The 260,381-nt window shown below is 39.6% G+C and overlaps 10 protein-coding genes and 4 long non-coding RNA genes across 36 annotated transcripts in view; 8 read left to right on the top strand and 6 right to left on the bottom strand.

Moving 5' to 3' along the window:
• The first annotated feature begins 869 nt into the window (after positions 1–869).
• LOC101164443 (gap junction beta-2 protein-like) lies at positions 870–19,884 on the top strand. 3 transcript variants are annotated; one of them, XM_078940234.1, is made up of 6 exons: positions 3,546–4,514; positions 4,598–4,920; positions 5,154–9,392; positions 9,480–14,438; positions 16,154–16,939; positions 17,735–19,884. In XM_078940234.1, exons 5-6 carry the CDS (start codon positions 16,186–16,188, stop codon positions 17,794–17,796), a joined length of 816 nt encoding a protein of 271 aa, XP_078796360.1. In that variant the 5' UTR covers positions 3,546–4,514; positions 4,598–4,920; positions 5,154–9,392; positions 9,480–14,438; positions 16,154–16,185; the 3' UTR covers positions 17,797–19,884. The 3 variants fall into 3 exon arrangements, with proteins under 3 accessions (XP_078796362.1, XP_078796360.1, XP_004081671.3); XM_078940236.1 differs by lacking the exons at positions 3,546–4,514; positions 4,598–4,920 and adding an exon at positions 870–3,216; XM_004081623.5 differs by having other exon boundaries at positions 3,546–4,920.
• On the top strand, positions 5,186–7,925 carry LOC101161782 (gap junction beta-2 protein-like). Its single transcript, XM_078940166.1, has 2 exons — positions 5,186–5,592; positions 7,628–7,925. Exons 1-2 carry the CDS (start codon positions 5,186–5,188, stop codon positions 7,923–7,925), a joined length of 705 nt encoding a protein of 234 aa, XP_078796292.1.
• A 3,235-nt stretch (positions 19,885–23,119) lies between the features above and the next one.
• LOC111946798 (uncharacterized) lies at positions 23,120–25,243 on the top strand. The gene is made up of 2 exons (XR_013652983.1): positions 23,120–24,517; positions 24,927–25,243. It is a non-coding gene; the product is annotated as an uncharacterized LOC111946798 (long non-coding RNA).
• A 15,146-nt stretch (positions 25,244–40,389) lies between these two features.
• Positions 40,390–43,954, bottom strand: LOC144988753 (uncharacterized). The gene is made up of 2 exons (XR_013652740.1): positions 43,556–43,954; positions 40,390–40,526 (listed from the first exon to the last, which is right to left on the bottom strand). It is a non-coding gene; the product is annotated as an uncharacterized LOC144988753 (long non-coding RNA).
• A 6,038-nt stretch (positions 43,955–49,992) lies between these two features.
• Positions 49,993–71,435, bottom strand: LOC144988554 (uncharacterized). Its single transcript, XR_013652486.1, has 2 exons — positions 71,297–71,435; positions 49,993–50,170 (listed from the first exon to the last, which is right to left on the bottom strand). It is a non-coding gene; the product is annotated as an uncharacterized LOC144988554 (long non-coding RNA).
• gjb8 (gap junction protein beta 8) lies at positions 71,436–74,558 on the top strand. Its single transcript, XM_004081622.5, has one exon. The coding sequence runs from the start codon at positions 71,436–71,438 to the stop codon at positions 72,246–72,248; it is 813 nt and encodes a 270-aa protein (XP_004081670.1). The 3' UTR covers positions 72,249–74,558.
• Positions 74,559–74,856: 298 nt separating this feature from the next.
• Positions 74,857–80,774, top strand: gja3 (gap junction protein, alpha 3). 2 transcript variants are annotated; one of them, XM_011489442.4, is made up of 4 exons: positions 74,857–75,231; positions 75,714–75,775; positions 77,039–77,536; positions 77,864–80,774. In XM_011489442.4, exons 3-4 carry the CDS (start codon positions 77,074–77,076, stop codon positions 78,463–78,465), a joined length of 1,065 nt encoding a protein of 354 aa, XP_011487744.1. In that variant the 5' UTR covers positions 74,857–75,231; positions 75,714–75,775; positions 77,039–77,073; the 3' UTR covers positions 78,466–80,774. The 2 variants fall into 2 exon arrangements, with proteins under 2 accessions (XP_011487744.1, XP_011487742.1); XM_011489440.4 differs by having other exon boundaries at positions 74,858–75,231; positions 77,039–80,774.
• A 14,145-nt stretch (positions 80,775–94,919) lies between these two features.
• zmym2 (zinc finger, MYM-type 2) lies at positions 94,920–135,231 on the bottom strand. The gene is made up of 25 exons (XM_023950573.2): positions 135,101–135,231; positions 125,285–125,986; positions 124,937–125,105; positions 123,730–123,881; positions 121,123–121,271; positions 120,799–120,961; positions 115,970–116,182; positions 115,637–115,787; positions 114,045–114,160; positions 113,023–113,148; positions 112,555–112,705; positions 112,225–112,397; positions 111,982–112,147; positions 110,079–110,107; positions 108,241–108,382; positions 106,989–107,110; positions 106,721–106,871; positions 106,036–106,191; positions 102,616–102,740; positions 102,351–102,537; positions 102,111–102,253; positions 100,361–100,475; positions 98,725–98,967; positions 98,142–98,277; positions 94,920–97,059 (listed from the first exon to the last, which is right to left on the bottom strand). The coding sequence occupies exons 2-25, from the start codon at positions 125,969–125,971 to the stop codon at positions 96,834–96,836; spliced, it is 4,191 nt and encodes a 1,396-aa protein (XP_023806341.1). The 5' UTR covers positions 125,972–125,986; positions 135,101–135,231; the 3' UTR covers positions 94,920–96,833.
• A 6,512-nt stretch (positions 135,232–141,743) lies between these two features.
• Positions 141,744–166,420, bottom strand: mphosph8 (M-phase phosphoprotein 8). 2 transcript variants are annotated; one of them, XM_011489438.4, is made up of 14 exons: positions 166,077–166,420; positions 163,769–163,930; positions 162,059–163,063; positions 161,877–161,973; positions 159,270–159,518; positions 158,996–159,118; positions 157,181–157,269; positions 145,384–145,524; positions 145,145–145,231; positions 144,808–144,962; positions 144,578–144,729; positions 143,908–144,032; positions 143,654–143,737; positions 141,744–142,564 (listed from the first exon to the last, which is right to left on the bottom strand). In XM_011489438.4, the coding sequence occupies exons 1-14, from the start codon at positions 166,176–166,178 to the stop codon at positions 142,523–142,525; spliced, it is 2,613 nt and encodes an 870-aa protein (XP_011487740.1). In that variant the 5' UTR covers positions 166,179–166,420; the 3' UTR covers positions 141,744–142,522. The 2 variants fall into 2 exon arrangements, with proteins under 2 accessions (XP_011487740.1, XP_011487739.1); XM_011489437.4 differs by lacking the exons at positions 141,744–142,564; positions 143,654–143,737; positions 143,908–144,032; ... (2 more) ...; positions 145,145–145,231; positions 145,384–145,524 and adding exons at positions 147,963–152,075; positions 152,337–154,662.
• Positions 166,421–166,608: 188 nt separating this feature from the next.
• ttf2 (transcription termination factor, RNA polymerase II) lies at positions 166,609–184,975 on the bottom strand. The gene is made up of 23 exons (XM_004081620.5): positions 184,652–184,975; positions 184,338–184,443; positions 184,052–184,138; positions 183,295–183,364; positions 182,203–182,979; positions 181,973–182,093; positions 181,125–181,301; positions 180,866–181,020; positions 179,863–179,944; positions 179,301–179,432; positions 177,811–177,961; positions 176,701–176,806; positions 175,856–176,040; positions 175,161–175,314; positions 174,946–175,037; positions 173,645–173,721; positions 173,224–173,366; positions 172,966–173,145; positions 172,785–172,843; positions 168,594–168,747; positions 168,404–168,486; positions 168,164–168,238; positions 166,609–167,196 (listed from the first exon to the last, which is right to left on the bottom strand). The coding sequence occupies exons 1-23, from the start codon at positions 184,677–184,679 to the stop codon at positions 167,052–167,054; spliced, it is 3,339 nt and encodes a 1,112-aa protein (XP_004081668.1). The 5' UTR covers positions 184,680–184,975; the 3' UTR covers positions 166,609–167,051.
• cpap (centrosome assembly and centriole elongation protein) lies at positions 184,874–206,562 on the top strand. 15 transcript variants are annotated; one of them, XR_013652708.1, is made up of 20 exons: positions 184,998–185,278; positions 185,678–185,819; positions 185,903–186,072; positions 190,747–190,873; positions 190,976–191,137; positions 191,231–191,375; positions 191,850–191,952; positions 193,555–194,289; positions 194,909–195,671; positions 195,779–195,911; positions 196,023–196,188; positions 198,022–198,153; positions 198,554–198,679; positions 198,818–198,908; positions 199,123–199,271; positions 200,763–200,852; positions 200,987–201,152; positions 201,230–201,314; positions 205,375–205,495; positions 206,183–206,562. XR_013652708.1 is itself a non-coding variant. In XM_078939625.1 (20 exons), exons 3-20 carry the CDS (start codon positions 186,031–186,033, stop codon positions 206,373–206,375), a joined length of 3,510 nt encoding a protein of 1,169 aa, XP_078795751.1. In that variant the 5' UTR covers positions 184,998–185,278; positions 185,678–185,819; positions 185,903–186,030; the 3' UTR covers positions 206,376–206,562. The 15 variants fall into 15 exon arrangements, 10 of the variants coding, with proteins under 10 accessions (XP_078795746.1, XP_078795750.1, XP_078795748.1 ...); XR_013652707.1 differs by having other exon boundaries at positions 199,120–199,271; XM_078939625.1 differs by having other exon boundaries at positions 191,850–191,951; positions 193,551–194,289; positions 199,120–199,271; positions 200,987–201,127.
• LOC144988729 (uncharacterized) lies at positions 192,643–193,173 on the top strand. The gene is made up of 3 exons (XR_013652709.1): positions 192,643–192,782; positions 192,887–192,935; positions 193,007–193,173. It is a non-coding gene; the product is annotated as an uncharacterized LOC144988729 (long non-coding RNA).
• Positions 206,077–257,814, bottom strand: rnf17 (ring finger protein 17). 5 transcript variants are annotated; one of them, XM_078939616.1, is made up of 38 exons: positions 257,641–257,814; positions 254,001–254,113; positions 253,768–253,859; positions 251,024–251,093; positions 250,634–250,723; positions 250,432–250,535; positions 248,764–248,932; positions 248,534–248,604; positions 247,026–247,100; positions 245,167–245,372; positions 244,985–245,074; positions 243,228–243,386; positions 242,855–243,026; positions 241,581–241,722; positions 239,855–240,042; positions 235,395–235,524; positions 235,088–235,250; positions 234,000–234,115; positions 231,524–231,641; positions 231,326–231,437; positions 229,932–230,189; positions 229,399–229,546; positions 223,165–223,277; positions 222,841–222,931; positions 222,628–222,749; positions 222,302–222,473; positions 219,534–219,645; positions 217,937–218,100; positions 216,873–216,992; positions 214,877–214,957; positions 214,643–214,765; positions 214,512–214,568; positions 211,827–211,937; positions 210,877–211,000; positions 210,552–210,687; positions 207,934–208,120; positions 207,667–207,798; positions 206,077–206,308 (listed from the first exon to the last, which is right to left on the bottom strand). In XM_078939616.1, exons 1-37 carry the CDS (start codon positions 257,705–257,707, stop codon positions 207,703–207,705), a joined length of 4,662 nt encoding a protein of 1,553 aa, XP_078795742.1. In that variant the 5' UTR covers positions 257,708–257,814; the 3' UTR covers positions 206,077–206,308; positions 207,667–207,702. The 5 variants fall into 5 exon arrangements, with proteins under 5 accessions (XP_078795742.1, XP_078795744.1, XP_078795740.1 ...); XM_078939618.1 differs by having other exon boundaries at positions 222,302–222,470; XM_078939614.1 differs by lacking the exon at positions 206,077–206,308 and adding an exon at positions 206,646–206,850.
• Positions 257,815–259,471: 1,657 nt separating this feature from the next.
• LOC144988727 (serine/threonine-protein kinase pim-2-like) overlaps positions 259,472–260,381 on the top strand; it is a 3,187-nt gene continuing 2,277 nt past the window's right edge. Inside the window, exons 1-2 of the mRNA XM_078939613.1 lie at positions 259,472–259,611; positions 260,363–260,381. The exon at positions 260,363–260,381 is cut by the window's right edge and continues 254 nt beyond it. Of these exons, the coding sequence (XP_078795739.1) occupies positions 259,554–259,611; positions 260,363–260,381 (77 nt within the window). The 5' untranslated portion in view covers positions 259,472–259,553. The remainder of the gene's footprint in view (positions 259,612–260,362) is intronic.

Genomic DNA, 260,381 nt, shown 5'->3' with positions numbered 1-260,381 from the left:
GTGACCGCCCACTTTGCCCATATCAAAAACCGCCACTGACCGCTGCATTGTGGCGGTACAGTTCAACTACCCCTGGTTGCAGTCTGAAGACCAAATGAACGAAAATACCACCCTCCTCTTCCTCAGCGCGTTCACAGGCGCAGCAAGTGAATGAGCGGGATGTCGTTGATTTTATGAATAAACCCTGGAGACGATCGTGTTGTATGAAAAGTATAAACGCATCTCAGAAGTTCATCGCAGAACACAACAGTAGTATTAACAAAACTAGATTGTGGAAACGATTTGTGCGATGACCCATTGCTTGGCTAAAGCGAACGACAAAAGCTGGCTTCTTCCTGTGAACCGTTTTTTTAACTGTCCTTCATTCTTTCTTACTTCTTTTTATCTTCAAGCCGCTTATCATTGGTCACAACATGTTTGTGCTGAACAGGGGAGGGGGTTAAAGGGGCAGCAAAACCTCATTACATACACAGCATCAGTGGAGAAATGGAATAGAGTGCCAGATGCAACAAGATGACTAGAAGAGACAAAATCAACACAAAAACATACTGAAATAAAAGGAAAAAGAAGCAAAATCTGGACAAATGCAAAGTTTTAAACATAAACCATGTTTTTGAATAAATTAATTTATTACATATATTGTTTAAGCATGGACCAATGTTCAATGAACTCGTTCAGTAGACATAGACAAGGGACCAAAGACATAGACAGTGGACACGAAAACATATTTTTGGCACAAACAGAACCCCATATGCAAAAAAACAATTCCATCTAGAACCAGCTCCACAACCAACCTGCACCTGAGAACTGAGAGAATATTCTCCTGATTAGAGCAGATCATTACTGACTGAAAAAAACAGATGGGAAAGTATGTGCTCGGGCAGTAATTATGTCATGCTCTGTCAACAACATCATGTCTCTTGCCATTTTTCTTTCCTCATGGTTTAATCGTGTGCCACTGCGGCTCTGGATGGGGACCTGCATCGCCTCTTAGTTGTGGTGGAGCGGTTCCCGCCTGTGATGCTGCATTTGGCTGGTCATGCAGCTGTTCACAGAGAGGGAGGTTCCAATTATCAGCGTTTTCGTGCTCAGCTTATTTCTCATTTCTAATTGTCTTTCCCCATCAATTAGGGGGTGGGAGTTGTGTAGGCATTTATTTATTAATTTACTTATTTTTTGTGCTTGTTTATTTTAATCTTCATGCTTGTTTTGATATTATTTATTTTGTTTGGTTTTAATGTAAAGCACTTTGTGTTATTCTTTTATATGAAAAGTGCTTTATAAATAAAGTTTGATTAATTGATTGATTAATTTGGTCAGGATGTACTGAGGGGAATTTATTTTTTCTTTTTCACTTCTCTTTCAGTTTGGTGGAGAAATGTGGGTTAGGCAAATACCACATGTATAGTACTCACTCAATAACCTTGTCCCAAATGGGAACTATGGTATGTCTTTTGAGGACAAAACAGGTAAGTAAAAATAACTTGGTTTTACTTCCTGGTGCCATGCTTCATGAAGGCTTGAGGAAGAAATGGTTTAATAAATCAAGGAGGAAATTGGCAGCAATTTAGGGGGATGCTTTTTTTATTTTACCTTGACAGGTTTTGTCCTCCTGACAGTTACAGCTGAACCCAACAGTTACATCAGACTGTTAAAATATTCACATGCTATAAAGGCACAAAGGTTGTTGTTTTTCACATTTCACATTTCATTGCGCAACACCTGGATCATCAAAAAAAAAAAGCTGACTCATCTCATGCTAATAATGTGATTTTTATTAACTATTGAAGACATTTTTATTATGTGTCTTTATATTCCATATAAATGTATTTTTTTTTTATTTTTGCCTGTGGTTTACTTGCTGTTAGTATTTGACGTAAAGACAGCAGGTAATGCAGGCAGTAAAACAGATGCGCTTTTTGAGAACACAAGTAAACAATAGATCATTTGTTTATGAAAGTACTAAAGATTTTTAGAGGATTATTGCTGTTGGTGTTGCACAAAATTAGGAGAATGCCAAATATTTTTTGGAGTAATCCCAGTGATGAGTCATATGATTTAGTTTTTAATGTTTTATGAGACCTAAAAATGATATTCACAATAACATTTTTTAGTAACTTGCCTTGCTCTGTTATCTATTTCTGAACAGCAGCTCAGTTATTCTACAACTGCCCTTATTTTAGCTGCAGTTACTTTGCAACAAGTGTCCAGTTTTTGCTCGTTGGTTGTTGATGATCACTGCTGTGTTGGGGCAAAATTTGAGTTTTCCTTTTTGTGTTAACTTTTTGAATCTTGTGTGTTGTGAATGTCAACTGTGTTTTGCAATTAGTAGATCCCAGTTTTGCCAATTGTGTTTTATGTTTAAACCAGAGAGTGGCGTTTTTGAGAAAAGAGTTAAAGCGGTTCCGTAGTTGGTTTAGAGAATGATACTTAGTGTTTTAGCAATTGGAAAAAAAACTTTAATACAGGAAACGGATGAAGGATAATGAATTCAGTTAACAGATGGAGGAGAGAAGAGTTCTTGACAAACAACTAAAGGGTCTGTGGGAGACAGAATTCTTTTGTATTTGTAGTTTCTAAATACTTATTTTCTGCACTATTATAAACTATTTTAAAGATTTCTTTCAAAAGGATTTCCCGGATTGCGTAATTAATTTTTTTTATGATTTTGAAACTCGCAGAAAAAGTCATAAACTAAGGGTCACTCCAATCTCATGTTAAAAACCATTTTCCTTCTTTTGCATAACCTGTCAAGGTCAACCTTTGGCAGATACAAGTCTGTAGAAAGACAGTGTTATTGTAGCTACAGCCTATTTATTTATTTATTTGACCATGTCATTAGAAATACTCTTCAGAAAAGCAACAAGAAGTCATCTTTCTATGGAAGCGATTCTGTAGCATAAATAAAAAGCAAGGTCAAAACCAGAAATGCTTTTTCATTTTCAAAATGAAGCTGCATGCCTAACCGGAAAAGCACCTGAAGAGGCGTGAAGAGTCCCTCCCTAAACAACACTCCTCCGTCTTCGTCAGAAAGGAGTTTGATGAACCTCCGCTGATCCAGGTGCTTCTCTGTTGAACTGGAGGGCAGACAGGAGACTGAGCTCCTATCTACAGCTGCTCACACAGATTGTGCACCAAAGTCACTGAGGATTGTTTGTGTTTTCTCTTTATGGAGACTTGATACATTCTTCCTGTCTGGAAAAATTCTTCAGTCAGGTGAGTTTTAGGTAACCCCTTTAAGGATTCAGTAAACTTGTCAGCCTACTGTTACTGTGACTGTTAGATTTGTTGGCACAAAGTCATCATTTTGCAATACATTTGTATGAATTTCTTTCCTGTTTTCAGGTTTTTAACATAAGAAGGTTTTTTAAACTGTGAAAAAACAATGTAAATGTCACCTAATTGTTGTTTATAAAATGATTTTTGTTAGTTTAGGTAAGGTTGCTGATTATTTGACCTATTTTACATTTTGTTGTAGATCTGCTTATTTATTTAGAAACAAATTGAGACTTTTTAAAATTACCATTTTATTATTTCCTTTATTTAAAACATGTAAAAACAATACGAATTATTACAATATTACAAAATACAATCACCATCTTCAATGCTTAAAAAAAAATGGAAAAGCTGTCCTTTCCCTCGGCATGGCTCGATACCATGTGGAGCCGAGCCTTCAGCTGGCTCCCAAACTCCTCAAAACTCACCTGTTTACTTGGCTTCTTCAGTCTGATTCACTTTTGATTTTCTGTCAGCTACTATTCATTGTGTTTTGATTGAATATTTTTGTGAACTGAGTGACTATTATTTGGTACAGTGTCGTTGAGTTCCTTGAAATGCGCTTTTAAATAAAATTGGTTATTATTATTAAATAATTGCACATTTAACCCTTGTGCTATCTTAGATGACCCACCTAGATGGAAAGATTTCATGCAATCCATGGACACCAGTGAAGATCATAAATCATTGAAGAAAAAAGGTTCAGAGCACTGTCTAGTGGGTCTAGATGACCCAACTCCCAACGTTAAAGTGGCTAAGATAGCACAAGGGTTAAAAAGGGGCAGTACCAATGCCTATTTAAGCCTATTATGTTAGCTACTTTTTACATAATAATTAATATTATTCCAAATAATTATTTGACCATTAATAATTGGAGATTTCATTATTTTTGTTCATCCATCTTAAGTTTTGTAGTACATGTAAATTGTTTAATGTCCATGCTATTCCACATATTCATTCCAAACACCGACACACACACTCACACACGTGCCTACCCGCACGTGCACACACACCCACACCCACACCCACACCCACAGTTTTTCTAATTGTTCTAACTTGTTCAAAAATACCATATCTGTTTAGAGGGTAATGATATGGTGCCGCTGTCAGACTCCTCCCCCTCTCCCCTCCACTTGGCTGCTTCTCCATCCCAGCTGCTGCCACTTACTTCATCACCTCTTCTGCCTTCATAAGGAGCCTCTGGATCACCAGTCTTCGCCAGTCCGTTGCCCCTGATGGTGCATAGTTGGTCCTCTCGTCTCGTTCATGGTGTTCTGTCTCGTTAAGCCCTTGGCTAATTTCTGTCTCTGCTCATCTCCAGGAATCCATTGTCACAAGTGGTCGCCTGCATCAACTTCTGTCTGGAACCTTCCCTCCGTTTGCTCCCGCTGGTCCCACCTCGAGCCTCTGCCGTCTTCTGCCATCTCTCGGACCCCCTCCGACGTCAACTCCTTCCGACTGTCTGCGGAAAGATCCAACAGTGACGCCACTCGAGTTCGATCTTCACTCTCTGGGAACCCTAGATCCTGCCCACGGCTTTCTGTCTGTTCACTATTAAAACCTCTTACCTGCCACGCTCGTCCTCCTCTGTGTTTCCTCCGGGTTCCAGCGTCTGGGTCGACAAGTGTTCTGTAGCCATGACAGGTAATCTCCATCCATTTGTGTAATTTATTGGTTTCACATATTTTTTGTCTTTTTGCATCAAACATTAGTTTTGTTTTTCAAAACTCATTAACTTTGTAGTGAGTTTAAGAGCAATTGATGTCTTCAGTTTAAAATCCTGTTTCTTCTCTGTGTGCCTGAATTTGAGTTGATATCTTCTACATGTCAGTTAGTTTATGCAGAAACTAAGAAAACGGATGTTTTCTCTTTTTCAGTCTTGATTTCAGTGCAGATTCATGGTCTCAGAATGAATTGGGATAAGCTCTACACCGTGTTGAAGCGTGTCAGGAACAACTCCACCAGTTTGGGGAAGATCTGGTTGTCTGTTCTTTTCATCTTCCGCGTTGCCATCCTTATTCTGGCAGCAGAGAAAGTTTGGGGAGACGAGCAGTCTGACTTCACCTGCAACACACAGCAGCCTGGATGCAAAAATGTCTGCTATGACCACTTCTTTCCTGTGTCGCACATCCGCCTGTGGTGCCTGCAGCTCATCTTTGTCTCCACACCAGCCTTGCTGGTAACCATGCATGTCATCTTCAAACAACGTAAGGATGGGAAGAGCGAGCAGTCCTCTGAGATGTCAGACCTTGAGAAGCAGAAGGAGAAGAAGCCGCGTCTACCCATCACAGGCTCTATATGGCAAGGCAAGGCAAGGCAAGTTTATTTGTATAGCACAATTCGTACACAAAGTAATTCAAGGTGCTTCACAAAACAGAAAAATGCATTAAAATCACAATACATCATAGAAATAATCAACATAAAATTTACTTTAAAAGAAAAGGAAAAAAAAAAAAAAAAAAAAGATTTAAAAAGAAAGGAAGGAAAGAAAGGTGCAGATAGGACCTTTCAGTCATATACACGGCTAAACAGAAATGTTTTAAGTCTAGATTGAACATGAACACAGAAGACGCCTGTCTTACGCCTTCAGGGAGGCTGTTCCAGATTTTAGCTGCAGAATATTGAAACGCTGATTCCCCTTGTTTAGTTCTGACTCTGGGAATCAACAGGAGGCCGGCCCCTGAGGTCCTCAGAGTACGAGATGGTTCATATGGCACTAACATGTCAGAGATGTACTTTGGTGCGTGGCCATGGAGAGACTTGTACACAAGCAGAGCTGCTTTGAAGTCTATTCTTTGAGGTACAGGGAGCCAGTGCAAAGACCTGAGCACAGGACTAATGTGATCATACTTCCTGGTTTTGGTCAGGACTCGAGCAGCAGCATTCTGGATGTACTGAAGCTGTTTTACAGCTCGTTTGGAGAGGCCGGTGAGCAGGCCGTTACAGTAGTCTAACCTACTGGAGACAAATGCATGGATAAGTATCTCCAGGTCTCGCTTTGAGATTATGTTTTTGATTTTGGCAATGTTTTTCATGTGGTAAAATGCCGCTGATGTTACTGACTTGATATGGCTGTTAAAGTTCAGGTCAGAGTCCATGATTACCCCTAGATTTCTGACTTGATTTAAGGGGTTTAAGAGACAGAGAATGAAGGTAGCTGCTGACACTTTCTCTTTGTTTCTGTGGGCCAAAAACAATAACTTCGGTCTTGTTTGAGTTTAGCTGGAGAAAGTTGTTCTGCATCCACGCGCTGATCTGTTGGAGGCAGTGGTTGAGTGAATCCACTGGCCCATATTCACCTGCTGTCAGTGACACATAGATCTGAGTATCATCTGCATAGTTGTGATAAGATATGTTATTACTGCGTATTAACTGCCCTAGTGGCAGCATGTAGAGGTTGAACAGAAGGGGTCCCAGGATCGATCCCTGGGGCACACCACAATTCAAGCCCATGTAGTCTGAGACACAACTCCCAATTTCAACAAAATATTTCCTGTCTTCTAGATAAGACTTGAGCCAACTTAGGGCAGATCCAGAGATGCCAACCCAGTCTTGGAGTCTGTGCAAAAGGATCCCATGATCAGCAGTATCAAAGGCAGCGCTCAGGTCTAGCAGGATTAAGACAGAGACCTCTCCATCATCAGTGTTCAGGCGGATGTCATTGGTTACCTTGATAAGAGCAGTTTCTGTGCTATGATGGGGTCTAAAACCTGACTGGAAAACATCAAACGAATTGTTTAATAAGAGAAAGTCAGTGAGCTGTTGGTAGACAACTTTTTCAAGGACTTTTCCTAATAATGGCAGATTAGAGATAGGTCTGTAATTATTCAGTACAGTGGGATCAAGACCGCTCTTTTTCAGGAGGGGTTTAATGACTGCAGTTTTTAAGGCCTCCGGAAATATTCCAGATTGAAGAGACATGTTAACTATTTGAGTAATTGATGGCAACACACTGTTCAAGACAGACTTTAGAAATCTAGTGGGTAACACATCAAGGCAGCATGTAGACAAGCTCAGACGGGTGATGGTCTCTTGGACAGTTTGGTCAGTGACAGGTATAAAGTGAGTCAGCTTAGAGTGAGTAGGTGGCCGTTCGATAGTTATATGTGTTGTGGAGTTGATGGCTTTTTTAATGCCCTGAACCTTGTCATTGAAAAATACAGCAAACTCATTACATTTAGGTGTACAAACCAATTCTATTGGTAGCTGGGTTGGAGGGTTAGTTAATCTGTTAACTGTTGTGAACAGGATACGAGAGTTGCTGCTGCAACTTCCAATTATTTCAGAGAAGTACCTTTCCCTTGTTCTGTCTTCTCCCTTGGTGGACCTATACCTGGAGTACTCTCTTCAGGCTCATTTTTGAAGGCGTTTTCATCTATGTTTTGTTCCTCATCTACGATGGCCTCTATATGCCCCGGCTTGTGAAGTGTGAACAGTGGCCTTGTCCTAACAAGGTGGACTGCTTCATCTCCAGGCCAACAGAAAAGACTGTCTTCACCATCTTCATGGTGGCCTCATCGGCCATCTGCATGATGCTGAACGTGGCTGAACTTTTCTACCTCATCCATAAGAAGCTCACTAAGTCTTCAAAGAACTCAGAAAAGAGGAACGATCTCTGCACTGACAGCACAATCCAGGATTCACAGTAGCGTAGGCACAGAGGAGCACAGCCTTGATTGCGCAACACCTGGATCATCGTGTGCCTTTAGATGACTCATCTCATGCTAATAATGTGATTTTTATTAACTATTGAAGACATTTTTATTATGTGTCTTTATATTCCATATAAATGTTTTTTTTTTATTTTTGCCTGTGGTTTACTTGCTGTTAGTATTTGACGTAAAGACAGCAGGTAATGCAGGCAGTAAAACAGATGCGCTTTTTGAGAACACAAGCAAACAATAGATCATTTGCTTATGAAAGTACTAAAGTTTTCCGAGGATTATTACTGTTGGTGTTGCACAAAATTAGGAGAATGCCAAATATTTTTTGGAGTAATCCCAGTGATGAGTCATATGATTTAGTTTTTAATGTTTTATGAGACCTAAAAATGATATTCACAATAACATTTTTTTAGTAACTTGCCTAGCTCTGTTATCTATTTCTGAAGAGCAGCTCAGTTATTCTAGAACTGCCCTTATTTTAGCTGCAGTTACTTTGCAACAAGTGTCCAGTTTTGGTTGGTTGGTTGTTGATGATCTGAATCCCATTGAACATCTGTGGAAGGAGCTGAAACATGCCATTTGGAGAAGACACCCATCAAACCTGAGAGAACAGGAGCAGTTTGCTCATGAGGAGTGGGCCAAAATACCTGTCAACAGGTGCAGAAGGCTTATTGACAAATACAGAAACAATTTAATTGCAGTGATTGCCTCAAAAGGTTGTGCAACAAAATATTAAGTAATGCATACCATCATTTTTGTCCAGCCCTGTTTCATGAGTTTTTTTTTTTAATAATTCTGTTAATCAACAACTCAAAAGTAATGGCTGATTTTGATTATTTAATTTTCAATAAATTTAAATTTATTGTTACTTTTGAACGATTCAAGTAATTTCAGTGAGCGTTGTGGACTTTTTTCTTTAACTGAGGGGTACCAACAATTTTGTCCACCACTGTATGTTATCCATGGGTTTCTACTTTCCAATTAAATTGCATAATATTTGGGTTGTAAACTAAGTAGTCCAAAATTGTCTTTGAGAAACTTTAGTATTATAAAAGCGATGAACTTGAGGCCAGGAAGATGCTTTTTTTGTAATTGAAGAACAACCATTGTGAAAGTATCACAAACATTAAAATTACAGCTAAAAAATAGTTATTGAAAAAGAGTAAAATACTTAAGTCCCACTTCAATAATCTTTTGATCTATTGGAAAAGCATTCCCAGTGGTGTTTCAATTATGATCATTGTGGTTTTATACAAACATTAACATGCTGCAGAACAAAACAAACAAAACCTGGAAACATTAATTGTCATGGTGCCTCTGTCAGACTCCTCCCCCTCTCCTCTCCGCTTGGTTCCTGATTATTCCCAGCTGCTTCCACTCACCTCATCGCCACACCTGCCTTCTTAAGGAGCTCCAGGATCTTCATTCAACACCAGTCCGTTGCCCCTGATGGTGCATATTTGGCCTCACGTCAAGTTCATGTTTTGCTTCCTTGCCTTAAGCCAAGCAATTAACATACGTTGTCTTACCTGTCTCCAGGAAACCTCAGCCATGAGTGGTTGCCCACAGCAGCCGTTATCTGGAAACCTCTTCTGGTCTGTTCCCTCCACACTCACCACGAGCCTCTGCCGAACTAGCTGCCTCACGAGACGGGACCACGCTGCCGACTCCAGACCCGTACGAGCATATCCACCAGTGACGCCACGAGCCGCAGTTACTCATTCTCCGGACCTCCAGGAACTGTGTCCTACCTGTCTTGCCATCACATTAAATCCACCTTCTCGCCAAGACATCTCTGCTCTGTGTCTCATTCAGGATTTCAGCATCTGGGTCTCTGTCGTTCTATAGTCATGACATTAAAAAGAAAAAAAAATCATGTCTTTCCGTTTTCTTTGCTCTTTTATCATTTTTGGACTCCTGGAATCATTTCTAGCAATAAGTTAATTTCTTGGTGTGTGACGTTCTGTGTGTGTCTTTGTGAAACGGATCAGAGGGATTGGATCTAAAATAAAAAAACGTATTGTGAACATCATTTTTAGGTCTTGTAAAACATTACAAACTAAACCATAGAACTCATCACTGAAATTACTCCAAAAATATTTGGCATTTCCTTAATTTTGTGCAACACCAACAGTAGAAATCCTCCTAAAAACTTCAATCCATTAATACACAAACAATCTATAGTTTATTTTTGATCTCATGAAGTGCAGCTGTCATCCGGAATTACCTGCTGTCTTAACATCTACAATAGTTAAGTAAAGTAAAATATTGACATTAATAACATAAGCTGAGTGATTCAATGGCACGTGATGATCCAGGTGTTGCGTAATCAAGGCTGCAGTCTGCACAGCCTGCGCCCACTACCCCTCCCCTTTTCATTCTGACATACGCGACTCCGTCTCTATGACAGGAGCGCACAGCTGCGTCCTACAGATGATTGTTAGAGTGAAAAAGATTCACAATTACCTGTGTTTGTGTAAAAAAATTAAATTAAATTAAAAAAAATACCTGTGTTTGTATGTGCTTCACCCAGCCACCGGTGACTTGCCCCTTCTCGAACTTCTTGACTTCTGTTCCAAAGACTACTGCAAAGAGGGGTGGGCGCAAGTGTCTTGCAGCAGAGGGTGGTGGCTACGTGCACGTTGGGTCTGCTCTGTCGGAGCGGGGAGTTGTGGGAAATAATACCCTTTGCCTGCTCTGGTCGAAATTGGGTTGAGCATGGGTTTTTCTTTTGCCTAAGTGCCTTTTCATGTGGCTGTTTTACGTTGTTTGACTCTTAGTTATTTCATCTTGTTGTGTTTACTTTTTTTATTTTTTTGCACCATAAGTGTGGAGAGGGGAGAGGATGAAGACATGGGTGCGATGTTCAGTGTCAGATGTGTCAAAATATAGGCGCAAAATACTGTCTGTGGTAAGCCTATCAAAATAAAGGGCTGAAAGTCTCATCCATCGCTGAGTTGCTTTATTATGTGTTACACTGTGGGCATGCTATTGGAAGTGCGCACCCTGGAAAATGCTGCCCCCTGTTATGTGCCGCCCTGGGTGACCGCCCACTTTGCCCATATCAAAAACCGCCACTGACCGCTGCATTGTGGCGGTACAGTTCAACTACCCCTGGTTGCAGTCTGAAGACCAAATGAACGAAAATACCACCCTCCTCTTCCTCAGCGCGTTCACAGGCGCAGCAAGTGAATGAGCGGGATGTCGTTGATTTTATGAATAAACCCTGGAGACGATCGTGTTGTATGAAAAGTATAAACGCATCTCAGAAGTACATCACAGAACACAACAGTAGTATTAACGAAACTAGATTGTGGAAACGATATGTGCGATGACCCATTGCTTGGCTAAAGCGAACGACAAAAGCTGGCTTCTTCCTGTGAACCGTTTTTTTAACTGTCCTTCATTCTTTCTTACTTCTTTTTATCTTCAAGCCGCTTATCATTGGTCACAACATGTTTGTGCTGAACAGGGGAGGGGGTTAAAGGGGCAGCAAAACCTCATTACATACACAGCATCAGTGGAGAAATGGAATAGAGTGCCAGATGCAACAAGATGACTAGAAGAGACAAAATCAACACAAAAACATACTGAAATAAATGGAAAAAGAAGCAAAATCTGGACAAATGCAAAGTTTTAAACATAAACCATGTTTTTGAATAAATTAATTTATTAAATATATTGTTTAAGCATGGACCAATGTTCAATGAACTCGTTCAGTAGACATAGACAAGGGACCAAAGACAAAGACAGTGGACACGAAAACATATTTTTGGCACAAACAGAACCCCATATACAAAAAAACAATTCCATCTAGAACCAGCTCCACAACCAACCTGCACCTGAGAACTGAGAGAATCTTCTCCTGATTAGAGCAGATCATTACTGACTGAAAAAAACAGATGGGAAAGTATGTGCTCAGGCAGTAATTATGTCATGCTCTGTCAACAACATCATGTCTCTTGCCATTTTTCTTTCCTCATAGTTTAATCGTGTGCCACAGCCACTGCGGCTCTGGATGGGGACCTGCATCACCTCTTAGCTGTGGTGGAGCGGTTCCCGCCTGTGATGCTGCATTTGGCTGGTCATGCAGCTGTTCACAGAGAGGTAGGTTCCAATTATCAGCGTTTTCGTGCTCAGCTTATTTCTCATTTCTAATTGTCTTTCCCCATCAATTAGGGGGTGGGAGTTGTGTAGGCATTTATTTATTAATTTACTTATTTTTTGTGCTTGTTTATTTTAATCTTCATGCTTGTTTTGATATTATTTATTTTGTTTGGTTTTAATGTAAAGCACTTTGTGTTATTCTTTTATATTAAAAGTGCTTTATAAATAAAGTTTGATTAATTGATTGATTGATTTGGTCAGGATGTACTGAGGGGAATTTATTTTTTCTTTTTCACTTCTCTTTCAGTTTGGTGGAGAAATGTGGGTTAGGCAAATACCACATGTATAGTACTCACTCAATAACCTTGTCCCAAATGGGAACTATGGTATGTCTTTTGAGGACAAAACAGGTAAGTAAAAATAACTTGGTTTTACTTCCTGGTGCCATGCCTCATGAAGGCTTGAGGAAGAAATGGTTTAATAAATCAAGGAGGAAATTGGCAGCAATTTAGGGGGATGCTTTTTTTATTTTACCTTGACAGGTTTTGTCCTCCTGACAGTTACAGCTGAACCCAACAGTTACATCAGACTGTTAAAAATATTCACATGCTATAAAGGCACAAAGGTTGTTGTTTTTCACATTTCACATTTCATTGCGCAACACCTGGATCATCGCGTGCCTTTAGATGACTCATCTCATGCTAATAATGTGATTTTTATTAACTATTGAAGACATTTTTATTACGTGTCTTTATATTCCATATAAAAGTATTTTTTTTATTTTTGCCTGTGGTTTACTTGCTGTTAGTATTTGACGTAAAGACAGCAGGTAATGCAGGCAGTAAAACAGATGCGCTTTTTGAGAACACAAGTAAACAATAGATCATTTGTTTATGAAAGTACTAAAGTTTTTTAGAGGATTATTGCTGTTGGTGTTGCACAAAATTAGGAGAATGCCAAATATTTTTTGGAGTAATCCCAGTGATGAGTCATATGATTTAGTTTTTAATGTTTTATGAGACCTAAAAATGATATTCACAATAACATTTTTTTAGTAACTTGCCTTGCTCTGTTATCTATTTCTGAACAGCAGCTCAGTTATTCTACAACTGCCCTTATTTTAGCTGCAGTTACTTTGCAACAAGTGTCCAGTTTTTGCTCGTTGGTTGTTGATGATCACTGCTGTGTTGGGGCAGAATTTGAGTTTTCCTTTTTGTGTTAACTTTTTGAATCTTGTGTGTTGAGAATGTCAACTCTGTTTTGCAATTAGTAGATCCCAGTTTTGCCAATTGTGTTTTAGGTTTAGACCAGAGAGTGGCGTTTTTGAGAAAAGAGTTAAAGCAGTTCCGTAGTTGGTTTAGAGAATGACACTAAGTGTTTTAGCAATTGGAAAAAAACTGTAATACAGGAAACGGATGAAGGATAATGAATTCAGTTAACAGATGGAGGAGAGAAGAGTTCTTGACAAACAACTAAAGGGTCTGTGGGAGACAGAATTCTTTCATATTTGTAGTTTCTAAATACTTATTTTCTGCACTATTATAAACTATTTTAAAGATTTCTTTCAAAAGGATTTCCCGGATTGCGTAATTAATTTTTTTTTTATCAGACACTGGTTTGTTTTATAAAACGTACCGACATGTTTCGGTGGAATACCTTCCGCCTTCGTCCAAAAAAATGATTTCCTGGTTTCCTATTTTGTATTCTGTCCTTCACAGTAAAAAAATGCCTGTGAAAAACATTGCAGACCTCATCTTTTTAAGTAGGAGAACTTGCAGAATCAGCGACTGCCAAATACTTTTTTTTCATGTATATTCTCATATGCCTGCAGTTTTTAAAGATTTTGAAACTCGCAGAAAAAGTCATAAACTAAGGGTCACTCCAATCTCATGTTAAAAACCATTTTCCTTCTTTTGCATAACCTGTCAAGGTCAACCTTTGGCAGATACAAGTCTGTAGAAAGACAGTGTTATTGTAGCTACAGCCTATTTATTTATTTATTTGACCATGTCATTAGAAATACTCTTCAGAAAAGCAACAAGAAGTCATCTTTCTATGGAAGCGATTCTGTAGCATAAATAAAAAGCAAGGTCAAAACCAGAAATGCTTTTTCATTTTCAAAATGAAGCTGCATGCCAAACCGGAAAAGCACCTGAAGAGGCGTGAAGAGTCCCTCCCTAAACAACACTCCTCCGTCTTCGTCAGAAAGGAGTTTGATGAACCTCTGCTGATCCAGGTGCTTCTCCGTTGAACTGGAGTGCAGACAGGAGACTGAGCTCCTATCTACAGCTGCTCACACAGATTGTGCACCAAAGTCACTGAGGATTGTTTGTGTTTTCTCTTTATGGAGACTTGATACATTCTTCCTGTCTGGAAAAATTCTTCAGTCAGGTGAGTTTTAGGTAACCCCTTTAAGGATTCAGTAAACTTGTCAGCCTACTGTTACTGTGACTGTTAGATTTTGTTAGCACTAAGTCATCATTTTGCAATACATTTGTATGAATTTCTTACCTTTTTTTCAGGTTTTTAATATAAGAAGGTTTTTTAAACTAAGAAAAACCATGTAAATGTCATCTAATTGTTGTTGGAGCTACTGGTACTTGAAATATTCATGTTTTCTTTGTTTGAATCTGACAATCGCGTAAATACTTGCTCTCTTCTTCTGAGTGAAAAGCGACTTTAAGAAGCATAAAGTTGCGCAGCGCCCCCTTGTGTACAGGAGAATTTCTGTTTACATTAAGCGCCATCTAACGTCAGGGAATGAAATTGCATGTTCGCTCGGCTCATCGTCAGCGAAAATCGCCTGGGTGTGAACACAACAAACGTGGCGAAAAACGCTGGCGAATAACGCCTGGCGAATATTCGTCCCGGTGTGTACGGGCCTTTATGTTGCTGATTATTTGACCTATTTTACATTTTGTTGTAGATCTGCTTATTTATTTAGAAACAAATTGAGACTTTTTAAAATTACTATTTTATTATTTCCTTTATTTAAAACATGTAAAAACAATACAAATTATTAAAATATTACAAAATACAATCACCATCTTCAATGCTTAAAAAAAAATGGAAAAGCTGTCCTTTCCCTCGGCATGGCTCGATACCATGTGGAGCCGAGCCTTCAGCTGGCTCCCAAACTCCTCAAAACTCACCTGTTTACTTGGCTTCTTCACTCTGATTCACTTTTGATTTTCTGTCAGCTATACTATTCATTGTGTTTTGATTGAATATTTTTGTGAACTGAGTGACTATTATTTGGTACAGTGTCGTTGAGTTCCTTGAAATGCGCTTTTAAATAAAATTGGTTATTATTATTAAATAATTGCACATTTAACCATTGTGCTATCTTAGATGACCCCACCCTTACACTGACTTTTTCTCCCTACCATGACAAAGGTGGATAAAGGTGGAAAGATTTCATGTAATCCATGGACACCAGTGAAGATCACAAATCATTGAAGAAAAAAGGTTCAGAGCACTGTCTAGTGGGTCTAGATGACCCAACTACCAACTTTTAAGTGCCTAGGATAGCACAAGGGTTAAAAATGGGCAGTACCAATGCCTAATTAAGCCTATAATGTTAGCTACTTTTTACATAATAATTAATATTATTCCAAATAATTATTTGACCATTATTAATTGGAGATTTCATTATTTTTGTCCGTCCATCTTAAGTTTTTAGTACATGTAAATTGTTTAATGTCCATGCTATTCCACATATTCATTCCAAACACCGACGCACACACTCACACACGTGCCTACGCGCATGTGCGCACACACCCACACACACACACACACACGCACACACACACACACACACACAGTTTTTCTAATTGTTCTAACTTGTTCAAAAATACCATATCTGTTTAGAGGGTAATCTCCATCCATTTGTGTAATTTATAGGTTTCACATATTTTTTGTCTTTTTGCATCAAACATTAGTTTTGTTTTTCAAAACTCATTAACTTTGTAGTGAGTTTAAGAGCAATTGATGTCTTCAGTTTAAAATCCTGTTTCTTCTCTGTGTGCCTGAATTTGAGTTGATCTCTTCTACATGTCAGTTAGTTTATGCAGAAACTAAGATAACGGATGTTTTCTCTTTTTCAGTCTTGATTTCAGTGCAGATTCATGGTCTCAGAATGAATTGGGATAAGCTCTACACCGTGTTGAAGCGTGTCAGGAACAACTCCACCAGTTTGGGGAAGATCTGGTTGTCTGTTCTTTTCATCTTCCGCGTTGCCATCCTGATTCTGGCAGCAGAGAAAGTTTGGGGAGACGAGCAGTCTGACTTCACCTGCAACACACAGCAGCCTGGATGCAAAAATGTCTGCTATGACCACTTCTTTCCTGTGTCGCACATCCGCCTGTGGTGCCTGCAGCTCATCTTTGTCTCCACACCAGCCTTGCTGGTAACCATGCATGTCATCTTCAAACAACGTAAGGATGGGAAGAGCGAGCAGTCCTCTGAGAATTCAGAGCCTAAGGAGCAGAAGGAGAAGAAGAAGCAGAAGAAGCAGAAGAAGCAGCGTCTATCCATCACAGGCTCTCTATGGTGGACCTATACCTGGAGTATTCTCTTCAGGCTCATTTTTGAAGGTGTTTTCATCTATGTATTGTTCCTCATCTATGATGGCCTCTATATGCCCCGGCTTGTGAAGTGTGAACAGTGGCCTTGTCCTAACACGGTGGACTGCTTCATCTCCAGGCCAACAGAAAAGACTGTCTTCACCATCTTCATGGTGGCCTCATCGGCCATCTGCATGATGCTGAACGTGGCTGAACTTTTCTACCTCATCCATAAGAAGCTCACTGAGTCTTCAATGAACTCAAACGAACTCCAGGATAACAAGATAAACGAGGAGCGGGAGAAGAAGGAGCTACTGCATTCTCCAAGTAAGTGTCGACAATTGGATTCAGAGCATGATGAGCAGTAGACAGAATGGAGTGGAGCGGGGAACTTTTAGCCTGCCCATCTCATTTTCTATAACAAATACAATCTTTTATAAATGGCATTTTTGTCTGCATTTTTCTATTCACAACAATTTAAATAAATTATCGTTTAGAAATGCAATTTACGGTTAATTTTCTTTATATATGTCCTCCATCGTGCCACAGCAACACGTTAAAACCTCAAAAACACAATTTTTAATGGGAGTGGGTCTGTAAAAGAATATGGCAGATAATTTAAGGATTCTGCTGTTTTACTTCATTATTACATTACTTTTTTTCAGAGTTTATGAAAAAAGATTGAAGGTCTAACAACTGTCATGTATTAATGTTTTCCTAAAAAAATGCTGAATACATTTTATTTCCCACAATTTAAAATAATGAGAATGAGTTTCCTATATTACTATGATTGGCATTTGATATATTATATAACAATCTATTCGTTTTTTTAATTAAAAACAAACTAGTGTCAGGAGCATCTGTAAACCTTTACACTATGTCCTGTGGTGCAGTGGAAGGGCGACCGACCTCTGATCAGAATATTGCAGGTTTGATTCCCCCCATCTATGTGTCAAAGTGTCCTTGGGCTAGAAAATCGCTAGAAAAATCTGTCGTTTACCATTTTACCAATTATTTTGCAAATGCAAATTACATTTCTATCACAAACAGGAAGTTATGTGCTTTATAAAAAAAAAAACTTTTCAACAATTCATCTTCTAAACCCACTTATTTCTGTCGAAGGTCTTTGGAGCTTCTATCAAGCCAAAGTGCCTAAATCCTGGCCGATGACAACACATCTCTAACTCACTCATCTCTCATTGAACTCTGCCAGGCTGGTTACTCCTTCATCGGACGACCTCGGCCATCGATGGGTTGATGGGTCGATGCATGAAAATGCTCTGTGCTACTGCTACTGGACTTGACCGCAGCCTTTGACCATTATGTCCTCCTGGACAGGCTAAAAAATTGGGTTGGGGTATATGGTTCCGCTTTAAACTGGTTCTCCTCTTATCTGACTGGTAGATCTTTTTCAGTTGTTTTTACAAAGTTTAAGTCCTCTTCTGCATCCCTCACTTCTGGTGTCCCACAAGGCTGAGTTTTGGGACCTTTATTGTTCATTTTATATCTATTGCCTTTTTTTATAGCACATTTTAAGTTCTTTTAACGATGCTTCTTATCATTTTTATGCTGATGATATTCAGCTCTATGTGTCTTTTAAACCGCAGGATGTTTTTAAAGTACAGATTTTATGCAGGTGCCTGGATTCAGTCAAGAGTTGGATGAATTTTCTCAAACTAAATCAAGCCAAACTGAGGTACTAGTCTGTACTCCTGACAGTTGCCTCCCCCAGATAGTCCAGTGGCTTGGTCCCCTTGCTTCCTTTATCAAGCCGTCTGTCAGGAACCTCGGGGTAACCCTCAACCCAGTTTTATCCCTTGACTCTCATGTCGGGTCACTTGTAGGCTCTTGGTTTTATCATCTTAAAAACATTGCAAAACTGAGTCCAATTGTGTCACATTAGGAGTTGGAGATGCTCATCCACGCTTTTATTTCATCTCGTCTTGATAATGGCAACTCCATCTTCACATGCTTAAGCAAAAACTCTTTAAAGTTGTCCAGAACACTGCTGCAAGGCTTTTAACTAAATCATCTAAGTTTTTACACGTCAACCCGTTGTTAATCCAGTTGCACTAGCCCCCATCCGCCACCAAGTGCATTTTAAAATCCTGGTTTTAACATACACAGCTTTCATTAACCAAGCACCCATCTACCAACCGGTACACTCCCAGCAGGTCCCTGAGGTCATGTGACCAGGGTCTGCTGGTTGTTAAGAAAACCCGCTTAAAGCCTAAAGGTGACAGAGCCTTTGCAGCAGTGGCCCCATCCCTCTGGAACTCCCTTCCTCTCAGTCTCAGATCTGCAGACTCATTGTTTTCCTTTAAAAAGCAGCTAAAAACCTATCTTTTTAAAATTGCTTTTTCTTATTTCTCTCCGTATTTTACTGTGTTTTACTGTGTTTTATTGGGTTTTACTGTGTTTTACTGTGAAGCACCTTGTGATTTTATCTTGAAAGGTGCTATACAAATAAAGTTTATTATTATTAACTATTTGGAAAAAAACATGGCATGAAAACAGGATTGTATAAGGTAAGAATTGATTCAGCAAGAGGTTGCTGGACATTGTTACAGCCTGATTTCCAAAAAGTTTTTGTCTCTGTGCTTATATTGAAATTACAATTCAGTTACTCTGATGTTTATGCATCGTAAGTTATTCTACGTATGACTTTAGAAGTCAGCACAGATGGAGGTGTGGTCGTTGAATCAACAGGCTAACCTCAGTGCTACAAAACCCTCACAAAGAAAGTTCAATCTTTGCTAGTTATTTGGATTTACAAATTTCTAGAACAAAGAGGGTTCGGTGTATATTATGATTAAAATGGTGATGAATATAAAGCTAAGTGAATATATCAATTTAAAAAAAAGAGGTTAAACCTGTAAGGTTCATGGTAAAGTTTTTCGGGGGTTTTTTGCTTTCAATTTAAAAGTTACTTAATCCTGACACATTTTCTGTTGAAAATATCAGTGTTTGCATTAAAGCAAGTGTTGTACTTTGTCTCCTTTTCAAAATTTTGTGATTTGATTCCAATTTTCTGTTCCTTTTTCAAATAGTTTCAGGGAATTCCAGAGATTATTTTCCCAAAGGTACAAACAAAGATCCAAAGACAAGGTGAAACCAAAATACACTCACATACAGAACCTCACATACAGAAAGAAAGAAGAAGAAAACTCCTCTTTAAATATTGAACCAAACAAGATATTGCAGGAAGCTGTGGCAGAAGGGGGAGGACATCCAGAGAGAGACACAGTTAACCAGCACAAAACAAAAAGGAAATAAATAATAAAACGGTGGCAATTAATAAAATTAAACATTTTTAAAAATCCTACAAGTTTTCTCATTTATTGCAAAACTCAATTTTTCCACTCGGGAGAAGACTACAGACCACTAAAGGACTTGAAAGAGCACCAAAATCCTCCAGTGATCTTTGTAAAGCCACCATTGCAAATGGAATACTAGTTAACAGGAGAAGAGGGGGAGACATTTCAAAGATGACACTGAATGGCTTTCTGGAGAGAGACAAAGTGCCCTTGCACAAGGATGTGGCATTTAGACTGAAACAAATTTGAACTTCACCTTTACCAACACTGGATTCATCCAAACTCTGTGGAACTCCATTCCCAATTACGTTTTCTCACAGGTTGGTGGCCTCGTATTTTTACTGCTCTGCACCTTAAGCCAGACAAAGTCTTCATTTCATAAACAGATGCTGCTTGCTTGGTCCATGATCTATAAACTTAACTTTTCTCCTCACAGGTTTTACATTTGGAACCATAGATATATTCTTTACAAAAATAAAGCTATCTTTATCCAACAGTGGTTTGATCATAATATCAGATTAGTCAGTCAATTATTCAATTAACAGGGTCAACTCTACACTTACACTGAATATATTCAGTTTTACAAGATCCCTGTTTCTGTAAAGGACTTTTCAGGTTTTTTTTGATGCCGTTTCCCTTAACCCAGGGGTCGGCAACCCATGGTTTCAGAGCCACATGTGGCTCTTTCATCCTTCTGTTGTGGCTCCCTGTGACTTTGGAAAATAATGAGTATTTTATAAAAATTCAAATTTATTTTAGTTTGTTCATTTTTCATGGCATTTCAAAGGCGCTGCTGGCTCCGTGCGAGGCACGTGCCACGTAAAAAACAGCTTCCTTGGTGGGCTCGTGTTTGTCGGGCGAGGGCTGAGGAGCTGATAGCAGGAGGAGACACGCGGGGCGGCTTCAATAAACACTCCGGGTCTGGAGTGATTTTCTGCCGGGGGCTTGGCGTGGCGCGGAACGGGGAGCGGCTTTCTGGTGACGGAGAGTTTGCGCCGGTGTTTTGGACTCCCGTGTGCGGTGATGTGTGTTTCAGAACAGGGGAGCTCGTTGCGTCGGTCGCGATCGACGGGTCATCTTCGGGGACGTGGGGGAGATTGAAGGGGAACAGAGTGCTTCTTGAAAATCCACCAGCCAATCAAAATCCTCACCGAAAAGTACGGGACTTGATTGACATGCAGAATGGCCAATCGGACATCCTCTGACAAACTCTGCCTTCAGAACGTCTTTTTCTCCCCGCGGCACATCATGTCCCCGGTAGAAGTCCAGCAACCGGAGTTTATTAAAGCCGCCCTGCGTGTCTTCTCCTGCTATCAGCTCTGCAGTTCTCGCCCGATAAATACCAGCTCATCAAGGAAGCTGTGAGGCACGCGCTTTATACTGTTGCGGAGTGTGTGTTTGTGCTGAGCGGCGCGCGTGCCACGAGGGAGGGGCGCGTGCAGGTGGAGATGGGGGTGTGAGCACGGAGCGGAGGTGTGTGCGTGAAATATATTGTGTGTTCGGAGGACGGAGCACTAAATTAGTAGTCGTTGTTCCCCATCAATACTGATCAATACGGAGCCAGCAGCGCCAAATGCCTCACAATATGCCACACTCCCCGCATTGCACCGTTTACAGCAGAGCATGAATACGATGGTCGCTGCTTTCTGTCTTTGTAAAAAAACGCCTCATCTGTTAATACAAAGTATCTTTATGTAAACTCACTGTGTAGTTTTTAAACATCAGTACATAAATAATAATGTTGAAATAAACATGTAACAAATAAACATGAAGATGAAAAGAAAGAAGTACTTGTTTTTAATCTTTTCTGGCCCGCAATCTACACTTATGTCCTTGAAAATCGATCGCGATCGACGTAATGAGCACCCTTGATATAATATATACATGCATAATATATATAATGATGTCAAAACGGGTTGTGGCTCCGGGTGCTTTTTTTTTCATTAGGGGCGGTCCGAAATGGCTCTTTGAGTAAAAAAGGTTGCCGAACCCTGCCTTAACCTAACAACCTACAACTTCACGTGACGGAAACTGCTGTCGGAAAACTCTGCTTCTCAATTTTGAGAAACCAAAACAAAGCCGTCCGAAGACTGTTTCAGCAGGAGCTCAGAATGGAATCCCCAGCCATTACTTTCTGGACTTCACTTCATGGTTCAATTTTTTGGGAAAAGGTTTGGCTTCTTCCAAACAAATATCTTATAACAACAAAGTGAAAGAGGTAAAAGAGGCTTCATTCAAAATCATTTATAGGTTTTATCCAACAAATCAGTATAGGCAAAGGTTAAGAAAGGATATTACTAAAAATTGTGCTTTCTGTTTCCAGTTTGAGGAAACGTTGATTCATTTTTTTTGGACATGTAAGTACACTGACAAAATATGGGACAAATTTACAAACCTGATAACGGAAATTTATTTACATTTTACTTAAACATGAAAAAATATCTTATTTGGTTTTGTTAAATATAATACATTTTCATCTCAATTTTATTTAAACAAATCTCCTGATTTTATGGCTACAGGAACAAGAAAGGCAGACTAAACAAAACTGTGATGGGACGGCTGTGAATGAAACGGCTTTTATTTCATATAAATATTTTTCATACTTTGCACTACACTACCCTGTGACAGACTGGCGACCTGTCTAGTGTGTCCCCTACCTTCGCCCATAAATGGCCAGGATAGGCTCCGGCAGCCCCAAGACCCCGAAAGGGATAAACGGAAGAAGATGAATGAATGAATGTACTACACAAAAAAATGTAATTCACTTCTTTTTTCTGCCTCTGTATTCACTGCTTCTGCTTAGTGAATGAAGACACAACCCTCCTCTTCCTCAGTGCGTTCACAGGTGTAGCAAGTGAATGAGCAGGATGTTGTTGACGGGGGGGGTTGAAGGAGTACCGAAACCTCGTTACATACGCAGCAGAAGTGCAGCAGCAGCAGTGGAGTAATGGAACAGAGCGCCAAATGCAACAAGAGGACTAGAAGAGACAACATCAACACAAAAACATACTCGCCTGGGGAGTAAGTAAGTGTAGAACTGCCACTGCGCCCAATCCTCCTCTAGATCATCCAAATGGTTTCTGGAGAACTTCAGACGGGTCTGGAAATGTGCTGGTGTAACCATTGTGCTATCTTAGATGACCCCACCCTTACATTGACATGTTCTCCCTACCATGATAGAGATGGATAAAGGTGGAAAGATTTCATGTAATCCATGGACACCAGTGAAAATCACAAATCATTGAAGAAAAAAGGTTCAGAGCACTGTCTAGTGGGTCTAGATGACCCAACTTCCAAAGTTAAAGTTCCTAGGATAGCACAAGGGTTACGCAGCGCGACCTTAGGAGCATGGCCGGCCCTCCCTATACGCGAATTACGCAGCCGCGTAGGGCCCCCGTCACCAGCAGGGCCCCGAAGTGGCGACAAAAATTAAATTAAAAAATACCCAAATCTGGCAACCCATTTCATAGAACTTCCTTACCAACGTGTGCTCTGAATGTTGTGCAAAAGAAAGTTGCCTGCACTTTAATGATCCCCCCTGTCAGCACACATGAACCAATTTGGCAACCCAAATAATGACGTTACACCATTTAGCAACGATTGGTCAACATAATTGCATCTGAGTCTGGCACGGTGTGCATTTACGAGCGCATTTTGTTTCAATAAAGTTGGGGGAAAGAAAAAAAAACAGCACATTTTGTCACGCTGATCAAAGCGACAACAAGAAAACGTCATGCCTCAGAGACTTTATCCACCACCAGGAGCTAAAAAAAGATAAAGAACTTCAACATCAATCACAAGGTAAGTTTGGAGGATGTTGGGGCTTTATTTTTACATTATCCAGCATTTCTGTGCAGCTGCGCAATTTACGTAAAATACGAAGCGATCTGAGGTGAAGTTTGCACATAAACGACCCCCTTTGTCGTAATTTCCCATGGAAAACTCGAAAATAATTTTGATACCCAAGTTTCCAAGATGAGGTTGGACATGACCTTCTAAAACGGCGGAAAGTAAAGAAAAGTAAATAATGACAACTATATGGTGGCTGAAAAATGTTTTAACTCACGTTATCGTTTTGTTTCATTGTTTTGCTAACACATATTTAGTGCGTTCTGCATTCTCCGGTTTATTACAGCATAAAAACTGCTGTTTATCTGTTATAGACAGGTAGTCAGGTAGTCTGAGTTTTACAACAATTAGTGTGTCATAAATCTTGCATTGGCATGAAATATGGAGAATAAAAACTACCAAATACATAGGAAATAAAGGTTCTCATCTATAAATGACAAACAAAATAAATGTACTAATTTTAAAATTATGAACATACAAAATAATACAAAAAGAAGTGTATAAAAGGCTTATATTTCCACTTATTCTCAAATTAGTGTTCACGTTTTATTATTTATAAGTAGGTACATTTATTTCTTATTTGTATTTTGCAGTTTTGATTCTACATAATGATGATGTTTTGCACAGTTCCGTCTCAGCCGACAGTTTCTTCTGCTCTCAAAAAGCATCAAAAGTATTGGAGGTGGTGCAGCGTCCACATCCCAAGATGTTCCTGACTTCACTGAAGATTTCATCTCAGGTAATTTTAAAAGCATGTAAAGTAATAAAAAAAACAGTGTCTGCATAAACCCTTTTTTTCATAAACAGCAGCTGAAGAGTATGGAGCTCCAAACTGTTCATAATTAAATTAATGAAATATGACCTTATGCAAATATACAATCAAACAATAAATCTCTCATAAATATATCAAAAGATCATGAAATTGTGAAAAACCTGCACACAGATTTTAAATGAGCCACTAAAGTATTATTAGTATTCTGCTAAAGATATTTTATTAGCTTTATCATTGATTATTGTATAATAATAATTCTTGTTTTTTAGCTGCAGAAGAAACTGCTGTCACCACATCTACTGTTGAAAGGGGAAACATTTGACTGTTTGACTTTTCACTGTTTGCTTTTATTGAAGTTCTGTCTTTTATGTTCCAGGGGCTCCAAGAGAGGCGTATATGGAAGAGGAGCCGACTGGATCCAAAATTCCACCTACCTCAAATCCAGTTGGTCCAGCTGAATGTCTAACCACACTCTCTGATCCAGTAAGAATGGATTTGGTGCAAAGAGGTCCTTTTCAGACTAATAATGACTCTGACTTTCCAAACTCCCCCTCATTGAGCTGTTGTTTTCTTTATGTTGGATTGTTTTATTGTCATTTGATTTGCTATTAAGTTGCTGTTTTTAATAAGTTGGAGTTTTGTGAATGTCATTTGTTGACTGCCTAATAATACATTAAAAAATATATATCTATATATCTATATACATTTGTCATTGATTTTTTTTTCTTTGCATTTAAAATTTGTTTGGCACCACTTAATGTGCATCCAACATCCAGGCAATATACTGTATTCAATTATTTGGCAGCAACCATAATTCACAAATGTATTAATAGAGATATCTCATTTATATTACAACAACAGTTGCGTTTTTTGGTGCTGCTGACCAGTTAGAGGGCCCACAAATTAAATTTCGCTTAGGGCCCCCAGAAGACCAGGGCCGGCCCTGCTTAGGAGCACTGGAGGAAATAATCCATGACAACGCCGTGTGTTACCATAGTAACCTCCTTGCTCTGTTCAGGTTGTTGACCAATCCTTCCTGTGTAGTTCTGGTCTGTTTTCTTCAATTTCTCAAGATCATTTGTACCCCACCAGGTCATATCTTTCGTGGAGCTCCAGGTGGAGGGAGATTCTTAATGATCTTGTTTTTATTTTCTAATAATTGCTCCAACAGTTGATCTCTTCTCACCAAGCTGCTTTCTTATTGTAAATTGGTTCATCCCGATTTTGTTCAGGTCTGCAATCTTCTTTCTGTTGTCCTTAGAAAGGTCTTTGGTCTTAGTCATGGTATAACACTAGAACTTCTGTAGAGCAGCCATTTGGTTTTTCTACCTGCAATGGCCAGGGGACAGCTAAGTGGCTGGATTAGTTAAAATATGCATGCCCAAAGAGCAGCCCTCTACATAGTTTGCACATAAACAGCACAGCCATTAGGCTGTTCTTTTGGCATGCAAAAAGGACAAGCCAAGTGGCTGCGGAAGTTTTTCATTATTTCCCCTCACTTCTGTCACTTCTAGTAAGAGGTCACCACAGTTTGGTTTTTCTTTTGTGGCTGAGATTTATTGTTCATGCACAAAAGACACTTCTTTAAAGACATAATACTGACATGTACAATTATAGAAATGATGTGGTCAAAGTGACAACTTCAACCCACTACAGTGTCTGCACATCCTTGGCACTGCCACACAATCTCCTTTCTGCATGTGCCACAGGCATACTTGTAACAATCAACAAAGCGCACTCTGGCGTGATTGTTCTTGCACTGACCATTCACCTGGCACATTGCCCTTTTCCCTTTGCCAGGTGTGGGAGCTTGTCACCAAATACAGTTGTCCTTTTCGCCTTCTCAGCTCCCGCATGTACCTCTGCGAGCTTTTTTACTGATTCAGGAAGCTCCCGGCGAATCTTGCCTGGGTTGAAAGATTTGATGCAGTTGGAAGACCCCCAAACATTGGAGATTGCAGGAAACCTGTCAGTCCCAACTCGTTCCATGCGCGTGCCCTTGTCATCAAAGCATAAATGCTGCATGATGTCTTCAAAGTGGTTTCTGACCATAATTTTGGAGATCACAACATATTAACAGTAAGTTAAATATTCTCTGATTACTAACTAGTCTGGCAATGTCCAAAAAGGAATGTTTTAAGCCTAACTTTGAATGTAGAAACTGTATCGGCCTCTCTTACATGCCCTGGGAGCTTATTCCATAAAGCAGGGGCTGGGTGGCTAAAGACTCTACCTCCAACTGTGCTTTTACAAATTCTAGGAACCACAACTACTCCTGCATTTTGTGAGCAAAGTGTTCTGTTTGGATGGAAAGGCAATATGAGGTCTTTGATATAGGGTGGGGTCCACCATGTAAGGCTATAGGTTGGCAGGAGGATGTTGATCTTAATTCTACATTCAACTGGGAGCCAGTGAAGTGAAACTAACACAGACGTGATTTGATCCCTTCTGCTAGTTCCTGCTAACAATCGTGCTGCTGCATTCTGAACAAGCTGGAGACTTCTTAAGGAACTTTTAGGACATGCTGCTAACAAAGAGTTACAGTAATCCATCTCAGATGTAACAAACGCATGGATGAGTTTTTCAGCATCACTTAGAAAGTATATTTCTGGTCTCAGCTATATTATGCAGGGGGAAAAATGCAGTTTTACACACCTGTGATATGTTAGCCTTAAATGATAAATTGTGGTCAAATAAAACCCCTAGGTTTCTAACTGAGGAATTGGAGGCCATCCAGGGAGACAATCTGATCAGAGTATCTCTGAGGTTTTTAGGACCTACAATTTGATCATTCTGGTCAGGTTTAATGGATAATTACAACTGCGTATCATCTGCACAACAGTGAAAATTAATGCTGTGTTTCCTGATTATGTTTCCTAAGGGTAGCATGCAAATCATAAACAGGATAGGTCCTAAAACTGAGCCCTGTGGAACTCCATAGCTAACTTGAGTGCAATGAGAGGACTATCGATTTAAATTAACAAACTGGTACCTATCGGATAAATAGGATTCAAACCACTGGAGGGCAGATCCTCTGATTCCTATGTCATGCTCTAAACTTAGGAGTAAAATACTGTGGTATAGTGTCAAAGGCTGCACTGAGGTCAAACAGGCAAGAATAGAGAGTAGTCCCTTTTCTGAGGCCAATAATAGGTCAACAGAGACTCTAACTAGTGCAGTTTCAGTGCTGTGGTGTGGTCTGAACCCTGACTAAAAATCTTCAAAGTGGCTTGAAATTCCGCGGCCTTCAAAATTACTATGGAGAGAACAACTCATCTTACTGTATCCAGATCCCATTTTACAGTCAGAATTTTCTGCTGGCCTTTCTGCCTTAGAATTTTCCAAAACAGGTTCAAAAGAGCAAAACCTCATGCAAAGGCTGGTTACCTTCAAATTTGAGACTTTATTATTTTTTCCTTGGGTCATTTTAGCCTCAACTACCAATTCAATTCAATTCAATTTTATTTGTATAGCCCTATATTACAATAGTCATCTCAATGGGCTTCAGTAAACATGAAATCATAACGAACATGAAGTCATAGAATTAAATAGGTAGATTCTAAACTAAACAGACTAAACTAAACTGGGCATCCCTGCCCTTAGACTCTCCTTCAGGGAAATGAAAAACTCCTAAAAATACTGGATTCCTGAAAAAAGAAGAAACCTCAAGGATGTCAACATGAAGGAGGAATCCTCACCCAGTACAGACAAGCAATGTAACAGGACTCTTAGAGAAGAATTAGCTTATCTAACTCTACGACTACTCGACTACATGTTTGAATAGTCCAGCAGTTGGGCCTCATCCAGATGAGTTTGGGGACGGCTGGAGGCGCGAGTCGAGCCAGAGAACTATCACCCTAATACCTAATACCTGCTCCCCACAACCCCGTCTAGACCAAAAACAGCTCACCATGTCATTTGCTCAAAAGCCTTCTAAAGGGATCAGGTCAGTTGGATTTCTGCTGCGGTCTCTTCTAGTGTCTCTAATGTAGGCTACCCCATGTAGCCTTCCCAGAGGGACAGTCAGCCTTACGTTATAACGGCTCCTCCTTTCAGACATCACTATAGCTTTAAATACATCTATAATTGGAGCTAAACGGAGGAGCCAGAAGGGTAGGGAAGCTATTTGGATTCGGCAATAGTGTCTAAGAAATGTTTCCACAACACTGGTCTTTAGTTGCTGATTGAGTTTTTCAGATTAACAATTGGATTAGGAGTGACACCCCAATAATTGTCACTCCCAGCAATCTGCAGAACTAAGACCAAAATTTCCCAATGAACTGCAAAACATGATGTCTCTGTGGATTCCCTGGTGTCTGAAAACTAATTTCAATGGTCTCAATCAATCAATCAATCAATTTATTATTTGTGTAGCACATTTTAAGCAGAAGCAACCAAAGTGCTTAACATAAAATCACATAAAATCAGGGACAATATGATACAATAAAGAATCAATAAAAGCAATAAAACAATAAAACAGTAAAAGAATAAAATTAACAAGCTGACCCACTAAATCCGCTCACTGGAGTTAAAAGCCTGGCTAAAAAGATGAGTTTTTAAAAGTGACTTAAAATCACTGACGGTTCTGGCAGACCTCACAGAGAAGGGGAGAGCATTCCAGAGTTTAGGACCTGCAACTGAAAAGGCTCTGTCTCCCCGAATCACAAGCCGAGTCCTAGGAACCATTAAAAGCATTTGATCTTCAGATCTTAGGACTCAACATGGATGATACACATGTAAAAGCTCAGAGAGATACAGCGGTGCCAGACCATTCAAACATTTAAAAACCAAAAGTAAAATCTTAAAAGTGATCCTTAAAGACACAGGCAGCCAGTGAAGAGAGCGTAAAAGTGGAGTGATATGCTCACACCGTCTGGTCCCCGTTAACAGGGGGGCCGCCGAATTCTGAACCAGCTGGAGACGGTGGAGCAGAGACTGGTCAATACCACTGTAGAGAGAGTTACAGTAATCCAGTCTGGAGAAGATCAAGGCATGAATCACTTGTTCCACAGCATGAGGAGGTAGATATGGCTTGACTTTACTTATTAGCCTCAAGTGATAAAAACTAGACTGGACTACTGCACTGACCTGCCTGTCAAATTTAAAATGTGTGTCGAGGTTTACCCCAAGATTCCTAATAAAAGGAGCATCTGAGGGGTCCAGGGGGCCAACAGCACTACAGCAGCCTGTCAGCAAGTCAGTTTTTCCAAAAACGAACACCTCTGTCTTGTTTTTGTTCAGACAGAGGAAGTTCAGCTCCATCCAGGATTTGATTTCCGCCAAGCACTTCTGTAAATTGCCAAGACCCTCAGCTCCTCCAGACTTTAAGGGAACATAGATCTGGATGTCGTCGGCGTAGCAGTGGAAGGAAACATTATATTTCTTAAAAATGGACCCCAGTGGCAGCAGATAGAGCGAGAGTAAAAGAGGGCCTAAAACTGAGCCCTGGGCTACACCATGCTTGAGTGGAGCTTCTGGAGAAGAGTACTGTCCAACTTGGACAGAAAAACTCCTGCCACATAAATACGACTTGAACTAACTGAGTGCTGTGCCCTTCACACCGACAGAGTGCTCCAGTCGGGATAATAAAACACTGTGATCCACTGTGTCGAAAGCAGCAGTAAGATCTAAAAGTATTAAAACAGTGGAGGCCCCAGAATCCACAGCTAAAAGAAGGTCATTACACACCCTGAGCAGAGGGGTTTCAGTGCTATGACAGGATTTAAAACCAGACTGAAACTTCTCAGAGATATCATGTTTTGTTAGATGGTCCTGTAATTGAAAATAAACCACCTTCTCTAGAATTTTTGAAAGAAAAGATAACTTTGAAATCGGCCTAAAGTTTGAAAGAACATTAGGGTCCAAGTTGTGCTTTTTCAAAAGGGGCTGCAAACCAGCAAGTTTGAAAGCAGCTGGCACACATCCCGAAAGAAGGGAAGAGTTGATGAGACCAACTATCCAGGGGCCTATGGCATCCAAGACCTCCTTCAGGAGTCTGGGGGGAACACAGTCACCTGGGCAGGAGGAAGGCCTCAGGTGCTGAACTATCTCAGAAATCTCAGAGGAAGTGACAGGCTCAAAGTGATCAAAAACAGCAGGTGGTGAGGTTAAAACAGAGGGGTCAGGGGTACAAGGAGAGGGTAAAAACCGGACGGCACTGACCTTGTCAGTAAAAAATTTTAAAAACTGTTCACAAAGTAAAACAGAAGGAGTAAGACAGGATGAATCCCCAGGACTTAAAAGAGACTTTAAAGAATTAAAAAGGACCTTAGGCTTGCTGATGTTCTCAGACACAACATTCGACATAAACTGGGTCTTGGAACTTTTCACAGCAGCCTGATACTCAGTCAAGGAGTTTTTGAAAATCTGTAATGAAACATGAAGCCCGTCTTTTTTCCATTTACGCTCCACGCGACGGCAGGAGCGTCTGAGCGCATGAGTGCGTTCGTTGATCCAAGGCTCTGAGGCCGGTTGCACCTTAAATTGAGCAATAACATCTAAAATGCCCACACCAACAGAGTTAAAATTGTCCAGGAGCTCATCAATGTTTCCATTATGGGCGTCCACGGAGGAAAGCTCAGAGGCTGAGAAAGCCGCTGAAAACTGCACCACCGTCTGCGCGTTCAACAGGCAGTGGGGGCACGTGAGTCAGGCGGCAGCGTTAAAAGCTCAAATTCAAATAATACGGGCAGATGATCCGAAAAACAGGCATTAACAATCTCCTTGACATCTCCATGTAAACCCAGAGTTAAGACCAGATCCAGGATGTGTCCTTTTTCGTGTGTGGAGCTCCTTACTAACTGCTGCAGGTTGAAAGAGTTGATCAAGTCCAGAAAATCTTTCGTTAGTGGCTTGGTCTCACAACACACATGAATGTTAAAATCTCCAACAACTAAAATCCGGTCATAGTTTAAAATGATCTCAGACAATAATGTGGCCTGAAGAAAGTCCTTGTTAAACTTGGGCGGCCTGTAGATCAGCACGCAGAGAACCGGAGAGACAGAGTCACCTTTAATTTCCACGAGCTGAACCTCAAAGCTTGAGAAACTATCAGCTGGCAGCTGCCGTCTCCTTAGCAGAGGGCAACCCTGGCAAGGAGATGAAATAACAAAGTCCATGTTGCTATGGGACCAGAGTTGCAAAGGTATAGGAAAAGAAAGGAGGAAGCTAGCAGGTCACAAATGCAGAAGCTTGATTAGAACACATTCTGGACAAGCTGTAACTGTTAGGATTATAGTCCTCCCACTCTTACTGGGGAATCATCCCCTCACCTGTTACCCATCTCCTCATCAGTCTTCAGCCTATAAATGTACTCCTCACCCTCCAGCCGACGTCAGTCCGTCTGCTCTCAGCGGTAGAGTATTGACTGATGCAAAGCTCTAGGCCAGGGGTCGGGAACCTTTGGCTCGCGAGCCATATATGGCTCTTTTGATGGTCACATGTGGCTCGCAGACAAATCTTTAATTATACTTTTTTTTTCATTAGACCAGTCCTTCTCGGGCGCGATGGAATGCCAGAAGCGCGCAGTCGTAGCAGTGCTTAGAGAGAAAAATCTGCGCCAGCGCTATCAGTTTACTATTATCTATTATTTCACAGAGTTTGTACCACCTGGAAACCTGTGAATTGCCGTGCCTAAAACTGCGCCCTCCCGTCTCTGAGAAAGAGTGCGCAGATGCGGGGACGGGATGTTAGAGGAAGAAAGCAGAGGGTGGGGGTGAGGTGTTGTGGGGACAGGCAGCAGGTGAATCGCGCAGGGATTGTAAAAACGTAAAACCCGCTGCCCGTCACTCACTGCAGCGTGTGAGTGTGTGTGTTTGGCTCCGTATCTGCATGTGATCAGTCTGTCTCACATCTACAAAACATTCATACCAACCTAAGATCACGTTTAAAGTCTCAACGCCTGCATGAAGCAGAAACTCACCACGTATCAACCAGACTAGACCATCAGCAGAACTATCACGAGAAATACTCAACATTTATAAGCAACAGCATAACAATGTTATTAAAAATAATCCACAGACTTATTGTCCTTTAAAAATGTTGAAATTAAATAAAATGCACACATTCATTTGTATTTTTAGTTTTAAACATATTGTCGCGGACTGAGCGGCTGTTGGGCCGCGTTGAAAGTTCTGAAGTTCATTGAACGCATCTGATTGGCTCTCAGTTCTGTCGCTCAGCCTGTTATTAGGTAGTTTGGACCAATGGGGTTCAGCTATGGGCCAAATAAGGGAAATGGGAGGGCTGGAGCAGGAGGGGGGGAATATAAAGTTGGGAGAAGTGCTCTTGTCTCAGCGGGAGAGATTAAGGAGTTGCTGAAGTATTTGTACGGCGTTTGTCGCGGTCTGCAGTAACCAGAATAAAGAACCTTAAAAGAGGTTAAGTCTCCGTGCCTCCGTGTGGGAAAGGGACACCACATTATTGTATGGCTCTTTCGAAATTACATTTCAAAATATGTGGCGTTTATGGCTCTCTTGGCCAAAAAGGTTCCCGACCCCTGCTCTAGGCCAAGCTTTATGCCTATGCCATCCCTTTTGCAAAAACCAATCCACTGTTTGTTTTGCAAACTAATCCACTGTGTTTGTCTCCTCAGGAATTGCTACCAACTGCATCTTCACCGTCGTTTACAACTGCTATAAATGATCAGGACACCAAGCAAGGCTCCACAAAAATTCCACAGTCGTCGCATCCCCCACCAGACCAGCAGCTCTTCATTCCATCAGACGTCCAAGCCTCAAGCCTTCCAAGCCAGAACTCTCCACCACCCCTGGGACAAAATACAGACTTTAACTCATTCACCATCTGTTTCTGTCCTGCTTCTGGGTCCAGCCTTGTTCACCCCTAACAGAATGGACTGACCATTATGGACCTTTTTCCACCTTTGACAGGGTGGGGTCATCTAAGATAGCACAATGGTTAAAACCGTCTTCCATTCAACCCTTTCCCCTATCTGGATGATCTGAAATGCATAGACTAAGTCAAGCTTAGTGAAAATGATCAAGCGTTTCAGTAAGTCAAAAGCTTGGGTATCAACAGGCAAAGGATATTTCTTTTTGGCTCAACAACATGTTTATATTGGGCATTAAACTGCTCCAGATGGTGAATCTTCACTTTTTCAGTGATACATTAAAAATACTGAATAAAAAAGAATTATGAATGGCATAAACATTCAAAGGTTTAGACAGAGATGAAAATTGAATTTAAAAATATATAAATAAATTGGTCTTAAAAGATGATTCATACTAGCTAATAGTTCACCAAAACATGCCCTCCCTTTGGGTGTAGTACGGTAATTCTCTGCACTACCAGTTGTAAAGGAGAGCCTGAAATAAAGATCAACCAATCAACCAACTAAAGAGAAAATTAATGAATGTCAGGCTCCAAACAAAAGAAAATATTGTTTTCACAATAAAATACCTCCACAATACAAAGTAACAGTCCTGTTGAAGAAGACGCAAGCAGACAAGGGGAAGCCTAGGTTTCCACAGATGCTTGAGTTGAGGTAGAGGGAAGAGTTGCAACTGAAAATCCAGACTCAAGGAAGGCTGGAATTCAAACACGATTATCTAACAGAGGAGCCGTACATATCTATACTCCGTGATCCTGAGGTAAAACTTGAGATCAGAAGAAAAGGCAGAGTATCAGTGAAGGTGACAAATTTGACCTTAACCAGGGACAGAAACACGTCAAAAAACACACAAGCAAAACTATTGAAACTATGACAAACTGCTTTAACAAAAGCAGTGTAATGTGGAACACATGAGTGCATTAGGAATTATTCTTGTCTCAAAAGTAAATATGTTAGCCAGGCCCTCCAGATGTTTTCCCAGTTGCGGTCGGAGGTTGCTGCCCATCTTCTACTTGTCTAGTAATTGTATCATTTGACAGACTCATTTCCTTAAACTTTTTCTTATGTTCTGGACAACCAATGTTAGCTACTTTCAGCATACATTCTTTTTACAAACTCCTCGTCACTGAAGGGCTTGCTACGCCGGGCCTTTTCCAAAGATAGCTTCTGTCACAGCTTCACTGGATTTAGCCATGTTTGTAAACATCTGGTGTGCAGCATAGCCTCGTTGTAGTTGTTGGAGCTTATTGTTGTGCTCCTCGCCGGTAAAATTGTAATAGTTTTCATGATTTGTAACATGGTTAAGATTTTTATTGAAGTCTTTGAGCATTGCATTTACCTGCTTGCAAATAAGGCACATGACTTTATCCTGCCCTTGAGGTACGACAAAGTAAGCATTTGTCCACTTAGCTTGAAAGCGCCTTTTCTCCTTGCTAATGAAACGTTTTTCCTTTAAAGGAACCTGCTCTGGCTCTCTTTTATCGAGGGCCACAAAAAATCTTCCAGCGGGCCACCATTGGCCCCCCACTTTTAGAACCCCTGAGTCAAACAATGGGAAATGCTCTTGTAGTAACTTTGGCCACTTAGTGTATTTTTATGATTTCAGACTTTCTTATCTTACTATTACCCCTTCTCTCATTCTTTCTCAAAAGGTTGGACCTTTTGCCAGGCCACAGTTGAAAATAAGAATATTGGTCTGAATCTGTCTTGCGGCAAAATAAAATAATATAAAATAAATCTTTCCCAACCTTAGCCACTGCCGCCCCAAATAATACACAATACATTTAAATACAACCGCAAAGTGAGGAGTGTAGCGATTAATAGACTTAATCGATTATTATTCCTATGATCCAACCACATCATTCTGTCTAAGGAAACTTGTTTTTTTCTAATCGAAAATAATATATAATATATATAAATATAATCAATATTGGGAAATACCATTTAAATTGAGGTACAATATGTTTATTTTACTCTAACATATTAATGAACAAGTGCTGTCACACCAGACAAAATACATGTAATGTCAGCAAAAAATGATCAAGCAATCATTCCAGTCCAATGTGTGGAAACAATTTGATTTTTGCAAAGACGTGACCCTACAGTGGGTAGAATGTTCTAAGAATATTCCCTTTGGATTATTTAGATGTGGAAACAGTCGGCTGAAGTTTAGGAAATTAAAATTTTAATGGATTTGACATTCATTCTTGTTTACTTGTTTCTTTCTACACATATTTAATTTACACTTAATTATCTTGGACTGCTCAGTGGCGCTGTGGTTAGCACTCTTGCCTCACAGCAGGAAGGTCCCCCCAGAAGGCCCCCTGTTTTAGGCCCCCCCGGCTGGGGGACCTGTATCAGAACACCAATGGGGGACCTTTCTGTAAGGACTTTGCATGTTCTCCCCATGCAGGCGTGGGTTTTATCCGGGGACTCCGGGTTCCTCACAGTGTCCAAAAACTTGCTTCATAGGTTAATTGGTAGATGATCCAGAGAAGGACTGGTAGAATGTCATGTGTTGAAACCAAAATGCAACTCCTTGGTGTAAATGCCTCTCGCTGTGTTTGAAGGAGGAAGAAGAATGCTAAGTCGCATCTCAAGAACACAAAGCCCACTATGAGGCACTTGGGTGGAAACATCATGGTTTGGGGTTGGTTTTCTACAAATGAGGCAAAACGATGGATCTGCTTTAAGGAAAGCGTGAATGGGGTCATGTATGAAGAGATATTGGACAAAGCCCTCCTTCCATTAGTGAGAGCATTATGGGTAAACATAATAACAACATACAAAAGCAGCTATATAAAAAGCATTTCAAGGTTCTGAAGTGGTCTCTGGACCTCAATCCAACAGAGAATCTGTGGGGTTGATTGAAAATAAATTTTTCACAAGTTTGTGTCTATTTTTTTCAGTCCGTCTGATGTCGTCGTTACTAGGATTCAGCTTTAAATTCCAAGAAGAGAACCTCAATTTTATCTGACCTAATAAAGGTGTTAACTTTCAGTTTAAGCGTACAACATTGTGTTAAGACGAAGTTTTTCATGTTTCATACTTTTCACACTACACTGCAAAACAGCACTCCCATAAGTGCTGCTACATCCCTTTGTGATTTATTAAACCATTTCTTCCTCAAGTATTTATGGAAGTTTTAGAACTCAACAAAAGTAAAACTAAGTTGTATTCATTGTGCTGTTATGAGGGTGATCTGACACACAGATATAAACACAGAAAAGAAGAAAGAGCAGACAGGTCAACAGTAAGGAAAACGAATGGTTTAACCTAAAACAACCCCAAGGGGTTCCGGTTTGTGATAGCATTACTAACGACTTGACTCGGGGTATGAGTTTATCCCTATCTACAAGTTGAATCAAGAAAAACTTCTTAAGTCTAATCTTAAAGCTAGGGAAGGTGTGTGCTTCCAGATCTGAAGTGAAATAAAGACGTACAAAGGAGGAGTGTGATAGCTTCAGGCTTTTCCCATTCTAGTTTTAGAAATTATTTAAAAGGATCAAAATTTGAACCATAGATTTGTCCATTAGTTGCCCAGCCCATCTACAAAAACAAACAAACAATCCCATATCATAATCCTCCCTCCACCAATCATCGGATTTGGCTTTCAGAGATGTCATGTTCTCCTGGCCATTGTAAAACCTAGGCTTGTCTATCAGATTGCCAGATGGAGAAGCAAGCCTGCGACAGACTGGCGACCTGTCCAGGATGTCCTCTGCCTTCACCCAGACGTGGCCGGGATAGGATCCAGCAGCCCCATGACCCCGAAAGAGAACAAATGGCTTAGCAGATAAATGAGAAGCATGATTTGAAAAGCTCTCCACACCATTTTTGGGGACTACATTTGATTCAGGAATAAGGAAAGAGGAAATGTAAAAACTGAAAGAACGAGGACAAAAACAGAGATTAGAAGATAATAACTCATCAGTGCTTCCCAAGCAAGCCGTAGTCATAAAATGGAGCTAAACTTTTTAAATCTGGATTATTTGTAGGATCAGAGATTTTGTTGTAAATAAAGTTTTTCATTAAAACAACAAAACAAAGGTTATTAAATACAGTTAGTATTTTCTTCAAGTCATCCTTATTTTGATTTTATTTAGGATTTTTGAAAATGGAAAAGAGTGTTTTGCATTCATATGATCATATAATTGTAACACTCATAGAAAAAAATAGCAATGACACACAAGCAAAGACACACAATTCCCTTTATCAAACTGCTGTTTGAAGAAAGCAAAAAATTAGTTTAATTAAAGCCACAAGCAGCATTGTATGCCTTGCAGGACCTTTTTTACCCGCCCTCAATGGATGAGCAGCTGCTACACACCCTGATCAGACCTATATGTGACAAATTTATGGGGAAAAAAACACTTTATTTTCAAAATGGTGGCTTTTCTGTTGGTTTTATATTTATTGCAACTATTTTATTTTTTGGTCACCTGGGGGTGACAAATATCCCTTCGCCAGTTTTTAGAAAAACAGGCAAAAGTAAATTTTTAGATTTCCTTAGCAACAGAGGTTTTTTGTCAACCATGCACACACTTCTAATATGTTACATCATTTCATTCAGTTTGAACCTGGGATTCATGTACTACATTTCAAAATATTTTGATGAAAAGTGTGTGAGCAACAGGGGAAGGTTACTTTTGCAAGCTTGCCACGCTAACGCCATTCAAAATCTACAACTTCTTAACCCTTGTGCTATCTTAGATGACCCCACCCTTACTTTGACGTGTTCTCCCTACCACGACAAAGGTGAATGAAGGTGGAAAGATTTCATGTCATCCATGGACACCAGTGAAGATCACAAATCATTGAAGAAAAAAGGTTCAGAGCTCTGTCTAGTGGGTCTGGATCACTTCAGGCACGCCCCACTATTTGAGAAGCACTGCCTTAAAGTAGTATTAGACTAGTATTAGACTATTTAGATTGGTTCTATGTTCCTTTATCTTATTTTTATTTTACTTATGTTTTTATTTATTTGTGTGCTATGTTCATTGTTTCTTTTTTCCCCTCTATTCTTTATTTTCTATGTTAATATGTTATGTTTGGCAATGGTGACTGATCTTCGAGGTAATATTGATTACATTATTATTGTTCGTTATTTAATGTATGATACCGCAATTGTCAATAAAGTTTTAAAAAAAACTTAGCGACGTTAACTCATTGGTCGTGGCAACTTACAGCCAATCAAATAGTGTGACGTCATCATTGGTCGAAGGACCCCGAAGGACCCCAAGAACATCCGGCAGCCCGAGAACATCCGGTACCCACACCATCTCTGGTGACTAGTAAATATTCTTCTTTGCATTTTTTTCTTTTAGTGGAGAGGCACCTTTCTGTGACCGACTCCATCTAGGGTTGAAACTGAGAAGTGCAACAGAGTTGAGCTGACATCCACTGAGTTTATGCAAAATCCCTATTGTGAGTAGTGTTAAGTATGGCAGAGAAAAAACAAAGAGTACACACAGTTTAAAGACAGAGTCTGAAACCTGAAATTATTTGAACATCTAAAAAATGCTACACACAAAATGTTGCAACAGCAGGAAGCAGAGAGAAATATCTGAGTATGTGTTTGTACCTATGTGAGTGCGTGACTGGTTGTGTAATAGGGAAACTGAAACGTACAAAACTAAAAAAATGTGACAGTAGTCTGCAAATCTGAAAGGGCAAACCGGATCTTTAGCTCAAAAATCTGACAGCTTTTAAAAATCGAAACAAATTTGTTTTCTGTAAAAATAAATAAATAAATTGACACACATCTTCTATACAGAAAAACATACAAATTAACGTGTTTGTGGCTTTTGACAGTTTCCTGTTATAGCTGACAGGAGTGGCACCCGGTGTGGTCTTCTGCTGCTGAAGCCCATCTGCATCAAGGCTATCTATCTATCTATCTATCTATCTATCTATCTATCTATCTATCTATCTATCTATCTATCTATCTATCTATCTATCTATCTATCTATCTATCTATCTATCTATCTATCTATCTATCTATCTATCTATCTATCTATCTATCTATCTATCTATCTATCTATCTATCTATCTATTGTTGGTTCGTTCGTAGTCACATTCATCAGTAGGCCTATAGCTCTAATATAATTTCTTCATTAGCTCCAGATCGATGCAGCTCTTCCTTGCGATTGCAGCACTGTTACGTAATCGTTTGAATGACGCACGTAAAATCCACTTTTGACGTAAACACAAACCGTAGTTCAAAACCGCGACAATCCTACAGATCCTCTCCACAGCTGCTTTGTCAGATTATACTCAAAAGTCAACGAGGACTGTTTTTTTTCTCTTTTTGGGGACGTAGGCTTTTTCGTGTTCGGATCAACTCTTCCGTCAGTTAAGTTTCAGGTTAACACCTACCTGTGTGCTGTTCAAGAGATTCAATAAACTCGTTCCTCTTAACTGCAACACGAACACCTCATTTACAATGCCTGGCTGACCTATTTGCGTGAATTTATTATTTTTTAGGCCATTTGATCTAAAGACAAAACGACTTTTCACGTTCAAATGAAAGAAAGGAAATATCTCTTAAAGTTTATTTGTTGTCAAAATGATTTTTGTTAGATTTTGTGAACGTTTTTGGTGATTATTTTAGTTTTAAAATATACACAGATAACAGTTTTTCTCACATCAGAATTGAAGTTTGCAAAAATGTGTGTGCATTTCTCAAAACAATTTGTACAAAGAGCAAAACACTATGGCTTTCTTGCAAAAGCCTGTAACTTGCTCAAAATCATTAGTTCATCTCTCAAAACTAAGTCTTTATGTCATTGAACATGTCAGTGCCATCAGAATGTCAAGTCCTTGTGTCATTGTCTACGAACAAGACAGTCAAATGACTTAGTCATGTTGTCAATATAACTGTGTACTTTAGAGGGAGGTTCTGATGTAAACTATGGCTAAAGTTTTGATGACAATTATTGTAAAATGTAATTTACACCTTTTTTGTTTGATTACAAGAGACTGGACAAGATTCACATTTACACTTTCATTGTTCATATTGTAATTTGTTGACAGAAGCCCGGTTGCTTTGAGAGGGTTGCGTCAGGAAGGGCATCCGGCGTAAAACATTGCCAAGTTTACCATGCGACTAGTTCGCTGTGGCGACCCCTGATGGGGAAAGGCGAAAGAGAAACAACATTGTAATTTGTTGACAGACCATGTCATACCAACATAGAAAAAACCCACTGCAAACAGTAACACAAAGGGAAAAAAAGATAGGACAATATTCTGTACAACAGTACAGTGCAGTAGGAATTGGTGTGGTCTTCCTACACCTCTTGTCGTTCATGTATGTTAGGCCACAAATTCTCATCCACATCACAGCAAATATCCTCTCTTGCAAAGCAGCGAAATATGTTTGTCACATTATGACAACTTGGTCAACCATTTTGCAGTTAATGACTTATATTATGAACTAATGACTAGGTGTTTTGAGGAGTAAGACTATTGCACAGTGAACTATATAATACATTTTGATCAACATGACATAAACAATTGATAATGTAGCAAAGAGCAGAGAATTGTACATAATCATTTGCATGGATGTACCAAAGCAATTGCAACTTGTTCAGAGAAGTGAGAAACTGCTTATATGATGTGCACAAGTGACATCATGATGTAAAGATTGAACAAATAGTTTTGGGAATTTCATTCTGATCTGAGAATTGTACTAAAGCGACTGAGAAAAACTGTAAAAAAATACTTATAGTGAGTTTAAGTGCAATTAATGTCTTCAGTTTAAAAACCATTTTTTCTCTGTGTTCCTGAAATTGAGTTTGTTAATCTTTTCCTCATCCACTTGGCACACGATGTCTTAATATAGATAACTGACATACATCTATTGTAGATGTCTGCTGGACATTTCAGACAACTCTATTATGTTACTCTATTAGAGGTCTACCAATATGTTCTGCATATAGAGGTCTCCTGTTTACCTGTAGTCACCTAGACTTGGGATATTTTTAGATGTTTATTGGAGAACACTTTAAATTATGTTGTAAAATAAATAAATAAATACCCATCACAGGTTCTCTGTGGTGGAACTGTATCTGGAGTCTTATCTTCAGGCTGATTTCTGAAGGTGGTTTCATGTATGTTTTGTTCCAGGCCAAAAGAAAAGACTGTCTTCACCATCTTCATGGTGGCCTCATCGGCCATCTGCATGATGTAGAACATGGCTGAACCTTTCTACCTCATCCAGCCAGGAAAACCAGGAGAACAAGGAGAAGGAGCTACTGCTGGAGATCCATGCTCAAAATAGGTGTCAACAATTTGATTCAGAGCATAATGAGAAGCAGACAGAATGGAGTGAAGCAGGGAACCTTTGGCCTGCCCAGCTCATTTTCTAAATAACAACAACAATCTTTTTCAAATGGCATTTTTTGTCTGCATTTATTTTATTTTTTTATTTTTATTTACAACAATTTAAATAAAGAAATACTCAAAAATGCAATTCAAGTTTAATTTTCCTGATATATGTCCTCAATCAATAAAAAAATGCCACAGGAATATGTTCAACCATCAAAAACATAATTTGTATGGGAGTGGGTCTGTAACTGTAACAAAATAAGGCAGATAATTTTAAAGATTCTGCTGTTTTACCTAATTATTACATTTCTTTTTTTCTGAGTTTATGAAAAAACTTTGAAAGTCTAACAAGTTTCATGTAAATATGTTTTCTTAAAAAAATGCTGCATACATTTCATTTGAAACACTTTATAATAATGAGAATGAGTTTCCTATATTACTGTGACTGGCATTTGATAAATTCTATAACACTTAGTTTTTTAATTAAAAAAGAAACCAGTGTCAGGAGCATCTATCAACCTTTACACTATGTTCTGTGATGCAGTGGTAGGTTGGCTGACCTCTAATCGGAATATTGCAGGTTCGATTCCCGTTGCCCATGTGTCAAAGTGTCCTTGGGCTAGAAAATCGCTAGACAAATCTGTGTAATTTACCATTTTATAAATTATTTTGCAAATGCAAATTACAGTTCTATCACAAACAGGAAGTTATTTGTTTTATTACACCAAACCTTTAATTAACTCATTTTCTAACCCACTTATTCCTGTCAAACATCACAGGAACCCTGCAGTCTTGTGAGCTACAAACTCCAATCACCCTGAGGATGATTGTGGATGTAAAGGGGAATCCAAAGTGCTGGGAAACATATGTCTAAGTATTTGGAAAAGAAATCCTGCATTAAAACAGGATTGTATAAGGTAAAAATTGATTCAACAAGAAGTTACTTGTTACACTTCCAAGTCAGTCTTCTTGTACTCCAATGAAATGTTGGAAGCGAGGGACAGTACATGAATCGCACAGCACCAAACAGAGGCATGAAGAACTAAATGATGAATAATTGTTCAAGAATAGAGGAGAGAAGGAGAAAAAAAGTAGATGAGAAAAGAGGACAGAACCCCTAGTTTCCCCAGCTTCAAACTTCTAGCAGCCTTTTAACAACCAATTGTTATTGTTAAGTTTAATATAAACATATTAACAGTAAGTTAAAAATTATCTGCTTACTAGCTAGTCTGGCATTAAGCCTGTCCAAAAATGAATGTTTGAAGCCTAACTTTAAATGTAGAAACTGAGTCGGCCTCTCTTACATGAGCTGGGAGTTTATTTCATAAAACAGGGGCTTGATGGCTAAAGGCTCTACCTCCAACTGTGCCTTAACAAATTCTAGGAACAACAACTAGTCGTGCATTTTGTGGGCATAGTGTTCTGTTTGGGTGATAAGGCACTATGTGGTCTTTGATATAGGATGGGGTCATACCATGTAAGGCCTTATAGGTAAGCTGGAGAATTTGAAGGTAACTTCTAGATTCAACTGAGAGCCAGTGAAGTGAAACTAACACAGGAGTGGTGTGATCTCTTCTGTTAGTTCCTGCTAACAATCTTGCTACTGCATTCTGAACAAGCTGGAGACTTCTTACTGAACTTTTAGGAAACAGTGCTAACAAAGACTTAGAGTAATCCCGCCTAGATGTAAAAAATGCATGGATGAGTTTTTCGGCATCACTGGTAGATACTATATTTCTGATCTTAGTTACATTACACAGGTGAAAAAATTCAGTTTTTCACGCCTGAGATATGTGAGCCTTAAATGATTAATTTGAGGCTATACTTACACCATCCAGGAAGACTATCTGATTAGATTACAGAGTATCTCTCAGTGACCTCAGTTTTTTCTTGGTATAGGAGGAGGTAATTGTCATCCAGGTCATGGTGTCTCTGATGCAGGCATTAAGTTTCATCCCTCTGTCTTCTTTCCTCTTCTTCTTTTCGGTCCAGTCCAACAAAAAACAGATACAAATATAATCAGTTTGAATAAAGTATGAATAAAGTTTAGCCTAAATTACAAAAAATAGTTTATACAACCCACTAACTGTAGTTCTTCACATGCATTTCACCCTCAACTGCTTTATCTGCATGGGTGGCTACAGTAAAGCTACACATTTGTTAGTCTTGCACTTCACAGTAACAGTATCATTTGCAGGTATGTAGGCTCCACCAAAGGCAATCTGCATGCTCTCCATGGGCTGCAACTGTGGTTGACCTGGTGATTCCTGGAAGGTGTTCTTAGGTAGCATCTGCACCAGTGTAGAGTTTGGCAACATTAAACCAAGAAAAACCAGTTTCACAGCCTCATCACTTATAGTGTCACCCTAAGATATTTAAATGATGTTCTTTCTAGCATATTATTCTACATCTTTTTCATTTTTCTTTGCCTTTTTTTAGGACTTGAGCCATCTTCATTTGTAGCAGATAAGGAAATGCTTACTGATTCCTAGAAGTTGATGTATGGGAGGTTACAAAGGTTGACTCAACTTGATTGATTGCATTCTATTCATTGGTTTCTGCAAGGCAGTTTTGCATTTTGTAAGTGCTGGTTTGACTGGTATGCTACAGGGAAAATAGAACTAGTTTTTATAGTTTAAGCATGAGCCTAATTTTCATCACCACAAAATCTCTCATTTTTCAGTTACAGTAAAGCCACTGTTTTTACATGCGATTGTGGTAACAAAGACTATAACTTGACTGATTTCAGATTTTTGAAGAACTTATGATCATCAACTTTAAACTCAATAAACTGCATTGTTTTAAGATGATTAATTTTGGAAGTTTACAAGCAAACTGGCTGTGGCATTAAGGTTTTTAGGCATTTGTGTTCAGATTTTCCATTGTATTGATGTCATAGATAAATTCATTTTTGCACTCTTATTTTTTCCTTTTGCAAAAAGTTAGTTGTTTTAACTCTTTGTTTAATTAAAATCAATCAATCTAGATTTTAAATTCGTCCCTAAAATAAAATAAGACATAAGCATTTCAAAAATGACACATTGTTGAAGGCTAACAAGAAGTCAGCCACTTTCTTGTGGGACTTGAAAAAACCTCAACATCTTTACCAAACCTAAACCTTCTAACAGGAACTCAGAATTCATAAAGTATGGTTTTCTGTCAAGTATTATAAGTCAGTCTTCAAAGTCAGAAAAGTGGAACCCTCTCTGCACTGACAGCGCAAACCAGGAAAACAAGGAGAACGAGGGGCTGACGTCATATTCATCCAACAACTCAGAGCTGACGACGCCCAGGCGGAGGACCCATCCTCAAAGTTAGTGTCAACAATTTGATTCAGAGCATGATGAGCAGCAGACAAGTAACATGATGCCTCTCCAATCTGATTGGTCTAAAAGTTTTCCAACACTCCAGTAGATGCATTAGGACAAGTTAAAGAAACAGCTTTTTCCCAGACAGACTAAAGAATTGAATTGGCAATTTTCTGATCCACAGGCTTTCAGTGTGCTCAGGGATGAAGAGAAGTAAGTCTAAACTGACATCTAGTGGTGAGATTGAAATGCCTCAGCTGAAAGAGGCTTCCTCACAGTTGCTTTGATGTAAAATGAAATGCAGAAATCAATATATTTCTCTCACTGTATGAAAAATGTTTGAAGGTCTAACAAGTTTCTTGTATAGATTATGTTTTTTTTAAAGATATTTCGTATTTTACTATGATTGGCATTTGATAAATTCTATAACAATCCATTCGTTTTTTTTAATTAAAAACAAACTGGTGTCAGGAGGAACTGTTGATCTTTACACTATGTTCTGTGGTGCAGTGGTCGACATCTGATCAGAAGAGTTTCAGGTTCGATTCCCCCCATCCATGTGTTGAGGTGTCCTTGGGCGAGAAGAGCGCTGGACAAATTTGTGTCATTTACCACTTTACCAATTATTTTGCAAATGCAAATTACATTTGTATCACAAACAGGAATTTATATGTTTCATTACACCAAACTTTACATTCATTCATCTTCTAAACCCACTTAATTCTGTTAAAGGTCGCTGGTACCCTGCAGCCTGCCAAGCTACAAACTCCAATGAACCTGAGGATGGTTTTGGACAAAGCGAGGAAGCCAAAGTGCCTGATCAAAAGTACTTGGTGATATGACGTATGTCTAAGTATTTGGAAAATAAATCCTTCATTAAAACAGGATGTTATAATGTAACATATAATGCAAGGATCTTTGTTTCTCTTTATTTACATAGCGTGCAGCTATTAAATCTCTCTGTTCCCAGTTAGATCTTAATCTTCTGAAGCATTGAACAATTTTTGAGTTCTTATGCTGGTTGTCAAAAGGTTAACAAGAGTAACTGTGCTATCCTATGACCCCACCCTTACATTAATGTGTTATCCCTACTATGACTAAGGTGGATAAAGGTGAAAAGGATTTCATGTAATCCATGGACACCAGTGAAGATCACAAATTATTGAAGAAAAAAGTTCAGCGCACTGTCTTGTGGGGTCTAGATGATCTCGCTCCCAATGTCAAAGTGGCTAGGATAGCACAAGGGTTACCTTTACTGAGCTTGATCTGAAAGCATGTTAATGAATGCACAAATTAAATTTGTTTTTATTTTAAGAAGTTCAATTCCAAAATTGGTAACACCCAAATCCACATTGCTTGTATCATTTTCACAAACACTTCTTGCAATATTAAATTGTGGGCCTAAGAAACTCATTTTAAGTACCAACAATTCAATTCTATTAAATTAGATAATTGAGACTAAATGCCTTTGTGTTTAACAACAACTAATACATTAGTTGTTTAAATCTATGTCCACTCCATCATGGGACATTACCTTTTCTAGGCATAAGTCTTTATTGATCTCTAAAGAAAAATTAGACTGTTACGGCAACATAGATATTTCACACTGTACTTCATTGTCAGTAGAAGATGAGCTAAAATAAGGCTAGAAAATAAAATAAGCTAATGCACTAATGGACTACATTATACATATACTATAAAAAGAATAAGCATAAAAATAAAAAAATAATAATCTTAAAAATAAGATTTAAAAAATTAGAAAATGTTTTTGCACAAGTGAGATTGTACCTTCAAAAATAATGTAAATGATTGCACAGACTGCTATTAAATTCTGATATTTTTGGACAAGAGAAGAGCAGTTAAAAACATCCACTATTGCACAAAGAAAACTAGTTCAAAGATAGTGCGATGGGAGCACAGGAAACCAAAACATAACAGCAGTAGTTCTTACCTGAAATAAGGTACCTTTAACTGTGGTTGTCTACGTTGTAACCACTAGAGGGCGCAAACTAGTAATTTTTTTGTACTGTACCAACTTCAAGTCTGGATAAATGAAGAGTGTTGTGTCAGGGAGGGCATCCTATGTAAAATCTTAAATCAAATTTGTGAATCATACCCATGACTCACAAATTAATGTTTGATTACAGCCTGGATTAATAACAATTAGAGCTGTAAGGGTCTGATGTTACATGTTGTCAGTTGTTATTCCTCACACGTTTGGCCTAAGTTAAAATAGAAGGAAACATTTGGAAGGATTGGAAGTAAGAGATACAAAGTATCCCCATACATAAGAAGTTAGGAACTGATACAGGCTTCAATAGGCCTGTTCATTGGGGGAGCAGAGCTGACTACAGAAGTTAAGTAATACTGTAATTTTCCAACACAGAGTAAAAAGAGACCACTGACTGCAAAGATGAAACATGGAAAAATGTACCCAGACAGCACAGGACTGGCTACACTTGTTTCACAAATCAGGGATCAGTCAGCCACACATTTGAGTTGTTCTATTGATTTCAGAATTAACCCTTGTGCTATCCTAGGCACTTTAACGTTGTGAGTTGGGTCATCTAGACCCCACAAGACAGTGTGCTGAACCTTTTTCCTTCAATAATTTGTGATCTTCACTGGTGTCCATGGATTACATGAAATCCTCTTCACCTTTATCCACCTTTGTCATGGTAGGGATAACACGTCAATGTAAGGGTGGGGTAATAGGACAAGGGTTAAACTGCGTGACCCCTCCCCCCCGGCATTCCAAACAGGAATTACCACTGGCTTTAAGATGCCAAAATCCTATAGACTTTTATAGAGAAATAAACAGCTATTACTTAGTCATTCTATTTGTCAGAATAAACAATCTTACTCTGCTACCTTTTTTCAAACATGTTCTTGTTTATCCTAATTTTTTCATGATATCTTCTCTGTCGTGCAAGTTATTCAAGTTGTAAACCAGGGGTCTTCAACTAAAATTTAAAGAGGTCCATGTAGAAGAAATTTCTTGAAGTTAAGGTCCAGAAAAATAAATTATGTGTAAATATTAAGGGTAAAATATCTTTAAGTAGCCGAAGATTGGTGGCACATCCACATGCAATTAATATCTAAATTTCACTTCAAACTAATTCAGTACAATTCAAAACGTTTTTATTTTAGTATAATGTCACATAACATAAAACACCTGGAACTGTGCGCCACACACACACATACACACACAGCAAGAACACTAACAGAACAACTGCCGACATCACCAAGAAAACTAGATGAAAGGAGCCCCCATTAGCCTCTTCCACAAATCAAACAACTCCCCTGAAGAATGTGCATTTGAACAAATGTTGGATGTTTTTCAGTCTATCAGGGTCTCATTTCAAAACTGGAAAATTCCTGCTTAATTCAGCCTTTCTATAGGAAAAATTCCTAAATATCCCTTTTACAAGTTTTCTCAGTTCAGCAACATCTTCAGCAGGTCGGCAACTATTTTTGATTGAATCTTAATTTTCTTTAAGCTTAAACTTTGTGATGAAGACTTTCCCAGTGACCCTTGTGCTATCCTAGGCACTTTACCATTGGGAGTTGGGTCATCTATTCTAGACCCACTAGACAGTGCTCTGAACCTTTTTTCTTCAATGATTTGTGAACCTCATTACATGAAATCTTTCCACCTTTATCCACCTTTGTCATGGTAGAGAGAACACTTCAATGTTAGGGTGGGGTCATCTAAGATAGCACAAGGGTTAACGTTAGAGTGGATTCTAACAACTGGACGCCAACTTCAGCTGCGTCCAACTTTTAAGGTGTGACGAATACATAAAGCAAAATAAAACAACACCACCGTTTTAAGACTGGCATTTTCTACTTACATTCTAAACTTGAATCCATCGTGTCTGCATCTTTATTATTGTGAGTCAGTCGCTGCATATTATGCAGATCGACTTGGTTTTTGGAAACAACTGCCTCCATAAATCCAGACGTCGAGGACGACTCCTGGTTTTGTCTGTAAACAACAGCTTTATGTTTCTTTGAAGTTGAATGCTCTTCTTCCTCACTGGCCCTTTTCTCCCCATAGAAACTTTCCAAACATGTCTTTTTGTTTGGCTTTTGTTAACTTTTAGCTTGGGCTTATAACTTAGCTAGCACTCATAGCGAGCAGCCGCTTTATGTCACAGACAGTGACATAGACAGTTTTATTTTGGATTTAAATTATAATTTAATAAAATTCTTGTGAAACGGTCTTGGTATATGGAAAAGCATTTTACTTTAAGTTTTTCTGGATGCTTTTAAATGTGACCATTGACCAAAGGTTGGTGGCAGCATTTTTTTGGGGTGGCCAGTGCTACCCTTGGGCACCATGTGGCGCATGTCTGTCCCCAAAGGCACTCTCTCCCTATATAAAACTTCCCTGGGCTTGTGGGGAGGTGGTTGGCAAAGGCCACACTGTGGGGGTTGGCCCCTTGGCAGTGGCACCTTCCCCCAGGGTTGTGCCACAGGTCTGCCCCCCTTCCTTTCTCCCAGTTTTATTGGCACTATAGAGCCCTTTGGTGGGAGGGCAATTAGGCAACAAAATATATAAACAACAGGTGTCGATACAAACCATCAACCACCAAATTTTATTATACCTTTTAGAACAGGAGCGCACACACTCTTCTTCAAGTTTTGAACTGAATTAGACAAATATTTTGAATAAAAAGGATAAATTCGGATGACAACATGCTAAAAGGTTTTAATTGGATCCATCTGTTACTAGTTGTCGTGTGCGGTGTGCCGACAACCCAAAAAACATTCTGTTGTGGGTTGTGTTTGTGTTTGACTGACCTCAGGCCAGTGGAGAAAAATAACGCATACTAGCAGGTAGATCCATAGTTAGGAGTCTGACACTTAATGCTCCCACCTTTATGAAGATGATGTCATAGTTCATAGGCGTGACAGACCCAGACACTGGAACCCAGAAAGAATACTCAGGTAAGTGAGAGGCAAGTATAAATTTATTTTCTTCCGCTGAGAACAGGAATGGAGATCCGCGCTTGAAGAGGCTCATGGCGTGGCTGGAGGTAGTAGCGTGGTTAGCGATGGTTTGCGTTTCCTCAGGAATGCAGGATTTTCTCGAGATGACTTCCACACAGGTGACGCTTGTGAAAGAGAATACTGAAGCAGGAGAATAACATTAGTTTGCCAGCAAAAACAAGACAGGCTTGACATGAGCAATACGAGACCAGGCTTAGTCACCATAAGGGCAACGAACTGGCGTTGAATACTGGAGCTGGGTCTCCTTTTGAAGAGCAGAGGCTGATGAGTGAAGTGGTCACAGCTGGTGGAGTCAGGAGTAGAGCAGAGGGGGAGGGGGAGGAGAACTGACAGAGGCACCATGACAGATGAGGAAGAAAAATCTTTGAAGCAATCGCTATTAGATCAACCAGGATATCTCCAGGAGGTAGAGCGTGGGGGAGTCAGGCTTTCTAATGGGTGGTGGTGTGTGAGTGTGGGGGGGGGTCTGGCAGGGCGCGTGCTTCAGCACAACACTACTAGCTGAGTGGGCTTGGGAACCGCAGAGCCGGCAGCAGGCGCCGTGGCAGGACGGCTGGCTCAGACAGGGCGTTTCTGTCTCATTTCCATTCAAGGAGAAACCGTGTTTAACTTGTTCAAATTGAAAATGCGTAAAAAAGACAGGAAGTGAAATAGTAACAAATGTTAAGATCAGAAAGGTTGAGAACATAAGTTAAAGATCCGACTATTTTCAGAGACTTTGAAAATTGCCAATTTTCCCGGGTTAGGATAAGGGTTTTGTGATCTTTTGATCTCTTGTAGGGAAAACTTTCAGTCGGTCAAGTCTATTCCTTGTTGTCATGCACACATAAGTTAGTAACTCCGTAAAACAAGTTTACTGATCACAAAATTGTGTCTAATGTAATGAAAAAGCAGCTTAAGTATTGAGCTTATTTATCCTGAGCCCATAGTGTTCAACTCTTCCTGATAGTTGACTGCTTGTTTGTGTGGTTTAAACCTTCTAGTAAAGCTTACTAAAAACAGGTTAGATGAGGTTGAGGTCAGTTTGCTAAATGTACTTAAAATGATGGATAGCATTGAGTCCTTGTCTTTTTTTTTCTAAAAATAAGTTTTGCAGAGCAAAGTAAACTATTAAAAGTTACTTTTTTTGCTGCAGGAGAATTAGCTCTTTTTAAACCACAGAGACAGGCCTAAGAACTCATTGAGGGTCTTTGTTTTTCTTAAAAGTACCGTTTTAGTTCACTGATGAGCCAAGTGGGTGTGCCACTACTACTGAACCAACGAGTTACTACAAGAAGCATTCACTTCTACTGTCCTTGTGGGAGGGTTCACCACAGGTCATCCCTCCTGACTGTCACATGCAGATACCACTGTGTGACAATTGTAATTTCTCATAGGCGTGCAAATGCTTGGAGTAATATGTACATGGCATTTTTTATTATGCAGGGATCACAACATTGTGAGATATTTGTTGAGCCAAACAGCTCTCTCTGAGGTTCTTCCTGAAAAAACAGCACATTACTGTTGAAGTGCTCGGGTTTGATCTTGAAAATGCATTTAAGGGAATCAGAATGTGCTCTTAAGTCCACAAGTACCTTGAAAAGAATTAAATGTTTCCATTCAACAGAAAACCTGACTTTTTGGTCAGCAGATAGATGGATGGATGAACACCTTTATTATTTCAAAGAAAAATTTGAATAGATAATTTGTAACAACATTAAACAGGAACTAACCGATTGCACACGTTACAGTGTAGCCCAACAGATTTGTTTGTAAACTTGAAAGACTTAAATTCTTTGTTCATATATATGATTCATATGATTTAAATACACTGGGAAAACAGAATGACATCCCTCAAAGTGGCCGTACGAGCCTCAAGGGAGCTGCAAGACACACGTGCACTCCCCTTAAGATGCAGTGCCTCTTGGCCTTGACCCTCTCTGGGCCAGGAAAGCCCAAAAACCCACAGCACCCATCACGTAGAAAAAAGTGTGCATAAACATTTACGCTCGACAGGCTCGCTAGGAGATCTATGAATGCTATTTCCTTTGGGCCACCTGTGTGCCCCGCATAGATTTGCCCATTTTTACCTACAGGCAGCCCTTAACCACCTGTAAGAGTAGTTTTCACTAAGGTATAAATCATGAGGTAATAAATGACTTACTTTTAATGCAACAACAATAAACAAGAGTCCAACAGCCTCAAGAACGTGTTCATTACTAAAATTATTGACAGCTCAACAGCATTTGGCATGTTTTGCTGTGTGTTTAGTATCTTTGAAAGTCACACTGTGCTCAGAAAACTAAATCAGATAGAAAAAAAAATGCTGTCCTCTTGTGTGCACTGTAGCCCACGAAGTTTCCTTCATGGCTACAGAATGAAGAGATCAATATGAAAAATACACAAACCCGCAACATTCTCTCCTGTCTTCCTGATTGGAAATCTCAGACAGCTTCTCAGTAAAAAGAGTGAATAAAATCCCAGTTTGACATCTTATCTGCATGAGTAAGCTGACCTTCTCTTATCGGCTGACCTGTATCTGCTGAGATAATCTAACAGTACACAGTGCTCCATTCTGTTCTCATTCTAAAACTGTGCGAATGTGCCAATTGTATTAAAAAAATATCTTTTTTTTCATATTTACTTTGTGTTTCTAAAGTTCGTTTTGATTTCTGCTCACTTAAAGTACAGTGTGTAGCGGAATGAGTTTTTGTTGCTACTATGGTTAGATTAGATAAAACAACTGCTTTAATTAAAAAAACATCTCTAAATCATATGACAGCCTATGAAGAGGTTTTTTTAGGATTTCAGACAGGAAACCACATATGATAATTTTATCAACAGTAGATTTGCATAAACATATGAAAGAAAGGGAAAACAAGTTGGACAAATTTACCAACATATTTTATGTCTGCCTAATAAAATATCTATCGATCAGCCTTTGTTTAACAAAAAATACACTTAAAAATATCATATTATAGTTTTTAAATGATTTTTCTCAGCTCAGAACCAAACCTCCTTTTAGTTCTTTCATTTGACAAAGTTGATTTGTTTGAGTGGTTTTATTGTGTAAAAACAGTTTATTTGTGCTTTCCTGGAGCACAAAAATACTCCATTGCCAGTCATCCCCACATCTGTACCACTTCTTCTGTTCAGCTTTAGGTTTCATGCTTTCATGAGGGTGAACAGACACATTGTTATATACTGTCTATACTCCCTATTTGTACTGTTGGCAGAACTGGTATGAACTGTAAAAGATCAGCCCTTTCAAACAGAACTAGATGTTCAGCATTGAACATCAAGGCCCGTTGTCTGGCAGTTGCCCTCTGATCCTTCTTGCATGGACTCTCCCTCAGCTCAAACCTGAAAAAAAGGTCCTTGAGTCAGGGCCAGCACTGGAAAGCAGAGCGGCTGAGAAAGCGCCTCGTTACCCCCAGTGATTACAGCAAAAAAAAAGCCCCACCCACAGCCCCATTTAGTTAGATAACAGCCTCGTTGTTGGATGATGGGGCCTAACAAAGGGGACCCTGTCCTGCTCTTCTTGCTCACCCTACTCTTAGTATCTGTTTCCTCTGTGGCCCGCCAAACCCAAAGATACCTGAACCACTCCTTGTGTCTCTACTTCCTTTAATCCTTCCATCCTCAACGCTCTACTCTCTGTGAAATAGCTGAGGGGACACAATGTTGACTGAAACTCTGTGTGATGAAACAAACTCTAATGGGATCAAAGCAAACTCACCTTTCCTAAAATAACTGTGGGGGGCGGAAAGGTCATAGATGTCTTAAAATGTGTCAAAATCTCCAGATCTGACTTAATGTTATTCAACTAAATAACATTATGTAGTTAAAGCTAAGAAGCTTCTAGATCATGAACAATTAAATCTGACAATCTTTGTGATTAAATTCAAATCTGAGATAAATCTGAGTTAATCTCAGTTGAACCTGCTCCTGTATTTTCATGTAAAAGTTTTTTCTCTCACCATATTAGTGTTATCTCAGTGAAACACATCGACCTGCTGGTGCCGTCAGAGGAATTAGGAATGCATTACGCATTTATAGGTCCCATGGAAAAAGCTGCACCTCAACCCGCTTCAAAGTAATTCTAGCAGTTTCTCGTTTTTGCTCATGCGTACCAGATTCCTGTACCTGGTACTAATTACTTTTAATGGAATTTTACTGCTTTCAAAATAATACAATAAAAGAAAAACAAAAATACTTTGATGCAAGTGTATACTTTCATGGATTGTGTTTCTGGGAAAAAAGGAACATTTATGAAAGCATCCTATAAACATTGTGCAAAATAAAAAAATAATTGGGTTTGGTACATTATTTGTTTATAATAACAAACCCTCCTTACAAAAATTACTATACTGTTTGGATTGTGCCACATTTGGAAATGAAAAAAAATAACTTTGTCAAAAAAGATTTCTGCTGATAATTGAATTAGAAAGAAACGAGATATTTTGGCAAAATAACAATTTGCACATTTAAAAAATTGTAGCTTAGTTGAGACATCCATCCATTCTCTTCCTCTCATCTGGGACCAGATTGAGGTGGCAGCAGTATAAGCAAGGATGCTCAGGCTGAACTTTCCCATTACCAATTCTTCCAGCCCCTCTGAGGGAATCCGAAGGCATTTCCAGACCAGCTGAGAGACATTGTCCTGGGTCTTCCTCTGGGTCGCCGCCTTACAGAACATGTCAAAATACCTTCCTGATAAAGCGTCCAGGAGGTCCAGATGCTTCCATTTGATCTATAGGAGCAGTGAGTCCAGACCGAGCTCACTCCAGATGACCAAGCTCTTCGCCTTAGCACCAACATGCAGAAGAAACTCACTTCTGCTTTTTGGATCCTGGACCTCATTCTTTCGGTCATGACTAAGAACTCGTGACCATAGATGAGTATTTTGAACAAATATCAACTGGTAAATTGAGAGATTCACTTTCTGACTAAGCTCCCTCTTTACCACAACAGACTTGCATAAAAAGCACATAAAAGTGAACCAATCCACCTGTCGATCTCATGCTCTGTCTTTCCCTCACTCATTAACAAGAAGGAGCCACCACCCCAGTCTGCCAATCCAGTGGTGCTGTCCTTGACGGCTACACAATGCTGCAGAGATTTGTTGGCCTCCTATATCATCTAGAGACATGAGGTACTCGGGGCGGACTCCATCCATCCCCGATGACATGACATCGAGGAGCTCTTCAAACACCTTGCTGACATTAGCTTGGGGGATGGACAGCCCCACCCAGACTCTTTAGCCTGTGCTTCCTCAACGGAAGGTGTGTCAAAGTTAAAGAACGTTGTGAAAATTGTTCTCTGCATTTTTCACATCCATTGGGGGAGTAGTGAGCTGCAGACACAGCAGTGCTCTGCAACCATTTGGTGGTTTCACCCCTAATCCAACCCCTTAATGCTGAGTGTCAAGCAGGGAGTCTTTGGGTCCCATTTGGGTCTGTGGTATGGCTCGCCCATAGATTTGAACCCATGACCTACCAGTCTCAGGGCGAACACTCTACCATGAGGCTGCTCAGTTGGTGTCAGCAGGGTTGAAGCGATCTTTGATGGGTTCCTTCCACCACCTAACAATATGTTCAGTTGAAGTCAACAGCTCCTCACCCACACCAAAATTGGTTAAAAAAAATAAAACATTTTCAAAACTGCGTCCCTCCCCTAAGGCGCCAGGTCACTTGCCAGAATCTCTTCATTGTGACTTCATTGCTTCATTGGAAGTTGCTGCTTGAAAGCGAATATCTTAAGAGCTTAGCTCATGGTATAAGACAGATCTAGAGCTGACGATGTGACAACCAACTGCCAATCAAAAGACCAGGAGTTCAATTTCAACCGCAAACAACAAAAGAAACTACCAAAGCCAACGCAAACTAAGAAAAAATAAAATCAGAGACCTCCCTGCAGAAAATTGGTCTATGGAGGTCACACCAGGCAGCTGGTTCAGCCAATTAAGCCAATTAACTGACGTACTAACTCCAGCTAAGAGGCAGAAGCAGTTTTTCCCATTTTAAAAATTACTTGATTTAACATGCTGTGAATTTTCTTACGTTCTTGTAATTTTCTAATATTTCTGTATTTTTGGCCTACTTTTCTACGTAGTTGTAAATGTCTTTAAATCATTTGACTTTTCAGTTTGTTTGTTTGTTTTTCAAAGATTGTTGTGAAATTTTTAGTTAAATCTGGTTTGGGTGAAAATTTCTAAACCGCAACTATTCCCCTCTAACGAGTGATGGAAATATTTTTGTGGAAAAATTTGTACAAAAAAAAATCAATTTGCATGTTTGCTTGTCTGTGTGTGTGTGGGGGGGGGGGGGGGGTATTTTTGTGTGTATGTGCATCACTCAGTGTAAAATGTCGGGGACATGGAGAATATCACAAGGGAGTGTAAAACCCAGAGAAGGTTAACTTGACTGTGTACACGCAAACACACAACACACACACACACCTACACACCTGGTACACTTTGAGTGAACAAAGCTGTCTATTGATGTGAGGCTGAATGCACTCCCTCACACCAGTAATCCAAGATTTATACAACCCTCATCACAGCCTTCAAATCAGGTGCCAAGCCTGTAGTTACAGTGCTGGACTTCTCTGTTTCTATTCTACTTAGAGCACAGTAGCATGATCAAGTTCCTTAAAAGACGTCCTCCTTTACTGATTTGAAAACCCTTGGATCATTCCAATCAGATACTGAAGCACTCAGACCCTTTTTTATTTTACCCAAATGCATTTGGAAATCATCAACCTGTCCCAAAGAATGCTGTCCTTTAAGGACCCATTCCAATGAAAATGGTGTTTTTAACATGTTCTTTTGCATTTTTCTCATGATGGACATTTTTAAAGAAAAATAGGATTAAAACAGCATTTCTGAGTATTTCTTTATTCAAATGGGCAATCAGGAGTAGATGAATAAATGCCATTTGAAAAAGCTTCTGGTCTTGTCACGTAACATCTACAACCAGTGGGCCACAAGCTTCCTCCTCCTCTCCATTCTGATGCATCCACTTGCAGACAAATAGGTCCATGAATTTCTTCGTTTTCCTCGTCTGAGCTGGAATCTGGTTCAAAACTGTATGACTTGAACAGCTCCACTATCCATTTTTGTTGCACCAGTAATATTAGCTAGGGATTGTGAGGGGCTGGCGGCTAGAGGGAGAGCGTGTTAACGAAGGGATCATGGGAAATGAAGGCACACTAACTCTGTGCCAGCAGACCCAATATCAACTTAGAGGTGAATTTGTAATGAACTATTGCTGCTCTACAGAAAGTATGTCCTAGAAAACAACAAAGATTTTTGTTGTTTTTTTTTTAGCTAAAAACAGCGTAATCATAATTAAAAGATTATGAACACTTTGAATATAGGTCAAAAAATGATCAGAGTGGGACTTTAAAGGAAAATGTTGGAGAACTTTCCGCTTCACTTGAGCTGTAGTTTTGAAAAGCTCAGCCAGCATGTCCCCCTTCTTCAACAGATATTTTGAGCTCACAAAAATTGTTGCAAAAGACTATTTTAAAATACCAATCACAGCAACAAGTGTTTAGGTAAAGAGAATATCCACTAACTGGTTATTTTGTTAAGCATACCTGTCCAACTGCTCGTTAATGTAAAGTTCTAATCAGCCAATCACATGGCAGCAACATTTAGACATATAGGCATGGTCAAGGCGATCTGCTGCCTGGTTGATGCCAGAGGTCAGAGGAGAACAGCCAGACTGGTTCCAGCTGATAGAAAGGCAACAGTAACTCAAAGAACCACTGGTTACAACTGAGGTCTGCAGTAGAGCATTTCTGAAAGCACAAACGTCCAATCTTGAGGCAGATAGACTACAGCAGCAGAAGACCACACCGGGTGTCAATCCTGTCCGCTAAGAACAGGAAACTGAGGCTACAATTCACACAGGCTCACCTAAACTGGACAATATAATAGAAATAGAAACAAAAATACGTTGTCTGGTCTGATGAGTCTCCATTTCTTGCTGCCACATTTGGATGGTAGGGTCAGAATTTGGCGTCAACAACATGAAAGCATGGGGGTTAGGCATCCATCCTGCCTTGGACCAACAGTTCAGTCTGGTGGTGGTGGTGTAATGGTATGGGGGATATTTTCTTGGCACACTTTGAGTCCCTTACTACCAATTGAGCATGGTTCCAACACCATAGCCTACCGGAGAATTGTTGCTGACCATGTCCATCCCTTTATGACCACAGTGTACCATTTACTGATGGCTACTTCAAGCAGGATAAGGCACCATGTCATAAAGCTGGAATCATCTCAGACTGGTTTCTTGAACATGACAATGAGTTCACTGGACTCAAAGGACCTCCAAAGTCACCAAATGTTAACAGAGAACCTTCAGGATGTGGTGGAACAGGATATGGCATCATTGATGCTGACAAATCTGCAACAACTGTGTGATGCTATTATGTCAATATGGACCAAACTCTCTGAGGAATGTTCCTAGTACCTTGTTGAAGCTATGCTACGAATGAAAAAGGCAGTTCTGAAGGCAAAAGGGTGTCCAACCCAGTACTAGGTGAGTGTATCTAGACAAGCACAAAGAACCTTTTTGTATTGATCTAACAACACATGATTATAAATACTGCAACCACTCTAACATGATGGGCGGAAGAGTTGTCCATACATGATCCATTTTGATCTTTACATTCTGCTGAAAGTAAGAAAATAAATTTTAATTTTCGATAACTTGAATTCATTATTTAACATTGTGAATTTTGTACACGTTGAATTTGTTTGTTTTGTTTTAACGTTATGTGTGCACGGAAGAGTGTGTGCACGAAAGAAATTATAACAATACTAAATTAATTTCATAGATTGTGGAGAACTAACAGCTGCCATGAGCCATCCTCCATGTAGGGAGATGTTTAGTTGAAGGTAGATGGTAGTTATCACACTACTGTGTCATGAGTCTCACAGAGTTTGATGCAAACATAAAAAGTTCAACTTCAGGACAGAAGGTAAGCCCTTTGAGACTGCATTTTACCACATTGTTGCTGCACATGAAAAATAAATACAGTATTGATCCTCCTTTTATGCCTTATTGCATGGTTGTTCGGTTTATCTTTTATTATCAAAGAAGACGTTAAAACTTCTTCACCAATAGCAGATAAACAATGTCTGGCTACTTTTTTAGATACTGCTTTGATGGAATTAACCTGGAAGATTGAGAATCCACAGAATTGCTGACCTTGCATTATTTGCAACCTATGAGAGAAATTTTAATCTTTATCCAACTATTTGATAAGCACTTCAGTCATTAATAAATAATATTATATGCTTTGCTCACAAATTCATTAAAGATTTAAAACTAAGTATACTTATTTAAAATTCTTCTTTAATGGTAAACTTAGGAAACAGAACAGGGATAAGAGAGTTATTTATGAGGCATTTAAAGCTGAACAAATAAGGAGGGGCTCTCATTTTAGATATACGACTTCTACTTTAACTAAACACAAACCACAATTTGGCATTAATGAATCATGATGGGTTTCTTTTTTCTTGACAGCTTTTCTCAGGAATTGAGCTCACCCTGACAATGGCTATATGAAGTAACAAAAAGCTGAAAAAAATTGTACAATTAAACTGGATAAAGCACTTTCTTAAGACATTTCTACATATTGTGTTCATAAATTGAAAAGTACACAGAAAAATAGAAATAAACTTGGACATATACTTATTTGGGGGACAACATTTTTTTACAGCTGCTATAATCAGAGACCAGACTTCTCCAAATGGCGTATCATTTGAAAAACTAAGATTGTTTTTCTTTTGTTTGTTTGTCGGTATAGTGATACCATAGATCCCAGATGGTTTACCTGTGGCTCCAGGATTGGATTTCATATTTGATCAGCCTGTAATTGAGGTGAGGCCTTGTGCCCGGATCCAAGGAGCCCAATTTGCCATTATACACAATCATATTCCTTGTTGGTAGGAGTGTGCTGTTTGGTCAGGATCAGACAACACACCCAACAAATATTCTCTTCCCCTCTTCACTCTTTTAAACAAGATTTTACTTGCAAGAGAAGCCTGGAGCTGTTTGCTCTAGTGTGAATCCAGCCAGACTATCTAGCGGACCATAGATACAAGTGAACATTCAGTGAAGGAAATAAGTATTTCATCCCTTGCTGATTTTGTTTATTGTCCAGCTAAGAATAAGTTCACAGTCTGTCATCCTAATGGTTGGTTTATTTGAACAGTGAGAGACAGAATATCAAAGACTTGTATAAAGAATTTGTATAAATGTGTTTGCATTTCATTGAGGGAAACAAGTATTTGACACCTCTTGCTGGAAAGACTTAGTTCTTCATGGAAAAACCCTTGGCAGCACAGAAGTTTCTTGGAGATGATGAGCAGGTTTCTGCACATTTCTGGAGGAATTTTGGTATAATCTTCTTTAAAAATGACTTTTAAATCATTCATATTTGAGGGTTTTGTGGTCAATTTTGGTCTTGTCTGGGTCTACTCTCCTCCCTTAAATCCACTCTTTATTCTTTCCATGTTGGAGAGTTTGAAATCTGACTAATGGACTAATTTTGTGGACAGGTGGCTTTTCTACAGGTGATGCGTCTTCAATACAGGTGAAAGGTTGATCGGGAGTGTCCAACTGGTCTGTGTGAATCAGAACTCTTCATGGTTATTAAGGGATCAAATACTTAATTCTCTCAATGAAATGCAAATAAATACATATAAATTCTTTAAAAGTCTGTGTTTTGATTTTCCATCTCTTACGATTCAAATAAACCGACCATCAGTTTCTTTTTAGGTGGGCAAACCTACAAAATCAGGCTGAAGGATGGCAGGGTTTGCAACTTCGTAAGTATTGATGTCAAAAAGAAATAACAGGATCTGTAAAAAGCAGGGCTGCTCATTCCTGGTCCTCGAGATCTACCACCCTGACTGTTTTCCAGATCTCCAAGTCCTGCTAGCTGCTGATTATCTCAATCAGATGTCTCCACATTCTTATTAAAGGAACACACCTGGTCCAGGTAATCAGCAGCAAGCAGTGCAGGGAGAGCTGGAAAACAGGCAGGGTGGTGTATCTTGAGGACCAGGAATGAGCAGCCCTGGATAAAGGATGCAAAAACCAATAAAAGATCCCTAAAATCTGTGTAACGTGTAACGTTTAAATGACTTACTGGTTATCAACGACTCACTTTTTTTATTCCTATGATCTAACCAGATCAATCTGGCTGAAGCAAGTTGTTAATCAAATCAACCCAAAGCATTATAAAATCGTTTAAAAATAAATTAATTGATAAAATAGATATTAGAAAATAGCATTTGGATTGAGACACAGTAGGTTTATTTTACTGTGACGTAAAAATCACTAAGTCGCAGCAGACAACACACATGTGATGTCAGCAGAAAATGATCAATCATCATTAATATGTTCCCTTTGGATTATTTGGATGTGGAAAAACAAAAGTGGGCTGAACTTTATGAAACTAAAATGTGAATGGATTTGACATTCATCCTTATTTACTTTGTACACATTTTTAATTTTTACTTGGTTATCCTGCAAGAAATCCAAGGAATGTGGACAGTACCAGGTATTTATCTCTGAGTCACACTGATGACTAAAGATGCCCTGGTTCCATTTTAGGTCAGTGAATCGGATTGAATCAGATCAATCAAAATGATTTAAAATTGGTTTCACTTTTTGATCTTTATGAACATGTAAGCAGCTCAGTTCTAAAGATTTTTTAGGAAAAACATAAGGCAGAGAATGACAATAATCATTACAGGCTATGTGCTTTGTAGTGCACATTTCTAAAGGCTCCAGGAACCAAACACGCCACTTCCTGATAAGAGGTCAACCACTCTTCCTCTGCGCCACAGTTGGCCTGTGTTGTTAAGAGTCCCTGAAATAGTGTTAGCCTCCTGCTAAAAGGTAGTGCATTAAAGTTTGCCACCAGATATGATTAGATTTATTGCATACCTTCCTAAAGATTACTTAAATACATTTGTGGGGAAGCTGAGATACCAATTTCATTGTTAACAAAAACTAACAGACTGTATGCAAAACCATTAATATCCAACAATCAACAAGACCTGAAATAAAGACATACAAAGAATTGGGCAGACTCAAGCTATAATGTTCAGATTGATTTTTTAAAATAAACGAGTTTTTACCTCTTCTCTGTGATATGTGACCACAAATATTATAGGTTCAGCCAAAATCATTATAACCTTTCTGACTTCCTTTGGGTCTGAGTCTGAGTTAAAAGCAAGTAGTATCACTGAGACACTTGAGGTAATTCTTTTTCATTTTCCTAAAAACCAAATGGCAAGCATTAATGAAATCTACACGGGTGATGTAAAGAATTATTTTATACATTATTTTAGCTTTCTTCAATCTTTCTAGACAAAGAGATTTAAAACATTTTAAAAAATGTCTTAACTGTTTACCGATTTGCCTCTGTTTTCTCTAAAATTTGATGGTGTTTTTAGCTGGGTGAAGATCAAGCATCTGTCTCACCTTTGTGCTTACAGCTCCACAGGCATTCCAAAGTCACATGCTTTCACAGCCTGTTTAAAAGTTTGTCACACAAGGTCAGCATGGTGGGGGGACACCATGAGCAAGAGCAATAAATAGCTTGAGATAACCTGGCATTAGCAGTTTATGTGTCTACTATTGCTTCAGGTTTGTTAAAAAAAAAACTTTCTGGTCTTTATATTTCTCTGTCAAAAGTTGTCTTCTCATGCTAAAAGACAAATCTGAGTCAGCATACTAGTGTTTACTTTTTATACATGGCAGGAAACAGGAAGTTGTGCCCTTAAACACACACATCTTTATTTACTTACAGCAAAAAGTGAGTATGTTTTAGTTGAGCTGAAGCATCTCTTAATTTACCTTTTTTTAAATATTTGTGTAATAATACAACAAAGTGTATTCTCTGTAGCCACGTCAGCCAATCTCCCGTTCCATCCCAAAGGTTCTCTATTGAGTTGAGATCTGGTGACTGTGGAGGTAATTTGAGTCCAGTGAACTCATTGTCATGTTCAAGAAATCAGTCTGAGATGATTCCAGCTTTATGACATGGTAACTTATCCTGCTGGAAGTAGCCATCAGAAGATAGTACCCTGTGGTCATAAAGGGATGGACATGGTCACCAACAATACTACGGTAGGCTGTGGTGTTGGAACCATCCTCAATTGGTAGTAAGGGACTCAAAGTGTGCCAAGAAACCTTTGGTACAAGGAAGGATGAATCCATGCTTTCATGTTGTTGACGCCAAATTCTGACCCCACCATCCAAATATGGCAGCAGAAATGGAGACTCATCAGACCAGACACTCTTTTTTCAATCTTTTACTATTCAGTTTTGGTGAGCCTGTGTGAATTGTAGCCTCAGTTTCCTGTTCTTAGCGGACAGGAGTGACACCAGGGGGGTATTCCAGAAAGCATGTTTAAACTAGCCTGACTTTCACCCTGAACTCTGGCTGAAGTCCGCCTGAACTTGCTTACTCTGGGTGTGTCGGTTCCAAAAGACCGGATATGATTTAGCGTAATTACGCTCTACTTGGTAACCCTGGGTTAATGTACATAAAGACATTCTCAATGGATTGCCGATTCCGGAGTCACCATGGAAACGCGTGGAGAAAAAAAGAGAGCATCATATTTTTCAGACGGAGTCAGAGATTTTAATGACGGCGTATGAAGATTATATGTCCATCAAAAAAGTATTACGGCTGCATCAGCAAAAAAAAAAAAGAGTTTCTGCTTTGAGAAAAATAACGGACAAAGTAAACGCATGATTTTCTATCTCATTTCCATTTTCATTGTTACGCGCACATTATATACTGTATTATATACTGTGTATATATATATATATATATATATATATATATATATATACCGGCTGGGTAGCTCGGTTGGTAAGGTAACCCGGGTTCAATTCCCAGGACGGAATGAACAATTAATGGCAATGAAAATGGGGCAATTACCATGACAATGGAAATGGGGCAATTACCATAACAATGATAGGCAATTAACATCACCCAGTGAGGGTCCTTGGGCAAGACCCTTAACGCTACCGCCTACCTCACAACATGAGAGACAATGAACCACATGTCATGCCGGCTCAGACGTCGCCCGGCCAAACAAGGTCTGCGTCAGGTGCTGAGGGACCAGAGCACCCTGATGGAAAGTGGGCTACTGGAACAAGACGGAAATGGACTAGATGTGAGAACAAGGTTCTGTTAGGATGCTACTACTCAAGTAATCCCACCCAGAGGGGTTACATGCAGAGAATGTGGAATGAATGGATGCTTCGAAACCCACAATCAGGGCTAACTGCCAAACAACTGGTAGCCCAGTGCTCTAACATCCACAAACGGCAACTCCTATCACAACTTGAGATTGAAGCAATACAATACAATGCCACGGGAGAGCCAGAACAACAGGTCAGAGAGGAGGTTATACCACACTCCCACCCTGAGATTGGGTACACAGCCCCAACAACCACAATTACGCTGAGCGAGGCAGCAACTGACCTGAAAGACAAGATCATGTCTACAATGAACACTAGGCAACCCCGACACCAGCTACAACGGTTAAGTGATGTACCGCCTGAAAGTCTACTGGAAACTGTGAATGAAGCATTGAGGGCAATTCCTACCACCACAATCACAGAAACCAATGAACTGGTTTACACTTCAGCAGCAGTGATCCTTGAGATGCTTGGCTATAAGAGCAACCATGGAAGAAAACAGTACCCACCATGGAAGCAACAGTTATAGGCCAAAATCAAGGCAACTCAGAAGGATGTGAGTAAGCTGACAGAGGCTCAAAGAGGTACAATGAGAAAGCAAGTACCTAAGAGATACAGCCAGATGTCCATACCTGAAGCACTGGAAACTGCCAAACAAAGGCTCCTAGCCTTGAGCAGCCGCCTAAAGAGGTACACAAGAGACAATGAAGCCAGACGAATAAACAGGCTCTTCGCAACTCAACCTGCAAAAGTGTACGCTCAGTGGCAGGGTCAAAACAGCCGAGCAGACCCACCAAGGCTAGAAACTGAACAGTACTAGAAAAGTATATGGGAGAAAGAGACAGCACATAAAAGCAATGCCCAGTGGCTGGTCTCTCTGAGAAAAGAACATAGCAACCTCCCTGAACAGAATCCAGTAACCATCACAGTGGCAGACATCCAAGAAAGAGTCTCAGGTATGAAGAACTGGACAGCACCGGGCCCTGACATGATACATGCCTACTGGCTAAAGAAGCTTACCGCACTCCACGAGTGCCTGGCAGCACAAATGAACCAGCTGCTAAGAGATGGGACTTACCCCGAATGGCTAACAGAAGGGCGAACGATCCTGATCCAGAAGGATCCTTCAAAGGGTGCAGTTCCATCCAACTACCGCCCAATAACCTGTCTCTCCACAACATGGAAGCTCATGTCAGGCATCATTGCAACCAAGATAAATAGGCACATGGATCAATTCATGAGTAACACAGAAGGGCATTGGTAGAGACTCCAGAGGAGCCAAACACCAACTCCTGGTCGACAGAACAGTCGCTCAAGACTGCAGGTCACGACACACCAACCTGTGCACAGCCTGGATTGATTACAAGAAGGCCTATGACTCAATGCCACACACATGGATCACTGAATGCTTGGAGCTGTACAACATCAACAGGACTCTAAGAGCCTTCATAGGAAACTCAATGAAGCTGTTGAAAACCACCCTTGAAGCCAATGGGACGCCACTTGCACAAGTGTCCATCAAATGTGGGATATACCAAGGTGATGCTCTGTCCCCACTGCTGTTCTGCATAGGTCTGAACCCCCTCAGCCAAATAATCAACTAGACTGGCTATGGATACCGACTCAGAAATGGGGCCAACATCAGTCACCTCCTCTACATGGATGACATCAAGCTATATGCTAAGAGCGAGCGTGACATTGACTCCCTGATCCACACTACCAGGATCTACAGTACTGACATTGGGATGTCATTCGGGCTCGAGAAATGCAGCCGGATGGTGACAAAGAGAGGCAAGGTAGTCCACACAGGAGGGGTCTCACTCCCAGAAGGAACAATAGCAGACATCGAGGACAGTTACAAGCACCTTGGAATTCCGCAGGCAAATGGCAACCTGGAGCAGGCAACAAGGAAAGCTGCAACAGCTAAATACCTCCAACGAGTAAGGCAAGTCCTGAGAAGCCAGCTCAATGGCAAAAATAAGACCTGGGCAATAAACAGCTACGCACTGCCAGTTATCAGATACCCTGCAGGAATAATAAGATGGCCAAAGGAAGAGATACAGACAGCGGATGTTAAAACATGAAAGATCCTCACCATGCATGGAGGGTTCCATCCCAAATCCAGCACCCTGAGATTGTATGCTAGCCGCAAGGAAGGAGGCCGAGGACTAGTGAGTGCAGAAGCCACTATCCAGGATGAAACATCCAAGATGCATGAGTACATCAAGCTCAAGGCCCCAACTGACAGTGTGCTCAGTGAATGTCTCAGGCAATGGAGAGCAGAGGATACAGTGCTGGAGGACAGATCCCCATGGGAGGACAAACCCCTGCATGGGATGTACCACCGGACCATAACTGAAGTGGCTGATATCAAGAAGTCCTACCAATGGCTACAAAGGGCTGGCCTACAGGACAGCACTGAAGCGCTCATCCTGGCAGCTCAGGAACAAGCCCTGAGCACCAGAGCGATAGAGGCTCAGATCTACCACACCAGACAAGACCCAAGGTGTAGGCTGTGCTAAGAGGCGCCTGAAACAATCCAGCACATAACTGCAGGATGTAAGATGCTGGCAGGTAAAGCATACATGGAGCGCCAAAATCAAGTGGCTGGAATAATATACAGGAACATGTGTGCAGAATATGAACTGGAAACCCCAAGATCAAAATGGGAAACACCTCCGAAGGTAGTAGAAAATGAGAGGGCAAAGATCCTGTGGGACTTCCAGATCCAGACTGATAGGATGGTAATGGCGAACCAACCAGACATTGTAGTGGTGGATAAAGAACAGAGGAAAGCCGTTGTGGCAGTGCCAAGCAATGGGAACATCAGGAAGAAGGAACATGAGAAACTGGAGAAATACCAGGGACTCAGAGAAGAACTGGAGAAAGCCTGGAAAGTGAAGGTGACAGTGGTGCCTGTGTTAATTGGAGTACTCAGGGCAGTAACCCCCAAGCTGGAGGAGTGGCTACAACAGATACCTGGAAAGACCTCAGACCTCTCAGTCCAGAAAAGCGCAGTGCTAGGAACAGCTAAGATACTGCGCAGGACCCTCAAGCTCCCAGGCCTCTGGTAGAGGACCCGAGCTTGGAGGAGAAACCACCCGCGGAGGGTGAGAGGGGCTTTTTTTATATATATATATATATATATATATATGTATATATATATGTACATATATCTTATCCAACTTAAATGAATTACTTTAATTGTAACACGTAGGTAAAAATATTTGTTTTACATCTTAAATTTACATATTTATCTAATTAAATGTCATATTACTCGAATTCAATTAAATGTATTTCCATCTTAATTTATTGTACTTCTTGAACTCTCATATGTCTAATTTTGAACCTGCAGATATACTCATTTGTATAACAATAAAATGAATGAAACACAACAGATTTTAATCATGTATCATGACTTAAAGTCAAGTGAAGATTCGGCGATATATATATGCTGATCGTCCCGATGGGTTGAATAAAGCATCAGTTCAGAGAGAAAGTTCATCTCTTACCGCTTGTTTTTGTCCAGATGATGAAGCAAAAGGTTGTTTTAAAGAAGCCGGCGCAGTGATAAAAAACATTTAAGCTAGCTGACCGAACTTCTTTTTTCACCGTGCGGTCATCAGGTTTTAATGCATACCCAGCAGCCAATCAGAATCAAGTATTCAACTGGACCATGGTATAAATGTCTGATAACTACATGTTATTTTTAAGCTGACTTAAAACTAAAAAAAAAAGTATTAATCCTAACTGAAGCAATAATTAAGTTAGATCAATTTTAAAAAGTTTATCTTTAAACATCCATATGTGGTCTTATCACCCTCTCATGGTGGAAAAAGTATTATCCGAGCTTCTTCATCCACTAAATCATGGACTGGTGTTGGGACACGCCCAAACCACTCAGTAATTCTGAGACTATTGGCACTAATTGGATGGACTTCTATCAAATTAGACCATTAAATTTAAAAGGGATGAATAATTATGCAAACAATTATATTTCACTCATATTTTTGTTTCATTGCCATTACTTTGTAGAATTTTGTTTTCACATTGACATTGAGGGTTTTTTCTAGTAAATTTTTTGGGGAGGAAAGACAAATTGTATTGACCATGAGTGATTTATGAAAGCAACAAAAGGACAAATACTGAACTCAACACTGAACAAATACTTTTGCAAGGCACTGCATTTAAAAGCTCTGACTCAAAGAATCCATAAAATGTTTTATAAAGTGAAGAGGGAATGGGATCTCAAAGGCAGGTTGTGGCGTTTACTTGGGATATAACTTGACCAAGCATCTCCACATCAACCAGGACAAATGTCCACATTCTGATGCTCGGTTTGAACTGCTGCAGATCGTCTTCTTGACCATGTTTACATGCCTAAATGCACTGAGTTGCTGCCATGTGATTGGCTGGTTAGAAATTTTTGTTACTGAGCAGTTGAACGGGTGTGCCTAGTAAAGGGGTTAATGGGTATATGTTGTAAAATGTATGTAGCAGACCCCACCTAGCATTTGTCAAACACTGTTTCCTATAGGAGCAACTATTTACAACTCTATATTTTCCGAGCACCTGTTGAAATCTAAACAACAACAAATGAAATATAATGTAAGTAGGACATTTCAAGTGGAATGTTTTTCATCCACCGCATTCTTAAACTGGGCAACTTGTTGGGACAATTTAAATTAAGATCCACTCTATTCGGATTTGATTGGAAATGGTTTATTTCAACCAATCAAAGCTAGAATAATGCACAAAACAATACAATCAGCAGTTATACATGCATACAAAGGACTTTTTGGACTATAAATCGCTCTGAGGTATGAGTCGCAGAAGCCAAAAAGGCATACTGAAAAAAATAAATCATGCTTTTGTTATCAAAATATGGGAACAACAACGGACATTTAATCTTGAAACACATCATAATAATGGAATAGATAGCAATAGTAGACTGAATACCTGCATACTTCTTTAGCTTTACGAAACATCAAAGGAATCTAGTATATTAGCGCAACATTTGAACAATTATTAAGATAACCATAGAACACTCTAATAAGTCAACTAAACACTACTTCTAATCTTCTTCTGCATTGCTGTCAGTGGCAAATACTTATGAACAAACCTACAATGCCCTCTAGTTGCTATTTTTTAAATCACATATAAGTAACACTTAAGTATGAGTCACACCTTATACGGTACTCGTGACCTTGTCCCATCTTCTAATCAAAAGAAGCATGCTCCTAACTGTGCACAAAACTGATCCTCAACTCATGTACAATAAAAACAGCTGGTAGGACTTGTTGACTAGAAAAAAAAGCACTAAAGTAGAATGTTTTAGGCCATACTGAACTTAGATTTTAAATAAGGTTGAAAATGAGAGTTTACACAAAATTGTTTCATTTGACCATCAGCCTCTTGAAGTTATTTGCAACATTAGTTTTTTCTAGTTTGCTTCAAATTTGGGAACTTGGGCTCTTAGGGTAAGTGCTGTCTTAGGACAGAGTTCAGACTTAGATTGTAAAGATATGGGATTACCTTGATCTAAAACTACCGATAATCATTACATGCCCTGTTTTTCCAGTGGGACATCCAGTAAATAACGATCAGAAAGAAGCTATTTCTATTTTTTCACTTGATTTTTTTGTTTGTTAGTAGAAAATAATCAACAGTATCTATCATAGAGGAAGAAAAGAACAAGCTACATCATCAAGAACTTTGCTGATAGAAATGTGTGATTCATTAAATAGTTGCATGGAATTAAACATGTACAACTATCACCACCAAAATTTTCAGGAACTAGATTGACCTGGTAAAAATCGAGAGGCTTAGAAGATGCTGTAATTGTGATGCTAATGTTGATGCCTTGTGCAACAAAAACGTTGAGCAATATTCATGCAATCCACCTGTTCCACTCCAGGCTCAGATGAGGAAAATATAGCTGTACATGGATCTAGTCTTCTGCAAGTCGATCCATCAAAATGGAGCAAAGCAGCGAGCCTGTGGCTTGCCATAGGAACTTGTACATCACACTTACTAGGTTTTCAAACTGTATTTTTCCCCCTAGTTCCCGATTCACCATAAAGAAATGCTCTGAATGCAATTTGAGCTTAATTTTGTTCATATACTGCATGCCCTTATTTTTAGGAAAATGCCACAATAACATGTTAAACCCACCAAAAACGGAATTTTCATTTGGAAAACAAAATTAACAAATCAATTTTGTGTTTGAACAATTGCATAAAACCTTTAAGATTTAATGGAACAACGACAACTCAGTTCCTGGAAAAATGATTCAGGGGTTGCAAGAGAAAATGCCAAACCTGAAAAGCACCTGAAGAGGCGTGAAGAGCCCCGCCCTAAACCACACCCCTCCCTCTCCGTCTGCTGAAAGGAGTTCGATGAACCTCCGCTGATACAGGTGCGTCTCCGCTGAACGGGAGCGCAGACAGCAGACCGAGCTCCTATCTACAGCTGCTCACACAGATTCTGCACAAAAGTCACTGAGGATTGTTTGTGTTTTCTCTTTATGGAGATTTGATAAGTACTTCCTGTCTGGATATAATCTTCAGTCAGGTGAGTTAGGTAACCCCTTTGTGCTTTTTCAGATTCCCTCAGTTCGTTTCTGTTGCTCTGTATTGGTCACAAATCGCCATTTAAAATGACTTAGTTATATGTGTGTCAATTTAATTAAAAACAAGAAATGGAAACTTGTTCATAAAATGATATTTGTGAGAATTTTGGCGATTTTAGAGAACTTTGCTGATTATTTTATTCCAAGATTTCCACAGATTCAACTCGGATTATTATAAATCAGTGTTTTTGAATGTTATGTAGATCTGATGATTTATTTAGATAACTTTTTTGACTTTGAAGTAGTTTAAACTTGATTTTTATAGTTTTGCCAGCACCGCGTCTTTTTGGATCAATTAAATTTAAGTTTTGTGAAACAAAAATCTCAAAGTGAGTTTAAGTACAATTTATGTCTTCTCTCCTCTGTTTTGGAGTTTGTTTGTCTTACCTCCCTTTAATGACATCCATGTCTCAGGACTCATCACATGTTGGTGTTGAAAAGTCTCTTCGACGTGTAAGCAGGAATTAAGAACGCTGATGTTTTCTCTTTTTCAGTCTTGATTTCAGTGCACATTCATGGTCTCAGAATGAGTTGGGATAAGCTCTACACCCTGTTGGGTGGTGTCAACAAACACTCCACCAGTTTGGGGAAGATCTGGTTGTCTGTTCTTTTCATCTTCCGCATTACAATCCTGGTTCTGGCTGCAGAGAGCGTTTGGGGGGACGAGCAGTCGGACTTCACCTGCAACACACAGCAGCCTGGATGTAAAAATGTCTGCTATGACCACTTCTTTCCTGTGTCGCACATCCGCCTGTGGTGCCTGCAGCTCATCTTTGTCTCCACACCAGCCCTGCTTGTTGCAATGCATGTTGCCTACAGGAAACGTGGGGATAAGAGGACCATGTTGGCCTCCAATGGCACAGAAAATATGTCCAATACAGACCTTGAGACACTCAAGAGGAAGCGACTACCCATCACAGGTCCTCTGTGGTGGACTTACACCTGCAGCCTTTTCTTTAGGCTCATCTTTGAAGGCGGGTTCATGTATGCTTTATACTTTGTCTACGATGGCTTCCACATGCCCCGCCTTGTGAAGTGTGAACAGTGGCCTTGTCCTAACAAGGTGGACTGCTTCATCTCCAGGCCAACAGAAAAGACTGTCTTCACCATCTTCATGGTGGCTTCATCTTCCATCTGCATGATGCTGAACGTGGCTGAACTTTGCTACCTCATCGTTAAAGCGCTCATAAGGTGTGCAGAGAGGTCAAAAAAGAGGAAGCGACGTTACACTGAAAATGCAACCCGGGAAAACGAGAAAAATGAGATGCTGCTGTCGTCCTCCACAGATTCTTCCAGCATCAAGACAGTGCTGACAAGTAAAGAGAGAGATGGAATGTAGCTCCATCCTCAAAGTTAGTGTCAACAGTTTGATTCAGATCATGGGTCTTAGTGTAAACAGCAGATAAAAAAGATGTGAGGTTTCCACTGGGAATCAGCCGCATCTTTAAAAAGAGTTTTAGCCGCTGATGCTCCTTTATTCTGAAAGAGTTCAACCCGGTTTGTTCAATACTAATCCAGGTCAAACATACAAATCCATCACTTTATTAACTAGAGTTGGTGAAAACTGCATGAAATAGTAAATAATTACCTTTTTCGTATGACTGTGGAACTGATTCAGTTCTGATATGAGTCTGTCCAATCTGAATGTATGGTGGCTCTTAAGTGCAAATCACTCAATGCAGAAACATATTAAAGATCACAACAATAAAAAAAAATAATAATAATATAAAGATGTTACATTTTAGAAATAAAAATGAAATTAGAAATAAAATGAAACAAATAAAAATGAAATGATTCGGAAAACAAGTGATTTCCAGAAATCAAAATGTCAACTAACCAAACACAATCCCAGACTGGAAAATGTTGGTGCTATGCTGATGAGGTTTGAGTTTTAAAGTTATTTACCATGAAACAATACTGTACTCGTTACACTTTAATCAGTATACAGGCATTGGAAAAAACTCAAACATCAAAAATCAAACCTCATCATCCAATCAGTGATGTCCCTTAATACCTACCTTTCCCCTGTTTGTTATTGCCTGCTGTTTAAAAAAAAAAGTCCTATAAATTGCTTTTGTTTTCCGAAACTTTTCATTTTAATTATGTTTCATTTGTTTAAAACTTTTATTGTCGTTGTGATCCTTAATGTGTTTTTGCATTAAGTGATTTTCTTTGGCTTGAATTGCCCTTCAGGACCACCATATGATTGGCCTAAAAAGTTTTCCAATGCTCCAACAGATGCATTAGGACAAGATGAAGAAACTGCTTCCTCCCAAACAGGGACACCGGCAACTTTCTGATCAACAGGCCATTTGGCTGTGCTCAGAGATAGAAAGAAGTCTATACTGACATCTGGTGGTGAGATCGAAACATCCCTCAGCAGGAAAAGGCGTCCTCACAGTCTGTTCATTTGATGTAAAATGCAGAAGCATGCAGTTTATAACAGCTGACAGTTTGATTTCAGTTATTCTTTAACTGTAGCAGAATAGGGCTGATAATTTTAAAAATTCTGCTGTTTTTCTGCTGTTTTAAAATGAATGTTTCTTTTTTCTGTCTGATTTTTATGAAAAATGTTTGTAGGTCTAGGTTTCATGTATTCAATATGTTTTTCTTTAAAAAATACTACATTTAAAAAAAAACAATTATACTAATGCTTCGTATTTTTACTATTACAATTCTATAACAATCTATAAGATGATTCTGGTCTGGTGAAAGGTGTCTCTGCCAGTGTTTAAACTGTGTTAAATCTTTTTTTAAACACAAAGTTCTATCCAATCTAAGACCCAATTTATTGTATCTTAATTCAAAGAGTTTATTGAAGAATTGAAACATGAGAAATGTGCCAAACTAAATGTAATGCTGATTTAAAGGGTGAATCTTTGATGTGCCCGTGTTTGTTCCTGACTTAAGGCTAAAGTGCTGCTCTGTCATTTGGACCTGTCTTGTTCCTGCGTCGTGTGCTCACTCCAGATGGCTGTAACAGCTTTCCACATGTTTTATTTTAGACCCAACACTAATCAGTGCTCAGCCTTTTACTATAACTGAATTCAAATAAAAAAAAGTCTTTGTCCTCCGTCCATCCAGGAATAGCAGAGTTGGATCAGTCACATCTGTGTATTTCTTAAAAAATAAAGCTGGCGTGATTAAAAACAAATCCTAGCTGCTGGTGTCAGAGACTGGCCGGGCTGTCAGACATGTAAATCCTGACTTTATATAAAGACTGTACTGTACTTTATGTTATGCAACTGCTTTTGCAGCTTAGCAGAAAGAAGAATGTTGTGACTAAATGTCACTTGTCTTGAATGTTTTGCTCTTGAGGACACTGTGTGATTTGCAGAATTATGTGTATATGCTATGCATTGAACTTTGACCTCTTTGAGCAGCTGTTAATTTGGACTTAATTGTTTTTGGTTTTTTTGGAATGACCAGTCATAGTATTTACACAACGTCCCTAAACATCTCACCAATCTAATAGTCTGTTTCTCTCCTAAAACCTTTGGGATAGAAACTCTGCTTTCTGGGCAAAAATATGATTAAATGAAATCTTTGGGTTTTCAACCAATGTTTTTAGTACTTTGCACTTTTGAACTTGTGTCTTTTTAAAATATTTTACTTTAATCAACACAAAATAAAATATGTCTCATTTTTGTGTGTTTTGTGTATATATGAAACTGTTATGTCACAAAAACCTAAAATTTTGTATTTCTAATGTCGTCTTTGCTGCTTTTCAGTTGAAGTTTTCCTAAAGTTGGATCTCAGTGATTCCATATCTTATTTGGAAAGGGTCAAGTGCTGCTCCAGAGTGCCATAATCACACTTTGGTTGTTGCCACATTTACAGGCGAGAAGTTTCTAAAATTAATTCTGGTGGAGTTTCTGGTCGTTAAGGAAACTTTTACGCACAGTTTGGGAACTGTTGGGGGGGGGGGGGGGGGTTGGCAGGGGCGTGGTGTCACTCCGAACAGCCTGATGACTTTTATGGACTCACTCATGCATGCTCACAAAATGTGACAGTCCAGACATGGCTTGAAACGTTTGGCAGCCGCGCTCCACCCGCGCTCCATCTCTGACCGCCGCCTCCACACACACCCAAACAAACAGTAAAAGTCATACCGCGCGCAAAAGGAAAACTTCTCCCCACGAGAAAACATGCGCGTGGAGAAGTTTGCGCATGAATTCTGTTTGTAGGGAAGCACAGAAAAAAAGAAGGCGTTTGCTGAGCAGAAAGACCGGATCCGGGAGATGGACGCGCTCTTCAACCGTGTCACCTGTGAGGGCAGACGGATCCTCTCCGTGTTACAGTATGACATCCCCGCTTTAAAGGTATGGTGGATGAACAGTGACATCCTTCTCAATTGCACGTCCATAGGAATAAAGTAATTGCGCACTGAGTTAAGAATTGCTGCAGTTTTACTAAAGTGGCTTTAAAAACAGAAAGGCCTGAGTGGCGCTTGAGGGAATTTGTGACAGTATTGTGAGTCAGGTATATATGAGTTTTTACCTTTAGTTTGTAATTCAGTATTATATGAATTATAGAAGTTAATGGAAAAATATTTTGACTGTTGCAGATGTGCTTCTCTTAGGGAGCGGTCCTGAAAAATGTCAGATAAATCTAAATATTCTAGGTTAAAAAATGAAACAAAAGCAAATAATCTTACTGGAGGTTTTTAGACTCACATAAATTGACATTTCATTTGAAGAGGTGCATAATTTGTTGTGGATGAAGAAAAAGTATAAAAAGAAGACAAAACAGGAAAAAAAACATGTCCTTTTCCATTTGTTTGACAATTTGTTTTGTCTTTCAGGTGTCAAACAGGTTGTGAAACTCAGTCGATGGATTTATTACTCTTAATACAAGAATATTTTAGTAAGTTTCTTTTCTTTTGGCTTTTATTACCATGATTGTATTCTGAAAAACATCCATGCTAAAATAAACTTTATCTCTTGACTTGAAAAGCAAGAGGAACTTTATTTGAAATTAAAATTTTTGTTTTAAATGGAGTTCTTTACCCCTTGGTGCTTGAATATATTTCCACTTAAGAAATAAAAATGTCACTTGCGTTTTTCCTTTTAAGTAGATACTGAATTAAGGTCAATTTGGAGCCAGAGTGGTTTGATGCATATTTACATCAACCCACTTTGGCGTGGAGTTAACACTTGGGCGTCTAAGGGCTAACTCTACAACACTATATTACATATTTAAAGAAAGAAATATCTTGCAACCAGAATTGGAAGGTTTTTTTTTCAAGCAGAGAAAAGATCACATTGATAAATCTAGAAGGTCTTTGTGTTTATTTTTGGAATGTGGTGCTTTTAAAATTTGGTTCAGCAGAACAATTCTTTTTAACAGAGTGTCATTGGCTCCAAAACCTAAATCCTCTTTTTCATACTTTAAAAACCATAATAACTAAAAGTAAATTATATAAAATATTGTACAATCTTTTTTCGAACAGCTTTTCTGTCCATATTTTCATATAAAGTGGTGGATTTTAGACATTTCAACTTTTTAATGAGCATAAATGCTACCATGGTTTATTGTAGTGTTACATACATACATACATTACAGTGTTACTGTTATAGTACAGTAAGTGTTTTTGTGTTTTACAGTCGACGGTGAAAGGAAGGGAGGGTTGAGTGTGGATGCTGGTATTTGTGTGTGTGTGTGCATGTGCCACAGTAGAGCCCCATCTCTGCTAAATGCTGTTTTCAAGCATAATAATGTTGATCTCAGCACATGCCTGCTGGGCAGGGGAGCGAGCAGGTGAGACACAGAGACAGGGCTGACGCTGGGGCAGAGAGAGAGGGGCCGAGCCACAGGTGGCCTGAACTGTACTACGGCCAGCAGCTAAAGCAAACTATCTGTCTGGATTAGAGGCAAAAAATGTTGGACTGGCTTGACTGATCTGGGTGGCGAATTAACTTAAAGATGTCCTGCCAAGCATTTCATCCGAAAGATATGTGCGGACACCCTGGATGTCGAGCATAGTCTTGCTGCTGTTTGTGCGTTTGTAGGGTTTTTAAGCTTGGAGTAAGGCCTTCCACTCTGTAATAACAAATGTGAGGTCACAGGTTTCTTCTTGTACTAACGGATTTTCTGCTTTGTCGTTCTTTCCTGTCATTTGTGTTCCAGCCTGTACTTTCTTCATTGGCTTGAGAACTTGAAGCATGGGTGACTGGAGCTTTCTGGGGCGGCTGCTGGAGAACGCTCAGGAGCACTCAACAGTCATCGGCAAGGTCTGGCTGACTGTCCTCTTCGTCTTCAGGATCCTGGTGCTGGGGGCCGCGACTGAAGAGGTTTGGGGTGACGAGCAGTCTGACTTCACCTGCAACACTCAACAACCTGGTTGCGAGAACGTGTGCTACGACGAGGCCTTCCCCATCTCGCACATCCGCTTCTGGGTGCTGCAGATCATCTTTGTCTCCACGCCGACCCTCATCTACCTGGGCCACGTGCTTCACATCGTCCGCATGGAGGACAAGCGGAAAGAGAAGGAGGAAGAAATGCGCAAAGCAAACAAGTTCCATGAGGAGAAAGAACTCCTTTATAGAAACGGTGACGATGCAGGGGGAGGTGGAAAGAAAGAAAAGCCCCCAATCAGGGATGAACATGGCAAAATCCGTATCAGAGGTGCGTTGCTGCGCACTTATGTGTTCAACATTATTTTTAAGACCCTGTTTGAAGTGGGTTTCATTTTAGGCCAGTATTTCCTTTATGGTTTCCATCTGAAGCCCCTGTACAAGTGTGCACGTTGGCCCTGCCCCAACACTGTTGACTGCTTCATATCCAGGCCAACCGAAAAGACCATTTTCATTTTATTTATGCTTGTGGTGGCTTGCGTGTCTCTTTTGCTGAATATGTTAGAAATCTATCACCTTGGCTGGAAGAAGGTTAAAAAAGGAATGAGGAATAAGTTTGTCCCTTATCATGAGTCGCTGCGCCATGTTGACATTGCAGAGCCAGAGTGTTTGGCCTCGGCTTCCAGAACTGCCCCATCCAGCCTCAGCTACCCTCCTAACTACACAGATGTGACGGCGGGCAGTGGAGCTTTCCTGCCACCTATGGACCCAGCTGCTTTGTCCTCAGCAGAGGAAATGGAGGCTCTCCACCAGGAGGAGTCTATTCACCAGGCCCCCCCCTCCTCCCACTACTACATCAGCAACAACAATAACCACAGGCTGGCCACACAACAGAACTGGGCCAACCTGGCCACCGAGCAGCAGACTCGGGAGATGAATGGCACGTCCCCATCTCCATCAGCCTCTTCCTCCACCAGCAACAAAAACAAGTACCAGCAGCAGTCAACTGATACTGTTGCACTGCTGTATGCCAGCAGCAGCACAACCAGCGATGCAGCCACCAGTGGCGGCAGACCCGGCTCTCCCTCCAACGCAGACATCTGGGGTTCAGGGAGGAGCATGCAGGAAAAAGGCCACATCACCACCACTACAGTAGAGATGCACGAGCCACCAGTAACAGTTCGCACAGACCCGCGACGGCTCAGCCGCACCAGCAAGAGCAGCAGCATCAGGACCAGGCCGAGCGACCTGGCTGTCTAAACATCTTTGTTCCTAAACCCTCCTTCTTAAACAACCTAGTCCCTCCAACCCCACCCACATTCAGAGGTAAATCCAAATTACTAAATCGAGCATTCTCATCAATCAAAAACAAGAAGAACACTGACAGAAAAGAACATAAGAGGCATAAAAGGAAACAGATGTGAAAGGATTTCACCAACCCAGAAATTCTGACTGAGTGCTGTTGGTGAGTTGCTGAGACAAAAGTTCTTTTTCTGGGGGATTCTGCACTCGTGAGAGGGAGTTAGGAATGTTGTCATGCAGTTTCATGTTCAAAAGAAGACCTTTCCACAACATGCTGACTTTAAGGGAAGAGATCTCCCCATGTTTCCTAGCTTTTTTTTCTTCTCAATGAACATTGAACATTTATTGTAATTTAAAGCCACCAAGTGTCAAATAGTTAAATTCTTATTTTTTTATTACATGCAGGATAAGCACAAAAATCTGAAATTAATGTACATAGAGTTTTTTTCACCCTCTGCAAAGCAGGTTTCGTAGCTATGCCAAATGTATATCATCCACAATCAAAGTAAATTTAATTTATTATTTTCTTGGTTATTTTTGACAACTTGCCCACCATTCAGCGACTGCTTTACGTGCCAAAGTTAGACCTGTAATATTTTGCTATACTTCCAAGAGCATAAATATTTGTGATTGGGAGTGAATGATAAGAATGATGCAACAGGGATGCAGTAGGGTTACAATTGCTGGATGGGGTCATTCCTGAGAGACCCAGAATCCACCTGGCTGTTTATGAGCATGTCAGTAAAAGAAAAAGTGAGGCGAATAGAATCCCCTTCATGTCGGCCTCTGTTGCTTTTCAGTCAGCAAATGTCAACAAAATAAGGCTTTCTGACCGGATTTAGCTTAAAAATGAAGCCATCCTTTTAAGAGACTCGGGGTGCTCCCTGTACAGGCAGTCACTCAGTACTTGATCATGAAATGTTTAGAACTGTTGCTGACCATTAAACCAGAAATCCCCTTTAAAGTCACATGTAAAGACCCAGAGTGGCAAACTTTTCTTTCCCCAGATAACATTTTAAGAGCACATGCAATAATTCAACAAGTGATTTAAAAAATAAAAAAGTATAATTCCATTTTTTAATCTCATACTTGTATCAGTTTGTGTTTGCAAATCGTTGATGACACAAAGCACAGCTGTCACTTCACCTTTCACAAAGCAGCAGCGCCCTGACTCTTTCTATTGTGTCGCGTTTATGATACTTAGACAACTCTTATGCAAATAACTAGACTGGTCAGCTCTGTCTGTTTTGTGTTACTGTCCTATTTGGTCAATCTCAACCCTGACAATCTCAATTTAACACTAATTTGCAGTTTCAAACACTCAAGAAAAGACAAAAGTGCCTAACTAATGCATGAACACTCTAAACCGCACAGTTTTACATTTATACTTTTTTGTTTTAAAATTGTAAACCAAAGAATAGACATTTGCTCATATTTTCCACTTTGAAGTGGAAAACACTATCACCCACCGGGTGATAGTGTTGTGGTACTATAAGAGAATGTGTACTCACATAAGTGTTTTATCTGACCACAGCTGCTTTCAGGACTTTCAGGGGAGACGCAATGATGCCAACACAAAGCTGAAAGGAACTATTCGCTTTTATTTTTGAATCCTGAAGTTTACATTCTAAAATCTGGGAGAAATTTGCACTTTTGAGGACAAGTGTTGTTCTGAAATTTCTGTTAGAGACATAAATATAGAAGATGGTGCCAAAGTGCAAACTCATGACACTCAAAGGCAAATTAAGTCTTAACTGAATATGACATTGCTTGTTACAGAACAGTAGCTTTAACAAGGATACGTGAGCATCTTCAGTCCAAATGAAGGACTAATCATGATGATGATGATGATGATGATGATGATGATGATGATGATGATGATGTAAAAGGGCTTTTTAATAATATGAAATAAAAATGACTGTTCTTCCCCATCAACACTTAGGGTAAAAAACATGCACAGTTGGGAGAATGTTAGTTGGGTAGCTGGCCCTTCCCTAACCCTGCAGCCTTGACAGGATGCAGTGTGCAAAGGCCCATCAGTATCAGTGAATTGTCTGAACTGTCCTGTTTCATGCAGAGCATGATCTACTGAATCCTCTGGGTGTAGGAACCATCATAAAATGCTCACAACAACCAGTTTTCAGTGCTGTCTTAAAGCAGAGAAGTGCCTTGTGAATGAATGATTCTTCTGTGAGAACAAGTTGATGTAAATGTTCATTTACCTCAAATGTTTACAAAGTGTTAATAAATACATTTTTTGTACCATACTTGATTTTCTTACTTTTTATTATTGCTTTATGTAAAAAATAGTTGTTACATAGAAATCGACTCCTTTCCTACTACTATCATTTTGTATGTATTTTAAAAACCTTCCCAGTGGTCTTTAAATTAAATATTTGGCCTAAATCAAAAAACCTGTTTCGTTTTTGAGAACATAGTTTCTGCAGAGCGGTAGGAGTTGATTAGTAGTTCATCTCTGAGTTGTGGGCAGGACCGTTGACCATGCCCCCTTCCCCTCCAATCACTTAGAACTCTGTTTACATGCTCTCTCCCTCTAGCTTACATCCCCCCACACCTCCAACTTAACATAACAGGTGCAGCAAAAATATCAACCAATAATGGAGCTATCCAGACATACAGTTTTGAGCCAGTTCGGTCGAGGAAAACAAAGACGTACCTGAATCTAGCCCTTGTGCTATTTTAGATGACCCCATCCTTACTTTGACGTGTTATTCCTACCATGACAAAGGTGGATAAAGGTGGAAAGATTTCATGTAATCCATGGACACCAGTGAAGATCACAAATCATTGAAGAAAAAAGGTTCAGCGCACTGTCCAGTGGGTCTAGATGACCCAACTCCCAAGGTTGAAGTGCCTAGGATAGCACAAGGGGTAGATATTTCTCCACCTGCTCCATGCTCGCACTACAGATCACAGTGTCATCTGCAAACATCATGGTTCATGAAGACTCCTGTCTAATCTCATCAGTCAGTTGGGTACTGGCAGTGGTCAACAATCTCAGCAGTTTATCTAGAATGCAGCAGGCTTGGAGAGAAAGAAGAGCACAGAAAAAGGAAAGACAATCCATAAAACCAATGTCCAAACTGAAACCAAACATAAAACAGAGCCTTTGGATGCAGTTGGTGTAGTGGTTTGCACTCCCACCTGACAGTGAGAAGTCCTAGTTTGAATCCCAACTGGGACCTTTCTGTGTGGAGTTTGCATGCTCTTCTCGTGCATGTGTGGGTTTTATCCAGGCACACCGTTTTCCTTCCAATGTCCAAAAACATGCATCATATGTCAATTGGTGACTCTAGAGTCTACCTAGGTGTGTGTGTGTCCTGCAACAGACTGGCAACCTGTTCAGGGTGTGCCCTGTCTTTGCCCAACAGTAGCTGGGTGGCTCCAGCACCCATTGACCTTGAAAGGGATTCAGTGGGTTTAGAAAAACGGTTAGATAGTAATTACTGGATATTTATAGGTTATAGATCTATTTAATTATGAAAGATCGTATTTTGCGTTATTTTTGTGGTTCTACAAACCAATTCTAGAAAAAAAGGTATTTATTTTCATCCTAAGATGTGTTCCAGGATGTACTTTGTCCACAGCTGACCTCACAGCTTCTAAGAATTCCCAAGAGGACCTGGAGGAAGTCGTATGGGGGGAAAAAGCCTGGGAACATTTCTTTTTTTTTATCTCATGCAGCTTCTACAAACCCAACGTGTCTAGATGATGTGGTGGGTCTTCATCGTTGTCAGCTTTGTTTTTTAAATATTTAGAAAGCTTTCAAAAGTGTAACAATAGCATTAACATCAATGTCATACTCTGGTTCAACCTTGTTTTTTCCAACCAGATTATAAATTCAAAGACAATTTTTGTAAAAATTAGTTAATGAATAATTGCTTGTTACTTTGCCCTAAAGCATTAACAACACATTATTGTGCTGTGAAATCAGTGTTGGTTTGCAAACTGAAAATGGTAAATGTTTACTGGACGTTACTCCAGTCCAACTTTGTCCTTCCAAAAACTGACCATGGATCATGCGCTAAAATAAATCCTGCATTCTGTAGATTCCACCAGTGGGTACGGCAAAGCAACTATAAGGATTACCAAATAAAACACATAAACATCAATACGTTTTTGAAAACAGGCTGTTCATAGGTGTTCTTTAATTAAGTTTTTAACATGATAGTCAAAAGAAAAAACTCTGAAACCAGCCCCCAGTGGTCATTTGAAAAACCGCAAACATTTGCTTTATCTGGGTTGACTTTAGATTCAGTTAACAGAAGGTGAGGGCTTGGCTTAAACCAAAAAAGATGATTTAACAGTCAAACAAATATCCAACATTTGCAAATGATAAAATTATATTACCCCCTAAATAAAAACCCCATTATAATATCTTTTGGGAAGCATTCTAAGTATTTATTTTTATTTTACTTTTGATTTTAATTGATGTGTCTGATGGGTACCAGACAACCGAATTTCTTCTGATGGGGATAAATAAATTATTATCTGTCTGTTATTATTATCGTCTGAATTTGATAAGGCCATAAATGACAACGTTGTCATGGTAAGCTCAATTCCAAATAATTTAACAGGCAAATTAGAAACGCACAATATTGGATATATGAGTGCTTTACTGTGCCAGTGCTTTTACACTTCTGTTTATGATGTACAAACACACATTTTACTCTGAGCTCAAAGCTTGGTCCAAAACATGTAACTTTTTACACATTTCCAGTTGGTTGTAGTACTAAAACTTTAGTCACATTTACCCGTACCAGGGCTGACCTGTACAGGTGTTGCAGGTTTTTGGCCAGCGGAGGGAGCGCAGGTGTGTCTTGCAGTTCCCTTGAGGTTTACACATACAGGGTCCGTTTGTTCCAAAAATATGTTTTTGTGTTCACTGTCTATGCCTTTGGTCCATTGTCTATGTCTACTGGACAAGTCTTAGACAAAAACAAAAACATATTTTTTACACAAACGGAACTCCATACATACGCATGAAATAAACCAATCAATCAAATCAAATCAACCCACTTCCGCTTACTTACCCTTGCAAGTTGTTTACAGGTTTGCTACAGCCTGTTGCCTGCAGCATAAATGCAGATAAAAATGTGCATGAAAATTTGGGCTTACAGAGCGGTCTGCGACCTTAAAATTTCATGTGGGCAACCTGCATGCCCTGTACAGATTTGCCCATTTTTCGCCCACAGGGCAGTTGTGACTAAGGCTTAAACAGCATTTAATATTAACTGCTTTACTTATGTGGGTGTAACTAGTCAGTTAATGACACTACAAGCTACCAAATCGAAGAGAGATTTTAGGCCTCTATGACTACTTAATCCTTGTGCTATCCTAGGCACTTTAACATTGGGAGTTGGGTCATCTAGACCCACTAGACAGTGCGCTGAACCTTTTTCTTCTATGATTTGTGATCTTCACTGGTGTCCATGGATTACATGAAATCTTTCCACCTTTATCCACCTTTGTCATGGTAGGGAGAACACGTCAATGTAATGGTGGGGTCATCTAAGATAGCACAAGGGTCAAACACCCCAGAATTATTATTGAATTACTTCACTTTAGCATATTACTGCTAAATACTTCTCTGTTAGCTTTGACCTAAACGTTCTTCAGTTCCCCCAAGATAAAAAGTTCCTAATTCTCAAATTCGGTCAAGTGTCGTCTGCCAGAATAATGCTGAGAAACAAGCAGATGCTTTTGTTACTTCAATGAATAAGCTAACCCTTTCCATGTAGTCCCAAACATCCTGCTCTCTAACCTTAACCCATATGATTCAGAATATCTCAGTGAGTCCAAATCCTCCACCTTGGAGTTACAAACAGGAAGTACCGGTTGGTTCCATCCATCCATCCATCTTCCTTTCGCTTATCCGGGACCAGGTCGCGGGGGCAGCAGTCTAAATAGAGATGCCCAGACTTCCCTCACCCCAGCCACTTCCTCCAGCTCCTCTGGGGGGACCCCGAGGCGTTTCCAGGCCAGCCGAGAGACGTAGTCTCTCCAGCGTGTCCTGGGTCTTCCCCGGGGCCTCCGCCCAGTGGGACATGCCTGGAACACCTCTCCAGGGAGGCGTCCAGGAGGCATCCGGACTACATGCCCGAGCCACCTCAACTGGCTCCTGTTGATGTGGAGGAGAAGGAGTTCTACTCCAAGCTCTCCGCGAGTGACCGAGCTTCTCCCCCTATCTCTAAGGGAGCACCCAGCCACCCTACGGAGGAAGCTCATTTCAGCCGCTTGTATTTGGGACCTCGTTCTTTAGGTCATGACCCATAGCTCATGACCATAGGTGAGTATTGGAACGAATCTCACGTGCTAAATCCAGCAGAGTTCGGCTTCTTTTAAATTTATAAGAAAACACAACTTTTTAGCTAAACTATCATTAGTTTTGCTGTAATTAACGTCTTTTAATAGAAATTGTAATTAATCATTTTACTGTGTTGGTGATAAGAAATGAAACAAAGAAAAACAAGAAGGACAACCTTATGTGTGACAGTAAGATTAGATGTCTGTTAACATGCGGGCACTGAACTTCACTAGAGACGTTTTTACTGTTTTAAAGGCTGCAAAAGAAAAATTGCAGTTCCTCTTGAACTAATGGCTTTCTTAAACAAACATTGACTCAAACAAATTTTACTAACGTGCTTGATTATTCAAAGGCATTAACCTAACTGGGCTTATTCTGACTTTGCTAAGAAAAGCTACTCAATTTAGGTCATGATTTGTTTTTTCGGCCGTTTTTCCAGCCACTTGGCTTCCTGTTTGTTCTACTCTGATCTTCAACCTCCCGACCACTAATTTCCTCCTCCTCTACATTCCAGCAACCAATATTCCCTTTTGACGCTGAGTCAGGCCCACTTCAAAGCAAGGTTCTGAAATAATTAAAGTAAGACGGGTGCGTGAGTCTTTCACCTGAGAATCAGACTGTGACCACAAACACACTCCTAACAGTTACAAAAACCAAGAATTTATAATGCTTTGTGAGAAATATCACAGAGATTTGTTTCGATCCTTAACTTCCCTCTGAGTTTAGGTCAATGTTCTCAGAAAAACGACAGATGTAAGTTTAAAAGAAATCGTTAAAGAACAAGGCATTTTTCTTTATTTATCATAAAGATTTCAGAACTCATAAAACAACCACTGAGTTTTAAACAGACACCAAAATGCTTCAATGCAATAAAACTTAAGCTCTGAACAATTTGGAAGAATATTCAACATCTATTTCTTAAAAGCATGGACATATTATTTGTCTTTTTATTTAAGTAACACATTTTTCTCCAGCTTCTAAGCTTGAAGGTTGACGTAAAAAAAATAATTGTGTTTTACTTTATTTTTAACATGGCACTGCTAAGCCATTACAGAAGTTTTTCTATCCGGTTATTCCTGTTTCTTTTCTCTTCTAGTATATTTTTTGGGTACAACGTACTATAATACTCATTTGTTCCTTTTTTCAGTTGTTTTATCATATTTCAAGTACTGTGTTTGCAATTTTGTCTACCTCGGTCAATATCTAGTGATAGTTGCTAACAGTCTCCTTTTTCTGCTTGGTCCTTCCAATTTAAGAGAAAGAAAAAATCCCTCAAGCTAAAGAATTTTGTGGTAGCTTTGGTGTTTTAACTGGGAACTGAATCATATTCATAGAAACCTTTTTTTTTCCAAATTCATATTTGGAAACAGTGACGAGCAGTGGTTTTCTAAAAAGGGTACCATCTGTGGAAAATATAAGCGGGTGAAACCTATGTAAACATATGGTCATCACACAGCTCTGACGTCCCCCATCAGATTTTTAAAGATTAAAAAAAAACTTGTGGTACGGAAACTTTACTCCACCTATTCCACCCGTTCCTGAAAGGACGGTTGAGTTGGACAGAGTAAAGGTAGAAAGTGAGCCCATTTGTGATGAAAACCCTTCTGCACATAGGTTTAGAAGTGGTGTAGATTTGGTCTTTTTACCATTACAACTTCAATGAGACATTGCTCCCAGTGGATGCCTGCCTCCAGTGGTCATTAATGGAACTGCTTTGTGTGGCGTATAGTGTTCTTCAACTCTGAACCTCATGAGCTACCGCTCTGTTTGTTTTGCAGCTAACACTGCTTCAGTAATTACTGGTCACCTGGATCAGGTGTGATCAGTCAATAGTAGATCACAGAAACTGGGATCACTCAATCCAGCTAATCAGCAATTACTGAAGAGGGGTTGGCTGCAAAACAAGCGTGGCAGTAGCTCACAAGGAGGCCTGAAATTGGACCCTCCCCCCTTGCATTCCAAATAGGAAGTACTTGCTGGCTCCAGAAGCCAAAGCAGCTTTTACTTAGTCATTATAGTTGTCACCGTAACCATTCCTGTTCTGATACCTTTTCTTAACATATTCTTGCTAATCATGGTTGTTTTTTTCAGGATGTTTTTTTCTTTATAGCAGGTTATTCATGTTATAAACTGATCAATCAGATTTTCCAATAAACGCATGTGATGCACCCTGGCCCAGACCAAGCCTGCTTTCAGTGGAAAGCGTGTGGCCTTACTCAAGCTAATAGTTGCCATGGAAACGCTGACTCAGATCGACTCGGACCAGTCAACATTTACTTACGTAGCTCCAATATGGTGACACCCGTATCGCGGAAAAATGGCGACTGATTTGGCTTCATTTCGCTGGAGCCGGAGGTAAAGCGTTTTCTATGGGTGACGTCCCACTCGCTCTGTCCAATTAACCCAGAGGCCTACAACCTGAGGATCTGGGGCTCTTTTATCCATCCATTGTGGCTCTTTGGCTCAAAGTAATGATGCAAATGCTTTAAAAAAAATAATTATGGTTATCTATTTATTTGATACAGGATGTGTTTTATTTTGCAAGGAACTTATATGTGCTGCTGTTTAAAGTAAATTGAAATTAAAATTGTATAGAAACAGAATTCAGAAACACAATAAAAACATAAATAATAACTTAATTATTGTAAATATTTAATACAATTGGTTATAAATAAATGGCTTAATGGTGACAAAAACAGAAATAAAGTTTATTTTTTAAACAATAAAGTCGAACTTTGTAGCTCTTGCTACAGTGGATAACCCTTGTGCTATCTTAGATGACCCCATCCTTACATTGACGTGTTCTCCTTACCATGACAAAGGTGGATAAAGGTTGAAAGATTTCATGTAATCCATGGACACCAGTGAAGATCACAAATCATTGAAGAAAAAAGGTTCAGAGCACTGTCTAGTGGGTCTAGATGACCCATCTCCCAACGTTAAAGTGCCTAGGATAGCACAAGGGTTAAATAAAATCATATGCTGATCATGGTGAGAAATAAATGCATTGATGTGATTTTTTAAATGCTTTGATTTTTGTATCCATTTTGGCCCCTGTGAAATCCCACTTGGCCCCATGGTGGAAAAGCCACTTCTAGAGAAAGCAGCAGTCTACCACTGAGTCACCAGTCTGCAGCTAAGAGCGGACAGGAGGCTAAATTTAGCCTTTAATCGCCTAACAAATTCACACTCAGCCCACAGCACAAATACCTCAGACCTTCTTTATGTATTTCAGGAGTGTGATGAATTTGTCTCTGCAACTCCGGACCACTGGCTATTGGACAGACAGTGATTTGTTAAACCTAAACTAATCTAAGTGTCTGATGGACAAGAAATTAAAAAGGAGATTTGGTTTATTGTAGTACAATTAATGCATTCAGTTTGTTTTATCCTAACTTTTAAATTAAAAAGAAATCCACAATTGGAGGTTAAACAAATAAATGAAAACACTGGGTTTTTAGATGCATCACACATACTGTATTACATGCAAGATATGTGGAAATATTTTGGTTGATAAAATTCTTAACTTTATCTCATTTCGACACGTTGGTGATTTGATTCAAAGTCTTGTGAAATCTGTGAAATTAATGAACCATTGTAAACTTTTCTCACCCCTCAGCGTTATGCAGCAGGATCAGTCTCTGAAAGGTCATTCAAACACTCACAGACCTTTAATTCAGTTAATCTCCCTAACAGTGTCTGCCTTCTTTTAAATGCTTGATGTGTAATTGATGTAACCATGCAACACTCCTGTGTGTGTGTGTGTGTGCGTGTGTGTGCGTGCGTGTGGTTGTGTGCAAAAGGGCTGTTTTGACTGTGCATCCACTGAGGGAGGGGCCATGCAGGGCAAAATAGCATCAGGACAGTTGTGAGGTGGCAGGTCATTTCTATGGGGACACCTGCAGGTCAGGCCACGGTATGATACCCACAATGCACTTGTGCAGGGGTCTGCAACCTTCAACGTTTAACCCTTGTGCTATCTTAGATGACCCCCCCCTTACATTGACGTGTTCTCCCTACCATGGCAAAGGTGGATAAAGGTGGAAAGATTTCATGTAATTTCATGTAATGGACACCAGTGAAGATCACAAATCATTGAAGAAAGAAGGTTCAGAGCACTGTCTAGTGGGTCTAGATGACCCAACTCCCAATGGCAAACTGCCTACGATAGCACAAGGGTTAAAGAGCCATTCATACATTCAGGACGATTTCTCACAGCCCAGTAGGAGCCATACAATCTTACTTCACCCTATAGAAAAAAAAGACACTGCTTTATGTTTATTTTATTGTTACTATTATGGTGAATAGAAATAAAATGTTGTTTTTATTAGCATAAATAAAACGTTTTTAAAAATGCCTTTCTTTTCTAAATATGAAATTGTTTATCATTTTTTAAACAGCTTAACATGACTTCCTTTCAAAATAAAAGACACCCTGTTTCACATAAGGTTATCTCATTGCAGCAAATGTGGTACAAGGTGCAATGCCAGCAGTGATTTAAATTTTTTTATTTACCATTTGTGGTGCATTTCAGACGATTTGTAAATCTAACTAACAAAAATGAAACCAGAGATAATTAAATGACCCTTCCTGTATTTTCTTTTTTTTACTTTAAAGCACATTTAAAAAATCCTTGAATTTGTTCAAAAATAGCAAATCTGCCTTATAATTCAGTGTGCCGTCATTATGGTTGTGCTTACTGACCTGAAATTGATTTTCTGTGGTACAAGGCACTCAAAAATCAGTCAAAATATTTTAGTTTGACTTGTGATACATACTGTCCTTCAACTGTTTGTGAATTACTTAAATAAAATAAAAGCTCCTTTTTTTTTACTTTACCACTCACCTGCTTTTTAGTTTTACAGGTACATTTCAAAATTAAAAACTTCTTTGTTTTTCTTTAACCAAAGACTGACATGGAAGTGGTAAAGGAGCCTCATGGCTCCAAGAGCTCCAGGTTGCAGATCTCTGCACTTGAGTAACCCCACTGGCAGTTTAATTCAATTCAATTCAATTAAAAAATCACAACAACAGTCGTCTCAATGGGCTTCGTACCGGTAATTATAAAGTAAACATAAAATCAAAAGGATAGCGAATACATAGAATTCAATAGGAGAATACTAAACTTAACTAACTAAACAGCCTAAACTAAACTGGGCATCCCTGCCCTTAGACCCTCCTTAAATCAACAGAGACTTGCAAGCCAGGGAGTTTAGATGTTAAAACTGTTTTCTGGTCGGTTTTTCAATGTTTTAAAATGTTTTCAGGACTAATCCAAATTTCCTGCCACTGGCAGTGTGATCCGTTTTCTGATTTTACTTTTCTGCATGAAAAGCCAGAAAACCTTGTAAAAAATGAAAGAAAGACAGCAGCTTCATTTAGATTTACTTTAAAAGCAAAAAAATTTCATCTAACCTGCTAGGACATAAAAATCTCAAATCTGAGTGAAGTTTTTTATTCATTCTCTCCACTAACACTGACAATTTTTATTAAAAAAAATGTTGATGTGCAAAGCTGTCTGTAGTAAATATTTCCCTACTTTAGGGAAGTACTAAAGAAAGTCAGGCCTTTTACTGTCTGTGAGCACCTAAAACATAAACACAAGTTAGAATAACTGCAGAAAAAGACAATTGTTTTTTACGTGGAGGCCAAAATGCAGCTGATGTGATGAACATGTGAAAAACACGTGTTCCTTTAAAAAGAGGGCAGAGAACACGGAAGAGGGGAAGTGTGATTCTCCTGTCTTCAGCTGAGAGTGCTGTGCTGGTATCGCTCATGCAGAGAGGATGTGAATCTGGCTCTTCACGCAGTCACTCTGTGACCACTCGCCTCCCTTTGGGCAGTAAAATAAAAAGAGGCTAAGAATGTCTGAAGAAGCTTTCAAATCTCAAAAATCAATGCTTGGGTGTGTTTCAGGATCGAGACTGGATCAGGTTTGAAAGAAGGGGGTTCAGGTCTGCTATGGCTGGCTTCCTGTGTGCAGAGATGTGGGTGCAGACTCCATGGTGGCAGTGAGAAGTTAAAAAAAAGAAAAAGATGAGTTAGGTGACAGCGATGACAGGAATCCTGCACTCGCTCCTCCACTATAGTTTACCAAATAGGGTCAGGCATTCTTAAATTTAACCTAATCCTAACTCCCCCACCCTGAACCCATCAGCACAAGCCAAGGTTTCCCCTCTGTCTCTATGTCATCCTCAGTCTGGGAAACTGTTAATATTCATGCTTCCTGTAAGAGCAGTAAATGAAAAGCTGCAGCTCACTTCTCAACCTGAGAAATGTGGTTTGTTGTTGCCCTTTCGTCCTCCCTGCAGCTGCACAGGGGCCCTTCCCTCCCAGCTGCTGTTCTATTATCATTAGATGGAGACATTAGTTCATATCATGTGATTGGAAGAGGATTCATTGCACATCAGAGGCCCTAATCGCTACCTATAGTCTACCCCCAGGCCTCGCCCACTTGACCCTGCTGAGCGCAGCGCTTTCTTTATGCCCCCTGAAAGAACTGGGGATTGAGCTCAAACAAAAAAAAAACCACCAGGGGGAAAAAATGTTTTTACACCCGCCACGCTCTCTCGCAAGCCCGGCGGTGTGGGAGCGCAGGGACATTTTAGCTTTAGGTCAATGGGACAAGTTACTGGAGTCTGGCCAACTCTGGCAGAGAGCAGAGAAAGAAAAAAGCTGGCCTCTTCAAAAAATTGGGTTTTGTCACTGTGTTTTTCTACCTCCGCGCATCCATATGTGCACCCCAGCTCTGAGCAAATAAAAAGAAAGGATTGTTTTAGGGTTTTTTTTGTCTTAAAGTGGGAAACGTATTTTTAAAATTTCTGCTTGCATGGGGGGGGGGATGTTTTGAGAAGAATGTTTGACGTCAGAGAGTGCAGAACTTGAAACGGAGGCAGCAGGAGGATGATGAAGATGGATGTTGTGTTTACGTGCCTGAGTGAGGCCAATGAAGCAGGAGATCGAGAAAGCCCAACATTTCCTGCAATGAGTAAATGGCGAGGATGTAGCGCCTCCCGCTGGGAGAAAGACAAGAGGGCCTCTGATCAACAAATCCAAAACTCTAACGCTAGAAATAAACAAAAACAACATTATTCTGCTACAAAAACGTAATCCTGAATTCCTCTTGATTTCCACACGACAGTCCTTAGTCTTTGTAAATGAGGGAAACTTCCCTGACAAAAAGGAAAACACTGAAGCTTTATTCAAAAGCTATATCGCATCAAGACTCTTTTTATATCTTAGCAAGAGTTTGGAGGCAACAAAAAACAACAACAAAAACCCCGCAAATATATGAAAAACTTTATAATTTACACATGCAATAAAATGATGTAATTTATCAGTTTTTATTGCAGAAATTATGTAGAAGTTCATCATTTGCAAAGAATTTCTTTACTTTCTTTACTACTCCTTATATAAACCACAGTCATAAATCCACTGGATTTCTTGATCTTGATGGTAGTTTTATCATGTCTTAATCTGCAAAAATGCAATTTTTACACTATTTAAAGTTCCTCCACATATCAAAAATATTTTCATATCAATCCAGAAAATAGAGAAACATCTATTTTACTCCAGCAAATACTTCACACCTTCATGACTTACCTTGCAGGTCTCAGTTAATATTCAGTTAGAAAGCAGAAGTCTATATCCTAAAAACTTGACACTGTTTCTCATTAAAAAAATTTAGGTGAGCAAACCACAAAGCTGCACAAAAAACATCTTTAACACAAATAGGAATGATAATGCATACTGACAAAAGTGAAAGAAACATTAAATAAAAACTACAACATCAACTCCTAAACTAAATGGTGGAGGTATGGTGATATGGGCTCAATAACTGCACACTTTTGATTGTCTGATCTGAAAAATAAAAAGTTCAATTGAAATCTTTTCTATTACAGAGATCATTAAAAAGGCTTTTAAAAAGTTATGCTTTAAAAAACATCTGCAAACTTTAATAAACTGATAAAAGTTTTATGACAAAAGAGTAGAAAAAAACTTCTCCTTCATCACTTTAGGAAAATTACTTCTTAATGCTAAAGCTAGATTCCTGAGTGTTTAATTAAGGAAGCTTTTTATACTCCCTTTGGTATTTTTGGAAACAATGAACAAATGTTTTCTTTGTTTACATGTATTTCTTTTATTTTATGAGACAGAACATTTTTCCAAACTCTTCAGAAGGTGACAGAAAGTGTTTACAAGTTTGACGTAAAGAAAGAAAGAAAAATGGAGCTCCCACATGTTCAGACATCCCACCTATCAAGCGGCTCGGAAAACAGCACTGGGAATGTTAAGCCTCTTCAAACTCATCAAGTGATTAGGGCCCGCCACCCGGAGCCCCGCCTCCCGGCTGCCGCGCTGACCCCTGGGTGTTGACAGGCCATTCTTACCCTTGCTTTGCTGTCTGCCATCTTCCATACAACACTCCTTACATAAGTGTCGTGTCCTCCTGGCACCTTGTAAAAATGGGACATGATAGTGAAGAAGGTCAAAGCTCTGATGCTGCAGAGCTTTACTGTTCAGTACAATTACAGAGAGATTTCCCTCTGTTTAATAATTACTGACTATGATGTTTGAAACATTGGAGCGGACTTTTAAAGACTTAAATATTTTTGCTTGGTTACTCTTTAAAAAAGGCCACTTTTAAACTAATTTCTATTGAAACATGGGAACAGAAGTCATCTGGATTCACATTTTTGCTGTTGTGAAAAAGTAAATCTAGTGGATCAGACAAAACCTCCAGGCGAAGAGCAGCCTGAACCAAACATCAACTTCCGCTTTGACGCATCTTTAACCCTGAAGAATCCAAGAACAGTTTTCTTCTGTTTTCCAATTCTACTTGGGCTGCTTAATGTGGACTGCCTACACCAGGTGTTTAGAACATCAGGATGTGGAATCACATGCCATTCAGCTGCAAGCTGGTCAGGGAGAACTGGAAAACAGGCAGGGTAATTGTGGCTCTTGAGGTCCAGGGTTGGCTAGCCCTGCATGGCTTCAATGTAAGATGGTACAAATTTATTAAACTTTACTAAATTACTAAATACATTGTTTCAATTTTTGTTCATCATTTTGTTTGTATTTAGGACTGCAAATTGTCCCTCAGTTGAGAATTTTAGTGTGTTTAAGTTGTGTGGTACTATGGTGGACTAGTAAATCAATCAAGGGGTACCCCGCCTTCGTCAGACAGTGGTTGGGATAGGCTCCAGCATTCATGCGACTCCAAAAGTGATTAGGCAGGTTTGGAAGACGGATAGAATGGGTTGGATTTATTAGTCGGGACCACTGTGGGTATTTCATAAGTTCCATATTTTTAACACTGTAATAGAACTTATGGCCTTGTTATGGTGACTTTCAAACTCTCAGCTCTACAGGGACGTTACTAACAACATTTAAAATACTCAAAATCATTAAAAAAAAAATGTGGATCTACATTATGGTTTACACAATTCAACTCTACAAGAACCAGTTCCCTAGAATTTTTCCTCAACGTAAAAAATAAATTGAAACATGAATCAACTCAATATAACACTAAATTAACAAACCTAAAAAAAATTAGGATGTAAAAGGAAATCTTAACATTCTCAAGTATAAAAAAGAATATGAAGACGGCTCATCACATTTTGCAACATTTCTGCAGATTTTTTAAAACATTCTGCACACTATTTTTGTGAATAAATGTTTTAAATAATGCTAAAAATAAAGTCAATATTTTAAAAATATAAACAAAGCTTTATAGTATAGACTTAATGTTAAAAAATACCTCTAGCAAGCAATGTTTCCACAAAAAAAAAAAAATATTTTTTCTACTTTGTCTGCAACCGCCATGAAGTCTGATTTGGAGGTCAAAAAGAAAATGTAGCAGTTAACTCAGAACTTGATCTGGCTGTCAAGTAGTTACAAAATTATTTTAAACAAGATGAAATGCTGACTGAACCTGCTTTAAAAGAAAAAGGTTTTAACAGCCTTTTCAGAACTCCATTAACCTGTGAATTTCTGAAACTCATTTTCTTTCAGAGATCAAATGTAAACACCAGTGCACTTTGCCAAATCTCTTGCATACATCTGCATTAAAAACGAGTCTGACTAGAAAACAAAGTCATTTATTAAACAACCACATCAGCAGAAGAGCCCACAGTTCAGATTCAAGTCACAATCACTCACTTTCAGTATTTACAGGTAGGCACATTCACATTAGGCGTTAAAGCCAGCCGCAGCGTCTGCTGAAGCCGCCTCAGTCCAGCAGGGGGCGCTGGTCTGGTAAACCAGCATCCTCTGACCAGGGTCAGTCTAGCCACACGTTGATCAGAACCCCTCATCTGTAGTGTCCTCCTATGTCCACGGCAGGTTTTAGGGAGAAGCGCGGTTCAAAGGGGGAGAAGGTGGAGGTCACAGCTTCAGATGAAGGTCCAACTCGGGAGGGAGGAGGAGGAGTCTGTTCAGCAAGGAGCTCGTAAATAACCAGGTGCACCAGTCACATCATTCAAAAGGAGGGAAAATAAAGAAGTTGATGGCACGACAACATTTTATATAACGCATAGTTAAACTAAAATAAAATAAATGCAAGGATAGCTTGACAAAAATATTTCTAAAGATCATGAAAAAAAAATCTAACTCAACGGAATGAGTGAAACTACATAAACAGCCAAATGTGAAAGTCTTTAAACTAGTTCCACAAATTGGAGTAATCCTTCATATTTAACTGGATCATCACCATCATCATCGCTCGTATAAAGGGGGAAGAAAACTGCTTACAAAAATACAACCATTTAAAACAAACTAAAAGCAAATAAATAATGTTAAGAAAAAGCTCTGCAACAGGTCACTTTGCAAACTAAGGTTTTATTTATTCAAAACTACACAGCTCCTTTGTTGACTCCTCCCCTTTTCGAATATATTTACACATGGAAAGAACCCAATCTGGGCTTGGTACGCTGGTAATGCTACATCGCAGGAACGAGGCCTCCCGTTATGTCCTACAAAGAAACGCAGCATGTGGATAGGCAACCTCCTCCAGCAGGAAACAGTCTTGACTGGAGTCTTCTGTGGAGCAACGTTTTAGCCTGAGAGCAGCCCTGACAGAGGAAGAACAGGAGGCGGGACATGACAGCAGCGCCGCTCAGTGGGTAGTTCATGTGGTTTGATGTCCCTCTAGAAACGTGACGCATATTAAAGGCTGACACGTGTTGATGGGGCTGGGAACTGGAGATAAATTCTGCAGTTTAACAACACTGGTGAAGACTATTATTACCCCATTTCCAAAGCAAAGTTTGAGCTGTGAGTCTCTGTAAAACCTGGAGGTGAAGGCTTTACATTCCAGACCCATTACTTTGTCTCCCATTAGAATATCGGAGCTGAACCGTCTGTAAAGCACCTTTGGTTTTGCTGATTAAGTATTGCAGATGTTGGTTGTTTTTTTTTTACCAATAACGCTAATTCAGTGACATGGAAACTGCAGGAACCTTAAACCTAAAACACTCCGTCATTGGAATGAAAAGGTTTGTGTATAAAAAATGCATCTTGTAAATGAGTAAGTTCATTTTCAAAACCCGTCAGTCATAATTCTACCTCATTTAAAAGCTGAAAGACTGAATGAGGGATGATTTTTAGGAAATGTAATTTTTCCTTCACCTTAATCTGAATGCTGCATCTCCGATTCAATCCGAAAACATCCTATCGTGAACTTTCAACATAAAGCTGCTCGTACAAATACAGAAAACATGTTTCTCTGAGAGGTTGTCGTGAATTCCTAAAGCGAGTCCTAAACCTCCCATCTCCGTCAGCAAACATTACAGCTTGACTTCACATCTCCTCACGTCACTCAATATCGTGGATTTGTGCCGATCCCTTTTCTGACCTCCTTCCAGAGGCAAATCATCACCACCACAACCATCATCCACCATGTTGTGAACATCCTCTCATCAACATAAGACATCTTTTAAGAGACAATGACGGGCAACAGAAACATGTTTGATGAAACGCACATTTTCCTCTGGTTCTGCTACTTCCCTCCATCCTCCTCCCCCTGATCTCCCTCTTCCTCCTCCTCCACCTCCAAGTGTTCCTTGTCTGTGTAAATGTCCCTGACCAGAAGCACTCGAGTGAGGAGGCTCTCCAGGATCCGTCTTTCCAGGGGCGCAGAGCTGAACCATAACTGAGTCTCTGGGCTGCAGGCTGGATCCGGCTGCATGTAGAAGACGCCATGATGCTCCCACAATGACGGTGGACTGGAGGGACGAGACGAAAGTTCACAAAAATGTTACAACTTGTGCCGTTTCTATTTAAAGTGGGTCATGAGGAATTCACCAAAAATAAAAAATGTATATTTCTAACATGTGAAGTAACTACGTGTAACCAAAAGGAGTACAACAAAAACAAATGTGTAAAACAAGTTTAGTCTTCCATAGAATTCTGTTGTGTTTGCTTAACGTAACTGCAGAAAACGGGTAAAAAAAAATATATATATATATATATATATATATATATAGTTTAAGGTTTTCCCTGTTTCAAACCTATTTAGTGATTTTTATTTTAAAGGGAAAATTAACGTTACGACTGGGTTGATTAAATCGATGCATCGAACTAATTTGATCCAAGCTTAATAAATCAGTCTATAAAAGTAGATATTATCTTTTATGCTTTTCCTTTTACGGTGACCTAAAGCATAACAGCAGTAAAACCCAAGTCTGCTAGCATGATGCTAACATCTATTAGGATTTCCCATAGGAAGGCTAATGCTAATACTAAACATACATTCCTGACTAAATGAACAGCTTTCTAGCCTCACAGGCAAGAATTTTCAAAACTCTTTTAGGAAACATTTTTTAAAGTAACCCTTTGTGGTCTAAAGCACACTTCTGGAATAAAGTTTAATGCAAATCATCACTAATAAAGGTTAAGAAGACTGTATCTTCCATCCCCCAGTACAAACAAAAGAACAATTAAAACAAGTCATTTTGCTCGGCTTTATAATTTAATATAAGTTTATTTCGTGTTAGTATCCCCCCAGGCGTTTTCTCTGAACAATTGATGTACAGTTTATTGCTCCTTGCTGTATGTCACCTGCGTTCTGAAATAAAAGAAAAAACAAAGTCTGTATCTGCCTGATTACCAGAGAACATTTTTTAGGCTCCCCAGAGCCCAACCCTTCACATTTGAAAACCCCCAAATGTCCTCTGTAGATACCACAAACAGTTAATTCAGTAGAATGCAGTGGTCCTGGTTTAGGGACAAATTTGCATTGCTTGTAGTCAGGAGGAAAGATAACACTGTAAAGAGTAAAAATGAAAGCTCATAGAAGTGCTTTTACCATTTGGATCTGTAGATCTCATAGAGACGACACTCGTGTTTCTTTACAGGACACCGTATTGAGGAGCTGCCCGTGTCCTCGTCCTCCTGCTCGCCATCCTTTAGGCTGCGCTTCCTCTTCCTAGACTCTGTTTGCACTACAGCAGATAACATAAGAGAGATATTTAAGTTTACAAAATTAAAAATGTAGCGCTTTGCTAAAAACTTAATATATAACATTCACTTAAATATATAACATTTTTCGACAGTACAAGGCTGACTCATGAAAGAAGTGCTACGTTCACATCGTGCATGCGTGTTCAGGAACAACTTCAAAATCAGGAAGGAGCTTTTTCCTTTTGTACTGTTTACTACCAACAGTTGGTAGAGGCTTGATGTAAATCGGTGCAAATCTGGTGAATCTTGCTCCAGGCTTTTAATTTCACAGCTCTATTGAATAGTAGGCTTCGCTTGTCATCAGTGTAGCAGAATATCTCTAAAGATTTTAGACAAACCTGCAGAAATTGGCACAATCTTAATCTCTAATAACTGCCTGTTAGCATACTCGCTGAGTTGTTATAGTTAGGAGGATATTGATGGGTTACCATGGTGATCCTGACTGATGGAGGGCACGCGGATGCAGACCGTGCTCTCCTTGGTGACAGGATGGACCGTGTCAGGGCCGTAGACGTTGGCGAAGGAGAGGCGGAGATGCTGTTCCACGGTGCGCAGGCCAAAGTATTTGGTGTTCAGGTAAACCAGGGAGCGCAGCAGCGTGGCGGGACTCTGCTCCCCCAGGTGCTGGCTGCTCCACAGACTTTGCTCCTCCACTCGACCCCATAGTGAGCCTTTGGAGGGACAAAACACTTCATTCAACCCAGGTAAAAAAAATAGTCAAAACAGCTAAGTGAAGACAAGGATGGTTCCTTACATCAAATTTTGTTGAACCAATTCAATTTTTACAGCATTCATGAATATTTTTTCATAGAAGAAATAACTGTTTCCTGCAGTGTCCTCATATAACTTCAAAAGTACAATCACAACGAGTCAGGATGTGAACAGCAGAAAAGGTTATAATCACTGGACACTACTGGTTTGTTAACAGAGGTAACTCCACCTAAAAGAACGAGAAGCAAAAACAAAAACAAAAAACAAGTGACCCATTTCATTAAAGGTTTAAGTTTCACCCCAATCATCTTGTGATCTATGGTAAAAGTGTACCCAGGGGTCTTTTAGTGATGATTATGCTGTTTTTAAACAAAATCCCCAAAACTTTTTCAATGACATATTCTGCAGAGCTGCTAAACCTAACATTACTGGTGCATCAGAAATGGCGATCAACATTGGTGATATCTAGTCGTACAGTTTTGATCCGGATTCCAGCTCAGACGAGGAAAACAAGCCACACATGGATCTATTCGCCTGCCAGTGGATGCATCAGAATGGAGCAGAGCAGAGAGCTTGTCCTGCAGTTAAGTGAGACGCTGTTCGCTCAGTCGTGATCAAGCAAGCCGCGCTTTAAAAATGTTTGGCGTTTGTTTTACACGGTTTACGCCACAGCCCTTTCTGTTAGCACATAAAAATATCTGATCTGTTATGAATACTACTACTACAGACATGCAAAAAAAACAAATATTCCCTGTCAAAAATATTTGTACTTGTTTGCATATTTGCTCTTTTTATCAATTGTCATTTCACAGTAAGGACAGTTACACCTCTCAACTTTCAGGTTTTATAAGGCAACTTTGGTGCAGAATTCCAAGGTAAACTATTTGCTATCTACTCACAAAGACTTTTGTACTTTTACTGCGAGGCCTTTTATTTATTGATTATTAAATAAAGCATTTATTAAAGAAATTTGAGGTTAAATTAAATCAATTTAGTGTACAAATCCAGTAGATTACTAGTCAACGTAAAATGTGCTTAATGAAGTACTAGTATTTCAAAAACTATACAGTGAAAATACCCAAGTCTGAGTGAGGTGATAGTGTGTGACGTATAGAACATGAACATAGTAGTCAAGGCCTGGAGTTGTGCACCAGTCACTTGGTATTAAAAGTTTGCAACTTGTTTTTATTATTTTATGTCAAAAACGCCATGTTTAGGTACTAGTATTTAGAAAACGATAGAGTAAAAATACACAAGACTCACTGTGTGAAGTGATATTTGAGGAAATGTAAATGAAGGACATACTTTTTTCTCTTTTCACGTGGTCTGTCGATCCAGACCACGTGCACTCACCATCAGGAAGCACACTGGGCTGCCAGTCTTTTAGGACTTTGTTCAGCTCCTCTCCGAACTGCTGGAAGCATGGATCACTGAAGAGGTCGAGTTTGCGTCCTTTGGCGTAAAGGTGCTTTAAGCAAGACAAGAAAACGCATTTTAGCAGGTCGGGAAAAAAAACTTCCCATTCAATAGCTAAACAATGTGTGTCCTCATACTAGAACGATCATCATCGCTCATCAGGATGTGAACAGCAAATAGTTTATAATCAGTGGACACATAATCGGCTCTTCTTCACACATAAGCAAAGAGCCGCCATAAAAAGTTAGCGCTCCCCACCCCCACCCAAAAAACACACTAAAGTTAAAGTTAATTCATTTACAAACGTCCCATAAAACATCCAAATATAAACTTTTTGAAATAAATCTGTAATAGTAAATGGTAAAATACGAAAAACTTTGAACAAACCCGTTCTCTCTCCAGCCATGCTGCGCCCGCGCTCTCACAAGAGAGAGAACTGTGCAGCAGCAAAACCTGACCCACGAAAACATTAACTGAGACTTTATAGTTCCCACCTTCAAAAGACTAACACAGTCTTTAAATAAGAACAAACACGTGGATTTAAAATAATTAAACTTCTCCATTTTATTGAAACATTTTAATCCAACGTTCTTCTTTAATCATAATACAAACAACATATTTAATTTTAATTAAATATTGGGATAAAAAAACAGCTTTAAATGATCATCTGTGCATACAAAAGATGAAAATAAAAGATCAAACAATTTTAAGGTAATTACAGAAATATTAAAAGTACAAAATAGTATTTGGATGGTTTGTTTTGTTATCCTAAATTTACTACGCCAATTTAATAAATGAAAACTGGCAGTTATGTTTATGGCATTACCATAAATTCCATTTAATATATTATAAATAAATTAATAAATTCTTAATTTTGTGAAAATGGTTTGATTATGTTAAAAGGCGGTAAAATACAATCCTGCATTCTGCTGCCCAAAAGTTAAAGATTGTGAGAGGCCAATGTGAAGTACACACTAAAGAGATCATGTTAATCAGGCTTTTGGGATGTAAAATAAATAAATGCAGCTTTTGTGTTTACACTTCAGCCACTTTGTGAAATATGTATTGGCAGTAAAAACTGAGATTTGCAATATGTTTTTTTTTTAAATAATCTTTCATAAGATGCTTGTACCATTTGCTGAAAGCAAAAAAAAAAAAAATCTTTAAACTGTTTTGTTTCATGCCCATCTTAGCTCTGATTTAGTGTGATACAAAGGCTGGGTAATGTTCACTGTCAATCTAATGTATAAATAATTCATTAAGGTTGGGCTAAACTGTGTTTTCAGTGTTTTTAAAAGGAGAATTACTGAAAAGCACATATATCACACATGCTAAAGCAGAAATAGGGTGCTTTACAGAGTTAAGAAAAAGCTTCCTTATTTAAAATGAACCACTAATTTGTATTCAAATTAAGAAAATCAGAATCAGATCCTTGAACCCTTGAACACTAGAGCCGTTACTGACGTCATCTAAATAACACACGCTCTATAACCTACCGTAACTCTTCGACCGTTTACATACATTACTAACGTAAAGTGTTGCATATCAGCGTGAGGCTGATTTTCTGACTTCATTAATTGCATAAATGGTTGAAGAGTTACCTTAGCGTTAGAAACACTGGAGCTAAAGCTCTGGTGTTAAAGAGGTTAAACCAGTGGCGGACCCCTGAAAAAGACCAAAAACTAACCTGCTGGATCCCCAAGCAGAGGTAGAGCATACTGTCTGGAGAGTAGCGTTCCCCGTTGGGCCTGCAGACTTCCTTGACAAATTTGGACAGAGCTGCATTCAACTCCTCTGGACTCAGAGTCAGAAGATTACTTTTAGGTCGTACTGAGAGATATGAGAACAACCAAAGATGACTGTCAGCACACATGATTTATGTCTTCGAACAACAATGATCCCTGCATGCGCATAACAGGTACCTTACCGGGTTTGGTGTTTTCAGCTGCTTTGGTGTCTTCAGATTTGTCACTAAAAGATAACGCCCAGCGTTTCCAAGCATTGACGCCATAGCGAGCTTTAAGAGGCAACGAATGTCCTTTAGAGGGCTTGTTATTTGGACTAGAAGAGGTGGATGACGTTGAGTTTTCCTCCAATGCCCGCCTTTTACTTCCCTGTAAGACAATTATTAATGTTGCTGAACTGAAATGACGTCCGGAATCTGTCCGACCGCTTCAAGTTTCTGTACTCACGAGTCTCCTTGGTTGTGGTCGTGGAGTGGATTCTTCAAGCTCATCTTTCTCATCTGACAGGATGGGGGGTAAAGAGAAGCTCATTTCCTCATCCATTCCTTCAAGAACCGGGGCAGGATCTGAGGCTGAGACAGAGAACGTCTGTAAACTTGTTTTCTAACTTGTAGGGGAGTAATCCAAAGAATAAAATTTCCTCTTAAAGTTTATGTTTATTTTTTACATTTGAGAACAGAATTGTGGCACCTCAGTGTGTCAATAAAAGAAAACCCTCTGACACGGCCTTTACAGTACAAGAATCTTTAAAAAAAAAAAACAAATGGAATGAGCCTCAGAAAGAGATCATACCTTTAAATGTAGATTTTTGTTGCACAACTTTTATAATATTTCTGCAGCTGTCTTTATAGATTTTGGTTGATTGATGAAACTGCCTTAATTTGAAGTTGGGTTTCTTCTCCAGATTTGATGTTTAATTTTCTTTTAAAGAAAGATTCAGATCAGGGTTCCTTGAAGAACATTCAAGACTAGTTAAAGATTTGGTCTTAGCCATTCTTGGATGTTTTTAGCCGTTTGTGTTTTCCTGTTGGCAGACCGATGACCTGCACCTGGAACCTTCCTTACTTACACTATGGAGAGCCTTTGTTGGTCTTGAAACTATGCAGAGTACAATATCAACTGTTGCAAATGCAAAAAGGAAAAAAATAATAATCAGGAGTAGTCTCATGAGAAAAGTCTTCTTTTCCTGGTTTGGTTCATTTGCGTGAGCTGATGTTGACAAAAAGCTCCAACTTATGTCTTGTCTGTATAAAGGACATTCTTCCTGAAGATCTGTGGTGAATTAAAGGTAATTAAATGTCTTATATCCTTTACTTTCAACAGATCAAATAAGTCTCTTCCCCTTAAACAGATATGGACAGTGTTTTGTGACGCTATGGCTGGGTTAAAAAAAAAAAAAAGATTGAACGCTAATCTTTACTTTGAAAATAAAATGCAGATTTCCATGTGAAATCAAAGTGTGTTATTGGGGGATCGGGCTTTGACTTTACTACTGCTTTCACCTTACAGCTTTGTGCAACAGAATCCGTTGTATTCCGTTTCCATCGGGTTCAACATCAACCCTCCAGTGAATATTTTCTAAACGAGTAAACAACATGGACCACACTTCTGAGCTACCGTAATTTCCGGATTATGAGACGCTACTTTTGCCACACGCTTTCAACCCTGTGGCTTATTCAATGATGCGGCTAATTTATGAATTTTTTTCTTTATTTTGTAGCCCCATGCATTTTTACTAACGACCGCTAGGGGCGCTCGAGCAGAAAGAGTAAGAGTGAGACAGGGGGAATACGGTAAATGTGTTGAGGAAGACGCAAGTTCAATGTAAATTCCCACTTTGTGAATGAATAGTACGAACAGACCCTCATCATGGAAAATGCAAGAAGAAATGCATATGATGCAGCTTTCAAGTTAAAAGCAATCGTTAAAAGCTGTGTGAAAAAATCCACCATCACCAACGGGTTTGGAAAAGCTGGTCTGCTGTGTGACGGAGAGGACAGCGCAAACTCAGGAGTGAATTTGCCTCAAGATGAGAGTGACACCGACAACGACAACGAAGGAGACACTGAGAGAGTAACGAAGAATATCTGACGCTTTTCCAATCCGACACTGAGGAGGAAGACTTCCATGGTTTCAGTGCACAGGAGGAAGATGAAGAAAGCTCTCAGTGACTTTTACGTTCTTGTTTTTAAAACCAACCCTGTTAGCGCTGTGTTACGGTGTGTCACTGTTGTGGAAGAAAACGGCACGCGCTGTGCCAATGCGCAGAGGCATGTGCCGCGCAGAGGTGGGTCTATAAGTCACTGCTGCTTTAAGTGACTTTTACCGGAATGTTTTTTTAACCAGCCCTGTGCTCTTACTACCATATTGCTGCCGTGTTACTGCCGTTTCACAAGCACTGTTTGGAAAGAAAAGCTAAGGTATATTATTCAAACTTTGTAAAACTCTTTCTGTGTACCGTATTTCTTTGTAAATATGTCATGTGTTGAACCTTTCTTGCGATTACTTTTTTTCTTTCTGACCATGGTCGGAAAACGCGGGGTTCACTTCCCCGTTCTGACCCTCAGAGCCTCCAGACAAGTTAATAAAGAGTCATTCACCGTTCTTCCGGGGGAAACCTTCTTTTATTACAGTTCTCCTTCACTCTGTATAGCAAACATAAACGCGCACCCCCAAACACACTTCCGCTGCGTGCTCTCGCTCCCTCTTGTGCTGCACGCGCTCCCTCCTCTTTCTTACACAAGCATGCAGTTTCAGCACATTTACATCTTCATTTTACAACACATGTTTCAATGTGGGCACAGCCGGCTGATAGACAGGTGCGGCATATGTATGTACAAAATGGTTTATCCTTTAAAAATGTAATGGGTGCGACTTATAATCAGGTGCGCTCTATTGTCCGGAAATTACGGTAACTGAAACACAGTTGGCAAAAATAGTTTCTTTACAGTTTGCAAGCCAGTTTTTGTCAAGTTATTCAACCAATAAATATTCCCGATTAGTTTTAGTTCTAAAACTGTCTGATAAGGCTTCTCTAACTGTGAACACGTGGTTCTTCAAGGAGTTTTTGACCTCACTTACCTGGAAAGAATGCCAAAACCTTATATTAGCTAATCCAGAAGATTCTGGGGGAACTTTAATCCAGCAAGCTGTTCTGATCCACAGATATATACACATTCATACAAAACGCAACTAAACTAAACCCTATAAGAAAACAGAACCAAAACTGTAAATGAACCCTGGAGAGGGATCTCATAAAATATTGGTCTTATTTTTCACATAAGAGCCCTGGATATGACATTCAAAAATCAAAACAAATTGCTCTCTCAAATTGAGACTCTGTAACTTGGTACATGATTTAGATCAACGTCTTCATGGACTGTACTATATTAAGAATCTCCTCCAGCCTGGACTGTCCTGTATTACAAAACATCTGCCAATTCTAGTTCCAGTTTTTATTCTATTGACAGGGCTCTATTCCTATTAGTTTACAGTCAATGACCTTTACAGTTTTACCACAACTATATTTTAATGCATTGTAAAATCATTCTCAGTGGTCTTTTAATCATAATTATGCAGTTTTTAGCCAAAATAAAAAAGCCTGTGTTGTTTTTTAAGACATTTTTTGCAGAATGACAGGAGTTCATCAGATATTTCCCTTTGAGTTGTAGTCAAGACTGTCGCCGTGGACGTTTTATCTGCACCTAATCCATCACGATTTGATTTAAGACATATTCAAACACAGTTTTAGTTATAAATTCTTAGATGTATGTCCTCCATCGTGAGAAAAATGCCACAAGTACATTTTAAAAACACCAAAAACACAATTTTCATTGGAGTGGAAGTTGAAATGAAGTAGGTGTTTACCTTGAAGGAAGTCTGCTTCCAAGTCCAAGTCAGGCTCATATTTGTCATCCTCCTGCTCTTCCCCTATGTCAGAGCTACTGCTGCTGCCGCTGCTCCTGCTGCTGCTGGAGGATTTGTGTCTTTGCCGTTCCTTTTTTATCTTCACTGGTTTCACATCTGTAAAACATAATGGCTGTCAAATCAAGGCTCTGTCGGTGGGGCAAAAAAATACATCAGTTTCTGAATCTGCAAGTTGTTCTTTTTTTCCTTAATACGGATCAGTCAGACCCAAACCACGATGTTCCCACCCCATGTTTCAAACTGGGTTTGGTGTTCTTGGGATACAGCATTGTTTCTCCTCCGAACAAGGTGAGTGGCGTTTACATCAAAGATTTCCATTTTAGTCTCATCCGACCACATATCCTTTTCCTAATCCTCCTCAGAATCATACAGATGGTCTCTGACGAACTGTAGATGGACTTGGACATGAGCTGGCTTAAGCAGGATGACCTACAATATTGTCCCTGCTGTCCTTTTGATCATGGTGGGGAGGTTGCAGTCTGACTGTTTAAGAGTGAATGGATTCTTTACACAGGTCTGTGAGGGACAGAATTCTTGAACACTTTTTTGCCTTGTTGTACTGTATATCAGGCTTAAAAAATCTCTCAAAGTTCAGTCTAGACAACCAGCCCCCTCATGCATGCACCTGGTTTCTGATCATCTGTGATCTTCTCTGCTGAAGAGAACAGACTGGCCTCTGCAGGATCAGAGGAATCCTCTTTTTTCATGTCTTTGATGGTCTGAACGATCTGTTCTGCCCCTTGCAAGGTGGTGGGCAGAAACACAGGCACAGGAAGCTAGAAGTGAAAGGATGAGAAGTTGTGTTTAGTATTGGGTAAAGTTTGAATATTTTCTAACACTGTTTGTATCACTGGTATGTTATTAGCTTGTGAGCAACAACCCTCCGGTCTTACCGGTACAGGCAGAGAGACGGGAGCTGGGGTGACCTGGGCATACATATTCATGGGTACAGGAATGAAGACAGGCACAGGTATAGGAACAGGAATGTACTCCCTCTTAACACCATCATCTACATCTGTAGACACAAAAAGACAAATCCCAGCAATGAATACATTTTACTGTTTGCATTTGTAGACTATGACTCAGAGCAGCAGAAAGTTGCTCTTTGTAAAACAAGGTTAAAAAAAATGAAAAACAAACATCAGGGTAAAGAAGGAGGAAGTCAAAGCCTCTGCCTGTTCAGCGTTTTTAACTCTTCAAAAATAAGGCATTTGGCCCCATTTTAAGACTTAGATTAAGACTCCAAACAAACATATTTGATCACATATTCACTTATGATGCTCCCATAGTCCACTGAGCTGGTACTGGATGACTGAATGATAAAATACATCATTTGAAATTTTTGTAAGTATGCCCATTTGTGAACCAAACATTGGCTGATACTCATAACCATTGTCCACAACAGAATCTTGTTTTGCTTTTTACCGATACAAAAACAACCGCAGGGGATTATGGGAACAGGTAATGTTCAAAAAATTGTCAGTCTTGTTTGTTGTGCCGATTTATTCCTTTGATGTCCTAAAGGTGCTGTACAAATACAACTGCTATAACTTTATTTCTGTATAGTGTGGGCTGTAAATAACAGGAAGCTAAAGATTACAGTTTAATTGAAAGTGTTTGCGTAAAAGTTGTGGTGGATGATGGTACCTTTTGCTGGTCTAGAAACCTAACATTCAAGCTCAAATGTCTGCCCCTCTCAGAGGCAAACACACAAATTAGACGGCAAACTGCTTATCAAACGGAGCTAAAGCCCATTTCCCAGTTCCCAATAGAAACCAAAGACTGCCCTCTACAGGTTCACACACAGAAGACCTGAACTTGAAGAGTTAGTAACACAATCAGCACAATAGCCTCAATCAAATAGATTTGACAAATGAAATCTAAAACTAGAAATATACCCAGATATTTATTGTTTAATAAAAACATTCCACCGTACTTGACTGTAGTTAATGATTACTATATTTAATTAATCAAATGTGATTTAAGTGTGTCTTTGTTTTTGTGTTTTAATCTATGCATTTCATCATTTCTGTAATGAGTTTGATAAATCTGTGTGATTTCTTTTATTTTATTGACAACAATTAATGCTTGACATAAATTAAATCCAATCCAATCATCAATAAACATGTAGGTGTTTCTCTTTACCCGTCTGCAGCAGCTTGCTCTGCATGTGAGGCTTGCAGTAGGTGGCTTTGGTCAGGGTAAGCGGCTTGCAGAGAACTGCCTTGTTCTTCACATCTCTCATAAGACCCCCACCCGAGTAGGCTGCAGTACTCTGGTTTACATGCTGAAATGAGATGCACAATTTGTAATGCAGTAGTATTCAGATTACACCTGACCATGAACAATTTCTGCTATGATTTCCTGTTATCTAATGTTCATAATGTTATCATCCTGTTATCCAATGAGCACACTTCAAATGCAGTTTTTAATTGTGTACAGCATTATTCAGCAGTTTTGAGAGTTGGAAGTGACTGCAAGGTGTTACAGTCGTAGTTATATATTAGATCTAGGGCTGTGCGGTTCATGCTGCATTCACACTATGGTGCACATCTGCATGTCTATCTGCATGTCTAGCACCTGACCAGTGCTTGACATGCAGATAGTAACAGGGTATTTACAGTTTATTAGCGCTCGTCCGCCACCTACAATACAAAAGTCAAAGCGGTGCAAATCCCGCTAATCTTGCTCCAGATGTTTTACAGCTCTGTTCCTATTAATGTCTGTATTGGAGTCATATTAATCCGACCGGACACAAACCTGTCCCCTTCGTGACCATGTTTACAACAGTTGGTACTTCCACGTTTTGAAGCAGACTCTTCCCCACACTACCAAATCTGAGTCCCCGATTGGTCACAGTGCTGCGTCGCTGCGATTCAGCATGAGAAAGTTCCGCTGGTTGAACTAACACCGTGTGATCAACGAACGCCTGATTTGTATGTAGAACTCAAAACTGGACTTAAAAACTTGTGTAGCGACGCATAAGCTAAAACTGCTGGTCTGCGCCATTGACTGTACACTGGGGAGGAGCCAGTGCACACCAGAGACGGCTGCAACACTTCCACAGAGCATCCTTAACGTGTTTCTAAAAGGAATGAGACCTCTGTCAATGTTTGAAGAGGATGGATTTAAAGACATGATTGGGGTGCTGCACCCTGGCTTCCACCTTAGTCACTTTTGGAAACGAATGGAGGAAACATTATTGGAGAATATTTACTGGTTACTAATTGCAATAGAGTGAAACCCATGATCATAAAAATCTTTTTGCTTACTATTTCTACGGGAAGTTTAGAGAATGATTTAGTGCAGGGATCAGGAACCCTATAGCTTGCAAGCCAATTTATTTTCTTTTTTTGTGCTAGCATAAAGCTTACCTGGGACCTTAAAATTGTTGACTAATGGACTGCTGAAATAATCATTAGTGCCAGCCCTAATTATGTCTTAAAAATATAAATATTGGATTTATTTGAAGAGACATAATATAAAATAAGGATCTTCCCCAAAATGCTATCTTCATGTTGACACTCAGCTTCCAAGCGTGAGTCAAGATCCAGGTTAAAGTATAAATCAGGTTAAAGTAACGCTGACACATGCCGTCAAATCTTTTAAAACTCTGCCATCTTTTTAGCCAAAAGCTAAAATTCAGGCCATTTGGCAAACTTTTATTGATGTTTTGTGTGAATAAAGTTAACTTCAACAAAAATTCCAGCAGAAATATTTGAAGTGCTCATTTTGTGCTTTGATAATATCGACCTTCTCTTTCTTTACGACCCTGTCAGAGGTAGATTCATAAAGAAAGACACAAAAAATATTAAAAGTTGTTCTATGTGGTCGGTCTCTTAAACATGTGGCCAAATCATCTCTTTGAGACAATCCTGTCACGTGAACAACATTTGGAGGACAGAAGTCAATAGAAAACCTTTCTAAACACATTTGATGACTATATCTAAAGTAAACGTGTTTTTTGCACATCAAATACTTACTCCAAGTTTGGCTCCTTGTGCTTCTAATCCTGTGAGAGAGAAAAACATGAAAAGAGCTCTGCATCAAACTGTCTGCAAAAAACTTAAACTTTGTCTCAATAAGGAAGGTCTTTTTTGTTGGTTTTGGTGAATAAAAAACGTGAGGAACATAAACATATTTTTCTCATCTAAAATATTTTGCCATTTAAAGTTAATATCCTCAAAGAAACGGCAGATTACTAAATATTACAGCTTTTTCTTTTTTGATAATCTAAGCTCAAATTTTCAGCTGCTAAATTACAGTTATTCTATTTTTATTGTAGTTAAAATAATTATATTTTCAATTCATGGCATGATTGATTCATCTTTTTAAAATTTAAGCACTCGTTCGTTAGCATAAACCCCTAAATTCAGACCTAAAAAAAAGGAAAGACAAGCAAAGAAAAAGGTTATGAGTGCCAAACATAAAAAGTCAAACAAGATTGTTTTTGTCTCCGATTCTACAACAATGCCTTTGCTCCAGCTGTTGTCATTTAGACCAATATTATTTATTTACACTAAATTTATTTATTTACACTATTTATCGTGAGCGTTGCTATCTAAAAAAAACCCAACCCGCAATAAATTAAATATGCAAAGTAGGATTGTAGATGTTTTAAGATTGTAAAACTCTTCATTTTATATACTTTTCTCAGACAGACATGAACATTTTCACGCATTTCTCTTTTGTTGAAACTCTCAAAGTTCAAACCATAAAAAAAAAAGAGAATGAAAACTAAAGTCTGTTGGCAATCGGAGATTTATGTAGATTTTGCAAGTTGAACACATTCTGTACAAAAGACACGACACAGAGGAGACTGATTGACAAGATCAACAACCAATTGGGAAGCAGAACACAGTGGACTGTTTGAATTCCCACTCTGTTCATCTTTTGATCTATTTTCAAAGTGTTCTTTTGGACCAGCTCAATGGCCAAAAGGTTGTGAGTTCAAATCAACTGCCGAGTCATACCAAAGACTCGAAAAATGGGACCCAGTGCCTCCCTGCTTGACACTGGATTGGGGGGCTGAGCCAACAAATGGTTCTCGAGCACAGCTGTATCTGCAGTTTACCAGGGGGTGGGTCAAACGCCAGGAACAAATTTCACCAACTTAGGTGTGTGACAACTAATGGGACTTCAACTTTCAACTTACAGTTCTGTAAGTTTCATACAGTTTTGAGCCAGATACCAGCTAAGATGAGGAAAACAAGGACGGACATGGATCTAGACATCTGCAAGCGGAGTGGAGCAGATAGCTTGTGGCCTGCTTGGGGTATTTTCGATGTCACAAATACGATTTCTTTCCAACTGCATTTCTTCCTCTGCTCCTGATTCACAACAATTTCAATAAAGAAACGCAATTTTAAGCTTCATTTCCTTTATCCATGTTCCCCATCATCAGAAAATTGCCACAGCAACACGTTAAAAACAGCAAAAACAATTTTCATCAGAGTGGGTCTTTAAAAAAAGGAAAACATAACAAACATGGAAAATTGCACAGAAAAAAAGCCACAAAACAGCGAGACCGTGAAAGGTGAACGGCGATATAGCGAGGAAACACTGGATCCAAAGAGAGCAAAAATTCAAACATGTTAAGTCCCATTATCTACTAATTTGTTCTTCGCATTTGACCCATCCCCTGGGGGTGCGGTGAGCTGCAGACACACCCAAGCCCCCCACACCTAACCCCCCCAAATCCAACCCCTTAATGTGGAGTGCCAAGCAGGGAGGCATTAGGTCCATTTTAGAGCCTTTGGTACGACTCGGCCAGGATTTTAACTCACGACCTTCCAGTCACAGGGCGGACACTCTACCACAAGCGCAATAAGCTGTTTTAGGTCAACTAAAAGATACTTCAACACAAAAACCACACAATCTTGGTACCTGTACTGGTGTTTTCTGGCCCTTTCTGTGTGACCATGATGGGCTCGTTCTGCTGACAGTAGAACTTCAACAGGCAGTCCTGATCACAGAAATGCTTCATCTCCGCTCTCCACATCACAGACTCGGTCAGGTTTCCCTGTACCTTACAGCAATCGCATCGTGCTGCCTGGAGGTCAAAACCAAACAACGTCATCTTAAATCAGCACATAGACTCATTGCTGAATTTATCAAAAAGGAGCAGACCTTGTAGTACCAGTCGTGAAACTTCTTGGAGCAAGCCTCACTGCAGAAGTCCCGAGTCATGCCTCCAAGCTGCTGAGTCACGGCTCTTTTGCATAACTGATTGCAGTGGTTACAGCTGACACACTTCAGACCCAGCCGGTTGATGAAATCCTGTTTATATAGCAGCTTACAGCCTACGCAAACAAATGAACAAAGATCGAAAAATCAAGAAACAGGCAGCAGACTTGACGACTGTGCCTTATGGTCAGAAATGTGACTTGGCCTAGGTAAAAATACAGGCAATGACATATTTTGAAAAAACGGAAGAGGAGAACCCAAGGAAATAAGTACCTTCACTGCAGAATGGTCTCTTGACCCCAGAGAACTTGACCACCTCATGGAGCGTCTTCTCCTCCTGACAGTACTCACAAAACGTCACAATGCAGTGAAGCTTCTTGTAGTCCTCACAACACGTCTTACTGCAAAACTGGTAGACCTTATCCTGCAGCCAGACACATGCATTTGTCACTTTTCTCATGTTTATACATAAGAAATATATACAACAAGGCTGCAAGCATTTTATTTTGATCCCATCTGACATATAATCTATTAACTATTAACAATTATTTCACTAATAATTTGGACTATTTGAAAAAGTCTGTATCTAATCCTTTCATTTATCCAAATAAACAAATCACAAAGCAAAGAAATTACAATTATTTTGGAGAAAAACAATGATTTTTCTTCTGTAACAATCAGCTCAAACTACAGAACTGTTGTTGATGAAGAAGAAAGGATAAAAAGAAGATGTGATCTCACCTCCCACTCCAGGATTTCTGGCTTTAGGTTGAACGCTCCTCGACAGTAGTTACATTTCAGCTGGATGGTGTTGTTTGTTGTGCAAAGCGGCGCCTGTCCATTGGTAGTTGTTTGAAGAGTAGCATTCTATAAAAACAGAAGTAATGATAAAAGGAGACTAGACCAGAGGTCTGCAACTTTCACCAATAAAAAGGCCATTTTCTGTCTGACCACAACCCAGTAGAAGGGACAAAATCTTACTTCACCCTTTAAAAAAACATTACACTACATTGTATTTATGTTACTATAACTTTATGGCACATTTACTTTTGTCACCAGTAATTATAGAATTTTCTTTTGTTTTTACTTTTGACAAAGGTCATATTAGTTCTTTATAAAACATAAGACACCTTGTGCCCTGTGATTTGTATTTCAGTATTTTCAGCAATGGCCTCTGGATAGCAACTAAACATTTTTTAGTGGTGTTGAGATAACACATGCTTTGAACTTTTTCTCATCATAAACAAAACTTACAGAAGGTCAAATATTTGATTCAAAGGTTAAAACAGCTCAGTTTAGTTGATGGTTAAAGAAGGACCTCAGCCATAAATTAATAAACCTGACTGACAAAAATTAAGTCAGTGCTAAATAAGTAATCCTTAATTTTTAAAAATCGTATCATCTCATTTTTCTTTAACTTGAAGGTAAAAGAGCCACAGGTTGTAGACACCTGGACTTGCAGAATGTGCCTCTTTTCTGAATTAATCAGTGACTGCATGTAACTATGTAATAGTGTCAATGTTTAAGTTTTTCTTCTGTAATTGATTAATGATAATATGAACAAACTTTTCAAGGAAATCATAACATTTATCTCTGGTAGACACAAAAAAGCAGCATAAAATTCAAGAAGTAACGCTTATAATGTGAGTTATAAGGCTTGAGATAGCTTGAGCCGTATAACTCACATTACACTGTTACAGCAGAACAGAGAGTGAAAACACATACAGTTTGTGTTGTGCTTTGACAGACTGGAGAGTTCCTACCTGAAACTTGCTTACACACTGAGAGCTGCAGAAGTTCAGGATGCTGCCCTCTGCCAGAGTGGCCTGGTACTGCGGCAAGGAATTTCTTTTGCAGAAGTGACATGTGGGTTCTGTGTCTGCACAGAATGACATGTTTTAACTTATTGTGTTCAGAAGACTGAGTTCACATTTTCCGGTAATATAAGAACCCCTTACATTTTATACAAGAATTTAGGAGGTATAACTTTGGAAACAAATAAATAAAAAGTAACTAAAATAGATCTAAAATTACCCCAACAATATATGCTAATGAGATTTTTCTCTGTCCTCTTGGAAACTTCAAATCTAACTTGATATTTGACAGTTTAACATCTTTGAATAGTGAAGCTATAAAAACGGACTGATATAGCATACAAATGCAACAATGGGGGTAAATCTTAGAGGCTTCAGCCTCGTCCTAGTGGAACATGATGTTTGGTGCTGGTGATGCACGTGATGAAGGTGGCTGTCTAGAAAGCTTAACAGAGCTGGATTAAAGACAAGTGTCAGGTACAATATATGTGTCTGATTACAAAGAAACTTCTATTCGTCTTGTTAATGAAAACATCAGACTGATGAGAAAATAGCTGAAATAGGTGTGTCACCCAAATAAGTTCATATCGGGGATGGCTGTAGCTCTATGGGTAGAGCAGATGTTTGCCAATACGAGGTTCAAATTCCAGAAATGGCAGCCACTGTGTCCTTAAATTAGACATTGAAACCAATAATGCCCTCCCTTAAGAAGCCTTCATATCATCCACTGACGGAAAATATCAATTAAAGAAAATTATGATTTTGCATCACCTTAACCAGGAAAAGGTCATGGTTGGGTTGTGATAATAAATCATGAAGGATAGACAAAATAATCCACCAGGTACTAACACTACTTATATCATCGTCTGGGTGAATACTCGATTCGGATTCTGTATAAGCGGGATAATGGCCTTCGAAGTGAAAATAACGCACATCCGCAAAAGGTGTTAATTTATTATAATGCACACTTCGTTGGCCATTATCCCTTACATAATGCATAAAAGAGGAATAGGAGTTTTCATATATTCTGCCCATTTCTTTATCAGTTAAGGTAGTTTGTAGATTGAAAGCAAAAACGTCCTCTCCAGTCAACACGTTGAACTTTTACCTCAACTCTCCTAGATATGAACATAAATGACAATAACCCACTTCAACCTTTTTAGTTTAGTTAGGAAAATACAGCATATAACAGAAAAAGATGTAAAAAAACAACAAAATGGAGATGATGGGGATTTTTCTGGCTCGGGTGACATTTGCTGCCCAAAAGAATGCCACTGTCACCAACAGTTAAGGTGGTTTGAAAAATCTAGTAAAGATGTTTTGAAGAACCTAAAGGTTCCGTTTGATCAGAGGAAAATCCAAATCGTTCGGCTGAGACGTCATTCCACCACTCATCTGGCTCAACACCACCTCAGTGTGCTCCCAGAGGAGCAGGAGGAGATCTCTGGGGTTTGAGGATCACAATGATGCAGCCCTTCTGAGATGAGCAGTGATAAAAAGAGATTCTTAGTCCCTCGTCAAAATGTTTTCTGAATACTCACTAAGGAAGGGAGTTGAAGTCAGCTTGCCTTTGTTCATACAGTTGACAGAGCAGTAAGAACTTGTGGTCCCAGCCGCTCCAAGGCTTTGGATCACTTCACCTGTCTTGATCAATGTTTTGCAACTCATGCAGGTCGCAAGTGAACTGTGAGCCTGGATGGAAGAACGCAGAACAAACAGCTATTTAAGCCCAGGAAGGACGGACTTTTTGTGTTTTAACTAATCTTAAAATAAATTCGCTTTTGAAGATGAAGAAAAGGCATCAGAAGAGGTTTTGGTGCCGCTCCGGTGATGATCGTTTCCTTCACTGTGGCCTGCAGTTACCATGGCTTTACCTGTTTATAGTCCCTGATACAGTTCTGGCAACAAAAGCGTTTCTGCTGACCATCCACCAGCAGAAAGTGATTGGCTGACGCCCGGCTGGGCAGGTAGTCGCCGCATTGCTCGCAGCAGTTCATGATCAGCCCGTTTGCCCTGCGGTAGATGTTGAAGCACGCATCGCTGCAGATCTTGTGGGTCACAGTTTTAAAGCTGACCTCATGGCGGATCTGCAGACAGAAAAATATTACAGATTTTATCCTGTTTTTCCTTATATTTTTCGGAATATTTTTTCTGGTTATTCAAGTTATAAACTGACCAATCAGATGCCTCAATAAAAGAATGTGGTCTCACGTCGAACGTTCACAACATTTGACAGATTACATGTAGCCCGCTTTCAAATAGTAGGTGTGTGGACTTCCAACAAGCTCACTCCTCATTGGTGAGTCGTTGCCATAGAAACGATGACCAATCACTGCTTCCTGACAATCTCTGGTTCCAGCATGGGGCATCCATAACGTGGGCATGTGACGCACATTCAAGAATGTGCATATAGCCCATGGTGTTCATAGCAGGGTGGGGCTTTGTCTTCTTCTTCTACTCTTTACTAGCGCATGTCCACCACATGCATGTGGTCCACCACATTTCGCACCAAATGTGGAAGTGGTGTAAACCTAGTGAATCTTGATCCAGGCTTTTTCTTTCACAGCCTTATTCTGAGATATATATATGAAAGACTTGGTGTCAAAGAATTCCAGCCGGACACAAACAGCAGTTATTAATTTCTCTTCTGTGATCAATTTTTTAAAACAGGTCCTTCCGTGAATTAAAAGGAAACGCAACTACCAAATCAGAGTTCCTTATTAGTCAAAGTTTCACCTAGTTTTACTTTCAATGCATGTTCAATGACCGCACATTTTGTACTTGGAGCCCGAAAATGGTCGTAGAGACGTGTGTACCTGTGCGTGAACGGAAGAGGGCCAAATGCCAAAGCTTGAAACAGATATTGATTGGAAATGAACGTTTGAATGCGTGTTGCAAAGGGCAATGTGAACATTGCATTATACAGTCAATGGTAGGGCTGCATGATATGAAGAAAACTTGCGATGTGCGATATTAGTGATCAATACTGCGATGACAATATAACTTACGATAAATGAATAAATAGCAACAAAAAAAAACATTTCCATTTCATTGGCACAAGTTTCATTTAAATCAGAGTCAAAATATATGAAATTATACTCAAATGACCCTTGTCTACATAGGAGGCGAACATCTAAGATAAAAGCTTCATCCGATTGGTCTACAACATGAACGACTCTATCTTATTGGTCAAATGCATAAAGGGATTTATTCAATTTATTCAAATTATTGCGATTTTCGCAGACTTTTGCGACATGGATATTGCACAGCTTGAAATTGCGATAGCAATAAATTTGCGATTTATTGTGCTGGCTTGGTCAATGGTGTGTTTACATTTCCCTAAAATAACCAGGTTAAATTCAGCTGACATAGCATGGATAGCACGATTTCTTAGAAAAAAATAAATACATAAATAAATCAACGTGGACAACCAACTGCAATGTTTTCATTTAATTAAACGGAACACCTAAACAGCCAAAAGTCATCACGGTCAAAGAAATTGAAGATAAATTTCAATAGAAAAGAACAATGGTCTTGTCTGCCATTCACACATCTTTAACAAGAGAAAAAATATATACTCAACTATGGATGTAAACATTGACCCTGATATAAATATCTTTAACTTTGTGAAGGACCACTGTAGTCATTATACAAAGGAAGAATACAACAGAAATACAGATTTAAATAACAAACTGTCACTCATAAATTTTAACAGCGGAAGCTTTTCTGCGACTTAACAAGGTATTGAAGAATACTTGCACCACTTCAACAAACCATTCAGACTAATTGCAATATCAGAAAATTGGCCAAAGCCAGAAAAGGCCTCACACTTCTAGCTTGAGAGCTATGATTTTCACTTCTTGAACAGGAAAAGTAAGCAAGGCGGCAGCGGGGTGGGGTGGGGGTTGGGGGTCTCTTTATATACACAATGGTCTTAACACAAAGTTGTGGAGACGATGTCTGGCTGTTTTGATGATGTCATGGTATTTATATCTATAGAGATCAGTATGGAGAAACAGAGTAACGTCATTGTCAGTCCCTGCATCAAACAGTGAGAATTTCACAAGTACCAGTACTATTGAAAACATGTTTGCTAATATCTCCAAAAAGGTAATATTTCTATGTGGCGATTTTAATATAGATCTGTTGAACCCAAACAACTATACCAACCCAAACAATTTTGCTTTGACTGCTGCTGACTGACATCAGTGACCACCGTCCAGTATTTGCAAACTATGAATGTGTTTGTAGAGAAGTAAAAGAAAAAAGGTAAATAGTTTACAGAAGAAAATAACAGAGGAATCATTAAATGCAGTTAAATCAGAACTACAAGCACAAACTTGGAAAACCCTGTATGAAAGCAACGATGTTAACTCAGCTTATGAAAAATGTATGCAGGGGTTTTCATCAATATACGACAAAAACTGCCCACTTACTAAATCCTGTAGTAGAAAACAATATAATAAAAATCCTTGGATGAAAATGGACTGAGAAACGTATGCAAAAAAAAGAAGTTTATACAAACAATAAAAAAAAAAAGAACCGTTGAAGCGGAGCAGCGATACAAAGAATATAAAAACAAAAGAACCAGCGTCATGAGAACATGCAAAAAAGACCATTACACAAAAATATTAGAAAAAAAAAATAATCAAATACTAAACAAAGTTGGAAAGTATTGAACAGTGTCATTAGAATACACAAAGAGAAAACAAGTTATCCAGACTCTTTAGTGGGTAAAAAGGAAAGGAGATTTGCAACAATATTCAGGATATGACTAGGGAGTTTAACCAATATTTTCTAAAAATAGGGCCAAAGTTAGCCAACGAAATAAACTGTACCAACAAATCAGAAATGGAAACTGCTGAACACTGCATAAAGAGAAATCCAAACTCACTCTATTTGAAAACCGTGGAAGCGAAAGAATTTCTAAAAATTGTTAAAGAATAAAAAAAACATTTACAGACTGTAACGGAATTAATATGATGGGGATAAAAAAGGTCATTGATTCCATTGTTGACCCGCCAATCTACATTTGCAATTTATTCTTTCAAACTGGAACCTTTTCACAAAAATGAAAATAGCTAAAGTAATTCCATTACACAAAGCAGGGGACAAACATCAGCTAACAAATTACAGACCACGGTCTTCACTTTCAAAAATACTCAAAAAGGTTTCCTCACAAGGCTGGAAAACTTTAAGAAACATAAACTAATGTCCGACGATCAGTATGATTTCAGAATAAAATCAATAAACATCCATGGCAATTCTGCATTTAACTGAAGGAATATTAAATGGCAGAGATAATAAAGAGTTCACAGTAGGAGTGTTCATCGATCTGAAAAAGGCTTTTGACACTATTGATCATAACATTTTAGTAAACAAACTGGAAAGATATGGAATACAAGGACTGACATTAAATTGGTTGAATAGTTACATTAAAAACAGGAAACAGTTTGTACAACTGGAAGATTGTAAACCATCCCTGCTAAATTTTACCTGTGGAGTACCACAAGGCTCAATATTGGGTCCAAAACTGTTCATCCTATATCTAAATGACATACACATGATGTCAAATACACTCAAATACTTTTTATATGCCACCAACACAAGTATAGTACATACAGGGGAGAATCTCAGGGAAGTTGTAAAAATTGTAAATACAAAGCTAAAACAATGGTTCAACATAAATAAACTCTCACTCAATGTCGACAAAACTAAATGCATGATTTTTGGAAATCGCCACATTCCTGCAGATTTAGAAAGAAAAGCTGCTATTGATAATCATATTTTGGAAAGAGGACCTGAAATTGAGTTCCTTGGAGTAATTATGGACGACAAAATAAGCTGGAAGCCACAATTAAAGAAAGTCAGAGCTAAACTTGCAAAGCAGTGTTGGGACAATCACATAATACACTCACAAAGCACATTTACTAATAAATAAATCAATAATACTACCAACTTTACAGTACAGTGTTTAAGTTTGGGGAAACAATTATAAAACAAATTTACAGTCTTTGTACATCTTACCAAAAAAAAGCTATTCGAATAGTTCATGATGTGGATTATGGAACACATATGAATGTGTTTTTAAAGTCGGGTTTATTATAAATTATGGGAGCTAGTTAAACTTAAAACAGCACTTATGTATAAAGTCAAAAATAACTTACTTCCAGTAAACATACAACAAATGTTCAAGGATAGAGAGGGGGGTTACAAATTAAGAAAACCAACAAGATGTCACTGATGGAACTTTACAAGACCCGAAATGATCAATAAAACCAAAAAATGTCACTTCTGCATAGTGCTATAGGGAAGGTAATTAGAATGTTTTAAAAGAAAAAAATGTATATAGAAATATGCACAACATATGGTGTTGTAAAAAAGGGTAGGACCATAAAAGATTTTTATAGTACTCACTCCTTTTCAAGCACACTATTTTGTTTTATCAGTCTATTTTAAACTCGTGTTTATTTTCATTTTGTGTTTTAAATAAATAAATTGAAGAAAATAAACGGAAAGCAAGTTTTCTTAAATCTTTTCAGGTAAATTGGAGTAATGGAATAAAAAGAGAGATCATTTATTTACACATAAGACACTGGAGGATGTGTGGAAACCCAGTTATGTAGGAAATTGCTAACCCCTCTCCAACGGGGGGGGGTGTTAAGTCTAAAGCTGCGTTATCAGGTGTGTGTGGTTGACTGACCTCTGTGAGTTTGCCGCAGACAGTGCATTTTGTTTTGAGGCCTGATTTAGGAGGGTTTTGCTTGTTCTCGTAGGCACCTAAGCAACCGGTGCTGCAGAATTCCTGGAAGGACTCGCTGGAGTCGACCTGAGCCACGATTGTACCCTTCATGTTTGTAATGTCCCTGAAAAAAACAACAACATCGCTGTAAATTTTACAATCACTGCATTTTTAGGAGAATTAACTGTGTTGCTGCTGCTGTTTGGACACCTAAAACAAAACCCAACTGGGTACAGCCCAAACTCCAGACTAATGCTTCTAGGTGCATTTTTCCTGTAGACTAACTTTTTGCACATGGTGCAGCTTTTTTTGGGTGCAGGTTTGTGGGAGAAGGCAGACAGACAGGTGGTGGAGCAGAACAGGTGTGTGGAGCCTTTCCGCTGGTAGGCCGTTTGACCTTTCTTCAGAGGCTTTTTGCAGTTGGCACAGGTGACCTGGAATGACCCAACAATAAATTAAACAAGTAAAAATATCCCAGAGACCAAAAGGAACATGATTTCATGCAAAATATAGGTCACCAGTGAAACCATTTGGATCAAGACTTTTTCAGCCACAAAGAAACCAGAACAAATCTGCTTGGTTGAAAAAAAAAATGTCTTAAAGACCCACTCAAAAATAGTGTTTTTGGTGTTTTTAACTTGTTCTTGTGGGATTTTTCTAATTATGGAGGACATATATTTAGAAAATTAAGCTTAAAAATTGCATTTCTGACTATGACTTTTTTCAAATAATTAAAAATCAAGAGCAGACGAAAAAATGACGTTGGAAATAGAGATAATTTTGGGCGTAGAAAATACGCTGAACGGGCCACAAGCTCCCTGAGGGGAAAGGGGGGCGGAGTTGCTTTGCACCAACAGTCCCGCTCACAACTCAGAGGCAAATTTCGAATGAACTACTGCCGCTCTGCAGAAACTATATCCTCGAAAACCACAAGTTATTGATTTTGGCAAAAAATTGCATCATTATAGTTAAAAGACCACTTGGAACACTTTGAAGATAGTGTAATAGATGATCAGTATATTTAGAAATACTTCCTTTTTTAAAGCTTGTATTTTCTTTTACCTGGCTGTTTCAGGATCCTTACGTTGAACAAATAAAATCACAAACATATGCTCACCTTTCATTTTTTCTCTTTTAAAAGTGAAGTTACAAAAGAAAAAACCCTGCATTGTGTAAAAATAATCAGGGGGTTAAGTCAGAGCCAGGTGGAGTTTATCATCCTCCATCTCTGGTCATCAGCAGGTGTTCACACTTCCTATTGTCTGGGCCGTCCAGGTGTAGATTAACAGAATGGTGCAGTCGGTGTTGTATGTTGAGATACAGAGGCCTGTAAAAATCTTTTCTAAACGATGCAGAGTTAAGTGTTGTACAGGGAGACCAATAGTTCACAAAACAACTTGGTAAAACTTCAAACTAGACAGGTCTCACAGAACATGTTTAGCATTAACTCTTTAAAGTCCCACTCCAATCATCTTTTGATCTATTGTAAAAGTGTTCCCAGTTGTCTTTTAATGATTATTATGCAGTTTTTAGCCAAAATCAGAAAACCTGTGTTGTTTTCTAGGACGTGGCTTCTGCAGGGTTGCTCAGTTCATCAGAAATTTCCCTCAGAGGTCTGGGTGGGACTGTTGAACCAGAGCAAGCCCTCCCCATTCCCTTCCTCGTTACTGAGAGCTCTCTGTTTACAGCTCGGAGGCAGAGAAAAATTGGCTTTTCATGCCGGCTTTGCACTGATGTGCAACACATAACTAACGTTAAGTGTTGAATAATGACACAAAACTGCTCCATGACAGAATCAGACGATTTACATAGCTTTAGAATCCACTGCAATCGTGTTAATTGTGTAAATTGGCTGAAGAGTTACGGTAGTGGAAAGAATGTAAACTCTCCAGCAGTAACAGCAACATCAAAAGAGGCCACAGTTTGGTGAAAGCCAGGTTTTCAGGGGAACTCGGCTTCAGGTTTGTTAACTAAATGAGATTAAACAGCAAGTGGTTTCTACAAAACGTCCTGAGTACCAATAAAAAAAAAATCAAAGAACCATTGTAAATTCTATGAAAACCAAACAACATTTCAACTGAGACCTTTTCTGTTTTAATCATGGCAGTGCTGATGGAGTGATGATTATGTAAGTATGTTTATGGCCTGTACACTAACTCAACCACTGACTGCTTGGTCTAAATCAGGGGTGTCAAACTCATTTTCACTGAGGGCCACATCAGCATAGTTTCTGTCCTGAAAGGGCCAGATATAACTTATGCATGTAACTAAATGTAATGAAAAATAAATCTAACTACTAATGTTAAATAACTCATTATTTACTTATTATAACTTTTAAAGTGACAATTACAGTTGCATAGAAAACATGTGTTTGCTTGTTACTTTACCATAAATCCTTTTAAATTTTGTCCGCTTATTAAAACCCACATAACTCCATTAATGAAGGACAAACTGTCCAAGTGAATAAAGAAGAATAACATAAAACTGAGCTAGAAAGAACATGTATGACACGTGTTACATTTTACATAAAAAGGCTGCACACCGCCTTGCATCCAACTGATGGTTTGATGATCTGTCTGCATAAGACACATAAGACCTGCAAACATTGAATAATTACAGCAGCTACAGATAAATAATATGTAATCAACTAAAGAAACATTTTCATTTTAAGAAATTAAAAACCTTTATGCTCTCGCGGGCCACATAAAGGGATATGGGGGGGCACACTTGGCCCCCGGGCCTTGAGTTTGACACATGTGGTCTAAATTATAAAATAATGTTCAGATTTAAGTGTTCCTGATCGACATCTCTAAAGACAAATCTACCTCAGAATGGTTGAAGCAGAAAAGAACGTTGTAACTACGAAGGACCACTCTAACCTGGGTGGATTACCTTGACTGTCCTGGTCTGTGGCTGGGTGCCAGAAGAAGTGGATGAGGAGGACTGGCCTGCAGATCTGGGAAGAGAAGTGGCTGATGACGGAGAGTCCACCCCCGTCTGCTTTTGGTTACGAGGAACTGAAGCTGACTGGGAGATCCATAAATCTAGCAAGACAGACAGAAACACACTGGGTAAATGTCACCTTTAATTCAGAACATACTTCCCTTAACTTTTAAGGGTAAAGTTTATCTTCATCCGCCGTAAAACTGGCTCAACTTTCTTTGAACACCAAATTTCATATAGGAACCATTAAAATGTGGCATAGATTTTCCATTAACCCATATTTGTCTAGATGGGACATATTACAAAAAGAAAACAGTCACTTTTAAATTTCATTGTACCTACGATGATAAAAAAAAAGTTTGATCATTCTGTTATAACTAATATCTTTATTAGCAGCATCCTTGTAACATTAGACAGCAGGTTGCTGAATATTTATGCATAATTATTGTGGTGTGTGGGAACAACTGTCGTAATAAATCCATATTTGGAGTAAAGACTCCTAGTTTTTGTTTGTTAAACAGATTTCTTTTTTCTTTGAAGTTGAAGGCTATTCATTAGCTTTCTCTGTGTCTTTTTTTCTGCTAAAAGAAAGGTTCTAAATGCCTTTGTTTTTTGTCAACCTTGTTAGCTTTGGGGGTTTCAATTTAGCTTTAAGAAAGTGGTGGATGGATTTTCGACACAGGACTGAGCAACTGAGAATGAGTCGGATGTGTTGGAGAATCCAGGAGTTTTCCTAAATAAAACTTCCTTCAGAATCCGATTATAAAGAAAACAGAAAAAATGTAGGTTGTGATTGTTTCCTTGGCGGCCCGGTATGGTCAGTACGGCACGGGGTTTGGGGACCACTGCTTTAAGAGAATGCTTGAACATATGTGTTTTACACAAAGTTTAATTAAACAGGTGGCGTTTTGACAGCACAGTCTTCCTAATTTTTGGACCGGTCCAGCACAGGCAATCTAAAATATGCGACATCTTATACAAATGTTTACTTCTTTTAGGTTAAAGTAACAATAAAAGGCAAAGGAGCAGTAGTTCCTTTGATGAGTTCTGCAGGTGTGCCAGCTCACAGAGGAAGCACAGGATGCAGGTTTTTTTCTTTAGTTTGGTTTAGTATTTTGTTGCACACCAGCAGGTTAGCATAAAAGCGATCAGTCACCTGTTCTGTTGTGCGTCTCAGAGTCTCCATTCTGAACAAGCTGGCCGATGGAGCCAGAGCCCCGCCCTGGGTTAAAGGAAGCAGTTGGTCGAGAAGACGGGGTGTCAGGATTCAGGCTGAAGGTGCTGCTGATTTGCAGACCATTTTCCTCTGCCTGGCCTTCAACTGCCTGCAAGCAAAGGTCATCTGGTTAGGATTTACCTCATCGAAAATGCGTAGCATCTAAAATCTGCTATTTTTGTTTATACTTCGCAGCATATAGAGAAGTGTCTGCTCTCAGCGTGTCTGTATTCCTCTTTCTACTGAATTTAAGCATCAATGAACGGATTAAGTGAACAAAGTTCTGACCGTTATGATGGCAGACGTTCCTCCTTGCAGGGATGTCACTGAGGTTATCATCAGGTTGAGGTCTGTCTGGGTGTCCTCTGAATGTGGAGGTGTGTTTACTGCAGACAGCATGCCGCTCTCTTTCTGGCTGCTAGAATCTAGAGTGGTGACACTGGCGATCTTAATGTCTGAATCCGGCTCAGAGCCGCTGCGTGGAGCAGGAGAGTGGGACGCAGAGGAGCATCCTCGGGTGATGGGTGAGGGGGAAGCATCTTTCTGTTCAGTGTCCTCCTCATCTTCAATCACGATGGGCTCTGGCTCTGCGTTGGGAGGCTTCTGAGGTGCCGCCACCGCGGATGCGTTGGAAGACACAGGGGAAGGGGAAGTTTTGGAAACCATCTCTGCCGTGGCAATGTCCTCTTCTGCCCCTGAGGCCGCCTTTAAGCAGTCTGTGCTGGGCGTGTCCTGGAGGGAGGGTGTGGGAGAAACCTGGGGAGCCTCTTCTCCTACGAGAACCACATCATCATCATTGTCCTCTGTGTTGCCCTCCTTTGGGGTTTTTTCTCCGGTTACTTTGGCAACCGTCTCCCCAGACTCTTCGGAAGGAGGTGAGGTCTGTTGCTGGGGGAAAGGAGTGGCGTCCATGGGCTCCACCAGCTCCTCTGCCTTTTCTCCCACAACAGAATTTGGTTCTGTCTCCCCATCCATCACTAAGGCAACCACCTAAAAGCACAAACAAAAACCAGTCAGGACATAATTAGGGGGAGGCCAACTCCGTTAATTAGAGTTATACAGCCTGACAGCTGTGCGTGCAGCTCAGGTATCCCCAAAGGCGAGCTAACCCTGCACAGCTCGTCTGTTACAAACTCCTAACTATAGTTCATCTTTCTGTGTCCCTGTCATCATAAAATTATTTTTAGTTAAATGCAAGACAAATTTTCTTTTTTTCTTTTAATTTACCATGGGTTTGTGCCAGATAAGAGCGCTGAACTTCAAAGGACCAGCATCTGATTAGACTCAAGGTCCATGAACTCCATGAGGCTTAGGTCCCTGATGTCTTTTAATGCTCACAATAGGCCGACCAAGAGACAAAATTCTGTCATTTCAAGTTATTCAACCTTGAGGCAGAACTTAACTGAAAGAAAATCATGAATCTATAATCAGAGGTTGGGATTTAAACACAAATAAAACTGACCATTGTTAAGAACTAAGGCCAGGTAGAGTCAAAAACCATCTTCTGGCTCTTCTAAACAGACGCTTGTACTATAATAAGTTGGTTAATTTTACAGTTTAAAATGATTTGTTTTTATAAAACCTTCTATTGAGAGCCGCTTTCCTGAAATCCTTTTCTATTATTGCCTCAGAAAAGTGTTATTTATAGATAAAGGTGAAGGGCGGTGGTTGGCTTTGTGCATTAACGTCAGGAGGAATGACAGCCATTCTCCTCACACTTCCTAACCCAAGAACCCGGCACTCTGCTTTCTTATTCACCTGTGACCTTTCGCATCTCCTGGAACAGCCAGTCTCGTGTTGCCTTGGCAACCATTTGAGATACACCTTGGTTGCCATGGTGACAAAAAGGCTATCCATCACAGGGACCTGTTCTCAGTGATCGACATATGGAACCTGGCTGAGTTTGGTTCCAATTAACCGGTCTATTCTATATGAACTAATAGTCATTAACCTAAAGACAGAAATAACAGAATCAGCTTAGTATACAGGTAAAACATATGATCTGTGATTACATCTAGGCATACTATAAAAGAGAATCCTATTTGAATCCGGATTTCAGGTAACGGGTAACCAGACAATCAGCACAACCACACACTACACAGACATTTCACACAAAAGCCAGACAGAATTCTGAGTCTGAGCGGCAGTCTCCCACGTCATCACAGACAAGATTGGTGCTCTAGTAGCTTCACTTCCAGCCATTCATGGATGTTTTTAGATGTCCAGCTCTCATCAGCGTTCCCGCCAGCTTATGATGTCGACAAAAACCTTCCTTGGTTTCATTGGACCTTCCTGCTACGTTCACACCAGCCTTGGCAACAATGCGCGTTTCAGGCTCCCACATTCAAAACTCTTACGGTCACGCATCGCTATGCAAGTTTTTAAGTCTGTTTTCCGGCTCTGCATTCAAAACATGTGGCCATTGAACACGTGTAGAAAGTTTAACCGGGTCAATCGTTGACCAATTAGGGACTCGGATTTATTAGTGATGTATGGATTGTGTCGTTTTTGATTCATGGACGTGGCAACCATTTGAACATTGATCATGAAGGAGAAATTAATAATTGCAGTTTGGAATTATTTGACACCAATTCCTTCACATGTCGAAATAAAGCTTTGAAAGAGAAAGCCTGGAGCAACTTTTACATAAGACCCACTCCAGTGGAATTTGTGTTTTTGGAGCTTTTAACATGGTCTTGTATCATTTTTCTCATGATTGAGGACATGTAGAAATAAATTAATGCTGGAAATTGTTTTTCTGAGTATTTCTTTATTGAAATTGTTGTGAATCAGGAGCAGACGAAAAAATGTTGTTGGAAAAAAGCTGCTCTGGAAAAACTATAATCTAAAAAAATTACAGTTTTTTTTTTAATTTGGGCTAAAAACAGAATAATAATAAGGAATACCACTGGGAAATAGGAAAATAGGGTTTTAAGCACCAGTTAAACACATATAACAACAACTTCATGATGGTAAAATAAATACATGACCCACAACTAGACTAAATCGAAAGCCCTCTACCTCTGTGCTTTCTGTTTGCATTATGGTGAAAAGGCCTCATTCGAAAAAAAATCTTTCTAGCCATTTTCTTGCCTGAAAACTACTTTTTTTTTTCTTTTAGATGTCTTTAGAAAACTTTACAACACCTTGTGGGAACTCAATATCCGACAGGTTCCTGCATATCCACCAGTGAAACAGCAGCAAAACATTGTAAAGCAACTCAAGTCCCAAAAGTTAAGTCTTAAGTCCCTGCATGTGAGACATAGATGTGACTCAAGTCCAAGTCTCCATCTGCAGTGACACACAATACTGTTCTCTAATGCTAAATATAATGGTGAGGCTCATTAACACTCCCCTCACTATATTTGCCCGGAATTTGTAACTTATCAGAGAACCAAACAAACAAAGTTTGTTTACTATGTACCGGTAATCAGCCTGTTTTACATGGAAGTAAAACTGGGACTGCTTTACCTAATCCACCAAGCAGCTATTCTGTAAAGTGATCACCCTCTACTTTGTTTCTTTTTCAAACCAGAAGTCAAAGTGTTTCTCCTTGAAGCGCACCCTGTCCAAAGTCTGGAGCAGATTAAAAACTAAGGATCACTAAGGAAAACTCTTGCATTAAAAACCTCAAACAAAACACAACAGAATCAACATTAACAAAACATTTTTCTCAATAAATCAAAAAATGCATAACGTTTTATTAATAATGTGAATGCATCACTTGACTCTTGTCCAGAGTGAAAGCGTATTTCAATGATTTTTTTTTAAATTCCCAATGGTGTTTTAATTATGATTATGAAGTTTTCAAATAAAATCCCAAAACCTAAATGTCTTAAAAAGTCATATTTCAAGCCGCCTCTGTTTCCAAAATCTCCGCCACATGGGCGTGCCTGTTGGTGCTGAGCTGAGCAACCCCGCCCTTAATCCCCCCTTTCTCGAAATACCTGCAGCCAGCCATGAACTTTTTTCTCGGTCGCATGGACCCAGAGGAAGGCTTAAGTTTAGGATTTTGGGTTACGGTTGGGATTAAACCACCAAATGGTTCCTGAGAGCGGCGGTTTCTGCAGCTCACCGCTCCTCCAGCCTTGGACGCACTTAAAACGCATGCTGGAAATGCAGCATTGTGCATCTTCTGTTCTCCTGCAGCTGAGCTTGTCCACGCTGGACGGGGCAGATCAGGGAGCCTTCACATGTGCTACTGGACGGTCGTGACATCACAACAGCTCATTAATCCAAACCGAGCGTCTTTGCGACAGTTTAACAGTGATTTCAAAGGAGAAATACTCTGAAATGCAAAAAGGAAATGATGTTTTGTTACATTTGTTCTCTTTCATTAAAAAAAATGCCACAGGTACATGTGGAAAACTCAAAAAACAATTTTCATCAGAGTAGATCATTTGTGAAAACCTGCAGCTAAATATTTTTTTTCAAAAAGAACAATAACTGAAGCTAATCAAAGAAGCTGTCATTTTAGCATCATTGGTAAAGTATAGGATTAACACTTTAACCCATCAGTTGTTCTGCAGACACAACATAACGACTAAAAGGCAAAACAGGAAACTTGAAATAAACGTATTGAGAAACAAATGCTGCATTGCTAGCAAAAGAAATTAGACCATCACCCTCACAAAACTCATGACGGTTCAGTGACACAAGTTTGAAGCTAGCTTGTAGAACAGCCTGGACAGCATCCCAATGCTAGCAAGCCTGAAATGTGGCAAAGCCTGACGCCTGTTCTCCTCAACGTAGAACTGTTTTTAGCTTCTTTGCAGCCAACAATCTTCCTCTCTAAGAGGTGTTCATCCTTCAAAGCTCACAGCTTGTTCATTAACAAGAAAAAGATGCAGGTGGTTCACTTCCTGTGGACATCTTTTGCCAGCTAATGCTCGCAGCTACACCACCAGGCGGCGATGGGGGGAGGGGGCCGTGCACCTCTGAGTGCACAACCTGAGGGGGTCCTGCTTTCTATCAAGCTGGGCTTTCCAAAATGGCGATTTTGGCTGGAAACTGGTTCCTTCCTACCTTTTGATTCCTCAAATCACAATCTGAGGTTTTTACTGGGTCTCTTATCATGGGATAAACTGTAAAAAAAAAATCTGCCCAAAAAAAATGATGGCACACACATCATGTTTGCATGGTTTAAAGGCTTACCAAATTCAGAGCGTTCTGGCTTCAAATAGGAAAACATTCAAAAACCAATTCAGAGGGCTTCTTGTGATGTGTGGAATTATTCAGCTGATCCTTTTTAATGTTACATAGCTGTGAGGGTGGCTGCAAGCCCCACGTCGCATCACTGCTGACAGCTGCAGCACAGAAACACACTCCAGCTCGAACACTCGCATCTTTGTTCCTATGGGTTACATGCTGTAGAGGACCCAAAACAAGGAGAGCCTGAACACAGTCTGATGAGGTAAAACAACAGTCCTAGCTGGTTATGTTATGACAACTACTTAAGAAGAAAGTATTCAAAATTTTGTGAAAACACAGAGTGTATTCCAACAACCACCTAATAATTTAAAAATGTTGATTAATAATGGAAATCATTATTTAGTGCAAAAAAATATATATACCGGTAATATGATTATGATTTCACTGTCTTTTCTGAACACTAAGTGCTGAAATAAGGTCTTGGCAGATGCAGTGGTGTCCATCGGCCACCAGAGGTCACTATTGTAAGTTCCAATGTCATGTGTCAATGTCATGATAGTCTGGTTAACTCAGTTTGCAGAGGTAGAGAATGCATCTAAATTTCCCACTATCATTTGGTTTGCCCAAACCAAAAACCAAAGCAAACCAGACCACCTGAAAAATGTCCCACAGTGGCTTACATGACGGCAGCTAACCCCTTCTGGCCAGGAAATTAAAAGAAAAAAAAGCAACTAAAGTTGCTAATCATCTAAATGTCACAAGTTAATAAAAAACCATATCTCCTGATCTTTTTTTTCTCATTGTCGTCAAGCCCCTTCCTTCTGTTACATGTTTTGTCTAAAACCTAGAGGTACAAAGTGTTGCAGTTCCTAAAATGACCACGGGTGTCAGGAGTGAGCACTTTCCCAATGACTCCCATGTAAAAAAATCTAAAAAACAAAAGAAATGAACAAAATCAAATGTATAGCGTGATGTCAGAAGCTTCTTTTGGTGTTTACTGCTTTGTGTTCTAATGATGACAACTCTGAAGGGCTTTTTATTTTTCATTAAGTGGGTTTGATTTCGTTAGAGCTAGGGCTGCACGATATTTAGGAAAACCCGCGATATTAGTGATAAATATTGCAATGACAATATAACTTGCGGTATATGAACAAAATAGCTAAGCAACCAAAAAGAGTCAAAATACCTTAAACTATACTCCAAATGACCCTCGTGTACTTAAGAGGCCAACATCTAACATAAAAACTCCATCCGATTGGTCAACAACATGAAGGGCTCCATCTGATTGGTCAACTTTTGCGATTTGGATATTGCACAGCTTGAAATCGCAATAACGATAAGTTTACAATTTATTGTGCAGGCATAGTTAGAGCTCAAATTGTTGCATTATTAGTGGCGTTTCTTTTCTTTCACCAGATTTGAAAGCAGGTGGACCCATAAGCAGACTCACCACTACTTTCTTTAGTCTCAGCCATTTTCAGAACATTGATAAATAAGGCAGAGAAAATTCCACTCAATATAGCCTGACCACTTATTGTCGTCCATTAAAGTCCTATGGGTGGTGTTGACAATAATGCTGTGGTGTTCACAACCTTAAAATGACACTATGAGCATGACGAATGTGAAGCCTTGGACTTAAACTAGACTGTAAAAGAGAACTGGACCGAGTGAGTGTGATGTCATCCATGGAAAATGGCTTACTTACAGCTTTAACCAAAGGAAGTCGATTAAGTTGTGGTTTTTTTCGCAATACAGACGTCGCCATGTTGGAACCAGAAATTGTCAGTAAACAGGGATTGGGCTGAGTTATTGTTTCTATAGCAACCACTCTTGTAGATCAGGAATAAGCTTGATGGAAGGCCACACCCCTACCACTTGAAAGCGACTCAGGAGAATCTGTCAATCAAACATTTAAAACGTTTGACATCTGATTGGTCAGTCTATAACTTGAATAACTCGCACAACAGAAAAAATGTAATGAAAAAAAAATTAGGATTAGCAACAGCTTGTTAAAAAAAAGGTAATTATAACAAATAGAATGAGTAATACCCGTTTCTTTTTCCACTATGGGATTTTGGCTCCTGGAGTCAGCGGGTACTTCCTGTTTGGAATGGGAGGTGGGGGTGAGGGTAGGGGGGTCACTCAGTCCAGTTCCTATGTACATCAAAAGTCTGAACCAAGACAGCCCTTTAACAAAATCAGCAGCAAGAAAAGGCCCTGGTCCAGCAAGTTTATCCCCTGACCTGCAATTGTAGTAAAGGTCTGATTAAAGGTCAAAGGATTCAATATTCGTTGTTATTCTAAAAGGAACTGCTGCATTGGGTCTGCTAACTAAATCCAATCAAGGGCTATAAGATCCTAAATTGATTTTTGAATAAATCATGTTTACATATGTGATGTATTTATTCAATTTTCTAAATAAATTGAATCTAATCTAATTCGAAATGCTGTTCTTGAGTAAAACAATCTTTAAGAACCACTCCCATCATGATCTTTTGCAAAAGCGTTCCCAGTGGTCTTTAAATGATTGTGCAGTTTTTAGTCAAAATCAAAAAGCGGTGTCGTCTTTTAAGACAGTTTCTGCAGAGCGGCAGTAGTTCGTTAGAAATTCACCTCTGAGTTGTGGACAGGACTGTTGGTGCTGAGCAAGCCTGCTCCCACATCCCATCATCTATCTGTTTACACTTTCTCCTGCTAGTTTACAGCCCTCACACCCCCAACCTAACATTACCAGTGCAACAAAAATGACAAGCAATATTGAAGCAAGTGGACGCATTACACTAAAGTGGAGAAGGGAACGTGTGACTCGCTGTAGCATTTTTTCATTTATTCCTGATTCACAACAATTTGAATAAAGAAATACTAAGAAAGGCAATTTTGAGCTTTCCATCGTGAGAAAAACACCACAAGAATACCAAAAACGCAATTTTCATCAGAGTAGGTCTTTAACTTTGCAGTGAAAACCTTCAACAGCAGGCTGGTTCTGCCTGACAGTGAAGCCAAATGAGGAAAGAGTCTCTGATCAAGTGACAGGAGGCACAAGAAGCAGAAAACCCCCAAAGATAAATGCATTTGTTCAAAAACCTGATGGAAGTCCATAGCATTTATTTCATATAGGCTCCTCTCTGGAAGCCAATACCTTTGCTGATGTCCAGAGATTTAGAAAATTTGATATTTTTGGACTTAACAATGATGAAATGCCGTAAGAATCCCCAGATCTGCTCTCCTGCATGAGCAGCATCTCCCATCCAGCTTTCTGACCTAATATCCCACCAGCTGAGGACTCTGCGCTCTGATGGAGGGAAATAGCCTGGTTTAGACCGAGACCAGACTGCAATGCAGAGCTGGGAGGAAGGTTGCGTTCACGTGACTGCGAGGAAAAACGAGGATCCAGCATTAATTAGCTCTGACATGCAACCCCACTCCCAATGTCAACACCAGGTGGAAAGGAAGGTGGGCCGGAGCTGTGGAGGGACTGCCCCCCTGCAATAACACACAGGGCCTGCGCCACATCACCACCTCAAAGGTGCTGCTCTGCCTTTCCAGCTGTTTCTCCTAGAAGGTCACAAGGTGGAGATGTGCAGCTGTTTGCACCAGAGGAGAATACTCCTGACGTATTCCAATGAGGTTATTATATAAGGCTTATGTCACTGATGCATAATGTCCTGCCCCCCCCCCCCCCCCAACCAGCTGATGGGCTCAAGAACAGCCCCCTCTGGTTACCTGGTAGCAAAATGCCGCACTAAAAACCCTCCACGCGGCTTTCCTGAGGAGAAACTACAAAATCACCGAGGATTGGAAGCGCGCAAAGCCTTCTGGGAAGCGTGCCCTTGATTAATGATACAGTTCAGGAATCACCGAATCAGATTCAGGCGCCCGGTTCACTCGGCGCCTGTCACCCCTCCTCTTTTTTATTACCTTTATAAAACCCAACTCCACAACTTTCAAAGAAAATATTTTTGTTTAAAAAAAAACAGCTACGTGAGCTGCGCAACTCTTTCAGCCATGCGCGCGCGAGCGTGCGTTTGTGTGTGTGGTGGTGGGGGGGGTTGAGCTCCCAAGTTGGGGTTCATTGGAAACGTGGTTGAGGGTTTTCCGTTCCCACCCCTGCCTTTCCTGGCGCAAACAGCCATTGGATTAGCGGCGGACCGAGGGGAGGAGAGCAAACCCAGACTGCGCCATTGTTAAAACGCCTCTAAAAACGAACGCAACTGACTCAAATACGTGACAATGTGGCCCAAAAAAAAGCTCGAACACGTCAGAGCACGCGCTAAAAACGCAACTCCGAGCGTCTGCTGACGTTTGTTTTCACCCAAAAAAAAAAAAAAAACCTCTTCAGTCGCTTAGTTTGCCCTTCTCGCCCCGGCACGTGCCATTGGTATCAACTACAGTATTTGACACAGCTGAAAATTACTGATTTCTAGGATACCTGAGAAGCCGGGGTTTTAATTGGAAAGTTACCCTGCAGAGTCCACCCTAGCGCAATCAGTTGCACTTACACCCGGTCGCCGGAAGGGGCGCCCTTCCCTTTGCCGTTACATGAACAAGCTTCAATTGTGTCAACAACAAACCCCAGATAAACGCACGCATCATTTTTGGAGCGGTTTCCTGTTGCTGAACGCCAGGTGTAAGCCACAAGCCCCGACCACACCAAATCTGCCCCCTCCCTGCACACCTCACAGCGGAAAACGCCAGTGCCCGCCGTCCGCCATTAGGGAGCCGACTAAACAATACTGTGGAGCCTGGAGGCGGCTGCAGTCACAGCACACGGAGCGTAAAGGGAAATGTCTGTAAAAATGTAACTACCAATAAAGCCTTTCATATGAATGCTGCTTTCGGGCTGGCTCTGAAGAGAATTCCCAGGAATGCCGCCAGAACCCCCACAAGTTCCCAAAACTTTGAGCAATTTGGCGTGAAAGTGGAATATATGGACAGGCTGGGGGGATCGCTTACCGGAGAAGATCTTGAAACGGTGTAGCGCCACTTTTGTGCCCTGACATTAATCCCGGGGAGCGCATGCGCACAACGTAGAACTTTCCACTTTACGTCTAGAGATCGTCTATCACGAAGATGACCCCTTTGAGTTCTGTGTCTTCTCTGACAGTCAAAGGAAAGCAATTTCTCACAATCTTTTCAGATTTATCACCCCTAATGACCGTTTTAATGGTCAAACAAGCCAAGAAAAAAAATAACTGCGTGAAGTAACAAACAAAACAGAAACAATCTATTTTCTTTAACCAGGGCCTTTTTAATCTTAGTTTCTTCTTTACAATTTGCTCAAATAATTTATCTTTAATACAGTTCTTGGGGCAATGCTTGATATCAATTTTTAGTATAACCCCAGATTCTTTTTCTTAAAAATATTTTTCATTGTATTACACAATAAGTCTGTAACAAACCTGAAACTGTCCAAAATTCTAAATTCAGAGTATACAAAAAATCTGTCACTTTTGACTGCAAAATTCGGATCAGTTTTGTGTTTTATAACAAAGACAAAACGTCTAGAGACAATTCACAAATGCATAAATCAATAAATAAGCAAAGACAAAATCAAAATAATGTGAAATATGTCCCAAAAACATTAGGCATAGCTTCACTCAAAGTTCCAAGAATTTATTCCAAGGGGCATCACAAATTTGTGTCATAACCTTCACATTGCATTTTGAATGAAAAGGATCCTAATAGGGGCGTCAATGCCATTCCTACGTCATTTTAAACAGCCTGTGTGATTGGCAAACTCACCAGTGAGTGCAGAGACTACTGAGGTTTAAAACAGGCAACTGAAGACAACTGAAAAGTCACTACAGATGCTGTCTTGGAACCAAAGCAAATTTTAGGGGTTAAATAATATATAAGGTACCTTAGCAGAAAACATCTAAGAGATCTAACTCATGAAAAAAATCAGAATTTAACAACCAAAGATGCCAAAAACAAACAACGGGAACTAAATGAATGAAAATGTTTTAAATTGAAGTAGTTCTGCCAATGCATCAGTAACTGTCTGATAAGAATAGCAGAACTTTGACCATAAACTTTTGAATTGAGGGAAACAATTAAGAGGCGTGGTTTTGTGCTCAAACACTGGTAACACGACTGGTGATGTGGTGCAAGTTAAAACAGTTGGAAGATAATCAATCCATATTTTAAGACACAGTTGACCCAATCCTACATTGACTCATCCATCCATTCACCCGTCCATCTGTTTAATTTCTGAACCTTCTCTATCTCTTCTGGGGTCAAGGTGTTGCTGGAGCCTATCCTAGCAAGGAAGGACAAAATGGTCGTAAAAATAGAGTTTGTGATGACTGTATGAGTAGATCTCTATATTTCCTGCTAAAGATACACACTACAGTAATCCCCCCGTATTCGCGAATGGGCGGGGCGCGAATATTAAACCGCGAATGGGCGGGGGATTACTGTATTACCAAAAGGATAAATGCAGATGTGAAGCAATGCTTCCTTAACATTACATTGTTTCTCCAGGGACGTTCATGTGAAAGAAATAAACTCCCCACCAACAAAAATGTGAGCATAATTTTAAAAGTTTCTTTTTCCACTCAATATGTATTTAAATGTATATTTAAAAAATAGTTAATATTGATTTAAACATAATTTAAACTATAACTTAAATTATTAAATGTGGGCCTATTTTTTACAGTGTATTTTGGATGTTACATGCACTGCTTCCTTGTGATGTCAGTTATGATGGTGTCTGTTAGGCTTTCCAAATTAAACATGTTAATCATGTGCATATTACAGAGCCCTAGACATGACTTTAAATACAAAACAAATTATTCCATTAAATAAATAATTTGTGGCCATGATTTAGGGTTTCATTGTCTTTTTTGTAGGACCCAAAATTAGCATTTTGTAAGTTCCAGTAATCATTTTGTGGGCAAAACTAGCAGTACTTGGACACAAATTATCACTTTGTCCACACAAATTAGTGTTATATGCACACAAAATGTATTTTCTGGGCACAATTTTGCATTTTGTGGTTTCAAATTAGCATTTTATGCACACAAACTAGTTTTTTTTCTGGGCACAAATTACCGTTTTGTGTCGACACATTTGTATTTTGTGGCCACAAATTAGTAGTAGAAATGAATTATAATAAAATACTTATTTGTGCATTCTAAATGCTCTTTATTTGCCCACAAAACTCTAATTTTAGTCCACAAAATGCAAAGAAATACCCATTTGTGGCCGCAAAATACTAAATTATGGCCACAACCCTGTTAATGTGGTGCAACCCTCTTACGCTAATCACAACAACAGGGTCGCAAATCTGTACGGATGTTAGTTTTCTCTCTGGATTAGAAGCTATCTATCACTGTTGACCAAGAGGTCAACAGTGACGGTAAGAGTAAGAGGACAAGCTTACTTGAGTAATTAAGTAAAGATTTTTATTGTTTTAATCTGCTGCAGGACAGGGTTGCAAAAAGTAAAGAGAGACATTCAATCAAAGCATTCTATGTCTTAAAAAGATAAAAAATCAAATCCATTCTTTTGAAAAACCGTTTGATAATATCAATTCCATCGTATTATGTGATTCTCTGTGAAACTCTTCTTCTACTGTGATAAACAGGTTATGGTATCAGGGCTGTCTGCATGTTGTGGGACACAAGTTCCATAAACAGTGATTATTAATTGAACAATACCAACGAATCAACGAAATACATTTTTTTGTATGCTTATTAATATGTCACGTCGGTCAAAACACTTAGAAGTGAAAGAAACGTCTTCAAATTTAGTTGTGGCGGCAAATTCAAATAATTATTAACTTGATTTAAATGCCCCACAATGAGCTTGTCTCGATTATATCTCAGAATTGAGACAGAGTGAGACCTCGTTGTTTTTCTTATCTTTTCCAATTGCGTCCATTCGTATTTTCTTCCATTTTTTGCCACGCATGCGCAATCCGACCATTCTGAGATAGCATGGTTGGCAATTAAATTGCTCCATTAAGTTAATTGCATTTTATTAATACAAATGATAGAGTTTATGGCAACTGAGTCCAGCTGAGCAGGAACAGGAAGAAATGCTGCGGATGAAAAGCCTTTTTTCTCTGTTTCCACGCGCTGCCATGCGCAGCACGCAGCGCGGGTCCAATCAAAGGCTGGGGTCCGGGTTGACAGAGTTCATGCGTTCAGAAAAAAACTGGCCTTCCGCTCTGATTTCATCCAGACTGGATGCTTAGTGAGATCTGCGTGGAAATGAAGCAGTAAAATACATTTCAGGAGTGAACTAGTGTGATTGCGTTTTCACATTTGGAGGATCAAGGGCTTTCAGACGCGATGAAAATATGCAGATCTGATTCACATTTAAAGCAGATCAAAACAGAAAAACACCACTTCCACCACTGATCCAAATCGGAAAAAAAACAAGAATTAAGGACTAAAACCTGGTTAATATGTATTGCTTTTGTAAGTGACCATGGTATAAGCGGGTTAATGGCCTTCGAAGTGTGCGGTTACTACTTTTTAACGCACTTCGCGGAAGCAACCGTCCTCCGCGAACCACGGCGTGCGTTAAAAAGTAGTAACCGCACACTTCGTCGGCCATTAACCCTTACATAAAATGCATGTGAATGTTTTTTTTAGGATCTGTGTTTGATCTTGATTAATAATTGGGTTGGTTTGGTAAGAGGTGGAGCCAACCACCTATAAAAGAGGACCTTTTTTTTTTTTTAAATTTTTTAAACTGGAGGCCTTATTTTTTGTTGTATGGCTTCCATGGTGTGGCACTACAGGGGGGTATTCCAGAAAGCATTTTTAAACTACCCTGACTTTTACCCTGAACTCTGGCTGAAATCCGCCTGAACTTGCTTACTCTGGGTATGTCGGTTCCAAAAGACCGGATATGAGTTGGCGTAATTACGTTCGACTTGGTAACCCTGGGTTAATGGGCGTGCACGGCAAGTACATAAAGACATTCTCAATGGATCGCCGATAACTCGGCAAAACACAGTAAAACAGCTAAACAACAAAACACATTTGGTCAAAAACCCACACTTAAACCCAAATCCGTCCAGACAGGCAAAGGGAATGGTATCCCACAATTCCTTGCGCTGCCGATCTAACAGCAGCACCAAAGTTACACCTACTTAATTGAATTAATTTGAATGAAAGTGAAATAACTGTTTGATAACTACGTGTTATTTTTAAGATGACTTAACTAAATAAAAGTGATTTATCTTAACTGAAGCAAATAATTAAGTTAGATTAATGTAAAGAAGTTTATCTTTAAACATCCATATGTGGTCTTATCACTCACTCATGGTGTAAAAAGTATTATCTGAGCTTCTTCATCCACTAAATCCTCTTCAAATGGACACACCATGCTCCTTCCCCTCTCTGAAAACAAACTAACCTTCAACTAAACCTGCTCCAGACCAGGTTATGTTCAGAGCATGAGTTGCTGCAACCTGACATACCCTGAAGCATACCTCTGTTTTTGGAACCGAAAGCGGTGGTTGTCCGCTTCCTTAGCCTCAAACTTACAGAGGTAACTGTTTTTTGGAATACCCCCCAGGTTGCTTTCCTGCCATGTTGTTCCTAATTGATGCATGTTTCACACATTTAGCTGAAAAAGACACAAAAAGAAGAGAACCTTAACTTTTTGTGCGGACAGTTAGAGGAGAACACAACATTCATGGATGTGTTTAGGCTCCTGTGCCTGTAGACACCAGTGCTCCGACGTTCAATTCAATTTCCTTCAATTCAATTTACTTCAATTAAACCAACTAAAGCCAGGGGGTGCGAGGAGCTTCATCCAGTGTGGCTCCTTAGGGAAGACCCTTCACACTACTGTCTACTGTGTAGCCACAAAGGGGTCCTAAGTCTTGCTGGTCTCCAGCCTGGTTAAAATACAGCTTTGTGTCAGGAAGGGCACCTGGCATAAAACTCTCTGCCACCCTGTGCCACTCAGTGAAAGCTGATTGATGGCTGTGGTGACCCCTGATGGGACATGCAGAAAGGCGAACAACACCCATGTAATTTAATTCAATAAACTGATCCAATGTTTGTTTAATTCATTGAAAAAAAAAATCAATTTATTTTAATTTACTTTGAGCAGTTAGTTTGATTTAATTAATCAGTTAAATCTACATTAATACATTTCATTTACATTTTTTTATTTCTAACACCTAATGAAAATAAACACAAACGTTAAAAATAGACTGATAAAACAAAACCGTGTGCTTGAAAAGAAGTGGGTAGAAGAAAAAACCTGTATGATCCCACCCTTTTTTTACAACACCTTATGTTGTGCATATTTGTATTTACAGATTTTTTTAAATCTTCAAAACATTCACATTACCTTCTGTATGGCACCGATGCAGGAGTGACATTTGATTTTAAAAACAAATACTAAAAATGAAAGCTGCAGAAAGTGGTGTAGTGGTTATCACTCTCATCTCGCATAGTGAAACCGTTCATATCCCAGCTGGGACCTTTCTGTGTGACGTTTGTCTGTTCTCTTTCCTCCCACAGTCCAAAAACATGTTTCATTGGTTAAGTGATGTTTGTATGATTCTAAATTTGTCCCTAAGTGTGAATGTCAGAGTGTGTGTGTGGTTGTGTGGTCCAGTAATGCACTGGAAACCCTTCCAGGTGTACTCTGCCTCTGCCTAACAGTGGGGATAGGCTCCAGCAACCCTGTGACTCCCTCAAGCAGGTTCAGAAAACGGATGGATGGGTGGGAAGCTGCAGAGTATCTCCACATGCATGATATATTCTTGACCCTTTTTTTATTTTTACATATTTTAAACAACACAATTTGAATATTTATTTTCAGCAGTGACTAATTTAGAAAAATATACTTTTTTGGAAGATTAACCTCCCATGTAAAAGGCTTTCATACTGACTGGTGCTGTAACTCTAAACTTTTCAAACAATTATTTATTGCAGGAGAATCAGAACTAACATATAACCTTTTATTTATTAACTTCTTACTAAAGAAACCTTAATTACATTTCTGGACCAGTTATTCTCTCTTCCCCAATCTGGTTCTCAGTACTTAAAAACTTTCGCTCAGTACAGATAGAAAGTTTACATTTTTAGACATGAACTTCAATATAACCTGTGTGAATAAAGGTTTCAAGTGAAGGGTTTTAGAAAACTTCCATCTCACAGATCCTTGGAAACCCAACATCCATTAGAAAAACTGAAAGTATCTGAGATTCATAATATACAAAACATTTCACACAGAGTAAAAACTCAGCAAAAATGTTAAATGTTTCTGACTTTATGATCTTCCTAGCACTTCATTGTGATAGTGGTGAGGAAGCCCTCTTCTTTGTGATGACTGGATCTAGCCGTCAGTCTTTGCACTTCCTGGGAGCTGCATGTTAGCTTTGCCATCAAACACCACATCGTGGAACAGACGTTCTCGCTGAAGACGATTCAGACGTGATGTTGCTCCCCCGTCCTACACCTTAAAAAAGATTTTTTTATAAATTTTCTTAATTTCTCTTAAGAAAAAAAATCATCAAACAGCATGAGAGTTTTCATGGTTTTCATGTTCTGCAGGCCTGTAAAAATACATTTTTGAATAAAACAAAAAGACTGAAGCAAGAACGACATAAAGAAGTAAATAAAGTTTTATGGGAAGTCTTTATATTGGTACAGTGTCTAAAAATGTTTACATTTCTTAACAGACTAAGCATTTCCATGTAAAAATGGGTAAAATTTCATAGCAGGGCAGTCTAAAATATTTTAGTACCAGATAGGGGAACCGACATCTGAGATTCTTACTGCACAAAAATAATTTAACCTGTATTCTAGAGCTGCAAAAAAGCCACACTTTTCATGAAGTCATCACATGACACACTGCAACCATTTATGTTTACATTTATATATAGTATGTGAATATATACAGACCAGATACCCCGCCAAACTAAACAGTATAAAGAGTAACTTCTGTTCTGACTAAAGCCTCTTTCAAAAATAACCTCACACTGCTATGTTAATAGGAGATAAATAAATGTGGAGGTGATCAAACTCCAGTTGTAAATAATGTGAAAACCATAGTCTATTAATTGATTAGTTCCTGGTTAAAAGGTCCAACTTGAAATGAGTAAAACAGAATCTGTACAGATACTGAAGTGAGAAAGTGTGAAATAAACGCACAACGTAGAACAAGTCTTTTTGACCCTGGAGGCGGAGCTTGAAGGAAGGCACGACAAAGGAGGGCTTCAGTCTTCCGAGTTACTTGAGGAATATCCTGGCAGCCCCCTTCCACCCGTTTGTAGTGAAGGCAGCCCGAGCGGAGGCCGGGCCGAGGACCCATCGACCTGCAGGATGCTTGGATTTGTGTGGTGGAGCCGGGCTTTGGGTTGGAGTCCAGTGGTGCTGGACAGGCTCTGAAGGACCGTCACTGCAGCTGGACTCGGTATGCACAGATGAGGAGCTTGACCTGAAGGGCGGAGTTTTGGAGAAACATTTATAACAGGAAAGAATACAGGTTTTTCCACTATTTCCTTTCAATCATTGGACATCCGAAAGCCTTGAAACAGCTAAACTGCAGTTAAGTTGCAAACTTGATGTGATGCGTTTGGACCATTTGAACCACTAGTATTACTTATTTGAGTGCAAAAGATGTTTTCCTTTCACTTTTTATGATAATTAAAAATTGAGAAGGTTGTTTTTTCCGCTTTTACAAACAGAATTATAAACATTTTCTTTAAAGCCTGGAGAACCTAACAACAATTTTCTTCAGGGCTTTTAAAGTTTATTAAACAAATTTGGTTCTTGTTTGTTCATTTGGGAAGCATTAACAGGAGCCAAGAAAATAACAATTAAACATAAAAAAAAGACATTTATAAAATGTACACAAAAAACAAAAACAAGTTTGACCCTGTGTGTTCTCCAGGGTTAAATACAAATGTCAAATAACCCAAACAGTACATTTCATTTTGATTTCTTTTAGAGTTTAAAGTCCCACTCCGTTCATCTTTTGATCTACCGTAAAGGCATTTCCAGTGGTCTTTTAAAAATGGTTATGTAGTTATGTAACTTCTTATTGGTGAGTTTTTATTTTCTCAAGCATATTATTTGTTATTTTTAAGTAACAAATACCATCAAAAACTGACCAGGTAACATCTTTAATGTGCAAGGTAAAAATACAAAACCGTTCTTTTATAAACTCCCCTACTCATGGCTTGCTGTGCTGTTGCTAAGGGTAACATGCACAACTTCCAGCTCCTCTGGTCATGTGACTGATAGAGCAGTTCAATATGCTGAGGGCTGAGGGGTGTTTCAGCACAAAACACTGGAGTAATTTACCTAATATTCAAAAAGATATTGAAGTGACACATGGAATCTTATTTCCTCATTTAATAATTAATAATCAATACTTCAATAGAGTTGTCAATACCAAAATTGGTGATGAACAGGTATCTATATTTTGACTGATACTTCCATCACTAGAGACCACCTGCTCATGACCAGGAAGAGCATTGTGGGTTCAGCAGTTCACTTAGAAGTGTGTTTGTGGTAAAGTCACCTTGGCTGTTGGTGCTTCTGCGAGACGGATGAAGAGTTTGTTGATTCCTGGAACTGGGCTGAATGAGTAAATAAAGTGACTATCCTTTAAAAAAAAAAAAAGACCCCCCCCCACATGTTATTGTTATTCATTGACATAAATGCATAAAATGACATACGTAAATTGCAACACTTGAGGACGTGTAGCTGGAATAGTTACGTCTAATCATTCCGGATTTTTCTTCTTTTTAAAAGCAAAGTGAGGAGTGAACTAACCAGGAAAATGGGCAGCTGGAACTTGTCATTGAGCACCACGGCGTGGACGCTGCACGGTCCACACAGCCTGGCTGTGATCTCATTTAGGAAGTTGGCATGGAAGATGAAGAGAAGGATACCGGAACCTGGAACACCAGTGAGGGAGAGAGGCATTGTGGGAAACGAGCAAAGACAGAGGCCTTGTAACTGTTTTACATCCGTGGAAACAAAACAGGACTAGGTTTAAAGTCACTTTGGACTTTGCAAATGGACATTTACTTTAGTGTTCTCATCAGTAAATAGTTTGCTCTAATCAATAATCGAATGCAGACACAGCAGGCATTCGTTGTCTGTACAGGATGATTATTTGACAGTTTGCCCCCCCTTCCTGACACCCCTGCTAGCTTACAGCCACTCACATATTAGAGCTATCCAGCCGTACAGTTTAGATCCAGATTCTAGCTCAAACCAGAAAAACAAAGATGTTAATGTATCTATTTGTCTAAAAGTGGATGCATCAGAATGAGGCGGAGCAGGGAGCTGTATTTCCAAACGCCATCTCTTTGTTATTTTTTTCCATTTAAATAAAGAAATACTCAGAAATTCAATTTTAAGCTAAATTTTCTTTAAACATGTCCTCCATAATCAGAGAAGTACCACAAGAAACACAATTTTCATCACTGTGTTTTACTTTCTGGCTGTGGTTGCGCCTTGAAGCCAAACTCCAGGGAAAAGTCTGGTCCCTCACAAAGCCTGTGACAGGCTATTGGAAAGACAGGCTCCAGCAGCACCAGGCGGGATTCAAAGTATCCTCGGATGGTTTCCTCTGCAACACTGGAAAGCCTAAGACGTGGAAGGACATGCAGTTTTTTTAACCACATTTGGAAAAATATACAGCTGATCTTTAGGGATTCCACTTACACATTGATATGCTCCTTTACAAGGTCAAACACCACCAGGTTGTTGCTCACTTTGGCAAAATACAAGGCTGTGTTCTTGTGTTTAGACTGGATGTTGCAGTCAGCTCCATACTCCAGTAGGAGGCGCACTATGTCAGTGTTACCTCGTTTGCATGCCTGAAAAAAAGATGACATAGTTACATCAATCTAAGCTATAGTTTATGAAATTGAAAAAACAAAAATGGTAGGACAGCTTTTTGGTCTGGATTTTTGTAATCTCTCTAAAAGAAAGGACTTAAAGTAGAAAATTTTATTTTGTGGTTAAGTTTATGAAGGAAATTACCTGAGTAAATATTTACCTTCATCAGTGCTGTTTCTCCTCCCAGCGTCTGAGCATTGACATAGGAGCCTGCCTCCAGGAGGATCGCAACAGTTGTCAAGAAATTCTGTTATTAGAGGGACAAAAAGCAATAATAAACATTTCTGTACTTCATGCAAAATGTCAAAACAGATTTTATGTAAAGGTATTCTGCTGCAACAATGCTGAAACCATTATAGCTGCAGACATTGAAGTCCTCTGGAGTAGAAAGGGCCAGACCTTTTCAGCCGCATGCATCAGCGCCGTGGTCCCGTTCTTCTGCCTGGCGTTCACCCGCACCCCCTTTTTGATTAACAACCTGAGGATGTCGTCTTGCCCCCCTGCTGCTGCCAGCATGCACAGCGACATGCCACTGACGTCCTGTAATAAAGAAAGACAACTGTAGAACTGAACAAAAAACAGGGACTAATATTTAGAACTTCATTAAAAGCTTCAGGTTTGGAAGTCAGACGGAGTCCGTTAAAAGATTCTATGGTATACTTTTATCAAAATAAGTCAGTTCTGTGAGTTAACCTTTAGGCTGAAACCCTTAGTAACAGAAGACTTTCATTCCGTGTCAATTTCCAGCATTATATCCGACAATACACAGGCAAAAAAAATAAGATTTTCTTTAAAAACTGGAGCATCTCAGCTTTAGAAAAGCAATGAAAACTGATCCCTATAACTAAACCTTAAAACATAATTGAACATGAAATAAACATAGAAAAAATGGGGTTTTGAAATTTCCTGTGAATAACCCTAACTTTAAAACCTTTCATTTATTTTTGTACATAACTCATTCACTTTTAATTCAGTCTCGACAAAAATGTCTTGGTTGGTTTTACACACAGGAAGGACTAATTATTTAGGGTATTTAGGGAGTTTTTTTTTAAGGTTTTGCTAAATTTACTTTAAAGCTTCTCCTGTATGGTGCTCACAATAAAAAAATGTCGTTCTGAAATGACATGTCTGCCTTTCCCTCCACAATTCATGTAAGAGAAATATGATTATTACTCATTATCGTTACCTTTTTATAAAAACAATTTTTACTTTCAAAGATATCACAGAAAGTATTGTTACAGGAAAAATACATGTGCTCATATTTCTATTGTAAGGATGTCTGAAGTGCATGCTTTCTGAAAAGAAAATCATTTTCAAAGAAGTAATTTATTGTACAAGCAAAGGTTTTAGGTTCCCTACAATACTTGAAAATATGCATTTATTGAAGGCAACAGATTTTCAACAAAACAAGCAACAAAGTGTGCTAACATAATAGAAAAAGATATGTAGAAAAAAAAAAAGGATGAACTTTGCAAGATAAGGAAACAATTGCAATTCAGCCATATGTATTAGGGGTCCAACAATGGATTGACTTAATTGATTTATATTCTTATGATCCAACCAGATCGATCAGTCTGAGGCAAGTTGTTAATGAAATAAATCGATTATATCAATACTAAAAAATACTATTTGGATTGAGGCACGGAAGATTTACTTCACTATAACGTAAAAACGATCAAGCGCCATCCCAGCAGACAACACACACGTGATGGCAGCAAAAAATGATCAAAATGATAATGGTGATCAAATGATCAAATGATTACCATTATCCTGCATTCACATTGGACATGATTTGCGCGTCAGGGGCAAGTTTCAATGTTAAGTCAATATACAGATGTGATTGGAGGTCCTGCGGCGTCACGGGATGATTTTGGTGTGAACCAATTAGGTACTGAGTGTTCTCGTCCTGAACTTCCTTCCATTTTCTTAACCTGCTGGGGCCGCAGGACACACCCTGGACAGGTCACCCCATGGGGCAGGAGTGATTGCTGTCGCTATGCAAAGCCCCGGCGGCGGAGCTTGCTATGCCAGGTGGTGGAGTTTGTTTGCTACACAGGCCACCATGGGTGGATGGCTGGCCGGCAGACAGAGAGCCGCTGTGGAATGGGGAGGCAGTCTGCCCGGACCTCCTAAATCTTATATTTTTCTTATTTTCATCGAGACATCTGTCAGGGCACAAAACGCAATTATTAATTTCTCCTTGGTGACCACGTTTACAAAAGTCAGTACTTCCGTGTTTTGAAAAGGACACTACAAACACCATCAAACCCGAGTCCCCAATGGTCACAGTGCCGCGTTCCTGCGGTTAAGTTCAACCAGTTGAACATTCAGCACGCAATTACACACAGAGCCCATGAACAGCCTTAAAAAATTGCGGAGCAAAGCACGATCACATACCCTCCTGGACATGGAAGCACAAAAGTCGGGTTTATGCTTGTTTGCATCAAGTTTTCATTGACAGTGGCTGCTTTAATGCGAGTCGATCCAGCCACTGTGAATGCAGCTTTACTGTCCAATGCGTGGAAACACATTGAATTTTGCAAAGACATGACCACATGGTGTGGTGAATTTTCTAATGTTTCTTTTGGATTACTTTAATGTGCAACTAAAATATGAATGAATTGACATTGATTCTTGTTTACTTGTCTGTACACATTTTAAATTTACACTTGATTATCTTGTAAGAAACACAAGGAATCTGGAAAACTTCACCTGCACCGTTCAGTATCCAGGTATTCATCTCTGAGTCACACTGGTTGAAGTTTTGGCTAAAGATGTCCTGGATCCATTTTAGGTCAGTGAATTGGATCAAACAAAATGAATCAATATCGACCATGAATTGTTTCGACGACCACAATTTAAATGAATAAATTGTTAAGATGAATCGTTACACCCTTAACATGTAGCCATTTCATCAAAAACAAAAAAACTTGAAAAGAAATCAAAAAGCACTCTGTCATTGAAGAAATGGAGCTGAGTCAGATTCAAAGAACTTTTATATGAGGGTATGTTGCGAAAATCCAACACAAATTTTTAGGATGGCAGGATAAACTCTGGTCAGCTAATTCAGTTTAAGAGAAAAGTGATTTTGAAGAGATTTTTCTTTCCTGTATATGCTTAAGAAAACTACATGGCTCAACAACCTCCTACTGAGCAACAGTCAAGATTCTCTACAGGTCTTACTAAACATCCAGTATAAAACAAAACCTGGCAAAAAGAATTTTGAAACTTGAAAGACCAATAATACTTCATGGTAAAAAATGGAAAACCTTAGCCATTGATAAAGAACTAAAAAGAATAAATGCTGTTGAACCAAATCTGCCCATTTGCTACAATAGAGTCAACAGTCTGCATCTTGAATACAGGTTAAGAAATCAATAACTGTAACTTGTTCATTTCTACCACCTTTGAAAACTCCTCTGGTTTAACACCTTTGGGATAAATGAGAGTGAAGAGGGAGGGCCAGGTAATTTGAGCAACATCCACTCCCATTGTCAAACATTGTCATTAAAACACATCTACCTGTGGAAAGCCCTCAGATGATTTTAAGTGAAGGTCAACATCATAAAATCCAATGGGTAACAAATATGATGCAATTAAAGCTCATATATGTGGTAAGGCAGATGAGAAAATACTTTTGGCAATACAATGGTAATACTTATAAGGCAATACTTTATAAATAAGTATTATTGATGTATAAATAAAATCAAAACGCATAAAATATACCCCTTGGTACACAAAACAAATCCAATAAACTGAGGTGATCCAGATACTCAGTAGTGTTTACAAGAAGATTTGTAATAGAAAAATGGACAAGTAAAATGAGAAACTGGATCTATATTGAAAAATAAAATAAAACCATTTTAAACTAATAGATTTCTCAACTTCTGAAAGAAAGTAAATTAGTTCATTAACACTGTAGCCTGCAAGACAAACAAGTCACTGGCAAAATCAAAAGTATAACAGGCTACTTGGGCTTAGTGTTTGGAAATTATACAACACCAGTCATTTCACAATACAGGGATTACATGAAAAGGTTTGCTGGTAGATTTTTTTGTCATTAAAGTACATAAATGCTACAGTAAGTCACAGAGAAGGAAAAGTTGTGATTGTAGATACTATACAGGTTTAAAGTGAGTTCAGTTTTGATACAAGAGGGAAAAAGTTGCGCCAAACAGATGTAAGGTTTCTGTTTGAAAGTCTAAGAAATGCCAAGTTCAAATTGAATGGGGCTCTTCAAACTATTCACAACTGTGAAAGCAGACTTAATAACATGACCAGATATCTTAGCCAACATGTGGTTAGATTCACATTTATAATTTGATTACTGTATTTTCACGACCATAAGACACACTTAAAAGTCTTACATTTTCTCCAAAATGTAGAGGGCGCCCTATGAGGCGGTGCGCATTGTTGTGGGACGTAGGAGAAGACGGCACGAGAACGGGAAGTGTAACAGTTTAAACTACAAGCTATCAGCTACGCGGAGGAACATGGGAATCGAGCAGCTGCGAGAGAATTCAAGATGAATGAATCCATGGTTCACAAGTGGAGGAAGCTGGAAAACGAACTCCGACAAGTCAAGAAGACGCAATTGAGTTTCCGCGGAAAAAAGGCGACTCGAGCGATGGATGATCGGTGAACAGCTTGGAGAAGCGTCTCTGCAGTCACCATTCAACTGAGGGCAGTAACGCTTATAGAGGAAGCTTTTTACTTTCACTTTATGAAATGCCGTCATCTTTTCATCCAACGAGAAATATGGTGCAGCAGCGACTTCCAGCAGATTCCAATGAAAAGCTGTTCATCTCCGCTCATACTGCAGTAAAAAGATTGCCGAAAAACACCACCAAGCGTGGACGAGACGCCGCTGAATTTCAACATCCCAGTGAGTCACACTGTAGAGAAAAACGGGAGCATCGCGGTACGCACAACGGGGCACAGCTTTTATTGTTGTGGGAGGCAGCGCCGGGTGTGTTACGCCACAATTTGTGAATGGATTGTAGAAGCTTGGGCTAACGTGTCTGCTTACACTGCTTTCGAAGTGCTGAAATGCCGGCATCATTCATGAGGAGCCGCTCGGCAACGAGACGGACTCTGACAATGATGGAAGGGAACCTGGCGTGTTTGATAGAAATTTAGCCCGGCTGTTCATTTCAGATACAGAAGATGAGGACTTTGATGAATTTTTGGATGCTAATTGATGAATGAAAAAATAATAAATAAATCAGAACCAACTCAGTTTTTCTCACGCCGCCTTTTTTTTTTAAAACACACACTAGCATGCATGTTTTACTGGTATGTGTTAACGTGCCCACGCCTTAAAACCTGGTGTGCAGAATAACAAAAAATAACCCATAACTGAGACTACACTATAACCTAGTGCGCCCTATTGTCGTGAAAACACGGTATATACCTTTACGGAGTAAGGTTGAAATGGTCAAATGAATTCAAAGTATCCAATACTTTTGTATGTAAAATTGCTTTGAGCAAAAGCTAAAGAACAAAACATGTCACAACTTTAATAGTATAGCCTATATTAATACTATAAATAATAGGGTACAAAAATGACTTCAAGTTGGAATACTTCAAATTGAGTATATTTAGAGGACAGCATAGCTGTCTGAAAATAATGTTCAAACTATCTAAGACCAGCATCAACTGAGAATCCAAGGGTGACTTTGCATCAATACAAATGTGTTTTACATGAACCTCTAAAGCCACAGGCTTTTTGAATCTTTGCAAATATCCTATAATGGTTTTCCAGTATGGCTCTGTTCATTTTCACTTAAATGTTTACAGGGAGAGATATACAGGGCCATCCCAGTCTGTAGGTGTCTGAGTCTCTGGTTCTTGTGGTGTACTTGGTTTAGATGCAACGTCAAGACCTCTCCTTTTCAATGACTGAATTGAGTTATGTACAAAATATTTCACCTCCCTCCAAGTTCTGGTGCTCAGGGCAGGTTCAGCAGCTAAACAGGCATCACAATCCTTCTTTCCTGGAACTTTTACAAGTTTACTAAAGTCTCCAAGTTGACGCTTCACAGCTGCTTGTTCCTCCTCGTTCCACAACCTTTTGCTCCTCTTTTGAGCCTTGACATTTGGGTTGACTTGTCTTTCAGTGGAGCACATATGTTTGTTTTCTTGGACCACCTGTGTTTTGTCAGAAGCACAAGGGGGATGAATTGAAGGAACAATCTGTGCAACCGTTTGTATCTTTTGTAGGTTTGTGGGGTACGTTGGGGTATTTGAATGGTTTAGAGATGTAAATGAAGACAAAACTGGAGTACTTCTGTCACTTAGAGTTGAGAAGCTATTGATGGCCATTGATAGACTTGAAGCATTTAGGTCTGTGTATGTAGGAACCATTGAAGTACTTGGGTGATTAAATGTGGTAAAAGAAGGAATCATTGTTGAATGTGTAATGTCATGTGGGGTATACAAAGCAGGGGGTAATAAACATGATGTGTTCTGTGTGTATAAAGAAGACATTGACAGACTTCCACCATTCTCTGGTGTGTAAACAGACATTAGGGAATCAGCGGTGTTGTGTGGGGTAAATGTAGGGACCACTTGATTATCAGTAGAATTCAGCGGTGTGAAGCTTGACATCAATGGCTGACTTGTATACAGCATGTCAGTGTTGGTGCAACACATGGATGAATAACATGAGGTTATGTCTTGGGAAAATGGTAGTGACTCTCTTAAATTAGGCAATGTGACTGCCATACAGTTTGGACTTTCACTCAGTTGGTCTGGATTTACTGTTGTCATAGTAAAGATGCTTGTTTCCTCTGTAACTGTGTTGGTGTTTTGGACGGTAGCTTTTGGACTCTTTGGGTTAGAAACGTCTTCCGTCTTGTCAGGCTTTCGTTGGTTATTCCTCCTTCGTAGCGTTTGTAGAGTGTTGTGTATGTAGTTTTTGACATCAGTCCAAGACCTTTCTTCAAGATCTGGTTCAGCAGCTATGCAAGCATTGCATTCTTTTTTGCCTGGAACTTTCATACTTGAGATAAATTCACTCAAGTAATGTTTTACAGCAGCCTGTTCCTTCTCACTCCAAGGTCTTCTTTTTAGAGGTTTCCGTCCAGTGCCTAAACATACAAAAATATAAACAATCGTTAGCCCCAACATGATATAAAAACGTTAGCCAACTATGAATGAATACGTTCCACAAATTGATAAATACATTTTTCAACAAGTTTGAAACAGGATGTAGTATATTCAACAGATACAAACTAAGGCTTTTCCAAAGTCTTCTCAGGTCTCATCTAATCTGGGAGAGACTGTTATATATCCAAATTGAGGATTATACACCAAAGTAAAAAGACCCAAATGATCAAAGATGTATTTACCCTCTTTTGTAGTATTTGCTTGGCTTGATGGTCGTGTTCGATCCATTTTCAGAAGTTGCTTACTCAGTTCCTCTAGCTGGGATATACTTTGTGAAAGCATGTGGCATTCTTGGCCGCTCCTTCCCACAATCTTTGAAATGTCATCTAATTCGCTCTGCCTCAGGCTCATAAGCTGCCAGCAGGTAGCAACTTGGTCTCTTAATGAAGATGAAAGTAGTGCTTCGGGGTTTTTAACGTCACACTCCATGGCAGACCTTCTGAAACAATCTAATCCTCTAATGAAGGATGGACCCTCGGTCCTAGCAAACAGGTACGGGTTTGTTTTTGACACACCCGCTTGATCTCTATTCTCAACAAGCAAATCAAGTGACGAAGCCATCCTGTCCGTTAGCAAAACCAACATGTTCCTTCCATATTGACCTTCAAGTTCAAGTCTTGTTAAAGTGGAACCAAGTGCCTGCTCCAGTACTGTGATTTTTCTTACTTGATCTGCAGAGGGCATAAATGTTCCTTTGGTCTTTCTCTGAGCATATGTCCGAAGGAGGAGTCTTCCAATGTTTCCAACCCTTCCTCTGTTGAAGAGACACACATCTGCTAAAGTGGCTTCACAGAGTTTTTTCCAAGTTGACATGCTGGGACTTTCTTTCAGCTCCTTGGTTGCTGAATCCTGTTCTGCAGTAATAAATTTGTGGAGTCTCACCAAATCTTCTGTAACAGTTGATTTATCAATTTCCACTTTCTTAACATCTTGTTTCATCGACTGTGTAAGTACTTTGCGAGAAAAAGACTCGTTCCATTTTGTATCAAGAAGCTGTATGAATGTCTTCACTTCATTTTCAGTTTTGCTGTCTTCAGCCATTCGACTTTCTCCAAAAGCGATTTCTGCAGCTCGTTTTAAAGAGTAGCCAATCTTCGTGACAAGGGAAATGGTTTTGAACTTACTGGAAATGGGGTCAAACCCACCAATCTTTTTGACCCCTTCAACAGCCAATTCAAACTTAGATGGTAGACATACTTCATGCAAATACTTGACTCTCTTATCAAGTTCGTTTACAGCAAGCACAAACCTACCTAATTCTCTCATCTTTTGTGCAATATAAGAAAACTGAGACTTGTCATTGGCATATTTTAGTGACAATGCATGGCCATATTTACAAATAAGAGGATCGGTTCTAATATGTGTTGAGATTTCGTCTTGGTGCATGACATTAATAATTTCTCTGCATGTTTCAGTTAAGAACTCTGCCACTGGAAGCAGTCCTGCAGCAAATGATTTTCCATTGGTTGTTTTTGAATTTTCAGAACGACTTTGATCTCCTTTTGGAACCTTACAAGACCGTTCATGGCGCCATAAATCGGTTTTGCGATAAAATGCAAAACAAAACTGGCAAGGTAGAAAGTCAGGCACTGATGATATAGGTTTCTCTGATTGCATCTTGGGCACAATTTCGTCTTTATCGTCTTTGAGAAGTTGGTTATGCTCGAAATTTCCGTTATTCCGAATTTGATCAAGCAGTTTTTGTCTGACTTTGGAACCCTTGGGCAAGCGTAATGCATTGGAAACATCTGTTTCTTCTGAATGTTTCTGTTCTAAATGCTTTGCAAGTTGTTTAAAAGCCATTTTGCAATACAGGCAAACATGTTTTTTCCACGATCTGCATTTTTCTTTTTTTGCTTTGCAAGGCTTTGTATAAATAACTTTTTTGCGTGTCCTTAGACTTGTTCGTGTTGGCTGTTGATTTTGCAAGATTTTTCTTGGACGAAGTGATGGTTTTTGAATTCCTTCTTTGCTTGATTGAGAAAATGCCTGGTCTGTGCCACATGATTTATCTTTAATTACATCTTCTGTTTCTTCATCTAATTCACCGTTTACACCAGGAGAAATTTCTTTGTGTGTCATGTCTTCTCGTCCATCATCTTCTTTTCTTGTAATCTCTTTGTCATCTTTGGTCAAACATTTATTGGCTAATAAAACACCTTTTGTTACATCCAAAGATTTATCTTCTACAGCTTTCTGATTGTTTTCTCCTTGGCTTTCATGTGTGCTGGATAAATCCTTTGCTTTGTGTTTTACTTGAGTTTCATTGCTTCCAGTTGGGGGTTTTTCATTGCTCTTTAATGTTAATTGCTCAGAGCAACCTGGCATACTGTAATCGTTTTGTGGGACATCTATATCTTGTGAGACATTATCTTTAGCTTCTGAAGCGGCATCTTCTTTTCTTGGACAATGAAGCTTAGAGGTAAACGTCAGAATGTCACTTGAGCCTTGCTCTTCAGTCGAGCTCCTCTCTCCTTCAAAAGCCTTCCTCCCACCAATAGCACAATCCTGTAAAAAAACAAGTATATGTAAGACTCATTTCTAAACCCAAACCCTGGACTTCAGGGGGGATAAAATCTATAGTCTATTATATATGTTTTTACTTTTGGTTCTTTTAAGCTAATTGTTTTGTGTATTTGCACATTTTTAGTTAGGTTTTAAAACCTGTTTAGCACCTTGGCAATGCCCCTCTACAACCCAGGTTCATTCAATCTAAGGGTCAAAGTCATGACTACAGATCTTCCTTTAACCCAATGTCTGCTTTAAAAAAAAAAGAACACCTTCAAAAACTCCATACAAAAACCACATGTGACCCATTCAAGAGCGATTGATGGCTTTATTGGATCAAGCAGAGTTTTAACATATGATTCTCTGACCAAATAGTCATTGGATGATGGATGAGATAGAATACATGAAACAACCATCATGAGCACCACCTACACGCATGGGCTTCGATATACAAATATGTGTTTTTACATAATATTAATAAAATGTATATATAAATTGATAAACATGTCTTTCATGTGACAAAAACTTTAAAATCCAGCATAAAGTAAAACACTTAAAACAGTGTTCCATGTTTGCATATTTAAATTTGAATCTTCCTAAGCCTCCCGCAGAAATAACGTATGATACAGATTCTAAAATTGTATGCGCCATGTACCTGCTTTACAGGGCTCATCTTGTCTGAAAACCTCCGTTGTTGGATTCCTGTGTTGGCAAATTTACTGAAAATAAAGATAAAATATATTAATTTCATAATCTGATGGTATAAAGTATAACATTTTGCATTCATGATTCTTTTTTAGAGTTAAAATATCAGAAGCAGCACCTACATGCAACATAAAAAACAATGACAAATCTCATTAAAAAACAAATTTCAGTATGATAGCATAAACAAAAAAATTTCAATTTTTAAAACTCTTTAATTTTCCTAGCTAACATTTGAAAATAACATTTAGCCATCATCTGAGTCAAAGTGCAATAATGAAAACCTTGAGTATTTAAAACCAAAATGAGTTTTCATTAACTTGAGGCACTTGCAGCTGCTGTCTTACAAATATATTCACACCAAACGTGATTCCCGTGTCAAATTTGCATTCACCGCCTGTTTTTGTGTGTGTCAAAATTACTTCTACATATTTGTCCAAATATGTGTGTTTATAAACATAGTACTCCAGGTGCAAATTCACGCGTGGGAGGAGCTGAGCTTTGACCCTTTAACACCAGAGCTTAATCTCCAGTGACATTTTTTTGATTACTGCAACTTTTCAATTGTTTCCGCATTTAACTTAACTCCAGCGGTTACTGAAGTGAGGAACAGCAACACTTTACAGTGGTAAAGTGTTTAAGCAAATAATGTAAATCAGCGCTGACACGCTTTTCTGACACGGAGAAAAGTGGCTTTGCGTTATTCTCCAACACTTTTGTAAAATGTTACTCGGTGCAAAGCCAATATGAAAAGCCGTTTTTCTCAGCGGTTAAAGAGCTGGAGACATCTCAAGTTTCAAAGGGTTACCAGCCTTGTTGCTACATTATTGTAGACATGGATGATATTAGGAATGGCTTGGGTTTATTTAGATTGGAAAGCTCCACAAAGACGCCGAACATGGCTACCCTAACCCAACATTAAATCCCAACTATATAATAAAAAGCAAATCTAAGCTAAGGAATCTAAAAGGTCATTCTTTTTTTGCTTTTACATATTTATTACATATTATATTTCCTTCATTAAAGGTAAAAAAAAATCATCTAGTTAAAGAAGAACATGATGGAGATATTTTAGCCTACAGTATATATGCTAAAATGTTGAAACATTTCTTTTCAAATGAAAAAGTAAATGTATAAAACCAGAGGAAAACACTTACCTTCGTTTGTTGGGTAGACAAATGTCCTTTGAAGGTGTGACAAACATCTTGAGGTCTCATCATGTTTGAAGATCATAAACATACAAATCTGTGGATGTGGATCTTGACGATTTCTAAGCAGTTGAAAACAGTATCTGCTTTCCAGAGAGAGTTCTGTCTCACCAGTTATTTTTAATTTACATCTAATAAAAGCTTAACGCACATCTAATGTTCCATAAAAAAAGGTTTACATTTTTTTAAACTAATATGGTTGTTTTTGAAATGTTCAAGCCTTTAAATTCATATTTTTATTTCCATCATGTGGACTACAACAGCCCAACTCACCTTGGTCATAAATAAATAAACGTTCTTGCATGTTACACAGAAGTCACTCAGACAAATACACAAAGGGGGCAACCAAGGTGCAAGCTGAAAAAATGTGCATTTGTGAGCTCAGACTTGGGAGATCCGAAAGCTTTAAGTTGTTGTTGATGAAATAAAATTACAAAATTAAATAGGCCACGTGGGAAAGTTCATATTAGACACAATTACAAATACAATAACTTCTTCCAAACGTTTCAATCAGAATCAGTACTTTAATCAATACTTTATTGATCCCACACATGGGAAATTTGTTCGTTACCATAACAACTGACAGGGGAAAAAAAGAGGGCACGTACCTCTTGCTCAAGATTGTAGTCTTCTTTGGAATTTAGCGCCAACTTGACAGCCATGTAGTCGCCACTTTTCACAGCATCTCGCAACTCACCTGACAAGGGCGAAGTAAAGCGGAGTTATGTTCAAATCTAAAAGTTTTAGAACTTTAAAACTGAGTTTCAGACTCCTATTTTTAGTGGAGGTTCATGTACACAGAACAAAGGCAACAACATTCCATATGGAAGAGCACTCAACTGCCGTGTCTGGGTTTCTCACACAGAATAAAGACAAAGGGGAGATTCATTTTTATTATTTTACATAAAGGCTGTAGTTTTTAAAACATGGGTGGCTTAAACCCTCTAAGTTTGATTGAAAAACAACACGGGTGAAGGATCTTGACATTTAGGGTAAAATCACAGGTATGTGGACCAATCAAATTTGTCGTCATGGCAACACTGAAGCCTGAAGTGGGACCACTACATTGACTGTAGTTTACTCCACCCAACTTAACGTTTCAAAGAAGAAACTAAAGAGACCAGGCCACCCACCTGCAAAACATTTTCATTCTAATAAAATCATTATGAGTAATCTACTAGTAATGAGTAATCTAGTACAGTGTTTTTCAACCTTTTTTGAGCCACGGCACACTTTAACCCTGACAAAAATCCTGCGGCACACCAGCATCCAAAGAAAAAAAAAAAAGCAGAAATTCATGGTCTGTATAGATCGACAGCCCCCCACCCCCCCCGCGCAATCTCACGTGGATTTTTGTGATAATTGTAGCAGAAAAAGCAGGAAGTTGCGGCTGTTTTTTTCTAAGAGATGAACCACCAGCTAAAGACGAGCTCAGCTGGTTTTTTTTGTTAGAACTGAGCGACTTTATCAGCAGAATTAAGAACAAGGAAGTGAAGACTTTAACCACTTCCGATTGGTCAGACTGATGACATGTGATTAAGCCTTCAAGAATGATTGGCGGAGACAGTTAAAGGGGCGGGACTTTTCCTTACACAGTTATAGCTGCAGCTAAATCGCGGTACCGTGATTCTTATCAAAATGTCTTTAATAGAATTAAATAAACACAAAGAAAAAGTAATTTTAAGATCTTTTATATTCCTAATTCCTCAGTGTTTTATCAGGGCCTGTTTGGATGAACAAAGAGCTGATTTCCTGGAGATGGAAAATATTTTTAGATCAGTTCATGAGGGCAATTTCTCCACGGCGCACTTGACCATCTCCCACGGCACACTGGTTGAAAAACACTGATCTAGTAGGTATTTATGCTAACAGTTGGATGTGAGTTAAGGCACAATGATCATTGATCGTGCATACTCTAGAGAGGTGGTCCACAACTCCCGGGCTCCACACCGCTACCGGCCAATGGGACACTTGGTACCGGGTCACAGAGAAAGAACACGACCTACATTGTTTCCCCCTTTCATTTCTAATCAGACTCTAAAGGAAGTTTTATTTTTCGAAAACGACTGGATTTTCCACCACATTTGACTCATCCTTTAACAGAATAATGTATAATACTCAGTAACTGACTGTCTAATGTTACGAGGATGTTACGAAAGTGCTTAAATGGTGGATTCATGTTTATTACAGTTAACAAAACCAAAAAATGCAACACTTTGGTTTTTGTTTCCATTTGTAATGGGATGAACTCGAAGATCTGAAACATTTTCTACAGACAAAACATAACCATTTCTCTGAAACACCATTCACAAATCTGTCCACAACTGTGATAGTGAGAACATTGGTTGGGGACCACTGCTCTAGAATGTTCTGGATCGTACCACATGATTGTGATTGTTAGTGCAGAACTAGCAAACACTCACTTGGTGATAATGGTGGACCTGATAAGATCTCATCTTCTCCATTCAAATGCTTCTGGAAGTCATCCAGAGTCATCCAGTCCAGGTTCAGATCCATTCCTAGACTCAAAGTGGCTTGACTTTTGTCTGCAACAAGAAAAGATGTAGAACAGTCATTAATTAGACGCTTCTCTTACAACAAGCCTTTGTTGTTTCTGAAACAAAGATAGGAAGTTCCAAAGCTAAAGCTGCATTAGATGGGAATCGACAAAGAGACATTTGTAAGATATTAAAATACCCGTTTTGTCTGTGCCTTCTGCTGGGTCTTGAGTTTCATCACATGCTATAAAGAGTCTGGGCTCGCTGTCCTCTGTCCTCTTTCTTCTGTCATCAGATGGGGCTCTCTTCTCCCAGGCTGGACGTTGTGGTTCCTCTGACCTATCTTTCCGCTCCCGGGCATCATCCCCAGCCCGTGATTTGCCAGTAAGTTCTTCATCCCGCTCATCGCTGTCGAGGTTGAAGCCATGACTTTGCCCAGGTCTTGAAACTAGAGGTAGAGCAAACCAGAGAGGCACTTAATTCTCAGTAAAGGTCTTTCTAGTTTTTAACATTTGCTGGGTTGTATTGAAGCATAAAAAACTACAGTTCCCTCGTTTATCGCAGCGGTTACGTTCTACAAAAAAGCATGATAGATGAAATCCATGGAGAAGGATTCTAGATGTTTTAAAGCTGCCAAACTCCTCACTAGACCATTTGTCCACTTTTCTCAGCCAGGTATGAACATTTTCACACTTTTCTCTCTTGTTTGAACTCTCCAAGTTTAAACTGTTATAGACAAATAAGTCCAGGATTATAGACTGAAAACAAAGAGCTGATCGAGATCAAAGATGTATGTAAATTTAGCCGACTAAACACATTCTGTTCAGGTGGCGGCTGGATAGCTCAGTTGGCTGGGTTCGCTTCCCAGAGCGTGAAATGAGCTAAAATCTTTGTGCTGCTCCCTTCACAGCAGTGTTTGTGCTGCTGCCTTTTTGCAGAACCTAAAGATCTGCACATTTTTGTTGGAGTTTCTGCTTTAAATGTTTTACAGTGTGTGAATTGCATCAGATTAATATGAATATCTTCAAAACAGAAATAGATTACTGTTGCATTTTTATACAAATGTGTACACAGTTTAAATTCAAAATCGAATCAAATCGAGGGATCGTGAATCGAATCAATCCAGGACAAATCTTTAACACTCTAAATCCACTATACACCCGTTGGGGGTGACAGGGTTGCTGGAGCCTATCCTAGCTACTGATGGGTGAAGGTGGGGTTCACTCTGCACACCTTACTGGTCCATCAAACAAAGACAACCAACCACATTCACACCTGAGGGACGATTTGGAATCATCAACTAATTAACAGAACGCGTTTTTGGACGATGCATGCAGGAATAACATGCAAACTTCACACAGAAAGGTCCCAATCGAGATATGAACCAGGACTTTCTTACTCTGAGGCTAGATGGCTAACCACTACAGCTTGATTAAATCTTGCATAAATTTTTTTTGATTACCAAACAAAATTGGTATTCCAGATGGAAATTTGAAAAAGAAAAAAAAAATGAACCTAACAATATTGCAAATCTAACTGTATAGCTTTTAACATGAACATATTATTTACACCTCAGTCACCTTTAATAAGTGTCAGGATTACGACATAACAAATATGCACGAAAACCTGTTTGAGTACTTATATAAATTTAGTATTTTATTTTTTTACTCTTGCAATGTCTTTTAAAGCCTTGGGTAAAAAAAAAAACTGAGGCAGAGTGAGAAGGATCAACAGATTTTCAAAATAAGATTTGACGTATTGTCATGGTACACCCTAAGGCTGAAACAATTCCTCGAGTTACTCGATTACAAAAATTCCTCGAGGCAAAAACTCTGCCTTGAAGCCTCGTTAAATTCCTATGACGCGCACTATACGCACGGCGCAGGGATTTGATTGTGTCACACGGACCGTTTGAATTTAGTTGGCGCGATGGCGGAGAATAGATCTATAAATAAACGGCAGAAGTTGTCTTAAGTGTGGGATCATTACACACTTAAGGAAGAGAACAAGGTGCAGTGTCTCTACTGCAAAATAGAGCTGGCATACGACAACAGCACATCTTCCATGATTCAGCATCTGAACAGAAGACATCTGCGCGACCGCTGGACCCCGACGCCTTAGGCGCGGGACCCGCGCGTGCCGCCGGCAGCGAGCGAGGGGCGGCGTCAGCTGCTCCGCGCCCCCTCCGCGGCGACCAGCGTGGGCCGCGGAGGGGGCGCCGAGAGGCAGGGGCTGGGACAGGCGGTAGCTCGCCTTTCGGCGGACTGCGAGGCTTTTTTAAGCATTGCAAAAATAACAAAAGCGTTATTTTTACACAAAACATAAACAATGATAATGATCGTATGTTTTTCTGATTCTTTTAGTTTTAATGGCCTTCCATTTTGGTGTTGTGCCACCCTTTCAAAGTCTTCTGCCCCCCCCCCCCCCCCCCCCCCATACAAAATGTTTTAGCTCCGCCACTTCTCAAGACCAACTTAAAACCACCAAAGTAACATTTGCATCAGAGCGGATCTTTAAAATCAAATGGTTGTTCATTTTACAACCACATCATTTTTGTTATGCAAGATTTGTTTTGGTTGTTCAAAAACACACACAAATCGTTTTATCCGATTACTCGATTAATCGATCGATTAAGTGCTAGATTAATCGATTACAAATAGAATCGATAGCTGCAGCCCTAGTACACCCCTAAAAAAAGGTAATCTCCTTTTTAAAAAACCAAGCTACATCTGACACTAAAAAGTCCTCACGTTTTTAGCCTTATGCCACAGCAGACGTTTTCAGAATGCATGTATTTCAGACATACCCTCTGACTGCTTGGTCCTTTCCAGCTTCTCAGGGTCTGGTTTCTGAGAAAAAGGCTCTTTGGCTACTTTGGGAATCTTCTCAATTCTTCCTATTAACTAGGATATAAAAAGACAAAAACATTGTTTGAAGAAACCATAAGCATGTTTTTAAATGAATGAAAGGCATAGAGAAAAGCTGTACCTTTGTGGGTTTGCTGGTCTTCTCTGTAGTGGGCGGCGGCCTGCGGGGGGCCCGGTCCTTTGCCTCACAGTTTAACAGGAACTTTTCAAACAAGTTAGTTGAGCCACTGGCATCCTTCTGCCCCAACATGTCCTCTTTGCTCATTTCCTCCTCTTTAGGCTTGGGGGTAGCTGCAGCGGTGACCGAGGACGACGACGATGAGGAGGACGTTGAGGAAGAAGGGACTTTTTGCTGCACGGAGGAGCTCTCACTCCCTTTGCTTTTGGACTTTTTATGAATGGTGAGGCCATCGCTGGAGTCTGATTGTGGTGCATTATCCTCTTTGTTTTTAGTAGTGAGATTTTTTAATTTTTGGAGGCTGCCTTCTTTCTGGGTGCTATCTGGCTTTTTAGTCTTCCTATCTTGAACAAAGTCTTTGATTCCTTGTAGCTTAACTTCCCACTTACCCTTCTTTTGTTTGGACTTCTCCTCTGCAGCGGCCTTTTCTAATACTTTTGTTGACGCTGGGTCCTCTAGTTGGGATTCTGAAGGACCTTCACTAAGATCGTCTGCTAATGGAGCAGTGATTTCATCTTCAGATGTTTCAATTTTTCTTTCCTTCTTTCCCTTCTTTTTCTTGCCTTCCTCTAATTTCTCCTTCTTTTGCTTTCCTTCGCCCCTTTCTTTGTCCTTCCTGTGCTTTTTTAAGGGAAGAGACTCCTCCTCATCGTCAGAGTCTGCAAAACGCTTCTTTAAAACAGTCTTTTTCTCTTTAGTTAAAGAGGAAGGGGTCGGCACGCTCTCCTCTTCATCGTCTGTGTCTGGTGCTGGAAGGGGTTTAAGTTCCTCTCTACGTTTGTCTTTTTTCTTCTTCTTTTTCTCCTTTAGCAGGTTTTCTTCGTCCTCCTCATCTTGAACCTTCTTCTTTTTCTTCTTCTTCTTGATGGGCGCCTCAGTGGGACGGTCTTTGTCACTCTCACTCTCGGAGTCTGCATCAAACAAGTCGCTTTTTGGCGGCAGTGGTTTCTGTTCAGACAGTGGGACAGTGTCAAAATAGTTCGATCTCTAGTCATTTCCTCTAATTCAACACAAAGTCCAGAGCTGTTCCAGCCGCTTTATATTCAGTACTAAAGCTGCCTCCATAAAATATACCACTACTGTTGTATGAACCTTGAAGATAATTCCTCTGCGTACTGAATTGGGATGTATGACTAAAGTTTTTGAGGACCCAATAAAGGCTGTGCAAACTGGATGTTTGCTTAGCAACAGTGTTAAAGAACTGCAAAGAGACACTTTTTGCATTGTTCCCAGGAGAAACTGGATGCACTTTGTTAACTACTTTGAGATAACTAACCTCTTTGTTAGCCTCCTTGTCATAAATTGTGTGTAACAGCCGTAAATAAAAAGGAGAAACAACATAAATTAAAGTTCTTTGGCTGAATTATTCTTGCCCAAATGGTGAATTAATGAATTTGCGATTTATTCTTTGAGGAGACACTTATGTCTGGTTTTGCTGAGAGTTTAATAAATGAACACAAAAATGCAACGTTTAAATATAAAGGTTGTAATTTTCTAATTAGGTCCCCAAACTTGGAGTTTCTGTATGTATTTTTATTTTTTTTATTATTTTTAATGCCGTTGACATTTGGAACTTGAGTCTGTAATAAAAACTTACTCTTCTAGTTAAAACTGCATTTGTTTCCATCGAAGTAATTAGTCAGCCTGACTTACCACACTCTTCTTCGCCTCTGATTCCTTCTTGGCTTTAGCTTCAGTTAAATGCTTCTTGAAAGTCAGGAGGACCTCCCGACAATCTTCCAGGTGAGCCTCAGGTTCCCAGGTGTCGTCGTCAGAGCAGTAATTCTTCCAACGAACTCTATAAAGCACTTCGCCCTGGATACAAACAAAATCATGAGATGACTACCAAGAACGTCCCTACAAACAAAGCAAGTGGTGACCCTCTGCCCACAAAGAACCTCTAAAAAACACCACCGCTATATCTAAAATGATCATGCTTTCATTCTAATACCTGCTATTTGCGACAATTGAAAACTTCGTAAAAGTTCATAAAAACTAAGTATTGGGGACTTTTGCTGTAATATAATAAGCAGCGCATTACTCTTTCAATATGTTTTTTTCCCAATAACTGCAGCATAAAAAAAAAAATCTTTCTTAGTACTTTAAGACCCACTCTGATGGGAACAGTACTTTTGTCGTTTTTAACATATTCTTGTACCATTTTCTGATGGAGGACATATATAAGGAAAATCAAACTTAAAATGTTATTTCTGAGTATTTTCTTTATTTAAATTGCTGTGAATAAGGAACAGACGAAAAAAAAAAAGCTTTTGAAAAAGCTTGTAGCTGTGACGTAGAAACCACAATCAGCACGCCACCAGCTCCCTGCTCCGCTCCATTTGGATGAATCCACTTGTGGACAAATAGATCCATGTACGCCTTTGTTTTCCTTGTCTGAGTTGGAATATGGATCTAAACTGTACGGCTGGACAGCTCCAATATTGCTCACCATTTTTGTTGCAGCGTTAATATTATGTTGGGAATGCGAGGGACTGTAAGCAAGCAGGAGTGCACATAGAGAGCATTTCTAATGAACTACTCCTGCTCTGCAAAAACTATGTTCTAGTACACAACTCAGGTTAAAAGAAAAGACAATTATAATTAAAAGACCACTGGGAACACCTATACAATAGATCAAGACATTATTAAGACATTTTTTAAAGAAATTACTTAATGAAAATACTCGTTATCTAATGTTATCTAATTGTACAAGAAACAATAAGTACAGTTACTATCTTAATTAGGATTGATTTATCTCTGCATAATCTTTTGTTTTTATTGCTTGAAATAAACCAATAAACCAAACTCTCATCAAGCAGAGTGAATGAATGTTATGATGAGGGGAAACAACCAATGAACAGTTAAGAAACATGAATACAGCAAAAATATTCTATTTCTGCTTCATATTTAATTCATTCTAGTGGAATCTTCCGATTTATATAACTTCTTCTAGAACATCCCTGAGATCGAATTATCCAGACACAAAAGTCAATGTTCAGCTAGCTAAATCAACTATTACTATTGCGTAAGATTCTCAAATATTATGGCCATAAAAATGATTCACTTTCAGCTACTTTTGAGTTTGTTTGCTTATTGTGTATTTTGTCATAGCACAGTGGAAAGAAAGCAGAATTTAATATATTGGATGGTTTAGGATGAAAGACTATATTTGACAAACATTTAGTGATAAGAAGCAAATGTGCTGGCCTAATGTCTGACTTTGTCATCTACTGTTCAGAAAAAGCGAGATCTCCATTAAAAGTAGTGCTTCGTTTAGACTGAAGAAACTTTAAAGAATTATGTATAACTGCTCAATCTTTGAACATCGTTAGTGTGAAATAACAGTGATTTTGGAGAAACAAGCTTCAACTATCAGGCGATGCTCCTGCAAAAGAACCGTTTAAACTGAGCGCATAAAAAGTTCACTGTGAAATAACAAATTATCCCATTCCATCTGAGGCATTAAAATGCATGTGGAATAACGATTTGGTATATTAAAAAGTTAGAAAAAAAACGTATCGTGGGTTAATGACAAAGCCGAGATGCTAACATGCTAACAGATTATTTTTGAATCAAAGCATTGACGTTGCTAACCGCATCAGTGGTCCCGCGCGCGGTGGAACTACTATTCTTAAATGTCTTTAATTATATAATAAAATTAACTAACTACTATGAATCCCTGCGTGGGTATATACAGTGCTGAGTCCGCCCTTGTCCCCAGCAGGGGGGAAATCGAGCGGACATTATGGAAGAAGTTATGCAGAGAAGCAAGGGAGGAGAAGCCTTGAAGCGGTCACTAAAAATGCGGGGAAATAATTAAGACTTCAGTTAGATCAACTATGAGAACCCATCCGACTGTGCAAGCGTCGTAGTAGAATTTGTGCAGCAAGAAGGACGGGGGGATAAAAATTCCGCCATTAGCTTTAAGCTAGCTGGACAGCTATTTAGCCGCTAGCTTTACCTCTTCCACTCGCATGTCTATGATCCTTTCCACTTCGTATACATCTTCTTCTTCATCTTGTTCGCTGTCTGCAGGCTCGACTTTGTTGGTTTCAGCCGCCATGGCTGCTGAGCTTTAAAAGTTTCAATTTTTAACGGTTTTTCGTAGTCGACACTCAACGGGCCGCAATGTTGAGAGGTAAAAAGACACCGCACCTGGCGGCACTGTGTGCTCTGCTCTCTGCAGCTCTTCAGTGGGCGGTACCCAAGCGAAGGAGCTACCGCCCATCCTCCTGATGCTGCGTTCAAATGCTGAATCTCAGATCACTCAGCTTTGTCCTTTTCAATTTACCTCCTTACTTTTATGCTAGCTAACATGTTTTGTGTTACGTTTAGGAATTTTTGATGTCAAACAAGCTAAGAAAACACAGCATGAAAAAAAAAAAGTACAACTGACATTATTTGGTGTAATCTGTAAATATTTCTCATATTAAACCAGAATTATGGGGTTTCCTAAAGTCAACATAGAAAAAAAGCCAACACAAGCCATAAACTCTTGCTATCTATAGTTGTTTTATTAAAAAGACAATTTTTACATTTGAAATAATTGCAGCTTACATCACCATGTAGTTGAATTTATTTAAATGGAAATGAAATATATATATAAATACAATACATGGGGCAAATAATAGCAGCAATTTTACTAGAACAAAAAAGGGTGACAAATATGTTCATTTCCAACCACAAAAAAATAGAATATTCCATACTTTGAAGCAATGTTCACCAACAGAAATTAACTGCTTTTCCAAAGTAACAATGGCTGCAATAAACTAAAGGTCTGCAAATTACCGGTTTTTGCCTTGAAATAACAAATTAGAGTAAAGTTTCTGATAATTGGTGTTAGTGCAAATGTTTCAGGACTTATTATAGTACTTCCAAACACGAGAAGTAATATAAATAAATGTGTGTCTTGAAGGTTCCAATAATATCTTTTCAATCAGACGCCAAAAATGATTTTGAGATCAGCCAGGGAGAGTTTGGAGAAGGTATTTCCTGTTCCTGAGAGGACATTCTGGGCAAGCTCCTTCTTTCTTGTCTGCAGAATGGAAATCTTCTCCTCCACTGTGCTTTCACAGACAAACCTGATGGCATACAAAAAAAAAAAAAAAACAATTTTTTTTCCATAATATATCAAGAGACAGTGTTTTCAAAGTTAAACCAGTTATAGACACACTCCAATGATTTGTTGATCTATTTTATTGTAAAAGGCATTTCCGGTGGTCTTTTTTTATTTATGATTATGCTGTTTCTAGCCCGAATAAAAAACCTTTGTTGTTTTCTAAGACAATTTCTGCAGGGCGGCAGGAGTTTATTAAAAATCCGGTTTCAAGTTGCGGGTATACTGTTGCATTTTGCTGGTAAAAAAAATGACAAGCGATATTGGAGCTTTCCAGATTCCAGCTCGAATGAGGAAAACAAAGACGTACATGGATGCATTTGTCTGCAAGTGGATGTATCAGAATGGAGCGGAGCAGGGAGCTTGTGGCCTGCCCAGCGTGTTTTCGAAATCAATGCAATGCAATTTTCAAACTGCAATTTTTTCGTCTGCCCCTGATTTACAACTATTTGAATAAAGAAATGCAATTTTTAAGCCTAATTTTCTTTATATATGTCTTATATAATCAAAAAAAAGATCACAAGTTAAAAACACAAAAAATCAGATTTTAATCAGAGTGGGAGTTTTATATACAATGTTAGGCTAATTCATCATAATTAATTTTTCTTTATAGTGAGATATTGTCACGAGGAAGGGAAAACATGCGGGGTTACTCCACGCCAACAGTCTCTTCGAACAAACATTTCTGATGAAGCAGAAACTATGTCCTAGAAATCGACCGTTTTTTTTATAATTTGGGCTAAAAACAGCATAGTCATAGTCAAAACACCACTGGGAACGATTTTATAATAAATCAAAAGATCATCTGAGTGGGTTAGGGTTAGAACTACTCTGATATTTAGATATATTATCAGATGTTTTTAATCCAGCCCCTATTATAACAGAAAATTGTAGTCGTCGGGGTAATGGAACAGTGTCCACTGGTGTGTTACTTGTGGATGGTGACATCTCTGCTTTGTCCAACTCTATAGATCCGATCACAAGCCTGGTCTTCTAGAGCAGGGTTCCTGTTGGAATAATCAAAAGATAAATGTAGACTGATATTACAGTTTGACAAATTTAACATGTTTAGCGTTATAATGCACTTAGGTTGATAAAACTGGAAAATGTCCAGCCAGGTTTAGAGGAGGTCTCTGCTCTTTCCCCCCGCTACATGCTTGTGTCACTCTCACCAGTGCATATCAATGAGAAAGAGGTGATTTCCTCCAACAAGGTTAAGTCCCACGCCTCCAGCACAAAGAGAAACCAGCATCACCTTTAAGAGGCAGAAAAAAAACCTTCATAAATACAGAGAATTATTTCATCCCCATTTTAAATTTCACAATCTTTTTTTGTGTGATTGCTGAGAAACAAGAGGCATACCTGAGGCCCTTTAGGATTTGTGTTGAATTCCTCCACCAGATCCATGCGGCGTTTTGGGTTGACAGACCCATCGATAACTCCGAATGTCAAGCCTATCCGCCTCAGATGAACGGCAACAATGCTGAGCATGCTTGTCCACTGTGACACAATAACACTGCAAGATCCCAGAAAGGAAATACTGTTGTGTGAATTTTGAATATGCAGGAAAAAAAGGTCTGTTAGAGATCACTATTTTTATTAGTTTTTAAACAAACGTGCAAAAATAACAACCATTATTTGCAGGTTTTCAGAGCTGTATATATATATATTTTTTACATTTATTGGTTAGGGTCGGTTGTCATGGTTACATGTGCTGTTTGAATGACATTAGGAAACACAACAACACCTGTAGCTCAACTGGTTGGCTGTTTAAATGGCTGAACGCCATTTGCTGTTGCACACAAATGTACGCGTTCACGTATTTACATGCAAAATAAGTGCGCTCCTGACCCTAGCCGTTCATGTATTTTAGAGTAAAACGAATGCAAAAATAACTAATAAAAAAAAACCTAATAAAAATAATTAATAAAAAAACAAAGAAAAATTAAAAATTAAAAACAGATTGGCGAACTGTCCAGGGTGTCCCCTGCCTTTGCCAACAAGTGGCCAGGATAGGCTCCGGCAGCCCCGTGGCCCCGAAAGGGATAAAACGGTAGAAGATGAATGAATGAAAAAATTTAGCCTTTAAACTCTGGTTTGTTTTAAAAAGCTGCATGACCTTTGAAATGTGCAATTAATAACAGGCATACATTACAGGGCATACGTTGAAGAACATTTCGATTATCAAATTTATTCTATCCAAATCAAGATCTTTAAGTAAAATGGAAAGGATTAAATAATACAAAATCACCCTGTGAACTGCCAAGGGTCTAAAAAAAGAAAAAGTTAAAAACAAAAAAAAAATATGTGATTTCTGCCATAATATTAAAGTGACAAAGGCAAATAAAATGTTTTGGCATTGCTATTAATTTATTAACAAATATACCTAATTCAAAATGTTCAGGTATTATCAATCAAACTTTATTTATAAAATAGCGCTTCTCATGCACTTGCGCAGCTCGAAGCGCTGTAACATTAAAAACAGAAAACACACAATATTACAATAAAAATCCAACCCACCCTTCCCACTCCCCTCCGTTAAAATATATGACCCATGGCCCCCACGAACAAAGAATAACGACTATGTAACTGTAAACAAACAAAAAAATAAACAAGTAAGGCTTGGCTCTGCTGTGAGGAAACAGTATTTAGGAATCTCTTCATACCAGGAGCCAGCTTGGCCATGGGAGCATTGCCACAGCCCCCACCCAGACTGGGACAATAACGGGGTCCACTTCACAGCCATGAAGCTGCAAAGTTAGACTTCAGCTGCCCCAGCAAGGGCAACGACCACGGCAACAACCACCGACCAAGCCGGCGAGCCCTGGAGGAAAAGATCCCCACAAACACTGGGGCTAAAATGATGATAAGAGCCTAAAATTAAAAACATAAGATATATATAAAAACATAAAATTGAAAATAAGATACATAAAATGAAATTAAACACCGTACATTAAATAGCCTATACTAAAACTAATAGAATAGATTAGCAGTTAAAATCAACAAAAAGTGTAATTTAAAAGGTGGGTCTTGAGCCTCTTCTTAAAAACCTCTACAGTCTCTGCGGCCCTGAGGTTCTCCAGCAGGCTGTTCCACAGGCGAAGACTGTAATGGCAGAACGAAGCCTCACCATAAGTTTTGGTCCTCACCTTAGGAACAACTAAATGGCCAGCACCGGAGGTCCTCAGGGTCCGCGAGGGTTCATACTTTAACATAATATTATTTAAATAAAAAGAGCAAGACCATAAAAACATTTATAAACCATTAAAAGAATTTACTTTTTTTTTTAGAATGTAAGATTTTCATTTCTCACTAAGAAATTGCAAAGGAAGTCAACGTGTCAGTGGGTGTCAGTTGTGGGATCATCAAAACCCTCTCAGAAACTGCCAGGAAGAGGTCTGGTAGATCCCAAGCTAAAACTGAACCAGAATACGTCTCTGAGAGTTAACACCTGTATGACAAGTTAGGCCTTTTGGGTTGTTCGGGCCTTTTGAGGGTGGTAGAGAGAAGAGGCAGTATCTTAACGGGAGCAGAGGTGTGTCCTGCAGTTCTCCTGAGGCTCGTACAACTACCTTCAGGAACGTACCATAGTCCTGCTTGTTGTAAGTGTATCATGGAGTATTTGTAAAGATAATGCGAGTTACACACTTGTCTGACGTGAGAGTGATGCTGTTCTATGGTGTTACACAGTACTCCAGTCGTCGGTAAGATAATTGGAGTACTAGCTTCTTATTGACCGTGGGCAAATGTTGCACACAGAGGGTGTGAAGGTAAGACACAAGTAGCCGTGACTCGCGTGTAGGATGTCCACACAAACTACACAGCCCTTGTCTAACTTCCTCATTTCTAACAGTGCATACTTATCATGCAAACAGCACTAACAGGCGCCATGCGCAGGGTTAGAAAACAAGAACATCTGTACAACGTGCATGTGTCTCATCTACTTCACCTTTACCCCTTGTGCTATCTTGTGGGGTCAAAATGACCTTGATGTGTTATCCCTACCATGACAAAGGTGGATAAAGGTGAAATAGGATTTTATGTAATGCATTGATACCAATGAAGATCACATTCAGATGACCCCACTCCCAATGTTAAAATGCCTTGGATTGCACAAGGGTTACACATTGTTTAAATGTTCACTATGACCCGATGCTCGCAGCATGCCAGTTAGGGCTGCACGATATGAGGAAAACTCGCGATATGCGATATTGGTGATTAATATTGCGATAACGATATAATTCGCGGTATATAAACAAATAGCAAAACAACCAAAAACATAATTTCCGTGTTGACTGCAACAGTTTAAAAATTATACTCCAAATGACCCTTGTCGACGTAGGAGCCAAACATCAAACATCAACAACGTAAACGAGTCCTTCCGATTGGTTAAATGCATAAAGAGATTTATTTCATTTGTTCAATATTTCAAGCTGCCATGAGATTGTTTTAGCACATTTAAGGTAACCATTTATTGCGATTTTCGCCGTCTTTTGCGGTATGCATATTGCACAGCTTGATGTCGCGATAACGATAAATTTGCGGTATATTGTGCAGGCCTAATGCCAGTAGAAAAAGTTTGCACACATATTTTTGCTCTACAGGTTCACAGAGTGGTCTAAAACTTTGATATTTCGTGCGGACCACCTGTGGGCCCTGTACAGACTTTTCACCTGCAGAAAGTCTGTATACACCCGTAAGGGAATTTGTGACTAAAGGCCTGTTCACACCGGGACGAATTTCGCCGGCGATTTTCGCCGACGTTTAACGCCTCGTGACTAAACAAAGGGCACCAATGTGAGTGTGCACACCGAGGCGAAAAAACGCCAAGCGCCAAACCGTCAAAAAAAAAAAAACGCCTCGGGTTCGTTTTTTTTTTTCGACGCGTCGCGTCGAAATCTATTCGACCAATGAGAATGGCGCTTTTGCACACGTGTCTGGAGCTTCTGAAGTTACAGTAAAACACCACTTGGGGGCGCTCAAACACAAACTGCCTTGCTGAGCACACATACCAGCGAAGAAGATAGACGCCGAGTAGCGTCTACACTGCCGCGAAGAAATAATGACGGACATTCTAAAATATCCCCGAACCAAGCACCAGTTGGAGCTACTGGTGCTTGAAATATTCATGTTTTCTTTGTATGATTCTGACAAGCGCGTAAATACTTGCTCTCTTCTTCTGAGTGAAAAGCGACTTTAAGAAGCCTAAAGTTGCGCAGCGCCACCTTGTGTACAGGAGTATTTCTGTTTACATTAAGCGCCATCTAATGTCAGGGAATGAAATTGCATGTTCGCTCGGCTCATCGTCAGCGAAAATCGCCTGGGTGTGAACACAAAAAACGTGGCGAAAAACGCTGGCGAAAAACGCCTGGCGAATATTCGTCCCGGTGTGTACGGGCCTTAAGGCTTTAGCAAGAAGCAAACTCAGAGAGAAGGTTTTGTGTGCCTCTTCTGTTTGACAGAAGACAGGTAAAGGTAACAGGTAAAAATATGACAGACTGAAGAAATAAGATTATTTGAAGAGATAAGTAAAAGATGCATTAGTAGCTTCACCTTTTTTGGTCGTCACTCTTCTCTTTGATTGCCATGAGCTCAGAGGTGATAGCTGAAATCTATAACATTTGGGAAAAAGCAAAGCAAAAGACACTTTGTTAAACAAAATGCAGTTAGTTTAGGAAAAGCTCTCGCTATCAGAATCATGAGCAGAACCCTTCTATTTCTAGTTGGTTGGCACCTTGGTGCTTTTGTTGGTGTCCTCAAACAGCCGTGAGGGGAAGCGACTGCCATTGAGCAGCACTGTGTCTTTGGGGTCAGCATCTGATGGTGAGGGGCTGGAGGACAGCGACAGAGCATTAAGCTGCTCCTCCAGGGACAAAACGATGCCGTCCCCCTGCAGCTCAGAGGAGTCCAGCGTCTGAACAGAGAAAAGGAAACTGGTTTGTCCTCCAGGGCTGTAATCTCCTGTGAGAGGATGCAAAAAAAGAGTGCCGACCTTCTTCAGAAGAGAGAGGTGACAGCAGCACTGACGAAGGCGCAGCAGCAAGGACAGGATGTGGATGCTGCTGGAGGACTGTTGATGCTGCTGAGAGCTTGATGCGGCAGAATCAGACTGAGACAGGCCGAACTCTTGTGCCACTGGAAGACGGCACAAACGGTGTTAGAAAAATGCAACAAGAAATACAATTACAAGGAATTATGTCTGTGAAGACTCTCATTCATCCAGGTTGTTTTCATCGCAGTAGTAGGTATAATAATTGTCATCTGGACTTGGTTTTTAAAGTTGAAAAGTTTTCAACTTTAAAAATGCAATTACTAGGAAATAAAAAAAATTTAAAAAAAATCACATTTCTTTATTGTAAGGCTACCTACACTAAGACACAGGAACACATTTATTTGTCTAAACCTTATCTCACCTTTGTCAAATGGATTGGAGGAGGAGTTTCCCACGTCCTTTCCTTCATGTCTCTTCAGATAATTCTGCAGAGTAGATCTGAGGGAAAAACATCCAGAGTGAGACGACTGTTTTAAATATCTTTGTTTTGTTTATTGTCGATACAGACCAGAGAGTTTCTTAAATGGCATTTCTTATAGAATGTCTTCCATCTTTACAGTTTTAAAGGTGAACAGGTTTTGGGTTCTTGTCCTGATAAGTAAGTCCATTATGGAATCATTTCTTCATCACTGTATATTAAAATATTAAACTTTAGTTGTTAGTTCCTCATTCAAGTTTAAATGGAAAACTCACGAATCCTTTAATAACGCATCTGTCAGGAAAAACTCAAAAATTTTGTTTGGATAACAAATTCATTTTTTAACCTTGTAAAGAAAAAATTGCACTAACTATAGAAAAAGATTTTGAAGACAAAAATTTTTATTTACTTTTTTACATTTAAAAATTACTCAGATTGCCTTAAAAATTGGACTGCACAATGGTGCAGCGGTTAGCACTCTCGCCTCATAGGGAGAAGGTCCTGTCTCAAAACATTCTGGCTTCCTCCCACAGTTCAAGAACTTTCTTCATATGTCAATTGATACATCTGAATTGCCCCTAGGTGTGCATGTGAGTGTGTAGCCCTGCAACAGACTGGTGACCCTTTCAGGATGTACCCCACCCTCACCCAACAGTAGCTGGACCTTAAGCAGCCCAGTGACCCTGAAAGGGATTCAGCGGGTTCTGGCAATTGAAGGTTGAAAATTCATTTAGGTTAAGAAATTACCATAAAATTTGTGAAAAATAAAAAAAACAGGAGAAGCTCATAACTGCAGGATTCACACTCTATTCTAACTAAAATTCCCTGGTTGTAAACTAGGAGCACAGAGATGCTGTGCTTTCATTTCCTTGAGGGATTTCAACATTTTGGGCTGTGTTCAGAGCCTTTCCAAAGATGCCCTTTATAAAATATCCTAAGCAACTTTTGGTTGAAAGAAAACTCTTTGGTTTCAAGGATTTCTCTGTTTCCAGCAGCAAGGTTTAGAACGTCCCTCCACTTTAACCAGTCCTCTGCATGGACTTAGTGCAGTTTAAGTTAAAGCAAAAGCAGCCAAATGTCAAAAGGTTGAGTACATTTTTAAAAGCTCACAGTTTTGTTTAAGAAAAGGTATTTTTTCTATTTCTGGTCACTTTAAACACCTGAATAAATACGATCCAGCTCGTATACTAATATGTAAATGCAAAAGGAATATAAAGAAATGTGGAGAACTGTTCCAATTTTACCTGGACTGAGCAAACACCACATCGTACACAGTCTGCTCCTCCTCAGAGAGATGAAGTTGATGCACCTTGCAGGTCCGATTAGGAAGAGACACCTGAAACATTTCACACTTCTGGTCAGCTGGGATGCACCATAGGCCTGTCGTGACACTTTTACAGATAAAACTCGAAGCAGTGGACTGGTAGACATGTGTCTGACTGAGTGGGAGTGCCCCTACCAGTGGTTTTCCAGTGGAGTCCAGCTGGTCTTTGGTTCGTCGCAGCAGCAGAGCTTTCATCAGGATGTTGAGCCGCTCTCTGCCTCTGTTGGAGCCGTTGTCCACCTGTGCTTTCCACAGTTTGTACTCATCGAATGGAGAACAGCGCAGAAACCTGAAAGGGAAGATATGGGAAGAGTTTTATGCACTTTATGGATGTTATTCCAAAATATCTTTGGCTTCTGGTTGCAGGGGCAACAGCCTGAGTGTAGAAGCTCACACCTTCCTCTCCCCTGCAGTCAGATGAGATATTTCATCCCCTGTGTGTCCTGGGCTTGCTTAAAAGCCTTGTACTGGTTGAAGATGCCTTTCAAGCTGCAATAAGCAGGTTATTAGGTGGTGCTGTACACCAAGTTCCTTTTGGGTGCCTCTGCTTCACAGAGAATTTCTAAGTGATTCCACTGTAGCTGGAAATGAACCTTCTGCTCCACAGAAGGAAACCCCAACCAAGAGATACTGCCCCCTGACTTTGGAGACAAATTCAGAGTCTTAAGAAACTCGAGACAGATTTTGTCTTCCCTATGAGTTTTTTTTAATCACCTCAACGACTGCAGCCCTAAGAATGGGGGCCTGGCCCCCCAAGTCCACAGGATCAGATTTTTTTAAATTTTTGCTGTAATATAAATGTAAGCAGAACATTTAGTACTTTGACTTACTTTAGCAGAGAGTACATGTCCAGCAGGTTGTTCTGGATGGGTGTGCCGGTAATGGCCCAGCGGGCCTGGGCCCTCAGCTGGCAGACTGCCATTGAGGTCTGGACTTTGGGATTTTTGATGTTGTGGGCTTCATCGAGAATCACTCGCGTCCATCTCACTCGCAGAAAAGGAGAAGAGCGTGATGCCTGGAGAAGAAGGACACGTGTAAGGAGGTGCACAGCCAAGCGTGTTCACCGTTATGACGAAGTTAGAAGAAGAATAGAAGCTTTATTAATCCCAGAGAAAAGCGATCAGCTGCTTGCATTCACAACCACACAAGCACATCAGACAAAAAAAAAGAATAACACCATAAAAACACCAAAGATTAAAGTCTATTCATTAAAATTATTTAAATATTAATTATGAATATAATAAATCCATTAAATATTCAATTATAAAGTACAATACAATAAAACCATAAACACATTTAAATATTAAAATTCAACGAGGCTTTCTTTTTATGCTCTGTCATGGGATCTTATAGCACAATGGACAAAAGTCTTCCTCAGTCTGTCTGTGGAGCAGCGTTGGGACATTAGTCTACAGTAGACTTGCTCCTCCTCCTGGTGAAGGCACTGTGCAGGGGGTTTGAGGAATTGGTCACAATGGCCCTGAACTTAAACAGTCTTCTGCTGTGCTACGTTCTCCACAGGGGCCAGCTGCTGTCCAACCAAAGACCTATCCTCACAAATTAAAATTTCAACGGTTTTATCGAGGCTGAGATTTATATTTTCATCTAACTTATGAGCTCAGATGATTGTTATTTTAAACCCTACTTCCTAATGGATACTACATTCTAATAATACCTCAGGATCAGGGTCTTTGCTGGGGTTGTTGGCGTCTTCCTTCTGGACTTCGATCTCCTTGGATACCAGACTATATGTGGTCACCACCACGTCATGATCTGCCAGCCTGAAGTGCACAGTTAGGATTATTTTCAGCTTGTTAGGAGCCAAACAACTCATGAAAATCTGGGCTTTTTCCAATTACTGCTACAAGAACTTTACTCCAACGTGTGAAATCATATCTACTTAAGGTAAGAAACAGTGCTTTCTGCTCCTTCATCATCAAATCTACTTTTAAGCTCTTGTTAAATAAAGCTATCTAGCACAAGCTCTAATACTACATTTTGAAGTCAGTTTGTTTGTCAATAAAAGCAAAATAAAAATTAAATAAAAATGTTTTTCTTTACTTAGTAAGCACTAAAATGCACAGAGTATGAAGTCATATTCTATATATGTAAAAAGTCCCACTCCGATCATCTTTTAAATAATTATTTAATTATCAAAAAAACTGTCGTTTTCTAAGACATAGTTTCTGCAGAGCGGCAGGTCATCAGAAATTCACCTCTGGGTTGTGGGCATGACTGTCGGTGTGGAGATAGCCCACCCCCACTTCCCATCACCCATCTCTTAACACGCTCACCCACTATCTTACAGCCCTTCAAACCTCCAACTTAACATAACAGATGCAACAAAAATGGTGATCATTATTTCATTATTGGAGCTATCCAGCCGTACAGTTTAGATCCAGATTCCAGCTCAGACGAGGAAAACAAAGACGTCCATGGATCTATTTGTCTGTAAATGGATCCATCAGAATGGAGTGGAGCAGGGAGCTTGTGTCCTGCCAATTGTAGCTTCTATGTGACAACTACAAGCTTTTTTCAATGCAAAAGCATTTTTCTTTAAAGCTGAAAACCCCTCCATTAAAGAAAAGCTGGATTTATATCTTTTCGATTGGTGAAAGACTGACTCACAAAGTTGACATGATGCTTTTTGTTTTTCTAGAACACTTATTTAAAGGAACAAACTGAGCTAATGACCCTTTTCTGATGTTTTATTCTAACAGGTTCTCCTGTTGTTTAAAATGGTAAAAAACACAACAACTTGTTTTTTAAAGTGTTTGATTCTCACACTTTGGCACTTTTCTGTCGATTGGTGCCATGGTACAGGTAGACGGTTAGCCTGCAGCTCTTCACACGTTTGTCGATCTCTTTCTTCCAGTGGTGAATCAGTGAAGCAGGACAGATGATCAGAGTGCCTTCAGAAGCAACAATGGTAGGATCTAACAAACGGAGAAAAACAAACATAAGAACAGGGGGGTATTCCAGAAGGCACGTTTAAACTAACCTGACTTTAACCCTGAACTCTGGCTGAAATCCGTCTGAACTTGCTTACTCTGGGTATGTTGGTTCCAAAAGACCGGATAAGAGTTAGCGTAATTACGCTCTACTTGGTAACCCTGGGTTAATGCGCGTGCACGGCAAGTACATAAAGGCATTCGGAATTGATAGCCGATTTCCCGAGTCACCATGGAAACGCGTGGAGAAAAACAGAGCGTTACAAAAAAAGAAGTTTCTGCTCAAATCCCAAGAGTTTCTGCTTTCAGAAAAAGAACGGACAGAGTAAATGCATGAGTTTCTAATCTTATTTCCATTTTCTTTGTGACGCATATATATAAAACTTATCCAACTTAAACAAATTACTTCAACTGGTAACAAGTAGTTGAGTTAAATTTATTTCGTCCATAAAACTCAATAATTGTTTATACAACTCAAATTTACATATTTATCTAACTAAATGTCATATTACTCCAATTGAATTAAATGTTTTTCCATATTAATTTACAACATTATGTAGCAGGAGGAGTGATAAATAATCTCATCATCCTTTTCCTCCCTCTCACTCATAGTGCAGAAATAATTAAATATAACAGCACAAAATAACTCAGCAAAACACAGTAAAACAGCTAAACAACTAAACACATTTGGTCAAAAATCCACACTTAAACCCAAACAGTCCAGACAGGCAAAGGGAGTGGTATCCCACAATTCCTTGCGGTTCCGATCTAACAGCAGCACCAAAGTTACATCTACTTACCGGTAAATGAATTTGTTTGAATGAAAGTAAAATAAATGTCTGATAAATGTCTGTGTTATTTTTAGGTTGACTAAACCCCCAAAAATTATTAATCTTAACTAAAACAAATAATTAAGTTAGATTAATGTAAAACTGTTTATCTTTAAACATCCATATGTGGTCTTATCATCCTCTCATAGTGGAAAAAGTATTATATGAGCTTCTTCGTCCACTAAATCATCTTCAAATGGACACGCCATGCTCTTTCACCTCTCTGAAACCAACTAACCTTCAACTAAACCTGCTCCAGATCAGGTTATGTTCGAGCATGAGTTACTATGGCAACTTGACATACCCTGAAACATGCCTCCATTTTTGGAACTGAAGGCTGAGGTTATCCGCTTCCTTATCCTCAAACTTACCGTGGGAGCTAGCATAACCTGCTTTATGGAATACCCCCCCAGTTTAAAATATATGTAAACAAAAATAACAACAAAACGGATTATTACATAGACCCAACTTTGTAAGAAAAAGGTTTATGTTACCACTTTTAGACACCCAGCTATCCAGCTTGGTCTTGGTCTGGTCCTTCTCCTTGGCCTCCTCTTTAGCTTTCATCTTCTTAGCCAGTATGAGTGAAATCATGGTCAGAGTTTTACCCAGACCCATGTCATCCGCTGAGCCAAAGAAGAGGACAAGGAGAGTAAAAACATAAGGTGGTGTCTGAAGAGCTTTGTCTCCTTCTCTTCACCAGGCTTAGTAAAAGGTCAATATTAGTTCTTCAGAGATAACACACAACATTCAAGGATGTACCGTAGTTACAAAAAAAAGGAAAAGATACACTACAGCTTTACATTAAAAAATCATTGAGAGACATAAAAATTGCACTGTGCACTGACTGAGCAGTTGGATCATATCCAGGAAGGACATTTTAGTGGTGATTGACATAAAACAAATTTTGAAGTAAAGTGGAAAAAATGACTCCCTTGTTCTGTTTTCCTGGTCCTTTAGTGAACAAAGTGAAGGTCAGTAAGCTGTGGAAAATATTGTTTTCTTGCACTTTGTGATGATTCACTTTCTAAAGCAGAGTTAAACGTCTCAGCGTACCCAAAATCCCTCCACACGGCTTCTGCGTTTCTCTCCAGAGCAGCCAGGCCAAAGCTCTCCTCTGATGGGGCATCAGAGGCACCTGGGGGAAGATCACAGAGACGCCGTTACCGAGGGATGACCTCACAACTGTATTCAAACTGCATACAACCATGTATAACTCAAAGATTATGTCTGTTTTCGACAAACTAAATTGACTTACTTTATTATATTTTAGACTCATCATTGGGCTATGCTGTTTGTTTCACTGTTTCTTGTCTTTTTTGCAGTTTTACCCGTTTTTTTATAATGATGTTCAATCTTGAATACACAACATTGTTTGATCCAGATCCAGTCTAATTAATAGTTTGTAATTATGTCAAATTCACAAAATTAAAACCATATTATATCATGAAATGGATCTTTCGTCTTTTCATATTTTTAGTGATGATTCTAGATTTAGACTTGTTTCCCGACTCCTTCCCAACGGCTCTTAGTTTTTTGAAAACAGTTAGGACGAGGAAACTTTTTTTTTTATCACCGCATGTTGTAACTCCTATTTTTAAATGAAACATTTTTTTTGTACAAAAAAGTAAACGATTATTTTTTGCTGCTGCGAGTTGAAACTCACCTTCCTCCTACAAAGGCTAATCTGGCCCCAACCAGCATTATTTTTATATTTCTGTGGTTTTGAAGCGTTTTTACCAGTAAATATTACTTCAAGGTTTTTCCTAATAAAACACAGTTCAAGCTCAAGCAGCAAATATTCTCATTTGGCCAAATACGGGTAGCTTTATTTGAGACAATAACAAATTATACTTAGCTTTTTAAATTAAAACCACATCACTGCATTGCTCTGATTAATTTAGTTGTCTATTTTAGTAAAAAATAATCAATTCTATACTAAACGTAGAGAATCTTTTGGAAAGGAGAGGCAATTACATGAATGCAGCAATGGCATTTCTTTAAGTGTGTGTGGGGTAAACCTGTGCTGTAAGATGTAACAGAGTCAAGACTGTGACACCTTGATCCCTTTGGGGTCGGTAACTTCAGTTTCAGGATCCGGACAAGACTCCAGGGATTTGTGCAGATGGTCGATGGCTTCACATGTGGCGTTCTTCACAGCCAGCAGGCGATCATAAGTCATCCTTCCACCGTAAAAGGCCTGCATGTGATCGCCTGCTCAAATGAGACCAGCGTGTTGGGGGGGACGTGACGTATGAAACGAGTCACAGAGGAGCTGGACAAAAAGCAGAGAAGTGTGCACAGTGCACACTACTGACCCCCATGCGTCTGCGCAGGCATCTGACTGTGTTGCAGCCCCAGAGAACTGCCTGCACCCTGGATCTGGGGCGGGCCCGGCACTGGAGGAGTGGGGAGGAAGATGCTGCCCCCCTGTCGGTCAAATGGATTACTGAAGGTGGTGCCTTTGTCGGGTTTTCTGCTCTCATCCACTGATTCTGAAAAAAAATTTTTATGACAGTGTTGGTGAATGAATAAAAGCCTGGAAACAATAAATCTACCAATTTAGCGAATCAAAGTTTGGAACTTTGAAGACCCGCTGATGAAAATTGTGTTTTGGGTGTTTTTAACATGTTCTTGCAGCATTTTTCTGATGATGGAGGACAAAGAAAATTCAACTTTAAGTTGCATTTCTGAGTATTTCTTTATTCAAATGGTTGAGAATCAGAAGCAACTGAATACGGGTAATGCCATTTGAAAAAGCTTGTAGTCAGGCAGAAGCTACAATCGGCCGGCCACAAGCTCTTGATTTCCTTGTCCGTGCTGGTATCTGGTTCAAAACTTTACAGCTTGATAGTCCCAATATTACTTCTTATTGCATTTCTGTTGCACTGGTAATGGTGAATTTCTAATGCTGCTCGGCAGAAAATATGTCCTAGAAAACAACTGTTTCTTTTTTTTTGGCTACAAACAGCATAATAATGATTAAAAAAAACTACTTGGAACGCTTTTACATTAGATCAGAATATCATTAGAGTGGGACTTGAAACTGTCTTTGTATTATAGTCATTCCTCATTTACCTTCAATAAGCATCAACAAGCTAATATGTAAATCAAAATGACAGAACCCGTGTGTTTCTGAACCTTAAGAGTGTGGCAGACACCTCACCTGTATGAGAAGCTGCAGACAAACTCAGTGACTCCAGCTCGTCCTCCAATTCTTTGATCTGGATTTGCAGTTTCTCTCCTTTATCTGGCAAAGCAGCCACATTTATAGCAGAGAGAGTGGCCTTCAGGGACAAAAAAAGGAAATGACATCTTAAGAGAAGGTCTATTTTCCTGTTATGACAGAAAAACATTTGTTTTTTTTTATTCTTACTAGAAAAACTTCCTGTGTACCTTTTTCTGTTTGAGCTGAACAGACAGCAGGTTAAGCCTCTCTTTAGGGCCTCCCTGCTTTGCCACACACTGGAACCCTGGAAAGTTGGTTATGGTCTTTTGGATCGCAGATGTCGGGGTGGTTTTCTGAGAGGCGGGTTTCTCTGACACAAACACTACATCGTCATTGGTTTCATCTCTGTTGGATCTGCTCTCTTCAGAATCCTCATCTAATATAGCAACACAGCCAGGGCTCCTAGAAGCATGTGAGCTGTTGCTGGGTTTGGATTCAGTGATGCTCCTTTGGACCGGGGGGTCAGTTTGATTCCCTGGCAGGGCTTTGTCACTAGTTTGCAAACTTTTGTGAACATCAGAGGAAACTTGATTCATTTTTTCAGGCTGAACTTCTGTGCTTGATGTAGACGTCTTATTTTGCGCTCCTTCAAGCTTCTTCTCAGTTTTTTCTGTGATCACAGCTGTTGTCTTTTCTATGCTGTCAGTTTTGCTGCTGTCCTCCCCCGATGTCCTCTTCTTTATCTTCATCCCCTGTGGAAGTGTTTTACCTTGATAGGTGTTTATTTTTTCTGCAATTTCCTTCCGAAAACCTTCTCCACCTTCAGCCATGTGACTTGTCTTCATGTTTTTCTTCTCGCTCTCCTTGTGTCCAGCAACCTCCATCTTCTTCCAATCAGAGTCTTTGTACATCTTTCCAGGAGCCTTAAAAGGGTTTCTGATAGGAGGGATGCAGGAAGGCTGAAGCTGTGTGCTTAACAGAGGGATTCTGTTTTCTTTTTCTTGCTGCAGTGGAATAGGATAAGAATTAATAAAGAAGTCAAACCACAAATGAAAATAATTATGTAAATTAAAAGAACTGTATTATTTTGATCAAATTTGAGTGGTGACTTATTGCAGGTAATTTTTCTTATGATATAAAAATGCAAGATATTCATAGGAATATCAGATAGGAAAAATGTGCAGTTACAACACAATAAGATGCTGTTTTTATTAGAGAAATTAAAATGTAACAACTAAGAGATGAGAAAGAAGCCTGTCCTGAATTAAAGACGAGATGTCACCGCCTTGGTTTGAGATTAAATGTGTAACAGGTCTTACTGTAGTCCAAGGAACACTACCACACCATCTCTGTCCGGACTTTTTACCCACAATGCATCTGTAGTAAAGCCTTGAAAAAAAAAAAACAAAGAAAAGAAGAGTCATATTTCACATTCCCATCTTAAAGTCCCCCAAACCAATCATCTTTTGCAAAAGCGTTCCCAACTGTCTTTTAATTGTAATTATACTTTTTTTCCACCTAAATTGAACCCTGCGTCGTTTGCCAGGAGGTAGTTTCTGCAGAGCGGCAGTTGTTTATAAGAAATTCACCTCTGAGTTCAGTTGTGGGTGGGACAGTTGGTGCACAGCAACCCGTTACCCATAACCCATACATACTCTCACACTAGCTATTGGTGCGACAGAAATGGCGAACAATATCAGAGCTATCCACCCATACAGTTTTGAGCCGGGTGTCAGCTCAGACGAGGAAAACAAAGACGTACATGAGATAAATTGTCTGCAAGTGGATGCATCAGAATGGAGCGCAGCAGGGAGCTTGCGACCCATCCAGCGGATTTTCTACGTCACAAATAAGCTGTTTTTATAAACACAATTTTTTCTTCTGATCCTGATTTACAATGATTTAAAGAAAGAAAGACCCAGAAAAGCAATTTTAAGCCTGATTTTCTTTTTATGTGTTCTGCATCATCAGAAAAATGCAACATTTAAGTTTTATAGCAACACATATGAAAACATTTTAAAAACACAATTTTCGTCAGAGGAGGTCTGTAAGTGTGAAGGATAAACACACACATACCTGTGGCTTTGGTGTTTCTGGCTGAAGCTGATGGCCTGAAGTTCTACCATTGAATCTTCATGGTTGATGCAGTGGGAGGGAGGGAGACTGGCACACATGACAGCGACAGTTATTACAAGGCATAATCATAAACCTACACAAAACCACGCCATTATCAAACTAAACTATATATTCTGCACTTGTAGATAACTGATCTCTCTGAATATACTATAGAAAGTTCTAAAATAAAAACTAGATTTTAAAACTGAAAGTCACACCCGCGAGGCCGAGGCATTGGGGAAATTACCTGGTCTGTTGACTAAAGTCACAGCCCTGCTCGCTTACGCAGACGTAGAAACTTTTGCCTTTACTCGGTCCGTCCTTAACCCCTGTTTTCAACATACAAATGCCACCTGCAAAAGAAAGCAGATACGGAAAAACTGAGAAATTTGCAAGTCCCACACCACTATCGACGAGCTACACTTTGACTTTAGTTTAAGTTTTAGGTCAAAACGAAAATTCTATGCTAACATGACATTAAATGACAGCAAGCGTTTCCAAACTTAAAATGACGACAGCACATTTTATTTAAACAAGATCAAATAATATGTATTGACGTACCGTGGTCACTGCACAAAACCTTCTCCATTGTCTCAACGTATTTAAGCTTTGGTTTCTAACTGCCCTGCGTGTCATCAAACTCGGGTATTTTTGTTTCGACCAATCAAAACGTCCAGAAGGCACATCCGGTTTTAGGAACACCCCATGAAAGGGTGGGCTTTTTTTATTTCCAAAAGATTGGGTAAAATAAAAATTATTAAAATAAAATAAGGACACATATTAGTCAGTGTCAAAACGATTAATACAAAAAACAGCTGTTCAAATACTAAATATGTAAGACATAATAAATAAATGACTTTGGGTTCTGAAACATGGACTTGACCCGGATGTAATTCGTGTGGCTGTTGGTCTGCTTCTAAAGGTGAGCGTTATGTTTATCTAAATTTGTTTAGTCACTTATATTATTAAATATATTTAGTATAATTTAAAATAATTACAACAATAAATTAAAAAAATTGAGATCTTAAAGTCTAAAAAATTTTAACTATAATACCCACAATTCACCAGTGCTGCAGAACTCTCGCGGGCTTTGTTTTGATATGGCGGCAGCTTTCAAAACTTGTTTCTGGTGTAAATACACAACGTTTTATGTTACAAGAACGAGGCTGCATTTCTTGTGTATTGAAGGTAAATATCTTTGGATTAGATTATAATGCGTACTTTTTTTATTTTGTTAATAATTTTTAAAAGAAACGTTACAGTTTTGGCAAACAGCGGGAGCGGGTAACATGATACGTTTTTTTGTGTAGATAGATCCACCCTGGGCCTGATTACACTAAATGACAGTAACCTTTTTTAAAATATTTAAACAAATGTTGATTACAACAATTTAATGTTAGCAGTTTAATTAGCTGTTGTCACTAACGGTATTATTTGCAGACACACTGTTCGTTAAAGTTTAACGTCTGACACTTTTTTTAAAATTTATTTGGGATTTTTAACGTGAATCCTTTCCGGTGATGTCTCGTCATGATGAAATTAACCTTTAACCGGCCACTGTAATCTGTTTTTCAAATCCCGGATTAGCTTCCTAAACAACCTGGGTCAACATGACATCTCCTGCCGGGCTTGGCTTCCCCGAGCCAGACATCCTGGCTCGCTGGACGCCGAGCAGGACCCGCGCCGGCGTCATCCTCCATCCCTCACCGGATTTGGCCGGATCGCTGCGGTACGTCACTGCCAAGGGGCCCGCGCCGCAGATGCCGGAGGACTCCTTCGCCTCTGACTTCGCCCCTCTGTCCGCCTCCACAGACAGCAGCCTCATTGGCGCTGAAGGCTGTGAGCGGCCTGTTCGCGGGGATGTAACGTATAGGCCGACGAACTGCGAACTGTCTGTACCGACAGCAATCCTACAGGATCAGTTCGACAAACTGGATGCGATGGCAAACGAAGATTTACCCATAATGATGAAACTGGAACAGGTAAGAACTTTTCTAATAAATTATTATATCTTTACTTCTCATCATACCTTTAAGTCCCACTCCGATCATCTTTTAATCTATTTTCAAAGCATTTCCAGTGGTCTTTGAATCACGAAGATGCCGTTTTTAGCCAGGACCAAAAAACCCGTGTCGTTTTTAGGACATAGTTTCTGCAGAGTAGCAATAGTTCATCAGAAATTCACGTCTGAGTTGTGGGCAGGACCGTTGGCATGAAACAACTCCGCCCCCTTTCCCTTCACTGTTACTGAGAGCTTTCTGTTTACAGTCTCTCCCTCTAGCTTCCAGCCCCTCGTACCCCCTGTAGGAACCCCCAACCGTAACATTTGAATAGAAAACAGTCATAAATGCAATTTTAAGCGTAATTTTTTCATATATGTACTCCATCATCAGAAAAATGCCACAAAAGCATGTTAAAAACACCATTTTCATCAGAGGCCAGTGGTATGTCACCTACAGTACAATGCATAAAAAGACAAATCCACTGGAAAAATCTGAATAGTGGGTAAATATTCAGCTCCAATATCCAGCCATTCCATATAAATACCAACACTCTGCCTGCACAATAAATTGCACATTTATCATCACTGTGATATCAGTCTGTGTAGTATGCATATTGGAAAAGACACCTTAAAGTGCCATAAATGGTTACCTTAAATCTATACACACATGCTAAGCCAATCTCATGGCAGCTTGAAGTATTTAATGAACCATATAGAGCACATTATATATTTGACCAATCAGATGGAGCCCTTTAATATTAGATGCCTGCCTCCTATTTAGATGAGGGTTATTTGGAGTATAGTTGAAGTTATGTTGACTTTTATTTAAATCAAACTTGCAGTGAAACGGAAATGATCTATTAGTTGTTTTTTGTTTTGCTAGTTGATCACGAATCATAAGTCATATGGTCATCGCAATATTGATCACAAATATTACAAGTTTTTCTCAGATTGTGCAGCCCTAGTCAACTCTAGTTCTTATTATTGGATGCAGCAAAGACGTGACCCTTAAAAATAATCACCACAACCAACTTCTATGACCTACACAGCTATGTATGGTATTTATTCTTAGGAAAGTCCTTGGGAACCCATATAGTAACAGAGGTGAGTATGTAAGGACAGTAAATAAGATTAACAACACGTGGATGGGAAAGCATATTAAATCAGACCAGGGCATAAAAGAAGAGTCTGTACCATTGAATTGATTAGGGGAACAGCAAACATGTCTTTAGATGATTAATCTGATTTAAATAAAAGGTACTAAACAAAGGTAAAAACAAATAAATTCACACAATTTAGAAGCTTGCAGAACTGTTTCATTAGCAGTAAGTAGTAGTGGTAGTTTTTTTTATGTGTTTTACTTTTTGTTGGATGTTTATGATCTGACAACAACATATATTATTGTTTAATTATTATTTGGCCTTTTTCTCACCTTTTTTTGAGGCAACCTTTTTCTGAATACAGTACTTACTGATCAATTATTTCACAAGTACATTGCTGCACACATAGACTGTAAAAACAGTCAGCCAGAGCAATTATTAAAAAGATCCTGTAGTTTGATTCTTGTTTTTCTTTTGCCCCTCCTGAACTAATGTGGGACACAGAAGTAGCGGCGGAAAGCGGCTTTAGCAGCGCGAGTGGAGTGGAACACCAGGGGAGACTTTAAATGATATTATGACCCCAGACATGGAGACATGATTACTGATGCTTTTGTAGAGCTTTTAAAAGAAATCAATCCGATCTCCAAACATCCTTCATGTCTTCCATTTATTGTAATGAGATATACACAAACAGAAATTTGAGTGTATCTCCAGTAAAGTATTGTTCACAACTGTGTTTTTGAACGACTTATCACATGAGGTGTTTTGTGTTTATTCGCATAATCATGATTTAATGGAAATAGCGTGATTACGAAATTGGGTTTTTCCCGACATTTCTAGAATGTTGATCATTTGTGTGATGGAAACACAGACTGTGTTGGTCAGTAAACAACTTGAATTACATGTGATAAAGAAAAAATATCTAACAAAAATTAGGAGTAGAAAGATGTTAAGAAGGTATTAGAGCAAGAATAGTTTTTCTGACAAACAGAATGTCTGAGTAATAACTGTCTATTTCTCAGTAGAAGTCTATGGGATTTTGGCTTCTTGAAAACCAGCAGGTACTTCCAATTTGGGAACACGGGGGGGGGGCTTAAAGCAACAGTATTTAGGTAACAGTAAAAAAGCTTTTTCAATCCATTTATCTGTCAGTTGTTTTTACAGTCACTGGCTGCACAGTGGGGCAGTGGTTAGCGCTTTTGCCCTCATTTGAATCCCTCCTGGGTTCTTTCTGATTGGAGTTTGCATGTTCTTGTGCACGTGTGTGTTTTGTCCAGGCGCTCCAGCTTCCTCCTACAGTCTGAAAACATACACCATAGATTCATTGATGACTCTAAATTGTGCCTCAGGTGTGAATGTGTCAATGTGTGGTCCTGCATGGGCTGGTGACCTGCCAAGAGTGTACCTCACCTTCTCCCAACAGTAGCTGGGATGGGCTTCAGAAACCATGTGACCTTGAAAGGAATTTAATGGGTTCTGAAGTTAGATGAATGGATGGAAGTGGATTTATGTCTGTTACTGGCTTGACTGTATAAAGAGAACAAGGCAGAGTGACCCCTCCACCCTTTGCGTTCCAAACAGGAAGTACCCACTGTCTCCAAGAATCCAAAAACACTATTACTCAGTCTATTTGTCAGAATAACCATTTTTCCTCTGCAAGATTTTTTTAACATCATTTTGCTAATCCCAGTGATGAAAGTCTTCCGGGAATTCCCGGAAATCCGGGTTTTTGAGCAAACCGAACGTACTTTCCGGGAAATAAAGACCTGATCTCTACGGTCAAATCGCTTTCCGGATTAGAAAATGGTCTGAAATCAGCTAATTTTAGCTTTATTTTCTATATTTCTCCGCAGATCGCTTCCTCTATGGTCGTGGCCATCTTTCGTCTTCCCGGCCTAATTGACCAATGACGGGACGTTTTAGTTGCTTTCGGATGCGTCGACGGGTCTGATTGGCTCTGTCTGCACCACGTGGTCAGCGTGACTTGCTTCCCTAGAGACCAAAACTGGCGGACCCACGCTAAACTTTCACAAACACATCTGAAGAGTTTGCGATCAAATTTGTGTTAAAATAATGGCAGGCATCGTCATTATTGAGCGTGGTCACGACCTCAGTTGTGAGAAGACGATAAAAAACAAATTGAAGTGGTCTTGGCTGGAAAAAAAAAAAAAGATTTTTAAGGTAGTGTAGGTCAAATACTTTTTTGTGTAAAATAATCTCAAAACCACATTTTGAAATAATTTCAATTTTAGTTTTGAGTTTCAGTTTTTATTTTGAATACATTTCTCTATCTAATTTATTTGTATTTCCTAATTACCATGATTTAGTTCAGTATAGTTAACATTAATTATAAGTATTTGATGGTTTGGACCCGCACTCCCTTAAAAAATAATGTTTACAATGTTTAGTTTAGTTTGTATGTTTGTTTTGATATTTCCCAGATTACTTAGTATTGGTGTTAAAGAATTGATGTATTATGTTATAGAATTATAGTTTAAAGCAGATCCCATATTTTGATGTAGTTATAGTTTGAGAAAACAGTGCAAGTGGATGTTGTACATCAGTCATTTCTAAAGCAGAAATAATGTATAAATAACTGAGGTATTTTCATAGAATATCATAGTTACTGGTGTTCTTTTTGCCATTTGGGGCTTTGATGTTACTATATTTTAGCAATTGTATGTTTTGCAGCTTTAAGGAAAAGCGTAGATTGTAGGATTGTGTTACTTTGAGCAATTTTCCAAATTCTTTTTTAGGACCAGCAAGTCCTTAATGGAGAGTCAAACTAGGGGTTTGAATGACAAATCATGATGCTCCAATTAGTCTTAGTTTCTTGATAAAGAAGTGAATAACTAGCTGCCAGAATGCACCAGAATGCATCTAAGACCACGTATTTTTCCAAAATTTCGCTCTGTGCCCGCCATATCGCTCAAAGAAAAGTTCAGGGATTTTTTCCTTGCCTGACTTTCATCACTGTAATCCTAATTTTTTATGACATTTTTTCTTTATTACAAGTTATTCAGGTTATGAACTGACCGATCAGACGCCTCAAAGCATGTGTTGCCCACTGACCCCCGCCGTAAATGTTTGATTGACAGATTCTTCCAAGCCGCTTTCAGTGGGAGGGGTGTGGACATGAATGGAGGATGAACGGAGCCAATCACTCCTGCTCTATATTGGCGACAGTAGTTGCCATAGAAACATTGATTCAGACCATTTACTGTCACTGTCAATGGTGAACACGTTGATGTTGAGAGCTGATGCTCCACTGATCTGTTTTGGTTGCACATAGCTCTCCACTGTGCAGCAGAAGTTTTCCGACCTCTGAAAATCTTCTTTCTCCTAAAATCGGCCACCATTTAGTCTTTTTTGGTGATAACATCACAAAGTGTAGACTGCTTCCCTGCAGGTAACCTCATAACTGTCAGTCATCAAAGAATGTATTTGCATTTGAACAAAACTTTATAGATGGAAGCAGCTGAACAGATCTGAGCGTGCACCTTTCAATTGTGAAGACATTAAAAGGCACTTCTGTGTTGTGTGTGTTTGTGCAGTTGAGGAAATGGCAGCAGGAAATGCAGAAGCAGCTGGAGGCTCATCAGCTGGAGGAACTGCTGTGCCTCCAGGAGGAGCAGCAAAGGCTTCTAGGAATCGGGAATGATCCACATCGCTTATTAGGGGGTAAGGAATAAACCAAATGACAGCAGAGCTGCACAGTTAAGCAGTTCAAATAGGTAAAGCATTAAACCATAGGGAAACCATGTCATTGTGTTATACCCCCAGAGAGTACAGAGTTATCAGAGCCAGAATGGGATGAAGAAACGGTCCACTCTAGGCCGGATGTGAACAGCTCTGAGTTTCCTCGGGCTGCCAGCGGCATCAGACCAGAGCAGCAGCTTTCAATAGCAGATGGAAAGAAGGAGCTTTCGAAAGATCAGGAGGATGGTGGGAAATGCAGTGAAGAGTCCAACACGCCTGCTCTGCTTCTTGTTGAAGCGTGACTTTCATGTGAACTTCTTGATTTGACATTAACTGCAGGAATGCGGGACACCAAACAGAACGACTGGAGGCGACGTGGCGATGGCCGAGCTTTCCCCGAGGTCGAAGAAGCAAATCAGGAGTGTAAAGATGCAGCTTCTGCTCAAGGAAGAAACAGGAAGGGGGATCAGGTCTGGAATGACCGGTAAGTCCTGTCTTATTTCATTTAAATCACTACACATTTGTCTCATTTCTAGTATAGCTACAGTAAAATAAAAGTCAAAGGTAAAATACTCTGAAATAGAATGACTTGTTTTTCAAATGTAATTTCAAAAGCTGCATTTTTTTCAGTGTAATTGGGCAAAACACTTGCCAGGAGAAAAATAAACATGGTAAATTAGTCAATAATGTTGGTAAAGCAATTTCTTTTTTAAATTTATTGTACAACAAGCCATCATCTCATTCAAATAACATTTTAATTTGAGTATATTGAGTGATATAAACTTTAAAAAGTTGATTTGATTTAAAATTAGAGAAATACTTTTTAATGAGATGTTGACTTTTGTCATTGGGATTAAATTAAAATGTCTTATGGAAACCACATTTATTTTGAAATGCATTTAGTGACAAACCACTGAATTCTTTCTGTTCTTCATTTTTCCGTGCGGCTCCTCTCCAGACCAATAAGACCAGGCATTGTTGGTCAGAAACAGACCTTTGAGGAGCTGCTAGACGAGCAGTTGAGGCTGGAGGAGCAAAGGCTCAAATCTGCCCAGCAACAGGTAAGAAATGTTTTTGAGAGTCTATGAAAACATAAATGTCTGAGGTCGTCGATGAAGCACTGAATTTATCGATGCGTTTATACAGTGAAGTGAAAGTGTTTTAGTCAGTCACTGATTCTGTACATTCTCCCACATAAACAGATTAGTTTGATCTCTAATGTTTATTATAGAAATAAATTTAATCTTTTCGATACAAAGTAAAAAAAAACAAAAAAATAAATAAATAAAATTACATTGTTAGATTTTTAAAGAATTTATTTGTATTATGGTGCAGAAAATATTTATCTCCACAAACAAGAATTTTTTTTCACAGATCTGTTCATTCTTTTTTGAGAAGCTCTTCTATCCTCCACTTGTTTCCTGTTTTAATCTCACCTTATTGAACTGGTTATCTGTATAAAAGACACCTTTCCACTCCCTTAAACAGTCAGACTGCAACCTCTCCACCATGATCAAGACCAAAGAGATGTCTAAGGGCACCAGGGACACGATTGTAGACCTGAACAAGACTAGGATGATCCAATCTGCAATAAGCAAGCAGCTTGGTTGGAGCAATTATTAGAAAATGGAAGAAACACAGGATCACTGATCATCTCACCTAGTGCTCAATGCAAGAACTCACGTGGTCTCACCAAAAGATCTAGAGATGCTCCAAAGATTCTCCTGCTTAAACCAGGACATGTCCAGGCAAGACCAAAGTTCTCAAGAAACCATCTGGATGATCCAGAAGAGAATTAGGAGGATTAGGAGAATGTCATGTAGTCAGAAAAAAACCAAAATGGAACTCTTTGGTATAAACGCCACTTATCATGTTAGGAGGCAGAAGAATGGTGAGTTGCTTCCCAAGAACACCATACCCATTGTAAAGCATGGGGGCAGAAGCATCATGATTTGGGGCTGTATTTATTTATTTATTTTTCCTTTTGCAAAGGAGACAGGACAGCTGATCCATATTCAGGAAAGGATGAATGGAGACAAGTATGGTGAGATCTTTGATTTTAAAAACCTTCCATCAGTGAGAACATTTAGGATGAAACATGGTGGAACTTTCCAGCAGGACAACAATCCCAAACATGTCATCTGAACAATGAAGACACAGCAGTGTAAACAGCATTTCAAGGTTCTGGAGTGTTCTAGCCAGTCTCTAAACCAACAGAGAATCTGTGGAGGGAGTTGAAAGACCGTGTGTTCCAGAAACAGCCCCAAACATCACAGCTCTTAAGAAGATCTGCATGGAAGAATGGACCAAAATGGCAGCTACAGTGCAAACCTGGTGAAGACCTAGATAAAATGTTTGACCTCTGTTATTGTAGACCAGGGTTACATTAAAAAATACTAAGGTGAACTTTTGTTATCTACTAAATACATATTTTTAAGGAATTTATCATACAAATAAATTCCTTAAAAACCCAACGATGTGATTGAAGTGTTTCTATGATGACCATTTCATATCAAACTCATCTGTAGAAGTAGAACAATCTACAGAATCACTGACTGACTGTATAAATGAATTGATATATTGTAAAATGTATTAAAAATACCGTTCAAAATGAAATAACTTTAATAGCTAGAATGATTGTTTAATCTGAATGTCCTCAACAGAATCAAGCTCCACCCAAAAGAGCCTTTCTGAAACGAGGAGAAGGACTTGCAAGATTTACTAAGAATTCCAAAGCTTTGTCCAAAAAAGCAGAAACAAGGACAGACCAGAAATCCGAACTCCAAGCCAGAGTCATTACCCGCAGCAACTCCGCGCCTGCGTCCATCCACAGAGGTTTTTCAAACTCTTCACCGCGGCTTCCTGTTCAGCGAAAAACGGCCATCCTCAACAAAGAAAACGAGCTGAGGAGAGTCTGTCCGTCCCCTCGGGAGATCAGAGCAGATGGGAAGCCAGCGTGGACCAAAGTTTTAGGAACTCATCAAAGACAGAACAAAGAAGAGGTTCTTAAAACCAAGCCAGAGAGCGGGAGAAACAAAAACGCTCTTCTTGGACTCAAAAATGAGGAGAACAAGAACAAAGTCGGTTTTTCAGATCAGGGTCAGAGGAGCTGCGCTCCAAACCCGGTAACCAAACAGGTGGGCACCATGGAGGCGCGAGGAAATGCTGACGGTGATGCAACGAAATCGAAAAGTTCTGGTTCCACAGTAGAAGCAACACCTCTGACAGAGAAGGAAGGTGGAGTTCCTCAGGATTCCTTTGAGATGTCGTTCCAGGAGAAGCTCCGGCGCTGGGAGTGCGACAAGCAACTGGAAAATATGGAGCTGGGAGAGTTTGAGCTGCTGGAGCAAGCGGCTGAAGAGCTGTCCTTTTCATCAAACTCCTCTTTTGTCACTAAGGTAAAGATTCAAAACGATTTAAAACAAATGGAGATTCAAAGAGATTGCAAAGAGGTTTCTTACCAAAATGAAGACGATCTTTACCTTTTTGATTGTTTGGTGCTTTCAAACAGTGGAGGAAATGAGTGTTTGATCTCTTGGAGGTTAGCCCAATTAAAAAGTAATTGACAATCCACGATCTTAATGGTAATTTCATTTGAACAGTGAGAACATCAGGTAAGAATTTTTTAACCTGTATTTGCCTGTACCATGTGGATGGGAGGATGGATGGAGCCGTGTCCCGTCAAATCCTGAGTGAGAGGCTCAGAGTGGGTGGTGGGTGAGTCTCTCAACAGGATAATGACCCAAAACTTACAGCCAAGGAATGGCTGAAGAAGAGGCATATCACGGTCATGGAGGGGTCCAGCCAGGTTCTGGACCTCAGTCCTATAGAAAACCTACAGAGTGCTAAAGCTCAGTTACCAAGCAACAGCCAGAAAATCTGCAAAGGATCAAATACTTATTTCCTCCACTTGATATAAAAAAGTCTGACGGTTTCTGTCAGTTTGGAGTCGACTCTTTTCTTGCAGCTGCAGTGACGTTAACCTTGCACCTTTTCAAAGTCTGTTGGTTCTCACAGGTTCTCCGGATGGATCAGCAGAAGTGGCAGCTGCAGACGGCGCATGGGCTCCATCAGAGGCGTCTCTCCTCCACCCCCATCAAGTCTCCACCTAGAGGCGACCCTCAGAAGTGCGGTAGTGTTGAGCGTGACGCTGTGTCTGTGTGTAAAAGTGGCTCGGCTGCCTCTGAGGAAAAGAAAAGCCGTGCAGTCGACAAGGTTAGCGCTGAGGATGATGATGGCGAGGACAGTGGGAGAGAAGACCAACGGGAGCTATCTGACATCTCATCTGCTGGTGGCTCTGACTTTGGAGAGCAGGACGTCGTGCTTTTTCCTCCCCCGTCTAATCCTCCATATGACAAACGATCATATCAGGAGGAGGACAGTTTCAGGGATTCAGCGTCAGACGGCGGGGAGGCCGACAGCATCCACAGTTACGCAGAAGACTCCACCCTGACGGAGGACAAAGACAGCCGGCAGCCGGATGTCATCTTTGACGACGACGACGCGTGGAACGACCTGGAGGTCAGCGCAGGCGGGAAAACCAGTGACTCTACGGAAGTTAGTTTACCTTTCAGATCTGCAGCCGATGGCGGGAAACCTCTGATGAGGAAAGTGGCAACGAGCAAAGCTACAGGGTCAGACAGCGGCCCAGAGGCTGACCCTCCACCTGCCTCTCAACTCATGACGAGGTTGTTCCCCTCGCTGAAGCCTAAAGACAAGAGCACACCTGCACCCCCTCCCCCTGTGGGGTCCGAGTCCAGCCAGCAAAGCAATGACACAGGTTAGACCAGCATTTGAACGCTGTCACAGAATACAGAAAGTCTGTTTAAAACAGGAAAAGCACTGGTAGGCCTTCCAGCTAGTGTTTGATTCTCTTGGTCTCTGCAGTCCAGCAGGCCCAGTCCAGGCAGCTCAGAGAGAGGCTGGTTGAGCTAGAAATCGAGATCGAGAGATTTAAGAAGGAGAACGCCGCACTCGCCAAACTCCGACAAGACTGCGAGAAAAAGCAGGAGGAGCTCAGGTGAACCAGCTTCTTCCTGTTCCACATCCAGAGAAGAACGTTCTACCCGATGAAAACGTTTCCATGTTAAACCTTCACCAAACATCCTGTGTGTCTTATTTTGAAATGCAGGAGGGAGCGGTTGGATTTTGATCAGGCCAAAGCAGCAGAGCTGGCCAGGTTTGACGACTACAAGAAGGAGGAAAACAGGAAGTTGCAGAAGGAGCGCAAACTTTTCGAGAAACACGCTACAGCTGCCAGAGCTGCACCTGACAAGAAGGAGCGAGAGGAAATCCAGGTGAGCCGTAATGTCATGACAAAACAGTCAAATGTGGAAAAAAGTTTTCTTTGATATCACTAATAATGACTGACAAAAAAACATCATTTTCCTTAGTTTGATATTTATTTACTCCCAAAAATGAAGACAATAATAAAGAAATCCTGAAATGACCAAAACTGACCATGTCAATAGCGGTTAATTCCACCTTTTGCCTCAATAACAGCTTAACAGCGACGTCTCCTGCTCCTCACTAGCCTCATGATGTTGTTCTTAGGCGTTCCACTCTTCTACAAGTGCTAAAAGCAGTTCTACATATCATTTGGTGGTGGGGTACAATCATCAAGTCTCTGCTTCAGCTGATCCCAGACGTCCCCTATGGGGATCAGGTCAGAGGTCATTGCTGGTCTAACCATATGAGACACTCCGACCACCTGAAGTTTAGTTGTGACAATTCTGGTACCATGTGGTGGAGCATTATCATCCATGAATAGACAGTTGGGGGTGTTCTGATGGAATCAGGGGATGATGATGGTTCTAAGATGTCTCTGAGTTAAGAACCTGCAATGACTAGACCATCTACAAGAACCTAATCAGTTTTTTACTGACTAGTGGTGCTTTTTTTATTTTACATAATGTTTATTAAATCATTTTTGTCACAGAACAATATGCATTTGAGCAACAACTAAAAGGAAAAATAAACAAAAAAAACCCACTCAAAATATAACCCTGGAACTAAGAAGCAAGAAGTCAAACCCTGTAAAAAAAAAAAAAAAAAAAAAAAAAAAAACGTTTTTAGATTATGTTCAGATCAAAGACAGAAAATGTCTGTCTTCTGTCTGAATATTTATTTCGGGTTTTTTAGGAAACAAAAAAAGAAAGTTGCATTAACTGACTGATCTGCTTATTAGAGGAAAGCACTGAATACAGTTAATAAGTCATTACTAGTATCATTGTCTTTGATGACAGATGGTATACAGTAAAACCTTGTTTTTCGCGGGGGTTACGTTCCAGAAAGAGCCCGTGATAGTCAAAAACCGTGAAGTAGAAACCTCTATTTTTTTTTTCAAGTATGATACAATTAAATACTCTATTATACATTGAAAAGAAAGAACACACCATTTTATAGGCTCAAGCATTTGTTTCACATCTCAAAGTACTATAGAAACGTTTTTTAACAAATAACTTCTGTTCTGTACTGTCAAATAATAATTTTAATCATCAATGTGAACAGAGGCGTCAAATCGCGGAGATTAGCCCCGCCCACCGCGACCCGCGTAATTGGATTAAACGGGAGAAAATATAAAATGATGATTATGAAAAAATACAAAGTACAGTCGCACAAATAGTGACTCGGGTGTATTTAACTGCTCTAAGTTCAGACTGAGCAGCTGCATCCTGACTCCGCTCTGCAGATTTTTCTTCTTTTAAAGCCCGCGGTGCAGCTGCAGGTGTGTTTGTTAGGGAGAAGAACATAGTGATAGGCAGTTGGTGTCGCTCTTTTTTCTTCTTCGCAAAAACATCCTTATACACCGACATGCCAACATCAAGAGAATTTGCAAGTACATAATGTAAATTTGGCAAGCTGTTTTACGTACGTGTACATATTAAACTGCAACGTTCTTGACGCACAGGTAGAGAAGAAGCAGAGTGGCTTTTTAGCCAATCAGAATGCAGAACACAATGCACGCTGCAAATCCGTGAAGTAGCGAAACCGTGAAAAGTAAACCGTGTTATAGCGAGGGATCACTGTATTCTAATAACGTTGTACAAATACTCACCCTAACAGTAAATCATGTAAAGAACAAAGCACTCGTAGAAGTGGGATGACAGATGAACTTCCTTTGACCCCAGTCTCTGAAGGAACAGCTGAACTCCCTTCAGGAGGAGCTGAAGAGGCGGGAGAGTCGCTGGACCTCCACTCACACCCGGCTGCGCCAGCAGATTGATTCCCTCAACAAGGACAACGCTGCTCTTCGGGAGGAGGTACCACTAACGCACAGCTCAGACACAAGATGGGGCGCCACGAGCCACAAGAGGCGTCCATGGATCTATCTGCATCAGAATGGAGCAGAGCAGGGAGTTTGTGGCCTGTGAAGCGTATTTTCTACGCCATGAATAAGCTCTTTGTTACTTCTCTTTTCATTCACAACAATTTGAATTAAAAAATACTCACAAAGGCTATTTTAAGCTTAACTCTCTTTATATGTGTCTTCCATAATCAGAAAAATGATACAAGAACATGTTATAAACACCCAAAAGATAATTGTCATCGCAGTGGGTCTTTAAGGCTTGTCTGGTTTATGCAAAGAACTGACAAAAGCATCAGATCTCAGCCACATGTGGTTATTGTCAGTTTGAAATAGTCATTTATTATCCTTTGAAGATCCAAATGTTGGAGAAGCTGCGTCTGAGCGCCTGGAAGAAAAGCTCCGTTGCTGCAGAAACCAAAGACGGTCCCAGGACCTCAGAGAGCAGCGTGTCGTCTGGAACCAAAGGAGTCACGTTTGCTGTAAGCATTTCTGTTTTCTGAACCGCCAACAGTGAAACTTGAAATGAGTGTTTACGAACTCCTTGTGCTACACTGTGAACACAAAACTCATGACTATCATCAGGACACTCAGGGGTTCATTCTGTTCTCTGTTTGCAGAGCCCCTTAGACTCCATTGGAAGCTGCAGCAGCCCCCCAGCAGGCAGCACATCTACAGGCCCCAAAGGAAACTGCAAAGACAGTGGCCAAGGTGTGATGAGAGCATGCACTCACTGAAGCTGCACGTTCTCCTCCTAACTGTCAAACATGAACGGTTTCGCTGCAACTGCTGTGCTGTTTCCACGGTTCATCTGATTATTTCTTACATCTGCATCTGTTATTAACACGGACGTTAAAATGAATGACCAAGCAATTACTGTTATGTATTCTGGCAGATGCTTACAATCATTCCTTCATGTCAGCAGGTATGAAAAGCAGCTTGAGGAGGTCTGGAGGCTCCACCTCCTCATTTTCCTCCTCCTCATTAACCAGCAGGAAGCAAGAGGGCAGATCTTCACCTGTCAGGAGGAACCAGAAACCCCCCCAAACCCTGGAGGAATCAGAGGAGTCCTTGGTAAGAGACAAGGCGAGCTTTATTTGACTGTACGTTTTCTACACAACAGGCGTACAGGGAGTCTGGACAATAGGTTGACATTTTTCGGGATTCCCAAGGGTCACTGCCATTAATCACGGGACCGGGACAAGATCAAATTCATGTGGGAGCGGGAACTGCTCAAACGGTTCACAGCCTGAGAGTCTCAGTGCGGCTCTTTAGATCAGTGTTTTTCCACCTTTTTTGAGCCACGGCACACTTTAACCTTGATAAAAATCCCGCGGCACGCCAGCATCCAAAAATGGAAAAAAAAGGAGAAACTCATAGTCTGTATTGTCGATTTACAGCCCCTCTGCAATCTCACATGCATTTTTGTGATAATTGTGGCAGAAAAACCTGGAAGCTGCAGCTATTTTTCTAAAAGATGCAATAAAAGTTAAGTTAGAAGATTTAAAAACTGTTTGATGTGTGTTCGTTATGGTTTCAAGACGTTTAACAAAGAAAGGCTCCTTGTGCGCTGAGATGCTGTCACTTTAACCCAATGCATCATGGGAGATGTAGTGCAAACTGCAGCTGAACGCATAAAGACTATTGTCTCTGAGCTTCATTGTTTTGTTCACTTTTTCCAAGGTCTGATACCGGATTCTGTGGAAACTACACCGCTAAAGACGAGCTTTAGCTGGTGTTTTTGTTGGAACTGAGAGACTTTATCAACAGAAAAAGGAAGTGAAGACTTTAACCACTTCTGATTGGTCATACTGATGACATGTGATTAAGACTCCAAGAATGATTGGTGGAGACAGTTAAAGGGGCGGGACTTTTCCTAAAACAATTATAGCTGCAGCTAAATCGCGGTGCCGTCATTCTTATCAAAATGTCTTTAATAGAATCAAATAAACACAAAGATAAAAGTATTTTATGATCTTTCATATTCCTAACTACTCAGTGTTTTATCAGGACCTGTTTGGATGAACAAAGAGCTGATATCCTGGAGATGGTAAATGTTTTTAGATCAGTTAATGAGGGCAATTTCCCACGGCACACCTGACCATCTCCCACAGCACACTAGTTGAAAAACACTGCTTTAGAGTGAACGACAAGAGTGGCTCCTTCCTGGGAGCATTTTTTATTTCTCAGTTCCCCCTCTGTCTTTTTTCTATTCAAGCTTCATGTAATCAGTCGATACATATGTGCTGGCGCCTCTGGTTTGCGCTGAGCGAGGGCGGGGCGTTGCATGTGCAGCAGCACATGAACAGAGTATGATCAAGAGAGAGAGCGCCAGGTGCAACAATGACAAACTGCATTAACAAGAATGCCAAGAAAATGAGTGACAGCAGGAAAGGAAGTAAAATCAAGAACCATTTCACTTTTACTAGATTTTTAAATGCCAACCTTTATTGTAAAAAAAAATCTTTTTCTCCATTTTAATTTGTTTTTTTGTTGTGGTTGTGTTTGAGCTTTTAGGAGTTTGCTCGCTTCTAAATCTGCTGTGTCTTGCTGTTTTCACCTTAGAAAACAGAAGTTGTGCCAGAAAAGCCAGAGAGCTTAGAGGCAAATGAGCTAGACTCAGTCCAGGATGTCATCAAACATCCCGATGGGAAGGTGAGATGACTGTGAAAATAAGAAAAGCTACAACTGAACCACTATTTTCCACGGATTATCCTCTTGATTTAACCACAAAATTAGTGAGTCACAAGTTCTACTTTGATTGTTGACATCTGCTTCTGGGTGTTCAGATTGAAAAAGTTCTGGTTGGGGGTGATCGCCTCATTGTCTTCCCCAACGGAACCAGGAAGGAAGTTTCTGCAGACGGGCTGTCGGTAAAGATCACCTTCTTCAACGGCGACACCAAGCAGACCACAGCTGACCAGAGAGTGGTGAGGCTGATCCTGCTGTCAGCAGGCCAGTGAGCAGGGAGTCACTGTCACTGCTTTGAGACTTCCATTCCCTTACATCTGTCACATTTGCTCCCCGTCCAGATCTACTACTATGCTGAGGCTCAGACCACACACATCACTTACCCTGAAGGTCTGGAGGTCCTGCACTTCCCCAACAACCAGACAGGTGAGAACTGAGAGGAGGCTCAGCCACTCAGCGGCTTTCATAGCAGCTTTTAGTGCAGCTTTGCCTCATTTCAGCAGGATGGAGCTGTTCTTGTCTCACACAGAATTCCCATTTTGTTGACGTGGTCAAAGTGGAAAAGGTGATTTTTAAAATAGTGTAAATAGTAAAATTAGCATTTTGTTTAAACTTAATCTCAGATTGCTCTGTCATGCGACAATCAAAAAAGTTTGCTAATCAATATAAAATGATTCGAATTTAAAATAGTTTTACAGCTGAAATCTTCTCTTTAAAGTCCTCAGATCAGCTAAAATCCAAAAACCTGTGTCGTTTTCTAGGACGTTTTCTTCTTGACTTGTTTTATGGTAATTGCATATATGTGCTCTTATTGTGAAAGGGCAGGAGGGATTTGATGTGACATTGTTGTGTTGATGATGGTGGAATTGATAAAGTAAACATTAAGCTAAGAAGGGAATTTGAATTTTGTTTAGCATTGTTAGCAACTACAGAGTCCCACCAACTTTTGACGAAGGAAAACCGCACGAAAGCTGGAAAAATGAAGTCGCAGTGTGGACCCAAGTTACAGATCTCGAAAAGAAGAAGCAGGCGCTCGCCGTTGCTTTGGTGCTTTCTGGGGAAGCGAGAGAAGTGTTGATGGAAATATCGGTGGAGGATTTGAACAAGGACACAGGCATGGACACTTCAGTCGTGAAGCTAGATTATCGCTTCTCAAAGATCGAACCAACGAGGCTCACTCAAGTTTTAATCAGATAGCGAGAGACAGTAAGGTGTCCGTGACGGATTATATCATTGATTTTGAACAGCGGTATGCCTGAATGCTTTAATACAAGATGGAACTTCCGGATGCAGAATTAGCATTTAAACTACTGGACAAAGCTTGTTTGGACAATTAGCACTGACACGTGTGCAGACTTGACTTGCTGCCACCAAGTCTGCACTGACGAGGATTTTTGGAGGGAAAACATCTGGCTCAACGGTGGGAATTAACCAAGACGCTGCATATATAACTGAACAGAGAAGACAGTTAAGCAAAGCATGGTCCCAAAATGATAAGCAGAAGACACTCTGGCCCAGCACAAATCCTCTGGATAGAAATGTGTTCAGATCATAACGTGCCATTTGTCAAAGCACATTCCACTGGGCTGTCCACAAAAAGGTGAGCAAATTAAACTGACTGAAGATAAAGCAAATGATGTGCAGGACAGCAATGATCTTTATGACCGAGAGTTTTGGCTCTGCAATAACTGACACCGCATGCAGACGGTCAGTGTGTGGACAAAAATGGTTGGATAACTACACCAGTCAGCTAAATCAAATAGTCAGAAGATGACAAAGTGGTCAACCCCACCAAAAGACTAAAGATTCCTGCTCAAATTTGGCAGACAAAATGTCCTAATGAAACTGAAGTTGTTCCAGCCAAGATTCCCCTTCTTCTGAGCAAAGAATCTATGAAAAGAGCAGGAACTGTGCTGGAAATGGAAAACTTGAGTTTACAAGCTCAGGTCATTACTGTGTGAACATTGTGGATGTTGAAAACCAAAAGGTTCTGGACCATGTCCACTTTTTGATAGCCAATGAGGATGTCATTCAACAAGAAAACTCAAATGTAGAACTGGATAGTCGGTATGATGAGGAAATACTGGCAATCTCAGAAAAAATGACCACACCGGAAAAACAAAATGATGAAGCTTCATCAACAGTTTGGTCATGCTTGTACAGAAAGGCTTCAGAAACTTCTGATCAGCTCAGGCAACAAAGCTAAAGAATGTGAAAAAAGAATCGTTGATGAATGTGAACCATGTCAGATCTAGTAGAACCAAACCAAAGACCTGTTGTTGGTTTACCATTGGTATCTCAGTCCAATGAAACTGTAGCAGTTGATCTTCATAAACTCCTGCTAGGTATGTGGTATCTTCATATTGTTGACCAGTTCAAACGATTTAGTGCAGGAAGTATTCTGACCACAAAGAAGTCATCTGACATAGTGAAGCACTTCATTCATGCCTGGATAAGTGTGCATGGCCCTCCTCAGAGACTGTTCAGTGACAATGGAGGAGAATTCAACAATGATGAGATGAACACATTTCTGCTCTGCATGCATCAAGGAAGGCCTTTACAGAAGCAGAACGTTCTGAAAGAATACGGAGAGCATTGCGTAAACAAATACACCACACAGATGAAAAATATGAACTAGGTGAAAAGGTCTACTATAAAAGAGTGGACTGCCATGAATGGAAAGGGCCAGGAGTTGTCATTAGCCAGGATGGTGCTGTGGTGTTTGTCAGACATGGAGGAAGATGCATCCCAGTACATCATTTCAGATCACCAAATTAAAGATTACGCAGAAGTGGACACACATTTTTTGAGAAGAAAAATGGTCAGATGAGTTTCTGATGACAGCTTGACGGACACTTCACCTGCAGGAGCTACATCTGTGAAACAAAATGAAGCGGAACAAAACACCTATGACAACACGAGGCAACACATAGTTGTGGAAGGAGAATATGATGTTCAGCTCAAAAGGGGACTAGTTTTGAAATATGGTGACAGTGGTGTTGTATGTATACAAAGCACAAGTCATGGGACGTGGAGGAAAAGCTACGGGAAAATATAAAAACTGGTATAATTTTGTAATCATGGAGCCCAGTAGTGTTGCAGGCAGCCCACGTTCAGTTGACATTATACCGCTGGAGAGTCTTCAGATAGAACAAGATGTCTCTGTTGATACAGCAGATGTTAATGATGTATTTATGACAGGAGTCTTCATTTGACCAGGCCAAAGAAAAAGGGATAAACAGTTGGAGAGACAATGATGTTTCCCCTTAAAGAGACACTAACTGGACTGATGCCAAAAGCATGCTTTTCTAGCAACACTGTTCTCTCAAGTAACAACTGGCAGTGCTGAATATGCTCCACCTTTAATCTGTGTCACAGACAGTCATTCAGTGGCTGACGCACTGACATCTACAAAGTCTGTCTCCCAAAAGACTGCGTCTGGAAATAAGTGCCATCAAGGAACTCTTCCAAGCAGAGTTGAGTGAGTGTTGTACAACACAAAAGAACAACTCGCAGACTGCCTAACCAAAAAGGGTGCATCTGCATGCAAGTTACTATGGGCCCTGAATGATGGACAATGGGAACTTGGTTAATGTTAAATGCAGCAACAGCAAGTCCAGCGAAAATGGTTCATTATGTTGTTTTTGTTCATCTAGCTTGGTTAAAAAAAAAAAAGTTTAAGTTTTAAATACACAGGGGCTGTTAAATGACGACTTTACCTGTTTTATGTTAACAAATTCGTGCTCTGACCAGCTCATCGGCCTTGTGGTTAGTGTTCGGCCTGTAACTGGATGGTCGTGGGTTCAAACCAGACTTTAAAAATGGGACCCAATGCCTCCCTGCTTAACAAGGGGTTGGATTGGGGGGGGGTTAAGCCACCAATGGTTCCCAAGCGCGGCTGCGTCTGCAGCTCACCACTCCCCCAGGGGATGGGTCAAATTTTGCATACCTAGGTGTGTGACAGATAGTGGGACTTTAACTGACTAACTTTTATTGTGAAAGGGCAGATGGGATGTGTTGATGATGGTGGGATGAACAAAGTAAGCTAAGAGGAAAATTTGAATTTTATTGAACACAAAAGTTAAAAACAACAGCATTTTCATCGTAGTGGGTCTGAAACCCTTGTGCTATCCTAGGCACTTTAACATTGGGAGTTGGGTCATCTAGACCCACTAGACAGTGCTCTGAACCTTTTTTCTTCACTGATTTGTGATCTTCACTGGTGTCCATGGATTACATGAAATCTTTCCACCTTTATCCACCTTTATCATGGTAGGAATAACACGTCAATGTAATGTAATGTGGGGGTCATCTAAGATAGCACAAGGGTAAAAGGAGACACTTTTCCTAACGCTGTTATTGACTGAATATGATGCGATTCTGCTGTAAGAAATTCCAAATTCCTTGATCTAATATTACACTAGAATAGAAAAACTGTCTCAATGTAATGTCTGGCGTTCTGCATTCCATTCTGTTCCTGCTGCAGAGAAGCACTTTCCAGACGGGCGTAAAGAGATCACGTTTCCAGATCAGACGGTGAAAAATCTCTTTCCTGACGGCAGAGAAGAGAGCGTGTTGACTGACGGCACCATCATACGGGTCAACACGTAAGTAGACCGACAGGCTCAAATGAGCAGTTCTGTTCCAGTGTTTGTTACCAGTTAACAAGAAAACACTTGTATCTACACAGATTTTCATCATCTTATTTTCGTCCCTTTTGTCTCAACCCTGCATTCGATAAAAAAAAAAATGTAAAAAAGAAGCTAATCAAACAAAGCCACATCGTTACTCCTGAAAAGATTTTTAAAACAGACGTTACGTCATATTGAATGTTTTTTTTTCAATCACTGGTCATAAAAGAAATAACCAAAGCAATTCAACTTTTTTTGACCGGACTGTCGTGTTGCTATTTTTGTGTATTTTGGGCTTTTAAAATCCGTAAAATCCTCATATCTGCCTAAAACAATGATCTTTGATGAGTGAAAGGTTATACAGTATATAAGGGAAGACCCTGCTTAGCCTCAAAACCTACAAAGATTCCCTAACCAATATTTTTATAGTTTCTATCTTTAAATTTGATGCTGTCATAGTAAAAATAATGTGAATGTTGCGGTTGAATTAGAGGATATTTTCTGTAAGATCGTCACTCAGAAGTAGAATCCTTTTCAAACCTTTAAAAAGGAGCACCTTTGCTAAAAGTTTACTTTTATTTAGATTTTACCCCATGAAAGCTAGTTCCAGAAAAAGGGAATTTTGGTTTCACCTTCCTGCCTGAATCAGTCTGTCGTTTTCAGGGATGGCATCAAGGAGATCCACTTTAACACGGGCCAAAAGGAGGTCCACACGGCTGACTTCAAGAGGCGCGAGTATCCAGACGGCACGGTGAAGACCGTCTACAACGACGGCCGGCAGGAAACCCGCTACCCAACAGGACGCGTCAGGATAAAAGACAGAGAGGGAAATGTCATAATGGACAAGCGGCCATAAGGACTGCATTATTTAAACAGAATCTTACTTTTATTGTGAAGAGTCTTGTGGTTATATTTAATGTCAATTACTTCTTGAAACCATGAATTTTTGCACTGAAATAACTCGGAAGAAATCTTCAATGTGAAATCTGTAAAAGTTTTTGTTTAGCTTTTCTTGTAAAAATATTAAATATTTATTTTCTTTAGTTGGGTGAACATTTTTATGCGAAATAATAGTTTGTTTTTTGGAGGTTCCTCCAGCCAACGATTGAAACACGTTAAAGCATACCAGACAGAAATGAAGAGCTTTTATTTTCGTATCTTCAAACAAATGTCTCAGATGAAACCAGCAACACAAATGAGTTAAAACCTAACAGCTGAATCTGAGATGAACTGCTCACAACAGCAAAAAGTCCCATTTCAACAACACTTCAGAACTAAAATCTATAAATAAAAATATATAAATCACTGAAGAAACCTGTCGGGCAGGAAACCTGAAAAACAAAAGTGGAAAAAAATATAGGTAAACATTCAGCTTCAATACCTTGTTTATTCACAAAAGAAACAAGTATTCAGATTTTAATTCCTTTTTTTTTTAATCACTTTTTCACAAAAAGCAGACTAATGTGCGGTGCGTTGTCATGGTAACTTCTGAGCCAGCACAGACCTCGACTGCAGCTGTAAAGGAAAGCGATATATGCTGATCATGATAGGTTAAATAAAGCATCAGTTCAGAGAGAAAGTTCACCTCCAACTGCTCGTTTTTGTCCAGATGATGAATCCAAAGTTTGTTTTAAAGAAACCAGTGCAGTGATATAGAACATTTAGGCTATGTGACCGGAACTTCTTTTTTAGACGTGCATTATCACTTTTTAATGCACACCCAGCAGCCAACCAAAATCGAGTATTCACCCGGACAATGATGTAAAGATAATTATTATAATCTGTGGGAACGACATATTTGGAGTAAAAACTCCTGGTTTTCTCTGTTAAATGCAGATTTCTCAAAGGCTCTTCTGTTTCTCACTGGATTTTTTTCTGCAAAAACAAACTTTCCAAATAGGTTTGGTTTTTTGTTAACTTTGCTATCTTCGGGGGGTTTCAATTTAGCAGTCGGCACTGCCACATTAAAAAAAAGTACTGGATGTATTTTCCACACACGACTGGACATGTGTCAAGAATGAGTCAGATGTTCGATTATAGGTCGTTTTTTTGTTCCCTGCAGCTCGTACCAACTGCCAAATGGGGGTTGGGGACCACTGTTTTAATGAGTGGTATCAGATTTCAGCATTTCTCCATCAAAGACCTACATTTGCTCGACCAGCAGCAGATGTTCCAGATCAACTTCACTCCAGCTCAGCCAGTCCTTTGTTCACCAGGCCCAGGTGGACCAGCTCTCCATCCTTGTTGTAAAGCTGCACAACCACATCAGGCTCTCGAGCCTAAACAGCATGTCCAAAAAAAAGAACACGTTGACAGAGAGTGCGTGCTTTACCTCTAGATAAGTAACATGCTAAAATGGAACAGCATTAAATACGAGTCCGTTTTCTCATCGTCCGATTCTCCTGGTTTCTTACGACAACAGTAGCTGTGATGCTGCCGTGCAGCAGGTCGATCATTTCCATTGCAGCTGCCACGCTCCATCCGGGGCTGTAGGGAAGAACGTCTTTCTGCTGGCTGATGGTTGGAGCCTTCAAGCCGGCAATTCGAACTTTCAGCACCTGAGTTGGAAACTTCAGCAGATCTGCCGGCATCTGACGCAACCTGGACAGAGGAGCAGAACCTCAGATGTCTGATCATGTAGACCACAGTAATCCCCAAGTGTTTCCTCATAGTAGCAATTAAATAAAATGTATTTTAAGGTGGTTGGTTCAATTATTTTGCCAGTATGGATTATGTTTAAAGCATGACAAAATGCAGAGAAAATACAGTTGTGGTTTTCTTAAAACTGAAGTTAAAACAGTTAATCAAAATCAATTTACGAGGGGATTGTTAACCGGTTTCAGGGTTCAATGAGGAGCATTTGTGAAAAACAAATAAAAAAAAGCTGCAAAACCCGAAATTTCAGGGGAAAAAATTCAAATGGGCAGCAAGGCTCCCAAAAACGTAATTCAAACTTTCTGGGTTGCGTCTGACGTCCAAACACTGCCTATAAGACAACATCAGAGAGGACACAGCATGGAAGTGTGAGGCCTGTGATGGGCCTCACACTTGTGTTCAACTGAACAGAAACTGTGGCACAAAGAAATCTGTACATTTCACCTGGGGGGGTATTCCAGAAAGCAGATTATGTGAGTTACCAGGGTAAGTTTGAGGCTAAGGAAGCGGATAACCTCAGCTTTCTGTTCCAAAAATTGAAGTTTGTTTCAGGGTATGTCAAGTTGCCATAGCAACTCATGCTCTGAACATAACCTGGTCTGGAGCAGGTTTAGTTGAAGGTTAGTTTGTTCTCAGAGAGGTGAAGCAGCATGGCGTGTCCGTTTGAAGATGATTTAGTGGATGAAGAAGCTCAGATAATACTTTTCCCACTGTGGGAGAGTAATAAGACCACGTATGGATGTCTAAAGATAAACTTCTTTCCATTAATCTAACTTAATTATTTGCTTCAGTTAAGATAAATAACTTTTATTTAGTTAAGTCAGCTTAAAAATAACACGTAGTTATCAGACAGTTATTTCACTTTCATTCAAAATAAATAAATTAAGTAGGAGTAACTTTGGTGCTGCTGTTAGGTCGGCACTGCAAGGAATTGTGGGATACCATTCCCTTTGCCTGTCTGGACGGATTTGGGTTTAAGTGTGGGTTTTTGACCAAATGTGTTTAGTTGTTTAGCTGTTTAACTGTGTATTGCTGAGTTATTTTACCCTGTTATGTTCAATTCTTTCTGCACCATGAGTGAGAGGGAGGAATAGGATGATGAGATTATATAGCACTCCTACTGTGTAGTGCTGCAATGAAAGATTCAGAGATATGGTATATGGTTACAAAATGAAATTCCATTTTGTTTCATTCATTTTAATTTTATGAAAATGAGAATATCTGCAGGCTCAAACTTAGACATATGAGAGTTCAAGAAGTACAATAAATGATGATGGAAAAACATTTAACTGAATTGGAGTAATATGTCATTTAGTTAGATAAATATGTACATTTGAGTTGTGAAAAAATATTGAGTTGTTACCAATTGAATTAATTAATTTAAGTTAGATAATTTTTACATATATATACATCAAAATGAAAATAGAAATGAGATAGAAACTCCTGCATTTTCTTTGTCCGTTCTTTTTCTCCAAGCAGAAACTCTTTCTTTTGCTGATGCAGCCGTATTACTTATTTGATGGACGTATAATCTTCATACGCCGTCATCAAAATCTCAGACTCCGTCTCACTGAAGTTTAGCGCTCTTTTTTTCTCCACGCGTTTCCATGGTGACTCCGGAAATCGGCGATCTATTGAGAATGTCTTCATGTACCTTCCGTGCACGAGCATTAACCCAGGGTTACCAAGTCGAGCGTAATTACGCCCACTCATATCCGGTCTTTTGGAACCGACATACCCAGAGTAAGCAAGTTCAGGCGGACTTCAGCCAGAGTTCAGGCTTAAAGTCACGGAAGTTTAAACATGCTTTCTGGAATACCCCCCTGGACATGTTGTCTTGTACCTACATTCAAAAACATGTAAATTAATTTGCGGATAACTTTTGTTTCGTGTTTTTTTTTAAGTTACACTAGAAACTTTTACTCTATGTATTAAAAATGATTCATTGAATTGCAAAAGTGCAACATAGGCGAGGTTGTGCCGATTAAAATGATACAAGGTAATAGGTAAGGTAATAGAAATTACAGAGGTAAATTCTAAAATAGACAAAAATAGAGATTTAGGCTCTAAAGGGTTAAAAAAAAGTTTGGCTAAAAGGTAATGTAATCCAGGATTAAAGGTGAAAATGACACAATGAGGGAAATAATTTAATTGTTTTGGGCATTTTCATTCATTTTCAGTGATCAACATATCATCCTGGAATATGAGGAGGTTTCATCTGAATCTGTCAAATTGTGATCACCACACCAACCTTATGTAATGCTTTGCATGAACGTCTAACAACAAGAAATGTCTGGACAGTCTTCTCAACAAACTCAAAGCTTTCCTCCAGTGTGGTGTTAAGGTCAAACTGTGGTGCAGTGTGCAGATGTCATACTTTCTGGGGGGGAGTGCGTCATCCGAACCAAAGTCGACATGCTGGACCAACAGTGTGACGGGTTCCAAGCTGGTGATCTGCAGCAGTTTGGCCCGGTAGTACTTCCCGTCGCTGTATTCTGCCAGACATGGATAACCTGGAAACAAGAGTTCCAACTTTCAGGAGGATCTGGTTCAAGATTGAGATCACAAATACTTTGTTCTATCAGCACTTGGTTGCTTTAAAGCTTCTTTATTACCAGTTATTACATGTTCTCATGACTTATAAGGAGCATCTTTACCCAAATAGAGATCTGATGTCTGAGAGCAAAAAACTGAAGGATTACCACTGTTGAAGCAGGTGAGCGGCGGCAGAGTGCTGATGTTTGCATTGATTCTGAACAAAGCCTCTTCCAGAGTCTCTCCCTCAACTTCAGTGTCAACAGCTCCCTCCAGAGGCCAAAGAAACACCTGCATGATGGAGACTTTCAGTTCTAACTTAAAAGACCCACTCCAATCATCTTTTGATCTAACAGTCTTGTAATAGTCTTCCTAGTGCTCTTCTAATTATGATTGTGCCATTTTTAGCCAAATTAAATATATGTGTTGTTTTCTAGGACATAGTTTCTGCACAGCAGCAGGAGTTCATTAGAAATTCACATCTGAGTTGTGAAAGGGACCTTTGGAGCGGAGCAATGTTGGCCCCCTTCCCCTCCCCGTTGCTCAGGGCTCTGTGTTTACATGCTCTCCAGCTAGCTTACAGCCCCTCACAACCTCATAATAACATTATTGGTGCTACAAAAATGGTGAGCAATATTGGAGCTATCCAACCTTACAGCTTTGATCCAGAGTCCAGCTCAGACGAGGAAAACAAAGACGTACATGGATCTATTTCTCTGCAGGTGGAAGCATCAAAATGGAGCGGAACAGGGAGCCAAATGTCATTTTTTATCTGCTCCTGATTTCTTTGAACAAAGAAATACTCAGTAATGCAATAAGGCTTGATTTTCTCTATGCATGTCCTCCATCATCAGAAAAATGCCACAAGAACATATTAGAAACACCCAAAACCTGATTTTTAAATGTTTTAAATGTTTAGATGTTTAATAATTTACAAATTCTTTTGAATTCTTTCAAAATTTTTGAATCAAATATAAACGTTGATATAGAAATTCTCATAAATTTTGTTATTTAACCCTTTAGAATTTTATTTTTTCTGTTTAGTTCATAATAACCATCACACACTGGTAATATTGACAACAGCATTTACCACAGTAACCGTAAAGTAAGCAGATACCTCATTAGGGGTACACAGATGCTTGACCTGGACTTTGAAGTGGTCCCCCTCCTGTGGCAGGTTTGGGGAAACAAAAGGCCCCAACATGGGCTCCTGGGTTTCTACAAGACCCTGCAACATAGAAAAATACTACATTAGTCAGGGTCAATCCTTTTGGAGGCTAAAACAAGAAAATGTCACTTCTAAATTCTACAAGTGCTTTTCCCATGAAATGAGACTGAAGGAAACGAGAGGATGCAGCTTCTGCAGGGAAGATCCTCAACAAAAGAAAACTTTTGTTCCTACATGAATAGAACTTGTCAGAACATTTGTAAATCTCATTCATGGGAACAAAGAGCTTTACTTTAGAGAAACAGGATATTAAAGGTTCATCTAGACCAGGGCTGCTCATTCCTGGTCCTCGAGATCTACCACCCTGCCTGTTTTCCAGCTATCCCTGCACAGCTTGCTGCTAATTACCTGGACAACTGGAGACATCTGATTGAGCTAATCAGCCACTAGCAGGGCTTGGAGATCTGGAAAACAGTCAGCAGCCCTGATCTAGACCAGTGTTTTTCAACCTTTTTTGAGCCATGGCACGAAAATCCCGTGGCACACCAGCATCCAAAAAAAAAAAGAGAAACTCATAGTCTGTATTGATGTACAGCCCCTCTGCAATCTCACACGCATTTTTGTGATAATTATTGTGGCAGAAAAAGCTGGAAATTGCAGCTGTTTTTTCTAAAAGATGTAATAAAAGTTAAGTTAGAAGATTTAAAAACTGTTTGTGTGTGTTCGTTGTGGTTTCAAGACATTTAACAAGAAAGACTCATTGTGCGCTGAGACGCTGTCACTTTAACCCAATGCATCATGGGAGATGTAGAGTGAAAACTGCCACAGAGGGGCAGAAAGACTGAGCTTCATTGTTTTGTTCACTTGTTCCACGGTCTGATACCAGATTCTGTGGAAAGCTACACCGCTAAAGACGAGCTTTAGCTGGTATTTTTGTTGGAACCGAGAGACTTTATCAGCTAAATCGGAACAAGGAAGTGAAGACTTTAACCACTTCTGATTGGTCAGACTGATGAAGAGTGATTGAGCCTCCAAGAATGATTGGTGGAGACAGTTAAAGGGACGGGACTTTTCCGCAAACAAATGAAGCTACGGCTAAATCGCGGTGCCGTCATTCTTATCAAAGTGTCTTTAATAGAATCACATTAACAGAAAGTATTTTATGAACTTTCATATTCCTAACTACTCCGTGTTTTATTCGGGCCTGTTTGGATGAACAAAGAGTTGATAACCTGGAGATGGTAAATGTTTTTAGATCAGTGAATGAGGGCAATTTCCCATCTCCCACGGCACACTACACCGGTTGAAAAACACTGATCTAGACGATGTTCCTTTGCAGCATTTTCCATTTTAACAGCTGATCAGAACTTTGGACAAACACACAAATAAATTAGGTTTTTGGAAGTTCACAGATTCCTGTGACACTGAAGCATCACTGCATTTTTAGACAGTTTTGTCATTTTAATGACAAAACTTTGTTATGAATTGATTTTTCTTTCAATTTTTAAGAAAACCTGTAAAATAAGTTACTACCTAAATATTAATACGCCTTTCATTGTAACAAAATGGTCAAATGTATTTTATTTTTAATCACAATGTTAAGCCCTGCAACTGTATCTCATATACAAGTTTACCCAAGCAAATTCATAGTGCTTTTATTTTGGTGACTTAAAATATATATGCTCTTAAAGGTCAAAGTCAACATTGTGTGATATTTACAACAAATATTTTTTAGTATAAGAAAAACTACTTACAATAAATGTGCCTTAACCAATAAGGTTCTGAAAGTATAGTTGAGGAAATAAAGTGCTATTTATTTCCAACATTCCTTAAAGTAGCTTCTCCAGTACTTTTAAACAGTTCAGGAATCTGAACAGTGCGTCAAAAAATAAATAAAAAAGAAAGGAAAAAAACAAACAAATTCTTTCCAGAAACATAACCGGAGAAGGAAAACGCTTTAATGTGGCTAAGATGGTTTATTTATACGACAGTCTGGGGAGCAGCTACAATTTTTGACACGCACAAGTAAAAACGCATTTCACCACTCATCGCCACGACGTTGGGGTTTTTTCAGAGCGTTGTACACATCACTGTGATGCATCAGGTCGCTAACTAGAATCTATTGCTCTGAGGTTCTGCAGAACTTTGGCCAGCTTTGCCGCTGTGCAGAGGCACTGCTTCACTTATTCTTATCAGAGTCCGAGGCTAAAAAGAACCCCAATCTGTGTTTTTATATGATACTGGGAGAAACACAGTTTTGGTTCGGTACACATCCTAAGTAAAAAGTAAGTTGTGCATGTCTCATAACAACAAAAGAAGCTGCTTCTGGCTGAGATCTTGTAGTTGTTCTGTGTGGTGTAGAGCAGCTCAAAGAGGCTCAGTGCTGCCAACTAGCGGCCGGGTTTAGGTAGAAAACAAGAGTCAGATGCTGAAGGACGCTTATAAATAAATAAATATTGTCCTGACAGCATTTTAAATTAATAAAAATATCGCCAAATGAAATGCCGTGATACAATCGCCGAATCGTTTTTTTCCGACACACCCACTGTACAGTCACAGGTGTTTTTTTAAATAAGTAGTTGTTAGAAGGTATTTCTATTTTTTCTCATTTATTTGTTACACTCAGGTTTGTACCTCTGTGGTAATATCCCAGACATCCAGGATTGGGGTTGGAGGAATGGCTGTGTGCTCCTGCAGAAACAAAAAGAACACGTTACTGAGGAACAAAGATCTGGATTTAGAAACCGCAACAGAAGCTAAAAAACCTCTTCTGCTGCAATGGCTGCATCCACAGAACCATGCCCGTGGTGAGACAGGATCTCATTGAGATTCAGGCCATCTAGAAAGATCTGCACGGTAAGAGGCCCTCTTGGATCAGCTGGCAAATCCTAGCAAACGTGACACAAAATGAACAGTAATGCTGGTTAATAATACATTTTCTTGTATTCATCTTCTACCAAACTGTTGTGTTAGAGGTGTAAATATCACAGAAATGGTACCAATATTTGCACGTCAACAAAGCGGTTCTGCAGCAGCTCCCTCAAGAAGGCGACGGTAAACTCCTGCCACCTCCCGCCCAGCTGAGGGGAAAAACAAACCCCATCAGGCTCATTCATCAATTACAACATCAGGACCAAAACAAGACAGTGGAACATTCTTTATAGTGACTTCCTCAATCACCTGCAGCTTCAACAGATAAAACAGTCTCTGAATCTGGTAAAAACTGAAACTCCTTTAGCTCAGAGAACCATCTTTACTTCATGTTGATCAACTACCTTTCATTATTTACATCACTGCTGTAGAGTATAACATGTTTTATTATAAATATGGATTTTTTTTGTAGATATTAACTAAGTCAGAAATTTCAAATATCTTGGGGAAAAAAAACAATTACAGAAAAGCTTATATTTGATTTCAGGTCATTGGAGCACTTTAAAGATTCTTGAGTATTTTTTTTTAATAAAGACCCACTCCAATGAAAATTGTGTTTTTGGTATTTTTAACATGTTCCTGTAGCATTTTTCTCATGATGGAGGACATAAAGAAAATTACGTTTAAAACTGCGTGTCTGAGTATTCTTCATTCAAATTGGGATGAATCAGAAGCAGACAAAAAATGCCATTGGAGAAAGAGCTCATTTGTGATGTAATTGTTGCATAAAATCTACAATCATAGGCCACAAGTTTCCTGCTCCGCTCCATCCTGATGCCTCCACTTGTAGACAAATAGATTCATGTACGTCTTTGTTTTCCTGGCCTAACCTGGAATCTAGATCAAAACTGTACGGCTGGATAGCTACAATATTTCTTGTTATTTTTTGTTGCACTGCTAATTTTACGGTTGGGGGTGTGAGGAGCTCTAAGCCAGTGGAAGAGAGTGTAAACTAAAGGACGATGGGAAAGTAGCGTAGGCTTACTCTGCACAAACAGTCCCACCCAACACTCAAGAGTCAGTTTTCTGATGATCTGTCGCTCTGCAGAAACTGTGTCCTAGAACATGACACAGGTGTTTTGATTAAGCCTAAAAATGGCATAATCATAATTAAAAGACCACTGGGAACGCTTTTAATATAGATCAAAGCAACATCGGAGTTGAGCTTTAAAATGTTTTGGCATTTTTCTGACTAAGGGGGAGGAAATGATCAGAAATTGCATTTCTGATCATTTCCTTATTTTTAAAATTGTGAGTCGCTTTTAAAATATTTTAAAAGTTTTATATACATTGTAAGTAAGGGTGTAACAATTAATCGAATATTCAATTAATCAATTGTTATTCCTACGATCCAACCTGATCGAAGCAAGTTGTTCATAGAATCGACCGATACCATTAGAAAATCGTTTCAAAATGAACTATATATATTGCAAAATACCATTTGGATTGAGACACAGTAGGTTTATTTTACTAAAAACAATCAAGTGCATCACAGCGGACAACACGCATGTGATGACAGCAAAAACTGATCCATCCATCTTCCAGTCCAATGTGTGGAAACACTTTGAATTTAGCAAAGACATGTGACCATACAGTGTGCTAGAATGTTATAATAATGTTCCCTTTGGATTATTTGGATGTGGGAAAACAACAGTGGACTGAACTTTAGCTAAATTAAAATGTGACTGGATTTGCCCTTCACTCCTATTTACTTGTTTTTACACATATTTCATTTACACTTGATTATCCTTTAGAAATCCAAGGAATCTGGAAAACTTCTCCTGCACTGTTCAGTACCAGGTGTTCATCTTTGAGTCACACTGGTTGAAGTTTTGGCTAAAGATGTCCTGGATTGATTTTAGGTTAGTGAATCTGATCGTCCAAAATAAAAAGCATTTGAAAGCAATTACAGCAATGAGATTCCATTTGAACAAAAATGATATATTACGTTTTATTGTTTAAATTGTACATGAATTAAAGTAACCCTTCTGAAAGAGCAGGAAGGATGTTTGTTTCCGAGCCAAACTAGTCTCTTTAGAAATGGATCCATGATCAGAAACTTACAGGGTTGATGCCGTGAAGCTTACAGGGTATACAGAGCTGAGGGACATCAGCACACAGCAGCACTGGGTACACATGAGCCATCGGGATGTTCTCCACAAACCCATGATCCACATATTGCACCTGTTTGAAGACAAGCAGCAACTATAGTCATCAAAGTCCCAACTGCAGTACAAGCCTGGAAAAGAACGGTGTCCCTCTGTAGGAGAAAATGAATAGGCCATCTGGACTTTGCTTTTTACGATGAAGACGTTTCAACCAAATCTGATTCACAGATAGACAGCAATGTGATTAGAGAAAAACTCACAATATGATCGACTAAACAAACCTAAAACCAACAAAGTACAAGATGTTTTGGAAACTAGACAATGTTTAAAGAAACTTCTGTTCCAGGTGCTGTGGTCCATTCCTCATGAACAAATTGATCCGAGTGTCCTCTCCAAATGATTCTGCTCCTCAAAGATGTTCAGCTGGATTTGGATCATAAAAAGAACACTTCCGAGTGCTTTGTTTTGTTCTCAATCATGTTTGGGTTCTGGTCATTTTCCAGTTGAAGGCCAAACATCCTTTCCAAACTGGAACTCACCACCATAGAGTCGAGACCTTAACTCTAACAAGAACCTTTGAGGTGTGTTAAAGAAGCTGTTCCACCTTCCACGCTATCCTTTGAAAAAATGATGATGTGAAAGTGGATAAATATTGGACTTAGCAGAAGTTTATGGAAATGATCTGACAATCAAACCTGGAAATACTGGAAGGATTTTTTGACACGGCATGTTTCTCTACAGAAAAAGCTGCAAAAGCTGAGTTTAGATTTGAATGGTTTAGCTGGATTTAATTGATTGATTTGGATAAATCATCACACGATCCAACAATGCGAGTCAAATAGGGAAGGTGCAGACTTCCTGGGTGACCAGGAGCAAGTTTTATGTGCAAGTTTGTTCGACCATTTTCCATATGTTCAATGATAATGTTTGCAGAAGAGGCTGCATTTCAGAAAGAAAAAGGTTTTCAACATAAACAGAATTCATTAAGAAGAATGACTGGAGCGCTGTGATGCTGCTGACCTCAACGTTTCCTCCCAGCACGGAGAGAATCTGTCCTCTGTACCACAGCGAGTCCGATCCAAACACAGCACAGCCCAGAACAGACTTCCAGGTGTAGGGCTTTGGTTCGGGTAGAGTCTTCCAGGTCTGCTGGATCCTTAAACAAAGCTGCTGCAGCTGACACTCTGACACACATACAGCATGTTCAGAAGCAGCAGCGTCATGACTTAATATACATACATAATGACACCAAGAATTGTGAGGCCGTGCTTTATCAGTAACCAAGATATGTGACTTTATAAGTAAGTACACATAAATAATAGCTCTTATTATTAATTGTTTGATTAAAACTGAGACTGTTGTGTACTTTCGAGTGCAACTATGATAAATGTGAAATTGATTATGCATCAAAACAGATGCCAACAATTTCCGTTAGTGAGTGAAATGACAAGCATGATGCTCGTTTACGTCAGATTTTTTTTTTAAACGGTGCACAGTCATCACAGCAATGTGTGGAACTGTAATAGGGCAGAAGGCGATGGGTGTGAGACCATGTAAAATGTGTACAATAAAGTACACACAAACCTGTGAACATTTCCTGATAATGGTAGGCATATATAAGGCATATATAAGGGAAAATTAAGCTGAAAATTAGATTTCGGAGTATTTCTTTATTCAAACTGTTGTAAATCAGGAGCAGATGAAAAAAATGCAGTTTGAAAAAAGCTTATTTGTGATGTATTAAATTTACTGGGCCAGCCACAAACTCCCTGCTCTGCTCCATTCTGATGCATCCACTTGCAGACAAATAGATCCATGTACATATTTGTTTTCCTCGTCTGACCTGGTATCTGAATTAAAGCTGTTTGGCTGCATAGCTCCACTATTGCTTCCGTTTCTGTTGTACCTCTAATGTTAGGTTGGGGGTGTGAAGGGCTAGCAGAAGAAGGGTGCTCTCAGTAATGAAGAGTTGAAGGGGGGTTGGGTTGCTTCATGCCAACAGTCCTGCCCACAACTCAGACACAGGTTTATTGATTCTGGCTTAAAAACAGCATAATCATGATTAAAAGACCACTGGGGCCGCTTTAAAAATAGATCAAAACATGATCAGAGTGAGACTTTGAAAGTTTTAGTTATTTACAGTCGAGCTTCAGAATGATAAAGGTTTGCAAAAATCAGAAACTTTTGGATCTAAGGATGGCCTCCAACATGGGATGGTGCTGCAGACTCTGAATACATAAAATTTCTCACCATGGTTTGGTTTGTTTTCAAATGGCACTTAAAAAAGGAAATGGTGTAAAGCACGGCTGTTGGACTCCAGGCCTTTAGGGCCGGCATACCTGCTGTTTTTTTTTTAAACAAGGCCCAACTTGCTGCTGATCAACCGGCTCAGCTGTGTTTTGCCAATGGCCCTCGAGGCCCTGGAGTTTTGACACCTATGGTGTACAGGTACTTCTGTTTTTATGAACGACAACATTTCTGTTTAGTGAAAATTATTTAGGCTAATCGGTGCATAAAATACAATCTTATCCATAAAATGATATGCATGTGGTATGTGCAGCAGGTCTTGCAGAATGATGCAAAAAGCTGTAAAATGTGGTTCTGCACAAACAGGTACCTAAATCTTGAGATCTGCCATAAATGACACCGTCATCTCCAACAGCAGTGACCGTCATCTGGATGTGGCCCGGAGATGGCAGCTGTGGCGCGTTGTACAATGAAGTCTTAACCTGCGGTTGCACACAAATAGTGGGGATGGTTATTAAAAATAATCATGCATTTTGTGGTACAAGCACCAAATTTGGCATGGATGTACCTTGGAATCCTCTCTATCAGAAAAACACATAAGCTAGAAGAAAATCCAAGATTTTAAAATACATACAGTGGGGGGGGGGGGGGGGGGGTATATTCAACCACCAGCTGTGCAAGTACTCCCACTTAAAAAGATGAGGGGCCTGTAATTTTTTTTTTTTTTTTTAACTTGTCCTGTCCAACAGCTGGGCAGACAGACGAGAGCTGAGGGCCTCTTGTGTTGGACATATTTTGCTTTAACAAGAGGGGTTATTAATCTTCTGACAAACCAAAGGTATGTCTGAATAAACCCCTTTTGTGATTGAGGCCAAACTTTATTAATTTCAATCATGTCTGAAAATCTTTGGTGTTGGACCGGACGGAAAAGGAAAGAGGGGAAGAAGAGAGAGGGACGCTAGAGAGAGGGGGGGGTAGGGGGTGATAATAGGAGGGGAAGGGGGATAAGACCATGAAGCAGCATACAGCAACAAGTTTACTGGTTGTTAATCATTATGGTAAGGTTCAAATGCAGTACAAAAAGGGCGGGGCCCGTCCACACACACACTCAAATGTTATAAACACACCTGCTAGCTGCAAAAATGTCCACCTGTCGGCATGTACACAAAACAGATAGTGTTCACACACGCATACTTATGCCTTAAAACCAACTAGTGTGAAACATTTCAGTCATTCAGTCATGCAAGCTATTAGTGCAAAGGTGAGCTAACACCAGTGCTCAGGTGAGGTTTTATGTTCTTCTAAAATGGATGGTGGAACGTGAAAAGAAGGAGGGAGAGTGCCCAGCCATACCCACCCCAAGACCCCCACCGCAGCAGCAGCGGCAGCCGGAATCCCCCCAACGCCACACGGGAACCGGCAGGGAACAACCGCCGCCCGGGCGACCAAGCCCGCCACCCAGGCCAGGGCCAGCAGGGCCGCCGCAAGGCCCCCAGAGCCAGAGGCCAGGAAAGCACGGAGGGAAAGAGAGCGCCGCCCCAGCCCAACCAGGAGAGCAGCCCCCCCGCCGCGCCGGGAGAACCCAACGCAGAGCCCCACCGGAGAAGGATGCCCACAGCCCCAAACGAGCACCCCACCACCACCCAGGAGTTCCGGGCATCCCCCCGCCCCAACCCCAGGTACGAGCCAGGACCCCCCAAGGGAGACCCGCTCCGCACTCCAGGCAGCCATCCGCCCGGCCCACGGTTGGTCCAGGGAGGAGCGAGGCAGGGGGCCCGCCGCCCCCGCCCAGGAGGGGGGAACCCCGGGGAAAAAAAAGAGGGCCCACAAGGGGTGTTATAAATATGGCCCGACCAGGCTCGGCCACAGTTGGAAATTTGGCGGGGCCCAGCACTCAGGAGCAAGGACCAGAACCCACCCCCCAGGGACCAGACACCCCCGGCTCAGATGTAATGTGAACTCCCCCACCGCGCGGAGAGAGCACCGCCGGGCCCAGGAAGCCGGCACCCCGGGGACACGGCCGCCGTTGCAAAGGGGCCCGCACCCCCCACCAGGGAAGAGGCAGGGGACAGATGGACCCAGGTCCCACCTTCAGGGGCCTGTAATTTTTGTCATAGATATAACTCAACTATGAGAGACAAAATGAAAAAAAAATCCAGAAAAATCACATTGTCGGACTTCTAGATAATTTTTTGGAAAATATGGTGGAAAAAAGGTATTCAGTCTCCAACAAAAGTTCAACTCGATGCTTTGCTGTATATATATCCTTTGTCTGCAATGACAACAGTCAAAGATTTTCTGCAAATCTTCACAAAGTTTTCACAAACTGTTGCTGGTATTTTGGTCCATTGCTTCATGCAGATCTCCTCTAAAGCAGTGATGTTTTGGGGCTGTTGCTGAGCAACATGGACTTTCAACTCCTTGCAAGACTTTCTATGGGGTTGAGATCTGGAGACTGGCTAGGCCATTCAAGGACCTTAATGCTTATTACAAAGCCACTCCTTTGTTACCTGGGAAGTGTGTTTGGGATCGTTGTCACCCTCAAAGACCCAGCCACGTTTCATTTTCAATGCCCTTGCTGATGGAAGGAGGTTTTCAATCAAAATCTGACTATACATGGCCCCATTCATTCTTTCCTTTACACGGATCAGTCGTCCTGGTCCCTTTGCTAAAAAACAGCCCCAAAGCATGATGTTTCCACCCCCATGCTTTACAGTAGGTATGGTGTTCTTTGGATGCAATTCAGCATTCTTTTTCCTCAAAACACGACAACGAGGAGTTCTGACCAAAAAGTTCTATTTTGGTTTCATCTGACAGTCTCCAAATCCTCTTCTGGATCATTCAAATGCTCTCTAGCAAACTTTAGACGGGCCCGCACATGTACTGGCTTTAGCATGGGAACAAGTTTGGCGCTGCAGGATTTGAGTCCCTGATGGTAAAGTGTTTTACTGATGGTAGCCTTTGTTACTACTGTCCAAGCTCTCTGCAGGTCATTCACCTGGTCCCCCGTGTGGTTCTGGGATTTTTGCCATTCTTGTGATCGTTTTGACCTCATAGGTGAAAAAGCAAATGCTCAGAATGCACATTGAATCTAGTCTAGATTATGTCACAATGATGGGAATAAATGTGTGCAATTACCTTTGCAGTTGAATTAAGGCGGCGGGGGCTTGGTTTTGGAGGGGTGAGAGTCCCTTCGAGGGAAGTTTTAAGCAACAGGGACAGAGAGGAGTTTTTTTTCTCATTTGTTTGCGTCTTGGTGGTTGGAGACCTTACATCTTTTTCCTCAGGTTTTTGGATGATAGGATCTCTGCTATAAGACAAAAAACAACAATTAAAACTTAAAAATCTGAATACAGATGTTAAGACCTGTTTAAACCTAAAGAGGCTGTCTTAGTTTTGTTCTAAATTGAAGCAGTTAGACAAACAACTAGTATAGGCCATTAACCAAGAAAGCGCGCACAAACCTGGGCTTTCTTTTCCCCAGTGCGAGCCCTTCATGAACAAGGAAGTCTGACATGCTGACATACTGCCCTATTTTGTTGGAGCAGAACAAGGTGACAGGTACTGGGCGTTCCTCTGTAGGCTCCTAAATAATGGAACGGTAAGAGAAAAGAAGCACACACTGTATAGATAGAAGAGAGTTAAAAAACAAAAAAATAAAGATAAAAGATGTATACCTTAATAGTGATTAGAGCCACTGCCCCGCTTACGTAGTGGGAGAACAAGTCAATTGCTGTACTAGTCCAGACTGATTGCCCCCCCGTAGGCCTTACATTAAACAAAGAGAGAAAGAAGGAAGTCAGTTCAGAGGAAGACGATGGCAAAATTTCACTCCCAAATATCTACATTTCAAAGAAATTACAACAGGTGTATACATCAACATAACAACAATCTAAAACTTGGCGATGCACAAAAGCATTTGACTACTAACAATATTTCATGGTTAGGTCAACCCTAAGCAGGCTGCTGCAAGCAGGAAAGTGGGAGTAGTGGTGACTCACGTGATATCATCAAGAGAGCACTCAAGTGACATGGAGCCGATCAAAGAGGATGGCAATGGCCGCAGACTGCTGACATGCAGCTTCTCTGTGTTGCCATGGTCACATCGTCTCACCTGAACAATTAGAGTTAATCAAACATTTGACAGTAATTTTGAAGGGATGTTTTTAGCGTATACACTAGTATACACTAGTACACACAAGTTGTCACACTGCCCATTTCCCACAGACATTAAGTCAAGTCAGTTTTATATAGATGTCTAATGCACGTTCGCCTGCAGAGGAAGAACATGGAAAACTCAGGAGTTCAAATAGAAGAGAATAAAACGTTACTGATCCGACAAAAGAAAAATTACCTTTACCATAGCTCTATTAAAAACATTGGATATGAGGCGTTGTAGTCTAATAGCTGACAGGAAGAAAGATCCTGCAGTGAGGTGTTTCTGACTAAAGGAGCTCCTCAGTGCACCCAGAGTTTCATGCAGAAGTTGATGAAGCGGATTGTCCATGATGGATTCCAGTTTCTGTAACAACCTCCTCTAACCCACTAGTCACAGACTCTAGGTGACATCCCAGATGGAAGCTGGATCTCCGCACCAGGCAATCCTCTGCCTGTTTCAGTCAATTCACCTCAACCCCCCCCCCCCCACCACCACTCCGTAGAAAATGAAACACCATCATAAACTCAAACAGTCTCCTCAGCCTCTATTGCGATCTCAAGTCGCTTCTCCGGTGGTGTTTTGTTATTGCCAAGCAACAACAGCCCACCGTGTAAAATGATGCACCCGCAGACCGCTTCAGACCCAGAAATAGCAGAAAAACTGCCCAAAAAGAGGCAGTAGATATAGTCCTCATCAAACCTGTTCAGACATCCACAGATGTTAATCAGTGATGACCGTCTGTCAACATTTTCTTTAATGAAGGCAAAGAACGACCCCCCTGTTTAAAAAGAAAGTTCATTATTTTAACTAAATATATATTTGTAACTCTTACTCAGCAAAGACTAAGGCCATGACTGCGACCATTAGGTCGCATTTTGCGACCAAAATTTGAGAGTGTGCGACTGAATTTTACATCCAGTCGCACATGTGCGAACAGTAAATTTGCCTCCCCCACCCTCCGTATTTTTTATACATTAAACGTGGAAGGGGCACGTCAATGATCGATGAAATAATCAATGAGACGTGAGCGCACACGCACGCAAACACACACACAAACTCGCACACATACTCATGAGACGAGAGCACACACTCGAGTAAGTGGCTAAAATGCGTGTAGGGGGAGGGGCCTAGAGATAATCGAGCACGCGTAAACATCTGTGGGAAGGAAACGGAGACAAATATCATCACAACCTGTGGTGCATCTGAGCTATGAGCAAGCGAACCATTGATTCGTTCTTCCGACCTGCGGCTAGTGTACCAGTGCCAGAGTCTGCAGCAGGGGTCTCTAACTCGCGGCCCGCGGGCTATTTGTGGCCCCAACCTTGAAAGTTTAATTTTAATGCGTCCTGCCAGTTTGTATGAATGACACCTTTTCATTGACAAACCAATCACAGTGGAGTAAATGACTATTGGGGGCGTGACAATGACCAGGCTTGAAAGCAGGAAACCTGACAGCCCCCTCCCCAGACCACACGAAGGAGTTCCTTACTTTCCTTTTTAGAACGTATCTATTCGCTCGTAATTTTCTAAGTGCATGCAGTCCGTGCTGAACTTTTCTCTGGGCCGCATAGACCCGGAGGTTACGGTTAAGTGCGCGGCGTCGCATCCCCCCAACCAAACGGTTTATGCACGGCTGTTACGACTCCCGCGGGACTCGGGTCAGCTGAGGAGAATAACTGTCCCACACCTACATGCGTGACAGCTAACGGGGCTTGAACTTTAAACACGGTTTAGTCCGAGACGCACTTTAAAACACGTGGTGAAAATGCAAGGATAGAAGTGTTTGAGATGAACCAGCGGCTCGCCTGGATCATTGGGGAGACCAGGCCGGGGGGGGGCGATGGCGAATCTGCAGAGAGACTGAAGGAGAACAGGAAGTTGAAGTTCAATTCAGTTCAATTTAGTTTTAATATGCCTCTCCCCCTTAGTATGATCTGTGTTATTATATATTTTATATTTATTTGAATGTTTTGTAATGGATGTAGCCTTTTTTTAATCAATTGGTATTTTAAATTATTTCAATTTCTCACTTAACTACAAAAAGCGTCAGGACACATGTCCCATAATGCATTGTTTTGTAGTCATAGGGCAGGTTTCAGTCAGTTCAGTACTAAATTTCCAGCTGCGTTCGGTAGGTTGGGGCCTTGCTGCCCCCGCATATTCTCCTGATATTTTTGTGATGATTGACAGGTGATGTTGGAGCAAAAACAAAAATATATGTCACACACCAGGTGATCTGAACAGCGTTGCGTCCATCTGGGTGATCTCAAACACGCTTATTGTGCGTCTTGACTGCACTTATTTGGTGTCACCAAGATAAATTTCCATTAGTTTTTGAGCCTCTCTCTGATCTCAGGTATCTGTATCGATTGTTCTGATATCAAGTGAACATCGCCCGTTCTTTTACAGCTTACCTTCTTCTGTCAGTTTACCTTGTTGCATCTTCAAAAGTGCAGACTAAAATGTGACACTGAATTTGAAACAGAGCATTGTAATTTCTGCATCTATTCTTAAAGTATTTATTCATAATACAGTGGAAATTAGTAGATTTGGTTAGAATGTTGATTTACGGTATGGGCCCCTACATTTTCTGGTTGTGCCCCTAAAATTTTCAGTTGGGTGCCACTGTGCTCCTAGTGAAAAAAGTTAGTCTGGAGCCCTGCATGTCTGAAATCCTCCCTACCCCTAACTACTTAAAAAAAAAAAAAACTATATAGTGGAGGACTATCTAGTGCCCTTGATTTTTAAAACAATTCAGACACCTGTTCACTTCTTTTTTTTGAAATGCCAAATATGATGTCACCCATTTCCCAAAGTAAAAACTAATAAATATGAACATTTTACAAAGAGCTTCATGCATCTGCTGTGTTCTGATGACAAAAAATGTGAATAAATTTGAAAACATTTTTTTCAACTGACAAATCAGTCAAACGCAATGCATTATGGTCTGTATTCGACAGTCTACAGCAGGGGTCGGGAACCTTTTCGGCCGAGAGAGCCATAAACGCCACATATTTTTAAATGTAATTTCGAAAGAGCCATACAATAATGTAGTGTCACTTTCCCACACTGAGGCTCGGAGTCTTAACCTCTTCTTCTTCCACTTTCGGCTTCTCCCGTCAGGGGTCGCCACAGCGAACGAGTCGCATGGTAGATTTGGCAATGTTTTACGCCGGATGCCCTTCCTGACGCAACCTTCTCAAACCGGGCTTGGAACCGGCAGAGGTAGATAAGGGAACAGGGAGCAGCCCGGAGCCGAACCCTGGTTTCACGGACGGAAGGCGCCGCAAACCAGCACGAGCTAAACCGGCTCCCCGGAGTCTTAACCTCTTAAGGTTCTTTATTCTGGTTACTGTAGGCCGTAACCAACGCTGTACAATTAATTAAGCAACTCCTCAATCTCTCCTGCTAAGAGCGCCTAACCCAACTTTATATTCACTCACTGCCGCATCAGCCCTAACATTTCTCTTATTCGGCCCATAGCTGAACCCCTTTGGTCCAAACTACCTAACAACAGGCTGAGTGACAGAACTGAGAGCCAATCAGCATCTCTGCTTGATGCGTTCAACGAACTCCAGAATTTAGAACGCGACCCAGCAACAGCCACCCAGTCCAATTCAGTCCGCAACGATATGTTTAAAACTAAAAATACAAGTGAATGTGTGCATTTTATGTCATTTCAAAACTTTTAAAGTACAATAAGTCTGTGGATTCTTTTGAACAACATTGTTATGCTGTTGCTAATAAATGATGAGTATTTCTTACCATTATTACGACTTCTGGTGCTGCATGGTTTTGCTGATCATGGTCTAGTCTGGTTGACACGTGGTGAGTTTCTGCTTCATGCAGGCGTTGAGACTTTAAACGTGATCTTAGGCTGTTATGAATGTTCTGTTGATGTAAGAAAGACTGCTCACATGCAGATGCGGAGCCAAACATATACTCCCACCCTACAGTATGTGACGGGCAGCATGTTTTAAGTTTTGACAATCCCTGCGCGATTCACCTTGCTGCATGTGCCCACAACCCCGCCCCCTTTCTTCCTCACACATCCCGCTGCAACTGCGCGCTCTTTCTCATAGACGGGAGTGCGCAGTTGCAAGGACGGCAGTTCGCAGGTTTTAGGCTGTTATAAACTCTGTGAAATAATAGATGATAGTAAATTGATAGTGATGCAGATTTTTTTTCCTCAAGCACTGCTACTACTGCACGCCCCCCCTGGCATCGCATCGCACCCAAGAAGGACTGGTCTAATGAAAGAAAAAGTATAATTAAAAATTTGCCTGCGAGCCACATGTGACCATCAAAAGAGCCATATATGGCTCGCGAGCCATAGGTTCCCGACCCCTGGTCTACAGAGTATCAATGCACTCTTTTTTTTTTTCAAAGACTTCTGGGAAATTTCCAGAGCACTGGATTATGGAATTGTCAGACACCCTGAGAAAATGGCAAGTTTACCAAGTCGTGAATTGTGAGGGAATTCAGACACAACCTTAATATTATTAAGGGGAGTTTTCATAGTCAGGAACTGGTGCTAAGGTGATGAGAAGCCAAACTGGTGCCGACTAAGACTGAACTGGCACTGGAAGCAGCTCCATGGAATAGAGGGTGATCAGTCACAGGTGAGATTGATCCTTGATAAAGTTAAGCAAAATGAAGAAGCATCTGTTTGACATTGATGTTTAGATGATAGTGCACCACAGTCATGAACAACAGTAATTCAAAGATCATTCTTAAGCTTCAAGTAAATAAGATGTTAGTTTCTTGAACAAAAGTAAAACTAAAGACAAAAGCCTGTTAGCACTCCACTGCTCCCATAAACATTCAGGTTTCATCTGATCAGCTCTGTTAAAGTTTTAACACTTCATTCAAAGTTTAAACAAATTTTGTTTAATTTTTAATTTTGTTAAAAAGTTAAAATTCTAATAATTTATAGATTTACCCCAAGTTTGGTAAAATACTGTGTTAAAAGAGTGACACCTTCATTAAGTCACATCTTCCAAGTCCATTTATTCCAATTTGTGAGACCTAAAGGTAGTTCACTGTGATTAAGGTGGATCCTAATGTTGTACCTGGCCCTTTGATTCTGTCAACATTTAATTTGATATCAAAATCATGGCTTTCAGCTGCTCTGACCCCAACATCTGGAACTCTCTTCCACTGGATTTAAGAAAATGACACCCTGTCCCCCTTCAAATCCAAATTTAAAATGCATCTGTTCAGAAAATCCTATCTTTAGCACTGCCTCACCATTCTGTGTCTCCCATCCGTTTTATCTGTTTTTATTCGAACAGTGGCCTGGAGAGCCCCGAAAGGAGCTTTTAAATAAAATGTACCATTATTATTAAGATCATTGTCATCTAAAAACATAATCTGCAGGTTACAACTACAGAAACTTGGAACTCCTGGTTTGGAATACTAAAGTTAATGCATCTTGAAATAGTTTAGCTATGATCAAACAGCTAAATTCAATGTTAAAATATTATAAAAAGTACTGTTTTTCCGGAATACAAATCACAGCTTATTTGTATAGGTGCAACTTGTACATTTATTTAAAAAATAAATAAATAAATAGCAACAACCGCTAGAGGGCAATGTAGGAATGTATCAGTATTTGCTGGAACCAATCATCTGGGACATCATGTGTCAGTCCATCCATCAATGCCAGATTGCGCCACAGGCTGTCAAGGAGTTGGCGGATGCTTTGGTTCAGGTATTGAAGGAGATCCCCCTGGTGACCATCCACCGCCTAGTCATTCAGGCATGTGGAGGCCCCAAACTAATGAGCCTCCTTTTGACTTGTTTCAAAGACATTACATTAAAGTTGGATCAGCCTGTAGTGATTTTCCATTTTAATTTTGGGTATGATTTCACATATGGTTGTGTTGTCAGCCCATCCAACCATGTAAAGAATAAAGCATTGAAAAAGAATACTTCATTCGTTCAGATATAGGATGGGTTTTTGTAGTGTTCTCTATATTTTTTTGAGTAGTGTATGATTTTTTTTTCTTGTTTTCTTGACTCTGAAGAGACATTGTTCAAAAAAAGATGGAATTCTTGTGTTTGCTCATCATACTTCTGCCGTGTCAGTGGAAGTGAGGTCGGCGCAGATCTGCCCTCGCTCCCAGACTCCGTTGATGTACGCAGCGCAAAACATGTCTGCCTTCCACACCACCTCCTGTGGCTCTGTGAGTTCACACTCACTCCTCACCTTTTCACAGATCCTGCAAAAAGAATATCCTCATTGTTGTATTTGTGCTACAAAAGAAGGGAAGTGAGACTAGGGTGTCAAGACTGTTGTTCTAAATTAATGAAGAATAAATGTGCAAACATTCTGTAATGGCACAAACCTTTTTGCAGTATTTCTTATTGCTTTACTCCAGTTTGGTGGTTAAGCAGGAGGAAAGAATTTAAAATGAGGGCTATAGTGCAGTGGGTAACAAGTATTTGACCCCTTAATGATTTTGTAGGTTTGCCCACTTAAAAATTGTATGTTCATTTAAGTAGTGAGAGATAGAAAATCACAAAGAAAATAACACAGTTAATGTTCAAGAGCACCTATAAAAAAATAACATAATTTCCTAACATTCGATCAAAGTCACTGCTAACCTTTGGAGCTGTGCGTCATACTGGGTGAACTGGACATAGAAGCTGCTTGGTGAGCAGACATGGCTGATCCTGACAGTCAGGTCTTTGAGCTGATCAGGAGATCGCAGGTGAATCTGTAAGTCCAATAGTTCCTTGTTCTGTTCTCTACAATCAGTTTTGCCTGAAGGATAACTGCTTGGTTTTGCAGAACTGATCTCCAATACAGGATCCCATATGTCAGCATCATTGTCAAACAGACTGGCTTTGTTGGTTTTCATCCTGCACGAGTCACAAAGTGGGGAGAGTTAAAAAGGAAAGAAAGTTGAAATTGGACTGATGCATTCTTAACCATTTTCCCATTGCAGACTAATGAAAAAACCTCTTCCACAGTAATAAATCACATACACTCACTGGCCACCATGTGCTTGTTCAACATAAATTTCTAATCAGCCAATCACATAGCTGCAACTCATGCATTTAGATATGTAGACATGGAGTGATCATGTTAGGTCAAACCCCTTCCACTGAAAGTAGGCTCTGGACAATCTGTCAAATGCTTTAAACATTCAACGGGACGCCACCTACTTTTATTGAGGAACTTGATTGGTCATTTTATAACTTGGCTACAGCCAAAATACAATGAAAACAATTAGGATTAGCAAGAACATGTTACAGACCCACTCCAATCAAAATCCTGTTTTTAGCATTTTTTACATGTTCTATCATTTTTCTCATAATAGAGAACATTTATAAAATAATTTAAGATTAAAACTGCATTTCTGAGTATTTCTTTATTCAAATCATGTTGGATCAGGAGCAGATTTGGCCACTATTGGCTGCCTCTATTTGGACGCACAGCAAATTCGCAAACTCCACGGAGAAAGTAGGTGTGTGTGTTAGCCTGGGGGCGGTGCTGGCAGCCCAGACTCTTCCTATAGGGGCTGTTCCTCACTTATGTATGCATGAAAGTGAGAACCCACTCATTTTCTTGGATTGAGAGCGAAATGCGAGTCCAGATTAAAATACCGCTTTGGGATCGTTTTTTGTGAGGAAAAGACATAATACACTTAAAAGCAAAAAAAATAAAAGTTATTCTGCATGATATAGGCCCTTTAATAATCAAATTGAGTATTTACAAGAATCTCATGCAAAAGACAAAAATTGGAAAAGTTAAGTACAGTAAATAAAAAGGAAAAAGAAAACAAAATATTGAAAATATACAGCATTTAAATGATGTACTGCTGGAATTTTACATACTATTATTTCATAATGAAAGGGTAGAAGTCCAAATTAATAATTGTTTTTAAATATTTGTAAAGTTGTTATAGTATAGTTGTTGAATATTTTAAGTTAAATTTGAAAGCCAAAAATATCAACTTATAAATCTAATGACAAATTTACAAAAGTAGTCTTACTTGTCTTTACAGCAGGCCAGCTCTTCTTTAACCAGAACCTCAGCTATGTTAGCTTGTGCTCCATCACTCTCAAAGACTGTAACCGGTATCGGTGCAGGTCTGGAAACTCTTTCTTCACACGAAGCCATAGCAACAAAGAAATTGTTTAGTTGTAAAAAACACAAGACATGAAAACGAAAAAAAGCGCATAAATTGTACCCGTTACAAAAATGAGGACCAGCTTCTGGTATGTTAAACTGATGAATCTGCTGGTGCAGACTTCACTCCAGGTCTCTCCATCGAAAGGAATCACGTCTGCCAAACAACAGGGGATGGCCTGAACACATTGAGATGCTCAGTTATGATTTCATCTCTAAAATCAACAGAACGTAAAGCTTAAATACGATATACAACTAAGTACATTTACCAAAACAAAAGAAAGCATATTAGCATTTGAATAAACAACTGATGTTTTAAAAGAAAAAATCAATTCAGTTTACAGAGAGTGAGAACAGTTATGTGGCTCTTTCAGGGAATTTTTCTTTCTGGTACTTCAACTTGCACTGCAAAGTATATTTATTATAATGAAGAAAGTATTTAATGTTCTTTTATTCATTTCCAAAGTTTTGTTTAGAATTAAAGGACAAGTCTGTGACAACCCGTGAATAAAGCTACGTTCACACCAAACGCAATTTGCGCGTCAGATTTGGCCACTATTGGCTGCCTCCATTTGGACGCACAGCAAATTCGTTGCTTGATGCTAGTCCAGAAATGTGTTCATAAACTTGATGCCTAGATGCGTGTGGAAAGAGGTATTGGCAAATGTTTTTAGCTTCATCGCTACATGGAGCAGTCTCTGTGTATGTCTCCTTTAAAATTCATGGAAGACACAGATTATGTTTTTGTTTTTTTGTTGATGAGATTTTTGAAGAGTTCTACAAAAGCATCTCCATGTCTGGGTCCATGACATCATTCAGAGATTCTCCCCCAGTACGGTGTCTCTACACCATTTACTTCAGGAGCTGCATCTGAATGACGGTCTCCGTCAGCGGTACTTCTGTTTCTCTGTGTTCCTAGCGCTGCACTTTTCTGGACTGAGATGTCTGAGATCTTTCCGGGGATCTGTTGTAGCCAGTTCTCCTGCTTGGGGGTTTCTGCCCCGGGTGCTTCAATTACCACATCCACTTCTGTCACCTTCATTTTCCAGGCTTTCACCAGTTCTTCCGAGTCCCTAATTCTCATGTTCCTTCTTCCAGATGTTTCTGGTTGGGTGACTATTACCATCCTGTCAGTCTGGATTTGGAACTCCCACAGGTTCTCTGCTCTCTCCTTCTCTACTACATTCAGGAGTGTTTCCCATTTTGACTTTGACTTTCTGAGCCTCTATCACTCAGGTGCTCAGGGCTTGTTCTTGAGCTGCCAGGATGATTCCTTAAGTGCTGTTCTGTAGGCCAGTCTTTTCTGTTAAGACTTCTTTATATCAACCACTTCAGTTATGGTCCAGTGGTACATCCCATGCAAGGGGAACAAGCCCTGAGCCCCAGAGCAATAGAGGCTTAGATCTACCACCCCAGACAAGAACCAAGGAGTTGGCTGTACAAAGAGGGGCCTAAAACAATCCAGCACATAACTGCAGGGTGTAAGATGCTGGCCGGTAAAGCATACATGGAGCGCCGTAATCAAGTGGCTGGAATAATATACAGGAACATGTGTGCAGAATATAAACTAGAAACCCCATGGTCAAAATGGGAAACACCTCCGAAAGTAGTAGAGAAAGAGAGAACAAAGATCCTGTGGGACTTCCAGATCCAGACTGACAGGATGGTAATGATGAACCAACCAGACATTGTACAGGTGGATAAAGAACAGAGGAATCCATTGCGGTGGATGTGGCAGTACCAAGTGATGGAAGCATCAGGAAGAAGGAACATGAGAAACTGGAGAAATACCAGAGAAGAACTGGAGAAAGCCTGGAAAGTGAAGATGACAGTGGTGCCTGTGGTAATTGGAGCATTCGGGGCAGTAACCCCAAAGTTGGAGGAGTGGCTACAATAGATACCTGGAAAGACGTCAGACCTCTCAGTCCAGAAACAGCTCAGTCTTATGCTGGGCTTGGCGAAATTGTTACAATGTAACAGACAATGAAAAATTAAACAGATTTGGTGATTTGAATTACTAGAAAGAGATTAGTCCTTTTTGCTGTTGTAACCTGAATAATTGTTCATTTGCTGTGCAAATGTACTAGATTCTTCTGATGTTTCAAATAATAGAATGACCATCACTAGCCGCGGTTACATGTACAAAATACCTTGATCGGATTAGAATTCGACCGACATGGGCCCAGAAAAACTTTTCCGATTAGAACAAATGTTTACATGCGCAGCACTTTTGGTCGGAATAAATCATTTGCACATGCGCAGTTCTGTTTAAAATACCGGAAGAGGAAAAGAGTCCCGCTGTAAACAAGCCGAGCTGCCACATACATATATGTAGCAGCTCTGTAATAAACAAGATGATCTTCTAAACATGCTTTTGTTAATGTTATAGTTATTATGAAGCGCCTGTGACTATAGTTTAGGTAGTGACTATATTTAGATATTAATTTGTTTTAGTGATATTGAAACAAATTTGGATATACCTGTTCATGAAAGATAACTTTTTTTAATATCAAACTTAAAATGTGAATAAATGTCACCATGGCAGGAAGTGTGAAGAACTCATTCTTGATCTTCCGTAGGTCACTGACTGGAATGATTTTCCTATTGCCAAAATCCACATAGAGCACCTCCACTTTACTTGCTCTTGGACAACCTGCACACATGCAGAGACACAATGCAAATTATTGCAAGTAATATTACTATGCGACACACCAAAAAAATTCAACAGTTTGTGTCACATGCATTCTACGACCGTCTTATAGAACAAGCCACTAAAAGTTTTTTTTTTTTTTACTTCTGTTGCTAAAGTATGAATTTTCTTAACTTACACATCTTCACACCAGAATTATTTTTTTGCAACAGTTCAAAAGGTCTGGGTTTTGTGGGCCTGAAAAGCACCGAATTGTTAGTTATACCCAACATGTGCAACAAAGCAAATTTAGTTCTGATTTACATTTCTTTAGATGTCCTTTTTCTTCATTCATGGCTTGTAATTAAAGTGAATGTTATAAACAAGAGTAAAGTATTGTGTAGGGTGCATACAAGACGATCTTACTTATATCTGATAGCTGATTACAGTTATCACTCGCTACATCGCTGTTCATCTTTCGTGGTCTTACAGCTTTGCAGATTTTATTGTGCCGATTTCTACGTTTATTTTAATATTTTTTTTAACAGCGCCTCGTCAGTCTCCTCCGTGCCGTGCCTCCTGTACAGAATGTGTTCAATTTGCAAAATCTACATAAATCTGATCGCGAAGAGATCTTTGTTTTAAAGATACTGGACTTATTTTACTACAAAGGTTTGAGAGAAAAGCGGGAAAATCTTTGTCTGAGAAAAGAGTAGAAAAGTGTGTAGTGAGGAATTTTACAGCCTTAACACATCTAGAATTATTGTAAAAAAAATAACTCGCATCCAACTTTTGGAAAATAAAATGTCAAATTCCCTTTTCTTTATAATTTTAATTAAATGATAGAATGGGCGTTGTTGAACATGAAACAGCAGTTTGGAATATTGCTTTTGCATCTAAATTTTGAGTCAACAAATGCAGCTTCACTTTGAAAATTAAAAAGCCTTTCTGGTATTGACTTTTATTTTAAGCTATGCTATACAAAAACATCCTCACCGATGACCTGTGCTCTGTACCACAGGTTTTCTTCAAAGCGGGCAACACAGGGCTGTCCAATCTCCGGACAGTAGACTTTAAGCTCTTCATCTTCAAGCACAGCTGGAGTGTTATAGCAGTCCTGAAGTCTGGTTGTGAGCAGCAATGACTCCATGCTGTCAACCTGGTGAGATGGTGGTATTTTAATTTTTAAACAAATGGAAAGATAAAATGGAAAAGCACCAAACAGAACTTTGATGCTGCAAAACTTTATTAAAATGCTCATCTTTTTTAAGAACATCCACAACACATGGAATTGTTTTGATACCGCTTGGACGTAGAAGTCACCAGGGCTGTTGATGTGGCAGACCACCACATTGAGTTCTGTGTTGACTCTGGGATAAACTGGAGGGTAGTACAGCAAAGGCTTTCTGTCCGTAATCACTGGATAATAAAACCTTTAAAAACAAAAACAAAAACTTGTAAAGTTGATAAGAATAACAATACCTGACACCAAGTACCATATTTTAGGTCCCACATCCTTTTAGTCTCGTCACTCTCAATATCACTTTAATCTTGACACAAAGTTGAACCTCTGCTGTCTCTGTCATGCAGTATTCCAGCCTATCCACACTTCTTGGTGATCATCAACTTTTCACGCTGCTCCTCACTTTCAGTTCCTCCTCACATTTCCAGTGTTGACATTCCTTCGACTACCGTAACTTTTCAACCGTTAATGCAATTAACCTAAGTCAAGCAGATTCTGAAGCAGTGAATAGCAGCTTTGCACTCATATGCAACACCATTTACTGTCAGGATTCAAAATGCACATGCTTTGTACCTGTAAGCACTTGCTTCATAGTGAAATGCTTACGTAATCAATGTAAATCAGTTGTCTCTGTTGCAGAGAAAAGCAGCTTTCTGCTGTTGTGCAACACTTTACACTAGTAATGTGTTCCATATAAGTGCAAAGCCGATATAAAAAGCCGCTTTTCTCTGCGTCAGAAGCGGTTGATTCACCTTGGTCGCTTTAACAGTCAACGAGCAAGTCAAATCCACAATATTCATGTTTTCTATTTTACTATAATCGTAGTTATATGGCAGTACCAGTACCAACTTGGTACAAAAATACGGAACCCAACCCTGGCTAGAACTGAGTTGTACATGACTCACTGAGCTCTGTAACAGCAAACGCAGGGATAATGAGTGAAATCTACCACAAGATGGTCCTTGTGAGGGTCTTTTAGCTTTGGTCCAGACTTGCTGATAGAGGCTTAGTGTGAGGAGTTACTAACTAGCATTTGGAGGTTTAGGTGGTAAACAAAAGTCTCTGAAATACACATTTGCTTTTGAATAATTCGTTAAATATTGTTTTGGCAGCATTTGAAATCATTACAAGTATCTAAATGACATATCGTGATATTTCACACAATTTATTTTTTTCCTACGACCCTAGAAATAAATCGATGAATGCTTTCACAGCATCTGTGATGTGGGCCCTCATGTTTTTTTATGTTAAGAAATCTATCATAGCATTCTGTCAGCCGATCCTTCATTGGGCTTTCCATCATCCACCTATCTGTCTTGGCCTTCACTCTTTCGGGAGACTTTCTTGTGGCAAAGTCATCAAAAAGCACCACTAATGGAAACTTCTGCTTTGAACTCTGAGCACAAGTAAAACATGTTCTCTCATGACAAATATTCTTTTTGCATTGCACCAGATCTGCATGCGGTTGTTTCCAACATACCACTGAATACTTTTCCTCCTTGGATCCTTCTGATACAGCCAGATTATTGCTTTCAACTAAAAAGCTCATTGCACTAATTTCTTTGTGTGTTTTCCATTATGAGTTTTTCAATGAGTTCCAAAAGTTGACTATAAAACATTGACTGTATAAAAAAAGAACTGGGCAGAGCGCTTGTGACATCACCCATAGAAAATGCCCTACCTCCAGCTCCTGCAAAATGAAGCTAATTCAGTTGCCATTTCTCCAAGATACGGACGTTGCCATGTTGGAGGCAGACCATGGTGATTGGTCAGAGTGGCCTGAGTCGCCTGAGTCAACGTTTCTATGGCAACTACTGTCACCAATCAGAAATGAGCATGTTCTAAGTCCACACCTATTCCACAGAAAGGAGGCTCAGGAGAATCTGTCAATCAAATTTTCGAGGTGGGAACCAACAAGTACCACATGTTTTCAAATATTGATTACCATATTTTCGTGACCATAAGGTCCATAAGACCACACTTAACACACACAGGTGTGTCTGCACTTGCGCATGTGCAGGAAGGAGGGGGGCAGAGCGCTCACTGCAAGTGAGTTTCCCCTGCGTCTTTCGACCACGGTCAGTAATGTCATCGCAGGAAAGGTTCAAAACTTGCATGCATGTTTTCCCGGTCTGTGTTAACGGGCCGTAACACCCGGTGAGCCTTTTGTATGTGTCAAATACTAAAAAATCACCCATAACTGAGACTGCGCCCTATAACCCAGTGTGCCCTATGGTCGTGAAAATACGATAACTTTCACTACATAAAAAATATCACGAAAAAAAGAGGATTATCAAGAGCATGATCATAAAAAGTTGTCAGAGAAAGAATAATTATTCTGTCCAATAGAATGATCGAATAATAGCTTTTAATTCTCTATAGAAATCAATGGGATTTTGGCTTCTTGGAGCCAGCGGGTACTTCCTATTTAGAACTCGAGAAGGGAGGGATCACTTTATCCAGTTCGTCTATACCAGGGGTCTCAAACTCAATTTACCCAATAAATTTGTATGGAACATACTATACTATTAACTATACTCTATTATTAACTGTTTTCTGTACAAAATGTACTCATAAAACTCATTCAAATAAAATAGGTCAATAAAAAAAAAAATCAATCGATAAATAAATCAGTAATACATTTCTGTTTAATTAGTCTTCTATATTTGCTGTTTGCTAATTTAAATGTCCCTATTAACACAGTTCCGTTAACACTGTTGAATTATAACTACAGTTCCGTAACCTCTATCAATGGATTCTTCTGAACACGGCTTCTCTTGTCTACTTGTTACTGCTGGACACTTGGCAGCACTTCCTCCCAAACAGCTGAGACCCTCAGTGTGGCTTGAAGATGATTGTAAATCTGGACAGTACTTGGACTTGTTGATATTGAAGGTGGAGACGTCAGAGAAGATGTGCTCCCAATTTTGAGTCTGTGTTGAATGTTTTTTTTTTTTTTAAGTTTACTTTTTAAAACACAAATCAGTAAAGGAGAAACAAAATAGAGTAACCATTTTCTGATTTTCTTACTTTTTGCACATTTAAACCCTGGTCACAAGTTATTGTAGACCAGCCGGTCAGCCACTCCTATATTTTTATAAAAATAGGATGGAAATTCATGTTGATGACACCAAATAAGTGCAGCCAAGATGCACAATAAGCATGTTTGAGATCACCCAGGTGGACGAAACGCTGCGCAGATCACCTGGTGTGTGATGTATGTTTTTGCTTTTGCTCCAACATCACCTGTCAATCATCACAAAAATATCACCAGAAAGGGGCGGAGCAAGGCCCCAACCTGAGCGAACGCAGCTGGAAATGTAATACTGCACTGACTGCAAGCCGCAAATAGACTACAAAACAATGCATTGTGGGAAACGTGTCCTGATGGTTTTTGTAGTTGAGTGATCAAGTAAAATAATTTAAAATACCTATTGAATAAAAAAAGGCTACATGCATTACACAAATTAAAATAAATATAAAAGATATAATAACAAAGATCATACTAATGGGGAGAGGCATATTAAAACTAAATTGAATGTTAAGTCCAACTTCCTGTTCTTCAGTCTCGCTGCAGCTTCGCCTTCATCCCTGCCCCCCCACCTGGTCTCACTAATGATCCAGGCGTGGCGCTGGTTCATCTCAAACATGTCTATCGTTGCATTTTCCACATGTACTTTTAGTGTGTCTAAGTTGTTGCTCACACGTGTTTATTGTTAAAGCCCCGTTTGCTGTCACGCATGTAGGTGTGTGACATTTATTCTCCGCAGCTGGCCCATCTCCTGCGGGAGTTGTGGGCTGCAGTAACAGCCGCACACGAGAACCGTTTGGTTGCCGTCGCGCGCCTAACCGTAACCATAACAATAACCCTCCTCCGGGTCCGTGCGGCCCAGAGAAAAGTTCAGCACGGACTGCATGTTTATAGAAAATTACGAGTGAATAAATACGTTCTAAATAGCAAAGTAAGGAACTCCTTAATGTGGTCCAGGGAGGGGGCTATCAGGTCTCCTGCCTTAATGTTCCTTCTGCTTTCAAGCCCAGACAATGTCACGCCCCCAAGAATATACCCCACTGTGATTGGTTGGTTTGTCAGCTCCGCGCACCATACTGAAAAAGTGTCATTCATACAGACTGGCGGGCCACATTATAATACCTTCATATTGAGGCGGGGGCCGCAAAATATCATCTTGGGGGCCGCAAAAAGCCCGCGGGGCGCGAGTTTGAGACCCCTGGTCTATACAGTCAATGGCTTAAAACCAGCATCTTTCTCAGCAGAGCACATCTTCCAACTGTCTGCTCCGCTCTTCCGCTTCCGGGTTCAGCACCCTCTTGAGGCTGTTAGCCCTTAAAAGCCTAAATATCAATGGCATTGTTGTTTAAAGCATAGAGTAAAATAGCATTGACTTATAGTCGGGAAAACATGATAGCTCCAAAAATGATTCAGAATCTTCAGTCGATTTGATTATAAATGAACAGTTTTAACTGGTTACAATTAATTTTCATTGCATTTTTGTACAAACCTGGCAACTTCGTTGAAAACAAGATACTCTCTGAGAGAGATGGGTACATCACTGTGTTGTTCCACTGGAATCTTTCTTAGATCCACCAACAACGCATCTCTGTCTCGACCCAAAGGTTGCATCTCCAATGCTGCAGAGCCAGTTATAGCGCGGAAAGCAACGAGCGCCCTGTTATCCCAGCCTTTGCCCTGTATGAAAACAAAAACACTTTACTAATGCCTCTGAATTAGGGGAACAATGGATTACAAGTTGAGAATAATCCATTTTTAATATACACAATATTATATTAAATGTAGAAACATCTGTAATAGCCCCACCAAATACGTGAACTGCATCCAAAACATTAAAATGTGTCATCTCTGTACATGTAAAAAAACAAAGGTTAAAGCAAGTTAAAAAAAACAACACACTTTCTGGTCGCTGTGGTAACGTTTAAACACGCCTTCAAAGTAAGTGCATGAAAAATCCGACTCACCACAATGCTGAATGGTGCATGGGAATCTCCCATTGAGATAAATCCATATTTTAAGTAGGACTCCTGATACTGTCTATTAAATGTAACTTTTTTATATTTTTGGGAGTGGAAGGCTCATCTTCTGTCTCTTGGCTGGGCCTTTTCCACTTGGCAAAGAAAATTTCCAAAGACGTTTGTTTTTTACTCATTTTGCTACTTACCGGGTTTTATTTTAGCGGTAACCTATCACGTGACCGAGAAGAGCCAATTGGCCTGCGTCAAGAGTGACATAGACGGATGGAACAGAGAATCGGGCAATTTTTCAAAATAAAACATCTTTCAGATTCCTAAATAAATAAAACGGAAGTAATGTAATTTATTTATTTTGTGCGACCCAGTTCCAAATGACCCTACTGGTCCGCGGCCCGGGGGGTTGGGGACCGCTGCGCTACAATATGTTTAAAACTAAAAATACAAGTGAATGTGTGCATTTTATGTCATTTCAACACTTTTAAAAGTACAAGTCTGTGGGTTCTTTTTAATAACATCGTTATGCTTTTGCTAATAAATGATGATTATTTTTAGCATAAATGTGGCTTCTGGTGCTGCATGGTGGTTTTGCTGATGGTGGAGCCAAACATTCCCAGTACAGCAATACTCACGCTGCAGTGTGTGGTATGTGACGGGCAGCGTGTTCTAAGTTTTTACAGCCAGTGCGTGTTTCACCTTGCTGCCTGCGCCCACTACCCCTCCCTTTTCCTGCATCCCGTCCCTGCAGCTGCGCGCTCCTTCTCAGAGACGGGAGTGCGCAGCTACAGAGACAGCACTTCGCAGGTTTCAGGCTGGTACAAACTCTGTGACATTACAGAGAATAGTAAACAGTGGCGCAGATTTTTTTTTCTCCAAGCACCGCTACTACTGCGTACCCCCTTGGCATTGTATCGTGCCCAAGAAGGACTGGTCTAATGAAAATAAAAAAAAAGTATAATTAAAGAATTGTCTGCGAAGCCAGATGAGGCAATCAAAAGAGCCAGATATGGCTCGTGAGCCATGGGTTCCCGACCCCTGGCATAGTTGTTTTAGTGACTCAAAATGCAGTCAAACCCTGGATTTACGACTTGTTTAAAAATGATCTGCTTCTCTACTGTCCACCACATATTTTTCCAACTGTCCCTTTGCATATGCCCTTTCTTATTCAAGAGCAGCTCAGTTAAACATGTTATTTTTCTACCTTAAAATAGATTAAAATTAGAGAATTTTCTAAGTTCTTACCAAATCATATGGGACGAGGTCTTTCAGTGAACATCTGATGGCTTGTGGGACAAAGCCACTAAGCTCCAGTTTGACGTCTTCACAAATCTTTCTCAGTTGGTTGTTCACAGCCTTTAGAGTACTTTCAGGTGTACCGTCCTCACTGGAAGGTGTCGAGAAAGACAACACTGTCTTAAAGAAGGGCTTTGCATATAAAACTCAAACAGATCAGATGCAAAAGTTTCTTCCCACAGACACACCTGACCTGATCAATATTTCTTACATAATTTTTTTAAAGGAAACTGAAAGACCTATATATTGAAGCTACATTGCAAGAAAAGAAAATACACTTCCAAAGAATGGTGAAAACAACAAGCTTAAAAAAAAGAGCTTTAGGAGGCTGTGCCGACATGCAAGGCAGCAGTGTGACTTCACAGCATGATGTAAGATGTAGTCCTGTGTGCCAAAAGATGGGACTTTGTTCGAAGACCCACTCCAATCAAAATTGTATTTATGGTGTTTTTATGGATTTTTTCTAAAAATGAATCAGATATATTTAAAAAATTAGCTTAAAATTGCATTTCTGAGTGGAAGAAAGCATGCCGTTTGAAAAAGAGCGCATTTATTACATAGAAAATACACTGGGCAGGTCACAGGCTCTCTGCGCCAACCCATTCTGATTAGGGGTTAACCGATTAGTTAAATCAATTTATATTCCCTCGAGCCAACAAAATCAATCAATTAAATGGATATTGGAAAAAACCATTTCGGTTGATGGTCAGTAGATTTATTTTTACTATAACGTAAAAACAACCAAGTTCCATCAAAGTGTCCAACACGTGTAATGTCAGCAAAAAGTGATCAACCATCATTCCAGACCAATGTGTGGAAACACTTTGAATTTAGCAAAGACATGTGACCATACAGTGTGCTAGAATGTTCTGATAATGTTCCCTTTGGCTTATTTGGATGTGGAAAAACAACAGTGGACTGAACTTTATAAAACTAAAATGTGAATAGATTTGCCATTCATTCTAAACCTAGCACGAGAGCATGTCAACAGAGAGCTCCCAGTAATGGGGAGGGGCAAGGATGCTCCACACCAACAGTCCTGCCCACAACTCAGAAGTGAATGTCTAATGAACTACTGAAGCTCTGCAGAAACTAATGTTCCAGAAAACGACTTTTTTATATTTTGGCTAAAAACAGCATCAGACAGCACAATCATAACTAACTGGAAACGCTTTTAAAATAGATAAAAAATGATCGGAGTGGTACTTTAAGAAATGTTTTACCTTTGAATGTTTATCCTTCTGCAGAATCCAAAGTCTAGAGAGTAAACGTAAACCCCAGCCAGCTGTGTGACTGGACAGATTTTCACAGCCTCCAAGTTTCCTTGCTGAAGGATTTCTACCACTCTGGAGCGGCACCACTGTCTCTCTTTGGACAGCACAAAGACGAGAGATTCTGGAGACGCAGAAAAACAGACTCTTCATGCATACAAGCATTTCATCCAATACTCCGATGCATAACTAATAACAATGGCAAGTTTCTTTTAAAAATATGTATACACTAATAAAAATTACATTTTAAAATACTATAAAGCAAAATTACTTATAGAAATTTGAATACAACAAAAACAACTCTAATGAATCACTATGTACATACTGCTTTCTAGCGAGTCTCCAAGTGCAAAAGAACAGCCATTTCCAGAGCAGAGGTTGTGAATTCTCTTTGACAGGACCTCGCTTTCCAGTTTGTCTGCCACATGGCGAACATAAAAGTGGGCTGGACTCACAATGTGGCTCACCACCACCCACTTGGAGTCTACAAAACAAGAGGCATGGCAGAGGTTCATTAGTGCAGCATCAAAACTATAAACATTTTGGGCTCTTGTTGAAGTTGCGTTAAAAATTGAACAAACAGGAAAGTGTATGCATAGAACATATTTAAATAAGTTAATATTAACATGTTTAAGAGGAAAATGTATTGGGCAGCAGATTTAGGCAGTCTAATAGCATTTTGTCAACCTGTGGCCAAAATCTTTAGGTCGGGTCAGGAAACCTTTGTGATGAACTGAAGCTCAATTTTATGAAAGACAAAAGCCAACACTAACCAATTACAAACAGCTCAGAAACCCAGCACAATGCAAACCTTAACATAAACAATGATAGAAATTTTAGGTTTACAAGTTCAAATTCAACTTTATTTATACAGCCCTTTTCCAGTCACATAACAAAACACCTTAAAGTGCTTTCACAAAAAATGTATAGTAAAAATAAAATAAAAAATAGTATTCATAATAACCCCCCCCTCACACACACACACACACATATACACACACAAACAAAAAAGTCCCAAAAATCCCAATAAAACAGGAAGAAATGTAAAATCTACTTCAAAGCAAGACAAACCAGTTTTAATTTTTTTCTTAAAAACCCCCACAGTGGATGAAGCCCTCATTCTCAGGCAGGTTGTTCCACAGGCAAGGCCCACAGTGCAGGAATGTGGCCTCGCCATGGCTATTTGCTCTGACCTTGGGAACCACCAGCAAACCTTAGATGATCACATGACCCTTAAATGGTTTTATTGATAAAATCATTTAGTTGAAAATATTTATTTCAGTCATTTCTCAAATTCAGAATCATGTTCCAAATATACATGGATTGACAAATGTTCTGATACCCAGCTCTAGAAACCCCGCAGCCGCCCCTGGAGGGGAACACTAAATGTTCTGCAACAACAGATTTCTACTACACTGTTATAGGCGCGGACCACACAAATAAAAATGAAGGGGAAAAGGTACCAATGATATCAGCTTTGAGCATTTCAACAAGGCTAGATATCAGTGAAATAGTTAGAATATGTAAAACAATTTACTTTTTCTTCTTGAGTAATTACGCTGTTTTAGGCAGAAAACAATGATTTATGCTTTCTACTAGTTAAATCTAAGACTTCTTGAGGTCGTATGTGGGTTTGTATGGAGCTGCTCTAACAATTTATTAAAACCACAGCACATAAGAAATCAAATCATTCAATCCAAGTGTAATCTACAGAAAAATCTACAGAAATTGGTCTCTTCATGTTTGGGCTCAGTGATTAAATCTCACTGGCAGCATCAAAATTCACAACAAACCTACTCTTGAAAACCTTTGACATATGACGTTTGAACAGATGAAACTGAGGGGACTGGTGTGACTTTCTTTGCTGCTTTCTCATTTCATAAATACATTAAAAAAATACAGCAAACTAAGTTGAAGGAAAAACATAATTCAAATCAAATTCAAGACCTTTTTAGGTCTTTAAGATAGTATTAGATTAGTAAACAAAGGAGCTTTTAAGACTCCATCAAAACCCCATTTATAAAGCTGAAAGCGTGTACACTGTAAAAAAATATTTGGTGTGTAATGAATGACGCCTCATACCATGTTGCTTTTTAAAAGACTGGTGCCTTCGTTTTTTACTCTGGTGTCTCAGTTTCTTGCTCATCCGGTCAGGGCCAGTGACAGGGTCAACTGTGGAATAATACAGCTGGTAAACTAAGGTGAACTGAGTTTTTTTTTTTAAACCTTCATAATAATGTTTGAAAAAGCCAAATTCTACATGCCTAACTCCTCCACCTCCTCCTCTAAGACCTCTTCAACAATTACATCTGGGCTTTGAAGGTCTGAGCAGGAGCTGAGGCTAGAAAAGTCGATTATGTCAGAGGGTTTTGGGCTTGGTGTGATACTTTGTGACCTCAGGTTCTCCTGGTCCTGTTCTTGGAAGTTGGGGAGCTTGGTGCCACTGCAGCCCCCCTCCACAGCACCACATCTGAGAGAGAGTGAAAGTGAGATACTACATTAAACATTTACCGTAATTTCCGGACTATAAGCCGCTACTTTTTTTCTGCGCTTACAGCCCTGCGGCTTATTCAGTGACGCGGCTAATTTATGGATTTAATTTGCGGCCACCATGTACGTATTTTCGGACTCAGTGAATGGTCTGAATTCTCTATCTAAAACCAAACACAAGTCATATGATTTTCAACACACTTCTAAGCAGCCAAACAGCATGGACTTGACTTCAGGTCTTAGACACTTCAGTCATGGTTCAACAAAACGAAACACGCATGCCCCGCCGCATCCCAGAATCCTTTGGTGCCATTAGACCCAACGTGCACGTGATCGCCGCTACAATATGATGAAGCTTTCAAGTTAAAAGCAATCGTTAAAAGCAGCGTGAAAAAATTCACCATCACCAACGGATTTGGAAAAGCCGGTCAGCTGCGTGACGGAGAGAACAGCGCATGGAGTGAATTTACATCTGAGTCATAGTGACTCGGCTGGCTGCAGGTAAATATGTGGGAATAACATCAGCCTTTAATTTGTCGGGACACGACTGGAAACACAAATCAACGTGATCGTTTTTACGGTTTCTAAGGACTGAGCGGAATTTTGCTTTGAAAAGCTCACAGCCTCTGTGTGAGCTGGACACATGTTCTGCTGCTCGTTCACATAGAGCTGCGGGGCCGATGGCAGTCTGATGGCTCCCACACGCAACAACGCATCCTCCCCTCATACACAAAACATTCAGTATTAAGTCCGATTGCTCTGCACAGACACGATTTGCTCCGTCCAGCGCAGAATGGGGACGAAGCGTTCTTCCCTGGGAGACAAGGAGCGCGCGGGGCGAGCGCGGAGCGCAGAGGCGTCCGCGGAGCAAAAGTGTTTGTTGTGGAAGGAAACTTCTTGCGCCGCGCTGAGGCGCGCGTATCGCCCTGAGGCGCGCGCTTTTCAGTCGCCGCTGCTTTATTTTACTGGTGTTACTACTCCCATAACGCTCCCGCGACACAAGCGGAAGGAGAGCTGTTCCCGTTCACCCCTCCATGCACTGCTGATACTTGCTCATTCCTAAACACGTACAACAGTGTGGCGAGGCGAACGTTGGCCCCGCCTTTAGCCCCTAAGACTCATGGGAAATGGGAGATCGCGGATGTAAATTTCCTCATCATAACTGAGGGATGTAATGTTGATTATATGGTTACTGTTAGTAATTTTATGTATGATACCTAGATTGTCAATAAGTAAAAAAAAAAAAAAAAATTAAATAAAAAAACCATAACTGAGGAACTTGTGAACAGAATAGAGCTCCATGCTGTTTGGCAGATGTGGGTGTATTCAAGTACATGATCTTGAGGCAAAGCTGACTCCACCCAGAGTGTGCTAACGAAGTAGACTTACTCTGGGAATCAGGAGGTGAATTCTCAGGATGACAATGTTGCCTAGTACATGCGGCTTGTACTCCGACGCGGCTTGTGTATGTATAAAAGTAGTTAAACACGTGAAAATGGGTGGGTTCGGCTAGTAATCGGGTGCGCTTTGTAGTCCGGAATTTACGGTAATTACTTTTAATTCAAATTAAGAGTCTTATATATTCAGGAGTAAAATAATAGTACTTAGAATGAGAGATTAGATTAAAACTCACAGTTTTAGGCTTCTTTTTTCCATCTTCAAAGACAAAGACAAACTCTGGTCTAGATTTTCTTCCTGAAAAACACAACTTTCACACAAACATCAACAACTTTAACAAAAAAGAAAGTAAAACAAAGTAGGCAGCATGAAGAAATGACAGTAAAACTGACGGAAGTCATGTATCATATTTTAGCAGAATTGTGCTGTCTTTATTGAGAATTGCACTGGGAAATGAAAAGACTATAATCCAGTGCATTTTTTAGGTGATTTTCTTTCAGAGGTCTAAAACTAACTGGAAAAATAAAAAAAAGTTAAAAAACCTTAAATCCAGTACACTAAAAGCAAAGAAACACAAGCAACCCTAGCAGAGCAGACCGACTAAATTTAGTTGAACAGGTGAGCTGAATGTTTACTGATAATGTTCCAAATGTTTGGAAGCTCATTTGTTTAATTTACTATTTATTTAAGTTTTATTTATTGATTGGTGGTTTGCAGGATCTCTGCAGCGCGTTGATGAAGTCATCCGTCTCCCTGCAGCTGTCCAATTCTTTCTTCCTCCACAAAAAACAAGATCTCCAGGTCTGTGTGATGCTTCCGTCTGAGGCGGAGCACTTTTCAGCATCTTCAATGTTCTTATGCTAATATAACAGACTATTTTCCTCTTTGTTGTTTTATGTTGAAACGGGACGTTTCATCTGGAGGGGGCATATGTAACATTGTTTACCTTCAGCATTGGTCTTCTGCGCATGACAGGTTCATAACGTCAGGTGACAAATGGATTTCAGGGTGTGTGAATGAAAAGGAAAATAAAGTTGCGCTCCTCTACACCCAAACGTGTCTGAGCTTCTTATTTTACATACGAAACTCCGCTTTGTCGACACCAAACACCGGAAAGCCAGCTACGCTGACAATCTGATTTTGAGTCACCAAAAGGTTCTGAATCTTTTTTTCCTATCTGGAAATAAAGCTTCATAAAATGCTCCACATTTTTCATCTTCAAGCTAGGCTCTGATAAACTGACAACTTCGGTGTTTTTTCTTTGTTATCTATGACTTTTTTGATAGAAAAAAGAAAAAATCTTGTAAATTTAACCATTATGCCTTTTTTTCCTCATAAATTTACAAGTTGTAAATAAAATAAAAAATCTTTGTAAACTGGCCCTAAAACGGTGTCGTAGAAATACTATATTTTAAAACACGTTTGAGTTGCACAACCACACCACAATAGATCAGTACAACTCACTACCTACCTTTTTTTTTTTTACTTAATTCTAAGTCTTTTTTCCCTCTGCTGTCAGTTGCTATGGTGACAAACAAATTTCCCACGTGTGGGATCAATAAGGTATCTCTGATTCTGATTTTTAATGTATTCTTAGTGCATTATAACACAGTAGTTAAACCATAAAATTTCATTTTTCCCTACAAACAACATTTCTTTAAAGGTTCTTGAGAACAAAATGATGGAAGTGAATTTGATGCTTTGAAAATTGAAGTTCAAACAACCATAACTGAAATGACAAACCTCATACTGGACCCCAGAGAGATGCGCTTCAAATCAAATGAATCCACAGGAGCCCTCAGTGTCTCCAACAACTAATGATCACAAACATTAACACTCATCACTAAAAATTGATTAAATAAAAATGTTAATCCAAAAATGTAACCTTTTTTTTAAATTCAATAGCTGCTAAATATAAATTCAAAGTCTTAAAGGCAGCAGATGTGAGATTTTACACCCATAAAAATCCAGACCTTATCCAGGACGCAGTACTGGTCCAGAAAGGGTACGCGTCGTATTTCTCTGGCCATCTGCATGGCGTTTTTCAAGGATTTGATTCTTTCCTGGATGTGGGAAACTGTTTGTTGGCTGCTAAAGAACTGTGTCTCCAGTTCTGTCAGCTCATGTAGTTGCACAGTTTTCCTGTTGACACAAAACATACATGTAAGTTACACATTAAACCCAGCTAGTTCAACTGAGGAAAACCCGAAAATTAGGGCTGGACGATTAATTGATTTAATCAATTAATTCTACTTTGTTGTTTTAGACTATTTATTTTTAGGAAAACCAAGATTTTATTTCTCCCAGCTCTCTGCTTGTGCTTCCATTGTTTGGAGTAAAGTCAGTCCACCGGTCTCTCGCAAAGTGCAGATGTGAAAACAGCAACAAGCAAAGAGGAGCTACTTCCACTAGACTGAAAGAAAAACAAAAGACTAGTGTGAAGCACCCCCACCCTCCATAACTTCTGCTAGTTGCCTCCATGTAGCTTCAGTTTAAGCTGATGAAGCAGAAGAACATGTGAGAATTTTTAACAAGATCCAGAAAGAACTGAAAGGTAAACCTGTTGGACTCAGCAAGAACAGAAAGTTTCATAAAAAGTGTTGATTTGGAGACGGCAGTGTCGTTACACACTGATGTTGCCATGCTATCTTGCTATGCTGACTAGCTGTTCCGTGTGTCGCCTACATGTTATTCACGGACTGGTTTAAAGTCACACTATATTTTCACAGAGCGGACTTTAGGATGTGGCAGATAAATGCAACAAAATTAATTCACAGAACATTCAAAAAAAAAAAAAACGTGATTTCGAAATACAACAAGAGACATTTTGTATGAAACTTCATAAGTGCCTTTGTAGCCGCCCACCCCCCGAGAGCACTGATATGATTTCATGTAAAAATGATTCTCACCTGGAGAAAGAATTAGGAAAAAGTGTTTTTTCTGTCAATCACAGAAAAATGAGGAGGTTTGAATTTGACTTTACGGCTGGTTCAGACTACAGGTGACTGACTGACACCCCTCTTCTCATGGGGGTGTTTCCAACAAGAAAACAGAAAAAAAATCATTGGTGACTGAAAATAAAGCATTTCATAGACGGCGTGAAAACATCAAAAGCAGAGAACATAGGAGTTCCTTAGGAAAAAACTGTTGTTTTAAGCTGATGTTTTTATTTTGTTGTGACTGCCTTTCTGTTTGCATTTAACATATCATTTTTTTAAAACAACACCTGTAGTTGTTCTTTGTAAAGTTATGGAATAATTAGGTTGGTAGATTTTTTTTTTTTTTTAATCTTCCAGCCAACTTGGCTGGTGATTCAAAAATGAGATTTTTGTCTCTGGGGTTGAGACTTTAAACTTGAAGCATCAAACCAAACCCTGCAAAATCAGTTTCAAGACTGTTGCTACCAAAAATGCCCTGCTGAGTGCGTTCTAGTATTTCTCTTTATGAGATGCTAGTGCTAGCTTACAAAACATCTGCAACATTGTCATACAAAAATTTTTACAGCTTGTGTTAGTTTTTGTTAAATATGTTCCATAATTTTTTGGCCATATCGCCCAACTCTACCCAAAATGGACATTATTTTGTGATTACAGACAAAAGATAAAACAAAAGCTACTTAATGTTAAAGATACTTAGCATACCACTTCTGAATGGCGCATAAAGCTTTGTCTGCTGCTTGACTAATTTCCATCTGTAGTCGAGCTTTTTCTGCCTCCAACAGTTCTGTCAGGCCATCAGTCAGTGCCTGAAGAGCAATAAAAAAGATGATCACAGATTATTCATTTCATCAATCAAGTATTTTTTAAAATATCTGCATCATGTTGATTAAGCATAGCTTTTTACCTCATGTACACTGATGAGTTGGGAGAGGTTTCCAGCAGCCTCGGCTAATGCCTCGCCCACTATAGTGTCGGCCTTTGCTGTATCTCCTGCCTGAAGAATAATAGGTTGTTTCAAAGGCACCGTTGGAGGAAAAACAATGGACATACCTGATCTCATGTTTAGGGGAAGGTTTTAACATTTACTGATGTAAAATATTTTTGATCACCTGCTGGTTTGCATGTTTGCTTAGTAACAAAGACATGATCAGCCTATAATATTTAAGATGATAAACATAGTTAATAAACATGGTTATTGTAGACTGATTATTTCTATAAGTGGAGGCAAATTTAAAACATTTTAAAACAATGGACTAACTACAAATACTTATCAGGAGTTCATAGGTTGACGTACCTGTTTCTCAGTTTCATCTTCTTTCATCTTATTTTCTTGAGATTCTTGGAGTTTATTCTTCCTCCTGTAACTGTTCAGCAAGAAAAAAAGCAAAGTAAGTATCTGTCTAGATACATTTGAACTTTGTAGACCTTTTTTAAAAATAAATAAACAAGGATTTAACTAAATATCTTATTTTAGACATATCGTTTATAAATTGGGTACATAAATCTAAGGTTTGTAAATGTTTTATTCTTACTTTTTTCCCCCTTATGATCTCAAAACCTTCCCAGAAAGAATAATGGTATAGAAAATGGAGCATCCTTTCAGTTTAGAATGTAGACTTGGCTGTATACCTTCAATGTTATATTTTTATAAATAGACAGTTTTTGTTATTCATTTTAACTTCTTATGGTGGATGGATTAGTTTATGAGCCTTTTGCAACCAAGTGATGCCTGATGACGTCCTGCCGCGATGCCATGACATCAGTGAAATAAAACAAAATCAAAATTTAACTTCAACTTGTTTTAATACTCTGAAATTTTACTAACCCTTGTGCTATTCTAGGCACTTTAACATTGGGAGTTGGGTCATCTAGACCCACTGGAAAGTGCTCTGAACCTTTTTTTTTTCCAATGATTTGAGATCTTCACTGGTTTCCATGGATTACATGAAATCTTTCCACCTTTATCCACCTTTGTCATTGTAGGGAGAACACGTCGATGTAAGGGTGGGGTCATAGGATAGCACAAGGGTGGGAGGAGCGTTTCGTGCCCCGTGGCGTCTGGACCCTGCGCGGTCCGGGGTCGGGTGCCGATGGACCGAGTGAACTGTGTCTGTGTTTGTGTTTGAGAGGAGGAGGATGCTTTTTTACGTGTGCGTTTTGTTGTTTTGTTATGTGTGGGACACTTTGGGCTGCGATCCGTCCCGCCGCTCTGGGTTAGCGGCTGCTGGACTCAGGAGAACCGTGTGTCCGAGCTCCAGCTCACACAGCGGCTTTGGGGCGGTGTGTGAGCTTTTCAAAGCAGAAATGCCGCTCAGTCCTTAGAAACTGTTCAAACAATTACATGGATTTGTGTTTCCAGTCGTGTCCCGACAAAATAAAGGCTGATGTTATTCCAAATATTTACGTGCAGCCAAGATGCAGATTGTAGCATTTCCCACATGGATTTTATGTTCATCCAAGGTTAAATGTTGTTAGTGCATGTTAGCCTCTCCTGGGAGCTCTGTTCTTCCACAAAAAAAAGCACTGACCACACGGATTAAAAATGATGATTGAACAGCCGCTTCATAATATTCATAACCTTTATAAAAGCACGTTTGGAAGATCGTCTCGTATATTACCGAGCTGCTGCATAAATGTATGTGACAGCAAAGGTTTGTTTACTGTGAGACTCATTTCCTTTTTCCGGTATTTTCAACACTACTGCGCATGCCCAAATGATTTATTCCGACCGAAAGTGAGACCCATGTGAACGTTTGTTCTAATCGGAAAAAGTTTTTCTGTTCCCATGTACACGGTTGGATTTTAATCCGACCATTGATCCGGTGAGATATTTTGCCCATGTAACCGCGGCTAGTGTTTGGGGCAGGATAAATCAGTGACTTACTACTTGAGTCGTTGTAGCATGCGGCTTGTAGACAGATGCGGCTTGTGTATGTACAAAATGGCTTATCCTTTATAAATTAGAGGGGTGTACTCAGGTGGAAGCTTGTACTTAGGTGCATTACCGCCCCACCGCACATTTTTTTTAATTTTTTTTTTTTAAGTTCTGCATATGGTGCGTGATTGGAACTATAATAAACACATTAAACACAATCGTCTTTGTTGATAATTTACTTTTCTGCTAGTCCTGGTTTCAGACTTCAAGGGTTTCTGGGGGAAAACTTTTATTGCAGTTCTCCTTCACTCCCTGTGCTGCGCCTCTCACCTCTTGTGCAGCGCGCTCCCTCTACTTACACACACGCGCGGTTTCAGCAGCACATACACATCCTCATTCTACAACAGAAGTTTCCATCTCGCGAGGAAATACGACAAATTTAATGCGTTCTAATTATTCATTTCCATTGTATTCATTTCTATTACAAGCTGCGTGCGTTCTTGAGTGCGCGACACGGCCGCCCGCCGGAGGATTTTGTGTTGGGGGGGGTATTTTTGTTCTCCTTCACTCCGTAACACCAAACACTAACGAGCAATGTTGGATTTCAATGAATATCACTACATGTTTTGTTTGGGAACTATTTTTTCTGCAGCGCAAAGTTACGTGTCACACATGTACATAGGCATTCTACAACACCTACATAGTTAGTTCATTAGTCAGATAGGTAATGGTTAGTTGTTACTGTTATTTGTTGATAAAGAATCCTGCGTTGTAATTGTATTCATTTGTGACTTGGCCGCCTGTGGATCTGCTGGTTCATCACCGCGGTGATCAAAAATCCCACACAGTCACAGCTCTAATGAGTACAAAATGTAGCTCAACAAGACATAATAGAAACAATTTATACTGTTCAACCAATTATTCACATTTAAAAAAGTTTTTTTTTTTTAGTTTAAAAAAAAAAAAACAATATCAGTTGAAAATGGCATTTTTGACAAACTTTTGTGATCATAAAAGTAACAGTTAAAATAAACATACAATTGCATAGGATTTGGACAAATACATTAATTTCAAGCTTCTTAAAAATGAAGACAATGGAGATCAGAGTAAGATAGTCATATAGAGTGCACTCCCCACGCTTCAGGTTTGTAACTGCATCATACCTCTCATTTATTTTCGCAGTGTAGATGACACCTATAATGCTGCTTTCTTCCTGGAGACCAAACACGCCACCTGCAGGAAGGGTGGACTCCTCCTACAAAAGAGAAATGTTTTGAATTTTAATACACACCAAACATTTTTTACCCAAACAAAGTTGCATCCCCCAACACATAATACTAACCAGCTTGATCAAACAGATGCAGTTCAGAAAATGGTTGATATACGGTTAATATACCTGACAGCCGGGACATCTAATGACATTATCAGACTGTATGGATAGCAGACAATTTGTGCAGTAGATGTGGCCACATGCGAGAATGCGAGGGAGGTTTCCTTCATCTTCATTTTCTGAAAAAATTACAAGACATTTTTTTTTTACATTTATTGGAATTAAAATCTGCCCACACTGTGTTGTTCCTCTGAAAAATCAACTATATCCTAGTAGATTAGGACATAATATTTTTATCTCCTAATCAATCCTTTTAAGTCAAATGTTTTGTTTTAGATGTATGGAAGCAATTGTGTAGCATAACTAAAACTAAAAGTCAAAACCAGAAATGCTGTTTTATTTTCAAAATGAAGCTGCATTTGTTGACTCAAATTAAAAAGAAAAAGCAATCCGCCAAACCACTTTTTCTTCTTCAACACTGCTTATTCTGTCACTTAATTAAAATGATAAAGAAAATAGTATTTGACATTTCATTTTCAAAAAGTTCTCTGGAAAAAGTGTAGCAAAATTCAATTAGAAATATCTAATTTGACAATTAAAATGGATTAACAGAAATGCTTTTTCATTTTCAAAATGTAACTGCATCAAATGACTTTCTATTTTTTCTTCAACACTGCTTATTCAGTGACTTAAAGCAAAAATGCAAACAGGGGATTGTTTGCGTTTTCACATCCACTGGAGGGAGACATGTGTGTGCTCGGAGCAGTGCGGCCAGGCTTGTAGCTTTGTGTTAGCGCCAGGGGATGGTGTTTTGTTATGTTGTGATGATTGCACACGGTTTTTCAGGACTATGTAGCAGCATTTCCGCCTTCCGCGGTCCAGAGTTTGGGACCACAGCCTCCTTTGGGATGCTCTGCGGTCAGCAGCCGGACGCACCATCTAGGCCTCGGAGCCTCGGCTTTAAACTTCCCCGGACTAGCTTAGTCTTCAGACTAAGCCAACACTCTCCTCGGCCCGCTAGGCCGAAGACAAAGCTAGTCCAGTGGAAGCTTCGGAGCGCAGGAGGAAATGCTGTTACGCAGACCTGAGAAACTGTAAACCATCATATGAATTTGTGTTTACAGCAGTGTCCAGAACAAAATAAAGGCTGATGTTATTCCCACACATTACATCCAAGATGCTCATCGCCCCGCCTCCCTACAGTGGATGTGAAAACGCAAATGCAATCCCGTTTGAATTTTTAGTTTAATGACGACACAGAATAAGCAGTGTTGAAGAAGAAAATATAAAAGCATGTTGGAGGATTGATTTTTAATTTTATTGTGAAAATGAAAAAGCATTTCTGTTAATCCATTTTAATTGTCAATTTACCATTGAACTTTTTGAAAATGAAATTTCAAATACCATTTTCTTTATCATTTTCATTTCATCATAAAGTGACAAAATGAGCCGTGTTGAAGAAAAAGCGCTTTGGAGGATTGATTTTTCTTTTTAATTTTGAGTCAACAAATGCAGCTTCTTTTATAAATACAAAAGCATTTCTGCTTTTGACTTTTATTTTCAATTATGCTACACAAATGCTGATTATTTTGATTCTAAGATCATAAAAAGAATAAAAACTTGTAGGTTGTGGTTTAATACTCACTTGAATCTACATTCCAGCCTGAAAAATGACTCATGAACTTAATTGAATGTCAGCTGAAATATATTTTAAATATTATATATTTTTATTTTTTTATTAGATATTATAAAAAAGAAAAGGCTTCGCATCCAGATTGCTCCACAAAGTTTATTGAGATTTTGAGAGCTTACCAATACACTCTGGAGAGAAATGAAAATGAATTATTAAACCAGAAACACAAGCATGTTTTTATTTTCCCAAATCTTTTCTGTTATTGCATTAAGTGTTTTTATTTTGGAATATTCTCAAGATCTTACTTATATTATCTTAAATATGGTCTATTCTGAATGAAGTTCTTTTTCTTTATTATTATTTGGTAGAATAAGCATGTTTGCTTGTTCTGAATCATATTTGTATATTAAATGTTTCTAAATGCACTCAGTGTTGCCAAATAAGAGACTATGTTTATTTAAAACCACCAGAAACATTGGCGAATAATACTAAAGGAGATGTTTTGTAAATCGACTAAACCACGGTTGGTCAACCCTGGTCCTCAAAAGCAACAACCCTGCCTGTATTCCAGTTCTCCCTGACCAGCTTGCTGCTAATTAGCAGGTGATTTCACATCCTGATTGACTGAACACACCTGATTTAGGTAGTCAGCAGTCCAGGGAGAACTGAAAAACAGGCAGGATTATGGCTCGTAACCCTTGTGCTATCCTAGGCACTTTAAAATTGGGAGTTGGGTCATCTAGACCCACTAGACAGTGCGCTGAACCTTTTTTCTTCGATGTTTTGTGAACCTCACTGGTATCCATGGATTACATGAAATCTTTCCACCTTTATCATGGTAGGGAGAACATGTCAATGCAAGGGTGGGGTCATCTAAGATAGCACAAGGGTTAAGGATTAGAGCTGGCCAGCCCTGGAATTGATGTCAATTGTTTGTTTTTTTAAGGATAAGCAGCGGGTGTAACCCTTTTGCTACCCCTGAACATTCACAGTAAGGTCTGCAAGGACTCTGCCAGTCTTAAACAGCAGTACCTCCCAGCTGCAGATGATCACTGAACCATGGTCAGGTGTCATGAGGAATGTTGGTCCAAGCAAATATGATTACAGATTTACACAGACTGGACTAAATTTAATCTTGGTGTAAATCCTAATAGACTTTTTCAATGTTTTGAGAGTTGGTGTGATTTTTGTGTCTTTAGCCCAAATATCTCTGTATAATAAAAAACAATTAAACAAAATTATTTAACATCGTTTTTTGGTTTAAAACCACAGTACAGCTGATCTCAAATATTTGACTTTGATAGACTGAAGAAGCATTTTTAAATGTATCAAACACTTCAATTGTGCTAGAGTGAATTCAGCAGTGACTAGAAAAATGCTCAATATCAGCCATACATAAATCTATTATGGGATTTTCGTTACTTTTTATTTAAAGTTTTTAGTTTTAGATGCAAATTTAGCTGTGAGGGTTTTGTTTGCTTCATGCGTTTCGTGGAGGACTGCTGTCTGAACGCAGATCTCTAAGCTCAATTTGCCCCAGTTGTTGGAGACTGCTAAGTGAAACCAGAGAAACTAGATGTAATGTAGTGTATGACTGTTTGTCAGGCATTGTTAGCATGTTGGTGTGTTTAAAAAAAACTTAGGAGTTTTGTTGTTTTCATACAATCATTAAATTAAGTTGATCAGTGTTACACAAAAAACTGTTAACACACAATTTTCATACTGTGTAACAAGACAAGCAGTTTGTGTACACTTTCTAAAAAATGTCCACTTCAGTCTCTATGCTTCAGCCTGTTACCCTGAAGTTCAGGGTAACAGTACACAAAAGTAACAGCTCTGAAAAACAAAAAAATTCGTTTTGCAGCCAGGCTGCTGACATTGACTGTATTTGTCTACAACATGACATAAAATATAAATATATATGTAGTTTCAATGTATTTTTATCGAGTTCACTTCCATTTATAGCTCTCTAGCCTGAGCACGTGCGCGACTCGGCTAGCTTAGATACCAAATTTACCGAAACGGTCATATTTAACCAATAAACAGTAATAAATATTTTTTTTTATATCCTACCGGGAAGCTTGAAGCGCTCTTTGCACAACTTGCAAGCTGTATCTCGGGCGCTCCCGTTTTTTTCCATAATTAACCTTTACAAGTTCCTCTAGTTCTTCATCCTCAGTCTCAACCTGGTCTCGTGAAACTTAAAGGTGCGCGTGCGCCTTTGAAGATCACGTGATCAGGTCGGTGCGTTCAGGTTAAGAAAAACAACGGGGGATGATTAAAGATTTACTTAAATGTAGTTAGATGTAATCAATGATCTCACCATAATGACTAAACTAGTAGTAAATAGCAAAATATCTAGTTAATTAAAATCTTTAGTTTGACTCAAACAGTTTTACCAAATGTATATATTTAAGTGCGCAAACAAAAATGCATTTTCAAAGATGTTGAAAACCTTTGTTAATATACGTATTTATCTGTGTATTTTTGTTTGTGATTTCTTCAGTTTATCTTTTTGCCAGAGTTTGTCTTTTATTAAATTTTTTAATTAAATTACAGCAAATTTGATCCCTTGTCCTGAACCGGGAACTTTGGTATGTACAGTACTTTTCATTGAGGATGCTTGATAGAGAGCAGAAGGAACATCTAGGGAGGGGGAAAGGAGATGAATGAAGTTCAGATGCAGCAAGACAATGTAATTGTGTAAATGCAAATGTAAAAGGAACTCAAGAGGAACCGTGAGGTCATTGGAAGCAGAAATGAAGAAGGAGGACTTTAAGTTCTTCGGGTCAACAGTCTGGAACAACAGAGAGCAAATGCAAGAAGGTTGTAACAGGTGGAGGAGGGTTTCAGGTGAGGTGTGATCAAAGAGTCAAGAATGAAAGGAAAGGTGTAGAAGACTGTGGTGAGAGCAGTCATGTTTTTGGTTTAGATCAGGGGTCTACAACCATTGATGCTAAAAGAGCCATTTGAGCAAGATTCTTACTGATCAAAGCCTAGCGAGAGTCGCAGATTATTGTTTCAAAAAACACACTCACTTAATGTTTTTGTAGCAATTTATATTTTCTTTTTTCATTAAATGTAGCTTTTACGCAATTACAGTAATTGAGTTAGTACAGTCTTGTATTTTTGTAAACGTCACAATTTTAATATATTTTACTTTATTTGGCAGCACATATGAGCTCCTTTCAACCAACTCACTTGAACTCGTCCTCTACCTTTGATTTCCTCCTTTTTTATATTCATTTGCTAGAATTCTTGTCTGGGTTTGATAACAAGCCAGGCATATGATCCATCCATCCATCCATCCATCCGTCCGTCCGTCCGTCCGTCCGTCCGTCCGTGTAAATCACGTACTGTTGGGCGAAGGTGGAGTACACCTGGACAGGTCGCCAGTCTGTCGCAAGGCCGATTGATAAATGAATGAATAAAAAACATCAACTTTTTAATAATATAGATTTGAGCTATTTATTATAATATAATGAAAACTGTGAGCAATAACCATGATGTTCATTATTATATCATAATACCATTCATCACATTTATTCACATTTTCCAATCCTTTATCTCTGCTGTCATGAGGTCGATCAATTTTTATTAATGTGCTTTTTCTGCTGCTGGCATGTCCGTGTAAATCCACGCCCTAACATTCTGTTGTTTGTTTGTTTTGTTTGTTTGTTTTTTTGTCATCCTTACCTAAAAATGACACAAAGTTTTGTAAAAATTCACTGAGCATCAATATGAAGTATTTGAAACATTTAGAAAATCCATTTTTATCCAGAACATTCTAAGATGCGTTCATTTGAATGTCAACACAGATAGGAGACATGTAGTGATGTCACATAGGTTGCTTGGCAACGAAAACCGTTCATATAAAAAAAGTGCAGTTGGAGATTCAGAATCACTTGCAACTTTGTGCGATTGAGTCTGGTTGTACGATTTCAAAGTTGTAAAGAAAGTTTTTTATCTTCGAACTACTGAAGAAGATGGAGAAAGAAATGAAAATGAAGCATGATCCTGAGGCGGATATGAAAAATCATCCTGGTTAGCAACAGTTTTGTAGAATTTTTTGCTGCAAAATGTGGCTGTACTCTGAGAACGGAATCATTTTTATTTGTTTTCAGAGATGATTTCTTTAATCTGCATTTGTTCTGTTATATTATTGATTTTCAAAGATGTTTGACAGAGTTATTACAACAACATTTACCGGTTATTCATTTTTCTATACCAAGTTTTAATTTTCTTAAATTTGATCTTTTAAAAATATTCCTATATTTTATATTAAAACAAAAAGGTTAAATTTATTTCTTTCTAAGATATTCCTTGAGAAAATGTGATTTCCGTTGTATTTAAATGTACTTTGCTACCGTGAAAAAAGTTTTGCAGAAACATGAGAGTTTGATGGGTATAGTTTAGGGCTTGATGGAGTGGAGCTTTGTTAACAGATTATCAATGTATAGAAGAGGAGGATTTTTCCTTTTCACAGCTTTAAGTTTAGAGAAAGTTCACTGAGCATTAATATGAAGAAATGACATGTTGTGAAAACCAGCAGTTTTTATGCGTCAGATAGTGATGTCACATTGGTCGTTTAGCAACGCATATAAAAAACTTCAGTTGGAGATTAAAAGTCACTTGCAACTTTGTGCTTATTGAGTCAAGTTGTACGATTTAGAAGTTGTAAATAAAGGTTTTTATCATCGAACTACTGAAGATGTCGAAGATTCATGAACTAAAATGCTCGAAAATGTATGAATTCCAAATGATTTTTCCCTTTAACTGTTTTTGTTTCTTGAAGATGAGGAAAAAACAAGCAG

The sequence above is a fragment of the Oryzias latipes genome, chromosome 21, assembly GCF_053564925.1.
Source record: "Oryzias latipes strain Hd-rR chromosome 21, Olatipes_Hd-rR_3.1".
Classification (NCBI taxonomy): Eukaryota; Metazoa; Chordata; class Actinopteri; order Beloniformes; family Adrianichthyidae; genus Oryzias; species Oryzias latipes.
Note: the sequence above shows the minus strand (reverse complement) of the source record. Positions and strands in the feature narration are given on the sequence as shown.

What these genes read in the sequence shown, in the direction of transcription:
- LOC101161782 (XM_078940166.1), top strand. Translation starts at nt 5,186, where the DNA reads ATGAATTGGGATAAGCTCTACACCGTGTTGAAGCGTGTCAGGAACAAC. An exon ending in ATATGGCAAGGCAAGGCAAG is followed by an intron (nt 5,593 to 7,627) that starts GCAAGTTTATTT and finishes TACTCTCTTCAG; the next exon opens with GCTCATTTTTGAAGGCGTTT.
- LOC101164443 (XM_078940236.1), top strand. Translation starts at nt 16,186, where the DNA reads ATGAATTGGGATAAGCTCTACACCGTGTTGAAGCGTGTCAGGAACAAC. An exon ending in GGAGCTACTGCATTCTCCAA is followed by an intron (nt 16,940 to 17,734) that starts GTAAGTGTCGAC and finishes TTTCTGTCGAAG; the next exon opens with GTCTTTGGAGCTTCTATCAA.
- gjb8 (XM_004081622.5), top strand. Translation starts at nt 71,436, where the DNA reads ATGAGTTGGGATAAGCTCTACACCCTGTTGGGTGGTGTCAACAAACAC.
- gja3 (XM_011489440.4), top strand. Translation starts at nt 77,074, where the DNA reads ATGGGTGACTGGAGCTTTCTGGGGCGGCTGCTGGAGAACGCTCAGGAG.
- zmym2 (XM_023950573.2), bottom strand. Translation starts at nt 125,971, where the DNA reads ATGGATGGGGAGACAGAACCAAATTCTGTTGTGGGAGAAAAGGCAGAG. An exon ending in GTATCAGGGACTATAAACAG is followed by an intron (nt 115,788 to 115,969) that starts GTAAAGCCATGG and finishes TCTTCCATCCAG; the next exon opens with GCTCACAGTTCACTTGCGAC. An exon ending in GGAAGCAGACTTCCTTCAAG is followed by an intron (nt 102,741 to 106,035) that starts GTAAACACCTAC and finishes TCTCTGTCTCAG; the next exon opens with CCTCAGATCCTGCCCCGGTT.
- mphosph8 (XM_011489437.4), bottom strand. Translation starts at nt 166,178, where the DNA reads ATGGCGGCTGAAACCAACAAAGTCGAGCCTGCAGACAGCGAACAAGAT. An exon ending in AGACCAGCAAACCCACAAAG is followed by an intron (nt 161,974 to 162,058) that starts GTACAGCTTTTC and finishes TTTATATCCTAG; the next exon opens with TTAATAGGAAGAATTGAGAA. An exon ending in ACTACAATCTTGAGCAAGAG is followed by an intron (nt 154,663 to 157,180) that starts GTACGTGCCCTC and finishes GTTTTTTTACAG; the next exon opens with GATTGTGCTATTGGTGGGAG.
- ttf2 (XM_004081620.5), bottom strand. Translation starts at nt 184,679, where the DNA reads ATGGAGAAGGTTTTGTGCAGTGACCACG. An exon ending in GCCGTGTGGAGGGATTTTGG is followed by an intron (nt 179,433 to 179,862) that starts GTACGCTGAGAC and finishes TCTTTGGCTCAG; the next exon opens with CGGATGACATGGGTCTGGGT. An exon ending in CTCCAATCCATTTGACAAAG is followed by an intron (nt 173,367 to 173,644) that starts GTGAGATAAGGT and finishes GCCGTCTTCCAG; the next exon opens with TGGCACAAGAGTTCGGCCTG.
- cpap (XM_078939620.1), top strand. Translation starts at nt 185,701, where the DNA reads ATGACATCTCCTGCCGGGCTTGGCTTCCCCGAGCCAGACATCCTGGCT. An exon ending in CTCAAATCTGCCCAGCAACA is followed by an intron (nt 191,952 to 193,550) that starts GGTAAGAAATGT and finishes TGAATGTCCTCA; the next exon opens with ACAGAATCAAGCTCCACCCA. An exon ending in CCACAGCTGACCAGAGAGTG is followed by an intron (nt 201,128 to 201,229) that starts GTGAGGCTGATC and finishes CTCCCCGTCCAG; the next exon opens with ATCTACTACTATGCTGAGGC.
- rnf17 (XM_078939616.1), bottom strand. Translation starts at nt 257,707, where the DNA reads ATGGAAAAAAACGGGAGCGCCCGAGATACAGCTTGCAAGTTGTGCAAA. An exon ending in GGAGGAGGTGGAGGAGTTAG is followed by an intron (nt 245,075 to 245,166) that starts GCATGTAGAATT and finishes ATTATTCCACAG; the next exon opens with TTGACCCTGTCACTGGCCCT. An exon ending in ACCTCGTCCCATATGATTTG is followed by an intron (nt 240,043 to 241,580) that starts GTAAGAACTTAG and finishes GTTTTCATACAG; the next exon opens with GGCAAAGGCTGGGATAACAG.